Below are 288,358 nucleotides of genomic sequence, written 5' to 3' on the forward strand. Positions count from 1 at the left end.
TATCAAGTCCCCCCCTTAACCTTCTGCGCTCCAGAGAATAAAGACCTAACTTATTCAACCTGACTCTGTAACTTAGTTGTTGAAACCCAGGCAACATTCTAGTAAATCTCCTCTGTACTCTCTCTATTTTGTTGACAAAATTTATTTATTGTCATAATGATACTTAACAGGTGCTTAGCTGTGAAGGAATAACCTGTATTGACTTTCCAGATCTGTACCGTGCTTGCATTCAAATTCTGTGAATGAAAGCTGTCAACTTGATCATAATAAATTTGATAATTTGTGACTGGCAGTTGGTGAATTATGACATTCGCTTAAGCTGTTGGGAGTTTTGCTGGATGGGTGCTGTTTATTTTGATCCTACAATATGTACTCTGCTAACACTTATGTTGTTGACAATGTCGTTTAAAACTGTATTCTATGTCAAATGCAATATTATCCATATCCTGAAAAAGTTTGCATGGACAATACACTACCTTTACTACTTTAAATTGAATGGCCACCTGGAAATATCTTGTTTTTATTTTGTTATTCATCTTTTTATTCTGTTATTTATTAATAAATTTGCATGATGAAACTAGAAAAAAATGTTTCTAAATTTGCTAACAATCATAAAATATAAAATGACTGCATTCGGGATTAAATCGAGCCGTCATTCAGACACTGGATTTTTTGTATTTTCAGTTAGCAATTACTTTGATTTATTCCAATCTAAAATGACCAAAATAACTATGGAAGCCCCTGGCATATGAAAACAAGCTAAGTAGGTAATATAACTTTTTACAACTGAGATTTTGTCCATTGCATGTATTCAAATTGAGAATAATGGAGTTGTGGAAACAATGATTCAGAGGATCAGTTGAAGCAAGTTGGAGAGAACAATGTTAGCAATGTGCTAAATGCCAGAGTAGCCTTGAACAATTATGTAACCTATTCTTATTTCTTCTTGGTATTCCTTTGCCCTGGTCTCTTGTCCCAAGAATTTTATTAACATTTAAATTTTCCACTTAAATACAGACAGTGGCAAAATTTCAGCCTTAGTATTACTGGATCTCAGTGCTGCATTTGACACGGTCAACCACACCATTTTACTAGACCTATTGGAAAACTGGGTTGGACTTCCTGGCACAGTGCTAAACTGGTTTGAATCCTGCTTAAAGACCAGGGACTACTTTGTGTCTATAGGTAATTACACATCAGAGCGGACAAATATGACATGTGGAGTTACCTCAGGGCACCATTCTGGGGCCTGTTTAACATCTACATGCTCCCACCGTCTCAGATTATGGAAAACAACAAAATAAGTTACAATAATTATGCAGATGACACACAAATCTAGATAACCATATCACGGGGGGACAATGGTCCAATACGAATACTAAGTGCATCGAACACATCAACGATTGGTGTGCCAAAACTTTCTTCAATTAAACAAAGACAAAACTGAGGTAGTTGTTTTTGGAGCCAAAGAGGAACGATTAAAAGCCAGTGCCCAGCTTCAATCGGCAATGTTAAAAACCACAGACAAAGCCAGAACTCTTGGTGTAGTCATGGACTCAGACCTGAACTTCAACAGTCACTTTACGACAATTACAAAATCAGCCTACCTTAAGAATATATCAAGGGTTAAAGGACTTATGGTTCAGCAGAATTTTGAAAAACTTGTCCATGCATTTATCTTCAGTAGACTTGACTACTGTAATGCTGTCTCCACAGGTCTCCCTAAAAAATCAATTAGACAGCTGCAGCTGATTCAGAACGCTGCTGCTCGAGTCCTCTCTAAGACCAAGAAAGTGGAACCGATCACTCCAGTTTTGAGGTCTTTACACTGGCTTCCAGTCTGTCATAAGAATTGATTTCAAAATATTACTATTGGTTTATAAAGCACTGAATAGTCTAGGGGCAAAATACATTTCTGATCTGCTACATTATGAACCATCCAGACCTCCGAGGTCGTCTGGGACAGGTCTGCTTTCTGTCCCCAGAGTCAGAACTAAACATGAAGAAGCAGCGTTTAGTTTTTATGCACCACATATATGGAACAAACGTCCAGAAAAATGCAGGTCCGCTCCAACTCTCAGTTCTTTTAAATTGGGGCGGAAGACTTTTCTGTTTGATGCTGCCTTTAATTAAATTAAATAATTATTGATTTCTTACACTGCACTATAACTTTTATTCTTGTATTTTATACTTGCCTTATTCTATTTTAGCTTGTTTTTATTTTCTATTTTTTATTATGATTGCTTTTAATTGCTTTTGATTGCTCTTTAATGCTTTGTGTAAAGCACTTTGAATTGCTGAAATGTGCTATATAAATAAACTTGCTTGCTTGCTTTTAAAAAGCTTTGAACTGGGGTTGCATTTGGACCTGCTATTTAATTGACTTACAGTGACATTTCTGGTGTTGGAATAAGTATCATGCTTCTTCTTGCATATGGCGTGCACAGCCTAAAGTGGCAGGACAACTTGTTCTATTTTATCTTACTTGATTGTGCACGCCAGGTGGATTGCATTCATCGAAACAGGTTGCAATCTGCCACCCCAGTATCATGCTAAATGAGCACTTAAGAGATCCAAATTAGTTGCTTAGGAAATGGATTCTAGATGATCTGTTGAATATTGAAAACATTTTAAATATATATCTCAATTCTATGATTTTGATCTAATAATTGTAATGTCGGGATGAATTCAAGAAAATAACATAGGTATGCATGAAAATTGGAGCAGGAACAAGCCACCTGGCTCCACAGCTTGCCTTTCCATGACTGTTGCACCCCAGTCCTCAACTCAATGTCAGGTTAATGTACAAATTGGAAAATAACTGGAAATTGATTTTAAATGGGTTTCATATCCCTTGATCCACTCGCACACTAATTTTCTAGATATGTTTTACACTTATTTCCATGCTTTTGAGCATCACTGTTTTAATATATCCTCCAAGATATTGTTTACAAATGCCACATATATCACTCATGGAATTCCATAAACATGCTGTATTTTTCTTCTTAAAATTTGCTTCTTTGGCTGTAATTCTGGCGCTTGACCTTAATTTCTCATATTTAGAAACTTGTAATATTACATTTAAAGATATTGCAAAATTGCCAGTTTTGTTCTAAATTAGAACAAGAGGCTGGCAATTAGGTTCTCGTTTATATGGTGTTGTACTTCTGAATGATGAGATTCATGGATAGGGTTTATAGCTGGATCTTTGAAGGGCTGGAGAGACAAAATCGGTAGAGAGAAATTTGTGTCTGTCCTTTCGCAGAATGAAGCTACATATTATGTTGCACTGTCACTGTGGAACCTGAAGAAGTTGAGAATTTAGCAAAACTATGAAGTAATTCCTGTGATACAAATGTTATTTGACCATTGCCTATGTTTTGTTGCTTGTGTTCTTGAACTGCTTCATTATCTCTGGCAGTTATCTAAGCTTATAGTTTGAGTAATTATCAAAGACTTCTGATAAAGAGCTTTATGAAACAATTTGGGGATAGTTGAGGAATAACTCCAGTGATCCTTGGATTGAGTTAATAATATTCAACGATACAGTTAATCAGATTTGATTATATTATTTCAGTGTCTCATTATAATGGGCATGTATTTTCCCACTAATCTTCCTTTTGTTTTAAACTAAGAGTCATTGGTACTGGACTTGATCAAATAAGTCCTTCCCATCAATGTCAGGTGATGTAACCTTGCCTCCAGAAAGTGTTCTTGCCCATATTTGGACCAGGACTAATGTTGTGAGCAACAGTTAGGCCACTGTTTAAGTCTTTTCAGACTCCAGGAAAAAGGAGATTATACGTGACGGTGTTGCCAGGATGAGAAATGTTTGTGGTTAAATCAGTTGGCTGGGGTGTATTTTCTTTTGGAGCTGAGCAGGAAGATTAGAAAGAAAAAATTGAGGAGCTTTGATAATGTAAGTAAAAATCAAAGTCAAATTTATTCGTCACATACACCGTAAGGTGCAGTGAAATGAATTTGCCAGCAGCGATTCACTTAAAAAAAGAACACACAATACATTGAACAGAATTTAACAGAAACATCCACCACAGCATTCTTCACTGTGGTGGAGGGCAACAAAGTTCAGTCAGTCCTCCTCCTTTGTTCATCCGTGGCCAGGGCCAAAAACCCTCCATAGACGCCACAGGCCTTCTCGTCGGGGTGGTCTAAACTCCGACGTCGGGATGGTCGAACACACTCCGCGGCTTGGAGAGCCGGAATTGGCACTTTCCTACCGGAGACCGCGGCTTCAGGATGTTATAGGCCGCAGGCCGTCGGTCGGAGCTCTTCTCCGGTGATCACCGGCATGGTAAGTCCACTTCACGCCAGCAGCTTGAAGCTCCGCAGACCACAGCCCCACAATGTCAAAGTCACCAGGTCAGTAATCTGAGCACTCCTTTCTAGCAACCCCCGGCAAGGGTTCATTCCCGCTGTGCGATGGAAAAGTCCACGCTGCGCCCGCTGCTGAAGCTCTGGGCCCGACTCCAGGAAAGGCCGCTCCAATCCAAGCTGTTAGGCCGCGAGAGGGGAGGCGGAGAAGCGACATGGAAAAAGTCGCCTCTCCGTCGAAGGTGACTGAAGAACGGTTTCCTCCTTTCCCCCTCGCCATCCCCACACAAAACACCCAAAACAAACACTTAGACAAACCAAAAAAAGTCGAAATAACGAACACGCTGCTGGCAGGGCAGCCAACTCGCAGCGCCCCCAACTGTGAGTTACAGTGCCCTCCATAATGTTTGGGGCGTAGACCAATCATTTATTTATTTGCCTCTGTACTCCACAATTTGAGATTTGTAATAGAAAATATCACATGTGGTTAAAGTGCACATTGTCAGATTTTAGCTTTGAAATATGCCTTTGTTTCCTTATTAGTATGTTTGGGATCATTCTTGCTGTGGAATGAACCACCGGCCAATGAGTTTTGAGGCATTTGTTTGAACTTGAGCAGATAGGATGTGTCTATACACCAGAATTCATTATTCTACTACCATCTGCAGTTATATCATCAATGAAGATAAGTGAGCCAGTACCTTCAGTGGCCATACATGCCCAGGCCATAACACCCCACCATCGTGTTTCACAGATGAGGTGGTATGCTTTTCCAGAACTGTGACCTGTTCCAGAACAAGACCTTTTTCCCAAACTGTAACCTGGCCATCCTATTTTTGCAGCTAACCAGTGGTTTGCATCTTGCAGTGCAGCCTCTGTATTTCTGTTCATGAAGTCTTTTGCGGATAGTGGTCATTGACAAATTCACACCTGACTGTATTTCTGATCTGTCGGACAGGTGTTTGGGGGATTTTTCTTTATTATAGAGAAAATTATTCTGTCATCAGTTGCGGGGGTCTTCCTTGGCCTGCCAGTCCCTTTGCAATTAGTAAGCTCACCAGTTCTCTCTTCTTAATGATGTTCCAAACAGTTGATTTTGGTAAGTCTGGTTGATGTCTCTCAGTTTTATTCTTGTTTCTCAGTATCATAATGGCTTCTTTGACTTTCATTGGCACAACTTTGGTCCTCATGTTGATAAACCAATAAAAGTTTCCAAAGGCGATGGAAAGACCGGAGGAAAGACTAGATGCCGAGAGCTCATGTATACCTGCAATAAGGAGGCAATTAAACTCCTGAACAATTACAAACACCTGTGAAGCTATGTCCCATACTTTATGGTGTCGTGAAATGGGGGACTATGTATAAACGCAGCAGTAATTTCTACATAGTGAAATCAAAATGTATAAAAATATCCTTTTTTGGATTATAATTGAAGCAGAGATGAGAATTTTCCACTGTGGGTGTTTGGATGTATAACAGTGGTCGAAGCGAATACACTCATCACACTTCTGTAATTAAATGTTCATTTGTTAAACTGCAGATAGCAGGCCCACTGTTGGGATTTGGCTGGGTAGGTTTATCTGGCTTGAAAACAATAGGCCAAATGACGCGGTGTTGTTAATTTCGGTTTCGGTGTGGTGGGTGGGTGTGGGTCATTGTCTTAATTTTCCCACTATGTGTCTTATTTTTCGTAGTGCAGAACACACCTATGAGCAACATGTTCCAGATACAATAACAAAGCACAACAAAACTCTAACCCGCTTTCTGATTATTCAGCAATTGTGATGATTTAGCATAAGGCTCACAAAAGATTTCCCATGCTCTCTTCCCACTCACCAGGTTCTTTTCAACTCAGCTGCTTCCATAGAAAATTCACTCAGACATTGTAGAAATATTTTTAAAGTGAATTATAAGTGTAACATCCAGTAATCCAGAAAAATTGGCGACTCGGATGCCAATCTGGACGAGTGCTGGATTATCTTTGAGTTTTACTGTATGATATTGAAACACTGAAAGAACACTTTGAATTTTCATTTATCATACTATTGTTAAATGTTTATCATGAATGTCAAAATAAAGGAATCTTCAGAAATTGAGAAGCAAATGCAGAAAATCTGAAATACAAAGTACTGGAAATTTTGTCTACAGGGCCCTTAAGTGTTAGGTTTCTCTCAACAAATGCTGCCAGACCTGTTGAGTCTTTCCAGCACTTTAAATTAATCTTTTGCTGTGGATTGATCATGATTAGCACGATCCAACTTGAAATTATTGGGTGTCTTTTTGTGTTCTTTAGGTTGATTGAAATACGAGTTAAAATATTGAATGGATAATTTGATGACACCTGCTGGTCAACAGACTTACTAATATGGACGACAGGTTTCTTTACTCTTCAATCCTGAATGTGTTGTCCTCACCTAGGTCTCCAACCCTAAGTCATAGTATCAAGGGGAAATCCCTCCACTTCAGGGGTCGGCAACCTTGTTCTGCATTGGGGCCACACGCATGTCTGTGAGCGGACGGCGGGCAACATCTATCACGTGCATACATGGATCTCGCCCCGGATGACAGGCAACAAATCCTGCGTCACATAGATCCCACTATGCAGTATATGCACTATGCAAAATATGCAGTATCAACAATATCAAGCATTTGCACGGGTTTGTAACTGAAGGTGCTGGGTACAAAGGCAAGGAGGTTGTGTCGAACTTCGTTAAAACATTGGTTTCATTAAGGCCGGGATATGGGCACTGCACTGTACAGTGCGAAAGCACGGCAGAGAGCGCAAACAAGATTTACAAAACAATGTAGAAAGGAACTGCAGATGCTGGTTTACATCGTAGGTAGACACAAATTGCCAGAGTAACTCAGCGAGACAGGCAGCATCTCTGGAGAGAAGGAATGGGTGACGTTTCGGATCGAGCCCCTTCTTCGGTTTTACATACATAAACAATGGCAGTAAATCGACTGCTCTTACAGAAAACATATAGACAGCAGACACTTCACCTCTCCCATCCCACCATCAGTCCAAACCAGTTACATAATTCCATACAATGCCTCCATGGGGTCTATATTCCACAGAGATACAAAGAGTACTTGTGAATAGACACAAATTGCTGGAGTAACTTAGCGGTACAGGCAGCGACTCTGGGGAGAAGGAATAAGTGACGTTTCGGATACCCTTCTTCAGACTGAACTGAACTCTCGTCGGTGAGAGTACTTGTGATTGTCTGAAGAAGGGTCTCTACCCAAAACGTCATCCATTCCTTCTATCTAGAGATGCTGCCTGTCCCGCTGAGTTTCTCCAGCATCTTGTGTCTATCTTTGGTGTAAACCAGCATCTGCAGGTCCTTCCCACACAAGAGTGCGTGATTGTAGCTGAATGTCTGGGTACTTTACAATTTGAGATTCGTGATAAATTACTGTCCGAATACACAATCGGGTGCTCCGGGCCCGTTTCTTCAGGAGACCCGTTTATGAATATTGGACGCATATCGGCAGTACATTTCATATGATCGATTATTAAAGCAGGTTTCCGTCAGTTAATGGCTAGTTAACTAGAATCGCGATTTGAGTTCGTTTCGTAATACCCCTGATAATGAGACCAAACAACTAACGTCCAGTTTACAAAATAATGTGGAGATTTATACATTAACATGTCGGAAAGAGTGGGCCGTACATTCATTATTTTTTAAAGTGTCTTTCGTTGAAGATAAATGAGTTGTTCGTTACATGTGGATTTCCTCAAGTTTTTTTATGTGAATTTGTATCAAGTTGCATCGTTTCAAGTTTCACATTTGGAATTTATTTTGGAGCTGGGTTCAGCTGGGGGTCCATGGAAGAATTCTGCTTACTGGGAATAAAGACCAGAGGCAGAGCAGCGCGGACACTTCCCGTCTCTCGGGCGTGCGTGCTGGCACTAACTCACGCTGATTCACACTTACACACATGCAGACGTACGCAGGTGTGATCGAATTTTATGCACGGGCAACGCAAAATACTGAAGAAGGGTCTCGACACAAACTGTCACCCATTCCTTCTCTCCAGAGATGCTGCCTGTCCCATATAACCATATAATAACCATATAACAATTACAGCACGGAAACAGGCCATCTCGACCCTTCTAGTCCGTGCCGAACACATAATCGCCCCGTCCCATATACCTGCGCTCAGACCATAACCCTCCATTCCCTTCCCATCCATATAACTATCCAATTTATTTTTAAATGATAAAAACGAACCTGCCTCCACAACCTTCACTGGAAGCTCATTCCACACAGCTACCACTCTCTGAGTAAAGAAGTTCCCCCCTCATGTTACCCCTAAACTTCAGTCCCTTAATTCTCAGGTCATGTCCCCTTGTTTGAATCTTCCCTACTCTCAGTGGGAAAAGCTTTTCCACGTCAACTCTGTCTATCCCTCTCATCATTTTAAAAACCTCTATCAAGTCCCCCCTTAACCTTCTGCGCTCCAAAGAATAAAGCCCTAACTTGTTCAACCTTTCTCTGTAACTTAGTTGCTGAAACCCAGGCAACATTCTAGTAAATCTCCTCTGTACTCTCTCTATTTTGTTGACTATTACTGTTGTCGACTCAGTTGTCCCGCTGAGTTACTCCAGCATTTTGTGTCTATCTTCAAGGTCAGAGTTAAATAACAAAAAAAACACAACGCCCACCAATCAAAGATAGGTGCGGGAAAAAAAATATGCCTGCTGGCCGGAATGGTTCCGAGGCGCGCTGAGCAGCAGGCACCGCAGCCGCTGCAACTACACTTTTAGATGCGGGGAAAAAAATTACGACTGCGGCTGCGGGCTGGATGAATGCAAAAAAAATATATATATATATATATATATATATATATATACGACTGCTGGCCGGATGAATGCTGAAAAAAAAAAATCCGCCTGCGGGCTGGATGATTTTAGGTTACGGGCCACATTCGGCCCAAGGGCGTAGGTTGCCGACCCCTGCTCTACTTGTAAAAATAATTGTGAAGCATTAACAGTATACAAATTTACTGTGGTTTTATCTGTCACACATCACTTTCAAATGGAGCCGCATAGGATGAATAAACTATTAAGAAAACTACCAGAAATAAGATTGCCTTTGGATAACCTTTTTAAAAGAAGAAACAAAGTACTTGAGTAACTTGTTCAGTTGGTCAGACATCATCTCTGGAAAACATTGATAGTCAATATTTCTGGTTGTGACCCTTCTTCAGACTGATTGTATTGGGGGAAACCTTACACAAAATTTATGGCATCGAAACGAGCCTTTTGTACTAGTTATTCAATTTCATAGTCACCCTTCATTTAATGTGTGGACTAAATGTGATATGTACTTTTCCTCTGCCTGTCCTTTGCTGAAGTCACTAAATTAATTTTAAATGTTCATCTATTCCTTGCAATGAATACAAATTAAGATTTTTATACCATAATTATTTTCAATGTTGCAAAAATATGTCATTGCTCTGTCTGAAATCTCGTATTAATCTGGTATTGCTGTTAATCTATATCGATCACAATAACCTCATGCTTCCTTTATATCTGTTTTAAAACAAAAGCCCAAGTGTTTTGAAATATTTAGTTTATTGACATACCAAACAATGGACAAATGAATCACTGCTATACCTTCTCCATGGCCTCAACATGTCAGAGAGTGGGGTCTAAATTGCATGAGCTAAGTTTCTTTAAGATCTTTCATGGATTTACCATTACAATTCAGGACTTGCAGCATCGTTTTCAAAATAAAACTGTGGTACATTAGTATTTTTATGCTGTCATTCAGTTGACATGCTCGATGTAGGCCTTGTGAACCTTGAACACAGACCAAGTGATTTGCATTCTGTTTTAAATGTGTTGTCCTACACAATTTTCATTTATTCCATGATTTGTGTACAAGAACATAAAATGGTGCATTACAGGAACAGGCCCTTCGGCCCACAGTGTCCATTCCAAACATGAAGCCGAGTTAAACTACGGTAATCACTGCTTGCATGCCATCTGTATCCTTCCATTACCTTCCCATCCATGCGCGTATTGAAAAGCCTCTTAAAATGCCACTATCGTATCTGTTGCCACCATCACCCTCGGCACTGTGTTCCAGGCACACACCACTCTCTGTGTAATAAAAAAATACTTGCTCCATGTATCACCAAAGGAACTCCCTTTCCTTTGAATATCAATTCTGAGGTTATGTATTTTCTGGGTTAAAACAAGTTGTAGTAATCCCCAGTGTTTCGTTGTGAGACAACTTTAGTCAGCTTGCATTGAAAACGATTTGCTGTGATTCATGGCGTTAACTTCTATAAGCTGGTATGCAGTCTTGCTGATTATCCTCATTTGATCTTCATATGAAGGGGGTAAGTGAAAATGTTCAAGCCCACATTTTCATTGCCAATCTGTTTGAATTATCAAAAATATCTATCTTCCTATGTAATGTGATCTAAAATATCATATAGATAGACCTCAAATATCACGGCAGGAACATTTATTTGACATGTGATGATGTATGAATATACTTGAATTAACTAGCTTTTGGTGCATGAGCCCTGCTCATTGGAATGTTATAATTGCTTAGCATTCTCACGCCAGTATAAAATGTGAAAAATTACCCAATTCAACTTATTTTAACATTACCATTACATTCACCTCAAATTGCTTCTACTGTCAGGAAGAGAACTATTACCCAAACCATCATGCTTTGGCGTATTGAAGCACTGAAGGCTGCTTTCAGGGAAAGACTGAAAACTGCTGCTAATGCTCGTCACCTTTTTAAGTGGACGTAGTTTAAAAGTTTCAACTGACCGTCAAGAAACTTTAATGAAACTGAAGTAATGACTTGAATTGCAGATGGCATGTATTTAGATTTTGCATTCTTAGCTCAATAATAACATTCATTGGAGAAAAATACCAACAGTCGTCTTCATCTTCTAAACCAGAAAAATATAGCTTGGTTGTGAGAGACAAAAAATGCCTCTCATTTGGTCCCTTCTTCACTGTCCACTAAGATCATCTCCATGACAGTTTTTTAACACACCAACACCACACATTAATTCACAATATCAAAGGTTTATTGATCTCTGTCTTGAATGTGCTATTTGATCGACTGATTCACTAGTCTGTGGAGATGGGAGTCGTCTTGCCTCAATGGCCAGCACCTTTTGAGACTGATTCTAGACACCTAGATTCTAGAAAACAATAACATTGAATCCATTACATCGAGCCATTTAAGAATTCTGTAAATTTCAATGAGATTGCTTTTCATTCTCCCAAAATCAAAAGCATAAACTGAGACCACTTAGTGATTAACTGGCTATCCTCGTAATTGACCTGTTGACCATTCACTCGTGCTCTTTATTACAAGTACATGCTCCCTTAGATAGGGATGCCAGCTCTGTTCCTAGTGTTATCTCAAGAGATCATGATATTTGCAGCAGGCTGCTTTTATTCTTACACAATGACGACCTTTCTACTTGTTTGCTGTTCTGGCATGCTAATTTTCAGTGATTTATTGCCAAGTTCAACCGGATTGTTCTGAACACCAAGAGCACGTCCTGCCTACATAAAAATTCTGCATGTCGTTTATCTTACATTCTGTGTTTTGTCCTTGCCCATTCATCTAACGTGTTTATTTCTTGAAGCATCCTTACCCTCTCACAGCTGACACCGACACCTAATTTGTATTGGCAGCAAACCTGGATTTATTACACTTGATTCCCTCATTCAGATTAACAAAAAGGATCTTGCCGCCGATTGCTAAGTCAGCCTCCCAACAGGTCTATTTTATATAAACTTTTAACCAGTCATTAATCAATTACAGAATATTTTTTAATCTGTCACGTGATTCCGTACAAAATACACCCACTCGTCCAAATACATTGACTCGTATGGTCTTATCTATTCTGCAATTTGGGGATGGGGTAGAAGAGAAACTATTTATTTAATATGATTTTCCTTTCATAAATCAATGACTATTCACAATCCCATTACTATTTTCCAGGGACCTGGGAGCTGCTCCCTTCAAAACCCTTGGGTACAGGCCATATCATGGGTAAAAGCTCAGTGCCCAATTGCTCCAATACTCTTTTTCTGGTAGTGCTTCTTCTTGCGTATGGCGTGCACAGCCTAAAGTTGTAGGACAACTTGTTCTATTTGATCTTATTTGATTGTGCACGCCAGGTTGATTGCATTTGTCGAAACAGGGTGGACCACGTGAAGGTTGCAATCTCACACCCCAGGCACTCCCATCTGGTAGTGCTAATTTTTTCCAACTCACTCGAGACCTGTTATTCATGGAATTTATGTGTTTACTTGTTAAATTTCTCTGCCATTTTCATATTAAGTATAATTTATTTTCCCTAGGTCTGTGAAGCACCCAAATTAAATTTAGCTGATCTTTATTCCCACAAATCTGTAGAATATTTTAGTCTTTTGTTTCTTCCTAGCTCTCATCCTTTTCAAAGCCTTGATCATCCTCTACTGCATCCTGTTTTTAATTGGACAGCTTTTCCTTTTGTTTTTTTCGTACATTTTTAACTATTTAAACATTGCTGATTGCTGGTTTGCTGTCATACCTTTTTAATGTTCTTTCCAGATCTACTGTATTTCACTCTCGTCTTGTGCCTTTGTGGTTTGTTTAATTCCAATTATAGGCCCTGGTCTCTGATTTGAGCTAAATCCCTTTCATTCTTTATCTAAAATGTTATCATTATCGTTATTCCCTGATCATCAAATAAAACTTTTTTCCTCTCTCTCATTACACAGCACCAGACCTAAAATAGCCTGTTCCTTCATTTGTTGCTTGCCATATTCATCAAGCTATTTCTTGTAAACTCTAAAGTTCTATCATATTATGGCTCATTTAATTTGTCCAGTTCATAAGTAAACCAAAGTCTTCATTTACTTTTGTTTACATGCACATAAAATGATCTGCTTTATACACCTATGATGCCAATTTTTGACAGCCAAATACAACTTCCACTGACAGTTTCTGTTTGTTTCTTGGATTATATAGTTGAGAAGTGGAATCAGTTTGTAGCCATGCACCTTCATTCCTATGTTAATCCCAGTCCATACTGAGCTACACGGACCTGTTTTTTATTATGCCAATCTTTTCTAAAAGTTGAATTTCCTGAAATAAATTCCTAACCTCTGTAACTTTGCGACCATTTCTCTAATAAAACTAGATATAGCAAAGATCATGGTACCAGATGAAATCCGTCGCCATCCAGAAGTAACTGCACCTCTAGTTAGTGTCCCAGTATAACTACAATACTGTCATCCACGCAATAGTATGGAAAATTGCCTAGTTGTGTCTTGTTCACAAAGCATAATCCAATCCCTGATTAATCACTTAGTCAAACGTGCAAACTGATGGAAGACATCATTGACAATGACATGAAGCAGCACCTGTTTTCCCAATAACCTGTACACTGATGCCCAGTTTGTTTTTTTGCCACAGTGAGTGAGAGTGAGAGAGAGAGAGAGACATCAGGGACATGCCATTGGTCATTTAGCTCATGATCTCAACACAACCTAGATTAAAGGGCTGAATTTCAGAGGTGAAGTGAGAGTAATGGCCCTTGATGTTAAGGCAGCATTGGAACAAGCTAGGTCTCAAAGAATCCATCCAAATCATCAAGACAAAATACGCGAATGGTTAGAATCATGCTTTGTACAAAGGAAGATGTTTATGGTTGCTGGTGGTAAATCCCAAACTCAAGATAATACCGTGGGAGTTTCTCAGAGCAGTATCTGATATGCAGCTTTCTTTGGCTGTTGGCAGGGGAAATTGTTGCAGATAATTGCACAATACCCAATTTCAGTGACAGATTCTTGCACGCAGCAAGAGCTAAAACAAACATTCCGGCATAAAACAGTGACCATCTCCAACAAAACACTCCAATACAGGAGGTGTATAAAATGTATAAAATAAGAGGTCTAGATAGAGTAGACAGTCGGCACCTTTTTCCTCCAGGGTGGAAATGTCAAACACTAGAGGGCATAGGTTTAAGGTGAGAGGGGCAAGGTTTAATGGGGACATGCAAGGCAAGTTTTTACATCGAGGAAGGTGGGTGCCCAGCATGTGCTGTCAGGGCTGGTGTTAGAGGCAGATACAGTAGTACCACTTTAGAGGCTTTTATATAGGCACATGGATATGGAGGCATACGGATCATGTGCAAGCAGATGAGATTAGTTCATCTTGGCATCCTCCTGTTCAGCGCAGACGTTGGGCAGAGGGGCCTGTTTTAGTGTTGGACTTTTCCATGTACTGGATTCAGACCATCTACTCTGGACCCAATTATCAGTGGTGGAGCACTGTTGAGCTATGCCATTGACCAGAAAGTTAACCTGACCAGCCATACAAATACCATGGCTGTAAGAAGCTGGAGTCCTGTGGCAAATGATGTATTTTGTTGTAACATAATTCTCCCACATCATAAGTAGTAGTAGATCTTTTTCCTGCTTCAAAGCTGTTTTGTCATTCAATAATATTATGGTTGATCTAATCATGACAACAGCATTTTTCTGGTGGTCTCCTTGTACCTTTTGACTTTCTTGTAATTAAGTTTCTGTCAACTATTGCTATCTCAACACTAAGAAGAATTCGCTCTGCCTCTTCTTGAAATGGACAACCCCTCACTTTGAAATCATCCCTAGATATCAATTTTCCCTGATATCCTCAATTCGAGAAGCATCCTCTCAGGAGTCATCGTGTCAATCTCCTGCAGAGACTGATATTTTAATAAAAGTGGTTCTCGATCTCCTAAAAATCTGATGAGTATTGGCTGATATATCAACACAATACTCCCAGGGATCATCGTTGCCTAAACATGGAGCAATCCAATTGCAGACTAAAAATCGTCAAATTCCTCTCTAATCCATACTGCATTAAAGGCTAATGTATCATTAGCCTTCCTAATTACTTGGTGTGCCTATACACTTATCTATCATGTTTCATCTACCGGATCTAAAAACACATTGTGTTGCAGCATTTTGTAGTCTCTGATTAAATAATTTTGATTTTTCTTTCCCCCATACTGGTAACTTTTTTCAATTATGTTGCATAGAAACATAGAAAAAGGTGCAGGAGTAGGCCATTCGGCCCTTCGAGCCTGCACCGCCATTTGATATGATCATGGCTGATCATCCAACTCAGTATCCCATCCCTGCCTTCTCTCCATACCCCCTGATCCCTTTAGTCACAAGGGCCACATCTAACTCCCTCTTAAATATAGCCAATGAACTGGCCTCAACTACCTTCTGTGGCAGAGAATTCCACAGATTCACCACTCTCTGTGTAAAAAATGATTTCCTCATCTCGGTCTTAAAAGTCTTCCCTCTTATCCTTAAACTGTGACCTCTAGTTCTGGACTTCCCCAACATCGGGAATAATCTTCCTGCATCTAGCCTGTCCAACCCCTTAAGAATTTTGTAAGTTTCTATAAGATCCCCCCTCAATCTTCTGAATTCCAACGTGTACAAGCCGAGTCTATCCAGTCTTTCCTCATATGAAAGTCCTGCCATCCCAGGAATCAGTCTGGTGAACCTTCTCTGTACTCCCTCTATGGCAAGAATGTCTTTCCTCAGATTAGGAGACCAAAACTGTATGACAATACTCCAGATGTGGTCTCACCAAGACCCTGTACAACTGCAGTAGAACCTCCCTGCTCTTATACTCAAATCCTTTTGCTATGAATGCTAACATACCATTTGCTTTCTTCACTGCCTGCTGCACCTGCATTCCTACTTTCAATGACTGGTGTACCATGACACGCAGGTCTCGTTGTATCTCCCCTTTTCCTAATCGGCCACCATTCAGATAATAGTCTACTTTCCTGTTTTTGCCACCAAAGTGGATAACCTCACATTTATCCACATTATACTGCATCTGCCATGCCTTTGCCCACTCACCCAACCTATCCAAATCACCTTGCAGCCTCCTAGCATCCTCCTCACAGCTAACACTGCCCCCCAGCTTCGTGTCATCTGCAAACTTGGAGATGTTGCATTCAATTCCCTCATCCAGATCATTAATATATATTTTAAATAGCTGGGGTCCCAGCACTGAGCCTTGCGGTACCCCACTAGTCACTGCCTGCCATTCTGAAAAGGACCCGTTTACTCCTACTCTTTGCTTCCAGTTCTCTATCCACATCAATACTGAACCCCCAATACCATGTGCTTTAAGTTTGTATGCTAATCTCTTATATGGGACCTTGTCGAAAGCCTTCTGAAAGTCCAAATATAACACATCCACTGGTTCTCCCTTATCCACTCTATTAGTTACATCCTCGAAAAATTCTATAAGATTCGTCTGACATGATTTACCTTTCATAAATCTATGCTGACTTTGTCCAATGAACTCACCACTTTCCAAATGTGCTGCTATCCCATCTTTAATAACTGATTCCAGAATTTTCCCCACCACCGATGTTAGACTAACTGGTCTGTAATTCCCCGTTTTCTCTCTCCCTCCCTTTTTAAAAAGTGGGGTTACATTAGCTACCCTCCAGTCCTCAGGAACTACTCCAGAATCTAAAGAGTTTTGAAAAATTATCACTAATGCATCCACTATTTCTGCGGCTACTTCCTTAAGTACTCTGGGATGCAACTTATCCGGCCCTGGGGATTTATCGGACTTTAATCCATTCAATTTACCTAACACCACTTCCCGGCTAACCTGGATTTCACTCAGTTCCTCCATCTCATTTAACCCCCCATCCCTTGCTATTTCCGGCAGATTATTTATGTCTTCCTTAGTGAAGACAGAACCAAAGTAATTATTCAATTGGTCTGCCATGTCCTTGTTCCCCATGATCAATTCGCCTGTTTCTGACTGCAAGGGACCTACATTTGTTTTAACTAATCTTTTCGTCTTGACATATCTATAAAATCTTTTGTAGTCAGTTTTTATGTTCCCTGCCAGTTTTCTTTCATAATCTATTTTCTCTTTCCTAATTAAGCCTTTTGTCCTCCTCTGCTGGACTCTGAATTTCTCCCAGTCCTCTGGTAGGCTGCTTGTTCTGGCTAATTTGGAGGCTTCCTCTTTTGTTTTGATACTATCCCTGATTTCCCTTGTTATCCACGGATGCACTACCTTCCCTGATTTATTATTTTGCCAAACTGGGATGAACACTTGTTGTAGTTCATCCATGCAGTTTTTAAATGCCTTCCATTGCATATCCACCGTCAACCCTTTAAGAATCATTGGCCAGTCTATCTTGGCCAATTCACGTCTCATAACCTCAAAGTCACCTTTCTTTAAGTTCAGGACCCTAGTTTCTGAATTAACAATGTCACTCTCCATCCTAATGAAGAACTCAACCATATTATGGTCACTCTTGCCCAAGGGGCCACACACAACAAGACTGCTAACTAACCCTTCCTCATTACTCAATACCCAGTCTAGAATAGCCTGCTCTCTCGTTGGTTCTTCTACATGTTGGTTTAGAAAACTATCCCGCATACATTCGATGAAATCCTCTTCCTCAGCACCCCTGCCAATTTGATTCACCCAATCTATATGTAGATTGAAGTCACCCATTATAATGGTTTTACCTTTGTTGCACGCGTTTCTAATTTCCTGTTTGATGCCATCCCCAACTCCACTACTACTGTTAGGTGGCCGGTACACCACTCCCACTAGCGTTTTCTGCCCCTTAGTGTTTCGCAGCTCTACCCATATCGATTCCACATCCTCCAAGCTAATGTCCTTCCTTTCTATTGGGTTAATCTCCTCTCTAACCAGCAACGCTACCCCGCCTCCTTTTCCTTTCTGTCTATCCCTCCTGAATATTGCATATCCCTGGATGTTCAGCTCCCAGCCTTGGTCACCCTGGAGCCATGTCTCCGTGATCCCAACTATATCAAATTCATTAATAACTATCTGCACATTCAACTCATCCACCTTATTACGAATGCTCCTTGCATTAAGATACAAAGCCTTCAGGCTTGTCTTTACAACACTCTTACCCCCTTATACAATTATGTTGAAAAGTGGCCCTTTTTGATTTTTGCCCTGGTTTTGTCTACCTGCCACTTTTACTTTTCACCTTGCTACCTATTTCTTCTACCCTCATTTTACACCCCACATGCCTCTCTGCTCTTGCACCCATCCCCCTGCCACATTAGTTTAAATCCTCCCCGACAGCACTAGCAAACACTCCCCCAAGGACATTGGTTCCATTCCAGCCCAGGTGCAGACCGTCCTGTTTGTACTGGTCCCACCTCCCCCAGAACTGGTTCCAATGCCCTAAAAATTTGAATCCCTCCCCCTTGCACCATTTTTCAAGCCACGTATTCATCTGCAATATCCTCCTATTTCTACTCTGACTGGCCGTGGTACTGGTAGTAATCCAGAGATTATTACCTTTGAGGTCCTACTTTTAAGTTTATCTCCTAGCTCCCTAAATTCACCTTGTAGGACCTCATCCCTTTTTTTACCTATATCGTTGGTGCCAATATGCACCACGACAACTGGCTGTTCACCCTCCCCCTCCAGAATGTTCTGCAGCCGTTCTGTCAAATACTTGTTTTTTCACTCTGTCAAATCTACATCGCTTTGGAGGTTCTTCTGTACTCGCAACTTACTAACCCACCTTTCTTTGGATCATCAGTAACTCTCACTGCCCTTGTTTCTATTGTTTATTATCGATAAAGATAAATAGTCACCCCAGCACTGATCCTTATAGCATCCCACCTGCTGCTGATTTTTTTATTTCAACTGTTTTCCATTAGCAAATCCTCTATCCATATTAATATACATGGCTGAGTACAACTCCATCAACTCAAACTTGGCACCCTCTAGTATATAGCAGTTTGCATAATTGACACCCATCAACCAACTGAAAAGTTTATTTCTCCCCTCTTGGAATTAAATTTGGATAGTGAGGTGTTGCATTTGATAAGGCAAACCTGGGCAGGACTTGCACAGTAAATGGTAAGGTTCTGGAGAGTGTTGTAGAGCAGAGATCTATGGGTGCCGGTACGTGGTTCCATGAAATTGGTGACACATACACGGTGGTGAAGTGGGCGCTTAGCACTCTTGCCTTCATTGGCCAGTGCTATGAATACAGATGTTGGGACGTCATGTTTCAGCTGCACAAGGCGTTGTGTTGTCAGGCCACATTTGGAATACTGGTCGTCCTATGTTAGGAAAGTTATCATTAATAAATGGAAAGGAGGGGAGTTCTGCAAAGGAGATTTTATCGGGTTTGGTGTATCTGGAATGTTTGGGTTATAAAAAGAAGCTGGGACTTTTTTCCACTAATGCATATGAAGCTGACGGGTGATCATATAGAGATTTATCAAATCACGAGGGGCATAGGAAAGGTGAATGGCTGCAGTCTTTTCCCCAGGGTAGAGGTCAAAATCTAGAGGGCACAGGTTTAATGTCAAAGGGGAAAGATTTAAAATGGGCCTGAGGGAAAACTTTGCTCACACAGTGGCAGGTGGATAGATGGAACAAGCTGCCAGTGCAAGTGTAGGAGGCAGATACAATTAAGACATTTAATAGATGCTTGGGTGGGTAAGCAATAGAAAGGGTTTGGAGGAATATGGGACAGAGGCAGGTAAGTGGGACTAGCTCAGTTAGGTGACTTGGTCAGCATAGGCTAATTAAGCTGAAGGGCCTGTTTCCCAACTGTATAGTTATGATTCTATGTCTCCTGGCATACCATGGCTGCAGTGTGTACCCTTTCCAAAATGCACCACCCTTCATTGCTTAAGCTACTCCAACTGCTTCTCCCAAATTCACAAGAGAAGGACAGTAGGTGCATGGAATTGCCACCACTTGCAGACTGCCAGTCATCATGATTTGGAAATATCATCAATACAGGGTATAATTCCTGGAACCATACCATCTCGAGGGAAGGTAGTGTGGGGCAATCAAACCCCACCCTGCCAGGATCCTGAATAAGAAGAATTATAAAATTGAGATTGTATGGATTTATTTCTCTATGCTATTAATTACTTGTCTTATTTCTAATACTGGGTGCATTCAGATAAAGAAACTTCGGGATCTTTTAATCATATTCCATTAGAGATACAGCACGGGAACAGGCTGACCAGTGATCACTGTGCACTAGCACTATCCTATACACTAAGGATAACTTTACTAAAGCCAATTAACTTACAAACCTGTACGTCTTTGGAGTGTGGGAGGATACCCATGCGGTCACAAATTCTGTAGACAACACCTGCAGTCCGGATCGAACCAGGATCTCTGGAGCTGTAACGTGGCAACTGTGCCTCCCCATTAGTTCCCTGTTGTGCCTCAGTGAATCCCTACAATGATGTTTGTTGGCATTGCCCCTTGCTGACAGACTCTAGTTTGTGAGCTCGGTGATCCATTAAATGCTGACACACTAGGTCAGTCTATTCAGCATTTGGTGAATGTTAACATTTTGCCGGGTTATTCGCACCCCCTGCCTCCGGATTATTCATGATTAAAGGTTCAAAAAAAGCCAAAATCACCTTTTAAAACTCCAGCTTCCAGTGACGTCACAATGCCCCCTCCCCACCCAACGGTACAGTGAAACAATATTCCACCACCTGTCAGTGACGTCAGGGGGAGGGCCTCATTTCAAAAACAGCTCCCCAACGCACACCGCTGGGGCAGCAGACCCAATGGGCATGCACTTAGTCTAGTCTTTCTTAAAAGTCGTATTGTAATCATAATATCAATAACGTAGTCATTATCAGAGGCAATCACTCTTGCCTTTTGCAATTTTGCTCTTGGTTTGTGTTTGGTCCAAGATTGTAATGAACACTGAAGCCGAATGGTCCAACAACTCAGAGGTTGCTGTGGAGATGGTCATTTTCCAAAAGATTCACGCAGTTTGGAAAGTACAAAATGTAACCCCACTATGCAGCCATGGGAGAGGTCTTAAATACTTCCAGTATGTATTTACCATAAAGAAGCTTCAGGATGCTAGGGAATTCAGGGCAATGAACAGTGATGTCTCAAAATATATCAATAATATGAAAAAGGAAGTGTTGGCATCTTGCAGTGCATAAAAATGGATAAATCCCCGGGACCTGACCAAATTATCCCCCAGGGTGATGTGGGAAACATGGGAGGAAATTACTGGGGTCCTGGCAGAGATTTTTGTATTTTCCGTAGCCATTGGTGAGGTACTGGAAGATGTCTTTATTTAAGAAGGACTTCATGGACAAGCCAGGAACTGCAGGCTGGTAACCCTAACATCAGTGACCCTTTGTTACATTTAGTCATCTGATATTGGCTGCCTCTTCAATCTAATGAGAGTGAGATGTTAACATCCGGCAAAGCATCAAAAGGATACAGATTCGAGTTTTGCGGGTGAGCACGTCTTCTGTTTCCAAAACACTTTTGTATGAATCGTAGGCATTGACTGGGGTTGTTAATGTGCACACAAGGCCATTGCAAAAGAGGAAATAGTTACTGCTGTATTTCTGCATGTATTTAGTAGCTGAGATTTGTATTGGTTTCACGTGTAATTTAAGATCAAGGAGTCAGTGTTTGTATTGCATTTGAAGTTTTGTTTATTGGATTTTGGTGACAAATCTGCCACAGAATTGGGTCAGACTTAAACTATATTGTTTGTGTTTTGTAACTGAGTAATGTCTTTAATTTTATATTAAGGATAATAGTGAAATGCGTGTTTCCATGTGCTATACTTTATACACGATCCTATTATATAAATAAGGCCATATTTCTGTGTTTCCATGTTCTATGTACAAGGTTTCTCTGTTTCTCTGGAAAGAAGGGCACTGCTTTTCAACAAATTATGGTAGCGTGTGATTTATTCCTGCCATAAATCAGTGATGTGAAACTGAAAAAGATGCACTCAAGATTATAGCAGACATGGTGGGTGGGCATTTAAAACAATTCCCGATGATGATATGTCAGGAAAATATGTGAAAACCCCCAAAATTGATTTGCAATTATTTAATTTTACTGTTGGGCAACGCCAAAGTGAAACAATTATTTTTGACTGGTTGGCAGATGTCAAACTCTCTTTAACCAATAATAACAGTTTATAACTCGTAGTTAACTTTTACAAAGTTGCCTTCTTTGCTAGAACATTCTTGGGTGATCCTCTAAAGCAATACAACTGCTGTTAATTAAAGAAAAACTTCCTTGAAATACTCTACAGCTCAAATAGTATCAATAGAGAAAAATGGTTTCTAGTGATTTTTTTAAAATTGCTGTGAGGCACAAAATCTCCCTTGGGATGAGTTCTCTCCCAGACTACACAGTATAAACACAACCCATTTCCTATGTTAGCATAACAGAAAAAAAATGTATGCTGTTTCATTTATTTGGCAAAATTCAATTAAGAGATATTGAACAAGGAAAGTATATTGGTCAGAATGGTTACATTTTTAGAGGCTGTCAAAGTGGAAATGAAGAGGTGAAGTTTGAGGCTTCGACTTAAAACTTACATGGAATGCAGAAACGCTGATATAAATGAGAATCCCAAATTTGAAAGCAGTTGACTATTGACTATTCTATGCCTGCAGAGTGTTGTAGAAATGGGGAACAACCAGGCCATCTAGATGTAGGAAGAGGTTTAAATTAGAGGCATTAAGAACTATAAAAGAATATTGATTAGCGATTGTGTGGTTGATATGTACACAAGACCTATTTGGATGCAGAGTTTTTGAGCTGAAGTTAATGCACTGTGGGCAGTGAACAGTGAGCATATACTGTAAGCTTAATCGCAAGGTGTAAGAATACATGAGAGTGCTTCCAAACTAGTGTGTGTTGTTCCAAAAATGAAAATAAATGGTTTTGAAAATGGTGCCGTGACCTAGTTTCAATAAAGTGAGTCGAGAATAGATTCATCAGGTTCACTAGAAGTAATGATAAGTGTATGATTGAGGATGGGGTGAAGAAACAATATTTGAAGTTTTAAAGATGCAGCAAAACAGACCCTTCGTCCTACTGAATTCATGCTGACGTTCACCCATTCACACAAGTTCTGTTATCCCACTTTCGCATCCACTCCCTACACACCATGGGTAATTTACAGAGGCCAATTAACCTACAATCCCGCTCATCTTTGGGATGTGGGATCCACGTTGTTGCAGAGAGATCGTGCAAACTCCACAGAGACATCACCTGAGGTCAGGATCAAATCCAAGACTGGTGCTTTGGGGCAGTAGCTCTATCCGCTGTGCCATTGTGCCACCCCAAATATTGAAAGGGAACTTGTTCCATCCAGTTAATCTTCTATAGGTACCATGTGAGGATATCGAACGGAAAGACTTTGGGGTAAAAATACATGATATTGTCAGTGGTAGCATATTTGAAAGAGGCAATATATGACAGAGAATATAATTTCTATCTTGGGACAATTTCTGTGCTTGTTTGAGGCATTTTGGAGAAGCAAAGTTGAGATGGTTGTAGGGACAATATGCCAAGGTTGGATAATTTTTAGAAGGTAACCATTACAATGCTAGGTAGCAAGAGGTCAGGCGATCAAACACACAAAAGATCAATCTGAATAACAAGGAAATCCATTAAATGGCTGTATCTTGCTGGTGTTGATGGTGGATGCCTTGGGGAGGAATATTTGTCGGTCATTTGATGAAGTTTAAGTTCTTTTTCTGCAATTAAGAAATACTGCTTTAGATAGTAAAGGATAGTTAATGCATCAGATATGCCCAAGCCTTTGCACCTGGGCCAAAATGAAAACTTGCCACATGGAATGGTCAATTCAGGAAATAATAAATCCATTTCTGGGGACAGGTGCCACAACCAGTCATGAAATAGATGGGCAAAGAGCAGAACAACCCTGAAACTTGGCTGAAAATTAAATTAGAAGTTTGATCGTGGTTGCTTAAATTACATGCGTTTATTCCAATGTCATATGAATAAGCAGGGGGCTGATGAAGTAAAATACAGTGGGAAGAGAGGCCATGTTAAAGATTAAGGAGACTGGGAGTAAAGGCAAGGACATGAAGGGAGTGGCCATGAATTAAGAAATCATAACAGGCTCATATCACTATCTTATGTTCCAAGATCGCATTTAAATAATTCAAAGATAAAGAGCATTATTTTCATTTAATTTCCATCTTTTGTTTCTGGATTATTTAGATGTGATGAAAGGACAATGGCATGAAATCCTCCTTTGATGAGTTAAAGTTTGTGATGCAACGTAAATGCAGTTCAGCACTCAGGAAGGGCTGGGTGGAATGCATTGCCATGCCCTGTGGTAAGTGTTTCTCATTTAAAATAACATTGGCAGTTAAATCAACAGTTTCTACTTTTAAATGAAAACAATTATGGTGTTAAATACTATAAACGTTTAATATAGAGTAAATAGTTGTTTATTTATTTAGCATGCTGTCTTCAAATATTCTGTTGGATACTGCAGTACTGAGCATAACTTTCATGTGTCCAATTGTGTAATGTTGGCATACAACAGTAGAATCCATACATCTTGTGACTTCAGTCTGAAGAAGGATCCCAAACCGAAACGTTGTCTATCCATTTCCCTCCCCAGATACTGCCTAACCCGCTGAGTTTCTCCAGCACTTTGTCTTGCTCAAGACCACAACACCTGGAGTTCCTTGGGTCCTCTTGCAATTTCATAGTATTCTCACTTTTATTTTTCTTCAAAACCGAATTTTAAGCTGCTGTATTCTGTGAGGTGTGGAGAAATGGTCATTACAGAAAGCAGAAGGTACACAAAAATGCTGGAGAAACTCAACGGGTGCAGCAGCAACTATGGAGCGAAGGAAATAGGTAACGTTTCGGGCCGAAACCCTTCTTCAGACTGATAGGGGGTGGGGGGGGGGGGGGGGGGGGGGGGGGGAGAGGGAAGGTAAAAGGGAGGAGGAGGAGCCCGAGGGCGGGGGGATGGGAGGAGACAGCTTGAGGGTTAAGGAAGGGGAGGAGACAGCAAGGTCCAGCAAAATTGGGAGAATTCAATGTTCATGCCCACCGAACGCAGGCTACCCAGGCGGAATATGAGGTGCTGTTCCTCCAATTTCCGGTGTTGCTCACTCTGGCAATGGTGGAGACCCAGGACAGAGAGGTCGGATTGGGAATGGGAGGGGGAGTTGAAGTGCTGAGCCACCAGGAGTTCAGGTAGGTTCTTGCGGACTGAGCGGAGGTGTTCGGCGAAACGATCGCCCAACCTCCGCTTAGTCTCACCGATGTAAATCAGCTGACATCTAGAGCAGCGGATGCAGTAGATGAGGTTGGAGGAGATAGAGGTGAACCTTTGTCGCACCTGGAACGACTGCTTGGGTCCTTGAATGGAGTCGAGGGGGGAGGTAAAGGGACAGGTGTTGCATTTCTTGCGGTTGCAATGGAAAGTGCCCGGGGAGGGGGTGGTACGGAAGGGAAGGGAAGAATTGACAAGGGAGTTGCGGAGGGAGTGGTCTTTGCGGAAGGCAGACATGGGGGGAGATGGGAAGATGTGGCAAGTGGTGGGGTCACGTTGGAGGTGGCGAAAATGGCGGAGGATGATTTGTTGTATTTGCCGGCTGGTGGGGTGAAATGTGAGGACTAGGGGGACTCTGCCCTTGTTGCGAGTGCGGGGATGGGGAGAGAGAGCAGTGTTGCGGGGTATGGAAGAGACCCTGGTGCGAGCCTCATCTATGGTGGAGGGGGGGAATCCCCGTTCCCTGAAGAGCGAGGACTTTTCCGATGCTCTGGTGTGGAACGTCTAATCCTGGGAGCAGATGCGGCGTAGGCGGAGGAATTGGGAGTAGGGGATGGAGTCCTCAGGGTGGGAAGACGTGTAGTCCAGATAGCCATGTGAGTCAGTGGGTTTGTAGTGTATGTCGGTCAGAAGTCTATCCCCTGCGATGGAGATGGTGAGGTCAAGGAATGGTAGGGAAGTGTCGGAAATGGTCCAGGTGTATTTGAGTGCCGGATGGAAGTTGGTGGTGAAGTGGATGAAGTCAGTCAGTTGTGTGTGGGTGCAGGAGGTGGCCCCAAAGCAGTCGTCAATGTAACGGAGGTAGAGGTCGGGGATGGGGCCCTGGTACGTATTGAACAAGGATTGTTCGACGTACCCGACAAAGAGGCAGGCGTAGCTGGGGCCCATGCGTGTGCCCATAGCTACGCCTTGTGTTTGGAAACACAACTGTGTTACAAAATTCTTGTGTTACAGAAAGCAGAGTGTGCAACTCATGGCCTGTGTTGTGATCAGTCGGTATAATTTGTGCCAATCCCCAAAAATTCTGTCTTTATCCAAACCATAATGTTCAGCTGTCATGATAGGACCAGTTACCCACAACAGCTTTGGATGTTTATTAAACTGTGAGGAGAAATTGCTTCACGTCAACGAGTAAAAATCTAGTCCTTGTCTCTTGTCCCTTCTGCCACACTGATTGCATCCACTTTTGTGAATTTGTTTTCAAATGTACCATCTAACTTTCAGATTCTTCTGAATGTGTTACCAGCAATTGCTACATTGAAAGAAGCACAGGAAATGGAGCCCTTGTCAATTTGAAGGGAGCCCAGTGCATTTAAAAGGAGCGTGGGAAAGTGCCCCAGCAAGTTGAAAAGCTGTGTGGGAAAGACCCAGTGAATTTCAATAAGCAAGTGGTTTGAAGAAAGAGTGTATTAAAATTTCCATCAGGGTAAGTAAAGCAGTAAGTAATCTAAGAACAATGATAGCATATGATTTTTTTTTCCTGATGTTTAGTCATACAGTGTGGAAACAGGCCTTTTGGCTAAACTTGTCCACACCAACCAACATGCCCCATCTACACTAATCCCACTTGCATTTGTTTGGCCCTGTATTCCTCTAAACCCGTCCTCACCATGTTCCTGCCTAATTACGTCTTAAACATTGCCATAGTCCCTGCCTCAAATACCTCCTCCGGTAGCTCATTTCACACACCCATCGCCCTTTGCATGAAATAATTACCCCTCCGATTCCTATGAAATATTTCCCCCTTCATCATAACCCTATACCCTCTGGTTCTCGATTCCACTACTCTGGACAAGAGACTGTGTGTCCATCCGATATATTCATCTCATGATTTTATAAACCTCTATAAGATCACCCTTCATTCTCCCGAGCACCACAGAATAAAATCCCAGCCTGCTCAATCTCTTCATATATTTCTCCATAAGTCCTGGCAACATCCTTGTAAATCGTCTCTGCACCCTTTCCAACTAACATCTTTCCAGAACTGAACACACCACTCTAAATGTGGCCCAAAGTAGTTATAGTTCTATTAGTTTTTAAATAATTATGGAAAAAGACAGAACTGGTCTACAAGTTAGTTTTAAATTGGAGCAGGGCAAATTTCAATGGTATTAGACAGGAGCTTGCAAAAGTTGATTGGAGTCTGTGTTTGTGGACAAATAGATGTTCTGGGGATAGTCCATATTATGTAGAGGAGGTGCTGGGTGTTTTAAAACATGTATGAAGGTAGATAAATCTCCAGGGCCTGATCAGGTATATACAATTGGTGTGGAAAGTTGGAGAATAAATTGCAGGAGTCCTGGCTGAGATTTATGCATCAATATTAGCCACCAGTGAGATGCCGGATGACTGAAGGATGGCTAATGTGCCTTTATTCAAGAACTACTGCAAAGAAAAACCTGCAAACTAAGTACAGGTACACAACCTTTTATCCGGTGTTCCGGAAACCGAAAAACTCCGAAAACCGGCCATTTTTTCCAGGATGTCGTCTGCACACCAAAGCTCGCGTTTGGCGCCAAACTTGACCCGAAACGACCCACAGTCAAACCCAGGTCTGTACTACTGTAGCGGCTGCCTCCTCCCCGGAGACCGGGGCGACACTTAAACATCTGTAAATCATTGCTTAAATGTTAGTCAGTTAGTTTGGAGGGCTTTTATGTGAGGGGGGGGTTGAAGGGGTAAACTTTAATTCTTAGTCCCCTACCTGGTCGGAGAAACGGGGAGCGGTCAATGCCTTACCGGGTCGCCGTGCAGTAAGCTCCGCAGCGCTGTGGCCGCCAACTCCCAGCTGGGGCTGCGGGCGGCGCCGGTTTTAGCTCCGACCCCGGCAACTCTACCCCTGGCTGCGAGGCGCTCCAAATCCACCGCCGCCCGCGGCGCTGGGATACCAGCGGGGAGCGGGCAATGCCTTACCGGATCGCTGTGCGGTAAGCTCCAGGGCGCTGAGGCCGCCTTCTCCCAACATTCGCGGAGCTGGGACGGCAAGCGTTCGACCGCGGGCGGCGCTGGATTTGGAGCGCCGCGCAGCCAGGGGTAGAGTTGCCAGGGTCGGAGCTACAACCGGCGCCGCCCGCGGCCGGACGGAGCCCCCAGCTCCGCGATGTTGGGAGTCGCCGACCAGGTAGGGGACTAAAAATTAAAGTTTCCCCCTTCAAACACCCACCCCACCACCACCACATAAAATCCCTCCAAACTAACATTTATGCAATGATTTACAATGATTCCACGGTCTCCGGGGAGGAGGCAGCCGCTCCAGACTTTTCAAGCCACCCGCGCTACCTACCCAATCTACGCTAAAAATCTTCCATTCGGAAATCCGAAAATGTCCGAAATCCGACAAGTGTCTGGTCCCAAGGCTTTCGGATAAAAGGTTGTGCACCTGTACATCATTACTACACTAATAAGTCTGTCATCTGTGATAAGCGATTTACTGGAGAAGATTCTGAGGGATAAGATGACACATTACTACACTGTACATGCATTTGGAAAGATTAATTGATTAGGGATAGTCAGCATGGCTTTGTGCATGGGCAATCGTGTCTCATGCATTTGATTGAGTTTTTTGAAGACGTAATGAAGGTCAAGGAGGGATAGGTGGTAGGCATAGCCTATATGGACTTCAGCAAGTTCTTGTAAGGTTCCACATGGTAGGCTATTGGATCCAGAGACTGCTAACTAATTGAGCACATAATTGGCTTGATGATAATTGAAGCGGAGGCATATAACACGTGGTGTGCCTTAGGGTCAGTGCTCGCCCTATTATTGTATGTTAGCGATGAGATGAGAATGTACAAGACATGATTAGTAAGTTTGCAGATGACACTAAAATAGGTTGTATCAAAGATTGTTATCAAAAATTGTGGCAGGATTTTGATCAATAGACAATAGGTGCAGGAGTAGGCCATTCGGCCCTTCGAGCCAGCACCGCCATTCAATGTGATCATGGCTGATCATCCCCAATCAGTACCCTGTTCCTGCCTTCTCCCCATATCCCCTGACTCCGCTATTTTTAAGAGCCCTATCTAGCTCTCTCTTGAAAGCATCCAGAGAACCTGCCTCCACCGCCCTCTGAGGCAGAGAATTCCACAGACTCACCACTGTCTGTGAGAAAAAGTGTTTCCTCGTCTCTGTTCTAAATGGCTTACTCCTTATTCCTAAACTGTGGGCCCTGGCTCTGGAGCCAACTGGTTCAGTTGGCTAACGAACGGAAAATGGGTTTAACTCAGATAAGTGCAAGCTGTTGCACTTTTGGTAGTCAAACTAGGATAGAACGTTCACAGATAATAGTAGGGCCATGGTGAGTGATGTACAAACAGAGGGACATTGGAGTACAAATAGTTTCCTGAAGGTGGTATCACAGGTAAATGGGGTGAAGAGCATTGGGTACAGGAGTTTGGATGGTATGTTGCAGTTTTTGCACTTGGTGTTGTAGGAAAGATACTATTAAGCTGGAACAGTGTGGAAGAGATTTGGAAGGATGTTGCCAGAACTCAAGTAGAGAAAGTTTGGGGAAGCTGTAACTTTATACCTAAGTGCGTAGCATAGACAGGATGAAAGCAAGCCTGTCTCGCAGGGATGGGGAATCAGGGACTAAAGAGCATCAACTTAAGGTGAGAGAACAATTTAATAGGAACCTGAGAGGCAACCTTTATTCACAGAGTGATATGTACTGTGTATAAAACAATCTGCTAGAGAAAGTGGTTGAGGCAGTTACAGTAACATTTAAAAGACATTTGGACAGGTACATGCATAGGAAAGGTTTAGCGGGCCAAATGCTGAAAAATGCATGGCTAATGCATGGATGCTGAAGGGCCTGTTTCTGTGCTGTACGATTCTGATTGTTGGTGATTTCTGACAGAAGAGGCTTCACTAATGCCACATCTGGGACCAGCTGTTATTTTCACGATGGTATGCTCAAGCAAGATCAAACAACTCTCATTGTTTGTGAATAGGAAACGTCTTCTTCTTTAGCCCTTTGCTCCTGTAGGGAGCATAGGGCATTGACAAATGTCCTTCACCTCACTAGGTTATTGGCAGTTCTTTCGAGATCTCCCCAGTTGAGCCCACTCAGACATTTCTGTCTGGACACCTCTTCTCCAGCTGTTCCTGGGGCGACCTATTTTTCTTTTTCCTTGAGGGTTCCATTTTAAGGCTTGCCGGATGATGTTTGTGGCAGGTTTCCCGAGGATGTGTCCAATCCAACTCCATTTCCTCCTTCAAATTTGTAAGTCAATGGGCTCCTGGCTTGTTCTTTTCCACAGATCCACATTGCTAACTTTGTCTCTCCACCAGATGTTAGCCTTTCTAGCGTCCTTTGTCATCATGATTGCCACTCCCTCTGTATGCTTCGCTCCCTCCTCTTCCTGTCCGGAGTAGATAATGGACTGCCCGCTGACCAATTTGATCTCCCCTGACTGTGTCCATCTTGTTTTAGCCAAGCCCAGGACTAAGAGATTGTAGCGCAGCATTTCGTTGACAATTGTGGCAGCCTTGCCAGCCTGGAACATGGTTCGGATGTTCCATGTCCCCACAAGAATGGATTTCTTTGGCGTCAGTAGGTATGTCAGCTTCCCAGCGCCCTTGTGGGTTTGGCTGGGAAACATCATGTTCCCCATCGCTGGGGCACCTTTTTCCAACCAAGTGTGTAATTTGGTTTTCATTCGTCAATGTTTCTGTAACTCGCACCTTTTTCCAGGATGGGGTAGTTAACCCCACGCCCAACCCCCAACCTGGAGGACCAGGGACTGCTTAGTCTGCCCCCTCACCCGAGACCTGTCCAGTTCGGTTAAACCTGCCAGGGATATGAAACCCATCCGACATAGCTCTCAGGATCACTGGAGTACACAAGCCTCTCCTCCACGTCAAGGTTTCAATCCAGGAGAGGGAATAGGAAACTGGGCCAACTTAATCTATTGTGTTTTAATATTGTCAAATACCTACCTTTCAAATCTGAGGCAAAAGTACGCACTTCCTGTCCATTAATGTTTTATAACTCTCCTTGGCTTCTGCATCAAAGTTACTAGGCAGGCGGAATCTTCCACTACTCCCAGTGCACCTCTTTATGGAAATTTAGTGCTAAAATCTGAGTTATGCTATCTAATGTCATCATGGCCATTTATTCCCCCACTTTGGAACCCCAGTCTGTCCAGAGATCATTGCAAAAAGCTCATTAATTTTCCAAATTATTTCCATGAAAGGCTGGCATTAATAAAGCCTATGCTTTTTTGTATTATGGTTAATTATAATTCCCTCTACATATGATACCCATACACATTTTGAATTTAAATTATGCATGATCATATCCTGTTAGATCTTGTTTTGTCTCAACTAAACTCAATCTTATCTATACACTTTTACCAACACACCCTCTCTTAAGTAATATGTCCATCGATGCCCACTAATTTAAATTTACTTTTGCCTGTTTGTGCATTTACACTGTGTGAAATAAAATACAATACACTTATTTCTACATCCCTACCCAAATACACTTATTCTCTCCCCCAGCCTAAAAACATTAATTTTGCATTCTAACTTCATCTTCAATTACACTTATCACACTATCAACCATCTTTTAAACCTACATATAAATTCACTGTATTTTCTTTGGAAATCTCAGACTAAATTGTCTGGTTGTTGCCACCATTTATATTTCGTAGGAAGGGGCTGGATGTATTCTTGTTCCAATTTTCCTGCAAATTTTAATCTTTCCGACCATATTGGGCTAGTTACTTTTCCCAGCTGCCTTCAACCCAAGTTCTCTTTACCTTTCATGCAGGGCTTTTGTCAACGTTGCTACATATTTTTAAAGCACCTACTGCACGCATTCATTAAACTTTTGGGTGTGGTTGTGGGTAAAGTGTGCCTTGGCAAACAGCCTTTGATAGAGTTCCAAGTCAGAAAAAACATGGTTTGAGGTTTTTGCATTCCTTATCCATTACTTGGCAATATAGAGTATGAACCTGGAGAACTGTTAATAAAAACATAGAAAGCAACATGCCTTGCATGCTTAATGCTTTGATATTTGTTTTGTTCTTTCTGGAATACAACACAGCCTCTAAACATTACATACCTCAATAGCTCTCGCTGGTGAATGAATGTATTACTTTTTTTTCAAATCAAACGTGTCTGTTTAAAAATTCAAAACTATCTTAACTGGAAGTCCAGAGGTGGCACGCACACCCCCATTTTTTTCTAGCTTCAGGTTCCTGGGAGTCAACATCTCCGATGACCTCTCTTGGACCCACAATACCTCTACTCTGATCAAGAAGGCTCATCAGCGTCTCTTCTTCCTGAGGAGACTGAAGAAGGTCCATCTGTCTCCTCAGATTAAAAGAGCATCCTTACCAACTGCATCACAGTATATGGCAACTGCTCTGTCTCTGACCGGAAGGCACTGCAGAGGGTGTGAAAATTGCCCAACGCATCACCGGTTCCACGCTCCCCTCCATTGAATCTGTCCAAAGCAAGCGCTGTCTGCGGAGGGCGCTCAGCATCGCCAAGGACTGCCCTCCCCCCAACCATGGACTGTTTACCCTCCTACCATCCGGGAGGCGCCAAAGGTCTCTCCGTTGCCGAAACCAGCAATCGAAACAGCTTCTTTCCGTGGCTGTCACTCTACTAAACAACGTACAAACCTTACTGCCAACCCCCCCCCCCCCCCCCCCCCCCCCGGACACTTATTATTTATTTTTTATTCAAATCGTTTGCTATGTCGCTCTTCAAGGGAGATGCTAAATGCATTTCGTTGTCTCTGTACTGTACACTGACAATGACAATTAAAATTGAATCTGAATCTGAACTGGAGCTATGTATGTAGAGTGATTTCCAATAAACTTTCTTGAATTGCTTCCCAGTGATTCTTATTTTAAGGTCAATAGCACTAAGTAAGCAATTTGAGGAGGAGAAAAATAAATTATACCAATTAATCTGGTGAAATAAATCTTTTCTTTTTTTTTTTTTTTTTTAAACTGGATTTACAGCAGCCTCAGTTCACTCCAATCATGCTTCTTCCTTTATTGACAAGCCTATTGATTATAATCATTAATTTCAAAATGGGTTGGGTGTAGAATAGGGAAACGTGCATGTTATGTGATTGTAGCTAACTAATATGACTTACCATATCTCCCTGTTGCTCCTGAACGGTTTAGGGTTATAAAATCTGAAGAAGGTTCTCCACCCGAAATGTCACCCATTCCTTCTCTCCAGAGATGCTGCCTGACCCGCTGAGTTATTCCAGCATTTTGTGTCTACCTAGAGTTATAATGATCTGCCCTTTGCTTTCAAGAAATGTGGACACTTTTGCACTCAACTAATGACAACCGATGAACCAAAATGTTATTGTTAAATATTAGAAATTATATTTTACATAAAATTTACAAAATAACTGAAATTTGCTTTTACATGGTGGGATAGAACAACTTTTGTTTATCACATTCCTTAAATCAGCATTTTCAGTAGTATTCGCAACAGTTTAGGCACATACTGGTAAGTGTACAGTTTAACTAGGAGGAAAACTAAGGCACATGGAAATGTGTGATGTAAGGTATGTTCACATTTCTTCAAGTACTGCAGTAAATACTAATGCATACTTGTTTTAAAAAAAATAAACAAACTCAAGAACCATCAATAGCTTTTTATAAAAGGCTATTCTATCATGCCATCATGAGCTCTACAGCACTTGTTTAAAAATAATTAAATCGGAGTACAAACAGCTCTTAAATGGATTAGCTCTTAAGTGGTTCCTAAATACTTGCTGCATCAAAAGATCACTACTAAATTCACATTAAAAAAAGTTCAAGCATTTTTCAATGTATTTACATACTTGTCAGACGAGAAATGTTGCCAAAGGCAGTAGTTGCCATTTATATAGTTACTTCAAAATGAGTTTAAAACACAGTTCTAATGATACACCATACAGATTCATAAATAGCAAACTTAAAGCTACTGACAGTGGTACACCAGAAAACAAATGTCATGGTAATGAAGTGATGTCGTGAAATTGTCCCTGGCATATTGGCCTTGGCCATGTCTAGTCCATCCCAGCAGAGGCCCATCAGATCCTCATCCTGGAATAGCATGTGTCAAGAGCAAAGTAAAATAAACCCAATTAATTCTGCTCTGCAACAAATCAAGAAAAAGTGTAGCAGGCAGATATTGGGGGAAAAACGTATCAACTTGTTCATAAATATTAAAAAGTTGGATCATTACCACTCTTCCACATTGTGGAAAATTTGTAGCTAGATTCTCACATGCAAATAGGCACTACAACAGCTATTTAACAAATGCTGACTGCCATCTACAAAAAGACAACTTTAAAAACAATACAGTAATTACAGTATGTAAAACTTTCAATATCCGTATATTTCAGTTTATAACAGATGCAAAAGAACATTTCCTGACACAGATGGACAAACTTTGGTTAAAAAAAAATACTTCCAAGTGTCCTGGATGAGATGTCCGTGAAAAGGTTTGCTCACAAAATCTGTCCATCCTAATTATTCCAGGTGCAGAACAAAACTGGGCTGCAGCCATTCACTGGAGCTGGACTCTGTATGCACAAATAAGTAGCTTTACCTGAAACAAAAGCAAAGCTTTATTAGTAAGTGATGTTCAATGGTTCTTTATTATCATATGTACTGAGGTACAATGACAATCTTTTTGCATACAGTTCAGTAAATTATTACTATACATAAGAACAATCCCAGATTAAGTACAAAGAGTATAGAAATAGCCACATATTCAAAGTTGCCAGGTTTTAGTGGCATTTTCAAAATCCAAGCTGCAGCTCACCATAACATAGAAAATAGGTGTAGGTGTACACCATTCGGTCCTTCGAGCCAGCACCGCCATATGATATGATCATCCAAAATCAGTACCCCATTCCTGCTTTTTCCCCATATCCATCTGAATTACAGTCAATATAAGTCCAGTCGGTCCATTTTTTCATCATATGTCAGTCCCGCCATCTCGGGAATTAACCTGGTGAACCTACACTGCACTCCCTCAATAGCCAGAATGTCCTTCCTCAAATTAGGAGACCAAAACGGCATACAATACTCCAGGTGTGTTTTCACCAGGGCCCTGTATAACTGCAGTAAGACCTCCTTGCTCCTATACTCAAATCCTCTCGCTATGAAGCCCAACATTTGCTTTCTTCACTAACAGCTGTACCTACAAGTGACTAGGTAGACTACAAAGACACCCAGGTTTCACTTCAGGTGTGTTTGCATCTCAATACGCCTCAGACAACAAAAGCAGGGCATCCTCTATGCAGTAAGACCTATACTCAAATCCTCTCGCTATGAAGCCCAACATTTGCTTTCTTCACTAACAGCTGTACCTACATGCTTACTTTCAGTGACTGATGTACAAAGACACCCAGGTCTCTCTGCATCTCCACTTTTCCTAATATGACACAGTTCAGATAGTAATCTGCCTTGTTCTTGCCACCAAAGTGGATAACCTCATATTTATCCACATTATACTGCATCTGCCATGCATCTGCCCACTCACCCAACCTATCTAAGTCACCCTGCAGCCTCATAGCATCCTCCTCGCAGCTTACACTGCCACCCAGCTTTATCATCCGCAAACTTGGGAGATGTTTGTAAAGGCCCGTTGTCTTAGTGGCATTGCACTATCACATTTAAAACATGAACATATATTAATATAATATGAAAAATTGGACATTAGTTTAGCTACCAAAGGCCCTGAGGCATTGCTGTCATGGTACTGCACTTGTCCTACAAGTTGAATGGAATGGGAATAGAGAGCACAGTCGGCACTCCTGAGCCTAATGTGTTTCAGTCAGATAGAAATGGACATATTCAATTATTCGTTCTCTCACTTTAAGCAGAACCCTGCTGACACTTGGCAGATGTATATGACATGAGGGAGAACAAATATTTTGCTGAACAATTTGGCGCAAGAAACTAGCCAAGTAAAAAAAATAATGACTTCAATGCATAGGGGTTCAGCAAATGATTATCTGTCTCTAACATGGAGCAATGACTAAAGTTGCGTGAAAATAAAACATCTAAAATGAAAGGCAGTAAACAATCAAACTTCATTTAATGGTAAACACAGAGAAATGGAAGGAAAATTACATTAATGTTAATATATTGTAGTGAATATTTAAAATCTGATCCAGAGTAAATGATATTTCTTATTTGGGTCACTTCAGTTATTAGCACCCAGACACTTGATGTATTCACCAATGTGAAGAAAATCAATTTGGCAGAGATCATCAGAGCTAATGGAATTGGGGTTCAACACCCCCCTGTGTGCCTGGGTCCTGGACTTTCTCACCGCCAGGCCCCAGGTAGTCAAGATGGGAGGGAATACATCGGAGTCCCTCACCCTGAGCACAGGATCGCCCCAGGGTTGCGTCCTCAGCCCCCTATTGTACTCCCTGTACACACATGACTGTGTGGCTAGGTTCAGCTCCAATTCAATAATTAAGTTTGCTGACGACACTGTGGTGGTGGGCCTGATCTCATACAACGATGAGAAGGCCTACCGGGAGGAGGTGGCTGATCTAGCACTCTGGTGCCAGGATAACAGCCTCCTCTTGAACATCAAAAAAACGAAGGAGCTGATCATGGACTTTAGGAGGGCACATCATCCGAGGGCGTACACCCCATTGAGGATAAATGGGGATCCTGTGGATAGGGTGAACTGTTTTAAATATCTGGGAGTCCACATCTCCGAGGATATGACAATGGCATCACACGACTCAGCACTCGTGAGTAAGGCAAGGCAGCGCCTTTACCACCTCAGGCAATTGAGGAAATTCAGAGTGTCTCCGAGGGTCCTCCATTGCTTCTACGCAGCGGCGGTGGAAAGCATCTTGTCCGGGAACATTACCATCTGGTTTGGGAATTGCTCTGCCAAGGACAAGAAGGCTCTGCAGAGAGTAGTGCGTTCAGCCGAACGCACTATGGGAACTTCACTCGCCCCCCTGCAGGAACTATACAACAGGAGGTGCAACTCCAGAGCAAATAAAATCATGGGAGACCCCTTCCGCCCCTGCAACGGACTGTTCCAGCTGCTACGGTCAGGCAAACGCCTCCGTTGCCATGCGGTGAGAACGGAGAGGTTGAGAAGGAGTTTCTTCCCAGAGGCAATTCGGACTGTAAACGCCTATCTCACCAGGGACTAACTCTACTGAATGTTTTTCCTTCCATTATTTATTATGTAAAAGAATATGTGTGTTATGATTGTGTTTATAATTTGTTTGGTTGTTTTGTTGTTTGTCTTTGCACAAAAGTCCGCAAGCATTGCCACTTTCATTTCACTGCACATCTCGTATGTGTATGTGACAAATAAACTTGACTTGACTTGAGATACATGATTCTTTTCTCATCACCTTTGTGCAGGAAAATAAAGAAAATAGACCATTCACTTAACTGTAATATTACAATGGAGCAAGTTCAGCTGTTTTTTTATGAAGTAAAAGTAGACTTTGTGCTAGGAGTTAACTCTTTCATTGATTTGGTTCTGAACCAGATACCGACTACACAGCTGGACTGTAATTGTGACAGATCATTTTTTAAATATTATAAATCTTTTAACCATTTGACAGCATTCCCAAGTGTACCCACCTTGGCAGTAGGTGCTTCAGCAAGTCTAATAAATAATTTATTAGTGCCAGGCACAGGGCTGAAGGAATAAATAAAATGACTATCCTGGAAAAACAAAAATAAAATTAATTACAAACTAGATCAAAGTTCAGTATTTTAAAATCAACGACAAATTGTAAGAATGGACTTTCACAGTAATTAAGTACCATGTCATTCATTTTTTTTAAAAAGCTGCAAGGAGAATAAAAATCCATCGACATGTATAATAGCAAGATGCTACCTTTATACCACACAAAGATCCAGAAAGGCAAGTGCGTGAAATGAAACAACAGCGACATGTTAATTATTTTTTATTCTGGTTATATGGTTGCTGATGCTCTACACCTTCTGTCCTGCCATGACAGCCTCCTACATCATTGAAACAGGATAAGTAGTTGTTCTCTTCCCTCGCCCCCCCACTCCATTTATTGCCCTCTTCCATCTGACATTTGTTTTTACACCAAATATCTTATTTGGAGGTCATGGGAGGAATCAAAGATAATGCTTTGCTATTGGACTCTCTGGGTCCAGCTTGGTCTGTCTATCTGTGAAATATTCATTGTTCTAGTACCATATGGATCCTCTCCCTCCTGTATTTACAGTACATGGCTGATTGCATCAGTGCCACTTCCTAATATTGTTCCAGACTGAAAAATATCACAAGGTTTGCCATGTTCTTTTCCATTTCCAGACTGCCAACCAAAATCTATAATCTAGGTACTAATTCTTAAAGCACACCGATTACACATCTTCCCCATCTACAAGAACATAAAGTAAGAAAATAGGAGCGGGAGTAGGCCACAACGCCGCTCCTGCCTGCCATATCAGGGGAGCATGTTTTCCAACTGTTTCTAATGCAGTTGTTGCACTCCACAAGGGAGGGTTCTAAGATGTAACCTACAAATATCCACTGAAACAAACATTTTGATTTTTTCGCCTTACATCAGTCACAACATGGTAACGGGCCCAACTGGCCATGTCGACCAAGATGCCCCATCTACATTAGTCCCACCTGCCTGTGTTTGACCTTTATCTCTCTAAACCTCCTATTTTAAATCTATGCCCTCTGGTTCTTGATTCTCCTAGGTAGACACAAAATGCTGGACTAACTGAGCGGCACAGGCAGCATCTCTGGAGAGAAGGAATGGGTGACGTTTCGGGTCGAGACCCATCTTCAGACCGCCCCGACCTCTTGATTCGCCTACTCTGGGTAAAATAAACTGCATCTACGCCCCTCATGATCTTGTCTATTATACACCTATAAGATCACCAATCATCCTCTGCATTCCAAGGAATGGTCCTAGCCTGCCTAACCTGTCTCTATTGCTCAGGACCGCAAGTCCTGGCAACATCCTCAAATCCTCTCTGCACTCTTGCCAGCTTAAAATCACTGTCAATATCACTCATCTTTTGTTACATGTTAACTTCAACAAACTTTAAGCAGCAAATGCAGCGATTTGGCGTTTAAACTCCACCCACATTCAACATTAAGAGATAGACATAAATTTCTTCCTGAACGTTAAATTATCTTTGATTCAGCCTCAATTTACCACCAGGGGGCGCTGCACGATGGCTGCATTGCCAATGGTCTGTCCTCATCTTTTTCATTCTTTGGGTTTTTAGTTTGTTGTAAAATGTATGTTTTAATTTATCTTTACTTTTGTATTTGTGGAGGGTGGTGGGAGAAACTTTTCTTATCTCTTTCCTCGACAGAGATGCAAATTTTCCGTGTTGTATCTCCGTCTGCACTGCGCCCTAACATCGTGGAGTTGGCGGCCTCTTGTTTGGGACTTCTGGAGCTCCAAAACCCCGGAGTCTGCAGATTTTAAATCTTGGAGCGGGCAATCCCTTTGCCAAGGGTCGGCCTTTGGTGCTCCAACCTGCAGGAGCTGTGGACTTTAACATCGTCAAGCTCGTGGTTCCTGGTTAGGGACCGACTTCGGGGACTCCAAGCTGCAGGAGTTTCAACTTCCCCGACGTGGGAGTTCGATCGCCGGCTGCGGATGGTTTGACTCCCCCGACCGCAGGAGGAAAGAAGATAAGACTTTATTGCCTTCCATCACAGTGGGGAATGTGGGGGAGCCGCTGTGGTGGATGCTTATGTCGAATTTTTATGTAGTTGTGTCTTGTTGCTTTTTTGGTATGACTGTATGGCAAACCAAATTCCTCGTATGTTGCAAAACATACTTGATTAATAAATTACGATTATGATTTATGCCATTTTTAAATCGATTTTTGTGTCAGATGGCAATCTCAATTTCCTCACAGTCGTTAGGTTAAAAGTACAAACTGCAATACTTACCAAGAATACAGGAAGTTGAAATTTATCATTCAGAATTACAGCTTGAACACTGCAGGATCCACAGAGTTTAGCCACGATGTGGTCATGGCTAAAAAAATTTGCATGAAAGATAAAGAGTAGAATCCCAGTTCCTGGAGAAAAATAGTGCTTCATTAGTTGAACTTGCATACATGCAAAGCCGCTGCAATTTAAATAGTCAGTCATACAGCACTAAAATACGCTCTTCAGCCCAACTTGTCCATGCTGAACAAGATGCCCCATCTACGCTAGTCCCATTTGCCTGCATTTGCCCAATATCGATCTAAATCTTTCCTGACAAGTACATGCCCAAGTGTTTTAAACTTTGTAATTGTAAGTAACTAAATTACCTCTTCTGGCAGCTCATTCCATATACCCATCACCCTTGGATAGAAAAAGTTTCCCCTCAGGTTCCTATGTCCTCTGATCCTTGATTTCCCTATCATGGGTAAAAGATTGTTTCACCATATCTGTTCACCTCATGATTTTATACACCTTTATAAGATCACCACTTTGCTGCTGATTGAAGTCTAAATATAGACTCCATCAAGGACCCCGACAAGTCTTTCCAGGCGAGGCAGAGGTTCACTTGCACCACCAACCTCATCTACTGTATCCGCTGTTCCAGGTGTCAAATCCTGTACATCGTCGAGACCAAGCGCAGGCTCGGCAATCATTTCGTTGAACACCTCCGCTCAGTCCGCCTTAACCTACCTGAACTCCCAGTTACTCAGCACTTTACTCCCCCCCTCCCATTCCCAATCTGATCTTTCTGTCCTGGGCCTCCTCCATTGTCAGAGTGAGGCCCAGCGCAAATTGGAGGAACACAACCTCATATTTCACTTGGGTAGCTTACACCCCAGCGGTATGAACATTGACTTCTCCAACTTCAAATAGCCCTTGCTTTCCCTCTCTCTCCATCCCCTCCCACTTATCCCACCAGTTTTACTGTCTCCAACTATTCTATCTCCGTCCTGCCCACTCCCCTGACATCAGTCTGAAGGACAGTCTCGACCTGAAACGTCACCCATTCCAGAGATGCTGCCTGTCCCACTGAGTTATTCCAGAATTTTGAGTCTACATCCTAAATATTGTCTCTTGCTCTGGTGACTATCCAAAAATGCAATTTGCATAAGTGCTAATATTAAATCAAAACTACTAAATTTAATATTTTGATAAAGTTCGCTACTTAAAAACACACAACACACAATGGGTTAGGTAAACCAACTCAAGCTTTACTGATCATCAGCCGGCGGGAATGTCAGGGATATATCAGTCAAGTAAGCAACAGACACTTGACTATCCCGAGCCAACACTCCAAAGAATATAGACTCGCAGAGTGTTTTTATACTGTGTAAGTCATGTGGACACATTGCAAGGGCATTAGTCATGGTCCCAATATACTTGTCCAGGACAAGTTTGGGCTTGTCTTTCTTATCAGTTGGTACCTTCCCACTAGAGAAAGCCAGCTTAAGAAGAAATATAAAGCTACAAACTATAGTCAAGTATCGCATCATGTATTTAAAGCATTTAGCCCTTTCAATTTAGCATTAAAAGGAAGCACAAAATATGAAGGTCAGTAAATGGGCAAGAAGGATCAGCTACACAGCTAAGGCTAATTAAGGATTTATTTAAAATAAAAGTTCCCCTTGTGAAACAAGAAGCCCTTTCTTTAATGTGGGGAAAATTTAATTAAGGATCATTCAAAATTCTTCATGTCATTCTTGCGCACACTAACAATGACAGGTAATTGAAAGTAATGAAAATACTGACCACAGTGGTGAGGCCTTTACTATGGAGAAGTAACTGGCACAGTGGCCTACAAATATAACATCTTTTAAATTTCATTTACGGATGACATTATTGTTTAGGCTAAGATTTGCTGTCAATCACTCAAGTGTTGGATTTTTAGGATTTGGATCCAGTGATAAGAATCAGTTGTGACTAGGTTCCTTAATGTGCCATTAAACCAATTTGCAGTTATTTATTTTCCCCAAATGATCTCTCAAACTACATGCGTTATGACATTCAAATTGCCACGCCCAAAAGGTTACAGACCAAATCTAAGCAAATGGGACTATTATATCTTTGTGATATCTAAATATCTATTGATCTCAAATATACTCAGATGAATAGCTACCCTCTTCTTTATGTAATTCAAGAGTAATACAAACCCGGTACTACTCTATTAAACCCTGTAAAAGAAAATACCGCACGTTTCAATGAAATGACTATGCTTCTAATAACCTCCAGGGAGTACAGTCCCAAACTGTTCAAACTCTCCTCAAACAAACCCATCATCACAGGAATCAATCTGGTGAATCTTAGTTTTTATTTTTGCATTCTTAACATGTGTCAGATTTTTGGTTTGACACATTTGTGCTCAATTTAGTAGGAATATATTTATTTTTAATTGGCTAAATTAAATGCATTCTCTAGCTGATGTGTTAGTTGGCATCATTCCAAACACTGTTTACAAAGATGTCACAGAAGATTGACATACCTTCAACTGAACTGTGCTGAGGTTTGTAGTTGAAGTCCAAAGCAAAGTCTGGTCCTTCGCAAAGTCTATGACAAGCTACAGGAAACACGGGTTCTAGCAATGACAGACGTGCTTCAAAGTAATCCCTAATTGTCTCATCTGCCACTCTGGATATGCTAGTCAGAAAATTAAATTGCACAGCATGAGAAATTTTTCAGTCAAATTTTGAAAACTTTTTGGAACAAATTGTACATTCCCAAACCCTAAAACATATTAGAAAAAGTCTGTCTTGTAATGTGCAATGATGCCACATTGGCTTAACCTCAGCAAGGGTTCATCATGGCAATGCCAGCCTAGGAAAGGCAGAGGCAGAAATCAAATGGGAGGACAAACTATCTGGATTGCACCACCCTGTTGGCTGGAATGAAAGGAAACTAGGAAATGTAAACGTAACTCTATAAAATGCAAGAGGTGTATGTTATTAAAAACCAACAAGAGAAAGATTTTAATCATTTGGAATACAAAGTATTCAAAGTAGGCAATGATTGAGCAGAGAAAGTGAAAAGCAACTTTGTGCTGCAAAAATAATGTGATTGTTGTGAAAAAGGACATAAATGTCATGTCAGACTTTGTAAAATATGACTGTGTGACAACTAAAACAATACCAAAGACACCTGTTTTCCCAGTGGCACTGCATGGATATGAAAATGGATTTCACACGGGGAGTGACGAATTATTTTAAATGTGGTGTTAGTTTAAAAAAAAAAAATACGGACAAGGGAACCACTTGGTCTTGAACCAAATAAATCTCCAGTTTTCTTCAGACTGTAATATTCAAGTGTAAACTAATATATGAACGCATCTTGGAAGATATCATGCTACTGGTAAAGTGGAAAGAGAGAATTGAGGAAGGCAGAGATCAAAGTGAATGGATGAGGTAATGGAAGTCATTAGGAATTTCCAGCAGCAGCTTTCAGATGTAGTTGGTGTAAGGTATTGTGCAGAATACTATTGGATTAACAAGTACTCAGAAAATAATCTGATATTTCAAATTCAAATTGAGAGCCTTCCTTAGACTCAAGGGGAAGAGGGAAGATAGCTGGTAGAAAGGTGAGGGGGAACTGTGGGGTAAGAGCTAACAAGTGAGAGATGGATCCAGCTGCGGAAGTCAGGTGGGGGGAGGAGGATGGAGATCATAAATGGAGGACAAGAGTGCATACAATGCAATCTGATATGGAAAGAAGGTGAGGAGCTGTGGGGTGAGGGTAAGGGGTGTGGTTGAGGAGGAAAAAATGGAATGCACAGTGTAGGAAGGGGTGGGAGATGAGCGAATGGAAAATTATAGGAAGAGAACTGGGTGACAAAGTTAGGTGAGTGCTCTTTCTTTCCACTACTCCTGCCCAAACCCGTCTCCCTCTGTCAGATTCAAAATGTTGTATGTTCAGTTCATTTCGCAGATAATGCCTGAGTTCATTCAGATGTTTGTTTTTTTACACACAGACACACAATAGCACTGGAATTAAGGACTGTCAGAGGTCTGAGCAGTATCATGATTGCTGCAGGAACCGTACTGTTAACGTTTCAGCTAGCCTTTTGATTTGAGCTAATTAAAAACAGTAATTGCGGCTATTCATATTTCTCAAGAAGCTTAAGATACCCGCTGGCTGTTCTCCCCAATTTCAGTAGAGCCTTTCTCATTGTTAGTAGTTGACAGATGTCGGGTGAATAAATGAATGGCAACTATTTACTTGCCCTATCTCCCGCCTGCATAATGGGCCGGTGAAGTAAGCGATGTGTGTGTGTGTGTGTGTTCCACTCTGACAGTTGCCGTTCCAGTTGCCAGTTTTTCAGGCGACTGCCGGCAACTTGACAGTCCGCTGAGAAATCACCTAAGTGGGACAGGCCCACAAGGATTGAAGATTAAGTTTAATCCAACTGAAAATTATAGTGGGTAAACTAATTAAATAATTAGGAGTATTTTGGAATTACCCAAATGAAATTTACATATAAACGAGTTATTTGTTTGGATTACAAAATTGGGCATTTGATCCTTTTTTTGCAACTGTCAACCAAAACAATCTTAAATGGTAACAATGCAATTTTGCTGGTAATTAACTTACGTTTCCACATGATTCTTTAGCAGGTCATAAACTAATATGTTGTTGCTCTGTTTAGCATAGTATAGAGCACTGTTCTGATGTTTAGACAGGATGCCGCAATCTGCTCCATATTCGAGGAGAAGTCTTACTATGTCAGCATTTCCTCGCTTACAAGCCTGCAAAGAGCAAAATAAATATTCTTGTACATTCGCTTGACTTTCATTCTTTGTGCAATACCTTCCTTCCTCTTATTCCTTGTTTACATATTGCCTCTACATGATATTTTATTGTACAAAGGCCAGTCTCAGCTTGAAAGCAGGGGATGACAGATTTTCAGCTTCTCTGTTGAATCTACTGCCTACCGAATAACACAAAGAAAACAAGCAACCAACTACCTTACCACCAAAAACAAAACAACTTCCCTCCACTGTTATGTTTTTGTCATATACACATGTACACAGAGGTACAGGTACAAAGAAAAATCTTGTTTGCAGCAGTGTTACAAGCACAGACTTGGATAAACACACAATAATAAATTATACAGTGCCCTCCATAATGTTTGGTCCCATCATTTATTTATTTGCCTCTGTATGCCACAATTCGAGTTTTGTAATAGAAAAAAGTTACATGTGGTTAAAGTGCACATTGTCATATTTTATTAAAGGGTATTTTTATGCTTTTTGGTTTCACCATGTAGAAATTACAGTAGTGTTTATACATAGTCCCCCGATTTCAGGGCACCATCATGTTTGGGACACATGGCTTCACATGCATTTGTAATTGCTCAGGTTTGTTTAAATGCCTCCTTACTGCAGGTATAAGAGAGTTCTCAGCACCTAGTCTTTCCATCACCTTTGGAAACTTTTATTGCTGTTTATCAACATGAGGATCAAAGTTGTACCAATGAAAGTCAAAGAAGCCATTATGAGACTGGGAAACAAGAATAAAACTGTCAGAGACATCAGCCAAACCTTAGGCTTACCAAAATCAACTGTTTGGAACATCATTAAGAAGAGAGCACTGGCGAGTTTACTAATTGCAAAGGGACGGGCAAGCCAATGAAGACCTCCACAGCTGATGACAGAAGAATTCTCTCTATAATAAAGAAAAATCCCCAAACACCTGTCCGACAGATCAGAAACACTCTTCAGGAGTCAGGTGTGGATGTGTCAATGACCACTGTCCGCAGAAGACTTCATGAATAGAAATACAGAGGCTACACTGCAAGATGCAAACCACTGGTTAGCCGCAAAAATAGGATGGCCAGGTTATATTTTGCCAAGAAGTACTTAAAAGAGCAACCACAGTTCTGGAGAAAGGTCTTGTGGACAGATGAGACAAATATTGACATATCAGTGTGATGGCAAGAGCAAAGTATGGAGGAGAGAAGGAACTGCCCAAGATCCAAACCATACCACCTCATCTGTGAAACACGATGGTGGGGGTGTTATGGCCTGGGCATGTATGGCTGCTGAAGGTACTGGCTCACTTATCTTCATTGATGATACAACTGCTGATGGTAGTAGCATAATGAATCCTGAAGTGTATAGACATATCCTATCTGCTCAAGTTCAAACAAATGCCTCAAAATTCATTGGCCGGTGGGTTAATTCTACAGCAAGACAATGATCCCAAACATACTGCTAAAGCAACAAAGGAGTTTTTCAAAGCTAAATAATTGTCAATTCTTGAGTGGCCAAGTCAATCACCCAATCTGAACCCAATTGAGCATGCCTTTTATATGCTGAAGAGAAAACTGAAGGAGCTAGCCCCCAAAACAAACATAAGCTAAAGATGGCTGCAACACAGGTCTGGCAGAGCATCGCCTGAGAAGACATCCAGCAACTGGTGATGTCCATGAATTTTTTCTATTACAAATCTCAAATTGTGGAGTACAGAGGCAAATAAATTAATGAGGGGTCTTTGTCCCAAAAGAAAGGAAAAACAAGACATTAGATTAAAAAGTCTATGGTGGTGCAAAAGGTGGTCTGTAGGATAGTTGTGCAGGTTGGTTCAAGAACATGACATTTGTAGGAAAGTAGTAATTTCTGAACGGAATAAATAGTATTCAAAATCGTCAACCTACACTGTATAACTGGCATCTCCAAGAAATCCATTTGTTGCTAATAAAATTTGTCTATGGTCGCCTTGCCAGCCTCCAGATTTTTACCAATACCTGCTGTCAAACTGTCCCAAGCCACCACCCATAACTAAAGATCCCTTTAAGATGGCACTGGATAGTGGCATCATTTTACGTGAAGCTCCTCTTAAAACAATCTGTTACGATCGTTTCTCTCTATAATCTATCCATTCAAGTGCTGAGAAAGTCATTAGAACTAGCACTGGAAATCTCCTGTCAATCACTGTTAACTCAAAGCAGTTTTCAGAACTACTGATCTTTATTAGACCCATGCCATGGGCACACTTGTGAGAATGAACAAACCACAGAAGCGTGGCAGTTGTGGGGAGAAGGGGAGGGGTTTCCAGATGCCGCTGAAACAACAGGGGTTCTGGACACACTACACAAAAAATGTTAACTCGAGAACAAGTTTGAGGAACTGAGCAAAGCTGCAGTATCAAATGGAGATCATGTATCATTTGTTTTACTGAAACAATGGTTCATTCCTGACTCACCCCATCTTTTCTGTTTATTGTATGGAATATACAGAATCCTTAGTCTAGGTGAAATGTGGCGGTGTCTGCTTTACGCCCAATTCTGTTCCTCTGACTTGGAATACCTGATCATAAAATGCTGTCATGTTACCTACTGAGGGAATTCACCTATACTATCTTGTTAGCTGTTTATGTACCACCCCAAGCAATTGCCAAGATAACACTGGACGAATTATACTGTTGTCAACTCTCTTGAAACACCAAACCTTGACACCCCATTCATTATCACCAGCAACTACAATCAAGCATACTTCTCTTAAAAATATCGGAGTCAGGGGATATGGGGAGAAGGCAGGAACGGGGCACTGATTGGGGATGATAAGCCATGATCACATTGAATGGCGATGCTGGCTCAAAGGGCTGAATGGCCTACTCATGCACCTATTGTCTATTCAGGAACAAACTCCACAAAATACCATCAGCGTTTTTTCTGTGTCAAAACACTGGGCCACTGCTACACAACCATTAAGTGTGCATATACCTCAAGTCATCACCAGAGACAAAAGGTTGTAGGGAACCTTGAGTCATGGTATCCGAACAACCACCTAGCCCTTAAGGTTAGCGAGATGAAAGAGTTGGATGGGAAACACAACCCTGTTCTCCTGGACAGAGCTGCTGCAGAGATTCGTCTGCCAAGTTCCCAAGCATCTATAGCATCAGCAATTTAACCTTCACAATGATATGGTGATCAAGAAAGCTTGCTGAATCTTCCCGGATGCTGAAGAAAGTAAGTACATGAGAATTCCCTCAAACTTCTACAGACGCCCTATAGAAAGTAGTCTGACAGGATGCATTCTCCAAACTTCAATTAAATTACTTTGCCTATAATCCATTTCTAAAGCTGCTATCGTTAAGGACGTTTTTCTCACTCTACTTTCCCTTGATCACTTCAGTGTTTTCAAATCATCTTGGTCAGATTTCTTAAAAAGAATCGACGAGTATTATGTTACAAAATATTTGCATCATGTACTGTCAGATATGGCAGTTGATCCCAACATCAGGAATTACAGACTGGTATGAATTTGGTTTTGATAAAATGCACACCTTTATATATATTCATTTAAACTTGATGTGGTCAATAAAATTTCAAGGACAACAGGACTGAAACATATACCTTCATTAATGCAGTTTCTCCACTGATCTGTTGAGCATTAAGTTGGGAACCTGCCTCCAGAAGAATAGCAACTGTTGTAAGATAATTCTGAGAAGTGAAAAAGAAAGAAGTGTTAAGATACTCGAATTATAAATATATTAATATTGTGTTCCACTAGTTAAGGGCAAACTTGTATTATTTTCAGTTATAATAGCATTTAATTATGGACTGGACTGATGTATTATATTCTAGAATAATATTATTCTATTATTTTAGTTTAGTTTAGTTTAGAGAATCAGCATGGTAACAGGCCCTACGGCCCACTGAGTTCACATCGACCATTACACTAGTTTTATGTCTTCCACTTTTTCATCCACTCCCGACACACTAGGGGCAATTTACAGAGGCCAATTAATGTACAAACCCACACGTCCTTGGATGTGGGAGGAAAATGAATCACCCCGAGAAAACTCACGCAGTCACAGAGAGAACGTGCAAACTCCACACAGACCGTACTCAAAGTCAGGATTGAACCAAGGTGTCTGGCACTGTGTGGCAGCAGCTCTGCAAACTGCACCACCGTATCATCCTGGATAATATATAAATGTATGATATTTTAAGATATTTTATGCAGGCAGATCAATTGAGTTTCTGTCATACTTCCATTGGCGTCGCAGTGATGAAGAGCGGAATGCATGAGAAAATTCAAGGCCACAATTTTTAAATTGTGTTCACTACTTGTCTTATAAAAAGAACCCGGCAGTAATCAGGTAAAATTGTCCCACTTAAAGCCTTGTAGCTAAACAGTGCCTCATAGACCAACAGACCTAGGTGTGATTTCCAGAATGTATGGGGTTATTTGATGGGTCACAGAGCTCAACTGATTTTTGGCACAGAAGAGAGGAAATGGAAGGAGGAAGGTGGAAAGGAACCTTCCAAGTCACTACCCTGTGAATCCTACCCAGAAATAACTAACACATTGGCCTTGCAACTTTTCATCCTCATCTGCAACACCCATTGCATGCAGATTCTCACTGCCAATGTGGTCAGAACCACATGAGAAATGACAGCGGATTGCCACTACTCATGTAACCAGAATCATAAGAAGGAAAATAGTTAAAGTTTTATGAATTTATTTTCTAATCAATAGGGATTAATATATTTTACAAATAAACACTGTAGAATTTCAAATGTTAGCCTAATTACTTTAATGCATTAATAGAGGAAATTCAAGGAAGGACACCAGAACTTGAATTTTATTGCTCATGACCTCTGAATATCAAAACAAGTCTACAATATTACGTGACCTACCTCCAAGAAAACTACAGAAGAAATGCTATTAAAATATCTAAATCATCCGCTCCTCTTAACCTGTTCCAACACAAACGGTTCAACTAATTTAAAGCATGGGCCATAGTTTTCTGCAAATTTTAAAGCATGCGCCATAGTTTTCTGCAAATGTCTTTCTTGTCCCTGCATCTATAAGTGTTACATTATTAGAGGTCAGCATCACTCAGGAGAAAGCAGTCTGCTTGATTGGCACCTGATCCATCCTAAACATTCAGCATCAGCATGGGGGCAGTGTTAAGATGCATTCAGTCATTTGCCAACAGCCCCTCAAGTCCTTCTATCCCTACCATCAAGAAAGATGAGGGCAAAAAATGCTTGGGAGCATTATCACCTGCAGACTCTCCTATAGTTCACACTTCAAGCCAGCACAGAAATACCATTGCCTATCTTTCACCCTTGCTGTATCTAAATACCAGAAATCCTCTACCCAACAGCATTATAGATATATGTTCACTGGAAGGACTGCAGCATATTGAGATGGCTCACCACAACTTCTTAAGGATAATTAGGAATTAGGAATAAATGTTACCCACATTCCAAAAAATCAATGTCAGAATTAATTTTCCATATTTGATCAAAGCTACTCTTATCTCACACCACAGCTCTAACTGTTAACATAGTAGTAATTGAAGTGTAATTAACAAAACATTAAATTGTCTTAATTTTGGTTCATACACCCACACCGTTGCTTGGGTTAAAACAATTTGTACAAGGTTCAGGATTTTCTGGAGAATTATCCATTTGAGATTTACTCAAATTAGCAATTTTACTTGCTTAAATATAAAATGTTACTGAAATCAGATTCTTGCCTGAGAATTCCAAAAATAATAAATCTGCAACCATATTTATCAAAATGTTTAATGGTGATTTCAACTACCATTACCTTTGTTAATGGATAAACATTTAAGAGGCTTTTCGATAGATACACGGACATGCAGGGAATGGAAGAATATGGATCACGTGCAGGCCGAGAAGATTAATTTAAACTGGTATCATGTTTGGCACAAACATTGTGGGATGAAGGGCATGTTCGTGTGCTGTACTGTTCCATATACCAACATAACATATACAAGTCAGAAGATTGCAAACCTGACAAAATTTTGCGTATTAGTAACAGCTTTTCCAGCGCCCCCCCCCCCCACTATTTATTAGAACAAAAAGGAAGAGATGTTCAGCAAAATAAAATTTCAGCAAAAATTAATTTCTACTCAAAAATATAATTCCAGACCAATTTTAATACCCTCACACAGTTAAAAGTCAAGAAAAAAACAGGTATGTGCCATCTAATCAATTGTATGAATAATTATTAACCTTAATGGCAAACAAACCTTTTCAGCTGCATGCATCAATGCAGTTGTACCATTTTTTTGTCGAGAACTAATCTTTGCTCCTTTCTTGATGAGCAATCTAAGGATGTCATCCTGTCCTCCAGCAGCTGCAAACATGATGAGATTCATTCCGCTAGGGTCCTATAACAGAAATATGATGTTAAAATGGTTGAAAACTGCAAACTGGTTACCAAAGGAAGAACATTCATTCCCCCAGTTTTGGGGCATGTGGATTGGCTCGTATCCTATTTTCTTCTTTAACAGGAGAAGAGTTAAAATCAAATACACATTTTTATTTCCATATGTTGTTCAACTGACCCAAAGTTAGCAATAATTAAAGTTACACTGGCTTTGAAACAATTTATCAAAAATAAGGGAAGATCTCATATTTATATGGTACTGTCCAAGCCTTAGAACCCTTGAAGTACAGAGCTGAAGCCTTTATTGAGGTAAAGAAATAAAAGGGTGAGGGGGCGGAAATTGAATGGGTAAAAAGATTCACAACAGGAACACATATATACGAGGATTCTATGTGGAAAGGGATGTTACATAAATAGAGAAGAATAAGGCAAAGAGAAGCCAAATAGCTTGGAAGGAGTTTTGAATTGAAGCATTGGTGGTCTGCCATTCAAATGAGGGCTAGTAAGCATATGGCAATGGAGGATTAGACTTTGGTTCAAGTTAGGATTCAGGGAGCATTGTTTTATCTGGGGTTATAGCAAGGGAAAAGCAGAAATCAATGAGTGCATCACTGCATCAATTTAAAACCAGGCATTAACAAGCAAGGGGGTGTGAATAACCCAGGGGGACGGGGGTGTGAATAACCTGCGGGGAGGGGGTGGGAATAACCCGGGGGGGGGGGGGCGCGGCGGGGGGGGGGGAGAGGGCAGGGGGTTTGGCACTCGGCAGCTTGAGAGCCCATTGCGATTATCATCACTGGAGGCTCCTGGAAAAAAAAAGCTGTCCGTGAGAAGCTGCGGTTACCGTTGGCAACGTCCCATTGTGATGGCATTGTGGCACTCGGCAGCTTGAGAGCCCATTGTGATTGGTGCACTGTGAGTGGCATTGTGACATCATCATTGGAAAGTCCTGGGAAAAGGCTGTGTGTGAGAACTGTTTTTTGCCTTTAAAAAAATAAAACTTGAATTGTCAATAACTTGTGAAATATAGGATGAAATCTTAAGTGAACCGATTACTGCATGGAGGGAAAAAATGTGTCAGAATATGTAAAAGTTTAAGCGCTACCGCGTAGCGTTTTGATGAAGGTAGAAAAACACATACACAGACATACCAACATGCAAGATGACATATATATATTGTTGCATGTGAAAAATGTAATACGGATTAAAAGTACCACTATTGCTTATTTAAGTACCTCTTGATCCAGATTGTATTCTTCACTCGAATTAAGGGCCAGTTTTACTGTCAGGTAGTTTCCATTTTTCACTGCATCACGCAACACACCTACAGGTTTATAAAAGCAATGCTGATTTTCAATTAGGAGCGATCATGAAACATAAGTTAGATTCTTAAATTGATGCTAGTACACGAGCTATCATTCATCATCCCCAATGTAGTACGAATATATTTTAAATAAAATGATCACCTTGTGGTCTACACACCAACATATATTTTGAAATATATATTTCAAGAAATTAAAGAATGAGGACATCTCAGATGGGAAGAAGTGTAGTGCAGATAGTTGAGGGAGTCAGTGTGTTTGTAATAGACATCAGTCGATAATCTACCTCCTGTCATGGAGACGGTGAGATCAAGAAAGAGGAGGGTAGTGTCGGAGTTGGTCCAAGCGAATTTGAGTGCAGGATGGAAAATTGGTGGTGAAGTTAATAAAGCCCACCGACTCCCACAACTATCTCAACTACCCTTCTGCCCACTCAGCTTCCTGAAAAGACTATCCCTTACTCCCAATTCCTCCCTCTATACTGCATCTGCGCCAGGATGAGGTGTTCCATACCAAGACATCGAGATGTCCTCATTCTTCGGGGAACAGGGGTCCCCCTCTTCCATCATAGACAAGGCCCTCACACATGTCTCCTGGGTACCCCACAGCTCCCCTCTTGCTCTTCCTAATCACAACAGGGACAGTGTCCCCCAGTCCTTACCTTTCACCCCATCAGCCATCGTGTACAACACATAATCATCCGACATTTTCGCCACCTCCCACCACGAGTCACATCTTCCCATTTCCACCCCTTTCTGCCTTCCACAGAGACCGTTCCCTCCGCCACTCCTTAGTTACCACTCCTTCTCCTTGGTCTCTCCCCTCCTCACAGTAACTTGTCTATTGTCTCCCCCACCACCACCGGCGGCAGCCGCGGGGGGGGGTCCAGTGGAGGCCCTGGTCCCGTCTCTCTCTCCCTCATCATGCACCCCTCTCCCCCGCCTGCCCTCTGCGACAATGACAATCCCGTCTATCCGCCCCCCCGGGTCCGTCTCCTCTGCCTCCGCGGTAACTCACCCTCATGGCCTCCTCAGAGATCTTCTCCACCAGCTCATTGAAATTCGTGGTGCCCACCGTGACGAACACCGACTCCACTCCACCCCCCCCCCCTGCGGCAGCGAAGTCAGACAACGGGCCGGGCGGCAACAGCGGGCAGGCGGGGACAGGCTGAGCCGGAGTGGGCGGAGGGAGGGGTTGCAGGGTGGCCGAGCAGTTTGCTCGGAGTTTGAGTAACTCACACACACACACACGATGCAAATTGGTCCAATCGCCAACGGGATCTAAACCACAGCTAACAATGATCAACTGGTGTATGCGGAACTGGAGGGAGAGGTGGGGGGAGGGTATTGAAGGAGAGAAAGGGGGTAGGGAGAGAAGAAAGAAGGAGAGAAAGGGGGAGGTGAGGAGAGTGGGGGAGGAGAGGGAAATAAAGGGAGAGGAGGGCAGTGGGGGAGGTCAGGAGGAATAGTGGGGGGGGGGGTGGGTAGAGGGATAGGAGGGGGGTGGAGATATGGAGTGACTGATGGTAGGGGAAAGGAGAGGGAGAGGCGAGGGAGGGAGGGATTGGGGAGGGGAGGAGGAGAGGGGGGGGAAAGAAGAGGGAGGGTGAAGAGGAGGAGGGAGTGCTGGGGATGAGGGGCAATGAGCCGTGCCTGCGCAGTTGGGGGCTATGTGTGAGAGTCGCAATATTGTGTTGGGGGGGGACGGGTTGCATTGGGGGAAAACAGATGAGTGGTGGAATATTGCATTGGGGAACGGGTTGCGCTGGGGGACCAGGCCTCCCGTGTGACAGGGCCCCAACGGGTCCCACTTATTCTAGTCCACACTACAGTTCATAAGCATCGGTAAGTCCCCACCAAAATCCATTCTAAGGTTTCAGTATAATCTATAACATTAACAGAACTTTAATCAATTATCGATCATGAATGTCTTCATAAATGTTCATTATATCTACAATATTTAGAAAAAACCTTCTAAGATTCCTCTACTTACTATATGATTATCACACTACTCACTGTTGGATATTACTTTTGGTGGAGAAAGTAAATCATCATTTCCATCCAGATGTTTTTGAAAATCTTCCAATGTCATCCAATCAAGCTGCAAGTCCACACCCAATTTAAGCATTTTGCCATCTAAATTCAACAGCAATACAAAATAATAATTACCATTCAAACCACCAATATTTAAGAACTGATATTGGAGATATTTATATCATTTACTAGAAATATTTTTTAAATAATTAAGGGCAATAAAACCTATGCAAAGTAACGTTAGATCATTGAAAAATCACAACCCAAGTAGTTATTGGTAATATTATCTAAGTATTCAGTCAAAGTCAGAAGGATTCTCTAAAATGTTACTATACTACATTTACAAAATGGTTGACATTATGTCGCTCCCTGGAAAAAGTTCAGGGCACGCTACAGAAGTGATTTCTGGCATGTAGAATCTTTGTTACTCACACTTGCTTACACGAGCAAAAATTATCAATTATAAAATAACATGGATATAGAACAATTGATAAGGATTTATAACATAATGAATGGGCTGGATCCGATTCCTTAGTACTATTAGCCCAGTTTGCCAGATAGGGGCTAGAAGTTATGTATTTAAATTGTGCGAGAAAAAAAAAATCAAGAAACTAAATGTGAGCCAATTTCACAATGTAACAAAGACAAAATTTATTCCGTTAATTAATGAAATAACATTTTTTGTACCTGCATTCTCCTCAGTCTGAGGCATGGTGTCAAGAATCTTATGGGTTTCTTCAACTGCAGTCTGAATTCTTGAATCATTCTCTTTTTTCTTATCTTTTTGCAGCAGTTTCTCTTTAGCTCGGTTCTCGTCAATTTTAAGATCATGGGAAACCACACGTTTATTTTCTCTGTCCTCATGATCAGCAACATCAGAAAAGGGAATGAAAAACTTGTCAAAAAGGCCCTTCATCTCTCGATTATCTATAAAGTAAATGAAAAGAGAAAATATCCACTTCAGATAATTGGGAAGGACCATGAATTCCAGATTTGTTTTCAAAACACAGCTTGCCCTCAATCGAGGGAATCAAACAATCTTTAGAAAGCATTTCTTCTTCTGAAAACAACTACTGTGTGCAAATAGCAGCAAGGTGTGGGATACATGTTAATGTTTTGGCCTACAAACTTCCCTCCAAAAAATGTTGGTTTCTCCCTGGCGACTCCCTACAATTTCAACAGGAGATTTGGACAAAAACTATGCAACCTTTGAGACGTTAAAAAGAATTCTGTCCATTCTGGTCAATATATACCACGTTCCACATGTCCTGGAGCCCAAACCATTTAAGAGCTTCTTGTTTTCCATTGGCAAGGTCAGCATTCATGTTAAATGAATGTTCTGACAGAACTTCATCAAGCTAGCATGTTAAATCTAAGTTTTTCTTTCAACAAATGCTACCCAAGTGTTGCCAATATTTCAATTGTTTAGATGTTCACACAATTTGTTTATTCCTATCCAGGAAGTTCCATTGAGAAGTAATTCGTTCAGAAAGAATAGGTAAATAACATTGTGGTATGCACACGTGGAAGCCATCCATAAACGGAACAGTTTACATTGACTTACTGCAATCCCCACTTTGTTCCTTTCGCCCTTTCTCGACATCCTGCCTCTTATCAGATAGCTCTTTGGCTGCTTCACCTTTCTTTCCCAACTTTTCCCGGGAATAAGGCTGAAAACATAAATAGCAATTTTAGCCAGGTAACCATACATTTCAGCTGAAAATGCATAAAGATAACTAAAAATAAACTCAGCATGTTCATATATTAGATATTTACATATTTAAAGCAAAAACAACTGCTGGAGGAACTCGGCAACATCTGTGGAAGAAAATGGCCAGACAAAGTTTCGGGTTGGGACCCTCCTTCAGACGGATGGAGTAGAGGTGAGATAGCTAGTAGAAAGAGGTGTGGGGCAGGGATGGGGCAAGAGGTCACGATAGGTGAATCCAGATGAGAGGAGGTCGACTGGCACATCAGTCAGATAGTTAGATATTTCCAAATGAATTCAAACTCTCAAATAAATAACAATTCATGTAAAGAAAGATAATGGGTTTTAACTTCAAAGCATTCATATTTACTTTATATTCTCAACCAATTTATTTTTATTCTTTGTTCTGAAATGTATGTGTTCCTTTCCTTTTCACCTGCTCTACAGCAGAAAGATAACTTTAACTAAAGTCGTGAGATGTTAGATGTGCACTATCATAAAATGGATGATGTTAACCAGTATTTGCATTGAATGCCTACTATTATATTCAAAATACAGATTTCTTCAGAATTTAGCAGTGACACTTAAGATTGCAATAATCTTCAGGAGGAATACTGACGGTGAATTCCCTCAACAAATTGTTAATCCAGTTTCCAGCACTTGCAGGCACAGGGAACTGCAGATGCTGGATTTAGTCTGAAGAAGGGTCCCTACCCAAAAAGTCACCTTTCTACATCCCCCAGAGATGCTTTATGACTCGCTGAGTTCCTACAGCACTTTGTCCTACAACCAGATTTGCAATCCTATCAAACTACCCCTCAGATTGACTGCATTCTATTCTATTGAGTCATGCCAGTTTGAATAACATGTTACTGTATGTAAATTGATCACACAATGAAAAGTGAACATCAACAGCAGGTTGCTTTAGTATAATCCAAATTGATATGTCTTTATCAGACATTCCTTCTCTTGATAAAACATAAATAACACTTGAAATCAGAAGAAAATGTTTAGCTGCAGAAACATTTGCTATTATTCCATTTTCCATTCCTCACCATTTTACTATTACTATACTACAGCTGCAGATACTATTAAGGCCTAATAAGGGCCCCAATTGAATCTATGGACCATACAAAATTTAAAGTTACACAGTACATTTAAATATTAGCCCAGATGCTTTAGAAAGGGAGCTCAAAATTCAAAATCTTTAGGAAGCACATTAGAAAATGAATAGGGTAGACAAAAATGCTAGAGAAACTCAGCGGGTGAGGCAACATCTATGGAGCGAAGGAAATAAAATTAATTTGTAACTTTGGTTGGCAAAATGTATTCTGTTTACTAAAGTTTATAAATGCTTACCTGATTTGTGGTTTTAACTGTTTCGAGCTTCTCCTCGGTATTTATTGCTAATGAGTTGGATTTATTAATTTTCAAATTTTCTCGATTAATTTCAGAATCCAGTCGTAATTTGTCAAAGAGACTAGGCTCAGTGAATAGGGGTTGCTGTCCTGAAGTTGTTACATTGGATTCAGAACCATGAATTACTTTCTCAGTTGCAGATCGAGAATTATCATTCACGTTGTGGATTTTGCTAATTTTTTTCATTATTTTTGCAGAATCAGGTTTAGGAGTGGCACTATTTTCACCATCCATTGACTTTCTGCCTTTGGCTTCTTGCTGAGGTTTTGGAGCCTTAATTTCATGACTCTTCTGTTTCTTGGCATGACTGGTATTCTCTTTATTTATGTGTTTTTTCTCTGAAAAATCTTCCTTCTGATTTTTTTTCGGTTTCATCTCTTGCTTCACATTGTTCACCTTGTCCCTTTTCTTTTTTTTTCTCGTTAACATAAGTTCAAAGTCATCTTCCTCAGAGCTTTCAAGAGGTCTTTTAGATACTGTAATGTTATCTGGCTGGGCCATATCCTTACATTGCTCAAACATTGTGTTTTTTAAATCCAAATTTTCCTGATGTTTGCATTCATCAAGGTTTAACGATGGTTCCAATAAAGCATCATCTTCTGGGGCTGAATTTGATAGAAACTTATGTGTTTCAGCATGTTTTTTCTTCAATTTCTTGGATTCAGTTAAAGTCCTTTTCTTCACTTTATCGTCATCCGAGATATCGCTCAGATGTTTCATTGAGTTGTCTCTTACCTCCTCACTATTTGATCTGATGGATTTCACTTTTTTTTCCATTTTGGGACTGTCAAGTCTCATGTCCAGTTCAGATTTAGTTTTCTTCTTCTTTTTGACCTTTGGTGAAGAGATTTCTGTTGCTCCTCCAAAATCATCATCAGATTCATCTTCAAAAATATCTTTATCGAAGTTAAGTTTCTGAAATAATACAATTAAGATAGAATAAATCGAGCTAGTGTTGCTAAAAACTTCAATAGTTTGTTTTTACTTATAACTTAGAATATAACTTAAGATGCGATTTTTTTTTCTCCATTCCAATCTATCTATCTTCTATATTACTAAAAGTCTGATCTTGACCACTTCCTGGTGTTCTGTATATTGATTTTAGAAAAAACGCTGCCACTTACGGCTGTGATTTTTGGCCATCTTACTCAGAGACCCCCTCCGCTGCGCAGGACAAGAGGATTTTCCCAACGATGAAAAATAAAAGATTTATTAATGTTTAAAAAATGTTGAGATTCTCTCTCCTGAAGGCCACGCCCCTTCCGGAGGGACTATAAAACCCAGAAGGGTTGAGTGCCTCAGTCAGTCTCTGCAAGATGGGGGAGCGAGAGGGTCACGTCTCTCAGTCTGAGCTGTGAATAACACTGAACACATGTCTACTAAACTGCAAATGGTTTTACTGACCTGTCAATGCCCTTAATGTGGTTTGAAAATATGGTTTGGAAATATAAAAGCTGTGTTGCCTTTGGTTTGGAAATGCTGAAGCTGGATGATCTGGATGAAGATGTGGTAAATTGGATTAGTAAGTATGCAGATGATACCAAGATATAGGGTGTTGTGGATAATGAAGAGGATTTCCAAAGTCTACAGAGTGATAGGCCATTTGGAAAAATGGGCTGAAAGATGGCAGATGGAGTTTAATGCTGATAAATGTGAGGTGCTACACCTTGGCAGGACAAATCAAAATAGGACGTACATGGTAAATGGTAGGGAATTGAAGAATACAGTTGAACAGAGGGATCTGGGAATAACCGTGCATAGTTCCTTGAAGGTGAAATCTCATATAGATAGGGTGGTAAAGAAAGCTTTTGGTATGCTAGCCTTTATAAATCAGAGTATTGAGTATAGAAGCTGGGATGTAATGTTAAAATTGTACAAGGCATTGGTGAGACCAAATCTGGAGTATGGTGTACAATTTTGGTCGTCCAATTATAAGAAGGATGTCAACAAAATAGCGAGAGTACAGAGGAGATTTACTAGAATGTTGCCTGGGTTTCAACAACTAAGTTACAGAGATAGGTTGAATAAGTTAGGTCTTTATTCTCTGGAGCGCAGAAGGTTAAGGGGGGACTTGATAGAGGTCTTTAAAATGATGAGAGGGATAGACAGAGTTGATGTGGACAAGCTTTTCCCTTTGAGAATAGGGAAGATTCAAACAAGAGGACATGACTTCAGAATTAAGGGACAGAAGTTTAGGGGTAACATGAGGGGGAACTTCTTTACTCAGAGAGTGGTAGCAGTGTGTGTAATGAGCTTCCAGTGGAAGTGGTGGAGGCAGGTTCGTTGGTATCATTTAAAAATAAATTGGATAGGCATATGGATGAGAAGGGAATGGAGGGTTATGGTATAAGTGCAGGCAGGTGGGACTAAGGGAAAAAAAAGTTGTTCGGCACGGACTTGTAGGGCCGAGATGGCCTGTTTCCGTGCTGTAATTGTTATATGGTTATATAGCTGTATTGCCTAATTAAAGTTGCCTTGCCCCATTAAAGTTGCCTTGCCTTCTGTATAATTAAAAGTCAAATCTTGACCACTTATGTTTGCGTTTTATATTGATTTTAGAAAAAAAAATTACCACGTGCGGCCGTGATTTTTGGCCATCTTACTCAGAGTCCCCCTCCGCTCATCAGGTGCTGAGGATTTTTCCCATCGATGAAAAATAAGAGTTTATAGAGTTTAAAAAATGTTGAGATTCTCTCTCCTGTCAATCATGCCATGAAGGCCACGCCCCTACTGGTGGGTGGGGAGGGACTATAAAACCCAGAAGTGTGGGCGTTGCTCAGTCTCTGCAAGATGGACGAGAGAGAGGTCACGACTCGCTGTCTTTAGTGGCCTTGCACCCTGCTTGAAATGGTTTGAAGCTGCATTTGAATTGGTGGCCTTACACCCTGCTTTAAGTGGTAAGAAACCGCACTTGAATTTGGTGGCCTTGCACCCTTGCACAGTGGAATGTCAAGGAATAGCCGTGAGTCAACTGCCAGCCCACCAGCCGTGAGGGAGTGAGCTGCCAGCACAAGAATCTGCCAGCACAAGAATTCATTCGGCCCACAATGCCCATACTAGCCCTCTGGAAACCAGTCCCTTCAGCCCACTAGTGCTCCAGAAAGCACCCCCCCACCCCCAACTGGCCACCAATATTGGAATTGGTGGAGAGGTGGAATATTGTGTTGGGGGACCAGCCCTCCCATGTGGTGCTGGGACCCAACGGGTCCCACTTAGTCTAGTATCCGTTATATCTTTGTTCCATACATTGATGTTTCTAATCTTCATTTTTATTTCAATATTTAGTGGTTCTTTGGGTTGGAGTCGTCAATTCATTAGGAGCTTTCATTGCACCCATCTAACTGGTTGGATTGACGAAAATGTTAATTCAATTTTTAACAAACTGTTTTAGATGAATTAAAGTTCAACGCAGAAAAAAATCATAATTAGATTGTGCTAAACTAATATATCTCGCAGATCAGAGGGACAATACTCCTCCTCCCATTCTGACCTTTCTGTCCTAGACCTCCTCCATTGCCACAGCGAGACCACATGCAAACTGGAGGAACAGTGCCTCATATTCCACTTGTTTAACCCAACAGTTTGAAGGTTGAATTCTCCAGTTTTAGGTAACTTCAAATGGCCCATCCCGCTTTCTTCACCTCCCCCTTCTCTCCCCTGTGTCTCGCCTGGACTTGCACCTATTCACCCCGCCCCCTCCCCCCCACATTCCTTCCTCTAGCTTCATAATTCTCAGCTATTTAATCCTTTTGTTGCACACCTTCTGTCTTTTCATGTGTGGCCCTTGTCCAACCATGTGCCTATCAAACTGCACCATTCGCAGTAGCCATTTATTACTTACCAGGCTTGAATTAGTTTACAGAAGATCAAACAGGGCAGAATTATAAATAATCAATTCCTAGCTCATTAAGATCATAAACTCAAACAACAATGAGTCCATCAGAATAGGACTTTCTTCTTTTACAAAACTTGCAGGGCTTATATCAGTTTAGAAATCTTAATTAATGGCAAAAAGAGATCAACTTACACTGAAGTGATTTTAAAATGGCAGCATATTACAAACTGCTGCTGAAGATTCAGAACTTATACAAATGGTATTAGATAAAATGGAAGGAAGTCAAAGATGGTTCTATGCTATAAATCCAAATATTGTGTAATACAACCAAGCAAATTCTCACCCGATTGTCTTTTGCAGGCGATTTTTCACTTGATTTTTGCTTGAAAACGTGTAGCACTTCTGTGCAGTCCTCCAAATGAGCCTCTGGCTCCCAAGTATCATCGTCGGAAGGATAGCCTTTCCAGTGAACTCTGTACAAAATTTGACCCTGTTGTAATAATTAAAATCGTATTTATACAGGATCTCTCAAACCATGCAGATAGTATTAGCAGGTATAAGAAAAATATTCATTGAAAAGATATCCACCTTCATAATACCAGAATCATACAGGGTCCATTACCCAACTATTTTAAAATAAAATCACGTCACATATTTATATTGGATATAAATAAAATCACGTCACATATTTATATTGGATATAAATGATGTCCATGAATCGCAGAATTCAAGCAGTCATAATATGCAAAGGATATGCAACAAAATACTAAACACGACTACTTTCATTTACATTACATCGCTGTGTCCCAAATGGGAAGGGGGGGTTGGAAACGGGGGGGGGGGGGGGGGGGGGGAACGGGGCGGAGGGTCCGCTGGGAAGACAGACTATGTATAAACACTGCTGTAATTTCTACATGGTGAAACCAAAATTTAAAAAAATTAAAAAAATGGCTTTTATTAAAATCTGACAATGTGCACTTTATCCATGTGATTTTTTCCCTCTTACAAATCTCAAATTGTGGAGTACAAAATCAAATAAATAAATGAATAGTCTTTGTCTCAAACATTATGGAGGGCACTGTATAACTAAAAGGATCATCTTGTATGTATATTCCCAAAATACAGCCAAAAGGGTACATGATAGCACATTAAGTTTATGGGTGCCTTACTCACTATTTGCCTGGGGTATGCAGTAGCAAGTTTTGTTTGATTTTATGAAGTATTTCCCTTTATAACCAATTTATAAATTTACAATCATTCAAAATATTTACCCTCAAAAGAACATGTTTGTTTTTTTTAGAATCAACATCTAAAACATGCAAGATCTTTATTTAACATCTTTAAGTTACCATCAGAAATGTAATCAGCCCTGAATTATTGGGTCTAAATTTATCTCCAGTTTTTGTTGAGAACATCTCTGGTGAATATGACTAAGGGGACATTTTGGGTCGGGATACTTCTCGAGACTCCAGGTGAGTTGACATCCCTGGCCATCGGTAGGTCAGCCCACCATAACCGAAATCTGTTATAAAGAGTTCAATTAAAACAAGGGTTTACTGTATTTGTTTGTGATCAAATGTCATAGGTAAAATTAATAGTATTAGCCAATAATTCCAATCAAAACTGGTTAAACGATTATTCCATTAAATAACTGAAAATTCCAATTTGAATGCTTCATTTAGTAACTGACAAACTCGCCTGCCACATGCCAATTTTTTTGTTTTTTGCGCAAGTGTAGATCATGATCTTTATTATAATCAATTTTCACCTCAAATACCCAACCCATGCCAACTTCTTCATTCTATATCATAAGTATTTTTTGAAAAAAAGTTTATAAATGTCTAATTTATATCAACCACCAGCTCTGGCAAAATTTAGGGCATCTTGGTATATTTACATGAGATATGGAATGTGAGCATTATCAGATGTAAACTGAACAATCTAAAGGTTACATGTTCCCTTGATGGTTCCCAAATAGATCTTTAAAAAAAAAGCCAAATTCCACTTTTTAGCTGCTGCTCTTATTCCATTTGTACATATTACGTTTTTGAATAATTGTTCTCAAAATCACATTTAAGCTTTAATTTTTTAAATAATAACACTTCGTAATCTCTGTGTAGTCTATTTGCATCTTATCTTTACAATAGTTAAAACTAACTAAGATATTCCTGAACAAATATTTTCAGGCCACAGTACTGATCTTTGAACTTGTATTTCACCCACTGTTCTCCACAAAACATTTGTATTTCAATCTGACTCCCTTTTCTTTCTCTCAGACCATTTGCTCCAGTTTCCTTATCCAAACTCAAATTCCCCTCATTGAATGCAATTGCTTTTCATTGAGTTTTTATCTTCAGAATTCAATTATTGCCGCCAGATAAATAAAATCAGAAAAAGCACTTTTATTCCATAATGTCATAATTTAACAACTTTCTCAATTACACTCTTCCCAAATGAGAATTTAATGTTACGGACGTTCATAACCTTGTAGAGTAAAATGTTTGATAAACAAAAAGATAGTTATTAACAAATGAATTAATCTATTCCTGCTTCGGAAAAAATCATTACACACAAATATGAGGAGAAAGGTAAATTAATTTTGGTCTAATAATATGGATTTTAGGCTTAATGATCAATGTTTTTCATCTCAGAATGTTCCCAAAACCCAGGTGCCTCTAGATTTCTGATGCAGGCAATCTGATGTCTGAAGTCTGAAGCAGGGCCTCGACCCAAAATGTCGCCCATTCCTTTTCTCCAGGTATGCTGTCTGACCCACTGTGTTACTCTAACTGTCTTATCCGACGTCCACGTTCACCACCGAAAGAAAATTGGCACTAAAAATTACCAATTTCTACACCATTACTGCTCAACAATAGAACTATACCAATTCTACGACCATGTATTCATTATTAAAAACCATTTGTACCTCATGTAATTTCACTGCAGGATCATTTAAACAAATCTTCAAAGTTATCAGAATACAGTGATAATTGTGCTCTGCACCATTGCAGTGCACAAACAAAATATCCCTTTCCTCATTTCCTACAAATTATCTTCCAATGTAAAACCTAAACATTTCCACAAAAATAGGTTTGCAGGATAGAAGAAAAACCCCTTCACCCCCCCTTCACATAGAGCACACCATAAAAAACTAGTACTTGAAGAGATCTTTAAGCATTTCTTAATGATTGCTACACTAGCAGAGTTTTCTCAGTGCATCGTTTCTTAATGATTGCTACACCAGCAGAGTTTTCTCAGTGCATCGTTCTTTATCACCCTAAAGTAGATTTTGTAACAAGGATAAAGAAACTGCAAAGGGATTCAATGTGCTCTCGTACCACTTACCAGGACAACATAAAGTTAAGGTTTAAGGATAGAGTAAAATATTGATATGCATTTTAAATTGGCCTGGACAAAGAATGCAGGTAAACTCCAATCCCATGCCACACCACAGCTTCTGTCCATTTACCATGAGCCTATGCCAAGCTCATATTTTTAATACCAACAAAGTCTTACCTAATTATTTACTCCCACACTCCTGTCCGTAAATACAAAAAATGTTTCAAATTGTGTCTCGACCGGGAGATGAATAATTTCATTGCATTATTCAAGCAACCAGCAGCTCTGTACAAAAACGCCAAATACTGGATAAATCAGTTTATAATTCCTCCCAAATCACTGTTTATCTCAGTTTCATAAGATACATGGAGCAGTAGAGGTAAGTAACTGGCAGTTTCTGTACCCTGAAAATGTTACCGATTTGATTTTGTGATAGGGGTTAAAAAAATGTTCTATCATCACTAAAAAGGACATGGGTGGACTGGAAATTTCAAGTGTAGGTCCAAATTTGCATATTCTGGAGCGACTGGCAGAAAGGAACAACATTTAATGAGGATAGGAATAGGAACGCAGAATTGCCATTCAGTGAGGGAAATATTCTGGGGTCAATGAGAAAGACAGAATTGATGTGCAGAGACAGGGTGGGGGTACAAGATGGGACAAAGGAGATAAAAGGACACAAAGTGCTGCAGTAACTCAGCAGGTCAGAGAGCATTTCTGGAGAACATGGGTAGGTGATGTTTTGGGCAGAGACCCTTCTTCAGACTCGACCCAAAATGTCACCTAACCATGTTCTCCAGAGATGCTATCTGATTTTCTGAGTTACTCCAGCACTCTGTGTATTAACCAGCATCTGCAATTCTTTGTGTATTAACCAGCATCTGCAATTCTTTCTTTCTACATTGGTCAAGGGAGCACCTACTCTGTGAAAATGGGGGATGTAGTTGCATTTTCTTGTTCGAAGGTAATCACAGAAAATGTATTCACTGAAGGCAGTTACCCCGCACATCATGTCCATATGATCATAAAACAGCTATCCAACTTATACTGCACCTCCTGGCACTTGGTCCATTACCTTGAAGTTAAATAGTTCTTCATTTTCAACTATTTAAAGTTTAGTCATAGAGCTGTATAGCACCAAAACAGACCCTTCAGCCTAACTCATCTATGCCAACTAAGTGGCGTAATTGAGATAGTCCCACTTGCCCTACACCTTGCCATTTTCGCTCCAAACCTTTTGTTTGCAAATGGCTGAACAAGTGTATTTTTTGTCATATTTGTACTTATCTCTACCACTTCCCCTGGCAATTCATTCATCTATGTGAAAAAGTTGCCCCCAGGTCTGTTTATTTTTCCCCTCGCATCTATACTCTCTAGTTTTAGATTTTTCTACCCTGGCAAAAAAGACTGTGTCCATCCATTTTATCTATGCTCTTTGTTTTATAAATCATTAAGGTCACCCCTCCTACATTAGGGAAAACAGACCTAGCCTGTCCATCCCTACTCAAACCTTCCAGACCCATAAATTAGTGATGTTACAAAACCCACCTTCTGCGGCGCTGCAGATCTGCCACCGGCTGTGAGTGTGATAGGCCTTTTTCACGAGGCGACTTGACGCAAGATGTAGCCAGAGTGAAGTGGTCGTGGTCTAGCACGATATCACACGATATAACGGGGGGGTAGACAAAGAGTTCCCACGGTACTCGGCATTTCTGTTATTTGTGTGAGTGACTTGTCCGTCTCCCGAGCTTTCCCGTTAAATCTTGAATGTAACTGTCAAGTGTAATTAAATCATCACGTGGCACAAATGATGTCACTTTTATTTTCACACACTATAAATATCCTCCCTTGGTTGAATTGGTATATACACACACAAAGCAGAGTTTTACTGTGTATGTGGGAGACACAGATGGAGTGAGCACAGTTACTGAGGCAGAGTCTCTCAGCCTGTGTGAGAGGGAGGGAGGGAAAGAGAGAGAGAGGCACACACAAGGTGGATGTGAAATCTCACCTGCCTGTTTCAGTGACAGACACCCGCCGCCAGTAAATGAAGCCACCCCCATCTGTCTCCCCTCCTCTCCCTCGACTCCCCCACCTTTCCCTCCCAACTCCAGTCCCGTCCCGACCCCCTGGGAAACTGAAGGGAGCAACAATTAACTGCTGCCTGCCCGCTGAGTTAAAGAGTTCCCACGGTAGGACGATGTTAGTTGCGCCCAAGTTTAAATTTCCAACGTGTGTTTCAGAGTAAATCAAAAACTGTCTGAATCAGCAAGTTAGACACAAAATGCTGGAGTAACTCAGCAGGCCAAGCAGCATCTCTGGAGAAAAGGAATAGATTCCATTTTTGGTCGGGACCCTTCTTCGGGATGATTGTAGGGGGGAACTGGAAGCAAGAAAAGACCGGGACAAATCAGGGCCAACAACAGATGACCTCAGCAGGGTATTTTGAAGAAGGGTCCCGACCCGAAATGTCGCCTAACCCTTTCCTCCAGAGATGCTGCCTGACCCACTGAATCACTCCAGCACTTTATGTCTATATTTGGTTCCCTGATAGACCAATTGTTGGCTAGGGATAGTGTGATCCCAAGCGGGAACCAGCGTTGCAAACCTTGGACTGGTTAACCAACAATTACTGCATGGGGGGGGGGGGGGGGGGGGGGGGGGGGGAGGGGTGGGCGGGGGGGGGGAGAGAGAGTGTAAGTTACCTAAAAATTAAATAATTCAACGTTCATAGTGAACACGGACACAAAATGTTGGTGTAACTCAGCAGGTAAGTCAGATCTGGGAAGAAAAACATAAAAAGCTGGAGTAAGTCAGCGGGTCAGGCAGCATCTCTGGAGAAAAAGAATAGGTGGCGATTCGAATCGGAACCCTTCTTCAGACATCCTAATCGGAATTGAGTCTGAAGATGTGTCTCGTCCCGAAACATCACCTATTTTTCTCCAGAGATGCTGCTTGACTCGCTGAGTTACTCCAGCTTTTTGTGTCTGTCTTTGTTTTAAACCAGCATGTGCAGTTCACTCCTTTACACGGGTCTCTGGAGAACATTGATTGGTAGCGTTCCGGACCCTGCTTCGGAAAGGCATCGATCACTGGTTGGCGAGGACTCCGAGCTGTATCTCTCAAAGAAGTACATGTGAAAAATTTCTCACGGACCATAAATATGTGGGACCTTTCAGTAAAGTCCCTTTTAAAGATTATAGTTATTTTCTTGAATCTTATTAACATAACTCATGAATAAGTTGATGTCCATATGCGGATGCAAATCTTTATTTTTTAAATTCAAACCCACAGAAGACAATTTTTACTCACCTTCTGTCCCCTCTGTCCAGCTTCCGGGTTCACCGTTCGCAGGAGTTCCCATGGTACACGCAAGAGTCAGTACGGATATCGCACTGGCCATTACGTGCATATAATGTTGCAATATTCAACCACAAGTGTACAAGTCACTCTTGGAGAAATTCAAGCTTGTTTGAATTTTCTCCCGAGTCACCAAGTTACACGAGTACCTGCCGTTAGCGCCATGGTGGTCCACGAATGCCGTACGGTTATCACAAGAGGTTCCCACGATGTTCAACTCTGGTTAACTCTTGCGTCAAATCGCCCCGTGAAAAAGGGGTTTGACTCCAGAGCCTTTGGGGGGGGGCGGGATTAAAATGCAGGTTTGTATCGCTTGTAGGGATTTCCTCGGGCTGCTAGTCGATGAAGAAAAATCGATCGGACTTCCGTTCCCGTTTTTTTTAAGCATATAAATCGCTGGACAATTTAACCGCTGGATTAAAGTAAAAAGCGACTTCTAACGCCCTTAACGTCAGAGATCGCAATATCAATTTTGGGCAAATGCATGGCAGATGCAGTATAATGTGGATAAATGTGAGGTTATCCACTTTCGTGGCAAAAACAGGAAAGTAGATTATTATCTGAATGGTGGCCAATTAGCAAAGGGGGAGATACAACGAGACCTGGGTGTCATGGTACACCAGTCATGTACGGCGGCAGGCGCGGGCACACCGCGACGCCCTGTGTCTCCCTTTCAAGGGAGATGCTAAAAATGCATTTCGTTGTCTCTGTACTGTACACTGACAATGACAATAAATTGAATCATTTCATTATAAGTAGGCACGCAGGTGCAGCAGGCAGTGAAGAAGGCGAATGGTATGTTAGCATTCATAGCAAAAGGAGGTTCTACTGCAGTTGTACAGGGTCTTGGTGAGACCACACCTAGAGTATTGCGTACAGTTTTGGTCTCCTAATCTGAGGAAAGACATTCTTGCCATAGAGGGAGTACAGAGAAGGTTCACCAGACTGATTCCTGGGATGTCAGAACTTTCATATGAAGAAAGACTGGATAGGCTCGGTTTGTACTCGCTAGAATTTAGAAGATTGAGGGAAGATCTTATAGAAACTTACAAAATTCTTAAGAGGTTGGACAGGCTAGATGCAGAAAGATTGCTCCCGATGTTGGGGAAGTCCAGAACAAGGGGTCCCAGTTTAAGGATAAGGGGGAAATCTTTTAGGACCGAGATGAGGAAAACCTTTTTCACACAGAGAGTGGTGAATCTCTGGAATTCTCTCCCGCAGAAGGTAGTTGAGGCCAGTTCATTGGCTATATTTAAGAGGGAGTTAGATGTGGCCCTTGTGGCTAAAGGGATCAGGGGGTATGGAGAGAAGGCAGGTACAGGATACTGAGTTGGATGATCAGCCATAATCATATTGAATGGCGGTGCAGGCTCGAAGGGCCGAATGGCCTACTCCTGCACCTATTTTCTATGTTTTTATCAGGACAAAATAAAAGGTAAGTCGTATATTCCACATATAATCTTGCTTATTGGGGTGGCTTTAGTCTAATTTTAGGATGCAAAAATGTTATTTAGTCCCCATACTAGTTGGCCATGTCTTGCCTGCCGATATGGGCTAAAGATTCACGGCAACGGCAATGTTCCAATCGATCGCATTCCAGAAACACCCACTCGCAAGATGATTAAAATTCTCTTTTTTTTGGACAATCATGTCATAAGAGCATCTAAATCGTCTATATTTGGTGTTATTGTTTATTCATAATCAATACTTTTTATACTAAATATCCACAACAGTTTTAGTCACATGTATTATGCAAAAAATAATATTTTTGATTATATTGGGAGAGGATGTTTCTAGATTAATTTATGGGATTTAAACATTAAATTCCTTCCATTTTTGCATATGTTAACGACAGTAAGATTTAAAAATCATGTTATATTGTCAATTATTGTGTGAATGGGTTTAGTTGTTATTTGGATACAGGCTATTTAAAATGTTTTGCCTTTTCTTCAGAAATGGATAGGTGTTTAGATCTAGTAATTGAATTTAGATTAATTCAATTGATTAGATGAATTTAATTGATTTGATGAAACTGATGAATATGAATTTTTTGTTGGGTATTTACTATTTGCTTTAGTGTTTAACTTTATAATTTCTACCTTTTTTCTAAAACTGCAAATAATAATTTGTTTCTGTTAATGCTGTTCAGTGTGTTTTTTTCCTTTACATTTTAAACAGATGTCCCCGAAGAAGAAATGCAAAATTGCCAATCCAAATGCCCAGCAAAAGAGACCGATTTAAACAGCATTCGCAGAGATTATCCGAATTTGGACTGCTCCGAATGTGATGATCTTCATAGCATTCTTAATGGGAAAGTAGTGGGCAGAAAAGCATGTCATGTGTGGTTTGAAGAGCAAAAACCTGTAGTTTACAATGCCAAAATTGAAAAGTTGAGGAAAAACAAGGTGTACAGAGTTCCTTATTGGTTACAATTTGAGGAGTATGATGATGCTACTGATTATGATATGCCAATGTACCAGCTAGCAACTGATCTTCTCCATAAAGACTTGGCCTATTGCTAGAAATTGTAATTTATTTACCTATCTGTTACAGACTTACAGCATATAATACAATAATATTAAAAGTTCTGACCTTGAGAACATCACATTTTTGAATTTTCAAGGCAGTCTGGGTGTTTATAACTATTTCCGTCAATTTTGTAATTAGCTACAATTAGGTAACTAACTAATTGTATGCTTTAATTTCAGGTCATCCAAGTAAGATGTTCTAGTCCGCAATAACCAACCTGACCTCCCGGTGGCTCAGCACTTCAACTCCCCCTCCCATTCCCAATCCGACCTCTCTGTCCTGGGTCTCCTCCATTGCCAGAGTGAGCAACAGCGGAAATTGGAGGAACAGCAGCTCATATTCCGCCTGGGGACCTTGCGTCCGGATGGCATTAACATTGAATTCTCCCAATTTTTCTAGCCCTTGCTGTCTCCTCCCCTTCCTCAACCCTCTAGCTGTCTCCTCCCACCCTCCTATCCGCCCGCCCTCGGGCTCCTCCTCCTCCCCTTTTCCTTCCTTCTCCCCCCCCATCCCCCATCAGTCTGAAGAAGGGTTTCGGCCCGAAACGTTGCCTATTTCCTTCGCTCCATACATGCTGCTGCACCCGCTGAGATTCTCCAGCAATTTTGTGTACCTTCGATTTTCCAGCATCTGCAGTTCCTTCTTGAACAAGATGGTTTATATTTGTTTCAGAATGCTCAATCTATAATAACTGAAAATTTCATTCAGTTCTCTTAATGTTTAAGAAATTTATGGGCTTTTGACTGTCCTCGATCACAGCTTTTGTGTTAAGTCAATGGAAAAGCAATAGGGAACAAGATGCTAATTTCCGAGTATGAAAATGGCCATAACTTTTTATTACTGAAGATATGAAAGTGAATTAGGCGTCAAATTAAAGTTCTTTTTATGCTTTATCTGATGGGATAAATTCCAGGCTTGATTTTTTAAATCTCAACATTTTGTAACATTCCTACATAAATCTACTCTGCAGCCTTTCCAGTTTAACGACATCAGGGTTGCCCGAATTGTACTCCAGATGTGGCCTTACCAATGTCATGCATTTCCCTACTCTGATCCCAACGTCTGACACTACAATGTTTAAAGTAAATTGCCACAAGTCTGCGGGTCCCAAATGAAGTCTTTATTTCGTGTTAAATGAATGCAGTTCTATTATGAAAGTGAAAAGGCGCACGAAATGTATTGCCCAAAATTGGACAGGCACACAATGTTTTCTGAACTAAACTATGTATTATTTAAAAAAGCTATAGCAACAATAGTTCTCATAATATTTAAATTCACACAAGCTATCCGTTTGCCGAGATATCGTTTTTCTGTCATTTACCCCTTTCTTGACATTTAATTATCGGGATCTGACATTAAATAAACACCACAGTAATATGACACTCCAGCAATCGGATTTACTATCTAAAATTAATGTAGTGAGTACACCGGATCGACATGGAGAAAATGAGGCAACACCGGTGGAGTAATCGCACGGTGTTGTGGCACTTGAAGAAAGCCGAGCCGCAGGCCTCACTCCGCAAACACACCGCCTGCCTCCATGTTCGGTGAGGCAGAGCAACAGCAAACACCCTCGCCCGATCAATCCTGCTCTCCTACCTCAGCAACTTTCATGTCCACTATCCTCTCCACCTCGTATACATCTTCCTCTGCTTCGCTCTCTTGTTCAGATTGCTCCGATTTCTCCGCCTCGACCACCGCCGCTGCTACCGCCGCCATCGCCTCGGTCGCTAAGGTTCGTGACTCCGAAAAAAACTATCAAGGAGAAACGACAACCGGAGAGCGAGGCTTGGATGACGGATCTCTGCCCCGAACCAATCAAAGGTGGGAAAACGATGATTGACATTAGATGTTAACCAATCGGCGATGGACGGCGGTTGTTGACGTCGTCCCCATTCGTTAACGGCACCGCCCCGTCCCTCCAATGGGCGGTGTGGAAGGCGGGGATCAGTTCACGGACATCACCAATCACAGCTCACATCCCTCGAAGGACACATCGTTCAACCAATTCAAACTATAATTATTAATATAGGTAAGTATTTACATAAGGCCTTAGGCACGGTAGGAGGGTGAGGATATGTTTTGAGTGTTCTATATCTTTTAGAGGGGAGGAGGAAGGAAAATAAGACGAAGACGGATAATAACATTGGCGTAGAGAATATAAACGACGCAAAATTTATCCTCAAAAATAAGGAGCATTTTCTGTGATAACCTGCGATGCTGTGATGGCTGCCTCGTTACTTCCACTGCCAGAAATTATCGCGTTCTAAGAGTTCAAAGATTCACTTGGTCAGCTGGGAGTTACTTTTGTTTCCCACGCTATTGTGTTTTACTTGATGTTCGTGTAGCAGATTTCCGAAACGTTATGTTTACTTCAGTGGTAGACAAAAATGCTGGAGAAAATCAGAGGGTCAGGCAGTATCTATGGAACGAAGGAAATAGGCAACGTTTCGGAGAAGAAAGGAAGAGGTGGAGCCAGTGGGCTGAGGGAGAGCTGAGAAGGGGAGGAGAAAGTAAGGACTGCCTGAAATTAGAGAAGTCAATGTTCATAGTGCTGGGGTGCAAACTGCCCAAGCGAAATATGAGGTGCTGCCCCTCCAATTTACGGTGGTCCTCACTCTGGCCATGGAGGAGGCTGGGGACAGAAAGGTCAGGTTTAGAATGGGAGGGGGAGTTGAAGTGCTGAGCCACCGGGAGATCAGATTGGTTATTGCGAACTGAGCGGAGGTGTTCGGCGAAGCAATCGCCAAGCCTACGCTTGGTCTCACTGATGTAGATCAGCTGACATCTAGAGCAGCGGATGCAATAGGTGAGGTTGGAGGAGGTGCATGTGAACCTCTGCCACACCTGGAAAGACTGCTTGGGTCCTTGAATGGAGTCAAGAGAGAGGGGGTGGTTCGGGTGGGAAGGGACGAATTGACCAGGGAGTTACGGAGGGAGCGGTCTCTGCGGAAAGCAGACAGGGGAGGAGATGGGAAGATGTGGCAAGTAGTGGGGTCATGTTGGAGGTGGCGAAAATGACGGAGGATTATTTGTTGGACGTGACGGCTGGTAGGGTGGAATGTGAGGACAAGGGGGACTCTGCCCTTGTTACAAGTGGGGGGGATGGGGAATGAGAGTAGAGTCACAGGGTATAGACGAAACCCTGGTGAGAGCCTCATCTATGGTAGAAGAGGGGAACCCCCATTCCCTGAAGAATTAGGACATCTCCGATGGCCTGGTGTGGAACACCTCATCCTGGGTGCAGATGTGGTGTAGACGGAGGAATTGGGAGGAGGAGATGGAATCCTTACAGGAAGCAGTGTGGGTTTAGATGTGTAGTCCAGATAGCCATGGGAGTCAGTGGGTTTTTAGTGGATGTCGGTCAGGAGTCAATCACTTGCGATGCGGATAGTGAGGTCAAGAAATGGTAGGGAAATGTCGGAAATGGTCAGGTGTATTTGAGTGCCGGATGGAAGTTTACTCCAGTGCCATTTTAGTTTGATTGAAATAAGCGAGTTTGGTATTACAACTGCACCTGCCCAGGTCATGGGTCATTCTTGGCAGCTGAGCTGTGTGTGTACGGACCAGCGTATTCATTTCAATAAGATATATAAATAAATGTCAAATATGTCAGCAGTAGGCCACAGCGTACGGCAGGCTACACAAATCCACAATTGTATCTTTTTAAATTATTGACTCAATACAGCACCGGCGTTGCAAACGCAAGAATGCCTGGAACGAACCAGTCAATTATGAAATCCCTAGCATTAGCCCGAGTCACTGCCATTCAAATTTGATATTGATTTGCACCAGGGGTCGGCAACCTACAGTCCCCGGGCCGAATCCGACCCTTAACCCAAAATCATCCGGCCCGCAGGCGTATCTTTATTCCTCAATCATCCGGCCCGCTGACTTCTGTCATCTCCGGTACCTGGAATGTTTAAGAAAGAACTGCGGATGGTGTAAAAATCGATGGTAGAAAAAAATGCTGGAGTGAATTTGGAAGGTGATTTGGCTGTACCGCATTCTGTGCAAAGCCGTCGGTACGGCCGTGCATCTTCCGTGTCTGAGCTTCACTGTCGGGATTGGGGTTTTCAGTACACCGGGGACGAGTGAGTATGCTATTTGAGCTCAGTGCTCTGGGTGGCGTCCTCCAAGGGGCGGGATCTACGTGAACACGTGATTTGATGCCTGCCATCTGGGGCGGGTTCCATGTGTACACGTGATAGATGTGGTCCGCCATCCGCTCATGGACATATGTCCTGGCCCCTTAGTAGAAAAGGTTGCCGACCCTTGATTTACACGAATTACAAGTTGTGTGGCCAACCAATTTGAGATAGTCCTTACATTCCAATCTAAACAATCTTCCTGGATTGAAGGTAACGAGAAAGTGCTGTGTGGGGGGTAGGTTGGAAAGTTCAGATTGCATTCGAACAGGCTGGTTAAACTTTTGAGGTGGGTTGGCTTAAATAAAAATGTTATCGCATTAACCTCTGGGGTTGGTTCCACTCTGTCAGGGCACACAGTTGGGAGCTGGGTCCGGGTGACCAGGCGGTGATAATTATGAGAATTTGCAGCAATTTGAACCACAGCCAAACTAGAGGCTTCACTCAGGAGTGAGTCGCAGCTCCCCAGCTGACGGGACCTGTTCTTGCTCCCTTTGAAGGAGGCGCTGCCTGCCCCAGCAAGTGGGCAAACGTGGAGCCAACCCGTAATATTAGTGGGAGCATTTTCTCAGTCAGACATTGTCGACAGTTGGGGTGGGGGATCTGGGACAGAGAGAGCTGGCGATGCCGCACAGATGGAACAGTTTAATATAGACCCATTAAAATCCGCCCTTCCGCCACTCAGCAACCTGGGCTGATCTGACAGCCCTCTCACTAGCTTGCAGTGTGCCCGATCCTAATGCAGAACCTCCACAAAACCTTTGGGCTTCGGGTAACATCTGCACAAAGAGCCTCTGCTAACAAGGGCTGGTGAACTGAGCTGTGCTGGGTAAGATGGCTGGGGGAAACGCACCGCAACCATTGCAAACTTGGAACAGCACAGACCCTCCACTCAATCTATCCAATACTAAAGGGCAGGCATTTTGCAGTTAAATGTCTTATATCAGATTGGTGGCTCCTTCACAGGGCCAACCCTGTACTCAGTTTTCCTTTGAGATGAATCTTTGCCTTAACGGTAGATTCATACCGCCTGCAGGTAAAGCATCAGCCCACATCACACTGATACATTCGCTGCCTGTCTCGGATTAAATATATTTTACACATAAATTATGAATAAAGATAAAATGTTTCAAACACAAGTACAGGGTAATATTTTCTTATTCCAGTAGCATGTCAAGTCACTTTTATTTATATAGCACATTAAAAAAAACAACTCTCATTGGCCAAAGTGCTTTACATTGGTGGGGGTACTAACGTTATACAACATTGGTTCATAGATTAAGTACATACATAAATACATACATATAGCCCTCACTCAGAGGACGTCAAGAATGGCTTGAGAGTAAAGATGAGTTTTAAGTCTCGACTTAAAGTAGTTGATGGAGGGGGCAGTTCTGATGGGAAGAGGGATGCTGTTCCACAGTCTAGGAGCTGCAACCGCAAAAGCGCAGTCGCCCCTGAGCTTATGCCTAGACCGTGGGGTGTTCAGTAACCCCAAGTCGGCCGATCTGAGGACCTGGAGGTAGTGTGGTGGGTAAGCAGATGTAGGTGGGGGCAAGCCTATTAAGGGCTTTGTAGACATAAAGGAGGATCTTGAAATTTATTCGGAACCGCACAGGGAGCCAGTGGAGAGAGGCCAGGATCGGGGTGATGTGGTCCCTTTTTCGGGTGCCCGTCAGTAGTCTCACTGCGGCGTTTTGGACCAATTGCAGGCGGGGCAGGGAAGATTGGCTGATGCCAGTGTAGAGGGAGTTGCAGTAATCTAGGCGGGAGGCGATAAATTTGTGGATGATCTTTTCGAGGTCATCAAACTGGACGAATTGTTTTATTTTAGCTATCGTCCGAAGCTGGAAGAAGCTAGCTTTAACCACGGCATTGACTTCTTGGTCAAATTTCAATGCTGAGTCAAATATCACGCCAAGGTTTTTGACGTGAGGTTTGAGTAATGGGGTAAGGCTTCCAAGGCCTGCTATCATTTTGATTGAGTCCGAGGGGCCAAGAAGGATGACCTTAGACTTACTCTTGTTTATTTGGAGGAAGTTCTGGGCCATCCAACACTTTATATCCTCGAGACAGCGGATATGGTTAAGCAGATTTGATCGTTTTTTGTGCTTCAGGGGAGATAGTTGTGTATTGTCTGCGTAGCAATGGAAGGAAATGCCGTGCCTTTGAATGACTTGGCCTAAGGGGAGCATATACATGGAGAAGAGAATGGGGCCAAATATGGAAACTTGTGGAACCCCACCGCAGAGGCTAGCTGGGGATGAGAGTTGCCTATGTTAGTAGAGAAACTCCTACCTTTGAGGTAGGAGATGAACCAGCTCAGGGCTGTGCCATCAATACCAACCCCGTACCGGAGACGATCAATTAGGATGGTGTGGTCGACAGTATCAAATGCTGCGTTGAGGTCGAGAAGGAGCATGATTGCACAGTCGCTGGAGTCAACGGTGAGCAGTAGGTCATTATGTACCTTCAACAAGGCAGACTCTGTGCTGTGGTGTGCCCTGAAATCTGATTGGAAAGTTTTCAAGATAGTATTTTTGTGAAGGTAAGGCATAAGTTGGCTTAAAATTACCTTTTCAAGGACTTTTGAAAGGAAAGGCAGTTTTGAAATGGGTCTGTAGTTGCTTGGCAAGGTGGGGTCGAGGTTAGATTTATCAAGAGGGGCTGGACCACTGCATGCTTGAAGCAGGTAGGAACAGTGCCAGTGGCCAGAGAACTGTTGAAGATGGCGAGGATGCTGGGACCGGCTATTGTAATGACATCCTTTAGAAGGGCAGAGGGGACAGTGTCGAGGGGGCAGGTGGTAGGTTTCATGGTGGTGACCAGTTTTACAAGGGAGGGTAGAGTAACGGGTTGGAAACAATCTAATTTTGAAGAACAGACCAATGAGACAGCCAGGTCACAGATGGGAGGGAAAATATTAGTTCTGATGTTCTTTACTTTGCTGGTGAAAAATGTAGTAAATTCCTCGCACGTAGCAAACACATTAAGGATTAAATGAAAATAATAAATTCTTTAACTTTTTGAATATCTCATTATTGCAGATTAATGAACTGAACTAGAACTGGCACTGTAAGTTGTGTGTGAACAGCAGAACAAGAAAGGAAGCTATTGAGTTGACAGAATTCTAGATTAATTCCTTGGTAGAATAGTTAACAATGTATACACAGTTTGCACAGCGCTGCGTTCGCTTTTTTTAAAATCCCAAATGACCTTTGACAAATTCCATGATTCCTTGCGTTTATCGAGATACCGCTCGCTTATTGAACATGCCTTGTTTTTCAAAGAACGCATGTGTACTTAAGTTTGTGTCAACGATTAAAAAAAAAATTAATAGCAATAAGATGGCAAGTAAACTTTTTTTACAAATGTTCTGGTATTTGTTTCTTGGCTAACTAGTTACATTGGGTAATCCCTTTGGTTGAGGATGATTTGCATTCACTTTGGAGTTCTAAGGTGGCTGAACATGTGTGTGTAGGAACTGCAGGTCTGGTTTATCTCGAAGATAGACACAAAATGTTTGAGTAGCTCAGCAGGTCAGGCAGCATCTCTGGAGAAAAGGAATAGGTGATGTTGCAGGTTGATAACTTTGCATTTGGACTAAATGTTATTCCCTTATCACGTACACTGTAAATGGCTCGATTGTAATCATACATTGACTTTCTGCTGACTGGGTAGCACACAACAAAAGCTTTCACTGTACCTTGGCACATGTGACAATAAACTAATCCTTTTCAGACCGAAAAGGTATTTGTGTCCATCTAAGATGGCTGATATGATTGTGATTTACGAAGTATACGGTTTAGGGGTGTTGGGTGCTCCCGTTTGAATGATATTCGTGAGTTCTAAAAGTATGCTAACATGCAGGTAGTTCCAAAGCTCTGAATATCCTCCGAAGTCTGTTACAGTAGGCATGGACTAAAAGTCAGCCTAGTACCGTGTAGTCAGAGTGAGAGTTATATGAAGCCTTGGTGAAGATCCTGAAAAGGGAGTACCAGATGATCTCACTGATTCAAATTACCGCAAAAGATAATATTCAAATATCTATTATGAGTCAGAATATTCAAAGTAGTGTGAAAACAGGCACCAAGGTGGATGTTTTTTTTTAAGTAACCAAAGGAGTGGCAATTGTGTTCACAGTCATCTGGTAATGTACCAAATGCAATCTAATTGTAATTATTTGTTAAGAGTCATAGACAATAGGTGCAGGAGTAGGCCATTCGGCCCTTCAAGCCAGCACCGCCATTCAACGTGATCATGGCTGATCATCCGCAATCAGTACCCCGTTCCTGCCTTCTCCCCATATCCCCTGACTCCATTATCTTTAAGAGCCCTATCTAGCTCTCTCTTGAAAGTATCCAGAAAACCTGCCTCCACCGACCTCTGAGGCAGAGAATTCCACACTCACAACTCTCTGTGAGAAAAGGTGTTTCCTTGTGTCTGTTCTAAATGGCTTACCCCTTATTCTTAAACTGTGGCCCCTGGTTCTGGACTTCCCCAACATCGGGAACATGTTTCCTGCTTCTAGCGTGTCTAAACCCTTAACAATCTTATATGTTTCAATAAGATGCCCTCTCATCCTTCTAAACTCCAGAGTGTACAAACCCAACTGCTCCATTCTTTCAGCATATGACAGTCCCGCCATCCAGGGAAGAAATAAATATTATGTAGATGATTTAGTCTACGTAGGTGGCATTAGGAAGGTGGTGGTTACTTTGGTTACCCAATGTTTGTTTAGGATAAATAATGACTCCAACCAAGAGTGGCAGTGATGAGAGAGTTGAATGGCAACTGCCTACATGCCTGACATCTTAAGGTAATGTTACCAACACTGGCAGTATATAATCTATATACTTTTAAAACTCTGTGTGCGTGGGTGTATGTCATTTTGATTTTGCCTTTGATTCATTACTCCGCGAAAACCAGACGCAAAAACGCCGAGATTTTTACCATTTTGCTGGCGATTTTACTTTTACATTCGCAAATCCACTCCTCATTAAATTTAGTAATTTTTCTGTACATTTTTAATAAAATCCTTCCCCCCCCCACACTCATTTTTTTGCCTCTCACTGGCCACCTTCTAATCGCGTGCCCCGCGCGACCATAATGGCTGCTGCCGCCCGGGTCTCCTCCACTTCCCCCCCCCCCCCCCCCCCCCCCCCCCCCCCCCCCCCGCCCGGCTCACTCTGGTCACGCTGGTAGAAGCCTCAGATCGGCTGCTCCCCCCGCTGCTGCTTTTCTCCGTCCTCGGTGGCAGCCCACAGGCTCACTCAAGATCATGCCCGCCCGCCCCACCCCCCCCCCCCCCCTCCCAGGGTCAGGGTCTCACAGTCTCTGATGGGGCCGCTTTCACAGACTTAACCGTGAGTGGCCCCCGCGTTTAACCAGGTCTTTGGGAACTCGGCATCTGATGGGGGCGAGGAGGCTTCCAGAGGGAAGGCAGGGACAACTTAGAATTCAGCAGCAGAGTGGATTCATTCCACGGTGAGTTCAGTTCGGTAACAACCCCCCCTCTCCTCCCCACCTCCTTTTCCCCCCTCACCCCTTCGCTCCTCCATGCCCCCCTCTCCATGCCCCCCTCTCACCCCTCCCCCCCCCCCCCCCCCCCTCCCCCCCCCCTCTCACCCTCCCTTCCCCCCACCCTTCCCCCCACCCTTCCCCCCCACCTCTCCCCTCCCTTCCCCCCCACCTCTCCCCCTCCCTTCCCACCCTCCCTCCCTCTCCCCTCTCTCTCTGTCTCTTGCCCCTCTCTCTCTGCCTCTGCCCCTTCTCTTTCTGCCCTCACTCTCTACCCCCCCCCCTCTCTAGAAGCACCGGCGAGTTGGGGGCAATGCGTCAGTAGATAGGACCGTTGTGGGGTAAAAGGAGCAAATTGATAATATTAATATAATATCAAGGGGGTAATTAGCATGTGTGTGGGGGGTAGTTAGTGTGTGTGACGCCACTTGCTGCCCCCCCTCCCCGCAACTGCACGTTGGAGGAACAGACCCAACGGGTCTGCACTTGGTCTAGTATAATATAAAATAGAAGAGCTAGAAATTGGTACCTAAAGTAAATGGGGTACGGGGAGAAACTAATGGAAAGAATCGTCTGGCTATAATTGGATCGTCAGTAAAAAAAAAAGTATTGTTCCACTGATTTAAGGAAATGGAGAAGAATTGTTATAGATGGTCAATTAAACAATAAATTACTGGATAGATTTTGGATGAGAACTTGATGCATCACAGGTAAGTACTGAAGATCTAATTGTATTCTTCATTGTGATTAAGTGAAAACATGACAGAATGAATTCAAACAGTCATGGGGGAAAATATTAACAAATTTAGAAGCTGGCAGTGGAAGCATTTTAGAAAATGGGAGTTAAAGATGGTGCATTACTTTAAAAGATTTTTTGGGGCAATGCCTTCACATTGGATAGGTTGGGTGAGTGGGCAAATGCATGGCAGATGCAGTATAATGTGGATAAATGTGAGGTTATCCACTTTGGTGCCAAAAACAGGAAAGTAAACTATTATCTGAATGGTGGCCGATTAGGAAAAGGGGAGATGCAACGAGACCTGGGTGTCATGGTACAACAGTCATTCAAAGTAGGCATGCAGGTGCAGCAGGCAGTGAAGAAAGCGAATGGTATGTTAGCATTCATAGCAAAAGGATTTGAGTATAAGAGCATGGAGGTTCTACTGTAGTTGTACGGGATCTTGGTGAGACCACACCTGGAGCATTGCGTACAGTTTTGGTCTCCTAATCTGAGGAAAGACATTCTTGCCATAGAGGGAGTACAGAGAAGGTTCACCAGACTGATTCCTGGGATGGCAGGACTTTCATATGAAGAAAGACTTTAATAGACTCGGCTTGTACTCGCTAGAATTTAGAAGATTGAGGGGGGATCTTATAGAAACGTACAAAATTCTTAAGGGGTTGGACAGGCTAGATGCAGGAAGATTGTTCCAGATGTTGGGGAAGTCCAGAACAAAGGGTCACATTTTAAGGATAAGGGGGAAGTCTTTTAGGACCGAGATGAGAAAAACATTTTTCACACAGAGTGGTGAATCTGTGGAATTCTCTGCCACAGAAGGTAGTTGAGGCCAGTTCATTGGCTATATTTAAGAGGGAGTTAGATGTGGCCCTTGTGGCTAAAGGGATCAGGTACGGGATACTGAGTTGGATGATCAGCCATGATTATATTGAATGGAGGTGCAGGCTCGATGGGCCGAATGGCCTACTCCAACACCTATTTTCTATGTTTCTATGTTTCTATTACATTGGTTAGACATCTGGTTTACTGTGTATTGTTGTAGACACTACTCAGAAGGACTTACAAATTTACAAAACATTACCAAAGCTTATTTTATATAGCACAATAATCAAGACTTTCATTTCCTAATTAAATTCATTTTAGGTTTTTGAAAGCAAATGCCAGAATGATTGGGCAGATCAACAGAACATCACAGTGAATGGAAAACCAAAATGCCATTGTGTTGGAATGATTTTTACACAGAATTGTGTACATGGGGAAGAACGGAAGTAAGTAAGTTATTTGTGTATATTGAGGGATCAAGGAAATAATCTGAAAATGCCTTGTTTAGAAATGATAATTAGAATAAATACACGGGTGATAGAGTGAGGTGTCCTGATAATAGAAAAAGTTATTAGAAGATATTATTTTAAGTAATTTGGGCATTTTTCAGATCATTGAAGGTTAGTAAATGACTCTAACCAAGATTAGTAGGTAAAGCATAATAGCTCTAGTATATTAATCCTTATTTTATTGAATGTGATCGTCCAATTAAAATGAAAGATTCTAGTGCTTGCAGTAAAATTTATTAAAGCACTCATTTAACAATCTAGATTTAATAATAGATTTGTCTTTACATCAGAAATGTTTTATTTTTGGTTAGAATGTTAGAAAATGTTACAAAATTTTGAGATTTAAAAAATCAAGTCTGCAATTTATCCCATCAGAAAAAGCATAAAAAGAAGTTTAATTTGACACCTAATTCATTTTCATATCTTCAGTATTAAAAAAGATTAGGCCATTTTCATACTCGGAAATTAGCATCTTGTTCCTTATTGCTTTTCCATTGACTTAACACAAAAGCTGTGATCAAGGACAGTCAAAAGCCCATAACTTTCTTAAAAATTTAGAGAACTGAAATAAATTTTCAGTTATTATAGATTGAAGCATTCTGAAACAAATATTAAACAATCTTTCTTGGATGACCTGAAATTAAAGCATATAATTAGTTAGTTACCCAATTGCAGCTAGTTACAAATTTCATTTACTAGATCTAACCATCTATCCATTTCTTAATAAAAGATTAACATTTTTTAATAGCCTAAGTGTCCAAATAACATTCACACAAGAATTCACAATATAACATGATTTTAAAATCTCATTGTCATGTAAATATAGGCCAAATGGAAGGAATTTAGTGTTTAATTCCCGCAAATTAATGGCCATTTTAACCATCTTACGAGTGGGTTTTTGAGAAACGCGATCGTTTGGAACGTTGCGGTTGCGGTGAATTTAAACCCCGTATCGGCAGGAAAAATACTGCCGGTTCGTATGGGTCCTAAATCACCGTTTTGCAACGTAAAATGTGGATTAAAGGCATATTAAGAAGCACTTTTATACATAAAATAAACGGCTTTCCTTTACCTGTCCTGTACGTGAAATCCGTCCCCGTTGTCGGCGTTGACGGCTTTAGAAGCTGATTTTTAAATTTCTCCAGCGCTGAACTTGTCGGGCGATTTAAAAAAAAAAAAAAAATTCACAGAACGGCCGTCGGAACAATTCTTCAGCAAAAGCTTGTACTCCGAGAAAATATATCCAGGACAGGTAGGAGAAAAAACACACTTTAACCTCGCCCCCTCCCCTCAAAGGCGCCAAAGTCGCGCAGACGGCCAGTGGCAGAACTGCAGCGCCCCTGAAGGTAAGTTTTGTAACATACCTATAGAAAGAGGGCCATGAGAAGAAATTCACCACCATTATTTTATTTCCCACCTAATAAGGTTAAATCAATTTTTTTCATTGATGGTATACAAGTAACATCAGTGGGACAAGTGGGTCATTGTAATGGGTTATGTTATAGTAAGTAAATATTGACCTATGGAGTCTACTGGTACTGAAGTCTATAACATATCAAAACTATCTTCAGCTTGTCATTCATCATGTATTTGGGCAATGGGTAGTAAGTATCAACGTTAAGATAACAAATGTTATTGCAGGGTGGGTGTTACAAGTTGCTCTGATACAAAGAAATAATGCAGCTGCTAAACAACACATTTATAAATGTTTGCCCATTTATAAATTTGTCTCAAGCACATTTTGTCTCAAGCTTCTTTGTCTCAAGCACATTTCCTGACATCAGCCATTATCTACTTATTTTCAATCACTGACTTTGCAGACATCAGCACTTCTGGCAAGCAGAACTTCCAGCAAGTACAATTTGATTAATTTCTGACACAAAAATCTTTACCTGCTTCTCAATGAAACAAAATGCATCCACACCATTTTAGAAATTGTGCATTCCTGACTCAAAAGCAAAGGAAGACAAAGTGCCGGAGTTACTGCGGGTCAGTCGAGTGGATGTTTTGAGTTGGGATTGTTCAGCCTGATTGTTGGAGGGAGAAAGGTAGAATAGAGGATGGGCAGGACAGAGCTTGGCAAGTGATAGGTAGATAGAGGGTGAGGGGGGAGGGTTGATTGGCGGGTGATTGGACAAATACTAGAGATGAAAAGACAGTAAGAATAGAAAAGATCAGATTAGAGGAGGTGCACATGAACATCTCTTACTTGGAAGAACAGGTGATGTCCCAGGCAGGCGGTATAGGGAAAGGTATTGCAACTCCTGCAGGGGCAGGGGAAGGTACCTGAGGAAGGGATGGTTTGAGTGGGGAGGGATGAATGAAGCAAGGAGTTGCAAAGGGAGCAGTATCTGCAGAAGACAGAAAGGGGTGGGAATCAGTAGATGTGACAGGTGGTGGGATCTTTGAAGGTTGCCGAAATGCCTTCCAACCTCCTCTACTGCATTCAGTTTTCCTGATGTGGCTTCCTTTGCATTGGTGAAACCAAGCCTACACTTGGCGACCATTTCCATGAACACCTGCTCTATCAGGCAGTGTACGGGGAGAGGATGGACAAACAACATTGAGAAACTTCAGGTTGGAAATGCCCCTTGGCAGGACTAGGAAATAGAGAACTAAAAGTGAGTCGTGTGTAGAGAACGTGGGGATAGAGATGGGATAAAGAGAATACCTGTAGATTGATGCCAGGGCTGCTGTGGGAATTAGTTATTAATGAAGTAGTTTAAGAATGACATTTTTTTTGGACAACATGTCATAAGCCATCTAAATTGTCTATATTTTGTGTTATTCTCTCTCCATGATTTTTATTTTTAAACTAAATATTCACAACAGTTTGAGTCACATGTATTGTGCAAAAAAACAATAATTTTGATTATATTTTGAGTGGATGTTTCTGGATTAATTTATGGGAATTAAACATTAAATTCCTTTCATTTGGCCTATAAGTTCATGACAGTGAGATTTAAAACTCATGCTATATTGTGAATTCTTGTGTGAATGTTATTTGGACACTTAGGCTATTTAAAAATGTTAACCTTTTCTTAAGAAGTGGATAGATGTTTAGATCTAGTAATTGAATTTAGATGAATTGATTAAATTGATTTGATGAAACTGATGAATATGAATTTCTTGTTGGGTATTTACTATTTGTTTTAGCGTTTAACTTTATCTATAATAACTGAAAATGTCATTCAGTTCTCTTAATTTTTAAGAAAGTTATGGGCTTTTGACTGTCCTCGATCACAGCTTTTGAGTTAAGTCAATGGAAAAGCAATAGGGAACAAGATGCTAATCTCCGCGTATGAAAATGGCCATAACTTTTTAAATACTGAAGATATGAAAGTGAATTAGGTATCAAATTAAACTTTTTTTAACGCTTTATCTAATGGGATAAATTGCAGACTTGATTTTAAAAATCTCAAAATGCTGTAACATTGCTACATTGTATCATTTTATTCGTTGTCGGGCATTGATTAATTTAGTTTAGTGTATTATCACGTTTACCGAGGGACAGTGGAAAGTTTTTGTTGCGTATTAACCAGCGCAGTCAGCAGAAAAACGAGACGTGATTACAATCGAATTCTCCAGTGTACGCAATAAATGCCATAACATTTAGTGCAAGATAAAGTCCAGTAAAGTCTGATTAAAGATGGGCGGCGGGGGGGGGGGGGGGTTTGGTCTCCAATGAGGTTAGATAAATAATATTCATAATAATCGCCTAAAATACATAGATTCTCATTTGGTAATTACTCTACTCTTCCTTAATTTTCCAAATAAAAATCAACTTGCATTTTATCCATCCGGGTGAAATGTAAGTGTCTGAGGCCAATAAGATCTTTGTCTGAGGCAATCCGAAATGTATAATGCCGAAGGTGTAATAACACGGAAATGATACTGACTCCATCGAATGTAAAACTCTAACGATGCCTGGCTCACATATGAATCATCTAAACATTTTAAGAGTTTGCAACCATCGGTGTACGTTGCAGAGGCGAAGGATTTATCTTTGAGAGATTGTACTTCTCGAAAGCAGGCGCCAAGGATAGGACTACAATCCCAGAATGCTCAGAGTCGGTACACATTGCGCAGTGCTGACCAAAGATCATAGAGCGGACCGTTGGTGCTGACGGCGGGATAACGTTTCAAAATGGCGGCAGATTTGAGCGTGGCCCGGGACTGTTGGGATTGTCCGTTAAACTGTCGCTCGTGCGCGTGCTAGCTGCAGGCTACGCTGCACAGAAACTAAAGGAAACGATTTAATACTCGGATTGTCAGTCAGCCCTGGGTTAAACTGAACGACTGCAGTCGTGCAAATTGAGGTTTGTTATGGTGATGCGTGTTTTAATGTTGACGAGTACACTTGTTGACGGTAATTGGAAATATGTAAAATAATGTTGGAGATACTGAGATCGACAACAGCACGGAACTTATTACTTTCAGCAAAATACCGTGCTAGAGGACCTAGTGCTACTTTAATGCAAGGAGTGTTGTGAGGAAATCAGATTCATTTAGAGCCTGGATCAGTGTTTGAGACTAAAGATCTTATAGCTATAAGATCTTTGCTTGAGACTATTATGTTGTGGCCATTGCGGCAACGTAGTTGTGAGAGGGACATGACTGGTAGCTCAGTCATTGCTCTGCGGTTTTGATGTTTCAGATATGAAAGAGAGGGTGACAAAATAGGCGGAGGAGTTTTGCTACTAAACAGAGCGACTGTCAAGGTAACATTGGGAGCATTTGTCTGCTGAGACAATTAGGGGTAGATCTTATAGCAATGTTACAAAATTTTGAGATTTTAAAAATCAAGTCTGCAGTTTATCCCATCAGATAAAGCATAACAATAAGTTTAATTTGACACCAAATTCACTTTCATATCTCAAGTATTAAAAAAGTTATGGCCATTTTCATACCCGGAAATTAGCATCTTGTTCCCTATTGATTTTTTACAAAAAAGCTTGCTTGGATAGTCAAAAGAGTTTTCTTAAGGAAAGATTACTTTTTAAATAGCCAAGTGTCCAAATTTCACAAATAATTCACAATATGCTCATGATTTTAATATCTAATTTACATAATTTATAGGCAGATGGAAAATTTAGTGTTCAGGTGTATCTAAATAAATGCCCATTTAAATCAGCTTCTAGTGGGTTCATGTGAACGCGCCAGACCGTGACAGCACGCTGATTAGTGCCCTCAAATGCCGAGAAAAACTACTGCGGGATATAAAACCCAAATTCCTACTCGCTATAGATAACTTGAATATAGGGTTATATATATGCAATAAAAATAAGGTACATACCTTTAATTGGGCTTTATAAAACCCTGGGGCTGCGAGAGGTTGCGGAATCTAGTTTTAAAATTATGAATAACTTGGCCAATAAACTTAATAATACTTTTGTTGGGAATGAGCCTGACCACTTGACTGGTGTTACAGTGGAAGAGCGTTAGCAGTTTGGGGTGTGCGTTTTAAACACACCCCCTCCATACAGCGCCAAAATCGCGGACCTGTCTGTGGGCAGATTCCCAATGACGATTCAGGTAGGTTTTGTAACATACCTAGATCTTAGAAATAAGAAAGGTACAACCACTGTAATGTGATTGTACTACAGTTCGCCCAATAAGAAGCGGCATGTGCCGGATCAGATATATAGACATTTTACTGAAAGTTGCTGAAGCAGCAGAGTTGTCTTAGTGAATTACTTTAACTTCCAGCGTTTATTGACTGGTACTTGCTCAGTGCCAAAGGCCTAGGCAGATCAAAATTTGTGAGGTGTATCTAAAGGGGTTTCTTGAAACTGTATGTGGATAATCCAACCTGACTACACAGGACCTTGTCATGTTGTTACTTGTGGATGGAGCACCAAGGCAAATTCCTTGTATGTGAATACTTGATCAATAAACTTACATACTTGTGGGCTGAGAACCAAGGCAAATTCCTTGTATGTGAATACTTGGCCAATAAACTTACTTACTTGTGTTGCGAAATGAGCCTGACCACTTGACTGGTGTTACAGTGGAAGAGCAGTTTGGGTGTGGTCATCGCACCTCCATAAGGTTTATGCAACTGGACCGCAATCAGTAAGAATAAGTGATAAAATATACTCCATGATAATTCTCAACACTGGTGCCCCACAAGGATGTGTTGTCATGCCTTAAGGGCCTGTCCCACGAGCATGCGCCCTGTGCATGCGGCAAGCGCGCGACCTAAAGGGCCTGTCCCACGAGCATGCGACCTGCATGCGGCAAGCGCGACCTAAAGGGCCTGTCCCACGAGCATGCGACCTGTATGCGGCAAGCGCGACCTAAAGGGCCGGTCCCACCAGCATGCGCCTACATGGTCGCTTGATTGTACGGCCAAACGGGGCCGGCACTTCTCGATCTCCGGAGCCGTATGGTTTTGTGAAAAGCTAGCCTCACCGATAGTGGGGCTCCGAAAACAAACAATGTTGAAAATGGAGGCAACAGGCCTGAGATCGAGCGCCCAGTTATATGCCGTGTTTAGGGCACCTCCGCGCGGCCCCGCTTCTAGTTTGTCGCGCTTGCCGCATGCAGTACGGCTCAAGCGACCACGTTAGGTCGCGCTTGCCGCATGCTGGTGGGACCGACCCTTTAGGTCGCGCTTGCCGCATGCAGGTCGCATGCTCGTGGGACAGGCCCTGAACTGTACTTCCTTAACACACACGATTGCGCAGCCAAACTCTGCACTAACTTCATCGACAAGTTTCTAAGTGTAAAATAACACTTGACCTGGTCCAGCCACATTGATGTTACAGACTACAAAACACAGTAATACATCTACTTCCTCAAAAATGTAAGAACATTTGGCTATTCCCGAATGACTCTTATCAATGTCTACAGATGCTCCATTGAAAATATCCTATTGGGATGCATCACAGCTTGGTGTGAGTATTGGTCTGTCCAAGACCGAGAAATTACAGAAAATTGTGTTTGCAGCCCTGTCCACCTCACAAACATTCCTCCCTCTACCCCCCAACCAGTGACCACGCATACACTTAACGTTAAAAACATAATCAAGGACCACTTACACTTCCATCAATCTCTTTTTTCCCCCTTTAGATGATTTGCGGTAAAATAATTAAACTCAGCATTGCGAAAAAGCATTCAAGATACTTGCTGGAATGTTTCAAAATGGTTGAAGAAACTAGGTTTAGATTTGAATTGTGAATTTGAAAACTAATAACTTTTTTTAAACTTTGGCAGGTAATTATTTGTGCAAAATTGTGAAATGCTGGGTACTTCAAAGCAAGACTTGAAATTTTCTACGTGATCCAGATAATTTGATGGAGACTTCTGAAATGTCTGTGATTATTAACAGCCAGGGGCAAAACTTCTTAGCTGAGTGGACAACGAATGCTACTCGTGCGGGAGTAATACTGAATCCTCCTCTTAATTTCAATGATGTGTACACCTCCCCTCAGGAGTGCGGAAGTATAAATGACTCGTTCACTACTGAGTTTGCTCCACTACAATTCTCAAACAACAGTAGTTGCTTCAGCTTGGATTCTCTTTGTAATGAGCCTGTTTTGGCAGTATCCACGCAGAATGGAAATGAACAATCTGTTTTTGATGGTGCATTGTCTTCAGATCCTTGCCCAAAAACAACACAGCATACAATTTCTTCTCAAAATGGTTTATTATCCTGTAACAATATGGCAGGGAAGTATGCTGATGTATCTAATAATGACCTCATGCAAAGACTTGAACAGGTCTGTACATTGAAATCTACTTAATCTTATTCTGTACATTGCTATAATTTAACAAACTATTGCTCAGTGCCATAGGTGGCTGCTATTTGTATACATTGTGTATGCAAGCAAAGAATCTCACTGTCTAGTAACATGTGGCAATAAAGTATTCCTATCCTATCCTATCCACAATGGTGAAAGATCAGAATTTAGTTGAGAAGTGAATTTCTATAATTCTCTCTAATTATAACTAAAAACATTTACAATGATTCACAGAAAAAAATTTCAACTGTAATTTTGTGTGCAGTATCTTTGTTATACATTTAATGCAGCTCTCTTTCATTTTCTTGCCTACTTTCTCTAGTTCCTTGCTCCCTTGTTTAAAGATCCTAATTCCCATTAATATGTGTGGTTCAGCCCTGTCAAAAGTTGGTCCTTGGATTCATCTTCAATCCGAACACCTGAGTGAATAATCTCAACAAATTTTCCATGGAATACTGACCTGTTGTCTAAGGTGGTATTATTTTGCTGAGGCCTAACAAAGGCCCCATCTGATGTTCCAGGTTATTTAAAAGACTGCAGCACTATTAAAGGACAGGCTTACTAATCAACCAACACCCATACGATATAATATTAGAAATAAGATCACAAGACGCAGATATATCACTACTATAAATTGACCCATCTCAACAACATTTGTATATCTGGAGAACGGACATTTCATATTTTCCAATGTTTTTTTCTGTTTATTGCTCTTAATATTTCTTTATTTTATTTTTATGTAGCCTTGTTTAATTTGATGATTGTCATGTACTGAATTTTACCTGGTTCATTATCAAACAATCAATACTTAAAATTTAAGAGCAACAAATTACTTGTACGGCTTTAACACTTTGGGCAATAATAATTAGATGCTAATTTTGTAATTAAAGTTAAGAGAGTGGCAACAGGAAAGGCAAGAGCAACTGAAGAAACAGCATCAACAGCAGCTCCAGCGATTGGTAAATGAACAGCAAACACTACTTGGTCTTATGGGTACCCAAGGATACACAGGTAGCAATAACTGCATCATATTAAAAGTAGATTTAGATGTGTTATCCTTGGTAAATCATATGATGATGGCAGTATGATTATGAAATATGTTTGAAGTTGTGGAAGGGTGGCAGTGAATAATTGTTTTCAGGCTGGGGTAAGGATGCAGTGATATTTATAAAGGATTGATGTTAGGATTACTTTTCTTTAAATACACTTTAATATTGAACTTTGTAATGGTCATAAGCCACTGCTTATAAGGAGATAATCAAGAAAGTTCTGAATTTATTAGATTAATTTATTTACATTTGTTTAACATGACCAATGATTCCAGAAATTATTCCTCAGTTTTAGGTGAAGAGATTGCAATGCAGTTTCAGTAATGAACTATTCCTGAATATTTATATATTCCAGTTTTCAGTCACTTTCCAAGTGGATTTAAAAAATCAAGAACTATTCCTGACTTTCTTTTTAAAAATTTGAAACTACAACATATATAATTCGTGTCCATTCAATATATAATTCAAATAACATGTCAAGTGGCAAAGTTTAAGATAGCTTTTCCCTGAGGGACCTTCGAGGAGCTGTTTTGAGATCAAGTGTCATGTAGATGTTGTCTAAATAATCGCAAATTCTCAATTATTTTTCTCATTACCTGTTCTGATTTTGAATTACATGAACATGTGACATCCCCTTGACTACCTATTTAGTCCTTTTGGTGTCTGCCTTGACTTAAGACACTTAAAGAGTAGGTTTCAAAATGCAATCCTTCAAGATCACCAGTGTAGTGAATTATTTATATTTTCCTATTTTCAGTCACATTAAGAGTGGATTCAAAACGTAAAGGCAAAAAATGTTAAATTTTAAATGTGTTCACTGGTGCATTTCCTAAACAGAATGATTAAAAAAAACTTGTATATATGTGGGTGTCTTGCTCTTTTTATTTTCCAGAGACTTTAAGTAGCTTGGATGATATTGAAAACAAAATTCCATTAAAAGTTGTCCTGCAACAAGAAGCACACATGGCACAAGAGAATGCTTTCCCTGAGGGTAAGCAAATATAGCATGCATTAACATTGAGGTTGGGCATAAATAACATTTGCTCTAAGAAATTAATGTTGTCGTAAATCTTTAGAAATGAAGATGTATCTATTTAGTATTTAGGTATAAAAGTTTTGTATTTATATTATAGAACTGAAAATATCTGCAATATTCTTAATTATATCTACTCTTGAATCTAAGAATATTGCAGATTTAAAATTCATTATTTTACTAAATACTTTGACATTTGTAATACAAATCCATTGTGGCGGCAGCCTAAACAGGGCCACTCATGCTCGAACCCTCGTCAGGAGATATGAGGGCTGGCACGTGACGTCATGGGCTAGAGGGAGTGCCCTGATACAAAAGCACTCTCACCACGAGACCTATCGAGATAACCGGCAACTGAGCACGAGGGAACAACCTTCGTTCAGCTGCAACAACATTGTATTATAGTTAGTGCACCAACTACCACCGAATAAATGACTCTTTACATCGGCCTGACGACTCATCGTTATTCGCCACGTATGGTGCCGCTACACTGGTGACCCCCGACTGTCCGAATTGAAATTTGGACTGCTGAAGCACGCAGCCTCGGGAGACATGATGTCTGCAGCCGGATGCCCAGCCCTGCAGAACGATGCTGAAGCCAACCTGGCCCTGCAGTGAGGTATGCCGCCTCTTCCCCACAAGCTGCTGCTCAACGGAGCTGAGAAGACGTCGCTGCTGCAGCTCTCCCGCTCCCGGCAACTAGGCGGGCCGCCGTGCTCCCCCGCATGACCTGCCCGGAGCCGACCACTGGAGCGGAGAGGCCTTATCAGCCGCCGCTGCTCCACCAGCTGCTGCAGGAGCTGTGGCCTTAGCAGCCTCCTGCCCCACAGCAACACCGACGCACGCCCAACGGCCCGGGGAGCAGAGAGAGAGAGAGAGTACCTGCTGCTCATAATTTAAGGATAAGGGGGAAATCTTTTAGGACCGAGATGAGGAATACTTTTTTCACACAGAGAGTGGTGAATCTCTGGAATTCTCTGCCGCAGAAGGTAGTTGATGCCAGTTCATTGGCTATATTTAAGAGGGGGTTAGATGTGGCCCTTGTGGCTAAAGGGATCGGGGGGTATGGAGAGAAGGCAGGAACAGGATACTGAGTTGGATGATCAGCCATGATCATATTGAATGTCGGTGCAGGCTCGAAGGGCCAAGTGGCCTACTCCTGCACCGAGTTTCTATGTTTCTCCCGCACCCGACAACAGGCTAGGCCCACCCCCTGCACCGCACCGGGCCTCCCCGCAGACACGGCTCCAGGTCCTGCCCCGACCTCACCTCACCTGCACCGCGCCGGGCCTCACCGCGGACACGGCTGCAGACCCGTCACTGCAACAGGCCTCGTCGCGGCCACGGCTCCAAGCCTTGCACCTCACCGGCAGGCCGGCCGCTGCCCAGGGCCTAGCCACCCGATAGCTCGGGCTTACCTGGGGCGCCTGCCGAAGACGCCCTTTCTTCACCTCACCAGCATGGACACTGAAGATCCCTGGGCGCTGTCTACCTGTCCGGCCCAGGGATTCAAGCATGGCAAAATGGCCACCGCGGCTGCCTGAAACAGGCGGCCGCACGACTACAAATATGGCCGCTGCGGCCGGCCGGAAGAGAAACGCAAACTTACCGTCCACAGCGCCACCTTCCGGCCGGATGCCGTCACTGCAGCACGACCACCGGCGACAGCGCCACCGACAGGTCAGTCGCCGTCGATGCAGCCTCAACGCCGTCACAGCGCCACCTTGAAGCCGGATGCCATCACTGCAACCTGACTACTGGCAACAGCGCCACCGTCAGGACGACTGCTGTCACTGCAGACTGACTACCGGCCACAGCGCCATCTTCCGGTTGGATGCCATCACTGCAACACTATTCTGCACTATGGACAATTTGAACTTTGGACGCTGATGGCACTGTAATTTTTCTTGTTGCTGTTCATTTTGGTTTAACTGTTTTTCCACGCCCGGTTCAGGAATTGTTTTGTTTATTTTATCTCCGGCGGCTTCTGCATTAGGTCTCCTCGCATCCCTCGAGATCGCCCACGCAGAGCGTCACTACGCCCGTGGAGCCTCCGTCCCGACTCTCGCCCGGGGTGTCCCCGGCCCACGTGTAGGAGCTGCCCTCGACCGTTATTTTCCTTCCTTGTTGCCGACGTCTCCCAGCCGTTGCTGGGGGACGTATTTCTCAGGACACTCTCCCTTCGCTGGTCGAGGAGATACGGCTGTGTCTCTTCCGACCAGCGGCTTCTGCATCGGTCCTCTCGCACCCCTCGGTACCTCGGGATCAACCACGCAGAGCATCGACTGCGCCTGTGGAGCCTCCATCCCGACACTCGCCTGGGGTGTCCCCGACACACATGCAGGAGCTGCCCTCGACCATTCTATTCCTTCCTCTGGTTCTGGGGGGGGTCCTGTGGCGGCGGCCTAAACAGGGCCACTCATGTTCAAACCCTCGTCAGGAGATACGAGGGCGGACACGTGATGTCATGGGCTAGAGGGAGTGTCCTGATACAAAAGCTCTCTCACCACGAGACCTATCGAGACAACCGGCAGCTGAGCATGAGGAAACAACCTTGCTCAGCTGCAACAACATTGTATTATAGTTAGCGCACCAACTACAGGTGCACAACCTTTTATCCGAAAGCCTTGGGACCAGACACTTTTCGTAATTCGGAATTTTTCGGTTTTCGGAATGGAAGGATTTTAGCGTAGATTTTAACGGCTGGCTCAGTGGTAGAGTGCTCGGCTCATATCCGCAAGGTCGCGAGTTTGTGCCTCGATCAGAATAGGAGAGAATAGGGAGGGTTAGGCTGGGATCATTCTCTGAGAGATGATCTTAGTGCGGGAGACAAGTGTAGGAGAGGTGTACTGACTGTGTGGGCAGAACTTTGGAAGTGATTGCCCACCATTCTCAAAAGCCGCTGTGTCTCCCTGTCCCTGGGATAGCAGGGGGCGATCAAACAGCACAATACCTCCCTCCCCCTGCAACTCCAGAGGAATCCGCTCCCCGATGGGCCGCTACGGCGACAAGTGGCAGTTCGCCCACAGCCCGAGCTGCGCCACCCCAAGAACAAGACGTACCTTGCACACCATCAGCTTCTGCCCCTAGGGGGAGCGTGTTCCTCTGGAGTTGGAGCGGGGCTGGGCTGGAGTTGCTGATCTGGGATCTCCGTGCTTGCAGTGGGCCTGGGGGTCGGTGTCCCGATGAGGGGGCGCAGCTCGGGCTGTGGGCGAACTGCCACTTGTCGCCATAGCGGCCCATCGGGGAGCGGCTTCTGGTGGTCCTGACGTCTCCGGCCACCCCCCTGGACAGGAGCTGAGCCCTTGCCCCCTCCCTCTGCAACTGCAAACAACCCCACTCTCCTGCTCACCTGCAAGGGCGGTACAGTTCCCAGTCTCAGCTCCTGTACAGGGGGGTGGCCGGAGACATCACAGCCGGAGCTGCGCCCCCTCATCCGCAACCCCAAGAACAAGACGTACCTTGCACACCATCAGCTTCTGTCCCTACGGGGAGCGTGTTCCTCTGGAGTTGGAACGGGGCTGGGCTGCTGCTGGCTGTGGGTCTCTGGGATCTCCATGCTTGCAGTGGGCCTGGGGGTCGGTGTCCCGTTGGTCCTGACGTCTCCGTTGACTGGCACTGACCTGCTGGCATCCCCGACGTGAAGGCAGTGCAAAGCCCCCGCGCCGGTGCAATGGGCGGGGAGCTGGAGAGGGGAGAGAAGGGGTCACACACATGGCCGGGAAGCAGAGGGGTGTAGGTGGGGTGAAACTGAAGGGAGCGACAATCTGCTGCTGCCTGCCCGCTGAGTTAAAAAGTTCCCACGCAAGACTCACAATACACTGTGCATCGTGAGTCTACCGTGGGAACTTTTTAACTCAGCGGGCAGGCAGCAGCAGATTGTCAATTATTAACCCTCCCGCGCAATATACCCTCGCCTTCTCTTTTATGAATGGGGATTTAGTTCCCCTTTCTTCGTGGACTGACCGGAGGTTCCGCTGTCACCTCTGCGGGCCGCCCTCGGTGAACGTCTTCAAGGACCGAAAAAATGTCCGCTATTCGGAGCTTTTCGTTATTTGGAATTTCGGATAAAAGGTTGTGCACCTGTACCACCGAATAAATTACTCTCTAAACCGGCCTGACGACTCATCTTTATTCGCCACATATGGTGCCGCTACACCATATTTCTTGCATCCTTGGAATTCATTTCAGTTGGCGCTCAGTTTCAGTTGGTTAATAAATGTTTCTAATGAAGTTAGCATTGTATTTCAGAGTATGTACATGGCTAAAGAAATTACCATGTTTCATCACAGATATATGCAATCCTGTAATTTTTTTTTTTTAAAGGTGAGATTGAAGTTCACTGTGAAGAAAGTTCTGAATCAACATCTTCAAGAGAACCTTTTAATATACATCAGAGTAATAAGGATTCTAAAAGTGGAACATCAATTCAAAGCCAATCTGAAAAAGCTTATTCTGATGATCCGCCATCCTTTAACACTCTAGAAGACAGGTAAATAAACAGTTAGGAGAACATATGGCTCTGGCCAGCAGCGGCCTCTGCAGTCTGTCCGCGTTTTTATTATTTTTTCTGTCTGTGTTTAAAGTTTTTGTTATTTTTTGTTGGGGTGAGGGGGGGGGGGGGGGGAACTTTTTTAATCTCTCCCCTGCACTGGAGACCCGACCTTTTCTCGTCGGGTTTTCCGTTGTCGTCGTTGGGGCCGCAACGAGGAGCGGCCTCCAACAGGAAGAAGAAGCCGGGGACTCTGGTGCTACTCACCGTCGCCGTCGCGGGGCTGGCCGAGTCCGGAACGGTTGGAGCGGTGGAGGAGCGCTGCTGCCGCTGCTGCTGCTGCTGCTGCCGATGCCGCTGCTGAGTCGGAGGCTGCTACTGCGTACGGCGGCACCGGGAGCCCGCGGGTCCCTGGAGGGAGACCGCTTTTCGGGGCTCCTGCAACGGCGAATTCTCCCGCCCGTGTTGCGGGGTTGAAGAGCTCCTGGAGCGGAGCCTTATATCACCGCCCCGCGCGGCTGGAATGGCCGCGGGACTTTGCGCGCGCACACCGGGGGCTCCAACACCAAGACCCGGTGTGCGACCTCGCATCACCCGGCGTGGCTTTAATGGCCGCGGGACAATCGCCATCGCCAGCTGGGGGCTTTGACTTTGACTCTGACATCGGGGGGGAGAGTGCAGTGGAGAGATAAGTTTTTTTTGGCCTTCCATCACAGCTATGTGATGGATGTTTATGTAAAATGTAATTATGTTGTGTCTGGGGTCTATTTGTGTGTAATGTATGGCTGCAGAAACGGCATTTCGTTTGGACCTCCAGGGGTCCAAATGACAATTAAATTGACTCTTGACTCTTGACTCTTGATATCAAGTTTCAAATGAGTCTATTTTGTTATACTAATAAACTTGACCCAAGGCTTAATTTGCCACGTAATTAAAAACTAATAAGGTAGTTGTGCATATTTGGTGCAGTATAATTAAATTATTTTCAGTATTGTATAAGCAGACATTTTAATTAGCAGATTATGAATCTATTTTTGGAAATACAACAGTTCTACAGATATTATCTCTCCCCGATAGACCAATCAAGCCTGGAGTCAGTGGAGGAAAAAAAACATTTGAAGAGTTCCTGGAGAAGCAGATGAAAATGGAAGAACAGAGACTGCAACAACAGCAACTTGAACTGAAGCAATTACCGGTTTGTGTTTGGAACAGTAAATCTAGCCTTCTCAAAATCGGATGTACAATTGACGATTTAATGTCGCAGCAGCAACAGATAAATATTATACCTCAGAGGTGTATTCTACTGAATTATCAGAATTCAACAAATGGTATTGGTAAAGAACATCACTTAATGATGTGTTTTACTGTATTGTACTGTAAATTAAGGGCATTAACTCGGAAAACAATTTAAAGAATTAAAGAAAGATGCCACAGCAACTTCTCAATGATAGTGGAGTAACTGATTACTCCGCTTGATTGACTGGGCACAATTGCTTTAATTCAACTTTGCTTTGTTACCATATGAAGCCTTAAACTCTAAATGTTGGGAAACTCGTATGTGCTTATTTGCTATATGATTGACTCCTTCTGAATCAGATGATTTAAGTTCTTCATTAAAAAAGACACCACGTGCTGGAGTAACTCAGCGGGACAGGCAGCATCTCTGGAGAACATAGATAGTTCTCCATGAAGAGATATGGGGGGAGGAATGATAAAGGTGCAAGTCCCGGGAGGTGGGGGGGGGGGGTTCCCAGACGGGGATGTTTATTGGAAGCCTACTTAATGTTGTAATGTAATGTTGTTAATCAGGGTAGGTTTTGTTATTTTTGCTGCAGCTTATTAAAAAATTTCACAAATCATGGATTATTTTGAAATCATCGTGTAGGCAGCCACATGTAGCAGAGAAGAAACACAAAACTAATCTTGTTAACATTCATTTAAGAGGAATGATGGCCAGGAAGCTGGGAGAGTTTATTGAGGAACTGGGACACTGCTGTTGATATCTTTCCTATCTGTCTTTAAACAGAGAGCATATCAGTTTTGGTTGAAATCCAAAAAGTACTGTCTACTTGGAATAAGCCAAATTTAGACAATGTATGGAGATATGTTGTTCTGTGGGTTGGACATTTACTGCCGTTCTAAAATAATGTGGAGGAAGAGAAAAAGTTATTTAAAAATGTAACGATGCCCATACATATAATATGGATATTTCTTTTCGGGGGGGAGGTTGTGGTTTAACTGCAGCATGTTTAGATTGCACAATATAATTGTAGTGGAGAACAATGGTGCATTACAAATCAGCACATTTCTGGATAATTTGTGCTACTCTCCTGTTAACTTTATTAAATTTTGATATTAATTTCTTCAGACATTATAGGAATTTAAAATGAATTTCTGCTGTAGAAAGTTATGTCTAATATTTAATGCCTTGGAATGCTTTTAATGACTAGATTTAGTTTTTTGTATTGCTAATTAACCTTTTTACTCCTAAAATATTGTATCTGAAAAATGTCAAATTACATTCTTGCAGGAAGTACATTGTATGGTTTTAAAAATACATGGTATAACTTCTTTCTTTTCCTTTAACTCGATTTATTTAACAGATTTATTAACTGTTTCCTTAAGTAGTCATTAAGTTCTTAATCATAATCTTGTTATTATAGTTACTTCCAGAATTCTCTGAGGATAAAGGCACCAAAAATAAGTTTTTGAAGCGTGGTGAAGGACTAGCAAGATTTTCAAAAATCAAGTCGAGTAATGTAGCAACTATCAAACCCGATTGGGAAGAAAACCTAACCGACCAGGATTCTGTAAGTTTAAAGAAGCCAACTTGTCAACCGATGCTGAGGAAATTGACACTTTTAAACAAGGAAAGACATAATACCGTCTCAACCAGGATTGGCAACAAACCAAAGGCATTTGGACAAGGAAAGAACTACTCTGCACTGTGCATTAAAAAAGTAGCTGTCTCAGGAAATTGTAATGAAGATGATGTCTTCCAGTCACCTCGGCAGGCAGAGAAAATAATACATGCATCCGAAGTTCATGTTCAAAATGTCTATCAAACAGGTTGTATAAATGTGGTTCAGGAGTATGAACAAATAAAGACAAAACAAATTGGACAAGACGGTAAATCTCTGCAAAAACTAACATCAGTATGTAAAGCTGAGAGATTGCAAAAAAGTGCAGAAAATATACTTCCCACTTGCCCAACTGAAAGAGCAAAAAGTGGAGTTGAGAATTCACTAGAGAGATCATTTCAGAAAAAGGTGGAGAACTGGAACAAGGACAATGCAAAAGAAATCGTTGAATTGAATGAGTTTGAGTTTTTGGAGCAGGCAGCTGAAGAACTTTCCTTCTCCAGTAATTCTTCTTTTGTGCTAAAAATGGTACACAATGATTGGCAATACAACAAAGATCGCAGGTTGTCCTCCACCCCAATAAAATCTGTTCAACATCATAAAATGCTTGAAAGTTCACGTGATACAAAGCACACCAGAAATCTGGCTAATAGGGATAAAGAAAATGTTAAAAGTAATTGTGTGGTATTAGAGACAAAGTGCAAAAGTATTTTTGATCCACCAGTCAGCAATGAAGCAGTGAAGCAAAATGTTGAAAGTGATTCCCAAGAATATCAGTATGCTATTAGTGACACCACTTCAGATTCGGAGGGAGATCTTGATTGTACACTGACAAATGACAATAAAACACGGGTGCGGTCAGTGATCTGCAGTAGTGACAAAGAAGATGATCCTAAATCTGTGTGTGGAAAACAACCAACGGACAGTTTCAACAAAGACAAGAATATGGACACGGATCTTGACCTGTCATCTGATGATGGTGACGATGATGATGAAATGGTGACTATGATAGAAAAAGATAAACTTGGGTTGAGCCAGAAAGCAGATTCCTCTCTCTTTTATACTGCAAGCAAAATCAGCACATCTTTGCATCAAGAAAAGGTTGAGTTTGATGATGACCAAACATGGACTGACCAAGATGAAACTGAATTCATTAAGGTTGAAGATAGCTCAGCAGTGCCTGTCCATACCTCTGTATTAGTAACTCAAAGTATCTCTTCCAGTAAAGTTACTGAGGATAAAGTTATGAGAAGAAAAATTGCTTCTGCTAAAAAAGAGATTGAGTGTGAAAACTATTTGAACAAAATTGAAGAATCCCCTCCTACATCGGATCTAATCACAAGATTATTTCCTTCACTGAAACCCAAGTCAAAGCCTGAGTCTCTTCAAGGGCTGGAACAGAAATCTAAAATCGTGAATGACAAACCATCAGGTATAGTTCACATCATTTTTCATTTTGATATAAAAGTTATTTAGCATCTTTCAGGCATCTCAGATCGAGGGAAGAAAAATAATTTCCAAACAGCCACTGGTTTTAAATGTAACATCTCCAATACCTTTTTGGTATATTTAAAATAATCTGTTTTGTTTTTGGCCTGAACTTTATATGTACTCATTTAGGTTGTGGTCAGTCCATCAATGGTGATATAGAGTAGGATGGAATGGAAATTTAAAGCTGTGAAGATAAACCATGAACATCAAATTGATTGTAAATTAAAAAGGCTTCACCAGCAATTGAACTTTGCCTTTTCTCTATTGATTGGTTGCAATTCCTTTGATCTTATTTCCAAACAAGCCGGCCATACAGCACGAAAACGGTCAAATTATGTCCACACCAACCAATGGGCATTCATCAGTATTAATCTTGCCTACCGGCTCTTGGACCATAGCCATCTATACCTGTGCGATTTTTTAAAGTGCTCATCTAGTCACTTTATACATGCTGTCAGTGACTGTGCTCCTGCCACACTCTCTGGCAGTGCATTCTAGACAATCACCATGCTCGGGTGAGAATGGACCCCCTAAGGTTCCCCCAAGGTTTTTATTAGCATTAACCTAAATCTATGTCCTCTAGTTTTATTTACCCCTCATATGGGGAAAAGTGTCCTGCAGTCTAGTCTATCCATACCTCTTTTGATTTTACATACCACAATCATGTCTCCTCATAACCTTCCCCACTTCAGGGAAAACAAATCTAACCCCTCCAGTCTCCCCTCCTAACTGAAATACTCCATCCCAGGCAACAGGCCAGTTAATCTCTGCACCTTCGCCAGCACCATCGCATCTTTCCCAAAGTGTGACCAGAACTGAATGCAGTATTCCAGCTAAGTGATACACAGTGAAAAACAAATAAGCAAGACAGATTAAGTCGAACACTGAGAAATTTGGGTGGATGGGGAAAATTTGTGCAATCGGAAAAGGTTAGAAAACGTCTAACGGAACACGGCAGAAATAGATACATAAAGAGCAGCCAGTTATGAACTTGGTATCGCCCAACTTTGGTATCGCCCAACATAATTGCATTGAGTTGCTGTGTGTGTGTGTCTGAGTAATTGAAAAGAAGCTGAACCTTCAGGGATATTGGAAATCAAGTCGAGAACATAATCTGCATTAAAGAACATTGTTGACAAGTAGTAAGTGGTCTGTCATCCACCATGACTTTAGGCTTTCAAACTAAAATATATACAGTGCCCTCCATAATGTTTGGAGCAAAGACCCATCATTTATTTATTTGCCTTTGTACTCCACAATTTGAGATTTGTAATAGAAAACAATCACATGTGGTTAAAGTGCACAGTCAAATTTTAATAAAGGCCAATTTTATACATTTTGGTTTCACCATGTAGAAATTACAGCAGTGTTTATACATAGTTCCCCCATTTCAGGGCACCATAATGTTTGGGACACAGCAATGTCATGTGAATGAAAATAACCTTGTTTAGTATTTTGCTCCATATCCTTTGCATGCAATGACTGCTTGAAGTCTGCGATTCATGGACATCATCATTTGCTGGGTGTCTTCTCTGGTGATTGCAGCCATCTTTAGCTTGTTTGTTTTGGGTGCTAATCCCCTTCAGTTTTCTCTTCAGCATATAAAAGGCATGCTCAATTGGGTTCAGTTTGGGTGATTGACTTGGCCATTCAAGAATTGACCATTTTTTAGCTTTGAAAAACTCCTTTGTTGCTTTAACAGTATGTTTGGGATCATTGTCTTGCTGTAGAATGAACCGCCGGACAATCAGTTTTCAGGTGACAATGAGCAGATAGGAGGTGTGTCTATACACTTCAGAATTCATTATGCTACTACCATCAGCAAGAGTCAAGTCAAGAGAGTTTATTGTCATGTGTCCCAGATAGGACAATGAAAGTTGTATCATCTGTCCACAACACCTTTTTTCAGAACTCTGGTTGCTCTTTTAAGTACTTCTTGGCAAACTGTAACCTGGCCATCCTCTTTTTGCTGCTAACCAGTGGTTTGCATCTTGCAGTGTAGCCTCTTAATTCAGGGCCGGCCATAAGCCAATTGGACCAATTGGGCCCTGCGCCGGAGTAATCTACTCTCGGCTCGGGTAGATCTACCCCGGGTGGAGGGGGGAGAGGGGTGGAGAAAGTAGAGGGGTGGAGAGGGAAGAAAGAGGTAGACAGGGAAGGGGGCATGAGGGGGAATGGAGGAGGGGGAGGTGGGTCGTTCTCTCACAGTCCCGGGGCAGCACTCCCGCCCCTCCAGTCGCTGTGCTTCACGCATATAGCCCCGGCTCCACCCCTCTCTCTCCCTGGGGGAGACGCGGTGAACAATACAGGGAGGGCCGGGCCGGGGGTTGGAGCAGCGTTTAGAAACCTCAGCCTCAGCTCACACCCGTCCGCCCAGACCCCGGCATCCGCTCCTGTCGTCAGCCCTCTCCCTCCCTTCCCTCCTCTCCTCTCCTCCCTCCTCTCCTTCCCTCCTCTCCCCTCTCCCCCTCCCTCCCCTCCCTCCTCTCTCCTCCCCTCCCCTCCCTTCCTCTCTCTTCCCTTCTCTCCATCCCTCCCTCCCTTCTTTATCTCCCTTTCTCTCCGTTCCTCCCTTCTTTCTCTCCTTCTCTCCCTCCCTTCTTTCTCTCCTTCTCACCCTCCCTTCCTTCTCTCCTTCTCTCCCTCCCTTCTTTCTCCACTTCCCTCCCTCCCTTCTTTCTCTACTTCCCTCCCTCCCTTCTTTCTCTACTTCCCTCCCTCCCTTCTTTCTCTACTTCCCTCCCTCCCTTCTTTCTCTACTTCCCTCCCTCCCTTCTTTCTCTCCTTCCTTCCCTCCCTTCCTTCTTTCTCTACTTCCCTCCCTTCTCTCCCTCCCATCTCTCCCTCCCTCCATTCTCTCTCTTCCCTCCCACACGCACACACACACAAACGGCCAAAGCGCAGGATGGGGCTGAAGCCCAAAATGTAATGCCTGGACTGGTTTTTTTAGGGGATTTTTCTTTATTACAGAGGGAATTCTTCTGTCATCAGCTGTGGAGGTCTTCATTGGCCTGCCAGTCCCTTTGCGACTAGTAAGTTCACCAGTGCTCTCTTCTTAATGATGTTCCAAACATTTGATTTTGTTAAGCCAAAGGTTTGGCTGTTTTATTCTTGTTTCTCAGTCTCATAATGGCTTCTTTGACTTTCATTGGCACAAATTTGGTCCTCATGTTGAAAAACCAATAAAAGTTTTCAAAGGTGATGGAAAGGCTGGAGGAAAGACTAGGTGCTGAGAGCTCTCTTATACCTGCATTAAGGAGGCATTTAAACACACCTGAGCAATTACAAACACCTGTGAAGTCATGTGTCCCAAACATTATGGTGCCCTGAAAGTGGAACTGGAAAAACTGGTTCAAGTCCTAGCATCAAAGGTTAGATAGACTACATGCAGGGATATTTTGTCTAGCTGGGAAAGCTTCAACTAGGAGTTCAACCATTCAAGACAGAGGTGGATAATTTCTTCACCTCTTGAGTTCCTTAACCAAGAGGTGCAGTTTCTTACTACATTCAAAATTAATAAGACTTTTGAATATAAAGCGGATTGCGAGAGTTAGGGTTGATATATAAAAGAGCATCCGAGGTTAAAAATCAGCCAATTGAATGACAGAGCAGACATAATGGGCTGGAAAATATTATTACTTGTTTATGTTCTATTCCATTACTGGTATCAAAGGGAAGATGCCAGCATGGATAGCAGGTTGGCTGGGTGGCAGAAGGCAGAGATTGGCAATAAAGGGGGCTTTTTCTGGTTAGCTGCCAATGACTAGTGGAATTCTGCAGGGGTCAGTGCTGGGGCCGATACTCTTCACGTTTTATATTAATGATTTGGATGAGGGGATTGAAAGCCTCATGGCTCAGTTTGCAGATGATACCAAGGTAGGCAGAGGGGCAGGTAGTGTAGAGAAAGCAGGGAATCTGCAGAAGGACTTGGACAGGTTGGGAGAATGGGCAGAGAAGTGGAAAATGAAAAACAGCGTAGCAAAGTGTGGAGTCGTGCATTTTGGTAGTAGGAACAAAGGCGTAGACTATTTTCTAAATGGTGAGAGAATATAGAAATCGGAGCTGCAAATTGACTTGGGAGTATTGGTGCAGGATTCCCAAAAAGTTAATTGCAAGTCAAATCGGTAGTAAGGAAGGTAAACACAATGCTAGCATTTATTTCAAGAGGACTAGAATACAAAACATGAATGTAATGCTGAGGCACTATAGGCCTCTTTCAGGCCGCATTTGAAGTATTGTGAGCAATTTTGGGGCCCCACATCTGAGGAAGGATGTGTTGGCGCTGGAGAGGGTCCAGAGGAGGTTTACGAGAATGATCCCAGGATTGAATTAGTTAATATATGATGAATGTTTGACGGCATTGAGCCTCTACTTGCTGTAGTTTAGAAGGATGAAGGGGAACCTAACCTCATTGAAACTTACTGAATAGTGAAAGGCCTGGAGAGAGTGAATGTGGAGGATGTTTACACTAGTGGGAGAATCTAGGACCAGAGGTCATAGCCTAATTAAGGGACGAAAGGAAATGAGGACAGAAGGCTGTGGAGGCCAAGTCAATGGATATTTTTAAGACACATAGATAGATTCTTGATTACAGGGCTCGAAATTAGCGGTTGCCCGGGTGCCACTGACCACCCAAAGTGCCGCCGGGTAACCTAAACGCCGAGTCATTTTGCCCAGCCTGGCACGCAGATACTGGTTTGTACCGAAGATAGACACAAAAAACTGGAGTAACTCAGCGGGTCAGGCAGCATCTCTGGAGAAAAGGAACGTGACGTTTCTGGTCGGTGACGGCTCTAATGCGTGGGAAAGATACTAGATGCGGGGTGACGGAGGGTCGGAGCGAATGACGGGCCCCGAACAGCAGCAGCAGCGGCGGCTCCATCTCCCGCCTCCCGTGATAAGGGCCGCTGCTGGGCCACTACACTAGTGGCGCTTTCAAAACAAATCTTCTCGTACGCCGAGACCGGGAGGGAGGGAGGCAGGGGGAGGCCCCCTTCCGCCGTCTGAAGCATCTGCACCGCTCGGACCCGCACCTTCCTGTTGGTTGGCGGAGGAGGGGAGGCAGTGGCGAGGAGATCCCAACTGCCTCCCCCTTTGGCGGCAACACTTGGTGATTGTCAGGGACCAGGGGTGGAAATCCCGGGGAGGGGGGGCACTTCCCCCCTGTTTTGGGAGGTCCCCACCCGAGAGCCCCCACCCACGCCCGGGGGTGGCCAGAGACGTCGGGAGTCAGACGGGAGCGGTGCCCGCAGGCCCACAGCCAGCGCAGAGAAGCAGCGCAAAACCCAGCTCAACTCTGCCTGTCGCGCCAGGTTATCCCTGCCTGGATTTACGGGAAATATGTCATCAGTCCAGGCATGACCAGGCAATACAGGCAGCGTTGAGCTGCATTTAGCGCAATGTTCGATTGTCACTGTTTCCGTTGACACGTTATTACAGAATTCATTTTAACGGCAAATCAATGCTCTTAATGTGGAGTATCAATACTGTAGTTATTTAATGAGCAACATTCACAACTATACGTTGAATTTATCCAGGTTTTACTCGACAGTCAGTCATATACATCACAAATTTGGTCAGGAAATATTTCAGTTGAAATTTTAACTTTAATTCTGATGTGGGAATGATGGAAAAAGCGGTTATCAACAATTTATTTTTAATTTGTTGCTTACAAACTATCTCCATTGCTGTTCACAACGCATACATCTAATCTGAATATCCGGTAATGTGGTGTCTTGACACCTTTAAATATATTACCAAAAGAACATTTGCTGCATTTATGTCCTTTGGCCATCTCTTGTTAGTTAGTGTAATGTTTAATCTGTCAGATGGGTATAGTCAGTTTTAACAGCTATTATCATAAAATGCCTTTAGAAAATTCCTTGCAACCTGTATATTTTGTTGTGGATAATTTATGTGGGAAACGAGAGTGTTTCTGTACCAATAGCAATAACAACCCATGCTATGGCCATGTCATGATAATTTTCAGTCCTTCACAGAAAACATGCTTGCATCAATCTGTAGTGTGCATGGTTAAGCATATATATTATCATGGTCCAGGATTTATTGACACAAGTTGATCACAAGTTGTGGATAAATGTGAAGTTATCCGCTTTTGTGGCAACAACAGGAAAGTAGACTATTAGGAAAAGGGGAGATGCAACGAGACCTGGGTGTCATGGTACACCAGTCATTGAAAGTAGGCATGCAGGTGCAGCAGGCAGTGAAGAAAGCGAATGGTAATTAGCATTCATAGCAAAAGGATTTGAGTATAGGGGCAGGGAGGTTCTACTGTAGTTGTACAAGGTCTTGGTGAGACCACACCTGGGAGTATTGCGTACAGTTTTGGTCTCCTAATCTGAGGAAGGACATTCTTGCCATAGAGGGAGTACAGAGAAGGTTCACCAGGCTGATTCCTGGGATGTCAGGACTTTCATATGAAGAAAAACTGGATAGACTCGGCTTGTACTCGCTAGAATTTAGATGATTGAGGGGGGATCTTATAGAAACTTACAAAATTCTTAAGGGGTTGGACAGGCTAGATGCAGGAAGATTGTTCCCGATGTTGGGGAAGTCCAGAACAAGGGGTCACAGTTTAAGGATAAAGGGGAAATCTTTTAGGACCGAGATGAGAAAAACATTTTTTACACAGAGAGTGGTGAATCTCTGGAATTCTCTGCCACAGAATGTAGTTGAGGCCAGTTCATTGGCTATATTTAAGAGGGAGTTGGATGTGGCCCTAAAGGGATCAGAGAGAAAGCAGGTACAGGATACTGAGTTGGATGATCAGCCATGGTCATATTGAATGGCGGTGCAGGCTCGAAGGGCCGAATGGCCTTCTCCTGCACCTATTTTCTATGTTTCTATACGCTGAATAATCTAACCACATTTTTGTTTGGAAGAGGAAAGAAATAATAAAAATTGCATTAATTGCAATGTGTAAAAAGAGTTGAGATACTGTATTATAATTTTGCTGCATGTCATTGTGGTATATATCATGTTTTGATTGGTGAATATGTTTAGTTTGACTTTATTTGAAGCGGAAATAATATGTGAATGCTTCATTGAGCATAATTCTGACTGATAACTACGCACTTCGTCCCAGCACATTATCGCACGCGTCATGCAAGCCATCTTAAATGACCACCTAAACTGTCATTTGGCAACCTAAAAAGCTGCCAAGGTTGCCCTACTGGCAACAGGGAAAAAAAGTTAAGCGAGAGCCCTAGATTAGTATGGGTGTCAGGGGTTATGGGGAGGTGGCAGGAGAAGGGAGTCAGGAGGAAGAGATAGATCAGCCAGAGAGTAGATGAAGGGCCAATGGACTAATTCTGCTCCTATCAATTATGAACTTATGTATGTTATACAGGGAGAGTTCAACATCAAAGTAAAGGACCCCATTTGGCTTTTGAGTCAGCACGATTTATAGAAATACGGGAAAGTGGATAAAGGATTTGATATACTTTGTTGGGGATTCTCTTAAATAATGATGGTTGGGGAGACAAAGTAGCTGGGGATTGGGAAAGTGCTGTCTGGTGAGATAAAAGTAGCAACATATAGCTGCACCAGTCACAAAAGAAAAATGTACTTATTTTTTAAATATTTACTGTTTAATAATGTTGAGGTTACACAACATTAATTTAGCATTAAGGAAATGTATGTATGATTTAATGTTTTACAGGCATTAGAGTCACAGCGGAAATGTAATCTCTTCCTTATTTTCAATCATGGATGGTGCACAACCTTTTATCCGAAAGCCTTGGGACCAGACACTTGTCGGATTTCGGACATTTTCGGATTTCCGAATGGAAGATTTTTAGCGTAGATTAGGAAGGTAGCGCGGGCGGCTTGAAAAGTCTGGGGGGGGGGGGGGGGGGGGGGGGGGGGGGGGTAAAGGGGAAAGGGGGAAACTTTGATTCTTAGTCCCCTACCTGGTCGGCGACTCCCAACATCGCGGAGATGGGGGCTCCGTCCGGCCGCGGGCGGCGCCGGTTGGAGCTCCGACCCCGGCAACTCTACCCCTGGCTGCGAGGCGCTCCAAATCCAGAGCCGCCCGCGGCCGGACGCTCGCAGCCCCAGCTCCGCGAATGTTGGGAGTCGGCGGCCACAGCGCTCCGGAGCTTACCGCACGGCGACCCGGTAAGGCATTGCCCGCTCCCCGCTGGTATCCCAGCGCTGCGACGCCGCCGACTTCCAACATTCGCGGAGCTGGGGCTGCGGGAGTCCGGCCGCGGGCGGCGGTGGATTTGGAGTGCCTCGCAGCCAGGGGTAGAGTTGCCGGGGTCGGAGCTACAACCGGCGCCGCCCGCGCGCGGACGCCCGCAGCCCCAGTGCTGCGGAGCTTACTGCACGGCGACCCGGTAAGGCATTGACCGCTCCCCGCCTCTCCGACCAGGTAGAGGACTAAGAATTAAAGTTTACCCCTTCACATAAAAGCCCTCCAAACTAACTGACTAACATTTAAGCAATGATTTACAGATGTTTAAGTGTCTCCCCGGTCTCCGTGGAGGAGGCAGCCGCTACAGTAGTACAGACCTGGGTTGACCGTGGGTCGTTTCGGGTCAAGTTTGGCGCCAAACGCGAGCTTTGGTGCGTAGACGACATCCTGGAAAAAATGGCCGGTTTTCGGAGTTTTTCGGTTTCCGGAACTCCGGATAAAAGGTTGTGCACCTGTATGTCTATAGCAGTGTTGAAGAAAGTAAAAAAATAAATTAAAAATCAAATAAAACACATTGTACTGTTTACTAGGTAGTGGTGTCCAGTCCAAGTTGATGCAAGAGAAACTATTAGAATTGGAATTTGAAATTAACCAGTTTCGAGCAGAAAATACTTCACTGGCTAAACTCCGAGATGATAAAGAGAAAGCAATGAAGGACCTTAGGTAAGTGCACTGTTCTTTTCAGTAGAAGGCATTTGGGCCATTTTATTTTCCTTTGCCGAAGTAATGACGTTTTGCCACGTCATATCAAAAGTTAATATAATAACACAAGTCTGCGTGCGCATCATGCAACACAGAGCACTATTTGGCATCAGTTATAGTTTTCTCTTGCATATCTTTTGTAGAATTTTGCTAGTCGCTCTTCGGTGTTTTTAATACTTTATTCCCTGTCTGATATTTTCTTTTTAAAACAGGGATGCAACAATTATAGCCCCTTGAAATCTGAACACTGTTATTTTCATTTCCTGCAAATGAAAAATGTCAAAATATTTGAAGGCAAATCAAGAGAGTCAGGAATGATGTGTTATTTTACAGGGAACATTTTGCTGAATTCTTGGAACCAGGAACCTCTTTAAAAAAAAATATGTATGAAATCAGTATGATGTATTTACTGATGCCCAAGGCAGGCTGATTTACTACTCATTTTAGTCTTTTTGAAATGATTTTAATATTTACTAGACCAAGAGGGACCCGTTGGGTCCCGTCCCCTCAACGCGGGGGGGTGGGAGCAGCCTGCGGCGTCATGCACACACACACACTAACCACCCTGCGCACACATACACACTAGCCCACCCCCCCTTGATATTATAATTAATATTAATTAATATTTAATTAAGAGAGACAGAAGGAACTGTAGATGCTGGTTAACCAAAAAATACACTGTTGCAACTCAGTGCGTCAGACAGCCTCTCTGGAAGACGTGGATAAGTGACATTTTGAATCAAGACCCTTCTTCAGATTTATTTAGTTAGATTTAAATCCCACAGATTCCTTAGAGGGATTTGAACACCGCTCTCTGGTTCCCTGGACTATCAAGCACATAGTTTACTGATCAGGAACATTGACCTGTGGAGTAAATCTGATAATTCCAATTTGGAAATTATCCAATGTTGAAATGTTGAGGTAAATTAGTGGCTTTGGCACGAAGTGACCATGGGGCACTTGGAATCCTCAGCGTCTAAGGTGGATGGTGCTGCAAGGTTTGTGGTATAAGAGATCAGTTCCCCATCTGCTTACTTCCATTCGCATTCTGGAACCTGGTCTATGGTTCTCTTCAAACTGATTTTCCATTCTTGGTTCTTGGTTTCTTGGTCCTCCAAAATATTCCAAATGGAATTTAAACTGGAGGTGATGGAGGGAGGACTTAAGCCAGAAAGGGTTATTGGGAAGAGAGAGCTACTTTAAATTTAGTTGCATCTGGTTGGGTAACTATAGTAGGGTGGAGATTATTCCATGCTTTAATTGTGCGGGGGAAGTACGAATTGCTGTACACATCTGTCTTTGTAGCTGGGATCGCAAATTGGATCGAATGCTCCTAATTGGTTTGGGTTTGGTGTAGGTCTTGTAATCTATGTTTTATAATTGTTTGTTTTATAATTGTGACACAAATCCAAATTGAAGTCTGCAGACTGTTCATCTAAATATATTAAACCTGGGAGCTTTGTTTAACAGCAGTCAGGTTCTGGGGACCTTTACAAATGTAGTGTTGATGTCAAATGTATTATAATGGAGCAGGTCAATAAATTAACTCTCCTTCCCATTCCAAAACTGACCTTTTTGTCCCGGCCTGCTCCACTGTCAGTGTGAAGCCAAACGCAAATTGGAGGAACAGCACCTTTTATTTCTCTTGGGCAGCTTACAACCCAGGATTTGAACGTTGATTTATTTAATTTCAAGTATAGCTTTCATTCGCTCCTTTTCCCCCATCTGCCGCCCTTTCCACTCACACTTTGCCCCCTACTGTGCAGGCGAGGCTGGAGAGGGAGGGGAGTAGAGGAGGAGGGGGTAGAGAGGGTGAGCAGGGTAGGGAGGGGGTAGAGAGGGAGTGGGTTGCGAGGATAAGGAGGGGGATAGAGAGTGAGAGGGGCAGAGACGGAGGGGGTAGAGAGGGTGAGGGGGGTAGAGATGGAGGAGGTAGAGAGGAGGGGGAGGGGAGGGGGAAGTGAGGGTGGGGGGGGTAGAGAGGGGGTGGAGAGAGGCAGAGGGAGGGGGTTAGAGAGAGGGAGGTAGAGTTGGGGGGAGGGGGTAGAGTTGGGGGGAGGGAGGGTAGAGAGGGAGGGAGGGGGGTAAAGAGGGACGGGGTAGACGTTTGAACAACTCTAGCTACCCCCTCCTCTCCCTCAATTCCCCCCCCACTCCCTCCACAATTCCCCAGGATTTTTTTCCTCTCCACTCCCCCAATCCATCCCTCACCTCTTTGAGTGGAGCCGATGGAACTGGGCTTAACGGGTCCAAGCCGAGGCGAGCGTACGTGGCCGAGCGTGTCCCAGCGGAGCCGAACTGGGCCGAACGGGTCCCAGCGGGGCTGAATGGGTCCCAGCGGAGCCGAGCGTGTCCCAGCTGAGCTGAGCGGGGCCTAACGGGTTAGAGTGCTGGAGTTCCCCTCATAGGGGGGGTAGAGAGGGAGGGGGTAAAGAGGGGGGTAGAGAGGGTTCTGGGGAGCTTCTATTATCTTTAATCGTGTGAGCTATGCCCCTTTTTTAACATAAATTTTCCAATCCACCTTAAAAGGTGGGATGTACCATCCCTTAAAGTTGTCGTACTTTGAAGAACCCTCCCTGTTACCCCAACAGAACGTTTTATTAAAGGAAGAGGAGAAACACTGTAAGGCATACATTTCAGTGTTATTCAGTGGGATAGGGACCAGGGGAATCCCTCCCTTCCCATTTCTTGGCATTGCTGCGCAGACCCAGCAGGACTGATCAGTTGGAGTGAAACTGCGTATGCATGAGCTTTAAGATTCCTCTCCCATGGTTCAGTTATCGGGGTCAGGGAACTGATAATAATGAATACTGTCCAGTACCAAGCTATGGCAAAAGTGCCTTTATTCGTGGCTCGGTGCAGCTGTCTTCTTGCAGTTAGGGTTATGTACCCACCGAGGGTGTCCTTCTACTTTAACGGCTGTTGGAGTGGTGAGAACTACAGGGTATGGACCTCTCCAGCAGCCACCCAATTTCTCTCGATCCCAATTGCGTATCAGAACGTAATTGCCAGCCTGTAGCAGTCCTTCCTTAGGTGGTTCTTCTAAGGACCATTGTGCCTCTCGAACGCAAAATGCAAAACTGAATGCAAAACTGACAAAATCCATTAGTAATCGCATGTATGTCATCAATCATTTATCCAAGGCATAGAGATCATAGGTTATCTCCACAACTTCTTCAGCCCCCCCAGGGAGTCCTGAGGGGCCTCCCATACATTACTTCAGCGGGGGTCAATTGAGTAGTAGAATGGGGAGTGGTACGCATAGCAAATAAAGCCATAGGCAAAACCAGGACCCAATTAAGCTTTGTCTCTTCAGTTAGTTTAGCAAGCTTGCTTTTTAAAATTTCATTAGCTCGCTCCACAATCCCTGCAGCTTGTGGATGATGTACACAGTTAAATTGTTGTCGAATGTTCAATTGCCTACACGTTTCGTCATTAACCTTAGCCGTAAAATGTGGCCCATTGTCTGAATTAATAATAGTAGGAAGTCCGAATTGTGGCATAATATCACGTCGCAGAACAGCAACAGTAGACTGGGCCGTAGCATTAGTAGTAGGGATTGCTTCAACCCATCGACTGAAAAGAATAACTAAGCAATGTTTATAATAATACATTCTAGGTAAGTCAATAAACTCAATTTGAATGCACTGGAAAAGCCGATGCAGTACAGGCATACGTCCTGGTTCGGTCCGCACGGCTTTTCCAGTGTTGTGTCTCTGGCAAATCTGACACTGGGATACAATTTGTAATACTTCTTTCATCAAATGTGGGTGCCACCATGTGGCTTTACAGTTTTCTAACATTCCTCCCTTTCCATTACGTGTAAGGGAGTGTACATAATGCAACAAAATAGGCAATAAAACAACGGTACGATAAGCAATCCATTTACTAAAGACGCCTACAATAACTAACACATATTTATATAACTGACATCTTAGATGGTTAGCATTGATTTTTCTGAGGGAGAGTTGTCTTTTTCTGTGCTTTTAGTCAGCCTCATCATTTTAGGTACCACCACCCCACACCCTTGGGACATTTCCTTAGCTTCTTGGCAATTTGTTTTGGAAACATAAGGGGTTGTAACAGGTATCAATTGCTGGTGAGAAGTCTGTGTTCCTGCTGAGGTCAAGAATCCCCTGTTTTCCACAACTGACCAAAGTCGCAGATCGCTCCAAAGGTATATCTGAAATCAGTATAAATGTTGATTCCCAAGTCCTTCCCTAAGATGCAAGCTCTTAACAGGGCAAACAGCTCCGCTTGTTTTGTAGAGAATGATGTTTCAAAGGTCGCTGCCTCCACATTATTGCCATCCTGATCTATAATTACTTATCCTGAAAGTTTTTCACCTAGAGATCCAATTGATGCACTCCCATCTATATACATAGTTAAGTCAGGGTTTGTCATGGAAATATCTGTCAAATCTTGCTGAACACAGGTATCTTCTTTAATCACAAATGGGCAGTCGTGCCCTGACTCGGCTTGTTCACTCGCAGCGCGCAGATCCATGATGGCAGTACGCAGATCCATTGTGACCGGTTTTATTTTCAAATTTTGATTAATAACTCGAGAAATAAAGCATGAATTTTTCAGATAAGACTATTTCAGATTCCAGGGGATAAATCTCTACCGGAATATGTAAAATAATTACCGTTAGCCCATCGTATTTTCGATGTGCTAAAGGTAAGATGTGATCTCACATGCACACACGCGATCAGAGTTTTAATAGTTACTGGACTAAGGGGGACCCGTTGGGTCCCGTCCCCTCAACGCGCGGTTGCGGTGAGAGGGAGCGGCCTGCGGCGTCACACACACACACACACACACACACACACACACACACACACACACACACACACACACACACGCCACCCTCCTTGATATTATATTAATATTATTCATTGGCTCTTTTTACCCCATTCCTGCCCTATCCACACGCATAGCCCCTAAATCGTTGGTGCATCAGGAGAGGGAGGGGGTAGAGGGAGGGCAGAGACAGAGGGGGCAGGGGCAGAGAGAGGGGGCAGAGACAGAGAGAGGGGCGAGGGGGGTAGAGAGAGAGGGGGGGGGGAGAGGAGGGGCTTGAGAGAGGAGGGGCTTGGGTCAGGATATGCAGGAGGAGGAGGGGAGCAGTGAGGAGGAGCGGGTCACGTCCCTTCAACGCGCGCGGGTGCGGGGGGGGGGGGGGGGCGGCCTGCGGCGTCACACACACACAAACCACCCCACACACACTAACCACCCTCCACAAACACACACACACACACACACACACACACACCCACACACACACACACACACACACACACACACACACACACACACACACACACACACACGCACACACACACTAACCACCCCACACACACACAGACTAACCATCCCCTTGATATTATATTAATATTATTCATTGGCTTCTTTTACCCCATCCCCGCCCTATTCACTCACGCATAGCCCCCACCTCGCAGGCGCGCCTGGAGAGGGAGGGGGGGGCACAGACAAAGAAAGAGGGGGGGATAGAGAAAAAAAAGGGGGGAAGAGGGTAGAGGGGGGGGGGGAGAGAGAGAGAGAGAGAGAGAGAGAGAGATGGTGAGAGGAGAATGCTTAAATATCGCAGCAATCAATTAATTACTAACTCTTTCAGAGGGGGAGAGAGAGAGAGGATGGGGGATAGAGGGGGGAGAGAAGGGGAGAGGAGGGGGAGAGAGTGAGCGGAGGAGAGAGGGGAGAGAAGGGTGAGGAGGGGGGGGATAGAGGGGGAGCAGCAGGAGTGGAGAGGGGGAGAGAGAGGGGCAGAAAGACAGAGCGGGGAGGGAGAGGAGGGGGAGAGGAGATCAGGAGGAGGAGGGGAGCAGCGGGCAGCAGGGGGGGAGTGGACATCATCTAAAGGACTGCGAGTTGGGCGGAGGGGGGTGACGTCACTAGCAGCGCATGGAACACAGCGCAGGCCACGCGCAGCAGATCCATTGTGATGTCATCAGCGAGACCCTTGTTTATTTTCAAAGTTTTATCGGTTTTGTGGACATTTTCATAGATAACTCGCGAAATAAAGCATGAATTTTTCAGATAAGGCATATTGGACTCCAGGAGGAAAATCCCCACTGGATTATGTAAAAAAAATTACCGTTAGCTCAATTTTTTTTTGCGAAGATGTGATTATACACAAACAAATAAATACACACACATACATCCAGGATCAGAGTTTTATAATTATTGATATGGATATGGATAGATAATAATATAGATCAATAAATAGATACCATTGGCATATCAACTTGTTTTTGTTCATGTTTATGTGAGGGTACTTCACTTTTGAAACAGAGCTCAGTTGCTTCAAAAATCTAGAAAAACAATTACAAGTTTAGTCTTTCTGATTAGCTTTAACAATTCTAATTGGAACTGCCTTTAATTTGTTAAATTCTGAGCATGTCTAATTTCCAAGCAAAATCATGTTACAACCAATTGAGTCTGCTGAATGCGAATAGTGTTCGGATTAATAATTCGTCAATCGCCTTGTATCCCACTAGCATGGAGAAACTTCGAAATGATGAACTGGAGGTGCTGGTTTACAAACAAAAAACACAGTGCTTGAGTAACTTAGCAGGTCAGGCGGCATCTCAGGAGAACATGGATAGTTAAAGTTTCGGATTGGGACCGATCTTCAGGAGAATGCATTATGTAGAACAGCATGGTATTTTCCACCAGATTTAAAAAAAAAATTCAATCTGATGTCATTTTATTTTGTCATCTTTGCCACCTATATTTGTTATTTTATATATTGTTAGCCATGGCTTGAAGAAGTTTCTTTTAAATATTTAATAATTTTAAACTTAAATTTGTTTTGCTTTCTAGGAAACTGCTTTCTACTTAAATCTTCTAGAATTAAATTCTATCATGATCCAGATTTAAAATGGCATAATCTGGCTAACTAATTGGCAACAATGTTCAGAGACAGATTGGATTGACTAATGTTTCTGCAGTTACTGTGCTTATCAATTTTGAAGGTTGTTACATGTAATGTTGTTGAAGACAAAGTAATTGCTAAAAATATCTTTTAATTTGTAGTAAAGAAATTGCAGACTTTGAACGTAAGAAAGCTGAGGAGCTGACTCAGTTGGAAGAACACAAAAAAGAAGAATTAAAACGACTACAAAAAGAGCGAATGGTTTTTGAAAAGTACGCTGCAGCAGCAAGAGCTATTCCTGACAAAAGGGAAAGAGAAGAGATAAAGGTGATGTATTTCTTTTGGAATTTGAACCCGCTGCCCCTGCCCCCCTTTTTTCCAAATGCTGATACACTTTTCAAAATAATACACACTACATTGCCATGTTGGAAGGATAGTATGTCCTGCATAAATATCATCCATAAATCAAGAACAAAATGTTGTTGAAAATGACCGTACATGGTGGTAGAGACGGAGAGGGAAGGTAGAGAGGGAGGGGGTGTGAGAGGGAGTGTAGACGTTTCAACAACTTTCCCCACCCCCTTCTCTCCCTCATATTTTACAATTTTACAATTATATGGTTGATGTCAAAATAAGGATGAACACAGTGTTGGAGACGGAATCAGTCTGAGGAAGGGTCCCGATGTCACCTATCCATGTTCTCCAGCAATGCCAGCACTTTGTCCCTTTGTGTATTAACCATCATCTGCAGTTCTTTGTTTCATCTGTATACAATAATAATACCATAGATAGACAAAAAATGCTGGAGTAATTCAACGGGTGAGGCAGCATCTCTAGAGAAAAGGAATAGGTGACGTTTTGGGTCCCTTCTTCAGTCAGAGCTACCTCATACCTGATAATACCGTTCTATGTTATAGTGGACAATCGGCAATAACTGACGTCATTACCCATCTGGTCTGTGTTATAATGGATATAAACTTATTTTATTGAGCCAAAAACTGCAGATGCTGGAATATTGAGCAAAAATAGTGCTGAAGGAACTCATCAGGCCAGGCAGCATCTGTGGAGGGAATCAACAGTTGTTGCAGGTCGGGGCCCTTCGTCAGACTGATGGAGAAGGGGGGGAGACAGCTGGAAAAAGGTGTAGGCAGACCAAAGCCTGGCAAGTGATAAATGGATACAGGTGACGAAAGGACGAGTGAATTGTATGGAGGGGAATAGATCAGGGTGAATGGGGTAGTGGAAGAAATGTGTGCGCATTGGGGTGGGGCAGGGGCAAGAGAAAAAGAGAGAGGTAGGGGAGGGATTACTTGTATGGAGAATTGTGTTCACACCATTTGGTTTGTTAGCTACCCAGGTGGAATATGAGATGCTATTTTTCCAGTCTGCGTGTGGCCTCATCCTGGCAATGGTGGAAGTCAAGGACAGAAATTAGAGTGAGAAGCAGAGTTTAAATAGTTATCAACCTAGAACTTGGCAGACCCAGCAACCCAGCAGGCCTTGGCAGGCAGAGTACGTGTCTGAGAAGATTACGGAGAGTCGGTATGTCAAGGACGACTCTCTCGAACTTCTACAGGTGCACAGTAGAGAGCATGCTTAGTTCGACAACTTAAGCGTCCAGGAGCGGAAAAGGCTGAAAAAAGTTGTAAACACTGCCCAGTCCATCCGGCTCTGACCACCCTACCATCGAGGGGATCTATTGCAGTCGCTGCCCCAAACAGGCTGCCAACATTTCATAGACCTATGTGGGACACATGACAAGAAACTCTCGACTTGAAGGTTTTGTTATTCCTGCTTATGCCACAAACCATTTGTAAGTAAACAATTTTCGTAGGATCCAAAGGCAGTAGTTCGTTTTTGACTAATGGAATCCTTTGCTCTACCTAGATGGTTCCAAATTTTATTCCAAGTTAATGACAGAATAGACAATAGACAATAGGTGCAGGAGTAGGCCATTTGGCCCTTCGAGCCAGTACCACCATTCAATGTGATCTTGGCTGATCATCCCCAATCAATACCCCTTTCCTGTTTTCTCCCCATATCCCCTGACTCTGCTATTTTTAAGAGGCCTATCTAGCTCTCTCTTGAAAGCATCCAGAGAACCTGCCTCCACCGCCCTCTGAGGCAGAGAATTCCACAGACTCACCACACTCTGTGAGAAAAAGTGTTTCCTCATCTCCGTTCTAAATGGCTTACTCCTTATTCTTAAACTGTGGCCCCTGGTTCTGGACTCCCCCAACATCGGGAACATATTTCCTGTCTCTAGTGTGTCCAAACCCTTAACAATCATATGTTTCAATGAGATCCCCTCTCATCTTCTAAACTCCACAGTGTACAAGCCCAGCAGCTCCATTCTCTCAGCATATGACAGTCCCGCCATCCCGGGAATTAACCTTGTAAACCTACGCTGCACTCCCTCAATAGCAAGAATGTCCTTCCTCAAATTAGGGGACCAAAACTGCACACAATATTCCAGGTGTGGTCTCACTAGGGCTCTGTACAACTGCAGAAGGACCTCTTTGCTCCTATATTCAATTCCTCTTGTTATAAAGGCCAACATGCCATTTGCTTTCTTCACTGCCTGCTGTACCTGCATGCTTACTTTCATAGACTGATGTACAAGGACCCCCAGATCCCGTTGTACTTCCCCTTTTTCCAACTTGACGCCATTTAGACCGCAATCTGCCTTCCTGTTTTTGCTACCAAAGTGGATAACCTCACATTTATCTGCATTAAACTTCATCTGCCCACCAACCCAACCTGTCCAAGTCACCCTGCATTCTCATAGCATCCTCCTCACAGTTCACACTGCCACCCAGCTTTGTGTCATCTGCAAATTTGCTAATGTTACTTTGAATCCCTTCATCCAAATCATTGAAGTACATTGTAAATAGCTGCGGTCCAAGCACCGAACCTTGCAGTACCCCACTAGTCACTGTCTGCCATTCTGAAATGGACCTGCTAATCCCTACTCTTTGTTAACTGTCTGCCAACTACTTCTCTATCCATGTCAGCACTCTATCCCCAATTCCATGTGCCCTAATTTTACCCACTAATCTCCTATGTGGGACCTTATCAAATCTGAAAGTCCAGGTACACTACATCCACTGGCTCTCCCTTGTCCATTTTCGTAGTTACATCTTCAAAAAATTCCAGAAGATTAGTCAAGCATGATTTCCCCTTCGTAAATCCATGCTGACTCAGACCGATCCTGTTACTGCTATCCAAATGTGTGGCTATCTCATTTTTTATAATTGACTCCAGCATCTTCCCCACCACCGATGTCAGGCTAACTGGTCTATTCCCCGTTTTCTCTCTCCCGCCTTTCTTATAAAGTGGGATAACATTAGCTACCCTCCAATCCACAGGAACTGATCCTGAGTCTATAGAACATTGGAAAATTATCACCAATGTATCCACGATTTCTAGAGCCACTTCCTTAAGTACCCTGGGATGCAGACCATCAGGCCCTGGGGATTTATCAGCCTTCAGTCCCATCAGTCTATCCAATACCATTTCCTGCCTAATGTAGATTTCCTTCAGTTCCTCTGTCACCCCAGATCCTCCGGCCACTACTATATCAGGAAGATTGTTTGTGTCCTTCTTAGTGAAGACAGATCCAAAGTACCTGTTCAACTCATCTGCCATTTCTTTGTTCCCCATACTAGATTCACCTTTTTCAGTCTTCAAGGGTCCAACTTTGGTCTTAACTAAAGCAGGTAAAGTCCTGCAGCAACTTGAAAATGGGAGAACATATGAAAAATGGAAGATAAATTATATTACTTAGGACAATTAATGACTTAATTCATCTCCAAATTGAAAAGAGATATGCAAAAAGACTTTGTGACTAGCAATGTGAGAATACTGAACATCTCATGAATTGCTGAGAATAGTAACAGATTAATTTGAAGTGCAGGTTGGTGATTAGAACTAGGTACTATGGAAAAAGTTTGTGGAGTTTATGTTTGCAGAGATTACAGTGCCCTCCATAATGTTTGGGACAGAGACCCATCATTTATTTATTTGCCTCTGTACTCCACAATTTGAGATTTATAATAGAAGAAATCACATGTGGTTAAAGTGCACATTGTCAGATTTTAATTAAGGCTATTTTTATACATTTTGGTTTCACCATGTAGAATTTCCAGCAGTGTTTATACATAAATAAATGATGGATCTTTGTCCCAAACATTATGAGGGCACTGTATTTGGGTTGAACAGGGGATTTCTTGCTTTGTATTCTATATAACATCATGTCATGGCGAGTATAGCCATGCCCATTCAAAACATTTCAAAATTATTTTTGTTTTTGGGGATTAGGTTCTGAAACAGCAGATTGCAGACTTGCAAGAAGAACTGAAACGAAAAGAATTAAGATGGTCAAGTACTTACACAAGACTTCGAAATCAGATTGATGCACTAACTAAGGAAAACCAAGAGCTTCAAGATGAGGTTAAGGTAATGGAAAGACTTCGGTTAGAAACCTGGAAGAAAACTGACACAGCAATGGAGAAGAAAGCTGAAAGCTCTCTACCACAGCTTATGAAAATGGAAGTGGTAGGTCAGTTTTCTTATAAGAAACATTTTTATACAACGACAACATGCACAGGGCATAGCCATTTACTTGAAAGTAAATGTTATTTTGTAATAGGTCTCATCAGATGTGATGAAAAAGGAAAGCGATCCCATTCCCAAACAGACAAATGGAGGCAGAAATCCACAAGCAACAGGAAAGAAAAGTTCACATAGAAATGAGCAGGTAATACCAAACTTTAATGTTTTTTTGGGTATTAAAGGCATATTGTATATATTAGTGGGTGTCATGTATGAGGTTTATTGTGTAGTGTGCTCCTCTTCAAATTGTATGTGTTAAGTGCTGGTCCAAAGATATGGGTTAGCATTTACCTCCTAATCTACATAAAATAAAACAACAAATTAAATGTTGACTCAGGGAGGTTGGAATACAAAGTGAGAAAATAATACTATTGTAAAGAGGTTTTGTAGGACCCATGTACAATCTTGGAAATTATGTCAGAGGGACTGTAATATTGATTCACCAGATTTATCTCTAGCGGTGTGAAGTTAAAACAATCAAATGGATATGAAATATAAATCAATAACAATAGAATTGAATATTGGAAAGGACCAGACACAGACTATTTCTGGAATGTTCCAGTGACATCACTGCCCAGCATGAATATTACAGAGTCACCAAATCATCATTTTCCCTAGCAATTGTCTGAGACTGAATCAAACAATGGAGAACTCTGGAAAGAAACTGTAAACATTTCAATTTGATTACGTTTCATCAGTACAGGTACTATTAAAAGTTAGGTGGCAGTATAATTCAAATGGTACTGGTGCCAACTGAAAGAGGATGCAGTTTGTTCACAGCTAATCTGGCCTGGAGGAAATATAGATGAAACAAGATGAATAGGGGCAGCTGAGCGAGGGGATGTTAGAACAAAATGATCAAATGCAGGTTTTGCATTAGTTGGAAATCTGTGGCGGGGGGGGGGGAATGCTGAGGGTTGTTACATGCTGAACCAGAAGATATGGTGTTCTTTAAACTTATACTGGGCTTCACTGGGACTGTGTAAGAGGACAAGGATAGAGCATGAAATGGGAATGGAGAATTAAGGTAAGAAGCAGCTGAAATCTCAGTTGCTGAGCTTTTTTTTAAAAAGCGGGTCACTTCATGTAGTATTTTTGTTTGAGCCACGTCTACTTGATGATGAAGCCTTTGACAGCATAAGAATTCAATAATTTTCCAGGCTTTTCTGTTTGTATCAGAGCTTATTTTAATTTCGTGTCCATCTTCCATGTTTCAAATGTTGACATTGCTGTCATCGTCAGTCCTGAAAAGGACGCAAGCTTCCGGTGACAATCAGTGGGAGCCATCACTTGTTGTAATAGATGATAGTGGTAGCAGAATTAGCTCGGGATACTTCTAGTTTTCAGCCCCGTGACGTGGACGCTTCTGCTATGGGGCCTGTATCAGAACTGGCAAGTTTTGATTGAAAGTTATAAATTTGTAATGTTGATGAGATTTGTCTCCCCCTACATAGATTTCTGCTGAGTAATGTAGCATGCTCTAGTGAAACTGGCATCTACCCGGCCGTGCAAAGAATATACCCATACATGTGATATATGAATTAATTACAGACACAATGTTGTCAATCTTCCCCTATCATTAGTAAACTGATGGAATGATGTTGAAATAGTAGAGGGAGCTGAATTGTTAGCATATCTTAAGTTTTATTCTGGTCATTTGATTAAACCTGCATTTTGTCATTTTTATTGTTTTAATTGTTATTCACGAGTAGAGACATATGTGATTTTTACTATTGCAGACTTTCCCGAGAAATGTTAAATTGATTCATCCTGTGAAAATCACTGCTGCTATAATGACCAGGAATGGCTTGAAGGAAAGTGAGTATTTTTCTGTAAATATGGATATAGCTGAATTAGTCACTTTATATTGTACCACGTTATCAAGATAATCTGTTGAGCTGCAACACAGTAAAAGTGATTTTTCAACTTTCATTCTAAATGCTATGCTCCAAATTTATAAAGGTGCCCACTGTATTCATATGCATGCCACATGCAAAACATTCACTCAAGGAAAAAACAGAATGTTCAATTATTTTTAGTGCTAAAATTAATCACTGTATATAATGCAAGTTGTACTAACTTCATTATTTGGCTGGAGAATCCCTCAGTTGTTATTTTGTTTTAAAATACATTGTCGTGAAAATAACTCTACAATTTATTGCAAGACTAACATTGCAAAAGTGTCGAAATTTTGATAATTGATTAAATAACTTAGATGACAATTTGATACCATACACAATTCAATTTGTTGCAATAAAGAGTTTGCAAAAAGTCTGATAGGAGAAAGTACAGAAAATAGTTAACTGGTGGTATCACAACTTGAGTGAATAGTTTCTCATACCTGAATTTCATAGAAAAATACCTGAAGTTTAAAAGGGAAGATAATGTTCCTTGACAAATGGAGAACCATTGAAGTTAAAAAACAGTATTGCTGTAATCTTAATAACTAATAAAACAAGATTACCATTTTGTTTTATTAATCAGATTCAACTTTAATGAGGAATATGGAAGACACTAATGTGAATGATACTGCAGTATCTGCAATTAATCTTTCAGTGCCATGTGAAAGCTCACTAAACCAAGAGCTGGTTTCAGCACCAGCTAGTTCGGTAAGTCTCTAATTAAATGTGTATTAATAATAAACAAATCAAATAACGTTTAAGGCTGAAAGTTTAAATCACCCAGTTACAAAATAGTAATTCTTGGAATGGAGCTTTGATACTTAGAAGGAAAAAAAGTCAAGTAACCTGACATTATTGTTGGGCTGCGGGGTGGAAGATTGCAACCTTCACGTGGTCTGCCCTGTTTCGACTAATGCAATCAACTCGACGTGCACAGAAGATCAAATAGAACAAGTTGTCCTACAACTTTAGGCTGTGCATGTCACACGAAAGAAGAAGAATTGTTGGGCTGCATAATTAGCCCAATGTGTTTATCCCATGAATAACTACGGTACAGCATTAAGATTTAAAAAATCAAACTGTTAATCTCAAGTTGTTATAAATTGTCCAGGGGTGCAGCAGTTTAGGAGCATTATAATTGGCCATGAGAATCCTAGTTTAGGGATGCAAAATCCAATCCACGTTTCCTGCCGTGTTGTTATCTATGTGTCAGATTGGTGTTGGGTCTGACTTCTTTCTTCCCCCTCCATGTCATTCAGCATCCACTGTACTACCTATATCGCATTGCCCAGTACCCAGCAAGCCAGACTATACAATATCACCCAGATTTCAGAACATTAGCAACAGATTATTACAGACAAAAGAGCTCAGTCATTTAACGACTATATAATTTCACCTTGCCTTTGATTTGCCCATTACTATCCCACTTTCTTTGCCACACACTATTTATTTTTCTCAGTTAAATAGTTTTTGACCAGAAACATTGTTTTTTTCCAGAGATGTGGCCTGTCAAAAGTTTACCCCATAGTTTATTTGTTTCAAATGTCATCGCATTTTCTGCCAATCTTCACCCCAGTATCCTTTCAGGTAGACACAAATTGTCTTGGCAAAAGACAATCTACACAAGGAACTCCACAGGTTAGGCCGCATCTATAGAATGGAGAGATGACATTTCAAGTTGGGACCCTTCTTCAGACTGATACAACCTTCCTTTCATGTAGTCTATTTTTGGACTTTCCCTTCAGTATTTCTCCAACTGTGTCTTGGGAGAAAAGGCAGCAACCAAGATCCATTACAAGCTTGCAGCCTCCTACAGCAACTTTCTACAAGGTCCAGAACCACACGCAATACTCTAGCAGCTGTAGTCTGTACCAGGTTTTATATCACTACTTTGTACCCTAGATATTAAGGTCAGTGTTTCCTTTTTTTTTCCTGCAACTGCATCTGCCCAGGACATTTTATCTTGGCCCAATCTCCTATTCATTTTAATTTTTCTATGGATCTAGTGCTTTTTGAATTGTAGGTAATAAACATTGGGATTTGGTGGTGGTGGACAACGGAGGGGGAAGAGAGAGAAAACAAAAATAACAAATGTGAATTTAGTAGGAAGCAATGTAGAGTTGGAATCTTGCAACCCTTTGTCTCGGGCTAGGTTGTTTTTAAACACCACGAGATTTGTTCACATTTAAGCTTACACTTCATTCTTATAATGGGTAAGTTGCTGTTAATAATTTTCCTTCATTCTGTGCAAAGTAAATAATCCTTAAAGTTGTGCTGTATAATAAGGAAATATACTAATATGAAAGTTGAAAATCAACCTAGTCTGTTTATCCTCTAACTTTAAGAGTGCATTAGGTTAGGTTTTGCCATATGCAAAGCTGTGGGATATCAAAATGAAGATTGTAACCAATAGCTTGCTTTTTAAACATACAGATCTGATGACTCAGTTAAATTTTAATATTTAGAGGAATCAAACTAATTTCATTTAAGCACATTACAATTACATTTTGATGTTTTTTTTTTAAACTTTAAGTGTCTTGAATTTAACGGAGCCAAAGATGAAATTCAAGAAGAGATTAAATACTCGGATGGAAAGGTGGGAATTTGTTCTTTTAATTTATAGAACTTTTGATATTCTCCAGTAATTCTATATTCTTGCTTTCTAACAAAGTGCATTAAAATAATTAAAATAATAAATGACTGACATTTTTTAGAACACCATACTTACAAGTTTTGAATCGCATTTAATGCAGCTCATATACAGTGATTGCATCTCTACATTATCAATTTTTGGTGATGTCGACCTAGGGCAAAGCTGCATCCAGCGTAGTTAATTATACAAAGTCTTTCCCCATATCATCTGGCAATGCTTAAATAGGGAGAGCTGTTCCAGATTTAAGAATTTGATATACATTCAAAGCAAACTTCTGATTGGCACTTAATTAATCATCCTAACTATTCACAACCCTGGGCTCTGCATGTCTGCAGTACGTGGCACCAAATGCACTATAGTAATTCACAAGTAGTTGTGAATTATGCTGGTATCAAAATGTTGTGTTTATTAGTGTTAAAATGTTGCTTTAATTTTCAGCTTCTTTCAAAGTGTTGTTGGGGCAGTACCTGATAAAACAGGTTTAAAAACTTGAGGAAAGAACAGTGTAAAATTAGTACCTCAATTGCTTGAGTTGCTACATTTAGTAAAATCTTGGCTAGTCCATTCACTTTGTAATCTCAGAATATTAGAATCAAACTCCTCTTTGCAGGATCTAACAATGAAATCCTCAGTGCATAAAATGCGCAACAGGTTTGTGTACAGAAGAACTTGCATTTGTAGGATGATGGCATTCTGTGCTGCTTGTACTAGAGATTAGAAAAAACAAAATATTTTATTTGAACTTTATTCAAATCTCTCTTTAAAGAACCCAGATTATTTTCTGCTCGTGTTATTTTTTTTTCTTGAATACCTCTAGGTCGAGCAGGTATTGAGAAGTGGACGACATATAATTATCTTCTCTAATGGTACGCGGAAAGAAGTGAGCACAGATGGGAAGACCATAAAAGTAACTTTCTTCAATGGGGATGTAAAGCAAATGATGTCTGACCAGACCATAGTAAGCAATATCATAATCAGAATTATTATCTTTTTCTTTAATGTATAATTCTGTAGAACTTCGTTACTCAGAGAGTGGTAGCGGTGTGGAATGAGCTTCCAGTGGAAGTGGTGGCGGCAGGTTCGTTGGTATCATTTAAAAATAAATTGGATAGGCATATGGATGAGAAGAGAATGGAGGGTTATGGTATGAGTGCAGGCAGGTGGACTAAGGGAAAAAAGTTGTTCGGCACGGACTTGTAGGGCCGAGATGGCCTGTTTCCGTGCTGTAATTGTTATATGGTTAAAGACTCCAGACAAGTGTTTCCTATTCTGCAGATAGTATAGAAATGTTAGTGCAAAGTGAATTTTAAATGACACATTCACTATTTTACATTTTTAATACCAATGAATAACCGTTACTGAGTACGAATTCAAATCTTTCATTTAAATTAAATAGTAGGACTGGATGTTACAATCCCTATGATTTCACTACAATTGACATTCTTGGGTATGACCACTAGGTGAATTTGCTAACAATCAGACACATCTTCAGTTGTGTACCTCAACGTCACTGGGTGTTTCGGCCTTTTATCACAAGACTTCCTCAGTCGAGGCAGGCCCACTGCAGGTTGATCAGACCTGGGTGTGTGTGTCTTATTGTTAGCCTCTAGATGGTCACGTGGCAGCCCAGACAGCATCTTTCCTCTTCAGCCACAGCCAGTGACTGCTCCGTTCGGCAGCATTGGCAAGTTCTTTTATCGCCCTCCTTTGTGCCTGCCCTTTGACTCCCTACTTCCCTCAGGAGCCTTGCGGTGGAACTGGCTACAAAGCCCCTGTACCCCACCTCCACTGGACACACCCTTACACTCCAACCTCTCTCCTCTGCTGCAAGGTTTGAATATCAAAGCTTTTCCTTTCATAAGCCTCGTCCACAGCCTCCTCCCATGGGACCATCAGCTCAATGATGAAAACACGCAGACAGGAGTTAGACCAGAGAACGAGGTCTGGTCGCAGGTTGGTAACTGCGATTTCAACTGGGAACGAAAACCTCTGGCCTAGGTCAACATGCATTTCCCAGTCCCTGGCTGCGTTCAGTGGGCATGAGTTGAGAGGCGAGGGGTTAGTCCTCCATTTCGCTCCTTCCCGGATGAAGGATGGTATTTGCGTGAATGTTATCTGGGCGTTGATAGGCATGGCGTTGGTGGTAACTCTCTTGCACTCAAGTTCAGCTACCAAACACCTCAGCACCTGGTTGTGTCGCCAGGTGTATCTGCCTTGTGTTAGGCTGGTCTTACAACCGACTAGGATGTGCTTGAGGTTTGCTGGAACTGCACACAGGGGGCAGGTTGAATCCTCTCCCAGCCAAAGATTTAGGTTTGTGGGAGAGGGAAGGACGTCATATGTGGCTCTGATAATGAAGCTCAACTTATTTGACTCCATGGTCCACAGCTCTCTCCATGTGATCTTCCTCCTCTCAATGCCATCCCACATCATCCAGCGGCCTTGTTTGGCTTGGGATATGGCTTTGGCACACCTGGCTGCTTCTTCCTGGTGGCACACCTCCTCCACCACCAGGTGCCGACGTTCAGCTGGAGTAGCCTTTTGCCAGGTAGGTTTCATTGCTCCCTTGTTGGACATGGCCCACTATGTCCCAGTGTTGGAGGGCGGATTTTGTGTCCAGTACCACTGCTGCTGGAGTCCATTTCTTCCCTGTTGCTAGGGTTGGAGCGACACCTCTTATTATTGGGTCCCGGGATTCTGTTAGTGTCATGTCCAGCCTCACTGGCGCATTTGTATTCCTCCACCAGGCTTGAGACTGGCAGTGAGTTGTACCATCGCCCGAGGCTTTTGACAGGCTTCTCCAGGACAGTTGGTATTGTCTCGTTATTGATGCGGAACCTTTCGTAAGTGAGCCGGCCTTTGACGATACTGCAGGATTTGCTGGGTTTAATCTCCATTCGTGCCCATTTGATGTTTTCCTGGAGTTTATCCAGCAGGCGTTTGGTGCATGCTTTTGTTGTTGTTATTGTGGTCATGTCATCCATGTACGCCCTGATTGGAGGAAGACGCAGCCCACTCTTCAAGCGTTCCCCTCTGACCACCCATCGTGATGCTCGAATGATGAGCTCCATTGCCATGGCGATAAACAGAGGAGAAATGGTACAGCCTGCCATTATGCCTACCTCAAGGTGCTGCCAGGCGGTGGTGTTGTCCTGTGTCGTGACGCAGAACGGGAGGTCCTGGAAGTAAGCTTTTACCAGCTTAATGATGACTTCTGGGAGAAATTAAAAGCTGCCCAAAGAGTCTCATGGGGCTCTGAAGCAAAGGCATTGGCAAGATCTAAGAAAACCACATGCAGATCTCTCTTTTCCTTCTTGGCAGTATCTAGGTTTCATTGCTCCCAGGCCAAAGCCCCCTCGGCCTTGTTGGACATGGCCCACTATGTCCCGGTGTTGGAAGGCGGATAATAATAAGAGGCTAACTATCAAACCCATCTATATTTGAAATTCAACTTGAGTTTACTATATTTAAAGCTCTTGAGGTTTCATTGATTTTTAAACTATTTTAAATGAAACCCAATCTTTATTCAGTTTAAAAGCTTAATTGAACCAAAACGAAGGATTTCATTTTATCTTTATTTCAACATAGTTTTCAATATTTACTATTCAAATAACAAATTTTATTCAACTAATTGTTCTTATTTTCCCTAAGTTATGTAATGTTGACCATATTGAGTATTGTGCAATGCCTCGATAGCAAGCTGTATAATTTTTTTTCCAAATGGACAACATATTCTTAAAAGGACAAAAAAGCTGCCCAAACTACCAATTCTGAGAAATTATTGCATAAAAGTTCAATTGCAAATGTAACAACAGTAGAACATGCAATTCAGCCATTGCAGTTCATGCTAGTACTTTCCTCCAGTAGATATCTGGTCTTTTGCTCTTTTCTCTTTTAATAATTTGTTTACACTATTTTCAGTCATCACAATAACACCAATCCCAATCCTGGTAAATTATTACACAGCCTATCTCATGTTGCATACCAGATGGGTAAAAGTTTACATTAAAAATTAAATCTAGAATGTACAAACTTCTGCCCCAAGAATTTTATTTTCATCTCTAACACCAGGTGAATATCTGCTGCCTCAGGTCATGTGCTGAAGTTTTCATCATGTATTTTGTCATCTTTGGACTTTACTCCACTATTATTCTTGCTTTCTATGTTGTGTAAGATTTGTTAAGCAAAAGTCTGCTAATTTTCACCTACCTCATGACATTCACCTGTCTGAAATAAAATCCTGACCTGAGAAGTTGTCTGTCTATTTTCCTCCACAAATGCTGCCTGACCCTTTGAGTTCCTCCAGCAGTTTGTTTTTTTGCTCAAGATTCCAGTATCGGCAGTTTCCTGTCACCTAAGTAGTATTTGTGCAGCAACTGCAGCAAATCAAACCATTTTTTCTTGTACTTTTGTCTATTAATCATCCTTCTAAATATTTTTTTGACTTTTCCATGATAATTTACTTTTTTTTAAAAAAACAGATATACTATTATGCAGATGCACAGACAACACACACAACTTATCCTGATGGACTTGAGGTTTTGCAGTTCCCAAATAATCAGATGGGTAAGTGAATTTTTTAATTGACCTATTCAGTTTTAATTACAATATACTTTAATGGAAGAAGATGATCTAAAGCAGAGCAGGTGGATAGTGTATAGTGGTGGAGTGAATATTTGGTCAGAAGTGTAGCTGAATAGGAACCCAAATTTGCAAAAAATCAAAGTGGAACAAACTCTACTTCCACATTTAATGTGTCACTTCTCGCATCCAAAACATGCCCTATAACTTGAAATAATATTCTGATTTAATCCTGGAGGAATTTCGTGTTCTATGAACATTAATACCAAAATATGCTCATCTTTAAATTTCTGAATCTTATCCTTGGGATCTCCACCTGCAACTAGCATTTGAACTACCTGATAAGCAGACTTCAATCAGTTAGAATAGATCATAACATTTCCTCCATTCTGGTTCTCCACGTTGATGTTCACTGATGACAGACCACTGTTGTTGGCTGGATTATATACAGTAACAATGAGAGTGCAGGAAAAAGATTGGGAATCTTAGGTTATAGTGTTAGAACAATAACCTAGCCCTTAACATTAGCAAGGCGTAAGGGTTGATTGTTGACCTAAGGAAACTGGGGTGAACACAACCCTGTCCTCATTCACAGTGCTGCCGTGGAAATAGCTGACAGCATCAAGTTCACAGGCAGGCTGTCAGGGATGCCTGTCACCCTGGCGTTTCCCTTTTTACCACCTTCTGGAAGATGTAGGAGCTTGAAAGCCTGCACATCCAGACTTATGACTGCTTCTGTCCCACTGCTACCAGACTTCTGAACCTATCACCTCTTTCATACCCCTGTCCCAGAGGTGCTGCCATGTACTCTTGACACATAATTATTCCAATTATTGCAATTTTGTTTTGCTTGTTTAGATGACGCTACATTCTATGCACCATTCTGCTGTTTTGCATTTGTTGTATCTATCGTTACTGTGTAGTGTTTACCCTAAGTTTCATGTAAAGGAAATATATAGCCTTGTGTATATGGCTATAAACTAGTCTAAATCTGATAACATATTGAATACATTTGTTTGCTGAAAGGCAGTGTACTCTAAAGCATGGGCCTTCAAACTTTTCAGTATGAGGGCCACATTATATATTTGGCACATTTTTGCACGCCGTAGGAAAAAATATAAACTTTGTCTATCTGTCTCGATGCAAACTATCTTCTCCAGCAGGGCGTCAATGATGTCGGGTCGGGTGGGGGGGGAGGGGCGTCCCTGGAGCTGAGGGAGAGGCCGCACACGCCCCGTAGGTCCGGGAGTGGGGACACCGTGCCAGGTATCCTCAGCCTCTTCCTCTCCCGGCTCCAGGATGCTTGATCACCCTCCCCCCCCACCCTCCGACGCAGGGAGGCAGTAGCCTGGCGGGGGGGGGGGGGGGGGGTCAGAAAAGGAAACTTACCTGCGGGGCTGTCAGGTCCCTGAGGGAGAAAAAAAGATTTTTACGCCAGTCAAATAAAGACGGGAGGGGCAGGGAAAGTTGGGGCGCTGTTTTATCTCGCTAGCACAGAACCCGCTAAATAGCCCGCTGCAAGGAGCGTGTTAAGAGCTTGCTGCGGGCCGGATAAAATCTCGTGGCGGGCCATAGTTAGGAGACACCTGCTCTAAAGCATTGATTTTTTTAAATCAAAATGAGGGAATCCATATTCTCTACTTTAAAGGAAATTATCTGAGTTTATTATTACTGCAATCATTGCTAATATTGGTAACTTGGCTCCACAACATCTTATTGGATTCAACAGAATAGTGTAGAGGAGATTCTTTTCAATTTAAAAGATTGTAATCTTAATTTAGTTTAGTATTATAATAATTCTAGGCAGAACTTAAGTCCATTATTGAATGAGCATCTGGAGACTGAATTAAAAGCAGACTGCTGAATGTGATGCAGCTCGGCATGGCACAGGCCAGACTGCATATTGCAATGTGCAAGAGTGGAGTTCCTGGAGAGTAGAAAACTATATTAATGCATTTTCAATAAACTTCATTGAGTATAACAAGAATATATCAGCGAATCTAAAGATGGAATTGCAAAGCACAATACAGGTATTGATATTATATTACTGATTCCAGAGAAGCATTACCCAGATGGCAGAAAGGAAATCACGTTTCCAGACCAGACCATCAAATACTTGTTTGCAGATGGTCACGAGGAGAGTGTGTTTCCCGATGGAACAATAATACGTGTACAGCTGTAAGTAAACTGCCTTAAGCTATCTGCATAAATTCAGTTAAACTGATATTTGTAGAAATAGGTGTAGGTTCAGTTCTATTACATTACAATCTATCTGCATGATCTTATGGCACCAATAATGGCTATTATGCTCTATTCCTCCCATCTTTTGATTGTTATTGAACATTACCAAGGATGCATATACTGACATTACTTAATTTGGTGTACACCAGATTAAAAACCCATCTTTTCTTCCAAATTGTTAGTTGACAGCATTCGTTTTAAAGATTTAAATATTTCAGTTGGATATCAGCAACTCCATATAGTACAATTTAAACTGAAATCACCTGATTTCCAGTAGTTAGAAGGCTAAAAATAACCTGGATAAAAACATCTTAACCTGCTCCTTAAAAGGATTTGAACTCTACAGTGAGAATTTGGCAATTTCAAACATCCGATTATTTTCTCAATTCAATCAATTATTTTGGTTATTTGCTACTTGGGGCATCACTTCCGATGTGCCATGATGACTCGCTCTAAATCTATATCTATATATTATACTAAAACTCTTCCCTTCGTTCTCGTGTCTGTGTGGGCCAGAGTTGTGTCAGCTTTCTTTTAATCTCCTTAATTTCTATCTTCTTCCAAACGCTAGGCCACATCCTTCCCATTTTCACACGCGCTACTCACATTTTTATCCGCGGACCGGATAAATATCTTCCCGTCGCATTTCAACCTATATTTCACGTTACTAACCTTTTAAAAACAGTTTCAAAATATTAAAGTTTTCCAAGCTCTCATTTTGAAGAAAGAAAATTCCGACCGTCGTCACAATCAACTCGCAAGGCAGGACGGAACATTCCGCGGGGGAGGGGATCTCAAGTGCTCCAACCCGTTGGGCTCAACTGGGATCTCTCGCCCTCTCCATCTCTACCCCCTCACCTCCCTCTCCATCCCCTCCCTACCTCTGTCGCTACCCCCCTACGAGGGGCAATACAGCACTCCAACCCGCTGGGACACTCGGCTCCGCTTGGTCCCACTGAGACCAGTTTGTCTCCGCTGGGACCCGTTCGGCCCCGCACGCTTGGCCCTAAGACCAGCTCGAAGAGGTGAGGCAGGGATTGGGGTAGTGGAGAGGCAAAAAAAAATCCTGGGGAGTGGAGGAGGGGGTAGGGAAAGTTGTTCAAACGTCTACACTCCATCTCACACCCCCTTCCTCCCTCCACCCCCTCTCTAGCCACGCCTGCGGAGTTGGGGGCTGTGCGTGAGTGGATAGGGCAGGGGATGGGGGGGGAAGGTGCTAATGAAAGCGTTACTTGAAATGGAATAAATCAACATTAAAATCCTGGGTTGTGAGCTGCCCAAGAGAAATAAAAGCTGCTGTTCCTCCAATTTGCGTTTGGCCTCACACTAACAGTGGAGCAGGCCCGTGCAAAAAGATCAGTTTTGGAACGGGAAGAGGGGTTAATTTATTGACATCAACATTACATTTGTAAAGGTCCCAGAACCTGACTGCTGTTAGACAAAGCTCCCAGGTTTAATATATTTAGATGAACAGTCTGCAGACTTCAATTTGGATTATTGTCATGATTATAAAACAAACACTGGAAAAGCAGTTTGAAGAGAACCATAGACCAGAATGTGAATGGAAGCAAGCAGAACCCCATCTCTTATACTACAAACCTTGCAGCACCATCCACCCTTGACGCTGAGGATTCCAAGTGCCCCATGGTCACTTTGTGCCAAAGCCACTAATTTACCTCAACATTTCCAAATTTACTCCACAGGTCATTGTTCCTGATCAGTAAACCATGTGCTTGATAGTGCAGGGAACCAGAGAGAGGTGTTCAAATGCCTCTAAGGCATCTATGGGATTTAAATCTAACTGACTAAATAAATCTGAAGAAGGGTCTTGATCCAAAATGTCACTTATCCACATCTTCCAGAGATGCTGTCTGACCCACTGAGTTGCAACACACTGTATCTTATTTGGTAAACCAGCAACTGCAGTTCCTTCTCTCTTAATTAAATATTAATACTAATTATATTAATATCATGGGGTGGTTAGTGTGTGGGCCGCCCGCAACCACACGTTGAGGGAATGGGACTTAACGGGACACTTGGTCTAGTGTTATTTAAAACCACATTTGTCCTTTTTTTTTGCAGTGACGGTAACAAGATTATTGAATTTAATAATGGGCAAAGGGAAATACACACACCAAACTACAAAAGACGAGAATATCCTGATGGAACTGTTAAAACTGTTTATCTAAATGGCCAGCAAGAAACAAAGTACAGCTCAGGAAGAGTACGAATAAAAGACAAGGAAGGCAATGTAATCATGGACAGTAAACCTCATTGATGTTTTTTTTTTAATGTACTCAACATTCTTTGACATTAAAAAAAATACAATTGTAAAGATTTCATGCTTGTATTTTTCATGCAAATATTTGTATTAAAATGTTAACCATGTGCTTCTTTAAATGTTTATAATAAATGTACTGAATTATTTATGTTAATTATGGAATTAAGGTAAAACTACATGAAAGTGAACCAAGTAACGAGTCTGCAGTCTCCTTTGAAGCACATTCATGATATTACCAAACAATGTTGCTGTAACAAGTTCATTTTTTATTAAAAGTCCCTACAATTTTAATACCACAATAATTGTGTATTACTAAACCACTAGAGCCATAATTTAAACCTGTGGGATCATCTTAATTTAATTTCCCCATAAATTGTGGGTTAATGCAGGCTGCAGCTCTGAAAATGGCTGCTGATTTGCATGATGCACCAGTTAAAGTGGAATGATTCTGAACTGCATTGGCCTCTGGAAGAGTTCCACCAACGTGCTTAGGATAGTATTAACTATGGAAAGATCTGCAATTTTTGTGACTTAGGAACTTATATCTTGCTAAATGTTTAAACTTTGGCAGATTACCTTTTCACATTAGCTTCTGACCCATTTCAGTGCCATTCAAGATTCTTTGTTTTATCAGATCAGTGCAAAATATTTACAATTTATTTTGAAGAGAAGTTTCTCCCTGCTTTAAACGCCAACGTTTGTTAGTGAGCATAACTATTGTTTTCATCAGAGCTTGTTTAAAAAACACTTCCTATATTTTTCCTGTCACTAGATAACAAATATTTGATTGTGTTTGTACAGAAAACCAAACTAATGAAAAGCTTCTGATTTCTTAATCTGTGCCTTCATTCTACATTCATATGACTTTGTTACGCAATGCTGCAAATTCTATGGTTTAACATTACCTTGCCAAACCATCTGGATTTTCATCTAAATTGTTGAAATTGATGTTAGCAATTTTCCCCACCCAGTGAATTCAGTTCCGGTACGTGTTGTGAGGAAGTAGGTGCATATACTTGGGATTTAACTTGGATAAAACTATAACTTTGAGTACAAACTAGCCAGAAAATTGTCTGCCGGGCATGAGGTATTCGTTGCTTACTGGAAAGGAGTAGTTGAGTGATTTGGATTACAGTAAAAGCAAACCTGATGCATGGTTATAAAATAATTTTCCTTGCATGTTATTCCCAAGTCTCAAATGATGTTCATTGAGATTTTGTTTTAAACTAACTTTAATTAGTTTCATTTTTATCTTTGGCATGCAAGGTTCAACATTTTGGCAGTTTGCCATAAATTGACTTTCTCAGTGGATGACGTTCAGCTAAATTGAGTTGGACGTAAATAAAGATATGTTGTTCAGTAAATTTGCAGATGACACCAAGATTGCTGGGGGGCACAAATTGTGAGGAAGGTGGTCAAAGTATACAGCAGGATATAGATCAGCTACAGAAAAATGCAAATAAATGGCAGATGGTTTTGGGAGGTTGAATGTAAGGGGAAAATATACATTTAATGGGAAGACCCTTAACAACAATGGGATTTTGAGGTCCAAGTCCACAACTCCCTGAAAGTGGCAACAAGTAGATAGGTCACATTTGGCGTATTGCATGCAGTTCAGGGGAGACAATCTCCTACCCCACCCCCCCAGGCTGGAAATATCAAATACTAGAGGTCATAGGTGAGAGAAAAAAGTTGAAAGATGTCGAGGGCACTTTTTAAAAAAAAAATTTTTTAAACACAGAGGTGATGTGGAGGCAGATACCATGGTGACATTTAAGTCTTTTGGATGGTCAAATGGGCCTGTTCTGTAGTTCCAAGGACACGGAGAATCCTCTATCTTCCACAACTTAAAATACTGATGCCAGCTTGGAACTGACCAGAAAAACCTGTTCATCATTCCAGTAAAATTTGTTTAGTGTAGAAATACATCGGCTGCAATGTTTTTTTCAAATAAATCATTTTGCCAATGTTTAGTAATACCACTGAATTTTGAGACAATCAACCAGGACAAGGTAATATGCTGCTGAAACACTTCAGAAACACTTTTATTGAAAATATCAACTTTGGTATCAGTCTGAAAAACATCAATAAATGTAAAAAAAAAAATCATTAACTGCAGCCTTTCAGTAGTACATTATTTATATTATAATTTGTAGTAGAGCAAAATGGTATTGTATTGTAACAATATTAAACAAATTTACAGAGTACTCAGTGAAAGATTTTTTTTAGTCAAATTACAATGAACTGAAATTAAAAAATGTTCTCATTTACATAAAAATCTTGATAATACCGAAAGGAAAATGAAGATATGCTAAGTATCATAGCGTATCTAAGTATGCTCAATTAGAAAATAAAGTTCAGATACATCAACTTAGCTTGAACCAAGAACAATACAGTACAATTAACTAAGTTACAAAAAATGTGCAGCTATAACCAAACAGCAGATTACTGAAAGTAGTTTCAAATCTGATCAATATCTTGTTGGTACTCGTTACAGAGATTCAAAGTAAATTATTTTCACGTAAATCTTCAGAATTGTGTCTCTGGAGTATAGTCCTTTTGTATTTTGAATATAGATATCTACTGGGTCAGGCTGAAACATGTAGCCACTAGTTAACAAAGGGTTTTTATTCTACAACGGTGGTGCTATATAAACTGAACATGCTGACGAAGTCTTCCACTTTTTCTCAAAAGAAACTCAGAACCTGAATTCCAATATGTAACTGCATTATTGATGAAATCTCCATTTCATCTATTGTTCAACTACCATAACATTCAGTAATCCATTATCCAGGTATGAAATGGCTATAAGACAGTAAAAATAAAGCAAACAGAATATTTGATAACTTACTATCACATATCCAAATCTGCAAGACCCTTTTCCACAAGAGAAAGATGAATCAATGATTCTTCTTCATACAAGAATACCGAGACTTCTGGATGTGAACTCTGAAGAGTATTTTAAATGTCAAAAATCAGTCACTTAAGAATGATAAAACAGTGCAGACTGGACAATGTTAAAACTGATACTGTATTTTTATAAGAGTTATGGATAACATTGAAAATCATTTATATATTGTAAAAAAACCCACTAAATACAAATTAGATAAACTATGTAAGTCAGGCAGCATCAGTCTATCTATTTCTTCCACGGATGCTGCCTTACCTGCCAAGTTACTGTTCAGGATTATAGCATTGCAGTTCTTTGCATCTCCAGTTATTTGCATTCCTTGATACACCATGCACATTTCTGTTTATTTTAGGATTTTTTTTTGCATATTTTGAGTTGCCAAAGCACTGGAGATCTTTTTGAAATGAGATTTATCTTAAATTATGAATTCTAATATTTACTACTGTGGTAATAATAGTATATCATTTAAATATGGGAACAATATCACTAAGGGATGTTTTAACATTAAAATTCTCTTCTAGTTCTTTATTTCACTTCAATCTTTGGTTACTAATTTTAAAGTTTCACTAAGCAGCTTGCCTCCATTTAACACGCATATTGTTCTGCTTATCCTTCAAATAAATCAGTTCTCCCTGCCAAAATATAACATGCAAGCTTATCTTGACAGTTTAACTATTGTAAGCAGAAAGAAACTGATTGAAGAATTGTAGTGCACATTCTATATTTTATAGAAAATACTTACAACCAAGAATGCTGTAAGTTGATTCTCTTGTACAATGTCAATCATAGTCCATAGAGCTTCCATGGACCACTCCGGGCTGTAAGCAAGTCGGTCCATTTCATTCATTAAAGCTGGTGGTTTAAAACCTGCAAGCTTGACTTTGATGGCTCGTGCTGGATACTGCACCAACTGTGCAGGGATCTGTCGAAGCCTGGCATTTAAGAAATTAGATCAGACATTATGCACAATACCAAAAATGGCAATTGAAGTCTTCCTGTCTTGCAAACCTGACAGAGACCATGAAGTTGGTCGTGGAGGAAGTGCTTGACTAGGAATCACAGCAAGAAGGATTCTCGAGCCAGGGCTTACAATCATTGTCTGTCATTACCTTAGTTCTGGTTTCCAGCAAACCCTTTAGCTTGCAAGGGATTTCAAAGACCTCACATATTGCTTACTTTCTCTTCATGCAGCAGAAATTCCTGAGGACCTATTTTTGAAATATTTGTCTGCACCTCTACTATGAACTGTCTTCCTTGAAATGACAGTACACAATTTCAATAAGCTCAATGACATATCATCCATCAATCATTGTTTTGTCAAGAGAGCAATACATGCCTTCGTACTACAAACAAATTTAATGCTTAAGATAGAAATTCTTATTGTAAAAAATTCCAAGTGGAGGACAGGGAAGCATACAAGGTTCTGTAGTAACAAATGTCTCGCTGCACTACTTTTAATAACTTTTTATAACTATATTGGATTTAATATGTACTTTACCTTCTGTACAGTAGGTGTGAGGATGTTGGGAAGAGAGAAAGCAACTTACATGCAAGCAAGTGTTCTGGATTTTTATTGAAACATATTTGAAAAGATCTACATAATTAGCAAAGATGCCAGATTATATTTTAGTTTCTCTGAAAAACTCTTAAAAAGTGGCCATGACCCATTTCAAATATCTCTGAAAGAACTCATCTAATTGCAAAACAAATCTTTAATTGGATAAGGTAGACTATTAGTAGCTCTGATTAAAAGAGTATTTCATTGCAACAAGAACATATATTCACACACCAAATCTTAAAAGATCTTTTCGGGTTAGTTACCTTGTATGTGGAAGCAATGCAGTGGAGCCAAAATCAACATGCTGTACAAGAATCGTCAATGGATGAAGTTTATCCAGTGATAGTACTTTTGCTCTGTACCATCGCCCATCGCTATATTCAACAAGGCAAGGCATTTCTGTAAAGAAAATTTCAAAGTTTCAAACTAATAAGCAGATTTAACAAAAACAATCGGCAAAACAAAACCTAACCCTTTACTGCTATAAAGTAATCAACTATATGAATATGATATATGAATAAACATGTCAAAGCCCAAGTACAAAATCAGTGCAGATGATTATTTTGATCTTGTAAAAACATTAGTACTGTATTTAATTTTGGGTTTGGGTAGTACAGTTTTCTAATAGTCTGTAAACGTGTTGGAGTCAGTCATTCCGCATAGAAACAGGCTCGTTGGTCCAACTTGTCCATGCCTACAAAGATGCCCCATCTACACTAGTCCACCTGCCCGTGTTTTTCCAATATTCCTCTGAACCTTTTCTATCCATATAGTGGTCCAAATATCTTTTAACTGTTGTTGTAGTACCTGCCTCAGTAACCTTATCTGGCAGCTTGTTCAATATACCCACCACCATCTGTGTGAAAAAGTTGTCCCATAGGTTCCCATTAAATCTTTCTATTCTCATCTTGAACTTATGTCCTCTGGTTCATGATTCCCGTACTCTCGGTAAAATACTGTGCATTCACCCTATCTATACCCCTCATGATCTTTACACCTTCACCCTATCTATTCCCCTCATGATCTATCTCACCGTTATAACATCACCGCTCATCCTCCTGTGCTCCATGGAATAATGTCCTAGCTTGTCCAACCTCTTATAGCTCAGGCCCTCAAGTCCCAGCAACATTGTCGTAAATCTTCTGCACACTTTCCAGCTTAACAACATCTTTCCTATTGGAGGGTGACCAAAACTAGCCACAATACTCCAAAATGTGGCCTCACCGACATCTTGTACAACTGTAAAACAACATACCATATACTCAATGCCCTGACTGATGAAGGCCAATCTACTGAAAGCCCTCTTGACCACCCTGCACGTCACTTTCAGGGAACTATATAATCACACTCCTAGGTCTCTCTGCTCTACAACACTCCAGGGCCCTGCCATTCACTTTGAAGGGAAGATAAGACACAAAATGCTGGAGTAACTCAGTGGGACAGGCAGCATCTCTGGCGAGAAGGAATGGTGATGTTTCGGGTTGAGACCCTTCTTCAGACTGTTTAGGGATAAGGGAAACGAGAAAAGGTCCTGACCTGGTTTGATTTCCTAAAATGCAACACTTTGCACTTACCTGCATCAGGCTCTATTAATCATTCCTCAGCCCATTTGTCCAGCAGATCAAGATTCTGTTGTAATATTTGATAATCATCTTCACTATCTACAATACCACCCACATTAGTGTCGTCTGAAATCTTACTAGTCATGCCTTGTACATTCTCATCCAAATCTTTGGTATAAAACACAAACAGCAATGGGCCCAACACCGATCCCCGAGGTGCACCACAAGTCACAGGTCTCCATTTTGAAAAATATCCTTCCACCATCACTCTCTGCTTCCTTCCACGAAGCCAATTCGCTATCCAGTTAGATAGTTCTCCCCAGATTTCAAGAGCAGCCGATCATGTTGAGCCTTGTCAAAAGTCTATCAAAGGTCCATATAAAGAATGTCTATGGCTTTGCCATCACCAACCTAAACTTCTAATGGGCAATTCTACCCAACCTCTAGAACTGCAATGCAGCATAATTAGAAGAAAGAAAAATTAAAAGATGACAGATGGATTGTAACATCCTGGCCAACCATCTCTGCAAAGCCCACTCATTCCCCATGGTCAAGCCAACCATGGTCAATCAAGTCCCTCCTGGAATGGTTCATAGGATACAATGAATTTCTTGAGGACTTTCCCTGCACTGATTTTCTATATTCTGATTTGATTCGAGTTTACTTGCAACTCTTTGAGCAGTGAACATTTGATTTAAACACATTTTACATGGTAAGCATTTGTTTATTGCAGTCTTTAGTTCGTCTGTTTAAGCAGATAGAGTATACAGAAAAAAATTGCAAATTATCAGTTCGACTATGATTGGGGATATGTGCAGGAATAAAATAAAATCTGCTTGCTTTGTAAGGGCATTGGAGACCTTAATGTTATGGGACTAAAGTTAATGTTCACATTAACACAAATTTGTTGGAATTCATTTACAGCCATTTGTCGATTAATTATTTTCATGGAAAACATTTTGTGAAGCAAAATTTTGTTTTTGAGAAAACTGAGGAAATGCAGATATTGTTATTGGTGGAGCGTGATATGCTATCGCTTATGACAAAAACATTTTGTAGGTCAAAATACTCCAAAGAGTTGATGGCAGTATTGCAATTTGTTTTTTAACTCAAATGTTTCAAAATCAAGCAGTTCCTATATGGCACATTATAAGGATTGTTATTAAAATGTTATGTTTAATAGTTTTATAGATTTGAGCGAGCTATTGAAGTTATACTTTATCAGAGAACCAAATGAAATAAATCTAGTTGTCTATACCAGATCTGAAATCTGTAAGTAAAGGAAGAGCTTCTGCATTTGGATTAAGCTCCCTCAGAGATTGCTCAAGATCATCTTCAGACTCATAGCTTATGCCACTATCATCGGTATCACTGTCGGATCCAACATTTTTCCTTGTACCAAGGGAGATATACACCTTAAAATAAATTGCATAGGATTAGCACACAGATCATGCCATTCATCGCAAACGGTTAAGTGGAGTTTAAACTCCAGGCGAGTAATGTCCCAAATACCAACTTTGTTCCTATCCTTTATATTCTCTTATCTTCAAACGAGTACACCATGATATTCTTACATGTTGACACGGTTTTCTGTTCAATTAATAATAATGATAATAAATTGCTTTGCTAAATCACTATTTAAACAAGGTTTTGAATTGATTTGACAAAGCCCAGTTAGCATCTTCGCTGGTGACAAGGTAAATTTTAGAGAAAAGGTGGTGGCGTGGAGCGTTTTGGAAGATAATTCCAGATCTTACAGTAAAACACTAAAATTGTGGCTGCGACAGTTGAAGACGACAAATCTTAAATCAGGACTCTTCGTCAGACTAATGGAGGGGGAGAAAGCTGGTAGAGAAAGGTAGTCCGGCTAGAAACTGGCATCTGTTAGGTGGATGCAGGTGTGAATGAGTGATTGGCAAATAGGTGGAGTGACTAGCAAAGATGGAAAGTTGAAATGGAGACAAAGGGGGTACCAGGTTAACAAAGAACAGTAAAATGTAAAACTGAAAGGAGGGATATGTGTGAAATGTGACGGAGATGGAGATGGGGAACTCACAATGGGGAGCGGGTGGAGATGAGCGCTAGGAGTGGAAAGGGACAGAACTACAAGGATAGTGGGAGAAAGGTGTGCGTGCATGGGGGAAGGGTAATGTTGAAATTGGAGAATTCAATGTTCATGCTGTTGGGTTGCAGGCTGTCCAAGCCGAACACAAGGTACCATTCTTCCACTATGCGTATGGCCTCACTTTGACAGTAAAGGAGGCAGGGGACAGAAAAGTCAGAATGGGAAGGGGGAAGGAGAGTATAAAATGTCTAGTAACTGGGAGCTCCACCAGGCCTTGGTGGAACGAGTGCATGCGTTCGGCAAAACGGTCACCTAGTCTAAGTTTGGTCTTGCTGATGTAGAGAAAATGCTGTTAGGTCAGATTTTTGAAAAATAAAATATTCACTGTCAGATTTAGGGAGCAGGACATGGGGTTTGAGTAGACCAGCTTGCTGAAGGTTGGAAGGTGGATGACAGCACAAGGATATTGAAAGAAAAAGAGCTATTGAAAATACAACAGGGCTTGTAAGAGGGAATGAAAGGATCAAGAAATGGCAAAACAGAAAGGAGCTAGCTATAGCTAGGTGTCAGCTGATCTACATCGGGGAGACTAAGCGTAGGTTGGGCGATCGTTTCGCCGAACACCTCCGCTCAGTCCGCAATAACCAACCTGACCTCCCGGTGGCTCAGCACTTCAACTCCCCCTCCCATTCCCAATCCGACCTCTCTGTCCTGGGTCTCCTCCATTGCCAGAGTGAGCAACAGCGGAAATTGGAGGAACAGCACCTCATATTCCGCCTGGGGACCTTGCGTCCGGATGGCATTAACATTGAATTCTCCCAATTTTGCTAGCCCTTGCTGTCTCCTCCCCTTCCTTAACCCTCTAGCTGTCTCCTCCCACCCTCCCATCCGCCCGCCCTCGGGCTCCTCCTCCCCTTTTCCTTCCTTCTCCCCCCCCCACCCCCCATCAGTCTGAAGAAGGGTTTCGGCCCGAAACGTCGCCTATTTCCTTCGCTCCATAGATGCTGCTGCACCCGCTGAGTTTCTCCAGCAATTTTGTGTACCTAAGGAGCTAGCTATGCTGAATTTGCAGGCTACATGCCGGGGATGTAGGTTTATTACGTTCAAATTCAACATTGAGTTTGGGCTACCAGATGAAGTTGTCAACTTTTATGACAAGGATCCCACAATATTTTCTCAAATTACAATAATGAATAGAGAAATGGGATGGGTGGTTGGAAGGAGGCAAATGAAAAACTTGGAATGAGATTAGCAATGGTCAAACCAAAGAGGAAACCAGAAAGGCTTTTTGTGAGGGCACTTCTAATAATTCCAATCAGCAATTATCATGAAAACTTTAAAAATACAAAGTCCAATTAATCTTCATCAGGGTAGCAAGTGTTACAAAAAGTGAAAATTAATTATTTTGGAAACATTCATCTAGAGATAACATGCAGAATTATTAGAGCCCTTGATATCATCTCAGAGACCAGAAGGACAGTTCAACAGCCATCCTGTTCTAGCTCTACATACATGGGAAAGCAATACTCTTACATCCCTGCATGCAGCCAGCTGGAAATGTGGATTACAAAAATCAACACAGCTTCTATCAATGTAATTGGCTCCTATGAAGTTGTGTTCCCATACATCTTCCAGACAAGGGGGAAATAATAGATTAATTAAGAAGTATTAAACCTGGTCATTTCAAAAATAAATCAGTGCTTGTGCTTTCTAAGCTGGTAAATTTATGTAACAAGTTTTAATCTTTGTACAATTCATATTTAGTTTGTGGAGGCAAGGAATCATAATTTAAGAAACTGATCCAACGTAAAAGTACATCAATATAACAATACATTAATTTCATTGAAATAATATTTCATAAACAAAATCGATCTGAAATCTGCCTCCAGAAGGCTGCTTACAAACCTGATTGGGAGTTTCTAGGTGCTTTACAGTTACTGGGAAAGCCTTTCCCGGCATAGGCAACAGTGGATAATCATACTCTGGTAACATGACCATTTCAAACTGTGAAGATAGTAAGCTCTGTAAATACAGATTTCAACATTAGAATATTCATTTCTTCCCACCAGGCTCCTATTACACTCAGCATTTCTTGACATAATCGCCTTGCTTTTGTGGAAGATTAATGCATTTATTAGAGTTCAATGGTCAGTTTTAAACTAGAAAGCAACCTAAAAAGACTTCACTTATTGTTCATCTCAATATGAGTGTCTGACAGGAAGATTTCAACTTCTAGATTTAGGGCGGCACACTGGCACAGCAGTAGAGATGCTGCCTCACAGCGCCAGAGACCCAGGTTCGATTGTGACTACAGGTGCCGTCTGTTCGGAGTTGGCCTGTTCACCCTGTGACTGCATGGGATTTCTCCAGTTTCTTCCCACACTCCAAAGAAGTACAGGTTTGTAGGTTTAATTGGCTTCTGTAAATAGTCCTTTGTGTATAGGATAGAACGAGTGTATGAGTGATCGCTGGTCGGCATGGATTAAGTAAGCCGAAGGACCTGTTTCCACGCTGTATCTCTAAAACTAAAAACTAAATTTAAAACGTCCACCTTGTTTTCCCTCTAATATCCTCCTATTCATACTGTTGCAGAATTATTGGATATTATGGCAATAAATAGTTCTAAATAATCTACAATATTTCCGATAAATAAAAAATATTACTGAAATTACTCAAGTGTTTAGGTTGTATCTGCAAAGTGAAAATCAAAATTTACATGTGCTGATATGGCAGGTCCTATAATTGCCATCAAGACCTCTCTCTCTCCCTGTGGAAATGAGGGCTGGGGGCTTAAATAATGGGCTTCACCTCTACTCCATCATGTAGTCTAATCAAAGTATAAAAGATGACCGTGCTTGCAGAAGTTCACGACTAATACTAAAATTAACCTTCGTTTAACTTTTGGTAGCAACTGAAAAGCAACGACAAGGGACATATTCACAAGAGCTCAACATTTTATTCGTGTTCAGTAACATCTTACTTCAAATGTCAAATCCCAGTTTTCTTCAGGTATATTTTCTTCATTTAAACCAAGTGAATCTTTCTGCAGAAGAAAAAAAAAATCACTATCCAGTGTGCTACATTATAAAACGTTTATAAAATAACCAAGTATTTTATTTTTGTTGTCAGCTTAAACAGATGATGCACAATGGTAAAAATCAAATTAAGGCTCCAAATAACAGTTCCTGGCTGATAGCCAATGACAGTACCTAGGAATGGGCAGATCTCTATAAATGAGATTTCATTTTTACTGCTGGCACTGATATTCTTCCTCTTCTGGCTGCAATTCTAGATTGCAAACTGCAAATTTCAGATTTAGATATTCAAAACATTTGCAAAAAGTAGCATTAAGAAGCTTCTGGAGACAACTCATTGCTCTTCTCGTTATTACCAATCTAATGTCTCGTGATTTTAATTTTATAAAGTGCACAAGATATGTGCAGGAGAAGATTCACACCTCAGGATAGGTAGTTTCATAAGTTCAATAGTATTAGGAGCAGAAATAGGCCATTCGACCAATCAAGTCTACTTCGCCATATCATGGCTGATCTATCTCTCCTTCCTAATCCCATTCTCCTGCATTCTCCCCATTACGCCTGACACCCATTTTAAACCAGAATCTATCTTTGCCTTAAGAATATCCATTAACATGGCCTCCACAGCCTTCTGTAGCAATGAATTCCACTGATTCACCAACCTCTGATTAAACAAATTACTCCTCATCTCATTCCTAAAGGAATGTCCTTTAATTCTGAGGTTATGGCCTCTGGATCGAGACTCTCCCACTTCAGAAGAAGGTTTTTACATCTGTTAAATGTCAACTTTAGACACACACACGGCATATTTTTGTTGAAAATGCACACCATCCTATTCACGATTAATGAATTGATTTGATATATTAGATAACAAAGATTATAGTTTATAGACCAATTTGCATGAAAAGAGTTTTCCTCCCCACAAATACAGTTTGACCAAATATTCCCAATATTTTGTTCCTATTACAGTTCTTGCCCTTTCTGCTTTCCTTATTCCTGCTTAAGTAAGAGGCCTTATGAGTAATAGATAGCAGGAACAGAACGACATTCAATTTTTATGTAAAAGTTCAAAGTGAAATGTTTATTACTTCAATTTTGGCAGGAAAAATGATAATTATTGGTCGGCAAACATAGATGATAGCCAAAAAGAACTTGCTGATAAAGTTCAACGGTTTAAAGTTTCAAATGTATTTGTCACATGCACCATTAGGTGCAGTAAAATGTAATTTACCATGCAGCGTTACAATTAAAAAAAGACATAATACACAACATAATTCAACACAGACATCCAGCACAGCATTCCTCACTGTGGTGGAAGGCAATACAGTTCAGACAGTCCTCCTCCTCCACCTCCTCCCTTGTTCACCTGTGTTCGGGACCCTGACCCTCCGCAGATTTCCAAGCCCCCTGGTCGGAACGCTGTTGAAGTCCCCACTGCGCTGCTGAAGCTCTGGGCCCGACTCCAGGAAAGGGCGCACCAAACCCGCTGTAAGGCCGCGAGGAGGGGGGGGCGAAGAAGCGACAAGGAAGAAAGTCGCATCTCCGTCGAGGTAGGTGCCTGAAAAACGGTTTCCCCCTATTCCCCCCCCCCATCAACCCCACACAAGACATACTGAGAAACACTAAAACATACTTTCGGACATACTTAAAAAAAACAAAAAAAGTCGAAACAACAAACCCGCTGCAGGAGAGGCAGCCGACTCGCAGCACCACCGGAACTGGAAAGTTGAGGAACTTCAGAATTTTGGAAATCTGACGAGATTTGGTTATATTTGTAGTTTTACCTTCAATGTTAAAGCAGCTTTTATAGTTTGAACAGCATGATTGTGATGAATCATAAAGCAGGAAACAGACATTCCATCTAAGCGAAGATCAACTAATAATGCTGGTGGGCAAATTTCTGACGGCACCTAGAATACAATTTTTGAACAAGAGAATAAAGAACCAACATTAATGCAATCTATCATCATGACACCTCTCTCTGAACCTATGCAGTTCTGATGAACGTGTTCCACCACTTTTTGACACATTCCAGTAACTACAATTTCTGCACCAGTCTCCGGAAACTGATCTATCTTAGGATGCTCGGTTTCCTCCTTTCCTTTGTCGTTATTTAAAAGAAATAAAACACACAAATGAAAGAGCAAATCTGTTAAATTAATGTCCACTGTTGTCTCATCTCCTCATCTCCCTTATAAACATCTTGCTCAAATTAAATCTAATAGAAAATGTTTTTTTAATTGTTCTTTTAAAATGTTTGTTTTATGCATATGAAGTGACCCAATTGGAGCCAAATGTTTTTAAGTAGATTTATGAGATACAATTCAAGGGAATCTGATCATTTGCCCTCACCACAAAATCCAATAACACCGAAGACTTAGAAAATTCAAGTAAGTTTTTGAGTGCTACCTGAAACCCATGTAGCTGCACTTCTGAGTCGAGCGCAGTCCAACTTTACAAAAATATGGAGAAGGTATAAGAAATTGCACATGCTGGTTTGCAAAAGAAAGACACAAAATCCTGGAGTAACTCAGCGGGTCAGACAGCCTCTTTGGAGAACTTGAATGATGACGTTTCAGATTTGAAGAAGTGTCCCAACCCGAAACGTCACCTATCCACATTCTCGACAGATGCTGCCTGACCTGCTGTGTTACTCCAGCACTTTTGAAAAAAATACAAAAACATAATTTAAATGTAAGTGCAAGTCAAGTGCAAATACCAATGTCACACCAGAAATCCTGTAAAAACTCTTACCATAAGAGTACATACATTGTTTAATGTAGAGCTATGTCTTTCATTTGATGGAAATAATATTGATAATATTAATATCTCAAATGTTTTCTTATCATTTTCAACTTTGTATCCATTTAGATTTGAAAAAAAATGTAATTATACGTAACAATTACATTAATACCAAACATATTTAGCTTTGATAAGAATGTTGGTGTAAAACTGCTCGACATGGCTACAACGTAATTACCATGATTTCAACTTCTAATATTCTCTGTACAAGTAATTCTCTCAAAGTGTCGATAGCATCTTCCTGCCACTTGTTTCCTACCTGTAAATAGAAACAATTGGCCTTTCAGTGCAGTCTTGTCCATTTATATATAATTCTAAAAAGACACATGTATGTTTTCCTCAAACTATTTTGATCATTTTGTGCATCTATCTACCTATACATAACTAAAGCTCTGATCATGTTATACTCCGGTTTGCGTGACCATTCTATTTATGCAAAAACGATATGCGATAGCGCTATGATTGTTCGCCAGCTTACTCACCATTCTCCTGCGCTGCGATTGCACCAAGTTTCGTTCCGATCGGTGGTCTAATGTAAACGTTAGCGAGGTTTAAAAAATCTTAAAAACCACGCATGCGCAGATTGATCTCCTCTCCTGCCATTCAGCGCCACGTGCATTGGTATTTCCTCCTGTCACTTCGCGGGACGATCCGCCCCTTCCTGCAGCATCGCGTCTTTACCAGAAGTCCAGTCCGGGGCGGGGCGGTGTGGGATATGTCCCCAATCGGAAAGAGACTCTGATTCCGGTGGTGAACATCCAGCAACCAGTGCCCGCTGTGAGTCACCATTCGCACAGTCAGCTCCAGCCCCTTCCCCTCTGGCCCCCCTCGCTGGGTCCCCCTGCCCCCCCTCCCCCACCACAACTGCCCCCCCCCCCCCACACCCCTCCCCCCCTACAACACACCCCCCCCCCCCCCACACACCCCCCCCCCCCCTTTCCCGGCTCCACAACGCTCGCTGCCCCCCCCCACAGACCCCTCCCCGCCCCCACAACCCCCTCCCCCCACACCCCCCTCACCACCACCCCCCCCACACAAACTCCCTTCCCCACGCACCACTTCCCACTCCCCCACCCACCCCCCACAAACCCCCCACCCACCTCCCTCCCCCCACACCCCCCCCACACAAACTCCCTTCCCCACGCACCCACTTCCCCCTCCCCCACACCCACCACCCCCCACAACCCCCCCAGCCCCCGCCACCCTCCCCCCACAACCCCCCGCCCACACCCCCCCTTCCCCCTCGATCACGCCCTCCTCCCCCCCGTCTCCCCTACCTCCCGGTCCTAATGACACCCCTTCCTCCACAGTTGTTGAGAAGAAATTATAGACAATGAAAGGAGACCATATTTTGGAAAATTGATCTGGTTGGTCAGTCAGGACAAACCTTACGAGGCCTCGATCAGAAGGACTTGGGGCCCCCGGAGCGTTGTCGGAGAAAGGAGGGTAGCTAATGTTATCCCACTTTTTAAGAAAGGAGGGAGAGAGAAAACAGGGAATTATAGACCAGTTAACCTGAGGTCAGTGGTGGGGAAGATGCTGGAGTCAATCATAACAGATGAAATAGCGGCACATTTGGATAGCAGTAACAGGATCGGTCCGAGTCAGCATGGATTTACGAAGGGGAAATCATGCTTGATTAATACTCTGAAATTTTTTTGAGGATGTAACTAGGAAAATAGACAAGGGAAAGCCAGTGGATCTAGTGTACCTGGACTTTCAGAAAGCATTTGGTAAGGTGCCACATAGGAGATTAGTGGGCAATGTTAGGGCACATGGTATTGGGGGTAGAGTGCTGACATGGATAGAGAATTGGTTGGCAGACAGGAAACAAAGAGTAGGGATTAACGGGTCCCTTTCAGAATGGCAGGCAGTGACTTGTGGGGTACGCAAGGCTCGGTGCTGGGATCGCAACTATTTACAATATACATCAATGATTTAGATGAAGGGATTCAAAGTAACATTAGCAAATTTGCAGATGACACAAAGCTGTGTGGCAGTGTGAACTGTGATGCCATGAGAATGCAGGGTGACTTGGACAGGTTGAGTGAGTGGGCAGATGCATGGCAGGTGCAGTTTAATGTGGATAAATGTGAGGTTATCCACTTTGGTAGTAAAAACAGGAAGGAAGATTATTATCTAAATGGTGGGAAAAGGTGTTAGTACAATGGGATCTGGGGGTCCTTGTTCATCAGTCAATGAAAGTAAGCATGCAGGTACAGCAGGCAGTGAAGAAAGTGAATGGCATGTTGGCCTACATAACAAGAGGAGTTGAATAGTGGAGCAAAGAGGTCCTTCTGCAGTTGTACAGGGCCCTAGTGAGACCACATCTGGAGTGTTGTGTGTAGTTTTGGTCCCCTAATTTGAGGAAGGACATTCTTGCCATTAAGGGAGTGCAGCGTAAGTTTACAACATTAATTCCCGGGATGGCGGGACTGTCATATGCTGAGAGAATGGAGCTGCTGGGCTTGTCTATATTACTAAAAGTCTGATCTTGACCACTTCCTGTTGTTCTGTATATTGATTTTAGAAAAAACACTGCCACTTACGGCTGTGATGTTTGGCCATCTTACTCAGAGTACCCCTCCGCTGTGTAGGGCAAGAGGATTTTTCCCATTGATGGAATATAAAAGAGTTATTAGTGTTTAAAAAATGTTGAGATTCTCTCTCCTGAAGACCACGGCGCTTCCGGAGGGACTATAAAACCCGGAAGTGTTGAGTGCCTCAGTCAGTCTCTGCAAGAAGGGGGAGCGAGAGGGTCACGTCCCTCAGTCTGAGCTGCGAATAACACTGAACACATGTCTACTAAACTGTGAATGTGGTTTTGCTGACCTTGAGTGCCCCTAATGTGGTTTGAAAATGAAAATGTGGTTGTTTTGAAATAAAGCACAGCAAATGATTAAAAGTCTAAACTCTAAAAACAAATGTGTTATTAGTGTTTAAAAATGTTGAGAATATTTCTCCTGTCAATCACGCCATGAAGGCCACACCCCTTCCGGTGGGAGGGAGAGGGATTATAAAAGTGTGGGTGTGGCACAGTCTCTACAAGATGGAGGAGGGAGAGGTCACGACTATCTGAGCTGTGAATCAACTGAACACACTGAAATTCTACAGAACTGCGAGTGTGGTGTTTATGTGGTGTTTTGTGGTTTTATGGTGGTTTCACCCTGCTTGAAATGGTATGAAACTGCATTTCAATTTGGTGGCCTTGCACCCTGCATGAAATGGTATGAAACTACATTTGAATTTGGTGGCCTTGCACCCTGCATGAAATGGTATGGAACTGCATTTGAATGTGGTGGCCTTGCACCCTGCATGAAATGGCATGGTATGAAACTGCACTTGAATTCGGTGGCTTTGCACCCTGCTTGCACCCTTCTTTCTTGGTTCTTGGTTTCTTGGTCCTCCAAAATAATCCAAATGGAATTTAAACTGGAGGTGCTTGAATGGTAGGAAACTGCACTTGAATTCGGTGGCCTTGCACCCTGCTTGAAGTGGTATGAAACTGCACTTAAATTTGGTGGCCTTGCACCCTGCTTGAAGTGGTAAGAAACGGCATTTGAATTTGGTGGCCCTGCACCCTGCTTGAAATGGTAGGAAATTGCATTTGAATTCGGTGGCCTTGCACCCTGCTTGAAATGGTATGAAACTGCACTTGAATTTGGTGGTCTTGCACCCTGCTTGAAACGGAATTTCAAGGAATAGCCATGTCAACTGCCAGCCCACCAGCCGTGAGTGAGCTGCCACCTCAAGAATCCATTTGTCCCACAATGTCCATACTAACCTGTCCCCGTTCCCAGCAGTAGGACACTTCCCCACCAGACCCTGCTTAAAGCCGTCCCCCTCCCTCGGCTACAGAACGCTCCCCACTGGCCCCCGCCTGAAGCTGTCCCCATCCCCGGCTACAGGATGCTCCCGCCGGCAGCCGTCCCCCTCCCCCGGCTGCAGAACACACATGAGACACAACAAGAATGAATGGATTGAATAAATCTCATCTTTTACGTTTATATTGTTGTTATATTTAAAGAGTTTTTCCCATTTTAAGCTTTAATAAATCTTTTTTCCACTTGCCGTGGCCGTCCGCCGCATCTGTGCAGTTAGGGGCTATGGGTGAGTGGTGGAATATTGCATTGGGGAATCGGTTGTGTTGGGGGAACGGGTTAGTGGTAAAATATTGCGTTGGGGAATGGATTGCGTTAGGGGCCAGATCTCCCGTGTGACTGAGACCCAACGGTTCCCACTTAGTCTAGTATCTACTAAAGTGTGCTTTTCACCTCTGTTTTTTATTTATATTTTTCCTCTTTTCAAATAGTTTGTCTTTGGAAGATGGTAACAAAGCAGAAAATAATCACTACTTCCCTCCAACTTGATTTTGAATGTGTATGTTATTTAGTGTATGCTATCTCGTCTGTTGTTCCTGGTTTAGCACACTTCAGAAAGATCTTTTCAATACGAATTAGTCAAAAGGGATTTGGTGTGACTCCACATCCTGCTCATGGACACCATAGATCCTCCAAAAGGCCTTGCAGATTATGTGCTTTTGGAGTTTTAGCAAGTTCGCAAAAAATTTGTTGGCAAGTGAATGGCAAGCACCGTTCCCAAATGCAAAATAATGTTACAGTGTACAGCACAGAAACAGGTCCGTTGGCTTTACATGGTCATCTGAATGTATAATCAAGCTAATCCCATTTTCTTGCATTTAGTGTGTATCCCCTATTCCTTTCCCATCCATGTATCTGTCCAAATGCTTTTTAAAATGCTGTGATTATACCTGCCTTACCACCTCGTCTGGCAACTAGTTCCATAAACCCACCACCCTTTGTGGCAATACTTGCCCCTCAAGTCCCTTTTAAATCTTTCCCCAATAACCTTAAACTTAAGCACTCTAGTGTTAGACTCCCCTATCCTTGGAAAAAGAACATCAACCTTATCTATGCCCCTTATGAATTTTATTAACTTTTATAAAATCACCCATACGCACTGAGCACTTCAGTGTTAACAATCCAAGCCTGCCCAACCTACTGTTGTGACTAAACGCGGCAAGAACCTGGTGAATCTCTGCTGCACTCTTTCTAGCGCTATCCTCTTCTTTTTGTACTGTGGCGACCAACACTCGACACTACTTCATGACAATTTAAAACAAAATCTTGACTCATTTTCCAGGGTTGGAGCATGAGTGGCAAGGCAAGTGTGTATTATCTATTTCTTACTATTCTTGAGACCACTCAGTCCTTCTCATGATAGGTTTTGGGTGGGAATTCCTAGTTTTAAACTCAGCAAAGGAAGATGAAGACAAGAGACTGTAAATACTGGAATCTTGAGCAAAAGGCACGCTGCTGAAGGAACTAGGTAGGTTAGGCAGCATCTGTGAAGGGAAATGGACAGACCACACATGCATCTGCTGTCCTTGTCCTTTTTGGTGGTGGAGATCATAGGTCTGGGAGATGCAACCAGACTAACAGATGACAACTGCAGTAACTTTTGTATTTGACACTGTTTGCAGCTACAACACAATGGCTTTGGGGAAGATTAATATTCTGGGTTGATTGCGTTGTCTACTGAGCTTTTACCTTGAGGTTTGTTCAACCTATTTAAGGTCATCAACAGCAATGTTAACGTCTTTCTCCCTACAAAAGCTTTCTGACTAGCTGAGTATTTCCACCATTTTCTGATCAATACAAACTTTATAAGCAGTGTAATTTAATCCAAAACAAAATCACTTAATCAATAGTAGAAACTTACTGGAGTCACACCATGAAGCTGAAATGGCAGGCAAAGCTCTGGAATTTCAGGATGCATAAGCTCAGGATAAACATGGCACTGGGGGATTGTTTCAGTGTATCCACCATCAACGTAGTGTACCTAAAATCAAGAGAATATATATATTTCACAGCATATGTTTTCACATTACAATCAGTAGAAGATTTGCATGTTAAAGGTTAAAGAGAGTATCTGAATTTTTAGTTTTGTATTCCTCAAATTTTTAATCAAAGGGGTCACTAGTTATGTGAGTAAATAATTCTAATCAATTCAAAATTATTTAATAGAAAACTGTCATCATTTGATGTTAAAAAAAATGCTGAATGTTTCATCAGGTGAAAAGATTGGACATGAGAAATGCAAGCATACATGAGAAAAGGACACAAAATTGTAGGATGCAATTTTTAAAATGGCACGTTCACAGGATCATAGAATCGCACAACACAGAAATTGTGCCACATATTTACGCAAACGCAATTTTGCCTGCATTAGGCCCTTATCCCTTAATGCCCATTAATTTCCTATTACCTGTCCAAATGCCTGTTGAGCATTCAAATTGTATTTGTCTCGACCACTTCCTCCGGAAGCTCATTCCAGATAGCCACCATCCTCAGAGTGACAAGTTCATACCTTTGCATTTCTCCCTCCCATATTATACCTGTGCCCTATAGTTCAAGAACACGTGCAACTAGGAAAAAAACTCTTGACTATGATATCTATACTCGTCATAATTTTGGAAACCTTTACAAGGCCACCCTTCAGCTTCCTGCATTCCAGTGAGAGCCCTGCTTATCCAATCTCTCCTTATAACTACTGCCCACCATTCTTGGCAACAACCCGGTGAATATGTTCTGCACTCTTTCTAATGCCACTATGTCCTTCCTATAGAACTGTACGTAATACTCAAAAGTGTTGTCTAACCAATGTTTCAGAGAGCTATAACATGTCCCAACTCCGGTTCTCAATGCCTCAGCTTACAAAGCCAAGCATATCAGATACTTTATTCGCTACCCTTTACACCTATTTATCTGCTTTCAGCCAGCTAGACTTACACCCCTAAAGTCCCTCTATACATCACCCATATTAATATCTTCACCATTTACTCCATGTCCTATGAGAATTTAATTTCCGACAATGCGTTCTCACACTTATCTGAATTAAATTCCATTTGCCAGCACTGCATCCTTAGACAACCTTCTTCACTATCTACGAATCCAATTTTCGTGTCATCTGCAATGTTTTCATTTAAGTGTATTGTAAGCAACAAACATTCCAATACTGATCCCCATGGTACACCATTTGTTAGTCTTCCACTCAGAAAAAAAACTATCCATCACTATTCTCTACTTCTTTATCGTCAAGCCAATTTAGGATTAGGTTTTCCAACTATTTGAATGAAAAAATAACATTCTTCACCCTCAATATGCAGCTACAAAAAGGAATGTACAACTAAGTGAAAATTATAAATTTAAAAGACTAATTGGTTTATGATAGGCACTCCAAAAGAAATTAAAAAAGGACAACAAATGAAATGGTGGAAAAACATAGAAGGGAAATCTGAGTCTCCTGAAGAAGGGTCTCAACCCAAAACATAATCTATTCCTTTTCTCCAGAGATGCTGCCTGACCTGCTGAGTACCTCTAGTTATTTGTGTCAATCGAAGGGGGAATCTGATGTGGTTATGACCTACACTCATGGATTGTTAACATGGCAATAGCATGAGTAAGTTACATTGAGGTTGACAGAAAACTTGTCTTTGCAGACTTAAGTAAATAGACAAAAAGAACATTATGTGGGAAATAGTAAGGTTGTTCATTTTTTTTTGGGGGGGGGGGGAAATCAGGTTAATATGTGCAACATGAATAGTAATGGCCAGAGATCAGGATGTTTTTGCACAATCACAGGATGTGAGCATGCAGGTACAACAAGCAATCAGCGAGGCAAGTAACATATTTGATTTTATTGCAAAAGGGATGCAGCAAGAGTGTAAAATTTACTGCAGCTCTACAGGGCTTTTGTATGATAAATTTTGGAAAACACTGGCAATATTAACAGTAATAAATCACCATGTTTTAGCAATGTTACAAAATTTTGAGATTTTAAAAATCAAGTCTGCAATTTATCCCATCAGATAAAGCATAACAATAAGTTTAATTTGACACCAAATTCACTTTCATATCTCAAGTATTAAAAAAGTTATGGCCATTTTCATACTCGGAAATTAGCATCCTGTTCCCTATTGATTTTCAATGGACATTACAAAAAAGCTGTGATCTTGGATAGTCAAAAGCCCATTTCTTAAGGAAAGATTAACATTTTTAAATAGCCTAAGTGTCCAAAGATTATTCACAAATAATTCACAATATAACATGATTTTTATATCTAATTTACATTAATTTATAGGCCAAATGGAAGGAATTTAGTGTTCAATTGCTGTAAATAAATGCCCATTTAAATCGGCTTTCTAGTGGGTTTCTGTGAACGCGCTGGTTTAGAACGTTGACATCGCGCTGGATTAGTGCCGTCAAATGCCGAGAAAAATACTGCGGGATATAAAAAGCCCAAAATGAACTACTCGCTATAGATAACTTGATATATAGGGTTATATATATGCCCCATTTAATGTAAAAATAAGGTACATACCTTTAATTGTTTGCTTTATAAAACCCTGGGGTTGCGAGAGGTTGCGGAATGAGACAGTAATTTTAAAATTATTATAACTATATTATCGAGGCCTATAAAACTAATAATACCATTTGCGACCGGGTCTTGCAGCGATTTTTCGTTAATGATTTACTAGGCTGAACATCTGCGATTAGTACAGCCTAGTAAAAATCGCGTTTTAAACCCGCCCCCTCCAAACAGCGCCAAAATCGCGTACCTGGCTGTGGGCAGATTCCCAATGACGATTCAGGTAGGTTTTGTAACATACCTACATGTTTCAATACAGTGCATTCAGAAAGTATTCAGACCCCTTCATTTCTTCCACATTTTGTTACGTTACAGCCTTTTTTTAAATGGATGAAATTTTTTTTATCATCAATCTACATCCCAGAACGAAGAAGCAAAAACAGGTGTTTAGAATTTCTGGCAGAGGAAGTAAAAAGAAATAACTGAAATATCACATTTACATAAGTATTCAGACCCTTAGCTATGACACTCAAATTTGAACTTGGGTTCATCCTGGTTCTATTGATTATCCTTGAGATGTTTCTACAACCTGATAGGAGTCCACCAGTGGTAAATTAAATTAATTGGATATGATTTGGAAAGACACACACCTGTCTATATAAGATCCCACAGTTGACAGGGCATATCAGAGCAAAAACCAAGCCATGAATTGTCCATTGACCGAGACAGGATTGTGTCGAGACACAGATCTGGGGAAGGGTATAAAACAATTTCTGCAGCATTGCAGGTCCCGAAGAGCACAGGGGCCTCCTTCATTATTAAATGGAAGAATTTTGGAACCACCAGGACTCTTCATAGAACTGGCTGCCCGGCCAAACTGAGCAATTGGTGGAGAAGGGCCTTGGTCAGGGAGGTGACCAAGAACCCGATGGTCACTCTGACAGAGCTCGAGCGTTCCTCTGCGGAGATGGGAGAACCTTCTGGAAGGACGGCTATAACTGCAGCACTTCACCTATCAGGCCTTTATGGTCGTGGCCAGACGGAAGCCACTCCTCAGTTAAAGGCACATGACAGCCTGCTTGGAGTTTGCCAAAAGGCACCTAAAGGACTATCAGTCTATGAGAAACAAGATTCTCTGGTCTGATGAAACCAAGATTTAACTCTTTGGTCTGAATGCCAAGCGTCACGTCTGGAGGAAACCAGGCACCGCTCATCACCTGGCCAATACCATACCTACGGTGAAGCATGGTGGTGGCAGCATCATGCTGTGGGGATGTTTTTCAGTGGCAGGAACTTTGAGACTAGTCAGGATCAAGGGAAAGATGAACGGAACAAAGTACAGAGAGATCCTTGATGAAAAACCTTATCTAGAGTATTCTGGACCTCACACTGGGGTGGAGGTTCACCTTCCAACAGGACAACGACCCTAAGCACACAGCCAAGACAACACAGGAGTGGCTTTGTGACAAGTCTGTGAATGTCCTTGAGTGGCCCGGCGAGAGCCCAAACTTGAACCTGCTCAAACATCTCTGGAGGAACCTGAAAATAGCTGTGCATCAACGCTCCCCATCCAACTTGACAGAGCTTGAGAGGATCGGCAGAGAAGAATGGGAGAAATTACCCAAATACAGGTGTGCCAAGCTTGTAGCGTCATACCCAAGAAGACTTGAGGCTGTAATCGCTGCCAAAGGTGCCTCAACAAAGTACTAAGTAAAGGGTCTGAATATGTAAATGTGGTAGTTCAGTTATTTCTTTTTAATTACTTTGCAAAAATTCTCTAAACACCTGTTTTTGCCTTTTTTATTATGGGGTATTGTGTGTAGATTGATGATAAAAAAAAAATGAATTTAATCCATTTTAGAATAAGGCTGTAATGTGACAAAATGTGGAAAAAGTGAAAGGATCTGAATACTTTCTGAATGCACTGTATATTGCATGTGTACTTTACCTGCGTACTATTAAGAACATTAAAGGAAAATGAAAATATTTCAGGGAAGACAACTCTACATATCTACCGTAAATTATTTTTGTCTACAATCATATTTTTGTAACCCTTTACTTTAATACTAATTGCATAAATAAATGTTCAATGCATCTTACCATGACAGATCCCCCAATAACTTCCAAAATCCTTCCTCTATACCACAGTGCATCCAAGCCCTTAACAACACATCCTTCATTTTTGCGATAGCAATATGGTTTCAGAAATGGTAAAACTTTAAAGCTAGCACCAGTCAACATGGTGAATTGATCTTCTGTATTCAAAAGATTAACATTTTATAATGGTTAAGAACAATTGTTAATTTGAATAGTTCATAAAAAAGCTATATAAAACCCAAATACATCAAAAAGAACAAAATGCTGACATTCCTCATATTTAATTTGAACATGGAAATATGCCATTCATATTAAGTCTTTGTAGGATCCTGTATCACCAAATGAGATCTACCTTCCCTGTTAAATACACTCTAATCCCTCTCACATAACTATTAACTCCCCCCGTTTTCCTGCTACATTCCTGTCCTGGGTGCAATTTAGCTGCCAATTAACCTTGTAGCACATCTTTGTGACGTGGAAGTAAAGAGAACACACAAGGAAAACTCGCTCCATCCCAGTGAAAATGTACAAAAATCTAAACAAACAGCCGAGGTCAGAATTGACCAAGGTTGACGGAGATTTGTATTACTTTGGAATGTGAATATAAACATTTTGAACCATGACGCAGCAGTAGTTGCTGCCTTACAGGGCTTGCAGCGCCAGAAACCCGGGTTTGATCCCGACTATGGGTGCTGTCTGTACGGAGTTTGTATGTTCTTCCCCGTGACAGCGTGGGTTTTCTTCGAGATCTTCGTCTTCCTCCCGCACTACAAAGATGTACAGGTTTATTGGTTAATTGGCTTGGTTAAGTGTAAATTGTCCCTAATACGTGTAGGGTAGTGTCAATGTGCAGAGATCGCTGGTCGGTGCGGACTCGGTGAGTTGAAGGGCCTTTTTCCGCACTGTATCTCTAAACTAAACTTCAAATGAATTATCAAAACAAAAGCTCAGGAGCCACCAATGAACAAAATACAGAAAAGTCTCATAATTTAAATTTAATTTTAATAGAAACTTTTATCCATGACAATGTCCATCTTTAGCACAGCAATAGGTGCAGGAAAACGTATGACCAGAACATTTCTAGTCACCGATTTAATTTTTTTTTTAACCTTGAGAATTGCATTTGATTAACAGTCTTGCATTGGTATTAAATGTGCCGCTCTTCAGCAATTTAACCTACATTTAGCAACAGTTAATTTTGTACTACCTTGGGAGTAGGAACTCCAATGGTAGGAATTTTAAAAGGGAAAGATTGAGCTACTTTATAAAAATCACAGCAGAAGCCTAATTTTCCCACAGACCACTCCTTTGGCTTCTGCTGTTTAGATTGATTGGACTATTGAGGAGGTTTGTAGCCATCTTGATAGTATTTGAGCTATCCAAAAATTAAGATCGAAAAGTTAAGATCATGCGTCTTACTAACAATGCCACAAATGATAGCAGCTGACAGATTCCGTGCTAAACTTTGAGTGGAGAACAAAAAGGTTTTGAGAAACAAAAATTCCTCTATGGAATAAAAACTGCGGCGTCATTTTGCAAGCAGCATTGCAGATAAAAGAAACAACATAAACTAGTGCTATAACTATTTATCTGCAAGTATTGAAAAGCTCTTCCCTCTTTAGGATGCTTTTAAAACTTAAGCAAAATTTATCATGCAAATATATGCTGAACAGTTTTATATGAGTCTATTCTCCCATCAAAAATTTCATGCAATTGCTGGCTGACTGCAACTCAAAGGTTAAAGTGTAATAATATAATCAGAATTAACGCATTAAAACTAAACAAAAGTCATGAAAGACCATGTGGACTGCAATTAGAAAAATCTGTGAAATTATGCATGTCTCGTTGAGCAACCTTGACGATCTTTCACTTACTTGATGACAATGGCATTCCATAGATGATTCCACCATCACCGACCCCTGTTACTTCAATGTCAAAAATATTCATATTTGGTACAACAGGTGATTTGTACACTTTTTTAGATGTGCAATCTTCATAACCGGGTGCCAGATATTCAATATTTTCAGGTGCCAGGCCCAATGACTCATGCCTGTCAGTTTGCTTCATCTTATACTGTACATCTTTAGTATCTGGTGCAGTTGAACTTAAAACAAACATTTTATTGGTCAAATATAAAGATCTAAAAATCAACGTATGATATACTGAATAAGAAATGTACAAATCAAGTATAGCCTCCATGTTAGTAGATCCTAATTGATAGCAACTGCCAGAGTAGAGGTTGACACTCTCGTTCTTCAACCCTTGGGGCCTGAATCGTGTTGGACTATACTGATCAGGAGAACTGTTTTTCTAAGTATAGACACTCCCCGGCCACACGATGGTTCAATGAATTGTTGGTAATGAGAAATTTCTGCTGTCATATGGGATAGCAAACGTTGCACCACTTACAACACACAACACAGAAATAGGCCGTGCAGCTCAACTCATGCATGGCAACCAGGATGCCCATCCACACTAATCCCATTTTCCCCGTGGTTGATCCAAATCCCTCTAATTCTTTTCTATCCATGCTAGTTAGTTTCCAAATCACCAACCACCCTGACCTGGAAGTATTTTTTTCTTTCTTTAGACGTTAATCCAACTCCAACAGGCGTAGCCACTTCATTAAATGCGTTAAATGGGTTACAGTGGTTTAGGAAAGAAGCCCCCCCCCCCCCGGGTCCCCCTATGTTATCCCACCATCCCTCACGGTGGTCCCCCCATGGCAGGTCCCCATTGTTCTTCACAGCTGTCCCCCTCCACGCCGGGTCCCCATCATTCTTCCCCTCCCCCCTCACAGTTCATCGACCGTTAATCGCGGTCCTCCCCCCCCCCCCCCCCCCCCACCGAGACTCCCCTTGCTGCCGAGGCCCCACCGCCATCGATGCTCCAAGTTTAGCTTATTGTCACGTGTATCGGGGTACAGTAAAAAGCTTTTGTTGCGTGCTAGTCAGCGGAAAGACTATACAAAATTATTATCGAGCCGTCCACATCGTATAGATGCATGATAAAGGGAATGATGTTTAGTGAAATGTGATTAAGAAGAGCTTATTTAAAGTATGAAATGCTGCTGTTGGCACAAAGATTTAAAAGAGTGAGGCGATGTGTGATTGCAGTTCCACTTCTGTGACCAGCATGCAGAGTCACTATGCTTGGGTACCATCTTGGATTTTGTACAAGGACAACCATGGATAACGAATTGAGTTGAGTTTTGAATGCAGCCTCCATACCAATTATGATTTAATTTTAAAAATATATTTACTGAAAGCAATGCTAATGAGGCATTGACTATACTTTGGATTCTCACTGCTTATTAATACCTTCATATTTAATTTACAGCTAGGTCAAAGCCATGTACCGTAACTAACTTCCAAATCTATGTACCCAAACAGCCACACCAATTAAAGGACCGTGCACATTTTCAGGCTGGGGGAGGCAAGGTAAATTGCAGTGATTCCATTGGAGAAAGGAGAACATAAAATCAAGTATTGTTGAGTGGGCAATTACATTTCCAGACCCATTCATTTAGAAACAGTAGTGGCAGAACTTTGTTTTACTACAAAGATTTCAAAATCTTTCGATTATTGTGTCAACAATAAAAGTTGAGAGTACCTACTCTGTGTGATGTATTTTCCTTTCCTATTGTCATTTTAATTATAAATTTAATATTTCATAATATTCCAATCACTAGGGAACAAAATTGAAATCATGATTAAATTGGATTCTTCTCAAGCCGAATCAATCTTGTAAACAAACAATTCATTAAATTTTACATGAATAAAAGATAATTACATGTTCTGAGGCAAGGCCAGGCCTTTCTCGATCAAGTACTGTGCAATGTTGACAAACTGTCCAATTTCATCCTTTGTGTACAGCTTCACAGGCAGAGGTGACTTTGAAGATGATCCCTAGAAGTAGTTTTTATACAAAAAGATTGTTTATAAACTGCTAAAGTGACCATATCTGCTGACCTAATTTTATGCATGTTACAGAAAGCTACAGTCAGGCACAATTTAAAAACTAATTATTCAGTGGCATTACCTAGTATTTGAGCTATCCAAAAATTAAGATCGAAAGGTTAAGATCATGTTTCTTACTAACAATGCCACAAATGATAGCAGCTGACAGATTCCGTGCTAAACTTTGAGTGGAGAACAAAAAGGTTTTGAGAAATAAAAATTCCTCTATGGAATAAAAACTGTGGTGTAATTTTGCAAGCAGCACTGCAGATAAGAGTAACAACACAAACTAGTGCTGTAACTATTTATCTGCAAGTGCATTTAAATGGATTAGCACGATTAATTATGAAAATGGTGTACAGACTGTTCGGGAACAGGCAAAGGCATGCTATCATTTAGAACTATCTGCTTTATTCTCCTAATCTGAGGAAAGACATTATTGCCATAGAGATAGTACAGAGAAGGTTCACCAGACTGATTCCTGGGATGGCAGGACTTTCATATGAAGCAAGACTGGATAGACTCGGCTTGTACTCGCTAGAATTTAGAAGATTGAGGGGGGGATCTTATAGAAACTTACAAAATTCTTAAGGGGTTGGACAGGCTAGATGCAGGAAGATCGTTCCCGATGTTGGGGAAGTCCAGAACAAGGGGTCACAGTTTAAGGATAAGGGGGAAATCTTTTAGGACCCAGAGTGGTGAGTCTGTGGAATTCTCTGCCACAGAAAGTAGTTGAGGCCAGTTCATTGGCTATATTTAAGAGGAAGTTAGATGTGGCCCTTGTGGCTAAAGGGATCAGGGGGTATGGAGAGAAGGCAGGTACAGGATATTGAGTTGGATGAGCCCGAGTTGGTGCAGGCTCGAAGGGCCGAATGGCCTACTCCTGCACCTATTTTCTGTGTTTCAATGTTGCTATGAATAGAATATTTTTGAAATCTTGCATAGCATGCCGAGTAGCAAAAACGCATGAGCAGGATTGATATATAACTGCTAGAAATACTGATCTCTTTTATAAAGGTTTTAGCAGTCCAAATCTAGGCAATTGAGTGAAGAGCGCATTATCTCAATCAAGTGCACTTTGCTATCCAATTCCATTGTATTATGACCACTTTCATGCATATTATTCATCTCATTTGTTTTATTTCTGGGAATGGGAGCAGAAAAAAATGCTCATTGGGGTATCCAATTTACCCACACTAGAAAGGTTCATCTGGAGACAGCTACCATCCATGCCCGTGATAATCAACCAACAGCTAAATCGTTCTATAATCCAGATATACCCAATTTTCCCTTTCCTGTACAAGCAGAAGAAACAAAAAAAGGAAGAGGAATGCCTGACATGAACAAGTATTGATATTAGGGTGCATTCACGGTACACAATTCAGAACAGCATAGTTTTGCACTCTTGCCAAAAGTTATTATCAGCCTAACCTTTTCATTGGCCACACCACAACAATCAGTTCTTTTCTCCAAATGTTGGATATCTTTCTCCTACAGATAGAATAACAAAATAAATCTCAACACATTATGCAGTCTTTTGGTTCCACAAAACATGCAATGGAAAAACATTGTTAAAAAATCCTGTTTTATTGTGCGTAATTGAGTTGTCAATGAGCACAATTGACTCAAGTATTATTGTGCTCCCTCCAAGAAGCAATTCTAAAATCAGATTGAACTGACTCTGGCTGTAGGAGCCCCAATGTGTACTAGGTGGTGACTTGGATGCAGGCAGCACTCATTTTAGGAACCAGCATGATTCAGGTAATATAATTTTTCTTATATTTAATCCTTTTTCTTGTAAAGGATTATAATTTTCTTTCACTCTACCTCTAAATGTACAGCTCAATCTACAGCTAGCCAGATTGAGCAGAAATGCCATTATCATAAAATGTATTCTGTATTCTCCTCCTTGCTATATCATGGAGAAAATCCTTGTGGTTACTCCCAACAGTCAATCAACATCCTGTGGTGTTTCGACTAATTGAATTCATTACTTCAAATTTATATTAACCCATTGCAGCGGCACCTAGTGGTGGCTTGGGGCAATGCGAACCCTCGCTATTGGCTGGCGCTATCACGTGATCGCGGGTGTGTTTTCGCGGGCTTTTTATTCCTCAGTCGACAGAGCTCCTCCCGTGTAGCAGGAGCTGTTATATATTTGGCTGACCCAGCACGCGGTTTTCGTATACTTCTTTTGTTTGTCGTTTACAAATAAAGATTTACTTTACTCAAACTGCCAGTCTCACCGCACCATCAAAATAATGTGACTTTTTTTTCCCTTATGATGGGTCATACTATATTGATCGACTAAATCATAATCTTATGTCACTTGACCAAGGGGGACTCGCAAGGGGGGGGGGGGGGGGGGGGCATTTGAGCGGCCTGCGGCGTCACACAAACACAGGGGAGGGCGGGGGAGAGTGGGGGGAGGGGGTAGGGGAGGAGGAGGAGGGAGGGAGGGAGAGGGGGAGAGGTGGGAAGGGGGAGGGAGGAAGGGGGGAGGGGGAGGTGGAGAGAGGTGGAGCGGGGGGGTCCAGGGAGGGGGAAGGGTGGAGATAGGGGAGGAGGGAGAGAGAGGAGAGGGGGGAGAGAGGGGTGGGAGGGGAAGAGAGGGGAAAGGGGGGAGGAGAGGAGGAGGGTGGCGTTTGTTTGGGGAACAGGTGTATGGGTAGCGAGGGGGGAGGGTGGTGGGGAGAGAGGTGGAGAGAGGGAGGTGGGGAGGGTGGTGGAGAGTGGGGGGGGGAGGTGGGGGGGGGAGAGAGGGGGGGGGGAGGGGAGAGAGGGGGGGGAAGGGGGGAGGGAGGGGGGGTGGGGAGGGGGGGGGTGTTGGGGGTGGGTGGGGGGGGGGGGGGGCGGGGGGGGGGGTGAGGGGGGGGGGGGGGGGGGGGGGGGGGGGGGGGCGTGTGGTGAGAGGAGGAGGGGGGGGGGGGGGGAGGAGAGGAGGGAGAGGGGTACTTGAACTCGGCGAGCGGGCAGCGCGGACACTGAGTGGGCGGCGGGCCTCGGTAGCGCTCGGGACCTCTGAAGCCCAACCACATTACTGCGTGTTCAGCGGCTTCAATCCAGAGCTCTAGGTGGAGGGCAGCTGGGCTGCGGGCGGGGCGGACGGTCGGTCGGCCGAGTGCGAGCGGGCGGCGAACAAATGACTGCAAGTCCGGGGTGGGGGAAACATAACTCACATAGTGTGGAAAAAAATGTTGAAAACACTGCGCAGCGGGCCGCGAGGAGCAGAGCCATTGTGATGTCATCAGCTCGTTAGGTTTAAAAAAGATTTCATTTTTTTGAACAATTTTAATAAATAACTCAAGAAATAATGAATCAAGTTTTAAGATCAGGCAATATTTGAGATCATGAGGTAAATCTCTATCGTAATATATGTTTTCCAGATGTGAATCACAGACAAACGAGACGCACACACAAATACATCCACATCCAAGACCAGAGTTTTATAATTATAGAGATTAAAATGTATTAATTTAAACTTAAATTTTAATTTTGACAGGCAGATGGTTGAAATAAAGACCAGAGATATGAAACCATTCAGCTGGTGTTCCTCCCCACTATCAAAACATGGAGGGGACGGGGGACACAATTTTTTGGCGGCCGCGCATGCATGTGCACTCACACACGCGCGCGCGAGGCATCGGAGGCTCAATCCAGCGCTAAATGCAGCTCAAATGTGCCCGTCTCACCGGGTTAACTAGCAGCCCTGTCTGGAATGACGGGATACCAGCACTGCTTCTCCGCGCTGGCCATATGTCCCGCAAGCCCAGGCAGGTTAACCTGGCGGTGATGTCGCCCACCTCTCAAAAGATGGGGGGTGGGGACGTGTCCCCTCTGCCACCCCCACGGGTTTTCCGCCTCTGTTCCTCCCACCTGCTCTAAAGAACAATTTGAAGTTACGAATATCAAGAGATTACACCAGGGAATAGAGAAACCTTTTGGCCATTTTATTTGTTGCTGTAATTATGTTGTTGCTGTTATTATGTTTACCCACCACCCAATAGGATCATCTTTATTAGCCTCACGTATTGAACTGATGCAGAAATAATTCCTATTCTAACATCATAAAACACAAAACCACATCAAATTATTCAAAAACAAAACTAAAGAATAGAATATTCAAAATATGATATGGAGTTTTTATGCATGAACTGACCTCAATTTTCATAAGAACTGAACTTTCAATCAGAATATCTTCCAAAAAATCACATGATGTTGCTGCCCACTTTAAACTCCCTCCAGCTGGTCTAGAACATTGAAATTATTTACATTATTTTCACTATTATACTCGAGCATTTTAACTTAAAAAATATTTTATATCAATCCCTTCACAAGCAGCAAAACAAACTTAAAATTAGAAAAATCACATGATGTTGCTGCCCACTTTAAACTCCCTCCAGCTGGTCTAGAACATTGAAATTATTTACATTATTTTCACTATTATACTCGAGCATTTCGATAACTTAAAAAATATTTTACATGTTTTTCCTCTATCTGCTAAATTTTTGTAAGGCGTCCTTGAGACTCTTGAAAGGAGCCCATAAATAAAATTTATTATTATTATTATTATAGCTATTTGTCCGCAAAACAATTCAATAAATAACTCTGACAATTTTAAATATTCACCCTAATAACAAAACTGCAATAGTGACAGGATTTTAAATTGACCTGATGGATGATAGACAGCATTCAAGTGCCAGAGGTTCAAACTGAAATTCTTCTTTAAGCTGCCTTAATTTGCAGCTGTTCACCATTTCTTTATTTCCAAAGTCATAGCAGAACACCTGGGTAAAAAATTACTTAAGTGAATGCACCAATACAGTGCTTGAAGCTATAGAACAAAATGTCATAAATGTCACACCCATCAATATCCCATATCACTTGGCAGTAGCAGTTAGCAGTAATTTTACTCTATGAAACAGCCCAAAAAGCCATTACCCCTTTTTGACCCGAGAACCATTTTGGTCAAAAGTGAATTCCACCTTCTAAATGATATAAAAATAAAATCTAATCTTACAAGGTTCCTAATAGTCACACAAACTGTAGAATGGCCTCAATTGATTAATCTTGTGGATTAGTAGACAAGAAACATTTTATAATTGCGTAGACAAAGTAAATACATGCAAAACCAATGTCATCTAACAAAAGCAAAGGAAGTAGATCGGTAGTAAAAGAAGAGTAGATATGACTTTTCATGCATTCCTATTATGGACTAATACACATAACTATTTTTGCTAAAAGTCAATCATGAACATGTCGGGCACTCTGTAATTATTTCCCAGAGCTGGTGAGATTTGTTAATAATGCCATGCAAATAATTAGTCTTAAACTAGCCAACATGAAACGCTACACCTCGAGTTATGCATTTACTTTATGATTAGCAAATGCCTTATAGGAGGATATGATATTTAAAATCATTAACTCAGATTTAAAAGCCTTGGGTAATTGGAGAAATATTTACTTTCCAAACCTCTCACATTTTTATACAATAATTTCTAGAAAAATAGATTTATTGACAGACACTGCATTTCATGTAAATGTTGAATAAAAATCCAAGTTTCCAAACCCTCCATCAAAGCCCAATGTCCAACTAATGCCTAAACATGATAAGGTGCAAAGACAATGCTATCACAAATAATTACCTCCACAATTTTGTCTGAAATCTTTTTGGTGACTTTTCCTCGTCGCCATTCTTTGGTCTTAGAAACCAAGACTACACAGTCCCTATTTTCTTCCCATTCGACCTCATTGTGTTCTAATGATGAATACACATCTTTCATTTCCTCCTGCAAACTGAAACAAATATTTATATTCCATCGATTTTACATTTTCTGTTTTATGTGCTGCTATATCATTTAATAATTCTTCTACAGATTTTGTTGATGGTGAATAAATGTGCTGTTAATGCCCATGAAAAGACATGCCATGATCTCTTTTAATAGTGCAGCATCCATCAGAGACTGAAGGCTTACCCTTTTCAGTCGTGATGCTGTTACATAATTAAGCGATTGTTCAGTGTTGAGAGGCGTTAAATGTTAGTCACTTTACAATTCTTCTGCAAAGTATTGTCTATTGAAAGAGACATGTGCAGGCAGAGGAGATTTAGTTGACATCATGTTCGGCACAGATATTATGGGCTAAAGGGCTTGTTCTTCTGCTGTACCATTTTATGATCAGGGTGTCAAATGCATCTGTGTTCATAGCTCATCCTCAATTCTTTGAAGTAATATAATTGGGAAAAATATCCGAAAAACTGTGCACAACAAGAGTTTGTGACTGAGCAATACTTACTCTTTCAGTAGATGTTGAGATACTAATGATTGAACAAATATATTGCTGGGCGATGCCACAAATGTGACTTTTACAACAACATGCGTGGCCAAATCAAAAGCATTTTTACTTGGTCCTTCCACACACGAGTCCATTCCTTCAAACAAATGAGATTGTACAACATCCCGGAAAACATCTAGTTCTTCACTCTTATTTATTTGTTTTACGTTCACAGTGCTTTTGTTGTGCTCCATAAAGAAACCTGTGGAATGGCTTTGAAAATAACATTGAAAAGATGAAATTAGAAAAACACCATGCACAATTATGGCAGCAATATAGATAGAGAATTGTCTATAAAGGTAATGGTAATACCAATTGCAGAGGTTAAGGTAACAACAATGCAGAAACATCCAAAATGTTAAATCACAGCACTAATCTGAACACATAACTTGACTTAAGTCAACCTTCATAGAAGAAATATAAATATTTCTTGTTAATTCGCTATCTGGCCTTATATAACACAAATCCCAATCCGCCTTCTATTTGCACATTTTCTAGAAATTAAAATGCCATTTATTTCAACATATTAAAGTCAGTGCACAACAGGACCATGAATATTTTGCTTGGAAAAAAAAGGACACAAAAGAGCTAGAGTATCTCAGCGAGTCATCTCTGGAGAACATGGATATATAACTTTAGAGACCCCCCGACCCAAAAAGTCATCAATCCATCCATCTTCTCCAGATGCTGTCTGACCCCGAGTTAAGTGTAAACCAGCATCTGTAGTTCCTGTGTCTATTAATATTTTGCCAGATTTTCCTCTTTTGATAAATGTACACAAAGCTCTACTTTTACGATTTGCGGGAGAAACTGATCTTTTCTCTTTTAGACAATCAGGCACGAGTCGAGTCTTATTGTAGAGCACAGTATACGTCCAGCTTCACCGTGTATTAGCTCAGACACATGGGAGGATCGAGACCAAGCAATCTGCAGCAAGCTTTTTAATGAAATATGAATCAAATTACTTTATGCTAAAATATGCATCACTTTTAATTTCTAGAAAAACTGAAATTATTTGGAGTTTGCAAGCAATAATTGCTGAATATAAAGTAAATAGAGACATGAGAGACGCAGGTGCTTGAGTAAAAAACAAATTGCTGGAAGAAATCAATGGGTCAGGCAGCATCTATAGAGGAGAATGAGCAGGTGATGTCTTGGGTCAGGACCCTTCTTTGGGCCGTGTTCCTACAGCAGTTCGTTTTTACACAAATAACAATTTCAATTTAGTACAAAGGTCCAACAATTACTCGTCGATATACAGTTTTAAACAATCCAACAGGCATTTTCAATTTCAAAAGCAAATCACCAAGTTCCAAATCATTACCATTCAAAACAATATAAATGTCCAAACTCTGCGCATTTGTCATTAAATTAAATGAAAAAAGAATCGAAGATGCTTACTTCTGTGTAAAGTGTGCCAGGTTTTCTTCAACTAGGATATTGTTTATACAAGACTTAGTTCCATTAACTTGTGTTGTTGAATCAAATAAGTAAACTGATAATGCGTTTCCCAGGGATTCACCTATTGGACAAGGAAGACACATTTAAGTTGTGCATTTCGAGGCAAAGTCAAATAAAAAAATTGTTCAAAGTTTGTTTAATATTTGAAATTGTCTTCTTTTTGGAAGTACAAATACATCAATTATTTAACATATTGAAGCCATTCCTAAAACACCTGGCAGATCTACTGTAGACAAGATGTAGACACTGCAGTAAAATATACACCCGAGAGCACTATTTAAGTATCACCACAAATAAAAAACCAATAAGCACCTTCAGAAGGACAGTGTATAGATTTGGATAGATTTATAGACTTGGATAATCAGCAGTTGATTGTAAATTGACCACGGATGCAGATAAATAATTTGTGAGAAATGTGTGTAAGGGATGGATCAGGAAGCAGAGACAACACAAGGTTCAACACAAGAAAATGTTTTTCTATTTATACGCAGAAACAAGGAACTGCGGATGCTGGTTTACACAAAAGGAGAAAAAGTGCTGGTGTAACTCAGCGGGTCAGGCAGCATCTCTGGAGAACATGGATAGGTGATGTATTGGGTCAGGACTCTACTTTAGTCTGAGGAACTTTGTGTCCTTAAGTTGTTTTGTTAAATCACTTACCAGTCATACACCACATGCACTTGTTCAGTGTAAGATGTTCAAATCTTTCTTTTACGCAATCACTCCAGCCTTCTGTAGTGTTGACAGGTTCCACATCTGACAGTCTAGACTGTAAAGCCTGAAAAATTATTTGTGGCATTGTTTCAGTTACTAAAATTGAAACAAAGGAAAAGATCAGTATATTCCCTTCATATTTCAAAGACCACATTCTTATATCGATGTTGGTATCTGTAACAATCACAGTCCACCGTTGATTTGCCAGCACCCTTGGCTCCAGCCTTTCTGGATAATCCGTTTTGCCAGACCAACAGAAGTCAGATTCCAACACTATCAGAACGCCGGGGAGTCAAGATGCTGGGCGACAAAATGAGCCTTGGAAGTGGGGAACGGATCTGCCGGCTACAGCTGGTCAAAGGTGCCAATAAGGGGAGAGAGAGGGGGGGGGGGGGGGGGGGGGGGGGAGGAGGTGTGTGTGTGTGTGTGTGTGTGTGTGTGTGTGTGTGTGTGTGTGTGTGTGTGTGTGTGTGTGTGTGTGTCTGTGTGTGTGTCTGTGTGTGTCTGTGTCTGTGTGTGTGTGTGTGTCTGTGTCTGTGTGTGTGTGTGTGTGTGTGTGGTGCGCGCGTGATCACATCTTCACGGAAAAAACAATGTGGTAACGGTAAATTTTTTACATCTTCCAGTAGACATTTTCCCCCATGGATTCCAAAATCGCCTTACGTTCCAAGGCCCCCCCCCCCCCCCCCCAGATAGATGAAAACAAAACAAGATGAGAGTTTTAATAATATAATAATACAATTGGGACCCATTCCCCCAACGCAATGTTCCACCACTCACCCGTTCCCCCAGCACATCCCGTTTCCACCACTCACCCATTCCAACGTAAACTGTTCCCCCAATGCAATAATCCATCACTTTCCCCATAGCCCCCAACTGTGGGGGGAAGGGGGTGGGAAGAGAGGGGGGGGAGGGGGGGGGGGGGGGGGGGAAGGGGGGAGGGGGAGGGGGAGGGGGGGAGGGGGAGGGAGAGGGGTCTAGAGAGAACGAGCAAAAAAAAAGCGTCTTCATTGTCCGGAAATACGGTAAATCTTAACCTCAAAATATTAGTCAAAAGCAACAGTAAGATAGTTACTTTACTGTGTAATTGGTTATCCTGAGAGTTGGAACACTGCTACATAACAGTCAACTTACAATTTTAAGTTACATTGACTCATGTGGAAACAAATTTTGGAAGTGGGTTACAAAGTATGCTGACAGATATGTGCACATTTTGCATGTTAAAGCTTGAATTTCCACTTTTTTTCATAATTTTATACAGCCACCTTGAGTACACCATAATCTTTAGGTGAGGTAGTCTGTAAAATTGAGAGTTTAAAAAGTACTCCACATTGACACTCCCTGTACACACACCAATGAACAGTGCAAATACTACTGTTAATTACTAACAAATTAATCAGCTGTGTTAATTTCGATAATTTAGTTGAATTTACATGACTGTATTTGCATTCCAAGTGTAATACCCAATCTATGCCAAGTAATGGCTTTAAATTAATTTTTACTCCATGGATTTTTGAAGCAGTAGTTTAGTTTATAGTTGATCTTAAAATCCAAAGTTTGACTGTCTAAGAATTTTTCACAGGACAAAGGATACATTTATGGTACACTTAGACCATGGTTAGCTTATGAATGATAGGTACCAAACATTTGGAGTCAATTGTAAAATCACAAACTTGATCACAGAAAGACGTAACAGCCCATTGTGCATGGGCAAGATGTTTTAAAGAGCCACAAACTGTTGGAGTAACTCAGCAGGTCAGGCAACATCTCTGAAGAACATGGATAGGTAACATTTTGGGTCTAGACCATCCTTCAGTCTGATGTTTTAAAGAGTTTTCAGTTAGTTTCATGGCGTCATGAAAGGAAACAGGCTCTTTAGCCCAACTTGCCCATGCAGACCAAGATGCCCCATCTACACCAGTCCCACCTTGCCACGTTTGGCCCACGTCCTATTCACATACTTTTCAAATACGTCTTTTAAATATTGTTACAGTGCTTGTGTCAACTACCTCCTCTGGCAGCTCGTTTCACATACCCATCACCCTTTGTGGTAAAAAGTTGCCTCTCAGGTTCCTATTAAATCTTTCTTCTCTCAAACCTATTCCTCCGTTTCTTGATTCCCCACCTCTGGGTAAAAGACTATGATTTCACCCTATCCGTTCCCCTTCTTTTCTATAAACTCACAATTTCTGTACTGTCAATATTTTGTTTTTCAAATTTATTGTTGACTAGACGGCCAGTGGAACCTGGCACCAGACCCACCGCAGCGCAGATACCAGGCCCACTGCGCACACACGGGGCTGACGGGCCTCCCCCAACAGAGCAGGCGCGGCCGGCAAGTGTGGGTGCTGCTTTGTTATTTTAAGTTTTAAATGCCAATAACTTCTAAAATATAACATCAATCTGAACAAAACAAAAAGATCTCCCCAAGAATCTGATTAAAACGGATTAAAAAAATCTCAACTGTTCACAGGCAGGTCCCATTGTGATGTCATAGCTCTAACTGCCACTGCTGAATCTTTCTTAAACTCACCCTTATCTCCCCACCACCCCCCCCCCCCCCCCCCCCCCCCCCCCCCCCCCCCCCCCCCCCCCCCCCCCCCCCCCCCCCCCCCCCCCCCCCCCCCCCCCCCCCCCCCCCCCCCCCCCCCCCCCCCCCCACCCGGAAAGTTCTGGAATTGTCTTTGTAAATGAAACCTCTCCCCTATTACACTCCCCCCCCCCACAATGAAAACCCCCCACGTTAAGGGGGGGGGTGTGTCGATGCTGACCTCTCACCATCCCACCCCCAACACAAGGAACGTTCTGGAAATGAAACCGCTCCCTAATTCCACCCCGCACAATGAAAAACCTCTTCCCAAGAATCTTGTTTTTTTTTAAATGAGATTAGCTATCCCAGATTTGCTGCTAATTGAGATTCCATTGTGATGTACCCATTCCCCCAATGCATTATTCCAACACTTACCCATAACCCCCAACACATGCACGGCTCATACGCTCCCTCCCTAGTCTTCACCCTCCCTCTCCTCCTCCACTCCCTCCCTCGCCTCTCTCTCCTTCTCCTTTTCCCAACCCTCAGTCACTTCCTCCCTCACCTCTCCTCTTTCGCACTCCCCCACTAAACACAATGTTAAAATGGCATTTCTTCTCCTCCCCTCCCCCACTCCTTACAACAATATAAGAAATCTCTCATTGCACTGGGAGGAGCTTATCCCAAAACTGTTGATTGGCAGCTGAGATCCCATTGTGATGTTATTGTCGGGTGGAGGACTGTTCACGGCAGCTTATGGAAATTAGATCCCATTGTGTTTGGTGGACAGTGAGATCCCATTGTGACATCATAGCTGCCAGAAACTCCCATCAACAGCCAAGTTATTGTTCTCAAAGTGGGGTTTTGTAAATTTTTAAATGTCAATAGACCAAGTGGGACCCGTTGGGTACGTCACACGGGAGGCCTGGTCCCCCAACGCAACCCGTTCTCCAACGCAATATTCCACCACTCACTCATAGCCGACAACTGTGCAAAGGCTGCTCATTTCGCCTTATTCACCCTCCCTCATTTTTAAACTAAAAAAAATATGCAATTGTACTTGCTAGCTAGCACAACTCGGTGTACTGTGACTTGCAAAAAATACATTTGCACTTGCTAGGGCTAGCAGGACTCGGTGTACTTGAATAGCAACAATGTTGCGAGCAGGGCTACAATCCCACTGTGACGTCACAGCTGTAAGCACAGGGAATCAACAAGGTGTGTGGGAGGGAGGGAGGTAGGGAGGGATTCCACTCAGCGGCTACCGGCCGCGGCATCACACATCGGCTTGCCCGACCCCACGCGGCGGCTTGCCCGACCCCACGCGGCGGCTTGCCCGACTCCACGCGGCGGCTTGCCCGACTCCACTCTTGCAGACTCAATCAGCACGGTTTGTTTACTCAGCCGCGCCTCCGGGGCTTTATTCTTCAGCATGTGCCAGAAGGGGCGTTATCTTTATGGTGACTGACAGGCGAGAAGACCAATCTGCTGATCACACAATTTTTTAAACCTTCATCACTTTTCTCATATTTCACCAATCGGAACAAAACTTGGTGGGTTGGAGAGAGTAGAACGGTGAGTAAGGTGGGGGAAAATCCTAGCAATATAGGGTAGAGTTTTTGCGCTAATTTAATTACAACCCAGACCGGAAGTGGGATAGACAGACAGACAGATAGTAGACCTAGTGAGACCCGTTGGGCCCCGTTCCCCAAACGCAATCAGAATCAGAATGCTTTTGTCATTGCATGTGTCACATACAACGAGATTACTGTGTCTCTCCATTTAAAAGAACTTCAAACATTCACATATTCATACTTTTTACGCTCCCTTCCTCCCCAAACCCACCCATGGGTTCACATTTACATTAATTAACACTGTCTCCCACCCCACCTCCTTCCCCATAACCCGCTCCCGAGACAGAGTTCAGTTCCAAGATTGCCAATGGGTAAAAGCTGTTCTTTAGTCTGGCAGTGCGTGACTTTAGCGACCTGTACCTTTTTCCTGAGGGCAGCAGTGTGAAAAGGTGGTGACAAGGATGTGTAATGTCTTTCACGATATTACAGGTCCTGCTGCAGCATCTGGAGTGGTAAATGTCCTCCAGAGGGGGAAGGGGGAGTCCAATGTCAGCTGCTGCTGTCAAACAGTTCCCAAACCAGGCAGTTATGCAGTAAGTCAGTATGCTTTCTACCAAACAGTGGTAGAAAGACTCCAGCAGTTCAGTTTAGCAGACAGATGGGCCTTCCTCAGTGTTCTGAGGAAGTAAAGTCTCTGTTGCGCCTTTTTTTACAACTACAGCAGAGTTCACAGACCATTTAAGATTCTCACTGATGTTGATCCCCAGATATTTAAAACTAGGCACCCTCTCCACCTCCTCACCCCTATCTCCAGTGGCCTGAGTTCCGCTCTATGTCGCCTGAAATCAGTGATGATCTCCTTTGTCTTTTCAGTGTTCAGAGATTGTTGTGAGCACAGCACTCAGAAAGTCTGTGCACCTCCTCTCTATAGGCGACCTCGTTCCCATTTGAGATGAGCCCCACCACGGTTGTATCATCCGCAAATATTCCATCACTTACCCATAGCCCCCAATTGCGCAGGCGTGGCTCATTTCCCTTCATCCCCCAGCACTCCCTCCCCTCCTCTTCACCCTCCCTCTTTTTCCCCCTCTCCTCCTCACCCACTTTTCCGCTACCCTCAGTCACTCCCTCCCTCCCACCATAACCCCTCTCCCCTCCCTCTCCCCCTCCTCTCCTTCTATCTGTTAAAATAACATTAAACAACAATCCTCTCCTCATCCCCTCCCCCACTCCCTCCCACCGATGGTACAAATCTCTCATTGGACTGGGACTCCCGTCTTTGTTAACATTGTCCATAACCCCACTCCACTCCCTACCCCAAATGGATCCCGTTGGGCCTCGTTCCCCCAATGCAATATTCCGGTCTGGAGCCGCGGGAGGGGGAAGTACAACTCCGGGCTCAGTCCGTGTCTGTGTCTGGTTCCAGCCCTGCTCAGAGTCCTGGGCTGTGGTTCAAGCCGGTGTGGGGTCCGGGGGCTGCTGCTCCGCCCCCCTCCCGCAGCTGGTTGCCTCTCCCTCTTCCCATCCCCCCCCCCCCCCCCCCCCCTGGTTGCCTCTTTTTAGGTGTTGTTTTGGCGGAGCAAGGAAGGAATCAAAGGCCAAATCACATACACCCACAAACACACGCACAGTTTTAATAGATAGATAGATAGATAGGTATTATTTATAACACCCTCACAGGCAATCCAATCCAGATCATGAATCCACACCTGTAAACACAATCCTCTTGTCTAAGCTATTGGGTTTGTAATTGTGGTAAAAGAATAGAAAACTGCAGTCTAAAATTTCAGAAGACAAATTTTTTGGGATGCACTGCTAAACATCTTACATTAAAAATTGGTACATCATAGTCAACACCTACCTGTATTGGTAAAGTTAGGAAGTCCCTTTTTAATTTTCGTATATTTGTTGCTGGTATTCTTGCAGTGTTGCCATAATCTACATATTTGACATCAACTTCTCGATGTCCAGGCAACCCTGAAAAAAATATTTAAAGTCTTCTAAACTCTGTGATGCTTTAAACACATACAGAGTAAGAAACGCAAATGTACCCGAAATACAAAGCTATTTGAAAAATAATTTTTGGACATACAAAATATTTAGCTCTCACAAATATGATTTTTTTTTTTTTTACAAACAGCAGAAATTAATTATGAGTATTTTGCATAGAGTAGGAAAATGTGGCCCAGGCCAGATTTAGCAAATTAAAAAAAAAAAGGAGCCATGAATGTTTCTAGCAAGATGGAGATTTATGGGTAGGAACCTGAAGAATAATAGCAAAAGTCTTCATACATACAGTGCCCTCCGTAATGTTTGGGACAAAGACCCATCATTTATTTAGTTGCTTCTGTCGCAGCACCTAGTCTTTCCTCCAGTCTTTCCATCACCTTTGGAAACTTTTATTGCTATTTATCAACATGAGGACCAAAGTTATGACAATGCAAGTCAAAGAAGCCATTATGAGATTGAGAAACAAGAATAAAACTGTTAAGAGACATCAGCCAAACCTTAGGCGTATCAAATTCAACTGTTTAGAACATCATTAAGAAGAGAGCACTGGTGAGCTTACTATACACAAAGGGACTAGCAGGCCAAGGTAGACCTCCACAGCTGATGACGGAAGAATTCTCTCTATAATAAAGAAAAATCCCTAAACACCTGTCCAACAGATCAGAAACACTCTTCAGGAGTCAGATGAGGATTTGTCAATGACCACTGTCCGCAGAAGACTTCATGAACAGAAATACAGAGGCTACACTGCAAGATACAAATCACTGGTTAATCGCAAAAATAGGATGGCCGGGTTATAGTTTGCCAAGAAGTATTTAAAAGAGCAACCAGTTCTGGAAAGGGGTCTTATGGACAGATGAGACGAAGATTAACTTAAATTGGAACGATGGCAGGAGTAAAGAATGGAGGAGAGAAGGAACTGCCTAAGATCCATAGCATACCACCTCTTCTGTGAAACACGGTGGTGGGGGGGTTATGGCCTGGGCTGTACGGCTGCTGAAGGTACTGGCTCACTTATCTTCATTGATGATACAACTGCTGATGGTGGTAGCATAACGAATTCTGAAGTGTATAGACATCCTATCTGCTCAAGTTCAAACAAATGCTTCAAAACTCATTGGCCGACGGTTCATTCTACAGCAAAACAATGATCCCAAACATACTGCTAAAGCAATAAAGGAGTTTTTCAAAGCTGAAACATGGTCACTTCTTGAGATCGGGTGATTGGCCAATCACCAGATCTGAACCTAATTGAGCATGCCTTTTATATGCTGAAGCGAAAACGGAAGGGAACTAGCCACCAAAACAAGCATAAGCTAAAGATGGCTGCAATACAGGCCTGGCAGAGCATTATCAGAGAAGACACCCAGCAACTGGAGATGTCCATGAATCGCAGACTTCAAGCAGTCTTTAAAACAAAGGATATGCAACAAAATACTAAGCATGACTACTTTCATTTACACGACAATGCTGTGTCCCAAACATTATAGTGACCTGAAATGGAGGGGGGGGAAACTGCCGTAATTTCTACATGATGAAACCAAAATGTTTAAAAATGGCCTTCATTAAAATCTGACAAAGTGCACTTTAACCACATTTTTTTATTTTTTTCTATTACAAATCTCAAATTGTGGAGTACAGAGGCAAATAAATAAATGATGGGTCTTTGTCTATTATGGAGGCCACTGAATATTGAGGCAAGAGTAGATGTTGGACCACTGGAAAATGATGCTGGAGCAGTGATAATGGGGGAATAAAGAAATGGCGGAGGAATTGAATCATATTTTTGCATCAGTCTTCACAATAGAAGACAACAGCACCGTGACTGAATTTCAAGAGACAATAGGAGCAGGAGTAGGCCATTCGGCCCTTCGAGCCAGCATGGCATTCAATGTGATCATGGCTGATCATCCCCAATCAGTACCCCGTTCCTGCCTTCTCCCCATATCCCCTGACTCTGCTATCTTTAAGATCCCTATCTAGCTCTCGCTTGAAAGTATCCAGAAAACTGGACTCCACCGCCCTCTGAGGCAGATAATTCCACAGACTCAAAACTCTCTGTGAGAAAAAGTGTTTCCTCGTCTCCGTTCTAAATGGCTTACCCCTTATTCTTAAACTGTGGCCCCTGGTTCTGGACTCCCCCAACATCGGGAACATGTTTCCTGCCCCCAGCATGTCCAAACCCTTAATAATCTTAGGTTACACAAAAAAGCTGGAGAAACTCAGCGGGTGCAGCAGCATCTATGGAGCGAAGGAAATAGGCAACGTTTCGGGCCGAAAACCCTTCTTCAGACTGAAGAAGGGTTTCGGCCCGAAACGTTGCCTATTTCCTTCGCTCCATAGATGCTGCTGCACCCGCTGAGTTTCTCCAGCTTTTTTGTGTAACCTTCGATTCTCCAGCATCTGCAGTTCCCTCTTAAACCCTTAATAATCTTATATGTTTCAATAAGGTCCCCTCTCGTCCGTCTAAACTCCAGAGTATACAAGCCCAGTCGCTCCACTCTCACAGCATATGACAGTTCCGCCATCCCAGGAATTAACCTTGTAAACCTGCGCTGCACTCCCTCAATAGCAAGAATGTCCTTCCTCAAATTAGGGGACCAAAACTGCACACAATATTCCAAGTGTGGTCTCACTAGGCCCCTATACAACTCCAGAAGGACCTCTTTGCTCCTATACTCAACACCTCTTGTTATAAAGGCCAACATGCCATTCGCTTTCTTCACTGCCTGCTGTACCTGCATGCTTACTTTCATTGACTGATGAACAAGGACCCCCAGATCCCGTTGTACTTCCCCTTTTCCCAACTTGACGCCATTTAGATAGTAATCTGCCTTCCTGTTTTTGCTACCAAAGTGGATAACCTCATATTTATCCGCATTAACCTTCATCTGCCATGCATCTTCCCACTCCCCCATTCATTAGATGGCTGGCAAACAGCAGCTGTGCCTTAATGTGATAAACATGAAATCTGGAAGGTAAAACCTGTGAGATATAGCATAATCTTGGTGATAGATTTCAGAGACAGAGAGTGGTATCAAACTCTCAAAAAGGCATCCAGGAAGGTAGAAAGAATCTTAGCCAGTGACACAAGATTTAGCTGGAGTAATATTTCTGCCATCATATGTTCAAAGATTCCAGAAAAAATTCCAGAAAAAAGCCATTTAGCTCCAGAAGAACTTTCCACCCTAATTCCATTCTTCAGCTATTAGTATGTTACCTTATTGGTTAGAGCAGAGACTGCGCAATGATCAGCTATAATATTTGTTGCTTGACAAGGTGGTTTTGGGCATTATGAAAATTGATCTTAAACAGAATAATTTTGAGGCAACACATTTCAAACCTGAAGAATAAATACTGAATTATAAGGCAATGAGTCATTTTGTGAAAGTGTAGAAAAACCAACAATATTGGCAAGCATACAGCTGATGCAAATAAATTTGTCGATTGAGAAGGTTGGATGGGATCAAATAATGCAACATTTTGGTACCAGAGATTCCATGCTGATACCTACTGCTTTAAATGTCTAATTCTTACTATAATCTGCTCTAAATGACTAATGGCCAAACTTTATAGAGCTGAGACTAAGGAGTACAGACCTGGGTCCAAGAAGTTTACTAATTAACCCTACTGTAGATACAGATAATAGACATAAACATGGTTTTAATACTTGAAAAAGACAATTTTCACACGGTTTAGAAACAAGATCAAACCAATGTACTGATCAGCATTATCTGGAGCCAGAGTGCACAGCCTATGGGGATCAGAGTGCCATTTTACATATTTTCACCAATGGCCTATCTTCTCCTTGCCTTTCCCAGAATATTTCATAATTTTCAGGTGGTGGAGCATGTAAACATTGAAAGGATAGACTGGAGTGGCGAGTGGATCGCAGTAAAAGTTCAGTGATTGGCTTGGAAAGCAGGTCATGGCGACTTTGGCTCATAGAAGTGGAGGGGTGGCTGCTGGAGGCAACGGATGAGTTATGGTGCTGACAGAGCACAGCCAGGTGAGCGAAGGAATTAAAGAGCAACAGCTGCACAGAGCGGGCATGCAAGTAGCTAACCGCATCGTGATGGGCCAGGCCAGCACCCAATTCACTGATTCAGTGTCACCAGGATGCCAGGACTTAAAGTGAAAATAAAGGAACTTTCATATCTCCTTAGGCAAAGATTGTTCTTTTCAAAGTCTTGTAAGTTGCACACGGTGGTGCCAGAACATGGTGACTTTATGCATGCTCATCCAGAAGAGGGTTTATTATACTCAATGTTTGGAGGATTTAACTGGTAAGCATGCAGAACAAACATCTCACTGTGACAATAAATAAACCATAGACCGATTTGGATCTTTTCATTCAAGTCTTTCAAAAACTGCTATCTTAGAATATGAAGAACTGGCAATCTCCGATACGTTTTCCATCCCAAAGTTGGATATTCTGGCCTCAAGTGAAAAAACAGAGATGCATTTGTAATGTGCTTTCATAAATAGGGTAAACACTATCTAGCTACCTCAGTGATTCTGGCCCTTAAAGGCCCTTAAGAGAACATCGCTTAGTAGCAGTGATGACAGTGAAAAAAATCAAATGATTCTGCAAAGCCACTGATGGAAACTTCAGGTGAGCAAAGAACGTCAAATTATGAATATTAGTGGGTTAAATCTTAACATCATGTTGAACATCATCCAAAGTAAATACAATATTTGCAGAATGTCACTCTTTGACTCAGTTTGAATAAAAGATCAATTTAAGATATGTGAAAAAAAAGAGATCAGTTAAAACAAATGTAGGTCCCTTGCAGTCAGAAACAGGTGAGTTGAACATGGGGAACAAGGATATAGCAGACCAATTGAATAATTATATTGGTTCCGTCTTCACTAAGGAAGACATAAATAATTTGCTGGAAATAGCAGGGGACCGCGGGTCAAAGGAGTTGGAAGAATTGAGTGAAATCCAGGTTAGCCGGGAAGTGGTGTTGGGTAAATTGAATGGATTAAAGGCCGATAAATCCCCAGGGCCAGATAGGCTGCATCCCAGAGTACTTAAGGAAGTAGCTCCAGAAATAGTGGATGCATTAGTAATAATCTTTCAAAACTCTTTAGACTCTGGAGTAGTTCCTGAGGATTGGCGGGTAGCAAACGTAACCTCACTTTTTAAGAAGGGAGGGAGAGAGAAAACGGGGAATTACAGACCAGTTAGTCTAACATCAGTAGTGGGGAAACTGCTAGTCAGTTACTAAAGATGGGATAGCAGCACATTTGGAAAGTGGTGAAATCATTGGACAAAGTCAGCATGGATTTACAAAAGGTAAATCATGTCTGACGAATCTTATAGAATTTTTCGAGATGTAACTAGTAGCGTGGATAGGGGAGAACCAGTGGATGTGGTGTATCTGGACTTCCAGAAGGCTTTCGACAAGGTCCCACATAAGAGATTAGTATACAAACTTAAAGCACACGGCATTGGGGGTTCAGTATTGATGTGGATAGAGAACTGGCTTGCAAACAGGAAGCAAAGAGTAGGAGTAAATGGGTCCTTTTCACAATGGCAGGCAGTGACTAGTGGGGTACCGCAAGGCTCAGTGCTGGGACCCCAGCTATTTACAATATATATTAATGATCTGGATGAGGGAATTGAAGGCAATATCTCCAAGTTTGCGGATGACACTAAGCTGGGGGGCAGTGTTAGCTGTGAGGAGGATGCTAGGAGACTGCAAGGTGACTTGGATAGGCTGGGTGAGTGGGCAAATGTTTGGCAGATGCAGTATAATGTGGATAAATGTGAGGTTATCCATTTTGGTGGCAAAAACAGGAAAGCAGACTATTATCTAAATGGTGGCCGACTAGGAAAAGGGGAGATGCAGCGAGACCTGGGTGTCATGGTACACCAGTCATTGAAAGTAGGCATGCAGGTGCAGCAGGCAGTGAAGAAAGCGAATGGTATGTTAGCTTTCATAGCAAAAGGATTTGAGTATAGGAGCAGGGAGGTTCTACTGCAGTTGTACAGGGTCTTGACCACACCTGGAGAATTGCGTACAGTTTTGGTCTCCAAATCTGAGGAAGGACATTATTACCATAGAGGGAGTGCAGAGAAGGTTCACCAGACTGATTCCTGGGATGTCAGGACTGTCTTATGAAGAAAGACTGGATAGACTTGGTTTATACTCTCTAGAATTTAGGAGATTGAGAGGGGATCTTATAGAAACTTACAAAATTCTTAAGGGGTTGGACAGGCTAGATGCAGGAAGATTGCTCCCGATGTTGGGGAAGTCCAGGACAAGGGGTCACAGCTTAAGGATAAGGGGGAAATCCTTTAAAACCGAGATGAGAAGAACTTTTTTCACACAGAGAGTGGTGAATCTCTGGAACTCTCTGCTACAGAGGGTAGTCGAGGCCAGTTCATTGGCTATATTTAAGAGGGAATTAGATGTGGCCCTTGTGGCTAAGGGGATCAGAGGGTATGGAGAGAAGGCAGGTACGGGATACTGAGTTGGATGATCAGCCATGATCATATTGAATGGCGGTGCAGGCTCGAAGGGCCGAATGGCCTACTCCTGCACCTAATTTCTATGTTTCTATGTTTCTAAAGAAAAAGATTTTTCATTTGACGTGACTGGAAAAGTACAGTAATAAACAATCCCTCAAATATTGACCAGATTACACTTACCATTAATTTGACATCTGTACCAACCTCCGTCGTCAAATAGTGCAGCACACGCTTGTCCTACAACTGGGCACAAGATCTCCAAATTGGCGTCTTTCCCATTATACAATTCAAACATGTTTCTTGTAAGAATGAGAAGATCCACATTATCAATCTGCAATTAGGGGCAGTAAATAACAATTACTTGCTAAATATCTTCACAAAAATTGATAGACCAAAGATATCTATAATGGATAAATTCACAGTGCTATTTAAAGTAACAAATAGTCTACAGAGATGAGGAGGAACTATATTCATGCTGGTTAGACAGGCATGAACAAGAAACACAAGCCGTTACAAATCCTTTTTACATAGAAACATAGAAATTAGGTGCAGGAGTAGGCAATTCGGCCCTTCGAGCCTGCACCGCCATTCAATATGATCATGGCTGATCATCCAACTCAGTATCCCGTACCTGCCTTCTCTCCATACCCTCTGATCCCCTTAGCCACAAGGGCCACATCTAACTCCCTCTTAAATATAGCCAATGAACTGGCCTCGACTACCCTCTGTGGCAGAGAGTTCCAGAGATTCACCACTCTCTGTGTGAAAAAGGTTCTTCTCATCTCGGTTTTAAAGGAATTCCCCCTTATCCTTAAGCTGTGACCCCTTGTCCTGGACTTCCCCAACATCGGGAGCAATCTTCCTGCATCTAGCCTGTCCAACCCCTTAAGAATTTTGTAAGTTTCTATAAGATCCCCTCTCAATCTCCTAAATTCTAGAGAGTATAAACCAAGTCTATCCAGTCTTTCTTCACAAGACAGTCCTGACATCCCAGGAATCAGTCTGGTGAACCTTCTCTGCACTCCCTCTATGGTAATAATGTCCTTCCTCAGATTTGGAGACCAAAACTGTACGCAATACTCCAGGTGTGGTCTCACCAAGACCCTGTACAACTGCAGTAGAACCTCCCTGCTCCTATACTCAAATCCTTTTGCTATGAAAGCTAACATACCATTCGCTTTCTTCACTGCCTGCTGCACCTGCATGCCTACTTTCAATGACTGGTGTACCATGACACCCAGGTCTCGCTGCATCTCCCCTTTTCCTAGTCGGCCACCATTTAGATAATAGTCTGCTTTCCTGTTTTTGCCACCAAAATGGATAACCTCACATTTATCCACATTATACTGCATCTGCCAAACATTTGCCCACTCACCCAGCCTATCCAAGTCACCTTGCAGTCTCCTAGCATCCTCCTCACAGCTAACACTGCCCCCCAGCTTAGTGTCATCTGCAAACTTGGAGATATTGCCTTCAATTCCCTCATCCAGATCATTAATAAATATTGTAAATAGCTGGGGTCTCAGCACTGAGCCTTGCAGTACCCCACTAGTCACTGCCTGCCATTGTGAAAAGGACCCGTTTACTCCTACTCTTTGCTTCCTGTTTGCCAGCAAGTTCTCTATCCACATCAATACTGAACCCCCAATGCCGTGTGCTTTAAGTTTGTATACTAATCTCTTATGTGGGACCTTGTCGAAAGCCTTCTGGAAGTCCAGATACACCACATCAACTGGTTCTCCCCTATCCACGCTACTAGTTACATCCTCGAAAAATTCTATAAGATTCGTCAGACATGATTTACCGTTTGTAAATCCATGCTGACTTTGTCCAATGATTTCACCACTTTCCAAATGTGCAGCTATCCCATCTTTAATAACTGACTCTAGCAGTTTCCCCACTACCGATGTTAGACTAACTGGTCTGTAATTCCCCGTTTTCTCTCTCCCTCCCTTCTTAAAAAGTGGGGTTACGTTTGCTACCCGCCAATCCTCAGGAACTACTCCAGAATCTAAAGAATTTTGAAAGATTATTACTAATGCATCCACTATTTCTGGAGCTACTTCCTTAAGTACTCTGGGATGCAGCCTATCTGGCCCTGGGGATTTATCGGCCTTTAATCCATTCAATTTACCCAACACCACTTCCCGGCTAACCTGGATTTCACTCAATTCTTCCAACTCCTTTGACCCGCGGTCCCCTGCTATTTCCGGCAGATTATTTATGTCTTCCTTAGTGAAGACGGAACCAAAGTAGTTATTCAATTGGTCCGCCATATCCTTGTTCCCCATGATCAACTCGCCTGTTTCTGACTGCAAGGGACCTACATTTGTTTTAACTAATTTCTTTCTTTTCACATATCTATAAAAACTTTTGCAGTCAGTTTTTATGTTCCCTGCAGTTTTCTTTCATAATCTATTTTTCCTTTCCTAATTAAGCCCTTTGTCCTCCTCTGCTGGTCTCTGAATTTCTCCCAGTCCTGCTTTTTCTGGCTAATTTGGTATGCTGCTTTTTCTGGCTAATTTGTACGCATCATCCTTCGCTTTGATACTATCCCTGAATTCCCTTGTTATCCACGGATGTACTATCTTCCCCGATTTATTCTTTTGCCAAACTGGGATGAACAATTTTTGTAGTTCATCCATGCAGTCTTTAAATGTCTTCCATTGCATATCCACCGTCAACCCTTTTAGAATTAATTGCCAGTCAATCTTGGCCAATTCACATCTCATACACTCAAAGTTACCTTTCTTTAAGTTCAGAACCATTGTTTCTAAATTAACAATGTCACTCTCCATCCTAATGAAGAACTCAACCATATTATGGTCACTCTTGTCCAAGGGCACGCACGTACAACAAGACTGCTAACTAACCCTTCCTCATTACTCAATACCCAGTCTAAAATAGCCTGCTCTCATTGGTTCCTCTACATGTTGATTTAGATAACTATCCCGCATACATTCCAAGAAATCCTCTTCCTCAGCACCCCTGCCAATTTGATTCACCCAATCTATATGTAGACTGAAGTCACCCATTATAACTGTTTTGCCTTTGTCGCACGCATTTCTAATTTCCTGTTTGATACCATCTCCAACTTCACTACTACTGTTAGGTGGCCTGTACACAACACCCACCAGCGTTTTCTGCCCCTTAGTGTTTCGCAGCTCTACCCATATCGATTCCACATCCTCCAAACTAATGTCCTTCCTTTCCATTGTGTTAATCTCCTCTCTAATCAGCAATGCTACCCCACCTTCTTTTCCTTTCTCTCTATTCCTCCTGAATATTGAATATCCCTGGATGTTCAGCTCCCAGCCTTGGTCACCCTGGAGCCATGTCTCCGTGATCCCAACTATATCATAGTCATTAATAGCTATCTGCACATTCAACTCGTCCACCTTATTACGAATGCTCCTTGCATTGAGACACAAAGCCTTCAGGCTTGTTTTTACAACACTCTTACCCCCTTATGTTGAAAAGAGGCCCTTTTTGGTTTTTGCTCTGGTTTTGTCTGCCTGCCACTTTTACTTTTCACCTTGCTACCTATTGCTTCTACCCTAATTTTACACCCCTCTGTCTCTACGCTCACACATTTAAGAAACCCTTTCCCTTTAACTGCATCCTCCACTATCCCATTCGACACCCCACCCCCCTTATTCAGTTTAAAACCACCTGTGTAGCAGTGGCAAACCTGCCTGCCAGAATGCTGGTCCCACACCTGTTAAGATGCAATCCGTCCCTTTTGTACAGTTCCCCCTTACCCCAAAACAATTACGATGAACTATTTACACTACAATCCAACACTACACTACAATTTCCACACACCCAATGGAAATATATAGACGGTTTCTTTTTCTATCAACACCCAATTACTTAACGATTCTTACAGTCAATGCAAAAATGTCCTCTTTAAAATAAAGGAAAATCATTGGCAGTGGGAATAGGAAACTTTGACATGGATCAAAACAATAACCTAGAACTGATTTCAGTACACTACAATTACTTTGTTCTCCAGACAAGAAAACACAAATACTTAACTTTAGTAATGATTGACAGAGGAATTTTTCACTCTATCAGTGCCTCTTTTCAGTTGGCCACATTTTGACACCTCAATATTTAAATTTCATTTCTCATCCATCATCAGAAGATTTCTACAACTGTCCCTATTTTACCGGCAACATATTTTGAGACGGCACTCCTTGTGCAAAAGAATAGTCTATGCATGTGGCCCATTATTTGTAGGGCATGTCATTTCAAATTCCTCTGCAATATTTTCACCTTGATGCTTATCATCTGAAAAAGAGCCCCAACCCTATACATTGCTTTTCTATTCCCTCTATAGATGTTGCCTGACCCGCTGAGTTACTCCAACACTGCGCTTTGCATCTATTTTTACCTACTTGCTTCTTGGTTTAACTAATTTTTATCCACTGTAAAATTGTTATACCTCACATCTGATTGTTTATATACCTCACATCTGATTGTTTTCCTAATTTTCTGATTGAAATTGATTGAAACAGAATTTTAGGAAATTGATTGAAGGGTGGAAACAGGCCATTTGGCCCAGAGTCCTCACTGACCATCGGCCACTCACACTAGTTCTATTTTATCCTGCTTTCTTATCCACTCCCTACACATTCCACTTGCCTTTCAAAACCATAAGAGCTCATCTCAAAGTACTGCTATATATGGAAAACCCCTGTCCAATACTTCCAGATCTCAAAATCATTCCCAATAACGAGAGGTTAGTGATCCTGTTAATAGCACTAGACTTGTAAAATCCCCAACTCAAGACATGCATCGGAAAAGTCCTTCATTAGAAATAACTTAATGCTGGTTGATTACACTGTGAGAGAAAATGGTGGTTATCTTAAACTGTAAAAAAATGTGCACACACGATTCCAAATGAATATGTTTGACAAGAATATTGTAAATATTTAATATTTACCAACTGAATATAGAAATCCAATGGATTGTTGATGTGAGTGACCATTATCTGACTCTCTTTTAAGAAAGGTGGTATAACTGGTAGATAATACTGCATTGGTAACTCATTGGTTTCCAGATTTGACATGGGAACAAGACATTCACTAACAAACCTGGGAAGAAAAATGGTTAAGAAAATATTCACCATCATATCCAAGGCAGATAATTGTGTTTGGATTATTCATCAAGTTTGGGCATTAGATGTGTAATTTACAAACAACCGTACAGAAGCAGGCCCATCGGCCCACAATGTCTGTGCCAAATATCATACCGAATTAAACTAATCTATTCTGCCTGCATATGATTAATATCCCTCCATTCCCTGTATATTTAATTATGTGCTTATCTAAAAGCGTCTTGAACACCACTGTCTTATCTGTTCAAGTTCTTTCCTGCTTGGTTTACATTCATTAAAGGTCCTGTCTAATTTCATCTTCCGGAATCTTTTGTATGCTTCCTTTTTCTTACTGATCTAAGTTACAACCTTTCTGGTTATCCAAGGTCCCCTTGCCTTGCCACCCTGATCCTCTTCCTTTCTGGAAAATGCTGGTCCAGAACTCTGATCACCTGTACTTTAAACTATGCCAATGTCTAATGTGGGCTAACCCAATAACAGCTGCTCCCAATTTACTCCTTCTGGCTGATGCCTAATAGCGTGGTAATCTGCTTTACTCCAATTTAGTAAACAACCCCTAACTTTGGCAATGATCAGTTGGAGATTGACAATTCATATCTATCTCACGTACTTTGATTCAATTTTCTCAGCATAGTGAATCTTGGCATACATTCTTGAAATCCTATGTAATATACACCACACAAAGGAGCTAATGCTTGAAACTGTAGATTTTTTTCAACAGTGACACTATTGGCACAGTAAGACATGGTAACAAAACCTTAATGGTGACATCATACTTTGTATATAACCCCATCTTGAAACTATGTAGTCATTATTTCATTATGCTTGGATCAAAATTCTAGCATCTTCTACCTAATATAGAAATAGCTTGATAAGAGCACAGCACATCAAGGTGGCACCATACCCTACCATCCCAAGAGCAATTAATGATGGAAAATAAATATGATGTAGACAAACAGCAACCAACAGTGCAACCAGTGTTTTATGAACTTTTTGTGATCTATCTATGCACTGATCTTGCTAGATTGATGTGAAAAGGATCTATTAGTCCACTGGCTTTTGCAAACATTCTGCCAAGATTAGAAGAAGAGAACTGCTACTTTTACCTGTACAACAGAAGACAGCAGGGATTCAGCACCCTGTTACACTGGAAATGTCATGTTGAATCAGTTAGATAATAGCAACATAACAGTAAATCTACTTAACATTCTTGCAAAATAGCAAATAACCTTCAATAATTAATTAAAAACTAAAATCATTTATACATTCTCAAAGGCATACCTGGCTAGTTCCAAAAAAACAAGAGCATCCCTTAGTGATACAGGAACATCACTCCCCATCTTATCCATTGGAGACTTCTTCAAATCCACAAGCAGTTTGTCTCCATCCTTTCCTAAAACTATCATTTGTACAGCCTTGTTATCCACAATTCGAGTAAATTCAGTCCTCGCTTCCACATTCCAAATGTTATTCTATCAAAGTGAATTTACAAAAAAGATGATTAAATCAGACGATAACAAATTTTAACACAAAACAATTGGAGTTACTGGAAATTTTAAATAAAACAAAAAAGTGCAGGAGGGAGAAGCTCAGGCAAGGGAAAAATGGGGTTAACATATTGTGATGTATTTGATATAATTAGCATATGTTATGTCTTGTGCGAGGGGACGCATGCGCTGGGGGAGACTCAAGGTGGCGTCCTGGAATAAAGAAGCTTGTTAGTTTACTCCCATATCCGAGTGTTCTTTTCAGTCAGTTCCAATCACCCAAATACACAACACGTATCAGATCAATAAACCATCAGAACTGGAAAAATGCTAGAAATAGATTCCATTGTTTCTCAACTCAACTGATGAACTATCGTTCCAGGTTATCCTGATCCTCCCTCCCTCCTTGCTATGTTGCCCGAAATTGTATTCTTGGGCACGCTGAGGTAGCATCTTCAAAATCAATTTGAAGGAGTGATTGAAAATGTTGCCACAGAACCAGATTCAGAAATTTATTCCCAAAAGCATGAACCAAACCGAAAAGAAAGCAGAACTCAAAAATACATTTCACTCCATATTGTGTGTGTGTTATCTCTAGCTCACATTTTCCAGTACATCTAAAGTATGCATAATGTGACATATGCCCACTGAATAACTTACATAGCTATGGGAGTAAACTACACATTTTCAAAAATGAAAAACTTACATAGCTAAATTTAAAGATCAAAATAAACAGAAATATAATCTCCTTTACAAAGGGAAGTCAAGAGTGATGATCAGAAGTCCCTTATTCAAAATAATCATACATGTGAGTCTATATAGATAAGGTACTTCAATTTTCATTTGAATAACACTTTTAAAAGGAGATTCCAAATAAGTCCAAAGGTAACAAACAGAATTGCTCATCTCTTAAAGCCAAAAAGGTGTAGTTTACAAAACATCCATTAACTGTGTTGCTGGTTTAAAATAAGTCACTTACTGGATTTGCTGGCACAATATCTTTTAATGAGCATTTGATTGCCAATGGAGGTATATTTTTTAACGGTCCTTTCAGTTGGGGGTTCAATTTCCGTACATAATGGCTGAAGTCATGGACGTGTGTGTAAACATGCACAACATCTTCCAACTTCTTCTCAGGAATGTCAATTCTATGAATAATAAAAGTTAGTCTAATAGAAAATGATGTACAGGTATTAGATGAACACTTAATATTCTATTGTACTGGAAAGGTTTGGAGAGATACTAGCCAAATGCAGGCAAAGATGGACAAAGATAGCTTAGATGGAGCATCTTGGACAGGTTGGGCAAAGGGGATGTTTCTGTGCCATACGACTATGAGAGGAGGAGGAGCCATCTTGGGGAACGGCTGCTAGCCAGCAGCCGTCCATTTTAATTCGCTTATTCTAAAGTTTTTAGTGAGTCCTGTTTTTTGTCCATGGGGATATGGACTTTTTAATGTAGGGGTTAATTTTACTTCTAGGTCCCTACCTGGTCGGTGAGGCAGCTTTTTCTCCGGGCTGCCCGTCGACCCGTCCTCGTGGCCTACCAGTGGGCTTGGAGCGCCGTTTCCTGGCGGGGACCGCCCAGCACCTCGGCCTCGGTGGCGGCACAGCGCTGGAGCGCTATCGCGGAGCGGAGCAGGCGATGCCTTGCCTAGGTCGCCACGCTGGATCGACGCGCCGGAGCTCTGGTGAGCTGAGACCGCCGTGTTCAACACCTCCGGGCTGCGGAGCGGAGTGGGCGGCGCCGTTTTCAACATCGGGAGCCTGGGAGCTCCAAACCAGCGCGGCCTTGTCAGCTTCGGAAGCCGCAGTCTCCAGCTAGAAAGTGGCCGTTCCATGTGGCCCAGCCGCTGAGAGGACTCTCCCGATGCCGGAGCAAGACCACCCGGTGAGAACGGCCAGGAACATCGAGCCTCCGTAGAGGCAATAGCGGTGGCCTCAAATAGGCCTGACTTTGGGGTGAACTTGGGGTTGGGGACTGGACATTGTGCCTTCCCCCACAGTGTTGTGGGGGGATGATTTTTTGTCTGTAAGGTATTCCTGTTAGTCTTTGTCTAAGATGGCTGCCGTGAAGGGAGAGTGGACGCTGGCGCGCTTTAGCTGCCGCTGCTCTCTCTTCACATTGTGTTTTTGATTTTTGTTTTTGGACTGAATTCTGTTTTTAATTTGTGTTTCTGTGATGTCTTTATTATTTATTTTATTCTGATTATATGTTTATATTTCCTGTTATCCTATGTAAGGTGTCCTTGAGATGTCTGAAAGGCGCCCATTAAATAAAATATTATTATTATTATTATGATAATGACAGTATTTTTGTTTACTTGGAAAGGCAGAACCTGATGAGGGGGAGTCTGCATTGTTTTGTGCAGGGGAAATCTTGTCTCACAAATCGGAACGATTTTTTTGAGGAGATAACCAAAAACATTGATGAAGGCAGGGTGATAGATATGGTATTCATGGACTTTAGCAACATTTCTGAATAGATTGGCCAGAAGGTTAAAACACATGGGAGGGGAAAATGTTGGTAACACATTACTAGTTTCCATAACTGAACTACAAAATGACAATGATCAGGCAAAAATATATATATATTTTTTTAAATCATAGGTTTGATCCTCGCTCTGTGCTAAGTCAGCAGATTTTAATCGACATTAAAACTATATTTGGAGCCTTCAGTACTGAAGAGTGACAGAACTAATTGATAACGTAACTTTCACTGCAAGTTACATGCAAGTAATAGGCATTGTATAAATTGAATGGGCTTTTTAACCATGTCTTTGATGTTGCTAACACAGTGATCCAAGATCTTAAATGAGGTGATGGCACCCTCAGATGTACTGCCACACATCCAGAGATATGAAGGTATCTGGCATTCAATAAGAAAAAATGCAGCAAAACTCAACTGAAAATATTTTAAAAAAAACAATACCCTGGAAGTGAAAAGATTTCCGAGTGTCCAAAATCCAACAAAAACACTTGGATTACTGCAACGTCAGTTATTTCATAACTTGTAGAATTGTTACATTTCTCTTCTTTGTTTCCTGATGGAACCAGTTCTGTGATAGTTCCTCTGCACCATGCATGAAAAATATTGCTTCTAACAATAATTTTCTCATCTGAATTAGAAAGAGAAATGTTACAGGCAATAAAACTAACGGATGAGCAATGCATATCGGGAAACAAATTCAAATGGAGGCCATTTACCAATACCTAACAAAACAAAAAAAAATGGTGTGTGGGAAAGAACTGCAGATGCTGGTTTAAATCGAAGATAGACATAAATACTGAAGTAATTCAGCAGGACAGGCAGCATCTTTTGAGAGAAGGAATGGGCGACGTTTCGGGTCGAGGCCATACTGAAGTGTCTCGACCCAAAACATCACCCATTTCTTCTCTCCAGAGATGCTGCCTGTCCCGCTGAGTTACTCCAGCATTTTGTGTGTATCTTCATAACAAAAACCTGAACTTTTCTGAGAGCCAATGCCAAAAAATTACTGGAGCAAAAACAGGAGCAAAATGTAATTCCGCACAATAGATTAGAACTAAACTTCTTCCTTGTAATTATTAATGACCCAATAACTTGTTGCTAAGAAATGGAATTGAGAAAACAATTATGTTTGAGTTTGATCCATTAGATTTTTCAAACCGAATGTGGTAACCTACTACTGTCGAGACAAATCAAATGTTTAAATCTATCATATTGTTCACATCCTGTACACTTCATTAAAATTAAATACAAATTAATTTACTCCAAATTGTTCACAGAATGTTTTTAGAAAAACACAGAAAACCAATCATAAAACCTATTTCAGGTTTTCTCTAAATAAAAACTTAAAAAAATAATTAAAATGATTAATTTTTACATTGGGAATTAATCTAATTATTCTCATTAAATAGCTTTAGCTGGCATTATATTTTTGCTACGGAAAAAAAACACTACCAGGTTTTATAAAACAAATATGTTATTGGTAACCAATATTTTGTTACCCTGTAAGAAATGCCTTCCAACTAACTAGTCAGCTAATAACTGCTTTCGGTGAGTACAATGCGGAAGTCTCTTTGTGAGAAAATCTACGAATTGTCTTTGCTTTAAAGGTTACCTAATTCCAGTTGTAACGGCTAATTTCTAACTCTTCCAGTCCAACTTGCCATTAACTACACAGGTAAGTAGGAGTGATCTTACGCAGACCAAATAGAACAGTTTTTCCAGTCGTTATTTCCAGTTTTGGTTCTTTATTGAAGTAGTTGTACAAACAAAGAGATGAACGTACCAGTTTTCTTTATTCTGCATACAAGTTGTTGTTAACTGCTCTCCCCAGTCTGGTGAGAACTGTATGCCCTCCACCCCTGTGCCTGGTCTGCCACTCCCTGTCCACTATGCCCATATATATATACGCCCATCTGTGCATCTAATGACCGCCCACAAGTGCCCAAAATAATACTGCAAGATATATATAGACAAAATAATACAATATGCCAACGGTAGCTAGCATAAACATAAATGGCTCCTGCATCAGGCTTTGGAACAATAATCCAATTCCTGGTAGGCTTCAATAGCAGTACGTCCAACTACTGTAAAGGCTCCATAAATATTCAAAGTGGAATGTTTAATGGCTATCTTACAAGATTAAAAGATATTTTGAATTATAGAGAACAACAGTTCACTTACCAAGCTCCAGAACAGATACAGGACATTTTTGCATATCCATACTAGAGCAGAGTGTGCCTGCTTCTGTAGCCAAAATAGCAGCCTTCTTTTTGTCTGAAGATTTCTGAACGTAAAAGTGGCATGGATTTATCACATGACTGACAGAAACCAATCCACGAAAACCTAAAGTGCCATAGAATGAAGAAAAATGAATAGGAAACCAATAAAAAAAATTAATGATGTGAATATAAACTGTACACATCCAAACTCCAGAGCAGTTTATTGTTCTGGATGTCAGATGTGGGAGGTCATGGAGTCTGAGTGCTCTCCAGACGTCCACATCTGCGCCAGGTGCGTTGAGATGGGGCTCCTAAGGGACCGTGTTAGGAACCTGGAGCAGCAACTCAATGACCTCTGTCTGCTCAGGGAGAGCGAGGAGGACATAGAAAGGAGTTACAGGGAGGTGGTCACTCCAAGACCACGGGAGACAGAAAACTGGGTCACAGTTAGGAAGGGCAATGGGCAGAGGCAGGGACTGGTGAGTACCCCGGTGGCTGTACACCTTGAAAATAAGTACTCATGTTTGAGTAACGGTGGGGGAGACAGCCTACCTGGGGGCAGCGACAGCAGCCGGGCCTCTGGCACAAAGACCAGTCCTGTTGCTCAGAAGGGTAAGGAAAAGAAGAGGAGGGTAATTGTAATAAGGGGCTCTATAGTCAGGGGGTCGGATAGGCGATTCTGTGGACGTAGACAGGAGACCCGGATGGTAGTTTGCCTCCCTGGTGCCAGGGTCAGGATGTGTCTGAACGTGCCCAAGAAATCCTGAAATGGGAGGGAGAGGAGCCTGAGGTTGTGGTACATATAGGTACCAACGACATAGGTAAAAAAAGAGAAGAGGTCCTGAAAGAAGAATTTAGGGAGTTAGGTAAAGAGTTAAGGAGAAGGACTGCAAAGGTAACAATCTCAGGATTACTGCCTGTGCCACGCGACAGTGAGAGTAGGAATGGAGCGAGGTGGAGAATAAATGCGTGGATGAGGGACTGGTGCAGTGGGTATGGATTCAAGTTTCTGGATCATTGGGACCTCTTTTGGGGAAGGTGCGACCTGTACAGAAAGGACGGGTTGCACTTGAACTCGAGGGGGACCAATATCCTGGTGGGGAGATTCGCAAAGGCTACTGGGGAGACTTTAAACTAGTATGGTTGGGGGGAGGGACTCGAATTGGGAAAGCTAGCAGTCAGTGTGTAAGGCAGGAGGCAGAGAATGGTAGCACTCTGACCCAAAATGTAGGGGAGAGAGAAGAAAAAGAAAATAAACAGAGAATAAGAGATGGTGCGTTTCTTAAATGTGTATATTTTAATGCTAGGAGCATTGTAAGAAAGGTGGATGAACTTAGAGCCTGTATTGACACCTGGAAGTATGATGTTGTGGCGATCAGTGAAACATGGTTGCAGGAGGGCTGTGATTGGAAACTAAATATTCCAGGATTTCGTTGCTTCAGGTGTGATAGAATTGGAGGGGCAAGAGGAGGAGGTGTTGCATTGCTTATCAGGGAAGATATTACAGCAGTGCTTTGGCAGGATAGATTAGAGGGCTCGTCTAGGGAGGCTATTTGGGTGGAACTGAGAAATGGGAAAGGGGTAGAAACACTTATAGGGGTGTATTATAGACCGCCAAATGGGGAGCGAGAATTGGAAGAGCAAATATGTAAGGAGATTGCAGATATTAGTAGTAAGCACAAGGTAGTGATTGTGGGAGATTTCAATTTTCCACACAGACTGGGAAACACATTCTGTAAATGGGTTGGATGGGTTGGAGTTTGTAAAATGTGTGCAGGATAGTTTTTTGCAGCAATACATAGAAGTACCTACTAGAGAAGGGGCAGTGCTGGACCTCCTGTTAGGAAATGAGACGGGTCAGGTGGCAGAGGTATGCGTTGGGGAACAGTTCGGGACCAGTGATCACAATACCATTAGTTTCAATATAATTATGGAGAGGGTCAGAACTGGACCTAGGGTTGAGATTTTTGATTGGAGAAAGGCTAACTTTGAGGAGATGCAAAAGGATTTAAAAGGAGTAAACTGGGACAGTTTGTTTTATGGGAAAGATGTGGAAGCGAAATGGAGGACATTTAAAGGTGAAATTTTAAGAGTACAGAATCTTTATGTCCCTGTTCGGTTGAAAGGGAATAGTAAAAATTGGAAAGAGCCATGGTTTTCAAGGGAAATTGGACACTTGGTTCGGAAAAAGAGAGAGATCTACAAAAATTATAGGCAGCATGGAGTAAAGGAGGTGCTTGAGGAGTATAAAGAATGTAAAAAGAATCTCAAGAAAGAAATTAGAAAAGCTAAAAGAAGATATGAGGTTGCTTTGGCAAGTAAGGTGAAAGTAAATCCTAAGGGTTTCTACAGCTATATTAATAGCAAAAGGATAACGAGGGATAAAGTTGGTCCATTAGAGAGTCAGAGTGGACAGCTATCTGCAGAGCCAAAAGAGATGGGGGAGATATTGAACAATTTATTTTCTTCGGTATTCACCAAGGAGAAGGATATTGAATTATGTGAGGTAAGGGAAACAAGTAGAGTAGCTATGGAAACTATGAGGATCAAAGAAGAGGAAGTACTGACACTTTTGAGAAATATAAAAGTGGATAAGTCTCCAGGTCCGGACAGGATATTCCCTAGGACATTGAGGGAAGTTAGTGTAGAAATAGCAGGGGCTATGACAGAAATATTTCAAATGTCATTAGAAACGGGAATAGTGCCGGAGGATTGGCGTACTGCGCATGTTGTTCCATTGTTTAAAAAGGGGTCTAAGAGTAAACCTAGCAATTATAGACCTGTTAGTTTGACTTCAGTGGTGGGCAAATTAATGGAAAGGATACTTAGAGGTAATATATATAAGCATCTGGATAAACAGGGTCTGATTAGGAACAGTCAACATGGATTTGTGCCTGGAAGGTCATGTTTGACTAATCTTCTTGAATTTTTTGAAGAGGTTACTAGGGAAATTGATGAGGGTAAAGCAGTGGATGTTGTATACATGGACTTCAGTAAGGCCTTTGACAAGGTTCCTCACGGAAGGTTGGTTAAGAAGGTTCAATGGTTGGGGATTAATGGAGGAGTAGCAAGATGGCTTCAACAGTGGCTGAATGGGAGATGCCAGAGAGTAATGGTGGATGGTTGTTTGTCAGGTTGGAGGCCAGTGACTAGTGGGGTGCCACAGGGATCTGTGTTGGGTCCACTGTTGTTTGTCATGTACATTAATGATCTGGATGATAGTGTGGTAAATTGGATTAGTAAGTATGCAGATGATACTAAGATAGGTGGGGTTGTGGATAATGAAGTAGATTTTCAAAGTCTACAGAGAGATTTATGCCAGTTGGAAGAGTGGGCTGAAAGATGGCAGATGGAGTTTAATGTTTATTGCTGATAAGTGTGAGGTGCTACATCTTGGAAGGACAAATCAAAATAGGATGTACATGGTAAATGGTAGGGAATTGAAGAATGCAGGTGAACAGAGGGATCTGGGAATAACTGTGCACAGTTCCCTGAAAGTGGAATCTCATGTAGATAGGGTGGTAAAGAAAGCTTTTGGTGTGCTGGCCTTTATAAATCAGAGCATTGAGTATAGAAGTTGGGATGTAATGTTAAAATTGTACAAGGCATTGGTGAGGCCAATTTTGGAGTATGGTGTACAATTTTGGTCGCCTAATTATAGGAAGGATGTCAACAAAATAGAGAGAGTACAGAGGAGATTTACTAGAATGTTGCCTGCGTTTCAGCAACTAAGTTACAGAGAAAGGTTGAACAAGTTAGGGCTTTATTCTTTGGAGCGCAGAAGGTTAAGGGGGGGGGACTTGATAGAGGTCTTTAAAATGATGAGAGGGATAGACAGAGTTGACGTGGATAAGCTTTTCCCACTGAGAGTAGGGAAGATTCAAACAAGGGGACATGACTTGAGAATTAAGGGACAGAAGTTTAGGGGTAACATGAGGGGGAACTTCTTTACTCAGAGAGTGGTGGTTGTGTGGAATGAGCTTCCAGTGAAGGTGGTGGAGGCAGGTTCGTTTTTATCATTTAAAAATAAATTGGATAGTTATATGGACGGGAAAGGTATGGAGGGTTATGGTCTGAACGCAGGTGTATGGGACTAGGGGAGAATACGTGTTCGGCACGGACTAGAAGGGTCGAGATGGCCTGTTTCCATGCTGTAATTGTTATATGGTTATATGGTTAAACTCCTACCTGCTTTACAGCAAAAGCTGAAGTCTGAAATACATTTCCTGTAAAAACTTTGCTTTGGTCTCTTTAATACTGGTCTAAGAAATTCTCGATCATTATCAACAATTACATCTGAAACACAGAATATACAAGCATTCTGAAACAAATCACAAAAGAGTGATTATAGAAACATTTTGAACTTAATATTTAAAAAATAGATGAAAGTTAATTTATAAAGAGTATCCCACAAGATGTCAGTCCATAGTAATTATGTTTGATTTCAAACAGCATGTTCTTTTCCTCTACACTTCAAGATTTTAATAAATGTAGACATTTTAAGATTATGAACAGTACAAAAATCTGTACACTGTCAGGCTGATTCCCAATTGATCATTTTCAAAACATGATGTCTTGCCAAGAGCTGCAAGTGGACCCCATTTTCCCCTAAATTAATGGACAGTAACTAGGTATTTCACCCAATCCAGTGAAGGCAACCAAAGAGTAAGTGTTATCTTCAGGTCCAATGTCTCCATATTTTGCTCAAAGTCCAGCAAAAGAGAACTGATAATATTCATAAAAGACGGTTCCAAAAATAAACAGAATTAATACACTAGATAGAAAGTGCCGGGGTAACTCAGCAGATCAGGCAGCATATCTGGAAAGTATGGATGATGTTTTGGGTCATGGCCCCTTTTCAGACTGAAAGTGGTGGGGGGGGGGGGGAAAGAAGGTGAAGACTTCATGTCTGACCCGCTGAGTTACTCCAGCACTTTGTGTCCAGCATCTGCAGTTCTTTATTTCTAGCAATAATACGTACTCGACTTGTTATCTTCAAGTATTTCTTCAACAATATCCGTATCTCTTACAAGGCATAATTTGTCTTGATTGTGTAATGAAGAAATTTCATCAAATGCTGGGCCATTTCCCAGCTGCGAAACCATTATTTCTGATTCATTCACGTTATAGTCCATTACAGAATCCAACTTTATTTCGGAAGATTCATTTTTGTAACTAGCAAGATCCCATCCTTCTCTAAGTGGACAGTTTTGCTTTATATTTTTTTCCAAAAAATCATTAAACAATGCATTTTCTGTCTGTGAAGCGAGAAACCTGTATGCAAAGAATCAAATATTATTAAGTTGACAATGGAAGTATTTGAAGCAGGTACAATAGTCATAGTGATACAACATGGAAACAAGCCCTTTGACCGAACTTGCCCATACTAGCCAACATGTCCCAGCTACACGTCCCACCTGCCAACATTTGGCCCATATCCCTCCAAACTTGTCCTATCAATGTACCTGTTTAACTGTTGGGCTAGTCCCTGCCTCAACTACCTCCTCTGTCAGCATGTTCCATACGCCCACCATCCTTTGTCTGAAAAAGTTATCCCTCAGATTCCTATTAAATCTTTTTCCCTTCACCTTAAACCCATGTCCTCGAGTCACCCCGATCTATTCCTTTCGTGACTTTTTACACCTCTATAAGATCACCCCTCATCGTCCTGCGCTCCAAAGGATAGAGTCCCAGGCTACTCTCCCTATTGCTCTGACCCTCTAATCCTGGCAACATCCTCATAAATCATCTCTGTACCCTTTCCAGCTTGACCACATCTTTCCTATAACATGGTGCCCAGAACTGAACACAATACTCTAAATGTGGCCTCACCAATGTCTTATACAATCGCAACATGACCTCCCAACTTCTATACTCAATGCTCTGGCCAAAGTGCCAAAAGCCTTTTTAACCACCCTATCTATCTGCGAATCCACCTTCAAGGAACCATGCACCTGGACTCCTAGATCCCTCTGCTGTCCAACACTCCCTAGAGCCCTACCATTCACTGTGTATAATAATAAAGAAATTTAAATGGATACGAGTCAAACATGGGTGAATAGCACTAGCTTAGATTGGGCATCGTGGTTGGAATGGCTGAGTTGAGCCAAAAGTCCCATCTCCCCATGAAAGCCCTCTCATCTTAATAATTCTTAGAGTAAATCTTTACTGCACCCCAGTGAGGCGTGTATTCTTCATCAATAGGAATGCTCGTACCACCAGAATCAAGAACAGCTTCTTCCCTGCAGAGTTCAGACTCTTGAACGGACCTCTCATTTGCCAAGGATGAATTCTCGATCATCCAATCCACTGCATTGCGACCCTAGCACTTTTTTTTTTTTAAATTATACACATTTTCTTTCGAGCTGTAACACTATTCTTTTAATTTTGTCTTTTGTACTATCTGATGCACTTATGTATGGAATAATGTGTCTTGATAGCACATAAAACAAAGCACATGACAATCATAAACCAATACACAAACAAACATAGCAAGTTAACTTTCCATAATGGTAAATGAGATAAAATGCTGGTTAAACTGTTTCTGGCAAAGTTACTCGAGGTAACTAGAAATACCCTGCTCTACCGTAGCATCTTAAAAGTGTCTCATTTAAAGAACAGGTATCTTAATAATGTGCTAAATTCTTTTGAGTAGCATTTGAATATTGGTTAGATTAGATTAGATTAGATTTGTTTATTGTCATTCAGACCTTTCGGTCTGAACGAAATTCTGTTTCCTGAATTCTGAATATTGTGGTCTAGTACAATGGTATTTCTAAATTGTTCTTCCTACCAGTTTTGCCTCTTATTCGTCCCTTCAGGTTAAATCAAACCAAACAAAATCAACCTGCAATGTTATTATAAATCCCATATTCTATTCACTGAACTGCCATTTAATAATATTCATGCAATCTTAACTCAGTCTAGCCAGCTAAGCTCCAACTGTCCAATTTCCCCCCTCTCCAACCACGGAAACGTTTATTTTCCCCAAAGACTTCAGACTTTACTTTAGACATACATACCGCACAGAAACAGGCCTTTCGGCCCAGAGAGTCCGCGCTGACCAGCAATCACTCCATACACTAACACTATCCTGTGCACAAGGAACAATTTACAATTTTTTACCAAAGCCAATTAACCTGCAAACCTGAGCCTCTTTGGAGTGTGGGAGGAAACTGGAGCACCCAGAGAAAACCCATGCGGTCACAGGAAGAACATATAAAATCTGTGGTCAAGCACTCGTAATCAGGATCGAACCCAGGTCTTTAGCACTGTAATGCAGCAACTTTACTGCTGCGCCACTGTGCTGCCCTCTAAAGCTCTAATCTTTTTCCTTTTGAAATCCACAAACACCAATAATTGAGCAAAACACATATTTTATGTGCATATTTTACCCTGCACTAAAACCCCTGAAAGCCGTCATCACAACTCTTGCTGCTTTGCCTTGACTCACTGGCCGCAATCTACAAAAAGGTGCTGAACAAGTAGAAATTCTTTTGGAACCCAACACACGTCATGGAAAGGGGAACAGTATCAATAATGAGAAATTCTACATCACCTACTATGTTGCAATGGATAATTCCAAATGGGCTACATTAACTTTAGGATCATGCCTTACAATAAGAAATATACAAATACATACACAAATCAGTGAACAACATCTTACATTTTTGTTCCCAATTCAATTTTTCCTAAGTTTTCAAGGGCCTTTATTAAAGGGCCTGGTTGGATTTGAAACCTGAAACAAGAATAGAAAAATTAAGAGAGATCTAAAACAATTATTTTGCCTGCTGCCCAGCCATTGCCTCCTATTAGCTTTCCCTCTCCTGAGGAGCAACCTCAGACAAGTATTTGGACACAATTCAACATTTGAGTAGTAACCTCTGCGATAAAAGTACACATGCATGTGTGCATACATGTAGAGCATTAACAGGAAAACCAATATCACCTTTCCTCTTGCTAGTCATGAAATGAGTCAAGTTGAACAATAATCTATTGAGTTAAGTTAGTGTTTTAAATCTAACATGCAATTAGTCTCACCATTTTTTATATTAGGTTTATCTATCTATATATTAAAACTCTGTGGCTGTTGTGTGTGTGTGGCTGGCCGGGTGTATGTCAGATTTAGTTTTTGGCCTTTGATTCCATGCTCGGCCAAAACCACATGCTCAAATTTCATCATTTTTTCCATTTCGGTAGAGATTTCATTTACATTCTCAGTTCCACTCCTCATTAAATTTTGTTGTGTTTAAGTACACATTTTAAAAATAAAATCCTACCCCCCACTCCTCCCCAAAATTTCAAAATGTTAAAAAAAAAAACAGCTCTCACCAATAGAATGTTGGTGAACGTTCCATCGTGTGATGTCACAATGCCATCCCTCACAGATGTGCAATCATAATGGATCTAATTTACATATGTCTTTGCTCCAGCCCCCACCCCCTCCACCCCCGCAGCCCGTGTCAAAGCGCGTGATCACGTGTGTGGGATAAGAGAGAGGATTGGGGGTGATAGGGAGTGAGGAACAGATGGACTGCCCCTACCCCTCCCCACACTTTCCCCTCTCTCTCCCCCACCCTCTCCTCCCCCCTCAACACACTCTCCCCCTCCCCTCCCTCCCCTACCCCCCCCCTCTACTCCCCATCCCCCCCTCCCCCACCCCTCTCCTCCCCCATCCCCCCCCCCCTCCCCCACCCCTCTCTCCCACACCCCCTCTCTCCCCCCTACCCCTCCTCTCCACCCTCCCCCTCCCCCCTCCCCTCCACCCCTTCTCTCCCCCCACCCCAACGTCTCCTCTCCTCCCCTCCCCCCTCCCCTCCTCCCCCCCAATCCCCCCTTCCCCCTCGCTCCCCCCCCCTCCCATCTCCCTCCCTCCCTCCCCCCTCCACCCCCCCCCCTCCCCCACACCTCTCTCTCCCCACTCCCCCCACCCCTCTCTGCCTCTCCTCCCCTTCTCCATCTCCCTGTCCTCACCCTCTCTCCATCCTCCCCTCCCCCCCTCCCCTCCCCCCTCCCCCCCCCTCCACACTTCCCCCCACCCCAACTTCCTCCTCCCCCCCCCCATCCCCAACTCCCTCCCCCCCCCCAATCCCCCCCCTCCCCTCCCCTTCCCCCCCCTCCCCTCCCCCCCCCACCCCCCTCTCTACTCCCCAACCCCTCTCTCCCCCACCTGCTCCCCCTACCCATCTCTGCCTCTTCCACCACTCCCCCCTGCCCCTCTTACGCTCCCCCTCCCTCATCACTCCTCCCCCTCTCCCCTTACCACTCTCCCCCCCCCTCCACACCTTTCCCCCCCCTCCTTCCCCTCCCTCCACCCCTCCTACCAACCCTCCCCCCCAACCTCTCTCCCCCTCTCCCCCCCTCCTCTTTCTCCCCCCCCCCCCCTACCACAGGGGTAGGGGGGAGAGTTGGAGGGAGAGAGGGGGAGGGTTGGGGTGGGAGGGGAGGAGGGGTGAGGAGAGAGGGGGGAAAGGGAGGAGAGAGGGGTGCGGATCCAACTCCAACACTCTCCTCCCCCTCTCCCTCCAAAATCTCTCCACTTTCCTCCTCTCCCTCTCCCCTCCCTCCCCTCACCCCACCCCGTCTCCCCCCCGCCTGTGTGTTTGGGGGGGGGGGGGTGGTTAGTGCGAGTGTAATTCCGCAGCCACCCCCACCCCCCCGCAAACACGCGTTGGGGAAACAGACCCAACGGGTCTGCACTTGGTCTAGTATATTCTAAAGGTTCTATAAGAATATATGTCATTTGAAGAAGGGATTCATTTTTACTTTCTGGAGTCCATCTGGAAAGCCAGAGGCAAGGGCACCACCAGGATCAGGATGACAATCTAATTTCAGTATTCAGAACCATAAGAGTCAACCAAGAAATCTAACCATGGAGGGAGGTTCACAACAGTCTGCAGAATGCTCTGAAGCCTCTAAGACAAGGAAACTGTAAGATTGCTATACTTTAGATTGCCATTCTTCACTAACTACTATGCTGATATCCCACCAGTGACAACTGCACATAATTGATGAAAAAAACCTAATTCCAAAAAATTGCACATTTCCCTCGAATCAAAAAAGTAAGTGCAAATTACTTACCCAAGATCAATTCTAGATTCGAGCATTTCTACAATATGTTTTACTTGATCTAGGTTTTTCAAATTTTCAATAATCTGAAGTTAAAAACAAGAACAAAATGCTAGAAATCCACAGGTCAATTAGTACTTACACAAACATTTTTTGTGGTATTTTGGACATGTATGCTTCCATGACAAATGAAGTCATAAAATCTAAATAACAGCTCATAATTGAATTTAACTTTCTCAGATCAAATTGATGAAGGGCATGTTCCACAATGAATCCCTATAACCATGAATTTTCACTTGTTTTCCCAAGCTGCAAAACTACTTTTGAATTTTTAGACCAAATCTTTGAAAAGTAAATCATTTACTTAAGAACACATTTCTTCAAGAAATCAAACATAAACACTCCAGCAACAAATAAAATTTAAATAGAATAGAGTGTTCAAGGCAATGATTAAAACTGCATTTAGTAGGTATCCATATAAACCAAATGCAACAGCATCAAGAATAGAAGTTAAGTTTTATCATACATGCTCAATAAAATATATCAGTTGAAGATTTCAAAATAATGCAGCTGCATGTGTGGAAGAAAATATTAAAATCCTTTCTTACTTAATTTTGATCGGAATTGAACAAGGTAACGAAAGGGTGTGCGGATGTGGTAATTGGCATCTCTCGTTGACTAGGTGCAGAAGAGGTTTGTGGGAATTGGCAAAGTAAGATTTAGATGTATTACCTCTTGTCTGGGAATGTGATGAACGGTGGAAGGTAAATGTAAAAATGAAACAGTAGTCAGAGACAAGGAAGCTTGTTTTCCCTCTGTGGGAGGTTACTGTAGACCACCCACGCCCCCTACCGCTAGCAGCATAGAAATGTTGCAGTAAATGGAAGGCTTATGATTGGCTCGGGGAGGGGACGGTGGCGCGGTCCGCTTAAAAGGTGAGATAGAATTTCAAGACGCCCTGTTAAGCATCTGTTGTTGAATAAGATTAACATAAATAAAAAGTATGTTATTACTAATGAAATAATTGGTACCCATATAGCATATTTTCGTATAGCTGTATTAAAAAAAATAACAAAAGTTGTTTACTGCACAGTATAACCGTTGTTTAATTCTGCTGTGCAGTCAGAGAACTGGTGAGCAGTTAACTGAGCCATCTCTCCATGATATCATGCAATAAAATCTCTTGAGGCAAACCTGCAAAGTCTCCGCTTTTCATTTTCCTTGAATTTCCCTCTAAGTTAATTTCTTCCACAACATGCTTTGGCAGAATAAAAATGTACCTGCTGTTTATTACAATATGTTGAGAGACTTTCATGTTTGGGCTCCACTTCATCTTGCATGGCAGAGTCTAAAGCATTAATTTTCTCCCCAAGTAGCTTCTGGACTTTACCAGTTACAATAAGGTATTGCTGAACTATGAATTCTAGCTCTTTTAACAACATATCCTTCCTATAAAATGGAAAGACAATAAAAATCTAAATTAGTTATGTCACAAACTATTTTGTTTATTCAGTGCAGGTGACCCGTGTTTTGGCCATTGGGATTACGTAAATTTGTTCCGACAGAATTCGAGTTACAACCCAAATATTTGCAATGCAAAATAAAATTCACTGATTGAATATGTCTTTTCCAACTTAAGTTTAATGCATGAACGGATGGTACGACTAATATTGTGGAAAATAAAATTACAAGTAAACCTCAGCAGAAAAGACAATATCTCTTAATGAGTTGAAAATTAGAGGGTATTGATTGAAAGTAAACAAGGATTAGAGGGGAATTTAGAAACTTATCTTCCATTCTAGGAAGTCAGGAACTCACTGGCTGATGTAGAGATTAAGTCAAGTGTTTAATTGTCATATGCATCGGGAACAATGAAATTTGTACTTGCTGCAGCTTTGCATTAATGTAACACCAAATAAATATACAATAATCAATAAATTAATGATCAGATAACCCGATCATTATTGTAATGGCAGTTTTTACAACGTTCTCAAACTTCGGCTACAACTTCGATAGCCATTAATTATCGAAGATGATTCGGAGGTACAGCCTAGCACACTCACGACACACATAAGACAGCAAATGAATCTTCCCAATGTCGTTTCATGATTAATTGTTTTTTTATTGAAGTAATACACAACAAAGAAATCTCATAACTTTCCATTCTTAATCGCTGTTCCATTCACATCATATAAATCATATTAAAGCTTCTTCTTATAAATGTATGTCGTCTCGTAACACGTGTGTCGTGATCATGGTAGAAAACAATTTCCCCCAGAGGCAGACCACGCGCATATTTTCTGGAACTGTGTAAAGATAAGGCCATACTGGGAAGATGTTAATGCAGCTGTAAATAATATCTTGGGTTATAAAATCCCAAATACCTGCCCTGTGATGTATCTGGGGTGTATTAAAGATAGTGTAAAAAGAGAAGATACATACTTGATTAAAGTTTTGCTTGCAGCAAGTAAGAAGGCCATTACCAGGCAGTGGCTTAATGAAAAAAGTCCAAAACAGGAACAGTGGTTAGAAATTGTGCGAGACATCTTTAATATGGAGAAATTGACATATTCCTTGAGAGTCAAGGAGAATTCATTTGAGAAGATCTGGGAAAAATGGACTGTTTATTTGAGCCATGACACCAATTAGATAAATGCCGAGCTAGATATGGGAAGATTGCGTTATATAGAACTAGATGGTATGTTTGTATGAATGTTGAATTATCTCCAGATAACTAATCAATGTAATGGTTTTTCTTTTTTTAATTTGGTAAGTGAACCACACGGTCTTATTCCAATTTTAAAATGTATTTACTTCTTTTTTTTCCCCCCCATCTACTTATTTTTTTATTTTGATTGCTGTTTTTCTTACTTTGTTTTATTTATGGTGATGGTGTTGCACTGTTTTGAAAATATCTCTTAAAAATCAATAAAAATTTAAGTGAAAAAAAAAAAGAAAAGTTTCCCCTCATTATCCGCCACCAAACTGAAACTTCTAATCTGAGAGTCTGAGCCAGACTCCTCTAACAAAAGAACACATCCCTACTACGTATCAAATCCCACCAACAAAAGTACAGGCAGATAAAAACTAAAAATATCAGACATGATAATAATACTGACATAAGTTTAATGGCTCCTACATACTGGCCCCTAATTGTTCTGAGTATATAATGAGGCAATTATCAATAAACATTATAAAAAAAGGAGCTATAAAAGCTTAACTCATCTCAAAAAAAAGTAATAAGCATTATTAGCATTCAGACTTCTTTAGCGATTCTTCCATCTTCACCTCCACCTTCGAAGCAGACATATCTAGGTTATTGGTCTTACCAAGACATTGTTCTTAGTCTGAAGTCGTAATGTACGCACGAAACATTTAACGACCGGCATGATTTCCAGTATCCTTCCCAAAACCCAAAGTTTCAACAGCATATAATTTCTTCCTCCATGTCCAATATGTTCATGGATATGTCATAACAATAATGCTGAAATATGAAAAACCTTCGAGAGAATAAAGGATGCTTAGCCTCTTCCGGCATTGCTCGTCTAGTCAGGCGACCACCTACTCTCAGAAGTCCTTCTTCCAATACCGGATCAAGCTTGTACAATTGACTGTCTCTTTTGACACAATGTACTCCAGCTTCTAACGTCGATATTTTTTCTTTGTATCTTTGTCTTTAACAGAAATAAATAATCGCGTTTTCTGCCTTGAGATGGTCATCAAGACGTAAACCCTGTCCACATTACGATGCCTTAAAAACTTGCATCTTTTTTTCAACCTTTTCTTTTAGTTTTTCAGGATCTTCTTCAGAAAAACTTTCTGCAATCTCTTTTCTTTTTCGAGCAAATAGCAATAACTTTGTTTTAGCTTTAAGAACCCAAGCTCCCACAATCATCAACTTATTCCAAGTTGAAAAATGGGTAATTAAGTCCTTTGTTATGTTCGATGAATCTTTAACAATAACATTTCATTCACTGTGATGTTTTCCTTGATTTTCGGATCATTAGCAGAGATTTCAAATCCAAGTTCAAGCTTTGGCCATTCTCTGTCTGGTTTACAGAGAAACTCTGGCCCATTGATCCATCTCTTATTGCTTAAGAAGCAATCTGCTGTTAATCCTCTAGAAGCTTCATCCGTAGGATTTTCCTATGTATTAACATATTTCCACTGTGATACATTAGGAGCTCTCCTTACACAAGAGATTTGGTTTGCTACAAATGTTAGAAAATGCTTATTCTCATTGTTAAAGTATTTAAGCACTATGGTACTATTAGTCCAGAAGATAAGATTTCTCCAGCTGAAGCGGGGGCTATGCACTGTCTTCATGTTGGTCCCTTCAGTTTCCCAGGGGGTCGGGACGGGACTGGAGTTGGGAGGGAAAGGTGGGGGGGAAGATGGGTGGGTTAGGTGAGCAGGAGAGTGGGGTTGTTTGCAGTTGCAGAGGGAGGGGGCAAGGGCGGTACAGTTCCCAGTCTCAGCTCCTGTCCAGGGGGTTGGCCGGAGACGTCAGGACCAACAGGATCCCGCTCCCCGATGGGCCGCTACGGCGACAAGTGGCAGTTCGCCCACAGCCCGAGCTGCGCTCCCCTCATCTGCCACCCGGGTTCCTCTGGAGTTGGAGCGGGGCTTGGCTGGAGTTGCTGTTGGCTGTGGGTCTCTGGGTTCTCCGTGCTTGCAGTGGGCCTGGTGGGTCTGGGGGTCGGTGTCCCATTGGTCCTGACGTCTCCGGCGACTGGCACTGACCTGCTGGCATCCCCGATGTGAAGAGTGCAAAGCCCCCGCGCCAGTGCAATGGGCAGGGAGCTGGAGAGGGGAGGGAAGGGGTCACACACATGGCCGGGAAGCAGAGGGGTGTAGGTGGGGGTGGTGACAGATAGGGCCAACAATGAGTGGAGAAAGACAGAAACACCGACGTGCAAAGGAGACCTACAACAGTGCATGATCTCTCTCGCGTTATGGCAGGTGATTGTCGCCTGCCCGCTGTTCCTGACGCTAAAGACTTGGGATCGTTGCCTTTCCTGTTGGCGTGGGGGGGTATTGTGCTGTTTGATCGCCCCCTGCTATCCCAGGGACAGGGAGACACAGCGGCTTTTGAGACTGATGGGCAATCACTTCCAAAGTGTCTGCCCACACAGTCAGTACACATCTCCTACACTTGTCTCCCGCACTAAGATCATCCCGCAGAGAACGATCCCAGCCTAACCCAAGAGCCATGTCACCCCAGACAGATTAATGTCGCCCCTCCCCAACCTCTCTCCACCTCAACTCACGCCTGGGCACCAAAGCAGCTCAGCAGGCGAACCCTGAGCTCCGTCTCACAACAATCTGATGTGCACATCCATCCACATTCAAAGATTTAATCTCCCGTCTCCCCGCAGTGTGTAGACATGGCAGTAAATTCAATTAAAACATATCAAACCTGTGTGTTTCAAACAAATCATAAGTATAACTGCTCTGGCACTGGATGGTGCGCATTTTCCCTTTGTAGGTCACATCAATAGATGTAGCCGCTCTGAATTCTATCCTTAAAACAAAGCCACAGGATGGAGAGGTCTTCTTTAACACTGTTGCTTATTAAAACATAACACTGTTGCTTATTAAAACAAACCTTCAATCAAGATTGGCTCAAGAGTAACTCGGGAGACGAACTTGGAACATCGCAGAAATGACAAGTAAACGGCAAACTTGTCATACCCGTGGGAACTCGGCTAAACTCTTGATCATCCACTTGCAATCTCGTACACAACCACGAGTCTTTCACTCGGGGTACCTCTTGTGTCAACTCGCTACGTGAGACTCAGCTTTAAGAATGCAACATGTACCATAGCCACTTTCACTTGCAGTGATGCAGCTGTGCATATCTGATTCGACCAAAGTTTGTAGGCTTCATGCACCGGTCTACTTTGAATTCTGAGATCTTGTTGAGATCTGCTAACCATTCTGTCCATCGCTGAGAGGAAGTTTGCATTATACTCTCATCCCACCCAAATATTTCCTTACAAAGATCCTGCAAAATCAATTTGGCTGGTAATGTAAAGGGTGCGAGAAATCCCAAAGAGTCGTAAACAGAACCAATCACAGATAGGATACCCCTTCTAGCACGTCGCTCCTGAATCGAGTATCTGAACTGGAACACATTGTTTGAACACACCAATGCAGTCCCAGTGCCCTTTCCAAGGTCAGATTATCTTTGTCCAAATCCAACTCCTTGGCCTCCTTGGCTCTGTTATCTGGTGAAATGCACTCCAATACAACACGGCTGTTGCTGATCCACTTGGATAGCATGAATCCTCCCTTATTACAAAGAGAAGTCAGATGTTTCACCATTTGAATTGCTTCCTCATCCGTAGACATGGATTTTAATGAATGAATAAATAAGTTTATTGGCCAAGTATTCACATACAAGGAATATGCCTTGGTGCTCCGCCCACAAGTGACAACATGACTACTGTGATAGTTAGGAATGACACATAAAACATTAATAATAAAATATTATCGATTAAACATGTGAATTAAATAAAATACCAGAGCAAAAGGAGGCTACAGATTGTTGGTTATTGAGTAGAGCTACTACTCACGGAAAAAAAGCTGTTTTTATGTCTGGCTGTGGCAGCTTTGACAGTCCGGAGCCGCTTTCCAGAGGGAAGCGATTCAAAGAGTTTGTGGCCAGGGTGAGAGGGGTCAGAGATGATCTTACCCGCTCGCTTCCTGGCCCTTGTAGTGTACAGTTCGTGAATGGAGGGAAGGTTGCAGCCAATAACCATCTCAGCTGAGTGGACGATTCGCCACAGTCTCCGGGTGTCGTGCTTGGTGGCTGAGCCAAACCAGATCGTGATGGAGAAGGTGAGGACAGACTCTACGATGGCCATAGAGAATTTGACCATCATTGCCTGGGGCAGATTGTGCTTCCTCAGCTGCCGCAGGAAGTACATTTTCTGTGGTGCCTTTTTGACTGTGGAGTCGTTGGTGGCCCCCCATTTAAGGTCCTTGGAGATGATGGTTCCCAGAAAAGACTCCACAGATGTGACTGTGGTGTTGTTTAAACAATCATCCACATAGAAGTTGTTCTTTACTGTGTTTGTCACTTCTTCTGGAAAGTGAGCTTTATTGTCCTCGGTGGTCTTCCTTAATGCAAAGTTTGCACAACTTGGTGATGACACCGCTCCAAAGAGATGTACCTTCATCTGGTATTCAATGAAATCTTGTTGTGCATCACCATCAGGCCACCATAAGAATCGCAAGTAGCCAATATGTTTTTCTGAAAGTTTGACGATGAAATATTGCCTTAATATCAGCCATCAAAGCAACTGGTTCTTGTCTGAATTTCCAATGAGTGAGTTAGTAAGGTCCAGACCCTGTAGTGGTTGACAGTTAAGTGATCTTCCTTTGCAGACTGCAGCACAGTCAAAGACCACCCTCAAGGTCCCTTCCTTCGAGTGATGCACCCCATGGAGCGGAATATACCAAAGCTCTCTGTCACTTTGATTCAGCTGGTCTGTTGGTACCATTTCGGCATAATCATTGTCAATCATGTGCTTTAGGAAAAATGTATATTCATCATGAAATTTTGTATTCTTCCCGAATGTGCATTTCAGATTCAGGGTTCGATGCTCTGCAATGCCACGATTATTCGGCATTTTAACACTTGTTTGAAAGGTAAGTCTAGGCAACAATGTCAGTCTATCATCTTTAACGAGTGATTTGTAGCGGCGCCAAATGTGGTCAGGAAAAGGCCAGACGTTAAGCAGGTTCAAACAGTAGTTTTATTCAGGTGGTACATGTAAGTTTGGTCCACTAACATAATTGTCATTGCTGTTGTAGCTGAGCGAGGGTGTTGTCTCGAGCTCAGCTACCATGGGTAGATCACAAGGTGAGATAAGCTTACGTAGCAGGACACTCCCCCTAGCCCATGACGTCACGTGCCAGCCTTCGTAGCTACTGATGAGGGTTTGACCATAAGTGGTCTGTGTATGAACTGATGCCACAGGACCCCCCCCCCCAGAATCGTAGGAAGGAATAGAATGGTCGAGGGCGGCTCCTGCATGTGGGTCGGGGGCACCCCGGGCGTGGGTTGGGACGGTGGTGCCCGCGGGCGCAGTTGACTCTCCGGCTGTGGGCCATCCCGGGATATAAGCCATGGGTTGCAAGGAGACCGATGCATAAAGCCGCCGGACGGAAGAGACACAATCGCATCTCCTCGACCAGCTAGGGGACCGAGTCCTGAGAAATACGACCTTTAGCAACGGCTGGGAGACGTCGGCAACAATGCAAACAACGAAGAACAAACTAAATAAAAATAAATACTGATTGCTAAACCCTGCGTGGTGATACAGTGTAAACAAAGTGAAAAGAAACAACACAAACTACAGTGAGCAATCACGTGCAAAGTGGTAGGTAAGTTCAAATTGTCCAGTGTCCATGGCGCAGGATGGGAAGCTGTGCTGGAAAACCAGAGGTTGCAGTGACAGTCTCCGACCTGAATGTGGCGCTGTTGCCGGTGGTCCGGCTGCAGGGACGGCATCTGGCCGGAAGATGGCACTGTGAACGGCGGTCAGGCTGCAGTGACGGCAGTCAATCGGAGGGTGGTGCTGTTGCCCGAGGTCAGTCTGCAGGGACGGCTTCCGGCCGTAAGGTGGCGCTGCGGATGGTGGTCCTGGAAGGTCAGCATCTGATCAGCCGCGGCGGCCATTTTTGTAGTCGGGCAGTCGCTTGTTTCATTTGGCCACTGCGGCCATTTTGCCGGCCGTCTAAAGCGACCTTAACCAGCGAATCAAGACCTTGCTGCTGGACCGGACAGGCAGCCAGCGCCCAGGGATCTTCTTGATTAATTGCTTTTTTATTGAAGTAATACAAAACAAAGAAATAACTCATAACTTTCCATTCTAAATCGCTGTTCCATTCACATCATATAAATCATAAAAGCTTCTTCTTATAAATGTATGTTGTCTCGTAACATGTAAATGTCGTGAGAAAACCGTTTCTCCGCATTATCCAACACCAAAATGAAACTTTTAATCCGAGTCTGCACCAGACTCCTCTAACAAAAGACCACACCCCTACTATGTATCAAATCCCACCTACAAAAGTACAGGCAGATAAAAACTAAAACAAAAAATATCAGACATGATAATAATACTGACTTAAGCTTAATTTTGTTGTGGTTGCTGATATTATACTATCTTTTATACTTTTAAGGGCCGAATCGGCTATATTAAGCTGATATCAGAGGGTATATACTACTATTTGATCATACTATCGAAGGGCCGAATGGCCTCCCTGCACCAATTTCTATAGATACTATAAACTCCTTCAATTATAGTACATAAACACAAGTACATAGTGAAACTAAAATAAGGACCTAATTAGATTGTTGTTGAGGAAGGGTTGTGGTTATGGCTGTGCAGTATGGTTGAAGAGCCTGATGGTTGCAGGGAAGTAGTTATTCTTGAACCTGGAGGTCACAGTTCTCAGGCTCCAGTACCTTCTTCCCCAATGGTAATAGCGTGTTGAGCGCAGTGCAGGTCTGATGATATTAGCTGCCTTTTTGTGACAGCACTTCCTGTAGATCCTTTTGATGATAAGGAGGTAATGTCCACAAATTTCCTCCTTTCCTGGGCATTTGTGTTACAATCCACACCATGAGGCAACCAGTCACTATGATCACTACTTTCTATGGAGATATAGGTATTGTTAAGTTTTCTTTGGGATTGCATCAATATGCTGGGCACAGGACAGATCTTCAGAGATATGCTCTCTCAGAAACCTGAAGCTGTTGACTCTCTTCAACTTCCCATCAATGGTGACAGGTTCATGGAATCTCAGGTGTTTCTTCCTGAAGTCAACAAATAGCTCCTTGGTTATACTAACTTTGATAACAAGATTGTTGTTCTGGCACCATCCTATCAGATCACCCACTCTTCTGCTCTTTGACTTCATTACCCGTTATTCCCCCAAATACAATGGTATTGGTCCAAATTTGAAGATAGGGTTGGAGCAATGTCTGGCTGTAAAGTCATATATTGAGAGAGTAGAGGGAGAAACACCCAAAACTATCAATGAGCTAACACCTAATTATCTTTTTTTATAGTGGGAAGCTTTATGTGTAACAGAATACTAACAAACACTCCTGCTCTGGTCTGAACCAGCAAAGAATCTTGCACATTCAACAGAAAGGTCAGAGGGAACCGGAGTTTACTGATTCAGTCAACAGGTAAGGCTATTGGCAATTAAGTATTTCCTCCATACTGCAACGCTTATATAAGCAGAGATGATGTATTCATATCCCTGGAGTGGGATTTGAATCAAAAAGTTCTAACTCAAGTGGAAAGATTTCTGCTAAATGAGTCAGGGATCACATTATAAGCAGCCTGGTTATTGGAGATTTTTAGAATACAGAACGGTGACAGGGTGGAGCAGTGGTACAGTTGCTGCCTTACTGTATCAGAGAACCGGGTTCGATCCTGACAACGGATGCTTGTCTGTATGGAGTTTGTACGTTCTCCCCAAGACCCGCGTGGGTTTTCTCCGGGATCTCCAGTTACCTCCCACACTCCAAAGATGTAGAGGTTTGTAGGCTAATTGGCTTGGTATAATTGTAAATTGTCCCTAGTGTTAATGTGCCATTATCGCTGGTCGGCGCGGGCTCGGTGGACTGAACGGCCTGTTTCTGCGCTGTATCTCTAAACTAATAACAAACAGTACAGGGACAGATTCTTCAGCCGATGATGTCTGTGGCGTTCATGATCCCAATATAAATTGCATATCTGCCTACACATAGTCTATATCCCTACATTCCCTGCGTTTTCCTGTGTCTATCTAAATGTATCTTAAATTATTCTACCACATCTGTTTCCACTTCTTCCCCTGGCAGTGCGTTCCAGGCAGCCAACTTCATAATACAGCAACAACTGTGCGTTAAAAAAAACCTCAGAGAGCCCCCTTAAAGTTTTCCCCTCTTACTTTAACATTAGTATTTGAGATTTCTACCTGGGGAAAAAGACTATCTAACCTATCTACACCACTCATAAGATGGCACTTTAAATATATAGGGTGTATGGAAAGAGTTCAGAGCGGAAATTTATAAAGTTGAGGATAAGGTATAGGTGGTAGTGCAAGGTAGTGACATAAAACTACAGTCAGAATGTGACAGAAAGGTTTAGAGCAAACATCAGAAAATACCGGCATATCGGGTGTTACTGTATTATGAAGGAGAGAGAAAGTGATACATTTTGGACTGCTTGAAGGACATACAATTAGATGATCGTCACTTTTTAAAGTTTTTTGAACAATCTAAAAATAGGATCTAACTTTTACATAGGGTTTTATAGTCACTAACAGGGTGGATAAAGTGAAATGATCAGACATTGTGTTTTGGATTTCCTAAAGTAATTTGACAATGTGCCATATAAAAAGTTAAATACACATGGATAGGTTGGGTGAGTGGGCAAATGCATGGCAGATGCAGTATAATGTGGATAAATGTGAGGTTATCCACTTTGGTGGCAAAAACAGGACAGTAGAATTCCAGTAGATTCCTGGGATGTCAGGACTTTCATATGAAGAAAGACTGGATAGACTCGGCTTGTACTCGCTAGAATTTAGAAGATTGAGGGGGGATCTTATAGAAACTTACAAAATTCTTAAGGGGTTGGACAGGCTAGATGCAGGAAGATTGTTCCCGATGTTGGGGAAGTCCAGAACGAGGGGGTCACATTTTAAGGAAAAGGTTGAAGTCTATTAGGACCGAGAGGAGAAAAACATTTTTCACACAGAGTGGTGAATCTGTGGAAGGTAGTCGAGGCAAGTTCATTGGCTATATTTAAGAAGGAGTTAGATGTGGCCTTGTGGCTAAAGGGATCATGGGGTAGGGAGAGAAGGCAGGTACAGGATACAGAGTTGGATAATCAGCCATGATCATATTGAATGGCAGTGCAGGCTCGAAGGGCCGAATGGCCTACTCCTGCACCTATTTTCTATGTTTATATGTAAAATAAGAGTTCTGGCCTTGAGTTGATCTATTACCTTCAAGTAGGTAATCCTTAGCCGTACTCTTGCATTTTTAATGACAAGGTATAATTTGTAACTGTAATCTCTAAAGTTTAAAATTAAATACATAGAGTATCAAGAAACAAAAATCAAGTAGTTAAAGCTACAATAGTAATTAAAGCTATTAATTTTAATGAATTTCAAGAAACAGATGCAGTTATTGCATGGGTATTACCTGTTCTTCACAGACTGGTTAATTTTTTCAAATTCTTTATGCATTTCATTTCTAATTCCATTACGTTCTTTTTCAATTGAAAAGCCAATTCCTTCCACCCTCTGTGTAAAACAAAATAATTATTTCAATATAAAATAAGTCAATTGATGAGTCGCAGAATGAAGCAAAAATGCAGACTATGTACAAATTTAACCTGGTGTCGAAAGATTTTATGAGATTTTATCATTTATGCTGCAACATCACAATTGCATGCAATTCAAGACAAGATCATACTGCCAATATTATTTTTATATTCACTTAATTACTAACCAAGTGGAAGGTTTAAATGTATTTAGCAGAGATCTTCTGTCATCTAGTAATGGACAAGCTTTACAAGCTTGGACATAACGCAGAGAAGATTGAATGGATGGAAAATATTGAGACCATGGTGGAATCTGAGGGGCCATTTAGTCAAGAGTCTCACAGCACAGAAAAATGCACTTCAGCCTATCATGTCCATGCCAATAATTAAGTACCCATCTATACCAATTTTATTTGCCAGCACTTGCTCATAAGCTTTCTATGCCTTTCTTCGTCTAGAGTCTAAAAATATTTTGAGTATACCTGATTCTGCCACCTTCTCAGGCAGTTCATACCAGATTGCAACCACCCTTTGGATAAACTAGAAATTTCGCAAATCCCCAGTAATCTTATTCCTTCCATAAACCTATGCTCACTGATTTTAGACCCTTACATTACGAGGAAAAACATTTAATTGTCCACACGATCAATGCTTTTCATCTATTGTAACAAGATGCCCTTGTTCTGACCAGGATAATGAAATCTCTTGTTCACTTGGTGAAAACAAGAGGATAAACCAAATGATGTAACACGTCTGCAGTGTAATTGTCGAACAACCAGTGATGGAAATGGGTTTTAGGAACTAGGGGTACTCCAAGGTCCGTGAGGCTGACGTTGGGAGGGGGGGGGTGGGGGGATTTTTTTCGTAGTCATACCCATGTAAGAGCACAAGAATGCATAACTTGTTTATTGTGAATTTATAATAGTTTATTGTGTATTATATGTCATAGCTGCTTTCTTGCATCTCTCTCTCTCTCTCTCCCTCTCGACTGCAGCCATCGTCTGCCGGTGATTGATGAAAAGGCCCCTTGCAGACTGTCTGATTGGCCGCCGAGTGACCAGCGCATTATGTGATTGGACACTATGCCCTTGGAGACAGTGGCTGATTGGACGGGAGGAGATCTATTTGTTGATTGGACGGGAATTTTAAGGGAAGCCGAGCGGTGATTGGACACAACCCTCTCAGAGACAGCAGTGGATTGTCCACCAAATAATCGGGCACAAAAATGGACAAATAGGAAAACAATAAAATCGGGATTCCGATTTAAATTGGAAGAATATCATGCCTGATCTGCAGCAAAGATACTACTTGTATCTTTGTTCTGCAGTTCCTTCCTATTTAAGAAGAACCCTGGCCCAAAACAACTCCTAATCCATTCCCTCCACAGATGCCGCCTAGCCCGCTGAGTTCCTCCAGCACTGTTTTTTATTTAACCCTTGAAACTGAGGTTAGACATAAAGCTGGAGTAACTCAGCAGGACAGGCAGCGACTCTTGAGAGAAGACCCTTCTTCAGACTGAACTGAACTCTCGTCGGTGAGAGTACTTATGATTGTCTGCAGAAGGGTCTCGACACGAAACGCCACCCACTCCCCAGAGCCGCCGCCCGTCCCAAATGCCAACCCAGCCCTCCGTGTCCACCTTCAACTCCAGAGACAAACAAAAAACAGAGTGCCGGAGGAATTCAGCGGGCCTGGCGGCACCCGCGAGGGAACGGACCAGGAGCCGCCATGGGCCAGGGTTCCCCCAAACAGGGAGGACCGCAGATGCAGCCGTCCCCGCAAAACGGCAAATGATTCTGAGAATGCTGAGGCGTGAAGGTGAGAGAGAGAGAGAGAGAGAGAGGAGATCCAAAGGACTGATTCGGATCCCAATTACGCCTCGCTGAGACCTCGCCGGAATAGGTGACATTTCTGCTCTACACCCTTCTTCAGACTAGAAACGAGAGATATAGGCATATCTTCCATTAATTTCTCCTTAGTACCATCTATATCTCTTGTTCCTCTGTCCCCTGACTCAGTCGGAAGAAGGCTCGACCCGAAACGTCATCTATTCCGCTCTATGATCGTTGCTTTCGTTCGTCTGTCCACTCGCCCTTGGATTAAGTAGCGCAGGATAAAGCTGCGAATTTACGCACAGGATGGAAACTGCAAAGTAGGGGAACGCCATCCCCGTGCGTACCCCCCCCCCCCCCCCCGTTCCATCACTGCGAACAACAATCTAGGAATGGATTTTTAAGTAATTGTAAAACTTTTTTGTCCAATAATGAAATATACATTCTCTCTGCTGATGAATGACATGGCATTTATTCCTTGACACAAAGATATAATTTACAATGGTGATAATATTTAAAATAACTTACCTGAACTAATTTATTAAACTGATCTCGTTCGCATAACATTTTACAAAGTTCCTCATTAATTGCATCGTTTTCCTGAGAAGGAAAATTCTGAATTAAATCTATATAGAAAGAGTAATCATTCTTCAAGATATATTAGCAATATACCACAAGTTTACAAATGTCATCTAGGTCAAAAGCGTGAAACTACACTCTAGTTTATGGGAGGACTGATAACAGCGGGGAAGGAACTGTTCCAGATTCAAGCTTTTTTTCTTCTGCCTAACGGGAGAGGGAAGAGGGAATGAATGAGTGAAAATGGTCGTTGACTATGTTTTTTTCCCCTAGAGGCAGCGAAGTACAAATTGAGTCGGTGGGAGTGGTGGGGAAGGAAGGAGGCTGTTCTGTATAATGGACTGGGCTGCATCCACAGCTCTACAATATCTTGTGGACTTGAGCAAAGTTGTTGGAACCAAAACTTCCTTGGTGAAAGGAGTTGGTGGAACTTTGATTTTCTTATTGTAGGCATGTGACTACTGGGGTATCACAGGGATCCGAACTGGGACTTTTGTTGTTGTGATATAGATTAATGATTTAGATGTGAAGTAGGAAGAATGATGGTTAAATTTGAGAACGTTACAATAATATGCGGTTTTGGGATAGTGAAGAAGATTGTTCCAGACGATAGCAAAACACAAATGGAAAGTTGTGCAAAGTACTGGCAGATTGAAATTAATCTCGACAAGTGCAAGGTGAAATACTTTGGGAAATCAAATAGGGATAGAACATATACAATAAATGGGAAGGTGCTAAGGAATGCTGATGAACAGGGTTCAAATTCCTAGTTCCCTAAAAGTGGTAAGGCAGGTAGAGAGTGTGATGAAGATACTTGGCATGCTTACCTTCATAGGTTAGGGGCAAAATATAAAAGCTGGTACATTATCCTAGCTCTCTTTCCATTTCTCCCTACATCCCTTCCTCTGGCCTTTTCAGTTCACACCTCTTCTCCTTATCTCTTTTGTTTTCCTTTACATCTTCGGCCTTTTCCACCCATCAGCAATCAATTCCCCCCCCCCCACCCCACCCCCTCCATCATCTATATCCACCCATCACTTTGCCTGGCTTTATTACACCCCTACCTTGCTCCCAGCTTCCTCCCCCTACTACAAGTATTTGAAAAAGGATCCCAACCTGAAAATTCACCTATTCTTGTCCTCCAGCAAAGATGCCTGATCCACAAGTTACTCTAGCAATGTGTGTTTAGTGTAAACAATACCACTGAACTGCTGCTATTAATGTACAGACAAAGGACATACTCAGCGACAGATATTTTACCTGTTCAAAGCAGACAACACTCAATTCCTCGGTTGTGCACATGCATTTCTGGTGTAATTCCCGTTCTAAAATTTAAAAATATTCATAAGCACGTCAGATGGTAATTAGAAATATACAAAAAATGTTGAAAAACTTGTCATACAGCATCAGTGGAAATAGGAACCGTTAATGCTTTCGGGTCTATGCCCCATTGAACCTTTGTTTTTTATTTTATTCATCAATGGTCATCATTATCACATGTGACACGAGAGAAACCTGCAGCAGCACTACATTCCAAAAACAAAAAATACTAATTTGGATTAACAACAAAAAACATTTAAATTGTATTCAAATCACTCATTTTTTTTAGTGTTGGATGGCACTCAAGAAGAAGTGGCAATCCATCACCCGACAAAGAAAGTTGCCCAGAAAAATAATAGGGAGTAGGGGTGGAATTTACCAAGAGCATGGCTAGTGTCAATGCTTTGGTGGGCACAGACACACATAAACACAGTGTTCAAGAAGGAACTACAAATGCTGAAAAATCAAAGGTACACAAAAATGTTGCAGAAACTCAGCGGGTGCAGCAGCATCTATGGAGCGAAGGAAATAGGTGACGTTTCAGGCCGAAACCCTTCTTCAGACTGATAGGGGGTGGGGGGGGGGGGAGAGAAAGAATGGAAAAGGGGAGGAGCCCGAGGGCGGGGGGAAGGGAAGGAGTCAGCTTGAGGGTTAAGGAAGGGGAGGAGACAGCAAGGACTAGCAAATTTGGGAGAATTCAATGTTCATGCACGCCGGCCGCAGGCTACCCAGGCAGAATATGAGGTGCTGTTCCACCAATTTCCGCTGTTGCTCACTCTGGCAATGGAGGAGACCCAGGCCAGAGAGGTCGGATTGGGAATGGGAGGGGGAGTTGAAGTGCTGAGCCACCGGGAGTTCAGGTAGGATCTTGCGGACTGAGCTGAGGTGTTCGGCGAAACGATCGCCCAACCTCCGCTTAGTCTCACCGATGTAAATCAGCTGGCATCTAGAGCAGCGGATGCAGTAGATGAGGTTGGAGGAGATACAGGTGAACCTTTGTCGCACCTGGAACGACTGCTTGGGTCCTTGAATGGAGTCAAGTGGGGAGGTAAAGGGACAGGTGTTGCATTTCTTGCGGTTGCAACGGAAAGTGCCCGGGGAGGGGGTGGTACGGGAGGGAACGGAAGAATTGACAAGGGAGTTGCGGAGGGAGCGGTCTTTGCGGAAGGCAGACATGGGGGGAGATGGGAAGATGTGGCGAGTGGTGGGGTCCCGTTGGAGGTGGCAAAAATGGCGGAGGATGATTTGTTGTAACCAACACAGTGTTGGTTACTTCCTCATTCAAGGTCAAAAGATATTCTTAGAGTGCTCAAACATTTACTTTTGTTATTCTTTAAGATTGAAAAGAAACAAGAATAGTTTGTTTTTTGTTGGCACAAGTGCACTCCTCTTTTCTGAAGAAGGGTTTCGGCCCGAAACTTTGCCTATTTCCTTCGCTGCACCTGCTGAGCTTCTCCAGCTTTTTTGAGTACCTTCGATTTTCCAGCATCTGCAGTTCCTTCTTGTGCACTCCTCTTTTGTCAGGTTGACCATAGGCCCAAATATATCTGATGTAAACTTTACCCGTTTTTAAAACCGTGCAGCTGTTCTTTGAACCACATTGTTTCCCTAATCAAATAAATTGAAGCTGACAGCATCTCTACATAATTAAAAGTCTTTGCCTTGTTTGTGTCCACGATGTGTCTCTGTGTCAATCTGGTTGATTCCTATCTTCTTCCAAACGTTAGGCCACAGCCTTTCCATTTTGACACATCCTACTCACATTTCCCGTGATGGCGATAAACATCTTCCCGTCACATTTCCACCTATATTTCCGAAGCTATTAATCGTTGAAATTTAAAAAACAGCCCGATTTTTTCAAACTCACCCATTTCCGGAAAAAAAAATCCGAATGTCATCACAATACACTCGCAAGGCAAAACGGCCCACTCCCGGAGGGGGGGGCATTCCAGCGCTCCAACGGCAGCTCGCAAAGCACGAAGGGTCACTCCGGGCGGGAGGTGCACCTCAGCGCTTCCACTTTTTAAAACACTTGCATTTTAAAAATAACTTCGCCATTAGTCACTCTTCCACACTGCAACTTCGCCTTGGTCATTCTTCCAATCGCTCTTCCACAACGTTCTTCAAACCCTCTCCCAAGACATTCGGGTGAAGATCCAGTTCAGAGCTGACTGCTTCATTCTGACTTTGTTCTCTTTAACGATAGGCCTTAAATATTTTCAACGTTGCACGATTCTTTGAATGATACTTGCATTTCTTTACATTTCATTTTTAACATTGTACGATTCTTTCAATAAAACTAGCATTTTTTAAAAATAATCCCCTATTGCATTGATTAACTTTTATTTTAAACTAGCTGGATTTCAAAAAAGACCAGCATTTTATTTTAAACGGTTTGCATTTTGATCATTACTTCACGATTTTACAGTTTAATTTGACTGCTGCTTGAAAAAAAAACTTGGAGATTGCATTGATTAACATTTATTGAAGAAAGGCTTGGCGAATGCATTGATTAACATTTAATTAAAAAAGACGCCGATTGTATTGATTAATCAAGATTAGACTGCTGCAAAGACTGGGCCCTTCGACACCCACCCCACTTCAATCACTTCACACCCAATTACTCATTTTTAACCAGTCCCTGCAAAGATGTACTGACCCTGCCTGCTTCAAAGTCTCCACTATTGTCCCTGTACCCAAAAAGGTAAGGATTACTGGTCTTAAAGACTACAGGCTTGTCACACTGACCTCTGTAGTAATGAAGACCGTTGAAAGGCTTGTGCTGGCCAAGCTGAAAAATATTACAATCCCTCTGCTGGACCCTCTGCATTTTGCATATTGGGCCAATAGATCTGTGGATGATGGAGTGAATCTGGGCCTGCACTTCATCCTCCAACACCTAGACCGCCAGGGGACCTATGCGAGGATTATGTTTGTTGATTTTAGCTCTGCATTCAACACCATTGTGCCAGAATACTACGCTCCAAACTTTCTGAGTTGACTGTGCCTGAACCCCTCTGTCGGTGGATCACCAGCTTTCTGACAGACAGGAAGAAGCATGTGAGGCGGGAAAGCATATCTCGGACCCGCAAACGCACAGAATAGGAGCATCGCAAGATGCGTACTCTCCCCTCTCCTCTACTCTCGCCACACCAATGACTGCACCTCCACAGACACCTCTGTCAAGCTTCTCAAGTTTGCAGATGACACAACCCTGATTGGACTGATCCAGGATGGGGATCTCCGTACTCTTTTCAGTTTGACCTCTTTCCTATGACATGGTGCCCAGAACTGGACACAATATTCTAAATGCAGTCTCACCAACGTCTTATATAACTGCAACATGACCTCCCAACTTCTATACTCAATACTCTGACTGATGAAGGCCAAAGTGCCAAAATACATCTTGACCACATGATGAACCTGCGACACAACCCTCAAGGTACCATGCAACCATTCCTCTGCTCACCTGGCTAATTGATCCAGATCCTGCTGCATTCTTTCACAACCATCTTCACTATCTGCAAAACCACTCACTTCTGTATCACCAGCAAACTTGCTAATCTTGCCCTGTTCTGTGACGTTTCACAGATTGCTGGAGTAACTTAGTGGGTCAGGCTGAGTATAGAAGTTGGGAGGTCATGTTGCAGTTGCATAAGAAGTTGGTGAGGCCGCATTCAGAGTATTGTATTCAGTTCTGGGCACCATGTTATAGGAAAGATGTCATCAAACTGGAAAGGGTACAGTGAAGATTTATGAGGATGTTGCCAGGACTAGAGGGCCAGAGCTATAGGGTGAGGTGGAGTAGGCTGGGACTCAATGGAGCATGGAGCACAGGAGGATGAGGGATGATCTAATAGAGGTGTATAAAATCATGATTTGAATAGATATGATTGAGTCTTTTGCCCAGAGTAAGTGAATCGAGGAGCAGAGGATATAAGTTGAAGGGCAAAAGATTTAATAGGAATCTGAGGGGTATGTTTTTCACACAAATGGTGGTAGGTGTATGGAACAAGCTGCCAAAGGAGGTAGTTGAGGCAGGGACTATTGCAACATTTAAGAAACAGTTAGACAGGTATGTGGATAGGACAGGTTCGGAGGGATATGGATCAAATGTGGGCAGGTGGGACTAGTGCAGATGGGACATGTTTCCACACTGTATAACTCTATGACTATCTATCGTTCCCTCTCAAACCCATTCTCCTGCCTTCTCCCCGTTACCTCCGACACCCGTATCAATCAAGAATCTATCAATCTCCTCCTGAAAAATGTCCAATGACGACCTCCACAGCTGTCTGTGGCAATGAATTCCACAGTTCACCACCCTCTGACTTAAGAAATTCCTGCTCATCTCCTTCCTAAAGCAATGTCTTTTAATTCTGAGGCTGTGGCCACTGGTCCTAGGCTCTCCCACTTGTAGAAACATCCTCTCCACATCCACTCCATCCAGGTTTTTACCAGGATGGGACAGACGGCAACAGATTCACACCGTGTCCCAAAGCTTGTGTCCTGTCCTGCATCACCCAAGTCAGCAGAGACGTTATAGGAGAGGGCAAGCGTCTATGCATGTCACATCATGAATATTACTGAAGAACGGTCTTGACCCGAAATATAATCTATACCTTTTAAAAATCCATAGATGCTGCCTGACTGACTGGAGTTACTCCAGCACTGGACATGGTCACCTCTTTATGTGTTCTCACGGACTAGAGGGTTGAGATGCCCGCCTGTAATTGTTATATGACCCACTGAGTTACTCCAGCACTCTGTTAAATCGTTCGCTGCTATTCATATTACTCCACTCTGCAGATGCTGCCTCCGACCCACCCACTGAGTTACTCCAGCACTTTGTGTGTCTATTTTCCCTTCACCAATCTGCCCAAGCACACTCTCCCCCCTCCTTCCCTATGTTCCTTTCCACCCATAAACCTCTCTCTGCCTTTACATTTCACTCCTCTTTCAAATCTGCTCTATTTATCTACATGCATTTTTCTTCTTAACTTTTTAGTCATAGAATGATGCAGTGTGGAAACAGGCCTTTCAGCCCAACTTGCCCACACCAACCAACATGTCCCATCTAAACTAGTCCCACTCACATGCGTTTGGCCCATATCCATCTAAATCTGTCCTATCCATGTACGTGTCTAACTGTCTCTTAAACAGTAGGATAGTCCCAGCCTTAACTACCTCCTCTGGCAGCTTGTTACATACATCCAGCACCCTTTGTGTGAAAAAGCTACCTCTCAGATTATCCTGTGCACATTTCTGAAATAATTTTTCATAAATCCTGTCATGCAAAAATGCTTTTGTAACTCTTCGTCGAGAAAAGGAACATGCATCAAAGAGCATCTAAAATGATGAGTTTCCAGCCATTAAAAAGCTGCTAGAATGTCCCATTGCAGCAAAATAGTTGAATAGGTCCACAGATGACAAAAATGATTAGCCATCAGCAGTGAAGGGCCAACATGAAGTGGTGAATCTTTGGAATTCTCTGCCACAGAAAGTAGTTGAGGCCATTGGCTAGCCATTAAAAAGCTGCTAGTATGTCCCCTTGCAGCTAAAGGGATCAGGGAGTATGAGAGAAGGTCCACAGATGATTCTGAGATGGTTGATCGGCCATGATCATATTGAATGGCGGTGTTTAAGAAGGAACTGCAGAATCTGGAGAATCGAAGGTACACAAAAAGTAGTGGAGAAACTCAGCGGGTGCAGCAGCATCTATGGAGCGAAGTAAATAGGCAACGTTTCGGGCCGAAACGTTGCCTATTTCCTTCGCTCCATAGATGCTGCTGCACCCGCTGAGTTTCTCCAGCTTTTTTGTGTACCTTTGAATGGCGGTGCAGGCTCGAAGGGCCAAATGGCCTACTCCTGCACCTATTTTCTATGTTTCTATGAACGCACAGGTTTTCCCTCCAGAGGTAATTTAGGCAGACCAAATTGATTTTTTGGCATCTCAGCTACAATGGGGTAATTACATAATTTGGCGACCGCGATGAGATGCAGAAGTGTTACTGGATGACATGCAAATCAACTTGTATCCAGAAACAAGTCATGCTGCAAACCGTCCACGTTGTTAGTCGGTAGAAGGGTCTCGACCCGAAACGACACACATCCCTTCTCTCCAGAGATGCTGCCTGTCCCGCTAAGTTACTCTAGCTATTTATGTCTACCTTCGATGCAAAGCACATTGTTGTACAAAATCTTCCCGCAGTTCGCATTCAATTGGGACACTAAACTCTATGGAACAGGATTTTCAACACGACCGATCGGCGGGCACCCGAGCATTGTCCTTCCTTCTTCAGCGTAGCCTTATCGCCGAGTTGGGCAATTACGGCCGACAGACCATCGGAAGTGATATGCCATGCAAGTTCTTTATTTCACTCAAACGTTATATGTCCGAATCAGGGGTTTAGTTTACTTTATATTCCAAACGTGTGTCATTTTACTTTTTTTATTAATGCTTTTAATCAACGAAGCTTCCCTATGATTGTATTTTATTTGTTATTCTGCCAATCACCTGCCAACTTGTATCCAGAAACAAATCATGCTGCAAACCGTCCACGTTGTTAGTTTAATTTGGGGTACAACATGGGAAGAGGCCCATCAGCCCACCGAGTCCATGCCGACCATTGATCACCCGTTCGTTCTCGTTCTATGTTATCTCAATCCTCAAACACTTCTACATATTACGGCAATTTACGGAGGTCAATTTACCTATAAATCTGCACGTCTTTGGGATGTGGGGCGACCACGGGGAGAACCTGCAAACTGCACACGGACAGCACCCGAGTTCAGGCTCGGACCCGGGTCTCTGGCGCTGATACAGCGGCTTACCACTGTGTGCCGCACTTACAATTGAAAAATATCTAATCTGCACAACCAAGTGATGAAACCAGTTGTATAATGTGGTTAAATTCGAGGCTTAAGCTGAAAGCTTACAAGAGGTTTGCAACTATTAATCAACCGACGCCCACCCTCCCGACCCATCCGCTCAAGCTCGGGCTTGGCCCTTTGTCTTCATACTCCTTTGGCAGGAAAATTCTCAAAGAACTGCTCCTTTTAAGCAATTTTATTTTTAAAGCAAATATAGCCCAGTCCGAGTTAGCGACTACGTTACATACCGAGGGGCTGCGACTGTTCCTCGCTGCTCGCCGACCCTTCCTCCGCCATTTTGACAGCGGCCACGTGACGCCCGCTTCCCGCGCCGTCCATTTGTGCTCGCGCGTCATCCATCGGCCCCCGCCCCATCCATCCATCCATCCATCCATCCAGCCCCGCCCCCGCCCCGGGCCTGCGCCGTGGCGTTTCTGTGGTAAAACTCAGGTAGCTTTTATTTTTAACCCACGTGTAATTTATTGGGACACAAGGAACTGCAGATGCTGGTCTACAAAAAAAAGACACAAAATGCTGGAGCAACTCAGCAGCGGGTCAGGCAACATCAATGGAATCTGAAGAAGCGTCCCGACCCGAAACGTCGCCTCTCCATGTCCTCCAGAGATCCCGCTTAGTTACCCTGTATAATATATTGGGGTTGGGTTCATGTGAATGTGGAAGAAACTCACTTGGAGCATCAAAGCAACACGTGTTTATGGAAATAAAAGAGAACTAGTAACTAAACGGGACAGGCGGCATCTCTGGAGAAAAGGAATGGGCCAATCTTCAGACCCGACACGTTCCTACCATTTTGTGTCATCTGCGGTATAAATCAGCATCTGCGGTTGCTTCCTACACAATGAGACCTATTTATTTGCTTCCCGTCTTCTTCCATTCCACTGACAGTAGAATTCAAACGAAATATACTGGCAGCAAATGTCGTAATCCAGTTCCTACCCCAAAAGCCTAGCTCCATTGCTGCAATATCAATGTCAACTACAGAGGGGTGCTAATTTACCTTTATAGTAATGTTAAACTTACTGCAATTTCCTCCTATATCATTATGTACTATGTAACTGGCACGATTCCATGTCTTCGTTTACTATAATGCTTTGCAAGACACCCCTCTGGGTTTACCCTGCATGTTCCTAACCCCGTAGGCAATACATGCACAGGCAATAACTATAAATGTTTGCTGTTTTCTGTCATTATTTAAACGTTTAATGTAATTCTAGCAATGAATTACTCTGAATGGCCAATTAAGGCTATGTAATTTCTACAGAGAGCATGGGCTTCCACCTTCTACAATCATTTCATAAATGCTTTTCCTGTCTTGTGGTTCCAGGTGGCTTGTGTGTTACTAGCACATTGATGATGATGATTCAGTTGTGACCACCTTTACATTCAGTTGTGACCACCTTACGCCCTATAACATTGTATGATGCCCTCATATCTGGATTGACCAGGTGAAAATTCTTTAGTGTTATTTAATGCCATTTTTATAACATGGGTAATGATGCTCACCCTATCGAATATAATGTCTAGACTCTTGAAGAGTTTGAGCTGTATTTATTCATCAACTAATCCACACGTTAATCTGCTCCTCAAAACACGATCCACGAAGGTTCTGAAATTGCAATGATTTGATGGCTCTCAAATTCACATTGGGATAAGCAAATGACTATCTAATTATGTGCACCAAGTTTCTAAATAAGAAATAATTCAGATGCTGCTTGGTTGTAGTTTGAATTTACTTTATTGACCACTGCCAAACAATACATTGACTAGACATAGAAAACATAGAAAATAGGTGCAGGAGTAGGCCATTCGGCCCTTCGAGCCTGCACCGCCATTCAATATGATCATGGCTGATCATCCAACTCAGTATCCTGTACCTGCCTTCTCTCCATGCCCCCTGATCCCTTTATCCACAAGGGCCACATTTAACCCCCTCTTAAATATAGCCAATGAACTGGCCTCAACTACCTTCTGTGGCAGAGAATTCCACAGATTCACCACTCTCTGTGTAAAAAATGATTATCTCATCTCGGTCCTAAAAGACTTGCACTCCATATGTCCAAGGCCACTTCCAACGAAAACATGAGTGTCTTTTGCTGATGTCATTTTGTTCTTTGGAATCTTCACCTGTGACTTCCACAAAGTTATTGGCTTTGAAGAACATGACCATTTATTCAAAGTAAGCAATAGAAATTTCATGTGTTCTGTCATATTTACTAAGTTTCTCGATGCACACATTTTCATTTCTGCCGTCTTGCCTTGAACCCTATCTTTATGTGCTGATCTTAAATCAATGTGGAATGATTCATTTCTCTGTTTTGCAATGCTTTCAGTTGCAGACTCACCAGTTTCACTCTATGACATGCTCTCTAAGTAGATATCCAACCTTATCATCAGTTTACTGCATTGGGTTCATTTTATCACTGTAATCCGGTCTGATATAAACCAATTTAGAAGTAGAACAAGTTTATTTCTAAACACTGGTGCTGGGTCTTGTGTCGAGGGAAGATGGAGGAGACTACAGAAAGCAGGTAAGTAAAAAAATTTAAGGGGGAAGTGGGTAGTTTCCTGATTTGAGTTCCTGGTGGTGGTGCTGAAAATATTAAAACCAACTTATTCTAACAATATCCAACAAAAGGCATGCCGCAGAGAAATGGTGACGTCTTTCCCCAAAAACCATTGCATTTTTTTTCCCTCCCCAGATGTGGGTGTCACTGATAAACCCAGAATTTGTTACCCAGACCTAATTACCCATGAGTGTAGATGGTCGTTCGCCACTTTTGTGAATCACTGATCATTCTGATTCAGGTGCTACCACAGTTTTATTGCTTTAGGATTTAGTAGTAGGATTTAGACGCAGCAACACTGAGTCTGCTCAACTTGCCTCATTTGGAGAGGTCATGTTACATAGGTTCTTGTGGAGTAGCCTAGATGAGTAACTACAATGTATTTGTGAATAGTGCTTACTCTGGTGTGCTAGGAGGTGGAAGTAAGTGTTTGGAGTGGTGGATGGGGTATCAATCATACAGGCTGCATTGTCCAAATTGCTGGAATGGGGGATACTGTCCTTCAGCCGCTTCCTGGTGAGGACGCGACTATTATTCGAGTCGCGTCCTCGCCCCCCCCCCAGCGGCCTACCTGGACTGGCGCGGCCTTTCCTGCCGGGATCGACCGGAGCTCCAGCAGCGGCGGGACAGCGCTGTACCATCGCGGGGCTGGCGACGCCTTACCGGGGGTCGCTGTCTGGAGCCCGGAGTGCTGGACCTGCTGCGTCGACATCCTGGAGCTGCGGTTTGCGGAGCTCCCAACGCGGGCGGCGCTGAACAACAACGGCGGGGTCCTGTGACTCTGCCCGGCTCGGCCTGCAGACTTGGGAACTGCGGACTCCGGCTGCGGGAGGCGGCTGATCAGGAGGTCCGGGCTGCTGAGGAGGAGGACATTCACCGTCGGGGTTCGGCGTCAGCGTTCCACCAGCCCGGCGTGAGGGCCTGAACATCGGGCCACCCGGGGCGGCGACTGCGGGTGCTCGGAAGGCCCAGACCACGGATGAACATCTGGGAAGAACGGAGGGGAGGCTGGCTGGACTATGGTGCCATCCTCACCTTGGTGCCATTTATGTTATGTTGTGTCGTGGACTTTCTGTGTTTGTGCTTTTTTTTTTAATTCAATTTTATTTTTAATATGTTCTATTATGTATTTATTATTTATTTATTTTTAATGATTTTTTTTTTCTGATACTGCCTGTAAGGGAAATTCATTTCGTTGTCTCAAATTGAGACAATGACAATAAATTTGAATACAATACAATACAATATAATACAATACAATACAAAGTGCTGATTTGAGCAACATTTTGAACAAATGGCAAGTATTCAATCATACTGTTGTCCTGGAGAAAGTGAAAAACTTTGGGTATTTCATTAGGTTAATCACATTCATCAGTATGCACCAGCATTTCTCACCCTATTTTACCCTTGTGGAACCCTTGAAATAATTTTCATGTCTCAGGGAACCCCTATGTAAAAATTATTATATATCTTTATTGCCTCACCCGTTGAGTTTCTCCAACATGTTTGTCTACCTTCAATCTTTCCTGCATCTGCAGTTCTTTCTTAAACATATATCTGATCTCCCCATTCGACCCCACTGACATCCCCTGCGCTCTCCCCTCACAATTTTACCTACTCCAACCAACACGCCCTAATTCCCCTGCCTCAATCCATCCATTCCGCACCGATTGCCTTCTCAACCCCCCCCCCCCCCCCCCCCCCCCCCCCCCCCCATCCTGCACTGCATGATTAACACCCCCCCCTCCCCGATCCTATTCCTTGTGCTGGAAATGGCTTCAGAGCAAACATTGACTATGTTTGATAACGGAATGCAATCAAATGTGTTTTAATTCCCAATGTTATTATTTGGTCTAATGCATAAAGATGGATTAATTAATTTGTGAACACGTGAGACATTAAAACTGCAGTGTTCGATTGTCACTGCTACCGTTGACACATTATTACAGAATTAATTTTAACGGTAAATCAATGCTCTTAATATGGAGTATCAGTACTGTAGTTATTTAATGAGTAATATTCACAACTATACGTTGGATTTATCCAGGTTTTACTTCTACAGTCAGTCATATACATCACAAATTTGGTCAGGAGATATTACAGTTGAAATTTTAACGTTAATTCTGAAGTGGGAATGATGGAAACAGTGTTTATCAATAATTTAAAAAAAAATCTGTTGTGTACAAAGCTGGGTATCTTCATTGCTGTTCACAACACATACATCTAATCTGAATGTCCAGTAATGTGGGGTTTTGACACCTTTAAACTTATTACCAAAAGAACATTTGCTGCAGTTATGTCCTTTGGCCATCTCTTGTCAGTTAGTGTAATGTTAACCTGAAGTCAGATGGGAATAGTCGATTTTAACAGCTATTTCATAAAATTCCTTTAGAAACTGGTTCTTCATTGCTGTGCAACCATGTATATTTTGTGTTAGATAAATTGGGGTTTTGGACCTTTAAACTGTTTACTGTACCTATAGCATTGATGACCCATGCCCTTGGCCATGGCCATGTCATGATAATTTTCAGTCCTTCACAGAAAACATGCTTGCATCAATCTGTAGTGTGCATGGTTAAGCATATATGTTACCATGGGCCAGGATTTATTGAGATAGGTTGATCATACGCTGAATAATTTATGCATATATGTTACCATGGGCCAGGATTTATTGACATAGGTTGATCATACGCTGAATTTAATGTTCCTTCATGTGTTTTGTGTGGGGGGTGGTGTGGGGGGGTAAGGGGGAAATCGCTTTGGTCGCCTCCTCCATGGAGAGGCGAGTTTTTTCAGGTTGCCTCCCCCGTGGCCTAACATCAAGGATCGGCGCGTCCTTTCCCGGAGACACGCCCGGGGCTTCAGCGGCGGGCGCAGCGTGGACTCTCGTTGTGGAGCGGGTGAGCCCTCGCTGGAGGGGAGCGCTCCGTTACGCTGGCCCGGGGCTGCCGGCAGCCTGAAGCCGCGGTCTGCAGAGTTCCAGCTGGCGCGGCGTCTACAGCCCGGGATCCCTCGTGGGGGACCCGGGGGAAGAAGAAGCCATCACTGCCGGCCAACTTCTACCGCGGGTCCGGCATGGACTCACCATCACCCCTGGAGGAGAGTTTCGATCGCCGGCCCTGCAGTCTACGGTGCTTCTGGCTGCGGTGGAGTCTTTAAATCTCGACCGATCGGCTTACACCATCTTAAAGCCGCGGTCTACGGTGAGGAAGTGCCGATCCTGGACTGACTCTGATCCTGTCCACGGGGGGGAAATGGAGGAGGACTGGCCAAATTTTGTGCCTTCCACCACAGTGATGAATGCTGTGGTGGATGTTTGTGTTACAGTTTTATTGTGGTTGTGTGTTCTTTATTATTGTACTGCTGCTGACAACCCAAATTTCCACAGACCCTGGTTGTGTGGCAATAAATTATATCTTATCTTATCTTATAATCCAACCACATTTTTGTTTGGAAGTGGAAAGAAATAATAGAAATTGCATTAATTGCAATGAGTAAAAAGAGTTGAGATACTGTATTATAATTTTGCTGCATGTCATTGTGGTATATATCATGTCTTGATTGGTGAATATGTTTAGTTTGTGACTTTATTTGAAGCCGAAATAATATGTGAATGTTTTATTGAGCATAATTCCGACCGGTAACTACGCACTTCGTCCAAGCACATTATCGCACACGTCATGCAAGCTGTTTTAAATGACCACCTAAACTGTCATTTGGCAACCTAAAAAGCTACCTAGGTTGCCCGGCTGGCAACAGGGAAAAAAAGTTAAGTGAGAGCCCTGACATAAATAAACTTGATAAACTAACAAAATAAAATTTTTTAAATTCATATAAATCCCTTTTTTGGGTGATTTTATAACATCCCTAAATGATGGACTGTAATTTACTAAATAATTTGGACCGTGAATGAGGGACTGTACCTGATGATACACGCCAGAAAGCAGTCGACTGATAGAGACCACTGCATGCGTCGCTAAATACTCAATGTATGATAAAATCAATTTAAATTATACATAAATCAGTCTGACCACTTAATGATTCGTTATCCCACTGGCGAACTGTAGAGACGTCACTAAATAGCGTTCCGGGGACGTCGCTAAATATGCTGTACATGTATAATAAAATTACGAATATTAAATGGTAAACACAAAAATGACTCAAAAATGCATTTACATATTTTTGTGTACCCTCCATCTCACAATGCTACTCTCATCACCCCCCTAGTGACCTCTCGCGGAAATCTCTTAGCGTTCCGGGTCCCCCCGGCCTTGACTGAAAACAACTGGTATATCCCACTTTCACTCTTAATAATAATAATAATTTTAGTTTATTATGGCACTTTAAAAACTCACATAGCTGCAACAAAGTGGTCACATCACCATAGATGACAAAGTTTACACACCAGTAAATTTGTGTACCTTAGGAATCAAGACATGTAGAATAAAGCAAACATCAAAACACACCCAGAAGCAAAGCCTCAGGCATGGTCAAAAGCCAGGGAGTACAAATGCGTTTTAACACTGGATTTGAAGATGGCAATCTCCCCTTTAGTCTCCCAGTCCTGATTTAGGCCTTGACTGAAAAACAACTATGGAGATATCCCACTTTCACCACAGATGCTACTTGACCCACTGTATTCAGCCCGGGCAGGATTATGGGTTCTGCAGCTCAGAGAGGTAAGGCATCCCCTGCAGTCTGTGATCCATTTTATCTTAAAATGTAGAGTTGAGTTTATTGTCAGTGTGCATAATAAGTATGGCGAGGTCTTTCGGCACAATAAAAAGGCGAGCAGCAGCATTCTGAACAACATGGAGAGGTACATAAACTTAAGCAACACCCTACTATTGCGCGTTACAGTAATCCTGCATTTAGGATGGATTACTGTCTCAAAATCTTTGCTCGCCACCTGTTTGACGCGCAAATGACGCCCAAGTGGGACAGGCCCTTTAGACAACACACAAGAGCATCTATATTACTAAAAGTCTGATCTTGACCACTTCCTGTTGTTCTGTATATTTGATTTTAGAAAAAACGCTGCCAGTTACGGCTGTGATTTTTGGCCATCTTACTCAGAGTCTCCCTCCGCTGCGCAGGACAAGACGATTTTTCCAATCGATGAAAAATAAGAGTTATTAATATTTTTTAAATGTTGAGATTCTGTCTCCTGAAGGCCACGCCCCTTCCAGAGGGACTATAAAACCCGGAAGTGTTGAATGCCTCAGTCAGTCTCTGCAAGATGGGGAAGCAAGAGGGTCACGTCTCTCAGTCTGAGCTGTGAATAACACTGAACACATGTCTACTAAACTGTGAGTGGGTTGATCATATTGAATGGCGGTGCAGGCTCAAAGGGCCGAATGGCCTACTCCTGCACCTAATTTCTATGTTTCTATGTTTTACTGACCCTTAATGTGGTTTGAAAATATGGTTTGGACATGCTAAAGCCGTGTTGCCTTTGGTTTGGAAATGCTAAAGTCGTGTTGCCTTTGGTTTGGAAATGCTAACGCCGTGTTGCCTTTGGTTTGGAAATGCTAAAGTTGTGTTGCCTTTGGTTTGGAAATGCTAAAGTCGTGTTGCCTAATTAAAGTTGCCTTCCCTCCTATATAATTAAACGTCTAATCTTGACCACTTCCTATTTGCGCTTTATATCGATTTTAGAAAAAAAACACTATCATGTACGGCTGTGATTTGTGGCCATCTTACTCAGTGTCCCCCTCCGCTCATCAGGTGCCGAGGATTTTTCCCATCGATGAAAAATAAAAGTTATTAGTGTTTAAAAAATGTTGAAATTCTCTCTCCTGTTAATCACGCCATGAAGGCCACACCCCTTCTGGTGGGAGAGGAGAGGGGGGAGGGACTATGAAACCCAGAAATGTGGGGGTGCCTCAGTCTCTGCAAGATGGAGGAGGTAGAGGTATTGACTCGTTGAAATGGTATGAAAGTGCACTTGAATTTGGTGTCCTTGCACCCTGCTTGAAGTGGAATTTCAAGGAATAGCCGCGAGTCAACTGCCAACAAATTGTTCTAGTTGTTCTTCAAGATGATAGGAGATTTTGATGAAACATACAGAGAAACTTTGACAAGTAGATCCACACTTTCCACACTTAATCTTTAGGGGGAAGGATGTAGATTGATGATGCATGTGAACCAATCACACATAAGCCAGCATCACTAACTTCACCCTATTATAATACTTATACTAACACTGGTTTCCGGCACCGCCAGTCTGAGCAGCTAGGATGTACTGACAACCCATCGTCTTTAACGCTGTTAAGTTTCAGTGCTGATTAAAGATGTGTTTAAATCATACACTGTCTCTGGTGCCTGTTTACATGGTATCAGAAGTGGTCTGATCAACTCCTTCTGTACAACAGTTTTTATTTTATCTTTTGTAAGTTTTTGTTTTTCTTTACGATGGCCTCTTCTTGTCGAAAGTCTGACCCTCTTGTCTTTGATGCGGATATCAGCGAACGCTTGAAATTGATTACCAACACTACATGAACATTGCACACCGAAATGAACCAGATGCTGTCAAGGCCTCTCTCCTGCTCAACCTTGCGGGCCCAGATGCCCTTCGTCGATCCAGAACATTCCGTTATGCCCTGGCAATCCGCGATGCCAATGTCCAGGTAACAACCCCAGCTGAATCTCCTGATGACCCCAATGTTCTGCTGCGTAAACTAAGCTAGATCTGTGACCTGCCCTCAAATCACATTTGGATAGGGCAAGGTTTTTCTCTCATCGTCAGCTCCCTGGCGAACGAGTAGACTCGTTTATCTCAGACTTGATGTATTTAGCCCAGCGCAGCCGATTCCAAAATATGCCAGTTGATCAGCTGACTGATCAGTTAACGAGGGACATTTTAATGAATGGTATTAGCGATCTAAAGCTCAGATCAGAGCTTCTGAGACGGGCAGATTTGACACTTGATCAAGCTGCACACGCATGCAGAACTGCCGAATTCATCGACCCCATAGACAGTTCGCACAAAACCAAAACCATCAATCCGACGGGCCTCACAGGGCAGCGAACATACGCAGCGAACATACGCGAACATACGTCAGATGGCTCAGAGCGGTCCTCAGAAGAGATGTCCCAACTACAATTACTTGCACAACAGACAATCAGCCTGCCCCGCCCTCAGGAAAGCATGCAATTACTGCACAAAGTTAAATCTCTTTGCCTCTGTTTGTCGGGCAGCAATTCGGGCCCGAGGGAGGAATTCGCCCAGCTCCAAGTCTAATCTTAATTTTTTGCAACGAGACAGCAACAGTCTCACTCCCCAATTCCAGCTTGAATCCGCCCCCCACTTCAGCCCAATTAACTCGCAAGAGGATTCGACTGTACTCGTTACAGCATGCTGCTGCCAAGAATTCTGATCCGACCGTGACGATATCTGTAAACAATGTAGACTTTGGCGCGAAATTGGACACGGGCGCGAAGGTCAACACTGTGTCAATCAACCTCTTCAACAAGATTAGAACTAACGAGCCTCTCCTCAAGGACAAATCCACTTTACATGCTTTTAGAAGGGAGGTGCTGGTTCCTCTGGGCAAAACCAACTTGAAATGTGTACTAAAAAAAACCACGAGGGATTTGACCTATGTCTTGAACTTTAATTCAGTTACTCTGTTTGGCAATCGTGCCTGTCAGGAACTGGGGCTGATTTCAGATTCAGATTCAGATTCAATTTTAATTGTCATTGTCAGTGTACAGTACAGAGACAACGAAATGCATTTAGCATCTCGCTTGAAGAGCGACATAGCAAACGATTTGAATAAAAAAAAAAATAATAAGTGTCCGGGGGGGGAGGGTGATTGGCAGTCACCGAGGTACGTTGTTTGTAGAGTGACAAGGTTCACCGGAAAGAAGCTGTTCCTGGCCTCCTGCTGGTTCGGCAACGTCAGACCTGTAGCGCCTCCCGGATGGTAGGATGGTAAACAGTCCATGGTTGGGGTGAGAGCAGTCCTTGGCGATGCTGAGCGCCCTCCGCAGACAGCGCTTGCTTTGGACAGACTCAATGGAGGGGAGCGTGGAACCGGTGATGAGTTGGGCAATTTTCACCACCCTCTGCATTGCCTTCCGGTCGGAGACAGAGCAGTTGCCATACCATACTGTGATGCAGTTGGTAAGGATGCTCTCGATGGTGCAGCGGTAGTAGTTCACCAGGATCTGAGGAGACAGATGGACCTTCTTCAGTCTCCTCAGGAAGAAGAGACGCTGATGAGCCTTCTTGATCAGAGTAGAGGTATTGTGGGACCAAGAGAGGTCATCGGAGATGTTGACTCCCAGGAACCTGAAGCTAGAAACACGTTCCACCTCCGTCCCGTTAATGTGGATGGGGGTGTGCGTGCCACCTCTGGACTTCCTGAAGTCTACAATGAGCTCCTTGGTCTTCTTGGAGTTAAGGGCCAGGTTGTTGTCAGCGCACCATGCTGCCAAGTTTCCTTTGACAAAACTGTCCGCAAGCTGCAAATTTCGTTGGACTGAGTGAATTCCCTGATCTTTTCGACAACAACCTAGGCAAGTTGCCTGTGACCTACAAGATTATTACTGACCCTGAGCCCCACAGCGATTGTCATTTGCCATGAGTGACAAGGTTCATTCTATGCTGAAGGACATGGTCTCTATAGGTGTAATTGAAGCTGTCAGCGACCCCACCGCCTGGGTCTCAACCATGATTGCCACAGTCAAGAAGGGAAAAAATGAAATCCGTCTGTGCATCAATCCGAAAGACCTGAACACTGCCATTAAGCACCCCCACCATCCCATGAAGACCGTGGAGGATGTTGCGGCAAACGTCAGAATGGCCACCCTATTTTCTGTCCTTGATGCTGAGAACTCTTTCTGGCAGATACCGCTGGACAAGAAGTCATCAGACCTCACCACATTTGCCACCCCATTTGGCAGATATAAGTTTCTGAGAATGCCATTCGGAATCAACTCCGCCAGTGAAGTCTTCCAAAGAACTATGGAGCAGTTATTCGAGGACCTACCTTGTGCCATTATTGTCGACGATATCCTCGTGTATGACAAAGACGCAGCAGAACACGATCACAATCTCAAGCTCATCTTGAAGCGCGCTCACAGGATCAACCTCAAGCTCAATCCTGACAAGTGCAAGTTCAGGGTTCCAGTGGTCTCCTACGTCGGCCACATCTTCACTCTTGATGGCCTCAAACCCGATCCAAAGAAAGCTACTGCCATCACAGAAATGCCTGCCCCCACAGACATGAAAGGCCAGCAACGTTTTCTGGGCATGGTAAACTATCTCGGAAAGTTCAAACGAACCTCAGCGAACTAAGCTCTGCACTGCGGCAGCTGACCTAAAAGGACACTGCATGGTCATGCTTCCAGCAACATCAGGTTGCCTTTGATGTTATAAAATCAAAACTGACCAGTGCACCGACCCTGAATTTTTTTGACCAGATCACTGGCGATGCCTCGAAATTTGGGCTCTGCGCAGCCTGCTTGCAACCATCTGCCGATGGCACCCTACTACCTGTCACGTATGCCTCTCGCACCATGACCGACATGGAGCTGCACTACGCGCAAATCCAAAATGAACTGCTGGTTGTCGTCTTTGCCTGCTCCAAATTCCACGATTTCGTCTTTGGCAAAACATTCACGGTCGAGACGGACCACCAACCACTGGTGACAATCCTGAACAAGCCCATCCATGCCGCGCCAGCTCGTTTGCAGCGCATGATGATGCAGCTGCAGCGGTACGACTTCTTTATTACCTACACAAAGTGTAAGGACATGCATGTCGCTGACACTCTCTCTAGTGCACCTCCGGCATCTTGCGAACAACACCCCCATGAACAGGAACATTTCACCATCATCTGTGTCGATCTCGTCTCCAGTAAGCAACTGCGCACCCTGGCCGCGCACACTGCCACTGACGATACGCTTCAATCCCTCTCCTAAGTCATCAAAACAGACTGGCCAGACAAACAATCCGACACGCCCACAGAGGTGCAGCCGTTCTTCTTGGTCCGTGATGAACTGGTGGTTCAGGATGGTGTCATCGTTAAGGGTCACAAGGTAGTGGTACTCTCATTCCTACGAGACGAATACTTCAAACAGGCACACAGCGGTCACCCAGGAGCCGACTCCACATTGGCACCGCTCGTGGTCTGTTCTACTGGCCGGGAATGACCAAGTACATCCGGGACCGCATAGCCTCCTGCCCCACTTGCAACAACCTTGCGCCTCATCAGCAGCGGCAACCCCTTCTGCAGCAACCTCCACCAGCACTGCCCTGGACGTCGCTGGCAGAAGACAATTTCGAATCGTGCGGAAAGCACTACCTCGTTCTGGTCGACTCCTTTTCTAACTTGTTTGAACTAGACCAACTGACCTCCCTCACATCTGAGATGGTCATCAAGAAGCTGAAAAGACAATTCTCCGCCTATGGCGCTCCTGTCAGCCTGAGAACAGACAACGGTCGTCAGTTCACCAGCCACACGTTCAAGCTTTTCGCAGACCGATGGAACTTCCAGCACGTCACGAGCATTCCGGACTATCTACAGAGTAATGGACTCGCTGAACGCGCTCAGAAGAGCCAAGCACTTGCTGGAGGGATTGCGAATTTCAAAGTCAGATGTCTATCTCGATCTCCTGAATCTCAGAAACAATGCCAGAGACGGAACCTTGGGATCGCCGGCACAGCGCCTAATGTCGAGATTGACGAGGTCTCCTCCGGTCCCCATCGCACAACAGCAACTGGTCCCTCGGGTGCTGAAGCCTGCCACTATCCAGAAACGTCTCCAAGAGAAGCATGACATCCAAAAACAGTCACACGACAGTTCCAGCAGACCACTCAAGCCTCTACTGCCGGGCCAGGTCGGCCGTCTACGAACTTCAACTGGACATTCCCGTCTGGGCACTGTTGTCAGCCCGACTGACCAGCCACGATCCTACCTTGTGGACTGTGAGGGAGCGGTATACCGGAGAGGTCGACAACACCTGCTTGCTGTGAGGGAGTCCCGACCACCGTGTGCTGGTCCCTATGCTCTGCCGATCCAGTTCCACCCGCCTTTTGCTATGTCTCCCACCCGTCCCCGCATGTCTTGCACTCCTCCACATCCCTCGGTCTCCACTAACCATGGGGCCTCACCCACCGCATGTTTCCCCTTTCGGTCACCACAAGCCTCTCCCACGCCAATCTTGCCTCCAGGCTCTCCGTCTCATCATTCAGGAGAGGGAGGGGACGGTGGGGTCCGCACGAGCCCGGGCCGTGTTAGTAGACCACCAGAAAGACATGGCGAGTATGTTTAACTCCATGGTATGGGTGCCCTTTCCACACTTAAGCTTTAAGGGGAAGGATGTAGATTGATGATGCATGTGAACCAATCACACATAAGCCAGCATCACTAACTCCATCCCACCATAACACTTATACTAACACTGGTTTCCGGCACCGCCAGTCTGAGCAGCTAGGATGTACTGACAACGCATCGTCTTTAACGCTGTTAAGTTTCAGTGCTGATTAAAGATGTGTTTAAATCATACACTGTCTCTGGTGCCTGTTTACAGTGAGGGCGGGGGAGTAGTGAGGGAGGGAGGGCAGTGAGGGAGCGGGGGCCGTGAGGGTGGGGGCGGCAGAGAGGGAGTGGGAGGCGGCAGAGAGGGAGTGGGGGGCGGCAGAGGGCAGAGAGGGAGTGGGGGGCGGCAGAGAGGGAGTGGGGGGGCGGCAGCAGAGAGGGAGTGGGGGGCGGCAGAGGGGTGGGTGGGGGGCGGCAGAGGGGTGGGGGGGCAGAGGGGTAGGGGCAGAGAAGAAGTAGGGGGGAAAAGGGGGTAGGGGGAAAGAGGGGTAGGGGGAAAGAGGGGTAGGGGGAAAGAGGGGTAGGGGAAGAGGGGTGGGGCAGAGAGGTGGGGGGGGGGGGGGGCAGAGAGGCAGGGGGGCAGAGAGAGGGGGGGGGCAGAGATGGAGGGGGGCAGAGATGGAGGGGGCAGGGGGGAGAGAGGGGGGCAGAGAGGGGGGAGTGGCAGTTTCATATCATTCCAAGCAGGGTGCAAGGCCAACAAAGGCCTCTCCCTCCCCCACTTTGCAGAGACTGAGCCATGGCCACGCTTCCAGGTTTTATAGTCCCTCCCCCTCCCACCGGAAGAGGCGTAGCCTTCATGGCATGATTGACAGGAGAGAGAATCTCAACATTTTTTTAAACACTAATTTATTGCAAGTACATTGCAGACTCCCAGTTCAGTTGATTCACAGCTGAGAATGAGAGTCGTGGCCTCTCCCTTGCGATCTTGCATCCGGGATTTTATACTTCTACTTCCAATCAATCAATCAATCAATCAACCTTTATTGTCATCTTACAAGCAACATTTGTACAGTGCAAAATGAAAAGACGTTTCCCAGTGAATAGCGGAGCATCGCACATGAAATTTAAAACATTTCACACATAATAACACTAAAAACAATCCAGTCCCTGATGGAACAGTATAAATAGTTAAAAGCAGGTAAAACACAATGTTAAAATACAATAAACCAATCATAAAAATGTCCGGGGCAGCTGATTTGAGTGGCCAGTGCCAGTTATTAAAGTGTCCGTGCCAGCTGCAGAATCAAGTGACTGTGAGTGCAGAGTGACTGTTTAGCAGCCTCACAGCCTGTGGCAGGAAGCTGTTTAGCAGTCTTGTAGTCCGGGCTTTGATGCTTCGATATCTCTTGCCTGATGGCAGGAGATCCAGGTGTATGTGGAGGGGGTGCAGTTTGTCCTTAGCAATTCTCTGAGCTTTTTTCAGACAGCGGTTCTGGAACAGTTCTTGTACCGAGGGTAGGGAGACGCCAATGATCCTCTCTGCTCCCCTCACTACCCTCTGCAGAGCCTTCCTGTCCGAGCAGTTGCAGGTGCAGTACCACGTATTTATGCAGTACGTGAGTACAGACTCCACCGTACCCCTGTAGAAAGTCCTGAGGATGTTGGTGGGGAGTGAGGCCTGTTTTAGTTTCCTCAGGAAGTGCAGTCGCTGATGGGCCCGTTTGACGGTCCCAGTGGTGTTCCTGGACCAGGTGAGGCTGTCTGTAATTTGCACACCGAGGAACTTTATGCTCTCCACTCTCTCCACTGCAGTGCCACTGATGTTGAGGGGTGTATGCTTTGACTGCGCCCTCCTGAAGTCGACAACCATCTCCTTCGTTTTGTCGACATTTAATTCTAGATTATTTTTGCCGCACCAGTCCACTAGTTGATTTACTTCCTCCCTGTACATCGATTCGTCATCTCCACTGATGAGTCCCACCACTGTAGTGTCATCCGCGAATTTTATGATCTTATTGTCCCTGAATCTGGCAGCACAGTCATGTGTGAGCAATGTGAACAACAGCGGGCTGAGCACACTGCCTTGAGGGGAGCCGGTGCTCAGCGTGATCGAGCCTGAAGTGTTCTTGCCAACACGGACTGACTGCGGTCTCTCTGTCAGAAAGTCCAAGATCCAGTGACACAGGGTGGTGTTGAGGCCCAGCAGGGTTATTTTCTCCACAAGTCTCTGTGGGATGATGGTGTTAAACGCTGAGCTGGTCAATGTACAGGATTCTGGCGTATGTGTTTTTGTTTTCCAGATGCGCGAGTACTGCGCCCCCAGAAGGGGCGTTACCTTCATCACAGTGATTGACAGGCGACAAGATTTCAAGGTTTTTTTTAAACACTCATAACTTTTTTATTTTTCATCGATGGGAAATATCCTCGGCACCTGTTGAGCGGAGGGGGACTCAGAGTAAGATGGCCAAAAATAACACCCGTGCGTGGTAGCGTTTCTTTCTACAATCAATATACAGAGCAAACAGAATGTGGTCAAGATTTGACTTTTAATTATATAGATTTTCAAACCACATTTTCATTTACCAACCAGTTTCAAACCAACCACATTTTTAAACCATCCACATTTTTATTTTCAAACCACATTTTGAGCACTCACAGGTCAGTAAAACCACACTGTTTAGTAGACATGTGTTCAGTGTTATTCACAGCTCAGACTGAGAGTCATGACCTCTCCCTTCCCCATCTTGCAGAGTCTGAGGCACGTCCATACTCCTGGGTTTTATAGTCCCTCCTCCCATCGGAAAGGGTGTGGCCATACTGGCATGATTGACAGGAGAGAGAATCTCAACATTTTTTAAACATTAATAAGTCTTTTATTTTTCATCGATGGAGAAAATCCTCTGGCCCTGACAGCTGGATGGGGACGGAGTAAGATAAGTCAAAAATCACAGCCGTAAGTGGTAGCTGTAGATGGTTTATGCATGCAACCTATAATGTAGCTACCTCATCACCATTAACACGCCCTCTCATATCAGTATAACTATGATCTCCTCCCCTTCCTTCCTCCCATTTTGTCCTGGTACGCCTGAAGGCTGGATGCAGCCAGTGCTGCGACGTGTGTGCCATGTGCTATAATAAAGGCTCTAGTAAAGGCTACAGTGCGTCAGACTGAGTCCCTTTACATGGTGTCAGATAGTTAGACTCGCGCATCCCGTTTACCGGTTTTATTTTTATTTTTGCCCGGTATTCCCTGTCAGTTTTAATGGCCTCCTCGTGCAGGAAACCTTCTCCCCTTGTCTTTGAACAGACATTGCGGAGCGATGGGCTACTTTTGTAATGGACTTCACCCACTTCGTCAATATTGTGCACAGAAATGACCCAGCTGCGGTCCGTGCCTCCCTCCTGCTTAATCTAGCAGGTCCCGATGCTATGAAGAGAGCTCAGGCTTTTGTCTATGATCCAGCGGTCCTGGATGACAACGGCCAGCCCGTTGTGCCAACGGAATCTGCCGACGACCCGGTATGTCTTTTGCGTAAATTTGCCGAGATCTGCGACCTGCCCTCCAACCGCATATTGGAGCGGGCTAGGTTTTTCTCGCGGAAGCAACAGCCAGATGAACCTGTCGAGTGTTTCATCGCTGACCTGCGTTACCTTGCTCAGCGGTGCCGTTTTGAGAATATGCGTGATCAGCTCACCAGGGACATTCTAGTTACTGGCATGTTAGACCAGAAGTTACGTGCTGATTTGCTGCTACGACCTGACCTGACCCTGACTCAGGCAATGCATGCGTGGTGCATCGCCGAGGTGGTAGCCCCTACGCATGGGGTGAGGGGATCTGACAGCCGCGTTGTCAATCTGACTGGCGTTACAGGGCCACGACGTTTGCAGGACAACTCTCGCCCTCCACCGCGGCCCGCCCGTACGTCTCGGGACCCGCGGGCACCTAAGTGTCCTAATTGTAACTATGCCCACCCCGTGCAGTCTCAGTGCCCAGCTTTCGGAAAATCCTGCAATTTCTGTAAGAAAATGAATAATTTTGCTGCCGCATGCCGTTCCCGTGGGAAAGTGCCACCAGCTACTAGGCAAATCCTAAGCAACCTTCAGCAACTTGATAGTGAGATGGACTCTCAATCTACTGCCGACACTGCCCACGACTCCGTGATTGGATTTTCCATGGGAGAGTCAAGTGTTTACACAGTCCTTCACAGCCACTCTCGCCTCCCTGATCCTTCTGTACTCATTACGGTGAATAACAAGTCATTCTCTGCTAAACTCGATACTAGTGCAAAAGTCAATGTTATGTCAACATCGCTTTTCAACAAGATAAGAAATAATGAGCTGTTGACTGCCGATCGCTCTGTTTTGCGTGCCTATGGGGGAGAGGAACTGACACCTGTGGGGTGGGCCACTTTCCACTGTGTGCTGCAGAAATCATCCCGTGACCTGTCGTTCTTTATGCTGGATTGCGACTGTGTCACCTTGCTGAGCAACCAGACCTGCCAGGATCTCGGTCTGGTGTCTTTCGACCGGACGGTCCACGAGGTACAAGCTGTGATGGATCCGCTATCCGAGTATCCAGACCTTTTTGACAGTAAGCTAGGAAAGCTGCCGCTAGTGTACAAGATTGCAACTGACCCCTCCGTGGTGCCTGTGATTCGCCCGCTGCACAGAGTGTTGTTCGTCATGAAGGGCAAGGTGGAGGCTATGCTAAAGGACATGGTCGATATGGGAGTTCTAGCGTCAGTCAGCGAGCCCACCGAGTGGGTCTCCACCATGGTCGCCACGATGAAGAAAGGAAAGGATGAGATACGGGTGTGCATCAACCCCAAGGACTTGAACTTGGCAATCAAGCGGCCCCATTACCCAATGTGGACCGTTGAAGACGTCGCCGCCCAAGTCGGACAAACAACGGTGTTTTCCGTCCTACGCGCAGATTGAGAAGGAGCTGCTGGCAGTTGCGTTCGCTTGTTCAAAGTTTCGAGACTTCCTTTTTGGCAACAGTTTCACTGTCGAGACTGATCACCAGCCTCTGGTGACGATCCTAAACAAACCTATCCACGTTGCTCCCGCAAGGCTGCAGCGCTTTGACTTTAAAATCGTCTACAAAAGGGGCACCGAGATGCATGTGGCTGACGCGCTGTCCCGGGCCCCCCGGACCTCATGTGTCCAGCACCCCTTCGAGCAGGATGACCTACAGGTGCTGAACGTGAATTTCGTCCCTTCCAAGCAGCTCCAATGCCTGGCTGCACACACTGCCGACGACCCCGATCTACAGCAGCTTGCCGTTGTCATCAGGCGTGGATGGCCTGTCAAACGCACCTCTTTACCTGCTGGCGTCCACCCCTTCTTCCTGGTTCGTGATGAGCTGGTGCTCATCGATGGCATTATCATCAAGGGCCACAAAGTAGTCGTCCCTGCCTCGCTGTACGACCTGTACTTGAATGCTGCCCACATGGGGCATCCTGGGGCTAATGTCACCGTCTCGCATGCCCAGGAACAGTACTATTGGCCGGGCATGGCGAAGTACATCAAGGCCAGAGTGGCCTCCTGCCCAGACTGCAACTCTCTTGCCCCGCATCAGCAGCGTCAGCCGCTGCTACAACAGCCTGCCCCTGACATGCCATGGTCCTCGCTGGCTGCCGACATTTTTGAATGGCGTGGAAAGCAGTACCTCGTTTTGGTAGATTCTTACTCAAATTGGTTCGAGGTGGACCTTCTCCCTGCCATCACCTTGGAGATGGTCATCAGCAAGCTCCGTCGCCACTTCGCAACGTTTGGATCTCCTGTCCGGTTACAGACTGACAATGGCCGGCAGTTCACTAGCGCTGAGTTTAAAGCCTTCGCTGCAAAATGGAACTTCGATCATTACACCAGCAGTCCAGAGTACCCGCAGAGCAATGGCCTGGCTGAGCGCGCTGTGCGCAATGCAAAGCACCTGCTTGAACAGTCCTATCTCTCTAATGGTGATTTCTACCAGGGGTTGTTGAACCTTCGGAATATATCCAGAGACAGTACCATGAAATCGCCTGCCCAACGGCTTATGTCCCGCGTTATTCGCCCTCCGATGCCGATTGCCCAGCAGTCTCTGGTGCCCAGGGCCCTGCAACCTTCTGCCGTCCAGCAGCGGATTGCTCAGAAACACGAAATCCAGCGCTGCTCACATGACAAGTCCAGCCGTCCTCTCTCCCCACTACTGCCAGGCCAAGTCGTCCGGTTGCAGACGTCTACCGGTTTCTCCAGGCTCGCTACCGTGGTGGGGGTCGACGATTCGCCGCGTTCCTACTTGGTGAACTATGAGGGCACTATCTACCGGCGCAGCCGCCAACACCTGTTGGCGGTCAGGGAGCCGAAACCTCCTCCTGCTGTTCCTTATTCTCCTCCGCCTGCTGTGCCCCCCTCCAGTAACATGCCCTCTGCCCGTAACATGCCTCGGTCGGTTCGCGTCCCTCGCCTTCCTCCCTCTGCCCTTCCAGGTTTCCGCTCTCCGGTCCGCTCGCCTCCTGCCCGTCTCTCTCTCTCTCCACCTGCCATTCGTTCCTCCCCTTCTCTCTCACCTGGTTCCCCGGTGTCTGCCTGTTCCCCCTTGCAGCTGGGGTCCCCGCCGGCCTTCTCCTTCCCCCCCTGTTCCTGTTCCCGTTCTGCCCTCTCTTCTTTCCGGTGGGGAGGGTGAGGGTGCTGTGCGCACTCGCTAGGGTCGGATTGTCAAAGCTCCGGATCGCTACGGGGACTTCGCTTAGTTTTGCAGGTCCTGTATAATTAACCTGCTATTCTTGCAACCTTGTTTAAATTGTATGGGAAAGGATGTAGATGGATTATGCATGCAACCTATAATGTAGCTACCTCATCACCATTAACACGCCCTCTCATATCAGTATAACTATGATCTCCTCCCCTTCCTTCCTCCCATTTTGTCCTGGTACGCCTGAAGGCTGGATGCAGCCAGTGCTGGGACGTGTGTGCCATGTGCTATAATAAAGGCTCTAGTAAAGGCTACAGTGCGTCAGACTGAGTCCCTTTACAGTAGCGATTCTTTTGTTGTGGTTTAGAGATGCAGCGTGGAAGCAGGCCCCTCGGCCTGATTCTTTTGTTGTGGTTTAGAGATGCAGCGTGGAAACAGGCCCCTCGGCTCTCGCCAATCAATACACTAAATCTTTGCTACACAGTACACACTGGGGAAAATTTTACAGAAACCAATTAACCAACACGTCTTTGGAATGTGGGAGGAAACCGGAGCATCCGGATGAAACTCACTCAGTCACACAGAAAACATGCAAACTCCGATATGACAGCGCCCACAGTCAGGATCGAGCCCGGATCTCTAGCACTGTAAGGCAGCAACTCTATCGCTGTGCCATGTGCTCTCATGAATTTCTAGGATGATTGGCAGCATCATTCCAGATTTAATGTTTAATTGGGGATCAAGTTAGTGTGTTAAAAACAAATAGCCACAAGATGGCAGTGTTTTGAGATTTCATTACTATTTGTCACTTGCCTCACTTCCAAAAGATCCTAGATTAATATTTCTGAACAAAGTGCATAACTAACATTATTTTTCTAAGTAACCTCATGTCTGACACACTTAAGAGTTTCAAAATTAAGCTAACAAGACAACGGCAAGCATTTGAGAAAATGTAGTAAACACTTCCCAAGAGAACATCCTGTTCAATAAAGTGGAAAGAAAATACAAGTAAGGTTGTGCAAAATAGTACTTGAAACTTACAAATATTTGCAAAAGTATGACTGGAGTTTTACCAACTAAAACAATGCAGATTACCAGCATAGTTTCATTCTGTTTTTTCAGCTTGATCCAATTTAGTCATTAAGGCATTGACTGGCCATCGTGTTAGGTCTACTCTGATGTTGTCTATTAGCAGGCAATTGTAGCTCATCAATCATCATCAGTGTCTTTGGCTAAGGACTTGCCTTACTCAATTGCTGGATTCTCTAAGCAGACTGCGGGACAGGTTTGACCTTGTCCAATCTTTTATCTAATTAACTGTACTTTCCACACCTCTGTCCTATCCACTGGGCTCTGTCTCTGGGACTAATGTGCAACAATGCTGAGAACCAAAGATCCTATAGCTTTGCTATAGGATCTTTGCTGAGAACTATATTCTGCACTCTATATCTTCCCCTTTCCAGTTTCCACTGTCTATTGTACTTGTGTTTGACTTGTTTGTATTGATGTATGGTATATCTGACCTGTTTGGATAGCATGCAAACAGCTTTTCACTATACCTGTGACAAAAGGTGACAGTAATAAATGTTGTGACAATAATAAATTAAAAAAAATGGAAAACATGGTGGGTGAGAAGGGCCAATTCCTATGCTGTACTATGTTCTATGAGCTGGCGAATACATATTTAGTAGAAACTTCAGATTCTGGAATCTTGAGATAAATACAAAGTGCTGGAGGAACTCAGCAGGTCAGGCAGAATCTGTGGGTGGAATGGACGACATTTTGGGTTGCGACCTTTCTTCATACTGATGAAATATTTAGAGATTCAGCTCTTCAAAGCATTGCAACTAAGATGCAATGCAAATCCAACACATGGATTTATTTGAACAGGTAATGCACCTTATTTACAGCATTAATAACCTCTGCGAATAAGATATTTAAAATAAATATGTTCCTTATCCTTCACTGTGAACGTGCAGAAAGCTTCATTTACCTCCAACACATTATTTTATTTGCTAAACATATGGCATAAAATATGAATGATCTCATCTCAAAAACGATTTGATATTTCTTTATAGATTTTGTAGGAATTATTATCCAACTTGGCTGATGGGATAGTAGGCTCAATTAGATGACAACATCTTCAAAAAGCATATTTATTAACTACTAGACCAAGTGCAGATCCGTTGGGTCTGTTCCCCCAACGTGTGGTTGCGGGGGAGGGAGGAGGGCTGGGGGGGGGAGGCGGCATGCGGCGTCACACACACTAACTACCCCCCCGCACACACGCTAACTACCCCCCTTGATATTATATTAATATTATTAATTTGCTCTTTTTACCACATAACTGCCCTATCCACTGACGAATAGCCCCCAACTCGCAGGCACAGAGAGAGAGATGGGGAGAGACAGAGAGAGCGAAATGCAATCATGCGTCACGCGTTCAGAATGTTCTGGAAATGAAGCGTCCGCGTCTCATGCACGAAAGCTGACGGCAGCTCTATGAGATTTAGGGGAGGACCCCCACCCACCCCCCCCACATACACACAGCGGGTCCGATCTAAGCTGTCAATGAAGACAGCACATTTTTTTTTTAAACTGTCTTTGAAATTAAAAGTTAATGTTAAGAATTAGTGATGTTAAGAGAGAAATAACTCAATTCAATGAAAAACAATGGAATCAACAACCTGGCAGGCTGGGGGGCCTGGCGGGGCGGGGCCAGGAAGCAGTTGTGCCAGGTGCAAAGGCATTGTGAGGTCAGCGGACGGGGCCACCAGGCAGGCTGTGGGGTGCAGGGCTGGACCAGGAAGCAGTTGGGCCGGTGCAAAGGCGTTGTGAGGTCAGCAGCTGGGCAACCTTAATATTTTTTTTAAATGTCAGTTTGGTGATAAATTTTAGTAAGTATCTATGGAAATAATTGACCTAATTTATGGAGGATTGGATTTTTGAAATCATAAGGAAATTGTCTACCAGAAGATGTAAACATTTCTCTGTTATTGTAACGTCAGCAGCTGGGCAGCGGTCAGATTTAGGAAAAAGGACACAAAATAGCGGCGCACACAGTTGCAGCGGCTCGATGTCCTCCGGTCAGTGCTTCGTGTTTTTTGTGTATGTGTACGTGTTGTTTTGTGCCCTGCGTACTTACTGTCGGGCGAACAATGCCTACGGCCGGCAGGATCTTCTTAGGATTGGAGCCGGTCGCGAACGGAAGGTTACCGCCGAGTTTGTCCGCTCATATGAGATCCCGGCGGACATAGCAAGAGCCCCGACTCTCCGTGGATCACCATCCCCGGGGGGAGGAGGCGAAGACGGCACAGAGACAGAAGGCAAAAGCGAGGCTGCAGGGCCGGCGCGCTAGCGAGGCTACGGAGGCAGCCACTGAAACCACCGCTTCCCAGCCTTTCTAACGAACGCCAGATCCCTCGCTAACAAGATGGATGGACTGAGGCTACAGACTGCAGCTAACAACGTCGTGAAGGACAGCAGTATCCTGTTGATCATGGAGACCTGGCTTCATTCTTTCATTCCGGACTCTGCTATCGAGCTAGCAGGCTACACAGCACAGCGTCATGACAGGACAAGAGACTGTGGTAAGAGCAGAGGTGGAGGGCTCTGTGTACGTGAACAACACCTGGTGTACAAACACAGTGATTGTGGACAGTCACTGCTCCCCAAACCTGGAGTATGTGACTGTTAAATGCAGGCCCATTTATCTCCCTAGAGAGTTTACTGTTGTCATGATAACTGCTGTGTACATACCACCGGATGCTAATGCTAACTTGGCTATCGGTCATTTGTATGGTAGCATTAGAAGTCAACAGAGCATATATCCTGACGGTGTTCACATCATAGCAGGGGACTTTAATCACGCGGACTTGAAGAAAATGCTGCCCAAATTCAACCAGCATGTTAAATGTGCTACAAGGGGAGCTAACACACTGGACAAGGTCTACTCCAACATCAAGCTGGGCTACAGGGCTAGACCACTACCACACCTGGGCCAGTCTGACCATATGTCCCTGCTTTTAATTCCTGCATATGCCCCCCTCAGGAAAACCGCTCCTACTATTACAAAGACCATCACAACCTGGCCTGATGGTGCTTCTCAGCAGATGCAGGACTGCTTCGACAGGACCAACTGGGAGGTGTTTGAACACCGGGACCTGGAGGTGTTCACAGACAGTGTACTGTGTTACATTAAAAACTGCATGGACACTGTCACAGTGGACAAACGCATCCGGGTCTACCCCAACCAGAAGCCCTGGATGACCCGGGAGGTCCAGCGGCTGTTGAAAGAGAGGAACACCGCTTTTAGGTCTGGCGATAGGGCTTTATACAGCACGGCCCGAGCTAACCTGAAGAGAGGCATCAGAGAGGCCAAATCAAACTACAGGAGGAAGATAGAGGACCACCTAGACAGTAACAACAGCAGGCAAGTGTGGCAGGGGATCCAGTATCTCACCAACTATAAGACCAACCTTGGAGCTGTTGAAGGTGACGCCTCGTTGGCAGAGGAGCTGAACCACTTCTTTGCTCGCTTTGAAGTGGAGCCACCCGAGACAGCCACATCACACCACATGGTCCACAGCAGCCTAACCCTCAAGATAGAGGAGCATGAGGTGAGGCGCACGCTGTGGGCCATCAATCCAAGGAAGGCTACTGGACCTGACGGCGTCTCTGGACGCGTGTTGAAGGACTGCGCAGACCAGCTGGCTGGAGTCTGTACGAGGATTTTTAACTAGTCTCTGGCCCAGTCCACTGTTCCACCCTGTCTGAAGTCCTCCACCATAGTCCCCTTGCCCAAAAAAAAACAACATCTCCAGCCTCAACGACTACCGGCCAGTCGCACTCACACCAGTGGTGATGAAGTGTTTTGAAAAACTGGTCCGGGGTCATATCACATCACTCCTACCCCGAAGCTTTGACCCCCACCAGTTTGCGTACAGAGCAAATAGATCTACAGAGGTCGCTGTGGCCACAGCTCTCCATGCTGCACTGTCTCACCTGGAGCAGCGGGGGAGCTACGTGCGGATGCTCTTTGTGGACTATAGCTCTGCTTTTAATACCATCCTTCCCCACAAATTGGTGGACAAACTGGGGGACTTGGGTCTTCCACACTCCACCTGCACGTGGATAAATAGCTTCCTGTCGGGTCGCAGCCAGAGAGTCAGAGTGGGCCATCATACATCCACGGCCCTCAGCCTCAGTACCGGCTCTCCACAGGGCTGCGTACTGAGCCCCCTGCTCTACACCATCTACACACATGACTGCACCCCCGCCCACCACAGCAACACCATTGTCAAATTTGCGGATGACACTACGGTGGTGGGACTCATCTCCGGGGGGGACGAGTACGCCTACCGGGATGAGGCGGAGCAGCTGACAGTGTGGTGTGAAGAAAATAACCTGCTCCTCAACACCTTAAATACAAAGGAATTAATAATAGACTTTAGGAAGAATAAAACGGACATGGTACCATTGATTATCAGAGGGGACTGTGTGGAGAGGGTGGCGGATTTCCGCTTCCTGGGAATCCATATTGAGGAGGACCTGACGTGAGGGGAGCGTGAACACCACTGCGCTGCTGAAAAAGGTCCAGCAGAGACTGCACTTCCTGAGGGTGCTCAGGAAGAATAACATCACTCAGAGACTGCTGCTGTCCTTTTATCGGTGCTCCATTGAGAACATACTAACATACTGTGTATGCGTGTGGTACACCAGCTGCACAGCGGCTCAGAGGAAAGCGCTCCAGAGGGCCATTGACAATGCCCAGAGGATTGTCGGCTGCCCTCTCCTTACCTTGGAGGACTTACACAGTTCCTGCTGCATCAAAAAATCCCAGAGTATTATAAAGGACATTTCCCACCCCGGACACTCCCTGTTTGAACTGTTGACGTCAGGCAGACGGTACAGATCTACAAGGACAAGGACGAACAGACTAAAAAACAGTTTTTACCCCACTGCTATAAAAGCACTAAATGTAGCCGCCAAGGAACACAGGGGCGATACATACTAAGGGACTGTGGTACACTGTGAAATCGACAGAAGGATGGAGGGTTGGGTGTTTATGCGTGCTATTTCCATGATATTTATTTTAGTTGTTTATCTTTTAATATTTTATCTTGTATGTATCGTTAGCTTTTAGAAATGTTTGAATGGTGCACTGACTGGCTGACATTTTTAAATTTCGTTGTACATGGTTCATGTTACAATGACAATAAAGAAATTCTAAAAGGTCAGATTGGTCACCAATTTTAATAAAAAAGTCAGGAAAATAATATACCAACGGTACAGAGGAGTGGATTTTTAAAGTCGCAAGGAGAATCTCTACTGAAATATGTAAACATTTCCCCATTCCGGCATCTGGTTTTCGAGGAGATACGTTTCAAAGGCAAAATGATATACACACGCACACACACACACACACCAAGTGCAGACCCGTCAAATCTGTTCCCCCAACGTGTAGTTGCGGGGGAGGGGGGGGGGCGACATGCGGCGTCACACACACTAACTACTCCCCCGCACAAACGCTAACTATCCCCCTTGATATTATATTAATTCGCTCCTTTTACACCATAACCGCCCTATCCACTGACGCATAGCCCCCAACTCGCAGGCGCGTGTAGAGAGGGAGGGGGGGGGGGGGGTAAAGAGTAAGGGCAGAGAGAGAATGGGGAGAGACAGAGAGAAAGAGGGAGTGGGGTTAGAGGGGAGGAGGAGGGGGGGTAGAGGGGAGGAGGAGAGGGGGGGGGGTAGAGGGGAGGAGGAGAGGGTGGGTGGTTAAGGGCGGAGGGTGGGGGAGGAGGGGTGAGATAGAGGGGGAGAGGGGAGAGAGGGGGGAAGGGAAAGGGAAGAGGGAGGTAGGGAAGGGGAGAGGTGGGGGAAGGGAGGGGTGGGGGAAGGGAGGGTGGGGGGGGGAGGGGAGGGGGAAGGGGTGAGAGAGAGGGGGGAGAGGGGGGGGAGAGAGAAGGGGGGGGGAACAGAGAGAGAGAGGCGGGGTGGAGGGGGGGTGGGTCAGCGCGCGTGGGCCTGCATGAGCGAGGCACAGTGCGATCTGAGGACGGTGAAAAGCAGCGGGGGGGACCAGCCGATCGTGACTTCCGCTAAGGAAGAGCACCCACCAGCGTGACAGAGCCGGGCCGGCCGGGGGGGTCAGACGATCAGGCCTCTGACTCTCACCAGCTTCTGACTCTCTGGAAACCCACAGCTGGAATGAGCGAACAGGCGGGTTGGGAGTGGCGGGGCTTCACGAGCTGCGCCAGCAGTGAGGAGAAGCTTTTTCAGCGCGCATGAGAGATCTGCAGAACAAAAATACTATAGCGGAGTTGAGCTGTAGGGTCTGGTGCAGAACCTTCTCGATCTTTCTGCGCCTTTTAAAGAATGGGGGTGGGGGTGACCTAACTCGTGCAAAACAGCAGATGTTTATTCCAGAGCCGAGCCGGGGAGGGTGGGAGGGACACGGAGAGGGGCACAGACACAGAGAAACAATAAAATTCAATGCTATGAACAAAATAAATAAACGATGCTTTAGTCCACAGTGGGGGGGTGGGGCCAGGAGGCTGGTGGGCCTCGATTGGTGGGCATTGTGACGTCAGCAGCTGGCAAGCAGCGATTATATTTAAAAAAATGAGTTTTGTGAACAATTTTATTCAAAATCTGGGGAAATAATTGACCAAGGAGTGGATTTCTGAACTCATAATTTAAATCCCTACCGAAATATGTAAAAATCTGTGTTTTTGCATCTGGTTTTCGAGGAAATAGGTTTCAAAGGCAAAATGACACACACACACACACACAGAGTTTTAAAGGTATACTAGACCAAGTGCAGACCCGTTGGGTCTGTTTCCCCAAGGCGAATTGGGGTAGGAGGGAGAGAGGGAAGGGTGGGGAGAGAGGGGGTGAGCGGAGAGAGGGGGTAGACTGGGGAGGGAGATGGAAGGGAGGGGGAGAGAGGGAGGGGTGAGGAGGGAGATGGGTGGGGGTGGGGGGAGATAAGTGGAAGAATGGGGAAGGAGGGGGAGAGGTGTAGGGGGGAGTGGTGGAAGTGGGAGAGAGGGATGGGGGGGGGGGCAGGAAGAGAGGGGTGGGGGAGGGGGCGAGAGGGGGTGGGGGAAGGGGAGAGAGGGAGGAGGGGGAGTAGGGACAGGAAGAAGGAGGAGGGGGGGAGATGGGGAAGAGTGTGGAGGGAGGGGGAGAGAGGTAGGGGGGCGGGTGGAAAGTGGGATTGGAGGGGGAGAGGTGTGGGGGAAGAGAGGGGAAAGAGTGGGAGAGGTGGGAGAGGGAGGGGGGGGAGGGGGGAGGGGGGAGAGAAGTGGAAGAGTGGGGAGGCAGGGAGGGGGAGAGGGGGGTAGCAGAAGTGCTGGAAAGAGGGACAGGGGGAGTGGTAGAAGAGGGACAGAGGGGTAGGAGAAGGGGTGGGGGAGAGAGAAAAGGATGGAGAGGGGTGGTGAGGGAGAGGGGTGCGGTAAGGGGATACAAGTGGAAGAGTAGGGAGGAAGGGGTAGGGGGAGTGGTGGAAGAGGGACAGGGGGGAAGGGGGCAAGGGGAGAGAGGAAAGGGGGTGGGGTAGACGGGGGGGTGGTCTCACATAATCGGCTCTAAACTGTGGAAAATGAAACACAAATCAATACTTTTTGTGCTACAAATATAAATCTCCGTCTCACCAACACACCCATATTATTTTCCGGACAAAATTCCTCCTTTTATTATTCACACACACACACACATATTCACACACACACACGCACATATATATATATATATACACACACACACACACATATACACACACACACACACACACACCATATATATATATTCACACACACACATATATATATTCACACACACATATATATATTCACACACACACACACACATATATTCACACACACACACACACACACACACACACACACACATATTCATATTCACACACACACACACACACACATATATTCACACACACACATTCACACACACAAATTTGCAAACGCTTTATAACAATAACAAATGGTTTTTATTTTCAATTCACATTTCAAAGACAATATAGATAGACAAATATACAAATGCTTTTATTTTCAATTCACACTTCAAATACAATTTGGATAGACAAATATACAAATGCATTTCATATTCAATACACATTTCAAAAGACAATATAGATAGACAAATATACAAACTCTTTCCAACAAAATGCCAAGAAACTTTAGGTGAATGGTGAACAACATACATATCAATTGGCTGAAAAAGCACATGCAGGGGACTCACCTCGGAGTAGAGCTGCAGCTCAGAGAGCCGTGACCCTTTCACTTCGTGGTCCGGAAGAATGTGTTTGAAGCGGGACGCTTCCGGGTTTTATAGTCCCTCCCTCCCCTGCCGCCAGCGGGGGCAGCAGAGAGAATGGGGAATGTTGTAAAAACATTAATATCTCGGACATATTTCATCAACGGGATAAATTCTCGGCACACATGCGGCAGAGGGGGGCTCTGAGCGAGGTGGCCAAAAATGACGGCCATAGGTGGCAGCATTCTCTCGGAAATCGCTGCACAGATCGGCAAAAGCGGTCAAGAACAGAGAGATAGATAGATAGATAGATAGATAGATAGATAGATAGATAGATAGATAGATAGATAGATAGATAGATAGATAGACAGACAGACCAAGTGCAGACCCGTTGGGTCTGTTTCCCCAACGGCGTTTGCGGGGGGGAGGCGGGGGGCTGCGGCATCACACTCACATTAACAACCCCCAAACACACAGGTGGGGGAGGGGGGTGAGGAGAGGAGAGGGGGGGGGGGGGAGGGAGGAGGAGGAAAATGGACAGATTTGGGAGGGAAAGGAGAACGGGGGTAGGGCGTGAGAGAGGCGGATGGGGAGATAGATGTGGGGGAGGGGGAGGGAGGGGGAGGAGGGAGGGAGGGGGGGAGAGGGATGGGGGAGAGAGGGGAAAGAGTGGGGAGGGAGAGTGGAGGGGGGGGGGGGGGGAGAACTGGAAGAGTGGGGAGGGGAGGAGAGGGGGAGGGGGGGGGGAGTGATGGGAAGAGGGACAGAGCGGTAGGAGGAAGGGGGGAGTGGGTGGAGAGAGGGAAAGGGGTGGGGTAGAGAGGGAAGGGGGGTGGGGAGAGGGATGCGTGGGAGAGGGGTGAGGAGAGGGAAACATAGAAACAGAAATTAAGTGCAGGAGTAGGCCATTCGGCCCTTCGAAGCTGCACAACCATTCAATATGATCATGGCTGATCATCCAACTCAGTATCCTGTACCTGCCTTCTCTCCATACCCCCTGATCGCTTTAGCCACAAGGGCCACATCTAACTCCCTCTTAAATATAGCCAATGAACTGGCCTCAACTACCTTATGTGCCAGTGAATTCCAGAGATTCACCACTCTCTGTGTGAAAAATGTTTTTCTCATCTCGGTCCTAAAGGATATCCCCTTATCCTTAAACTGTGACCCCTTGTTCTGGACTTCCCCAACATCTGGAACAATCTTCCTGCATCTAGCCTGTCCAACCCCTTAAGAATTTTGTACGTTTCTATAAGATACCCCCTCAATCTTCTAAAATCTAGCAAGTACAAGCCGAGTCTATCCAGTCTTTCTTCATATGAAAGTCCTGACATCCCAGGAATCAGTCTGGTGAACCTTCTCTGTACTCCCTCTATGGCAAGAATGTCTTTGAGCATTGGGCATTGTGACATCACACGATGGAACGTTCACCAAGTGCTGGTGCTCCTGCAAAGGCATATGTAAATGAATCCATTTCGATTGGACATATGTGAACATTGGGCATTGTGACATCACACAATGGAACGTTCACCAGGGGCTGGGGCTGGGGCTGGGGCTGCTTCTATGGGTGAGAAGCAGTTTTCTTTTGAAATTTGGGGAGGGAGAAGGATTTGATTAAAAATGTGTACATAAACACGACGAAATGTAATCAGGAGCGGATACTTTGAAAGAAAAGTGAAATCTCTACCGAAATGGAAAAGATCTCGGCGATTCTGCGTCTGGTTTCGGAGTAGCAAGGAATCAAAGGAAGAAAGTTCGCCGGCAGCCGGACGCCAGAGATGGATAGATGGATAGATGGATAGATAGATAGATAGATAGATAGATAGATAGATAGATAGATAGATAGATAGATAGATAGACAGATAGATAGATAGATAGATAGATAGATATTATATGATAGAAAATTATATGATAGAAAAGCACATGACATTTGGAATTTTTTTACATTATATATTTTGATGGATTTTGAACATTGATCATCGAGCATTTTGAACATAGGTATGATTAACAAGGTAAATTATGAGCCATGAAGTGCAAAGCTATCGAAGGACACTTGAATCAGTTGTTTAGCTGAAACCAGAATAAAATTTGCAATTTAATGGTTGTTCAATTTTAATTTATTTATTTTCAATACTCTGCCACAGCACATATCACTTATCGCTCAGTGGAGTAGATGACAATGTCATTTTGTGTGTGTCAATTTCATGCATTGACTTCTCCTGTCATGTTTATGTTGTCCTTTTGAAAAAGCATTGTGTTTTTCCCGGTCAGATAAGCAAAGCACAAGGTGAACAAAGGGAAAGATTTATGTGCTGCAATAAACTCAATACTGCAGTGGCCTGGATTTTTTCTGCATGAATCTCTGGCTATTCCCACATTTCCTCGGCCCCAACATCTCTTTCCTCAAGGGAAAGGCAGAATTGACTGAAATGCTTCTCTCTTTTGGTATATTAAATGGAGTTGACTTGAATGGCCTAGAAATTGATTGTTGCTGTTAAAAGCATCTTAATGAGACTCTAGGCCTTCAAATATTTTTTATAAAGTTCTTCCACAGGGAAAATAAAAATCACCATTTAGCATCTTCCATCTCAAGATCTGGGGTCTCTGGTCGATCCTCATAAAACCGCCCCCCTTACTCTTTGGAGAAACTTATGATCCAAATGGTCTGTCCGAAAGTGGGTATAAGCTTAGTTTCAATGCATTTCAGGACTTGGAACGTGGAGGTCTCTGAGCAGATGTCTCATTGCATCCAAATTCAGATTTTTCTCTTTGACCATTGGCCCTGCTAGAAATTTGGATTCCTAATGGGCCTGTCCCACTTAAGCGACTTCTTAGGCGATTGCAGGAGACTATGCAGTCGGCACATGTTCGCGGGTGGTTGCTGGGGAGTTGCCTTCATGGTCATGAGGAGTTCCCGCAATCTGGGAACGAGTCACGGCCTCATTATGGTCACTGCGAATTTTTGAACATGTTGAAAAATTAGCGGCGACTAGAATGAAGTCACCATGGGGAGTAGCGAGAATTATCGTGCCGTAGGTGGGTCACCAAGAGGTCAAAGGTTCTCGTAGGTTGTAGCCAGTGCTGACCGGTGAATCTCATCGGCTCATTGGGGAAAACAAAACGTAAGCAGTAGTTTTCAGAACCAAGGATAACCGACCAGTTAATGTCCGTCGATCTTCACAGCCGCGTATCTCTAGCTTCTTAAAGGTTGTCTCCACTCCTCCCCCCTCTCCCCCCTTCCCTTTTAAAGGACTTACCATACACTGTGCTATAGCCATCTTAATTGCAACATCAACCTTCCTGTTTATCGTGCTATCACCTTGGCTTTGCACCGTGTGAATTTCACTCAGACAGCGCTCCCCTTGCTTGCGCTGTCCCCCGCCTGGTGTATATATTCCACTCTGACAGTCGCCGTTCCAGTTGCCGGTTTTTCAGGCGACTGCTGGCAACTTGACAGTCACCGACAGTCGCCTGTCTAAGTGAGATAGGCCCATAAGTGTATTCATTCATGTTGTTATGTTATCTTTAATTTCTTTGTAGGGTAAAAACATAAAAGCATGTTCTGTAGATGTAGAATGTTTGTAAAGAAAAAGATCTTGCAATATTCCCTTCTTTTTGTAGTTAACTATAATGAAATTAAACTCTACCAGGCAACAAGATTACTATGCTCTCACTAGAGAGCTTCGAATAAGTTGAAAACACTTTTCTGCTTGTTGGTGCATTCCCCAACTCATGTTTGTAATTGAAGCAATTCCCACGAGTCTTTCAGGAAACGTTTTCTCCTGAAACAATCATCTGTGTGTTATTGGAACAAAGTTATTAAAATGAATCTTAGCTATCTTGGGTCATATCAAGTTCAATTACTGATTTGGTTATCTGATGTAACCAACCTTTTTGAAATTAAGTTGAGGGGAAGCACAGTGAAGCTGCAGTACAGACTTTTTTTCTGAGAAAGCAAAATGGGTTTGTTTAGGGTTTTACAAAGAACATAAAAAAACAATTTATTTAATATTGTGAGTTATTTGATGCAAATGGCAATTTCAGAGATAGATACTTAGATCTAGAAACTAAGAATCACAAGTCAAGCAATTGGTTCCATAAAAAACAGTGTTGGGATCCATGTGCCTCATTTTCAGTCATATACTATTTCTACTTACCTATCTATCTATCTATTATATATTAAAACTGTGTGGCTGCCGTCTGCCATCCGGCGTCCGGCTGCTTTTCTGCCTTTTAATTTGTTGACGGCTGCTCCTTCCTATCAGCTTCCAACACACTTCAAAACAAAGTTGCAAGACAGGAACACTCTGAACTTTTCACTACTGCAGCAGGCAGGGAGGTGCAATTGGAATTTTTTTTAACCACTGCTGAGGGAGGCAGAGGAGTGCTGCAATCTTACATTTGGGAACGGCTTCAGTTCCGTTGGAGGAGACGAGTGCATGGTGGAATATTGGGTTGGGGGATCACACCATTGGGGGAGCAGACTAGTATATTACTAAAAGTCTGATCTTGACCACTTTTGGCCCACTGTGCTGCGATTTCTGAGAGAACGCCGCAACCTACGGCCGTCATTTTTGGCCACCTCGCTCAGAGGCCCCCTCCGCCTTCCGGGACCAGAGGATATTTCCCATCGATGAAAAGTCAGAGAGATATTAATGTTTTAATGAAATTTGCCATTCTCTCTGCTGCCCCTGCTGGAGGGAGGGGGAGGGACTATAAAACCAGGAAGTGGTGTGCCTCACTCAGTCTCTGCAAGATGGAGGAAGCCATCTCTCTGAGCTCTGAATAACACTGAACACATGTCTACTCAACTGTGAGTGCCCTTAATGTGGTTTGAAAATGAAAATATGGTTGGTTTGAAGTAAAAGGGCACTGTCTGCAAATGGTTGTTTGGGGGGTTTGGGTTGAAGTGAAAAGGCACTGCCTGCAAATGGTTGTTTGGGGCGTTTGGGTTGAAGTGAAAAGGCACTGCCTGCAAATGGTTGTTTGGGGGGTTTGGGTTGAAGTGAAAAGGCACTGCCTGCAAATGGTTGTTTGTCTAAACTTGACAACTTCCTGTTTGCACTATATTGATTTTAGATAAAAAGCTACTACTTACGGCTGTGATTTTTGGCCATCTTACTCAGTTCCCCTCCTCTCATCAGGTGCAGAGGATTCTTCCCATCAATGAAAAACAAAAGTGTTATTAGTGTTTAAAAAATGTTGAGAATCTCTCTCCTGTCAATCACACCATGAAGGCCACACCTTTTCCGGTGGGAGGTGGAGGGATTATAAAACCCGGAAGTGTGGGTGTGGCTCAGTCTTTGCATGATGGGGAGGGAGAGGTCACGACTCTGTCTGAGCTGTGAATCAACTGAACACACTGAATGTCTACTGTGTAGTTTTATGGTGGTTTCACCCTGCTTGAAATAGTATGAAACTGCATTTGAATGTGGTGGCCTTGCACGGAATGGTATGAAACTGCATTTGAATGTGGTGTTGTTGCACCCTCCTTGAAATGGTATGAAACTGCACTTGAATTTGGTGGCCTTGCACCCTGCTTGAAGTGGTAGAAAAGTGAACCTGAATTTGGTGGCCTTGCACCCTGCTTGAAGTGGTATGAACCTGCACTTGAATTTTGTGGCCTTGCACCCTGTTCGAAGAGGTAAGAAACTGCACGTGAATTTGGTGGCCTTACACCCTGCTTGAAATGGTAGGAAATTTGATTTGAATTTGGTGGCCTAGCACTCTGGAATTTCTAGGAATAGCCGTGAGTCAACTGCCAGCCCACCAGCCCACCAGTCGTGAGTGAGCTGCCAGCACATCAGGCTTGAGGGACTGAGCTGGCCACCCCAAGAATCCATTTGACCCACATTGTTCATACTAGCCCTCTGTACACGTCCCTTCAGCCCACTACACCCTTACTAGCGCTCCAGAAAGCGCCCCCCCCCCCCCCCCCCCCCCACCCCACTGGCCACCAATATTGGAATTGGTGGGGAGGTGGAATACTGCGTCGGGGGACCAGCCCTCCCGTGTGAACATGGGACCCCACTTAGTCTAGTCTATACTAAAACTCTGATCTTGTTATCTTCTAGTTTGTGCGGTCTTTCTATTTGCGCAAAAATGGTTCGCGATAGCGTTACGATTTTTAGACAGTTCACTCGCCGTTCTCCTATGCTGCGATTACACCAAGTTTCGTTCCGAATGGTTGAATGTCGTAAAAGTTAGCAAGGTTTAAAAAATCTTAAAAACCACGCATGCGCAGATCGATCTCTTCTCCTGCCGTTCAGCGCCGCGCGGTTTAGTCTCTTCCCCTATCAATCACCGGAACGGTCCGCCCCTTCCTGCGCCATTACGTCTTTACTGGAGCTAAAGATCGCCGGCGGTTTCCAACCGGATACAAATTTCGGAAGGACCCGATGCAGCCCGCCGCTGAGCAGCCCAGCGCCAAGATGCCCAGCGTCGGGACCCAGCCCAGTGTGGGAAACCCAGCCCAGCCCAGAGTTCGAGACCCAGCCCAGCCCAGCGTCGGAGACCGAGCCCAGCCTGGAGTCGGAGATGTCGCCAAACGGAAAGCGGAGACCCTGATCCCGACGGAGGAGAACGACCAGCGATCAGTGACTGCTGTGAGTCCCCATCGCACCGCAAATTCCAGCTTCTACCCCTCTGGACCCCGTCGCTGGCTCATCCTCCACTCCCCCGTGATATCCCTCCTCTCGCCCATGGCTCTTCCTCTGTCTTTTCTCCGAGCTCACTCCCCTCCTCCTCACCCGTCTACACCCCTTCCCCCACAACTCTCCCCCCATCCCCACAACCGCTCCCCGCCCACACCTCCACCGCCCACACCCCCACTACCCAAACCCCTCCCCCGCCCACACATCCCCCGCCCACATACCGCCCGCCCACATACCTCCCGCCCACATCCCCACCACCCCACACCCCCGGTCCACACACTCCCCCCCCCCCTCACTCACCCGCTCCAACACCCTCCCCCGCCTCCAAAATCGCTCTGCTCCTACAACCCCCCCCGCCCACACAACCCCCCTGCCCCCACACACCCTTCCCCCCCCCCACACATCCATTCCCCCACAACCCCTTGCCCACACCACACACACACCCCAACCACACACACCCCGCCCACACACCCGCCCACACACACTCCCGCCCACACAACCCCCTCCCACACACACATCCTCCCCCACACATCCCTCCTCCCCCACACATCCCTCCGCCCCCCCTCCCACATCCTTTCCTCCCCCTCCCACACCCCTCCCGCCCACACACCTCCCCCTGCCACACACCCCCCTCTGCCACACACTCACCCCACACCACCATCTCCCCCCTCCTACACCTCCCTGTCCACTCGCGCCCCTCCGTCCTCCCCTCCCACCCCACATCCCTCCTACCCCACACCCCTCCTCCCACCCTACTCCACTCCCACCCCACACCTCCCGCAACACACCCACATCCCTCTCCCCCTCCGCTCCTCCCTTCCCACACATGAAGAGGAGGGGGAGGGAGTACTTGGGGATGACGGGAAATGAGCCGCGCCTGCGCAGTTAGGGGCTATGGGTGTGTGGTGGAATATTGCATTGGAACGGTTTGCGTTGGGGGGGGACGGGTGAGTGGTGGAATATTGCTTTGGAGAATGGGTTGCGTTGGGGGACCGGGCCTCCCGTGTGACTGGGACCCAATGGGTCCCACTTAGTCTAGTTACTCATATAAACCAACACCTCGTATTCCGCTTGTGTTCAAAATTCAATTCAAGTGTGTCCCAGATAGAACAATGAAATTCTTGCTTTGCTTCAGCACAACAGAATTATAGAAGGTATTAATACAGAACAGATCAGTGTGTCCATATACCATTGTATAAATATATACACACATGAATAAATAAACCAGATCAAGTGGAAAAGAAACAGATAATGGGCTATTAACCGACCTCTCTACCCTGGGTCTCCTCAATGGCCACAGCGAGCAACACTGGAAATTGGAGGAACAGCACCTCATATTCCGCTTGGGGAGTGCATCCTGGGGGCATGAACATCGAATTCTCCCAATTTTGTTAGTCCTTGCTGTCTCCTCCCCTTCCTCAGTCCCCCTGCTGTCTCCTCCCATCCCCCAGCCTTCGGGCTCCTCCTCCTTTTTCCTTTCTTGTCCCCAACCCCCCGCCCACCCCCGATCAGTCTGAAGAAGGGTTTCGGCCCGAAACTTTGCCTATTTCCTTCCCTGCATAGATGCTGCTGCACCCACTGAGTTTCTCCAGCTTTTTTTTTGTACCTTCGATTTTCCAGCATCTGCAGTTCCTTCTTAAACAATGGGCTATTAATGTTCAGAGTTTTGTTTGAGTTGAGTTCAATAGCCTGATGGCTGTGGGGAAGAAACTGTTTCTGAACCTGGACGTTGCAGTCTTCAGGTTCCTGCACCTTCTACCTGAAGGTAGCGGGGAGATGAATGTGTGGCCAGGATGGTGTGGGTCCTTGATGCTGCTGCCTGCCTTTTTGAGGCAGCGACTGCGATAGATCCCCTTGGTGGTAGGGAGGTCAGTGCCGATGATGGACTGGGCAGTGTTTACTACTTTTTGTAGTCTTTTCCGCTCCTGAGCGCTTAGATTGCTGAACCAAGCCACAATGCAACCGGTCAGCATGCTCTCTACTGTGCACCTGTAGAGGTTAGAGAGAGTCCTACTTGACATACCGACTCCCCGTAATCTTCTCAGGAAGTAAAGGCGCTGATGTGCTCTCTTTATGATTGCATCAGTGTACTCGGACCAGGAGAGATCTTCAGAGATGTGCACGCCCAGGAATTTCAAGCTCTTGACCCTTTCCTCCATCAACCCATTAATATAAATGGGATTGTGGGTCCCCATCCTACCTCTTCAAAAGTCCACAATCAGTTCCTTGGTTTTGCTGGTGTTGAAGGCCAGGTTATTGTGCTGGCACCATTCGGTCAGTTGGCCGATCTCTATTCTATACTCTGACTCGTCTCCATCAGTGATACGTACCACAACAGTGGGGTCGTCAGCGAACTTGATGATGGAGTTCGCACTATGACCAGCTATGCAGTCATGAGTATAGAGTGAGTACAACAGGGGGCTGAACACGCAGCCTTGAGGTGCTCCCGTGCTGATTGTTATCGAGGCTGACACCTTTCCACCAATTCAAACAAGTCTGTGGTTTGTAAATGAGGAAGTCAAGGATCCAATATACAGAGAGATGCACAGAGACCCAGTTCTGCGAGTTTGGTAACCAGCTTGGAGAGGATGATTGTATTAAATGCCGAACTGTAATCAATGAATAACAGCTTGACATATGAGTTTTTGTTGTCCAAGTGGTCCAGAGCGGAGTGGAGAGCCAACGAGATCGCATCCACCATTAATCTGTTGTGGCGGTAAGCGAACTGCAATGGATCCAGGTTTTTGTCAAGGTAGGAGTTGATTTGCGCCATGATCAACCTCTCAAAGCACTTCATCACCACCGACATTAGTGCCACTGGTCGATAGTCGTTGAGGCACGTCACCTTGCTCTTCTTGGGCACCGGTACTATAGATGCAATTTTAAAGCAGGTGGTAACCTTAGACAAAAGAAGTGAGAGGTTGAAAATGGTTTTAAGGTATGATCGCTGAATTTTCCAATTTCAGACAACCTATTCTCCCTTGTGTTCCGTTATCATTCCCACCAGTGCACATAGGGTCTCCCTCCTTTTGTTCATTTTTACCACCACTTTCTCCTCCCCCTGTTCCTTTGTTGCATAGACTCATCCCCCTCCCTCACCTGGTTCCATCTGACCATCTGCCACAAGCCTATCTACTTAGGTTTTTTTCTCTGAAATGTCCTCATTATTCAGGGAATGGGGGTTCCCCTCCTCCACCATAAATGAGGCTCGCACCAGGGTCTCTTCCATACCCCGCAACACTGCTCTCTCTCCCCATCCCCCCACTCGCAACAAGGGCCGAGTCCCCCTAGTCCTCACCTTTCACCCCACCAGCCGTCACATACAAAAAGTAATCCTCCGTCAGTTTCGCCACCTCCAACGTGACCCCACCACTCGCCACATCTTCCCATCTCCCCCCATATCTGCCTTCCGCAAAGACCGCTCCCTCCCATAACTCCCTTGTCAATTCTTCCCTTCCCTCTCGTACCACCCCCTTCCCGGGCACTTTCCCTTGCAACCGCAAGAGATGCAACACTTGTCCCTTTACCTCCCCCCTCGACTCCGTTCAAAGACCCAAGCAATCATTCCAGGTGCGACAGAGGTTTACCTGCATCTCTTCCAACCTCATCTATTGCGTCCGCTGCTCTAGATGTCAGCAGATCTATATCGGTGTGACCAAGCGGAGGTTGGGCGATCGTTTCGCCGAACACCTCCGCTCGGTCCGCAATAACCAAGCTGACCTCCCGGTGGCTCAGCACTTCAACTCCCCCTCCCACTCCGTCTCCGACCTCTCTGTCCTGGGTCTCCTCCATGGCCACAGCGAACAGCACCGGAAATTGGAGGAACAGCACCTCATATTCCGTTTGGGGAGTCTGCATCCTGGGGGCATGAACATCGAATTCTCCCAATTTTGTTAGTCCTTGCTGTCTCCTCCCCTTCCTCAGTCCCCCTGCTGTCTCCTCCCATCCCCCAGCCTTCGGGCTCCTCCTCCTTTTTCCTTTCTTGTCCCCGCCCACCCCCGCCCCCGATCAGTCTGAAGAAGGGTTTCGGCCCGAAACGTTGCCTATTTCCTTCGCTCCATAGATGCTGCTACACCCGCTGAGTTTCTCCAGCTTTTTTGTGTAACCTTAGGTTTTTTTCTCCCTTGGTTCACCATTCCTATTTCATCCCTGCCTGGTTTCATCTCCCAACATCTCTTCCTTATCTGGTTCCATCTATAATCTACCAGTCTCTACCTTTACCTATCCCACCCCTCCCCCATCAATGCCCTACCCCACCTCGCCGATGCGTCCCCTTCCCGATGGCAGGAGATAAATTAGTGTATGTCCAGGAAGGTGTGGGTCTCTGTTGATGCTGGCTGCCTTTTTGAGACAGCGACTCCTGTAAATCCATTCGATGGTAGAGAGGTCAGACCCTTCTTGCATATGACGTGCACAGCATAAAGTCTGTGCACGTCATATGCTGCTTGTATATAATTGACTAATTACAATAACAATGCTATATTCGCCAATTACCTTATGATTAGGTAATTCACTCTTCAAGGATGCTTGGCAACCATACTGCTGTAAGTAACTGATACTAATTGTATTAATTTATTATTTTTCCTCTACTATAATTAATTTTCTAGACTTTACTCCTTTTTAAATATTTTTAATTATTTACTTAAGTAGTCTTAAAAGTATATCTGAATGACATAGATATTTAAAAATATATAAAATGACTGAAGGATTCTACAACTGGCAAAACTTTGCCCACTTTGCCCAGTTGCCTTTCAGATCAGGCCTCTCCCACTCCCCCGGGCCTCTCTCCCTTCCCCACACTCTCTCCCTCATCTCCCCCCCTCCCCCCACTCTCCTTCTCCCCTCCTCCCCCTTCTCTCCCGATCCCCCCTTTCTCTCTCTCTCCCCTTTCTCTCTCCCCCCCCTTTCTCTCCCCCCCTCTCCCCCTCCCCCCTCTCTCTCTCCCTCTCTCTCCCCTCTCTCTCCCCCCTCTCTCTCCCCCCTCTCTCTCTCCCCCATCTCTCTCCCCCCTCTCTCCCCCTCTCTCTCTCCCCCTCTCTCCCCCCCCTCTCTCCCCCCCCCTCTCCCCCCCCCCCGCCCCCCCCTCTCTCTCGCCCCCCCCTCCCTCCTCGCTCCCCCCTCCCTCATCCCCCCCTTTCTCCCCCTCTCCTCCCTCTCTCTCCCCCTACGCCGCCCCCCTCTCCCCGTCCCCCCTCTCCCTCTCCCCACCCTCTTTCCACCTCTCTCTCTCCCCCCTTTCTCACCCCCCACTCTCCCCCCTCTCTCCCCCACTCTCTCCCTCTCCCTCTCTCTCTGCCTCTCTCCCTCTCTCTCTCTCATCCCCTCTCTCTCAGTCTCTGCCCCTCTCTTTACCTCCCTCCCTCTCTAGACGTGCCTGGGGTTATGCGTGAGTAGATAGGGCATAGGGATGGGGCAAAGGGAGCGAATGAGTAATATTAATATAATATCAAGGAGGGTGGTTAGTGTGTGTGGGGGTGGTTAGTGTGTGTGCGATGCCGCAGGCCACCCCCCTCCACCACCACCCTGCCCCCAGGGGACGGGACCCAATGGGTCCCACTTGGTCTAGTATAACAATAAAACTCTGATCTTGGATGTGTCGGTGTGTGGATTTGTGTGTAATCACATCCTCGTGAAAAACGTCTCGGTAACAGTAAATTTTTTACATATTTTGGTAGAGATTTATCCCGTGGACTCTGAAATAGGCTCATTTGAAAAATTCATACTTTTTTTCACAAGTTATTTATGATGATGTTCACAAATCTGAAATAACTTTGAAAATAAACCGGCTCTTTCGCTGATGACGTCACAATGGATCTGCTTCGCGCGGCCTGCACTGTGTTTCATGCGCTGTGAGTGACGTCACCCCCCGACCACTACCCCCGTACTCAGGCCCTGGAGCCTGCAGCCGAGAGCCGCCAGCCGGGAGCAAGGGAGAATTGCGTTCTGAAACCAGTCCTCCCCTGTAAGCCTCCCCCCCCTCCCCCCGGGGTCTTGATTGAAGCCGCTGAACTCGCAGTCCCTTGGTTGACACCCGCCCCACCTCCCCCTCCCCTCCCCTCTCCCTTCCTCCTCTCCCCCCCTCCTCCTCTCCCCCTCCACATCCTCTCCCCTTCCTCCTCCTCCCCCCTTCTCCTCCTCTCCTCTTCCCCTCTTCCTCCTCCTCCCCCCCCCTCCTCCTCTTCCTCTCACCCCTCCTCCTCCACCCCTCCCCCCTCATCCCTCTGCCTCCTCTCCGCGCCCCTCCTCTTCTCCCCCTTCCTCCTACCTCTCTCCTTTCCTCCTACTTCTCTCCTCCCTACTACCTCCACCTCTCCCCCCCCCCCCCTCTTCCTATCCCCCCCTCCTCCTCCTCTCTCCCCGTCCTCCTCCTCTTATTACGGTTCACTTCTTAATAAACAGACAACTCACAAAAACGTTTATTAGACCAACTCAAGCTTTACTGATCATCGGCCGGGAAGTGATGTTGAATAAGTCAAGTAAGCAACACAGACACTTGACTTCCCCCGTGCCACCACATCAATGAAATTCTTTGTGCATTGATGTTTTATACTGTGTGTTTGTCACTTAGTCACATTCCAAAGGTGTTAGTCATGGTCAGAGATACAGTCAATACACATTAACACAAGATGCGTCTGAGCTTGTCTCTTGTCAATTAGTAGACACATTTCAAAGACATCTTATCAGTTGGTACTTTCAAGACAAGACATCTCTGAGCCAAGTCTGGGCTTCTCTCTCATCAATTGGTAGAAACATTTCAAAGGCAGCGGTCATTGCCTCAATACACAGCAACCTGAGGCAAGTCCGGACTTGTCTCTCTTATCAGTCCACTGGAAAAGGCCTGCTTGAGACGAAATATAAGCTATAACCTTGTCCAGGATTCCATTATATATCTTTTATATATTTAAAAGCATTTAACCTTTTCATTCCCTCCTTTTTATCATTTTGATGATAACAATTACAGTCCTCGCCGAGTACATAAGAAAGGCCATAAGCATCGTAACAGACAAATTAAGAATACAATTAGTAATACAATCAATCCATTGTGGACAATAATTCCCCAATTCCTTCCAAACATATTAAATGGCCGCCAACCTCCCCAGGAGCTGTAATCAGGGAATTCAGCTCCTACCTTCTTTATTTGAGCTACTTCCATTCTGATATGGGCAGCCAAGTCGGTAATGTTGGAGGAAGCATCGGGAATAAAAGTACAACATTCCCGGCCGATAATGGTGCACGTCCCTCCTTTTACTGCTAGGATAAAATTCTGTTTTATAATACTGCAGTTCTCATAGCTAACACCTCAGCTGTTATCCCTTCTATCGGCAATGGCATTAGCAAGCGTCTCCATAGCGGAGGCCATTTTAATGAGTTCCCGTGATACTACCATGCTACCATAGGACAGGCTCATCCTTCGTTAGGCTTCGCTTGGAAATCCCCATGTGCTGGTGTAACTGGTTCATGCTTCTCATGTGTGGGACCACATATGCAACATAACAACACCCTGTCCAGTGATGGGGTCCTCGTTCCCAAGTTGCCCCATCTGCCGGCGGCATTCCTGGTAACCATGGGTAGGCCCAGGATCCACATACTAAATATGTGCCATTAACCGGTTGGGGTGGGCCGGCAATGGTGGCTGACTGGGTTGTCATGCACCTACTGTTTCCCAAAAATACACCAGTGCCTTGGTTGTGGCAAAAGCAGGTAGTATTAACTGGCCTGTGCGGATCTCTTACTACCTGCAGCCGGCGTATATCTGCTGCACTTGTCATGTTTAATTTCCAATCTTATTTAAAGGCAGGGGTGTACCATCCTTTAAATATGGGTTAGTCCTCAAGTTTGCCATTCTGAAGGCACCCATTAGTTGCTGCCCTATTGCAAAAACAGTTCCTCCTCCATCATTATATGGGATGTACGTACACTAGCGGCATACACTTATATTATCACAAAGGGCAAATTCAAAACTCATAGAAACAAATTATTTTCCCAAGTCCAGTCCATCTTATTTATTCTGGGATTTATTCCAACCCCAGAATAAAAGGAGGGTCAATAGCCCCATTGTCCTTTCTTTGTTCTCCGAACTGTTTACAGTCAATCAGATGTATCCAACAGGGGAGATCTTCAATTTTCATGGCGGTTGATGTTTTTGTAGTACTTGGTACAGTTCCTTTCAACACAGTCTCAATTTCTTCGGGTCCCAGTCCCTTATCAGTATGTAGTCTGACAGTATGGACTCGTCCCTGTGTTCAACTGGCAGTGGCTTCTGTGCCTCTCGCACCTGGGAATGCAGACCTGGCAAGGCATGGGTTAATTGCTGTGCATACATAATTAGTTAATTGCTGAGGGCCTGTAGATGTAACTTCCACACTCTAGCCGCACCCCAGGGTGTACGTAGCCTGGGGTCACCCTCATTTCATGGACGGCCATCTTCTGGTAGGTGCATAGCTTGTCCTGTTATAAATTCAAAAGGCGTTAATCCTGTCTCTCTAGCTGGGGTTGTTCTGCATCATCAGAATACCTTAACCCATTCCTGTCCAGTCTCGGTCAAGGCTTTACTTAAACTCTTTAGTGTCCTATCATTCCCTCCACTAATCCAAAACTCTGCGTGTGGTTTGCAAATGTGAAATCAGTCTTTAATTACTGACAAGGCAGAAGCCTCCTTCATCACATTCCCTTTGAACATGTTCCCTGATCAGAGTCTGGAGGGACCCCCACCTAAATATTATCACTTACATTTTACCCCTCATAGTGAGTTCCCTCAAACCCCCTTTTGTAAGCTACAGTCCGATGTAATCAATTAACACAATACTGCATGGACCTTCATTTTTCCCTTACACAGCACATGCTTCAAGCCTCCACACATTTACCTCGATGTAGATAGGAACCAGGCTGCTCATTTGCATTCTCAAAGACAAACACTATGATCACCTCAAAACAAGCCTTCCCAAAAGAACTCAAAAAACTCAAAATCAGTAATCCATAGCTTCGCCAATATCCTTAAACTCTTTAAATATAGATTACTAAGAAAAAAACAATTTAAAAATTATTCCCCATTGTTCCAATCTACCCAAATTCACAACCTCAAATTCCTAGCATAAATGCATACCAATCACAATTTTCCCAAATCAACATTTTCTTTTTCTCTGCGATATTGACATTTCCAATCTCATCTAACATTTTAATCAGGTCTCTTTTTGAACTCAGCTCAAAAGATTAGAATTAGGGGAAAAAACACCTTAAAACATGGATAAGACAAAACAAACTGCATTTTTGCATCTCTTCTCTGTTCAAGTCAAAAGAAAACAAAGAAAAACAGTTAATTTCCATATAAATAGATAAGCATATCCAAAGAACAAAGGAAAAGAAAGTAACTGCTTGGCTCCACCCCCACACAACTGCTACTTCTTAAAGAGACACTACTTCTTAAAACATTTTTTGTCCGTGACATTCTCTCACAAGTTCCCACACCTCATTCAATATTGCTAAATCTCAGATATTCACACACTTTAAAACAATAAAATTCTCGCTCAAAAGTAACACAGTTATACACACCTCAAGGAAATTATTCAAATTCTTAAAACTGTGACAACCCAAATATGCTCATAAACTTGCCCACCATAGCCCACAAAGGAAAATGGGCATCACAAAGAATTTTCGCAAAGGAAAATGGGCATCACAATTAGGTTTTGAAATTGTATCTCCATGGGTTTTCCCTCCTTACCAGCATTTGTAAGGCAGTGTATATGATGTAAAAGAACGGACAGAAAAACATCAGTTACACAAACTTTTCCGAAAGGGATTAGCCAGAGGCCCATCAAAGAGTCAATGGCGCCGCCCTCTCATTTCCAAAAATCGAGCTGCGCGCTAAGAGGCGTCCCTCTGTAATAACTTTACATCACGTTATTGGGTTATTGATTGGGGACGATCAGCCATGATCACAATGAATGGCAATGCTGGCTCGAAGGGCCGAATGGCCTCTTCCTGCATCTATTTTCTATGTTTCTATCACCCATGTCTTGAGCAAGGCCGTTCTGTCTACTAGAATCTTTGGTTATGTGGGGAACAATGTGCAAAATTCCATGCTTTGGCAGAGGCAAAGGCCGACAGTAGTATCCTGTCTCAATGATACTCTGACTCGGCATTGTTTAACTCTCTCACTGTTGGATTCATTAATGCTCTTCCTTCCTCTTCTGCATCAGGCCTTTCTCCTCTTCTTCCTCATCTTCCTTTTTAGTCTCCGAGTCACTATCAGTATCATTTTCTTCTGGAGGTGCCCTTCACTGAGGAGTGGCTGGAGCCCCCCCCACCCCCCACCTCCTCTCTCCCTACGGGATCTTAGTGGGGTAGCTCCTGCCACCAGGACATATAGGGGAGGTGGTCTACACTAATAATAATAATAATACATTATATTTATGGGCACCTTTCAAGAGTCTCAAGGACACCTTACAAAAATTTAGCAAGTAGAGGAGAAACATGTAAGCGGAATGAAATAAATAGTAGAGACATGACTAGCACACAAATTAAAGACAGAATTCAATTCCAAACACAATATGAGGCAATTCAAGCACAGATGAAAAGGCTAAGGATAGGCAGAGGTGAAGAGATGGATCTTGAGGCGGGACTGGAAGATGGTGAGGGACACGAAATTGCAGATCAGTTGGGGGAGGGAGTTCCAGAGCCTGGGAGCTGCCCTGGAGAAGGCTCTGTCCCCAAAACTGCGGAGGTTGGATTTGTGGATGGAGAGGAGACCGGCTGATGTGGATCTGAGGGACCATGAGGGTTGGTAGGGGGTGAGGAGGTCAGTGAGATATGGGGGGGCCAGATGGTGGAGGACTTTGTAGGTGAGGACCAGGATTTTGTAGGTGATCCAGTGGGAGATGGGAAGCCAGTGAAGTTGTTTGAGGACTGGAGTGTTGTGATGCCAGGATTTGGTGTGGGTGATGAGTCGGGCGGCTGCGTTCTGAACCAGAACACTATTCCCAAATTTGTTCCCCATTCCCCTCCAGAATTTGTTCTTTATCCCCCCCTTCTTCCATAAACAACGTTGCCATGCCAGACAAGGGGGCCCCGGGGTTATTTCGTTTTGATGCTTTTTTTTCCTTTTGTTACCAATTGTCATTTAATTTGTGACTCAATCAAGCCTTTTCTTTTTTGGCCTTCTCCTGTTGTTTTATCATGCCAATTACATTCTGCTTGAAACACATCCCAATTATTAGGTATACTGTAGGGGCGCAAACGTCGTGAATAAATGGATTCTTTATTCAGGCATTGTAGGTTGATAATACATGGACGTTTAACACTCTAACATAATAGTCGTAGTTGTTGAGAGGCTGTTGCCTCGTGGGCTCGGTTGTGATCCTGCTGCGATGGCAGGACACTCATGAAGTGAGAGGAAGCAGAAGAGCAAGAGAGCGAGAGAGGGAAGGTCAGGATTATATACTAGGGCACACCCCCAATATATCTCGTGACACCTTCCCAGGATTGCCAAGGATTCACATAGGAGGAGTGGCCTAACCACTAGGTGCCGCAACAATACCATCCTTTTTATCTTTTCTGCCTTTTTAACAGTTTCTACATTGCATGTTCTTCCGACTGGCCAAGATTCATCTCCCAAACGTTTGGTTAGCTTATAACTTAATATTCTATAGTCTTTGTTACTTTTAGGATTCAAATAACACATGTTGGACAGGCATTCCCCCGTCATTTTTATCCAGATAATTCCCCATAGCCCTGAGTCTCTTCTCAGCCCGGCTACTTTGTGAACAACAAATTTTTTTAGTTTGCGGAGCCAATTGCCGACTACTTTCCCAGTAGCAAAATCGCTTACCAACTAATTTCCTCGTAGCAGAAATATATTAATTTACCACAAACCATCTTAGTTTGCTCTATCCAATTGGCTACTACTCTCTTGGTAGCAAAATACATATACAATTGGTCTTACCGTTGTCTGTATTAAGGACCTCGACGGGGAAACAGATCAACCTCTGATGAAGGACAACAGATGTTACCGGGAGTTTCTACGGGGGTCAGTCTCAAAGGGTCCGATTAGAGCTCAGTTTTTCTCCCTGTCTGATCCCGGTCACTCTGCAGCCTCTTGCACAGTCATCCGTTGATGGTCCCAGCGAGGCCCTGCCGACTATACGCCAATATTACGGTTCATTTCTTAATAAACAGACAACTCACAAAAACGTTGGTTAGACCAACTCAAGCTTTACTGATCATCGGCCGGAAAGTGACGGGGATACACCAATCAAGTAAGCAACACAGACACTTGACTTCCCCCGTGCCGCCACTTCAATGAACAAAGAGTTGCATGGTTACACAAAAAAGCTGGAGAAACTCAGCGGGTGCAGCAGCATCTATGGAGCGAAGGAAATAGGCAACGTTTCGGGCCGAAACCCTTCTTCAGACTGATCGGGGGCGGGGGTGGGTGGGGACAAGAAAGGGAAAAGGAGGAGGAGCCCGAAGGCTGGGGGATGGGAGGAGACAGCAGGGGGGCTGAGGAAGGGGAGGAGACAGCAAGGACTAACAAAATTGGGAGAATTCGATGTTCATGCCCCCGGGGTGCAGACTCCCCAAACGGAATATGAGGTGCTGTTCCTCCAATTTCCGGTGCTGCTCGCTGTGGTCATGGAGGAGACCCAGGACAGAGAGGTCGGAGACGGAGTGGGAGGGGGAGTTGAAGTGCTGAGCCACCGGGAGGTCAGCTTGGTTATTGCGGACCGAGCGGAGGTGTTCGGCGAAACGATCGCCCAACCTCCGCTTGGTCTCACCGATATAGATCTGCTGACATCTAGAGCAGCGGACGGAATAGATGAGGTTGGAAGAGATGCAGGTAAACCTCTGTCGCACCTGGAACGATTGCTTGGGTCCTTGAACGGAGTCGAGGGGGGAGGTAAAGGGACAAGTGTTGCATCTCTTGCGGTTGCAAGGGAAAGTGCCCGGGGAGGGGGTGGACCGAGAGGGAAGGGAAGAATTGACAAGAGTTGCATGATGTTTTATACTATGTGTTTGTCACTTAGTCACATTCCAAAGATGTTAGTCATGGTCAGAGATACAGTCAATACACATTACCACAGGATGCGCCTGAGCTTATCTCTTGTCAATAAATAGACATATTTCAAAGGCATTGATCATTGTCTCAATACACACAACCTGAGGCAAGCCCGGGCTTGTCTCTCTCTCATATCAATCCACTGCTTGAGATGAAATATAAGCTATAACCTATTCCAGGATTCCATTATATATCTTTTATCAATTTAAAAGCATTTAACCTTTTCACTCTACCTCTTCCTCCTCTCCCCCCTCTCCCCCCCCCCCCCCCCCCCCCCCACTCCCCCCATCACCCCCCCCCCAACCCCCAACAAAACCTCCCCCCTCCTCTACCCTCCCCCGGCCCTCTCTCCCCTGCTCTCCCCTCCTCTTCCATCCCCGGCCTCTCTGCTCTCCTCCCTCTCTCTGCTCCCTCTCTCTCCCCTCCTCTCTCCCCCCTCCTCTCCTCCCCCCCCTCCTCTCACCCCCCCTCCTCTCTCCCCCCCCCCCCACCCTCTCCCCCCTCCGCCCCCTCTCTCCCCCCCCCCCTCTCTCTCCCCCCCTCTCGCTCTCTCTCTCCCTCCCTCTCCCCCCTCTCCCTCTCCCTCTCTCTCCCCCTCTCTCTCTCTCCCCCTCCCTCTCTCTCCCCCCCTCCCCCCCTTCTCCTTCTCTCCCCCCCCCTCTCTCTGCCCCTCTCTCGCTGTCTCTGCCCCTCTCTCTGTCTCTGCCCCACTCTCTCATTGCCCCTCTCTCTGTCTCTGCCCCTCACACTCTGTTTCTGCCCCTCTCTCTGCCCCTCTCTCTCTCTCTCCCCCTCTCTCTGTCTCTGCCCCCTCTCTCTGAGAGAGTGCGAGGGAGAGAGATAGAGAGAGAATGAGAGGGATGGAAAATGTTGCAGGGCCGGATCATGGGCTCGCCGGCCTCCTGTATTTTCTTCGGCGAGATAGAGAACGTGTTCCACGTGTACAGTATATGGAGTGTGTGAGGTTGTTGCCTCTGTACGAATATCTGAAGGGGCTGCTCCTCAAGTTCTGGTTGCATTTTAGTCTCACGATCCTGGTGTTTGGACACAAGACAGGGAGTGGGGTGGGCCAAGGGGGGGGATCTCCCTGTTGGTTTGTTCCTGGGCCTGGCCAAGATGCCCATTAGCAGGTCCCCTCCCCCCCAAACACCCACATCCACCCACCCATCCGCACTCCGCATCTGCCCCGCCCCCCCCTCAACGTGGGGACAATTCATTGCCTCCATAAATTCCATAATTTTCCTTGTGGTGTGTGATTGGCTCTGAGGGGCGCCTGTCTCCAGGGTGACCGCCAATGCCACGCCCCCCCCCCCCCCCCCCCTCCCGGCGCATTGTGGGACAGGGCCTAACGGGTCCCACGTGGCCTAGTATACCAATAATCTTGTGTATTGTTTGTATGTTTTTTAGATCTTCCTTAAGCTAGTGCTTAAATGTTCACATATTCTAACCCCTTTTCCCTGTCCACGCCGTACTCAGGTTCACTTAAGATTTCATCCTATATTTCACGTTATTCACGATTAAAACATTTTTAAAGCCCAAAACCGCTTCTCACGGAGAGCCTTTTACCAGCAGCTTCCAGTGATGATGTCACAATGCTATTTCACAGACGTCCAATCACAATGGATCTCATTTACAAATGACATCACAATGGTACATTGCCAACGGTAACCGCAGTTTTTCAGAGAGAGCCTTTTTTCGGAGGCTTCCAGTGATGATGTTGCAATGCCACTCATAGTGCACCAATCACAATGGGCTCTCGCTACCGAGTGCAACACTCCCCGCCCCCTCCCCCCCCGGGTTATTCACACTCCCCGCCCCCTCCCCCCGTGTATTCACACCCACCCCCGCCCCCTTGCCCCCGCTGCCTCAAAAAGGCAGCCAGCATCATCAAAGATGCACACCATTCTGGCCACACACTCATTTCACCATTGCCATCGGGAAGAAGGAACAGAAGCCTGAAAACTGTATCAGGCTATTAAACACGACAACACGAACTACAACAGACTATTATTCCTATTGCGCTATATTTTATATTTATTGAGTCCGTGTGCATGTGTATGTATACACACTGAACATTTTTTTCTCCCGTTATGTACTATGTTTACATACACTGTTGTGCAAGAATTTCATTGTCCTATCTGGGATATATGACAATAAAACACTTTTGACTCTTGATTAAAGTTTCAAAAAAAGCTCAAACCACCTTTTAAAACACCACCTTCCAGTGACGTCACAATGCCTCCCCCCTCCTGCCAACGGTACAGTGAAACAGAATATTCCACCACCTTCCAGTGACATCAGGGGGAGGGCCTCATTTCAAAAACAGTTTCATCAGCTCCCCAATGTCACTTCTGTTCGACTTCTGCAACGTTTGATTCTGACTACTTCATTTTCGCCATCTTTAAAGAAAGATTTATTTTAAAATTCCTTGCGGTTTTAAAAAAAAGATTAACCTTGCTTTTATTCACTTTCTCCGCCCCGCTAGCTCGGCTCCACACCGCTCGCTTGGCTAGGGGGAAGTGAAGAGTCTAAAAAAGATAAACCTTGCTTCTATTCCGTTTCTTTTAAAAGACCTGGTGATTTTTGACTTTATTGCACTAATTCCATTGCACCTCGTGGTTTTAACTGATTCTTTGAATGTCAAAATAATTAAAAGTCTCATCTTGACCACTTCCTGTCATAGAAACATAGAAAATAGGTGCAGGAGTAGGCCATTCGGCCCTTCGAGCCTGCACCGTCATTCAATATGATCATGGTTGATTATCCAACTCCTGTATCCTGTACCTGCCTTCTCTCCATACCCCCTGATTGCTTTAGCCATAAGACCACATCTAACTCCCTCTTAAATATAGCCAACTACCTTCTGCGGCAGAGAATTCCAGAGATTCACCATTCTCTGTGTGAAAAATGTTTTTCTCATCTTGGTCCTAAAAGATTTCCCCCTTATCCTTAAACTGTGACCCCTTGTTCTGGACTTCCCCAACATCGGGAACAATCTTCCTGCATCTAGCCTGTCCAACCCCTTAAGAATTTTGTGTGAGTGAGTGGTCTCAGTGACTGAGCTGCCAGCCTAAGAATCCATTCAGCTCACAATGTCCATACCAGCCCTCTGGAAACCAGTCCCTTCGGCCCACAACACCATGCTAGCGCTCCAGAAAGACCCCCACCCCCACTGGCCAGCAATATTGGAATTGATGGAGAGGTGGAATATTGCATTGGGGAACCAGCCCTCCCACGTGAGACTGGGACCCAATTGGTCCCACTTAATCTAGTAATATATAACATTTTTCAAAGATTTTATTCCGTTTCTTTTAAAAGACCTCGCCATTGCATTAATTCCATTTTTAACTTGATTCCACTTCATATAAGATTTTTAAAAGATTGACGTTGGTTTCATTACCTTTATTTTAAAATATCTTGCCGTTTTTAACCTGATTTGCACTGATTCTTTGAACGTTGGTTTTATTCCTCCCAACGGGTCCCACTTGGTCTACTGTTTCAATCTAGTGTCTCACATCCTTCTAAATTCCAGCGTATACAAGCCCAGCCACTCCATTCGATCAGCATATGACAGTCCCGCCATCCCGGGAATTAACCTTGTGAACCTATGCTGCACTCCCTCAATAGCAAGAATGTCCTTCCTCAAATTTGGAGACCATAACTGCACACAATACTCCAGGTGTGGTCTCACTAATGCCCTGTACAACTGCAGAATGACCTCTTTACTCCTAAAAGGGCCAACTTAGTCTATTTTTTAGGCGACTACAGGTGACTAGGCTGTCGCCGTGGTATCACCTGTATGGTCGTGAGTAGTCTCCTCAGTCGCACAAGGAGTCGTGGCGTCTTTCTGGTCGCTGCTGGATTTTCAATAAGTTGGCAGTGGGTTTCAAGCCAATGAGACTAGCTTGACCTCCTGACGTTAACCTGGTGTCGTCAGGTTAACATAGGTTGTCATGAGATTAACGTAGTTTGTCGCCAGGTGACGTAGGTTGTCGCTGGTGCTGACTTTGTGTTTGTTTTGTTGTTAAAGTAATGGTTCTATTTCAAATTTTATGTCGAAGGGGGGTCCAGTTGCCATTTTTTCGGCAACCTGCTCGCCGGCAGTCGCCTAAAAATAGCCTAAGTGGGACAGGCCCTATACTCAACTCCTCTTGTTATGAAGGCCAATATGCCATTTGCTTTCTTCACTGCTTACTTTCAGTGACTGATGAACAAGGAACCCCAGATCTCGTTGTACTTCCCCTTTTCCCATCTTGACACCATTCAGATAATAATCTGCTTTCCTGTTTTTGCCACCAAAATGGATAACCTCAAGAGTCAAGAGTGTTTTATTGTCATATGTCCCGGATGGGACAATGAAATTCTTACTTGCTGCAGCACAACAGAATATGTGAATATGTAAACATAGTGTATAATGGGGGAAGAGAAAAAAAAGTTCAATAAATAACAAATACTAGACTAAGTGGGACCCGTTGACTTAGGGAGGGCTGGTCCCCCCTGGTGCAATATTCCACATATCCACCATCCACCAGTGGGGGGGGGGGGGGGGGGGGGGGCTTTCTGGAGCGCTAGTATGGTTGTTGTGGGATAAAGGGTCTGGTTTCCAGAGGGCTAGTACGGACATTGGGGGCCAAATGGATTCTTGGGCTGGTAGCTCTGTCTCTCAGGCCTGGTGGACTGGCAGCGCTGTCACTCAGGCCTGGTGGACTGGCAGCGCTGTCACTCAGGCCTGGTGGGCTGGCAGCTCAGTCACTCAGGCCTGGCGGGCTGGCAGCTCAGTCACTCAGGCCTGGTGGGCCGGCAGGCTCAGAAACTGCCAGAAATTCTGCCCAAAACACTTCATTTCCATTGCCATTGCACTTTCAAGCACAGGGCAGGCTCAAACCAAACAGCTGATTGCATTTTCACTTAATTTCCATTGCCATTGCACTTTCAAGCACAGGGCAGGCTCAAGCCAAACAGCTGATTGCATTTTCACTACATTTCCATTGCCATTGCCGTTGCAAGCACAGGGCAGGCCCAAGCCAAACAGATTGCATTTTCACTTCATTTCTATTGCCATTGCAGTTTCAAGCACAGGGCAGGCCAAACAACTCATTTCATTTTCATTGAGGTCTAACAAATAATTTATTCAAGTACATTGCATTTTCACAGTGTTTTGTAGTTTCCCAGTTCAGACAGAGAGTCGTGACCACTCCCTCACCATCTTGCAGACAGACTGAGCCATGCCAACACTTGGACAGGTTTTATAGTCCCTCCCCCTCCCACCGGAAGGGGTGTGGCCTTCATGGCAGTGATTGTCTGCCAACCAATTTTCTATCCATGTCAGTACCCTACCCCCAATACCATGTACTCTATTTTTGCCCACTAATCTCCTATGTGGGACCTTATCAAATGTTTTCTGAAAGTTCAGATACACTACATCCACTGGCTCTGCCTTGTTCATTTTCCTAGTTACATCCTCAAAAAATTCCAGAAGATTAGTCAAGCATGATTTCCCCTTCGTAAATCCATGCTGACTCGGACCGATCCTGTTATTGCTATCCAAATGTGCCGCTATTTCATCTTTTATAATTGACTCCAGCATCTTCCCCACCACTGATGTCAGGCTAACTGGTCTATAATTCCCTGTTTTCTCTCACTAGACGAACCGTCCGTAATGTACCTCTGATCACTGCCGTGACATCCTCCTAAACCAACAATGCCACCCGCGGAGGCTCGCAGGTACAGTAAGTACTGTACCTGTAAACATCGGGGAGGCCTTCATGGTGTCCGGAATCGAGGCCATCGGGCAGGATCTTCCAGCAGCAACGGAGCTGGAGGTGCCGACTGTAAGGGAAATCCCGATCGCTGGGGAATCCCCAGCCTCGCGGAGACTCGCAAGTACTGTACCTGTAAACACCGAGGAGGCCTTCATGGAGTACGGAAACGTGGTCGTCGGGCAGGACTACAAGTAAGACTGAAGTGCAGGGGACTTCAGCCCCCTCTCCCTACCATCCTACTAGAGAATGTACAGTTACTAGAAAACAAAGTGGAGGACTTAAGGGCAAGGCTGCTTTACCAATGGGAGCTGAGGGAAAGCTCTGTGTTCTGTTTCACAGAGACATGGCTAACTCCCAGCTCCCCAGACTCAGTGGTCCAGCCTGAAGGTTTCTCCATCCACCATGTGAACCGTACACAGGCATCTGGGAAAGGGAGTGGAAGGGGCGTTTGCCTCATGGTCAACTCTGCATGGTTCTCAAACGTGGCAGTCCTATCTCCTGCTCCCCGCACCTCGAACATCTAACGGTGAAGTGCCGCCCCTTTCTACCTACCGAGGGAATTCACCTCCATCATCCTGACCATGGTCCACATCCCACCTCAGGCAGACATTCGTCTGGCACTGGAGGAGCTGCACGCCGTGATCAACAAGCACCAGATAGCTTATCCCGAGGCGTTACAGCCATTCAATAAAAATAAAGAACACAACACACGATAGAATTCAATATAAAACATCCCCACACAGCAGAATCAAAGTTTCCCACTGTGAGGGAAGGCACCAAAGTCAGTCATCTTCCTCTAATCTTCCCCAATGTTCACCCGTGGTCGGGGCTACAGGACAGCTTGGAGCCTGTAGGCTGGGCAATGTTCAAGGACTCGGCAACGGACCTGAATGAATACGCCACAGTGGTTACAGACTTCATAAGGAAATGTGTGGAGGACTGCGTTCCAACAAAAACCTTTCAAGTGTTTCCTAACCAGAAGCCTTGGATGAACCATGAAATACGCATTTTTCTGAAGACCAGATCCCAGGCATTCAGGTCTGGAGATGCAGAGGTCTATAAGAAGTCCAGATAGTTAAAAGGGACCTGCTCTAAGCTGGAGGATGAGACGAATGTTCGGCAACTGTGGCAGGGCTTGAATGCCATCACCTCCTACAAGGTGAAATCAGGAAGCAGCTCAAATAACAGTGAAGCATCACTCCCTGACGAGCTTAATGCATTCTATGCACGGTTCGATAGGGAGAATACTGATGTGCCTTCTCGAGCCCCCATTCGCACTGACGTTATTGCAGTCACAGTCATGTGAGAAGATCCTTCAGGGGTGTGATCCCTTGGAAAGTGCCTGGACCTGATGGTATACCCGGTCGAGTTCTCAAGACCTGTGCAGACCAACTGGCGGGAGTTTTTGCGTACATTTTCAGCCTCTAACTTCAGAGGTCTGAGGTTCCCACCTGCATCAATAAGAGCACCTGCCCAAGAAGAGTAAGGTGACGTGCCTCAATGACTATCGACCAGTGGCACTAACGTCTGTGGTGATGAAGTGCTTTGAGAGGTTGGTTATGGTTCACATCAACTCCTACCTCGAATAGAACCTCGACCCACTACAGTTCACATACCGCCGCAACAGGTCAATGGAGGATACAATTAACTGGCTCTCCACTCCACAATGCTGTCTTTGAAATTAAATGTTGTCTTTAAGAATTAAAGATAATCTTTAAGAATTAAAAAATTAAAAAATTGTAAAAATGTAACGTTAGTTAGAAAATGTTTTTTTTTATAAAACTATCTTTTAAGAAAAGCAAAAAAAATTAAACATTCACAAAGTTAAAAAACAATGATTTTTAATCCAAGCTGTCAATGAAGAGACAGCAAATTTATTTTTAAAAACAGTCTTTGAAATTAAAAGTTAATGTTAATGTTAATGAATTAGTGATGTTAAGTGAGAAATAATTAAATTCAATTCAATGAAAAACAATGGAATCAATAATTAACAGTTAAATGGGAAACAATTAAATTCAATGCAATGGGAAAAAAAGAAATTAACTATGAAATTCAATCAAATGTTAATCTAAAAATGTAATCTATTAAATGAAATGTACTCTTTAAGATTTATAACGTCAATGGAGACTGAAAGATCAATTGTCTCAAAATGAATTACACAAAAACAAACAGCTCAAAAAGTAAAAAGAGCTGTTTGTGAAATGAACTGTTAACTGTAAGAATTGGTAGACTTAGGTGAACACAAAAACGCAACGGTCTTGAAATTAAAACAACGGAATGAAATTGAATCTGATTCTTATCCTATGAAATTAACTTAACTGTAAGACGCAAAACGCAACGGTTTTGAAGTTAAAACAAAGGAATGAAATTGAATCAGATTCTTATCCTATGAAATGAACTGTTAACTGTAATACAAAAAAACACAACGGTTTTGAAGTTAAAACAAAGGTGCTGGCTTGAAAGGCCTACTCCTGCACCTATTGTCTATTGAATTAAATTGAATCAGATTCTTATCTTGAGAGAAATGGAATTCAGGACGTTGCTCTTCGCAAGCAAAGTCAGAATGGCGGTTGGTGAGGAATTCGAGGAACGTACTCGAAAAGCAAGCATGCGTTATCCGCTGAAGCGTTCAGAATGTTCTGGAAATGCTGCGCACGTCTCATGCACCAAAGCTGTCGGCAGCTCTGGAGTGCGGGGGGAGGAGCTACCTGCGTCGTCGTCACATACAACACCACCACCCCCCCCACCACCACAAACATCGGATACTTTCTATTCTAAGCTGTCAATGGAGACGGCAAATTTATTTTAAAAACTGTCTTTGAAATTAAATGTTAATGTTAAGGATTAGCGATGTCAAGTGAGAAATAATTACATTCAATGCAATGAAAAACAGTGGAATCAACAATAATAGAGCAGTTAAATGAGAAACAATAAAATTCTATGCAATGAAAAAAAAGAAATAAACAATGCTTTAATCCACAGGGGGGGGGGAGAGAAAGGGGGAGAGAGAGAGAGAGAGAAAAGGGGAGAAAGGGAGAGAGAGAGAAGGAGGGAGTGGGGAAAGGCACGGGGGTAGAAGGGGGGGGGAGAGAGATCCCCACCACTGTCCCATTGTGATATCATATGTAAATGAGATCCATTGTGATTGTACATCTGTGAGATGGCACTGACTCATGCAGCAGTTTGGTTTTGGTGGGACCAATCTCCTTCACCTGCCCGATTGTGATGTCATGTATGTAAATGAATCCATTATGATGTGACATCTGTGAGGTGGCGCTGGCTCATGCAGCAGTTTGATTATAAATGTTTTTTGATGTTTTGTGAACAATTTTATTCAAAATCTGGGGAAATAATTGACCAAATCTAGAGAGGAGTGCATTTATGAAATCGTAAGTTAAATCCCTACCGAAATTGTAAAAATCTCTGTGTTTTTGAGTCTAGTTTTCGAGAAAATACATTTCACATGCAAAATGACACACGCACATCCACACGCACGCACACACACACACACACACACAGTTTTAAAAGTATACTAGACCAAGTGCAGACCCGTTGGGTCTGTTCCCCCAACGTGCGGTTGCGGGAGGGGGCGGTATGTGGCGTCACACACATTAACT

General features: G+C 43.2%; 4 protein-coding genes and 2 long non-coding RNA genes across 12 annotated transcripts; 3 read left to right on the forward strand and 3 right to left on the reverse strand.

The window, feature by feature from the left end:
• Positions 1–21,555: 21,555 nt before the first annotated feature.
• LOC129698114 (uncharacterized) lies at positions 21,556–40,324 on the forward strand. The gene is made up of 3 exons (XR_008723619.1): positions 21,556–24,534; positions 26,716–26,917; positions 39,825–40,324. It is a non-coding gene; the product is annotated as an uncharacterized LOC129698114 (long non-coding RNA).
• Positions 28,969–34,642, forward strand: LOC129698115 (uncharacterized). Its single transcript, XR_008723620.1, has 2 exons — positions 28,969–32,649; positions 33,296–34,642. It is a non-coding gene; the product is annotated as an uncharacterized LOC129698115 (long non-coding RNA).
• On the reverse strand, positions 34,109–72,944 carry mphosph8 (M-phase phosphoprotein 8). Its single transcript, XM_055636999.1, has 14 exons — positions 72,741–72,944; positions 62,257–62,403; positions 58,019–58,993; positions 56,516–56,621; positions 55,639–55,878; positions 54,934–55,053; positions 52,832–52,920; positions 51,457–51,597; positions 48,800–48,886; positions 45,034–45,188; positions 42,935–43,089; positions 40,414–40,544; positions 38,094–38,177; positions 34,109–35,064 (listed from the first exon to the last, which is right to left on the reverse strand). The coding sequence occupies exons 1-14, from the start codon at positions 72,858–72,860 to the stop codon at positions 35,023–35,025; spliced, it is 2,592 nt and encodes an 863-aa protein (XP_055492974.1). The 5' UTR covers positions 72,861–72,944; the 3' UTR covers positions 34,109–35,022.
• Positions 72,945–73,067: 123 nt separating this feature from the next.
• Positions 73,068–135,827, forward strand: LOC129698109 (centromere protein J-like). 6 transcript variants are annotated; one of them, XM_055636994.1, is made up of 19 exons: positions 73,068–73,173; positions 82,692–82,820; positions 90,098–90,603; positions 91,515–91,635; positions 92,566–92,664; positions 97,033–97,198; positions 98,276–98,393; positions 99,862–101,491; positions 110,299–110,431; positions 117,530–117,695; positions 121,689–121,925; positions 122,020–122,127; positions 123,722–123,800; positions 124,467–124,591; positions 126,417–126,479; positions 127,354–127,494; positions 131,018–131,102; positions 133,175–133,295; positions 135,441–135,827. In XM_055636994.1, exons 3-19 carry the CDS (start codon positions 90,178–90,180, stop codon positions 135,634–135,636), a joined length of 4,014 nt encoding a protein of 1,337 aa, XP_055492969.1. In that variant the 5' UTR covers positions 73,068–73,173; positions 82,692–82,820; positions 90,098–90,177; the 3' UTR covers positions 135,637–135,827. The 6 variants fall into 6 exon arrangements, with proteins under 6 accessions (XP_055492969.1, XP_055492970.1, XP_055492971.1 ...); XM_055636995.1 differs by having other exon boundaries at positions 82,692–82,816; XM_055636996.1 differs by lacking the exons at positions 73,068–73,173; positions 82,692–82,820 and adding an exon at positions 84,845–84,868.
• On the reverse strand, positions 76,528–84,690 carry LOC129698113 (uncharacterized). 2 transcript variants are annotated; one of them, XM_055637001.1, is made up of 2 exons: positions 83,952–84,690; positions 76,528–77,800 (listed from the first exon to the last, which is right to left on the reverse strand). In XM_055637001.1, the coding sequence occupies exon 2, from the start codon at positions 77,488–77,490 to the stop codon at positions 76,759–76,761; it is 732 nt and encodes a 243-aa protein (XP_055492976.1). In that variant the 5' UTR covers positions 77,491–77,800; positions 83,952–84,690; the 3' UTR covers positions 76,528–76,758. The 2 variants fall into 2 exon arrangements, 1 of the variants encoding a protein (XP_055492976.1); XR_008723618.1 differs by lacking the exon at positions 76,528–77,800 and adding an exon at positions 82,830–83,513.
• Positions 135,828–137,682: 1,855 nt separating the features above from the next.
• Positions 137,683–229,813, reverse strand: rnf17 (ring finger protein 17). Its single transcript, XM_055637565.1, has 35 exons — positions 229,702–229,813; positions 222,521–222,585; positions 221,210–221,281; positions 218,729–218,829; positions 207,789–207,957; positions 206,521–206,594; positions 204,107–204,178; positions 201,422–201,714; positions 200,629–200,736; positions 196,403–196,564; positions 194,663–194,849; positions 192,711–192,879; positions 191,526–191,716; positions 190,071–190,221; positions 185,303–185,453; positions 178,493–178,608; positions 172,474–172,591; positions 171,754–171,874; positions 170,314–170,565; positions 169,665–169,815; positions 168,691–168,806; positions 168,179–168,269; positions 165,451–165,510; positions 163,853–163,968; positions 161,935–162,164; positions 160,064–160,218; positions 155,315–155,434; positions 149,751–149,831; positions 148,555–148,680; positions 146,716–146,778; positions 145,641–145,757; positions 142,929–143,085; positions 140,372–140,507; positions 139,293–139,482; positions 137,683–138,588 (listed from the first exon to the last, which is right to left on the reverse strand). The coding sequence occupies exons 1-35, from the start codon at positions 229,811–229,813 to the stop codon at positions 138,493–138,495; spliced, it is 4,689 nt and encodes a 1,562-aa protein (XP_055493540.1). The 3' UTR covers positions 137,683–138,492.
• Positions 229,814–288,358: the final 58,545 nt, after the last annotated feature.

The sequence above is a fragment of the Leucoraja erinacea genome, chromosome 6 (genome assembly GCF_028641065.1).
Source record: "Leucoraja erinacea ecotype New England chromosome 6, Leri_hhj_1, whole genome shotgun sequence".
NCBI lineage: Eukaryota > Metazoa > Chordata > Chondrichthyes > Rajiformes > Rajidae > Leucoraja > Leucoraja erinaceus.

Bases quoted from the DNA above. Each gene is read 5' to 3' on its own strand.
- rnf17 (XM_055637565.1), bottom strand. From the start codon at position 229,813: ATGGATGACGCGCGAGCACAAATGGACGGCGCGGGAAGCGGGCGTCAC. The intron at 190,222-191,525 runs GTATGCCTTTGA...TTTTCTTCCCAG, and splicing joins GTTTTTTTGGAACTAGCCAG to GTTTGTTAGTGAATGTCTTG. The intron at 165,511-168,178 runs GTCAGTTCATGC...TTCTATCTGTAG, and splicing joins CAGTTCTTATGAAAATTGAG to GAGAAAGATATCCAACATTT.
- LOC129698109 (XM_055636994.1), top strand. From the start codon at position 90,178: ATGGAGACTTCTGAAATGTCTGTGATTATTAACAGCCAGGGGCAAAAC. The intron at 121,926-122,019 runs GTAGGTCAGTTT...ATTTTGTAATAG, and splicing joins AGCTTATGAAAATGGAAGTG to GTCTCATCAGATGTGATGAA. The intron at 123,801-124,466 runs GTGAGTATTTTT...TTTATTAATCAG, and splicing joins CAGGAATGGCTTGAAGGAAA to ATTCAACTTTAATGAGGAAT.
- mphosph8 (XM_055636999.1), bottom strand. From the start codon at position 72,860: ATGGCGGCGGTAGCAGCGGCGGTGGTCGAGGCGGAGAAATCGGAGCAA. The intron at 51,598-52,831 runs GTACTTAAATAA...TTTCTGTTATAG, and splicing joins AATACAATCTGGATCAAGAG to GACCCTAGCGGAATGAATCT. The intron at 40,545-42,934 runs GTATGTCAATCT...ATTTTTCTCCAG, and splicing joins TCAGCACAGTTCAGTTGAAG to GAACTGGGATTCTACTCTTT.
- LOC129698113 (XM_055637001.1), bottom strand. From the start codon at position 77,490: ATGTATATGCTCCCCTTAGGCCAAGTCATTCAAAGGCACGGCATTTCC.